This window comes from Dromaius novaehollandiae, chromosome 2, assembly GCF_036370855.1.
Source record: "Dromaius novaehollandiae isolate bDroNov1 chromosome 2, bDroNov1.hap1, whole genome shotgun sequence".
Lineage (NCBI taxonomy): Eukaryota > Metazoa > Chordata > Aves > Casuariiformes > Dromaiidae > Dromaius > Dromaius novaehollandiae.
The window spans coordinates 64,932,824-65,221,181 of NC_088099.1; the positions used below are offsets into that span (position 1 = coordinate 64,932,824).

At 40.2% G+C, this 288,358-nt stretch overlaps 2 protein-coding genes across 7 annotated transcripts; both read right to left on the bottom strand.

Moving 5' to 3' along the window:
• Positions 1-51,038: 51,038 nt before the first annotated feature.
• Positions 51,039-220,072, bottom strand: COBL (cordon-bleu WH2 repeat protein). Of its 6 annotated transcripts, none has more exons than XM_064506699.1 (15): positions 219,751-220,072; positions 168,648-168,854; positions 159,221-159,431; positions 158,143-158,371; positions 153,630-153,724; positions 149,840-149,923; positions 124,381-124,575; positions 102,560-102,698; positions 99,161-99,331; positions 76,176-76,485; positions 63,884-63,984; positions 60,563-62,601; positions 59,819-59,938; positions 57,412-57,660; positions 51,039-52,337 (listed from the first exon to the last, which is right to left on the bottom strand). In XM_064506699.1, the coding sequence occupies exons 1-15, from the start codon at positions 219,792-219,794 to the stop codon at positions 52,320-52,322; spliced, it is 4,212 nt and encodes a 1,403-aa protein (XP_064362769.1). In that variant the 5' UTR covers positions 219,795-220,072; the 3' UTR covers positions 51,039-52,319. The 6 variants fall into 6 exon arrangements, with proteins under 6 accessions (XP_064362769.1, XP_064362768.1, XP_025958093.2 ...); XM_064506698.1 differs by having other exon boundaries at positions 63,884-63,987; XM_026102308.2 differs by lacking the exon at positions 219,751-220,072 and adding an exon at positions 172,736-172,858 and having other exon boundaries at positions 63,884-63,987.
• Positions 220,073-279,968: 59,896 nt separating this feature from the next.
• Positions 279,969-281,986, bottom strand: LOC112984442 (uncharacterized). Its single transcript, XM_064505478.1, has 2 exons — positions 281,837-281,986; positions 279,969-281,723 (listed from the first exon to the last, which is right to left on the bottom strand). The coding sequence occupies exons 1-2, from the start codon at positions 281,984-281,986 to the stop codon at positions 279,969-279,971; spliced, it is 1,905 nt and encodes a 634-aa protein (XP_064361548.1).
• Positions 281,987-288,358: the final 6,372 nt, after the last annotated feature.

The following is a 288,358-nucleotide window of genomic DNA, read 5'->3' on the forward strand; positions in this document are numbered from 1 at the left end:
GGGAATTAATACGTGGATTTAAATCTGTCTGCTTTAAGGACAACCAGGAGAAATGTACTGCTATAGATATCTAAGGGAGCCCAGCAGAGCAAAGGCAGAACTGCACATTAGACAGAGCTGTAAAACGGAAGTTCTCACTGAATTTTTGCTTCAATGGCTGCCTGAACATAGTACAAATCTTTCAGTCCTGCTTTAGTGCAGATGGACTGGAGTTGACATCTTCTGGAAGGAATCCATGTGTCCTGCTTAGTTACGCAGCTCCTGGGTGACCATGAAGCTCTGGTCTGATGTGGCCTCTGTGTTGCTCATCATCATATATCCTCATTGTAACTTCTGAATTTCTCTAGAGATGTCAACAACTCTAATGTCTTCTAGCCATCAATGAGTTGCCTCAGAATTAGAGGCTTCTTTCTCTATCCAAATGCTGAGCTTGGCAATACAACTTTACACACCAAAGATGTGGCAGATCCAGCTTTCCCAGGCTGGTTTACAGTTCAGTGGAAGACTCATCTGAGAAAGTTAAGCAGAGGAAATGGAAAGCAATTTCTTCCTTGTATGAAGATTAGCTGTTAGACCTCACAGTCTGTATTGCAGACACTACATATTTGTATTGTGTTCTGCTTAAGTCCTCATATAACCTCAGTCATCTAGATCCTGCAACAGTTTTTAGGAACTTCCTACTAAAGTAGGCCTTTAGATGGAAGATCATTCCAGCAAAAGCCTCTGCCATTTGTATCTGTTGAAAAACTCTCCCTCAACCATGAAATCTTATGTAAAAGAATAGACCTTGTACCTTCTTCCCTTTACAGTAGTTAGAAGAATGAACAAACTGCAGCTCTTTTAGCTCGCTGCATAGTAGAAAGCAGGTCCAAGATCTGGTTTTAAATGGAGATAATCATAGTGGCTTTCTTTCAACAGCTATTTATTTTAGTTCCCAGCTCACAATTAGCTAAAAGGAATCCGTGTGCTAAAAAGATGATCCAGCAGAGAAAATAGTCACAGCTTGTAGAATTTCCTCCCTGTGCTGTTAAAAGGCAGATCAAATTTACCTGAGCAGGAAAGAACATCTCCAGATCAGGAGATTCAAGATCATATTGAAACCTTGAGCATAAAACCTTACCACTCCCTAGAGAAAACTAAAGGAAACTCGTTTCGTTTATAGCTGATAATGTACTTTCACATCAGATAATGTGTCTCTACTGCATCATATGATTTTAGCATTAGGATAATCAAGGATAAATGCAAGAAAGTGGAAGGATAATATCAGGCAAAACCAAACAGGTGAGTTTATCACTGTTTCCTTTACTGCTATACAACTGAATGCTATTTACGCTTGAAGGAAACTTTAGTATTCAGCTCAGATAGCAAATCCCTATGTTGTTTTGTATCCTTGTGCTTTATGAAGTTGACCCTACTTTAATGAAAGTGCATGAGGAATTTTCCTTTGCTTTTAGTGGAAGCAAGGCCAACCCCTCCCTGCAACTTACAGAAACAAATCTAGCTCCCTCACGTTCAAGCACAATTTCTAAGCAGATAGCTGACCTCATTTCCCTAGGCAGTTTTCTGACAGATAGGGAGCAACGCACCCTTACTTTCCTCAAGCTTCTTTTCATTAGTGTGCCTAGTAGATTAATATTATATGGTGAAGCGAGTTCATTGGGAACAAAAATGCAGGCAACATGTAGGTGAGCTCTGCCCTATCACACAAGCCAGGTTATAAAGAATGATGCATTTATGATCTAACAAAACCCTCAGCGTCTACTTTATTTAAAAGCTTGGTTTTGAGGCAGATATACTTTGCATTGTCAAATAGGAGAAAAAAAATGATTACTCTTTTTATTAGCCTTGCAAAGCTATTCTGACACCAGGTTCGTGGACGGAGGCAGGCTGAGCAGCACTCAGCACTGCCAGCAGGGAGTGATACAGAAGTGACTTTTAAGTGTACTTTCCCTCCATCTCGGGGCCCTTTCACACAGGTTTTCACAATAATACTGTAGTGACCTGCACTGGTAATTGTCAGCCCTAATCGTCTGCAGATTTCACATTTTCAAATACTGTCAGGACAGAGGCAAACTTTTCAGGCCCTAGGCACCCAGTGGATGCAACACAAATTAAATCATGACCATGCGTAATAATCTCAGTGCTGTCATGTGGCCATGCAGCCTTCTGATAAGGAAACAATTAGGCCTAGTTCCATTAAGGTGCAGCAATACATGCATCTGTTCAGACAAGTGCAAAAATGTATGTGAAGTTGCCTGAAAGGACTAACAAGACAAAATATCCCATTGATTCACAATGAAAGTATTTTTGTGCTGATTTGCCTGCAGATATATACATATGTGGGCAAAAATAGGTGGAATGATGGAGAGGAGAGGGAAGACAAAAAAGTAGACTAGCTTGTGACCGATGGCCTGAAAGACTGAAACCTGCTTCTATTTCAGCAGCATAAAATGGTGATGAGTAGACTCTTTTGATTACTTAAACCACAAACTGTAGTATTAAATAAACATAGTTTTTTCAGTATCATTTCTTAGTTGTTTTTCTTAGAGGCTTTTTGAATTTCAAGGGAGAAGCCATATTTCAAAAGACGGATGGTAAAATGTACAGAGAAAATGAGGAGGTTTTGAAACAATTTACTTAAGAATGAGTGTTTAAATACTTTCTTCTTTCTGAATTCATTGCTTGTAACAGGCGTACAGCTCAGGGAGGTGAGGTGATTATGAGTAGCAAATCATATCCATTGAATTCAACTGAATTAGACATCCTGCTGGCTGTATTCCTGTGCTTAGACATTTACAGGGTTGGGCTGTTGCCTAGGGAATTGGCCTCATTAGAAAAGTGTATCACAAATGAATGTGAATATGAAATCATTTACACAAACCATGCCTAGCTATTCTTCTACATCACAGAACAAGAAAAATCACATTTGTGCCAATTCTGATTTAACGTTGGTCTTAGTATTGTATAGGTAACAGAGAAAGGATGTGTTACAGAAGTTATAAACATATCAATGATAAGGAACTACTAAACATTCTGTATTTTATGGAGGAAAGCACTTCAGGATGGAAATACTAGGATTATATGAGAGAGAGTGTCTCAGGTAGCGCATACTTCTCTTCATTTTGTTCAGTGAAAGTGCCTCTAAGCAGAGCAAGACATCTAAGTAAAAGGATGAGTTACACCAACAGAAGTGAGATGTGTGTGTGTATATATATATACACACACGCACACGTTTGTGTGTTTGCGCGCGTGTGTGTATAGTATATTTTTTAAATTAGCATTATTTTAAAATGCCTAGAGATGTATTCATTTCTTAACAAAAATACAAACACACAAAAAACCCCTTCATCTCAGTCCAAAACTGGAAACTGTACAGCAAATCAGTTTCTATCCAAATCAGAACCTGGATGGTGTTAGTTTTGCAGTGCTTTTATACATGCATTCATGCAATGGTTTATATAAACATGTATTTTTCAACAGAATCTATTTAAACTAGGTTGAACTAAATCACTCATAAACCAAATGACATTTTTTGAAATCAATGTAAGAACAACTTTGTTGTGTAGGCAAGCCCTTGAGAAGTGTCAAATGTGGGAAGCAGAGATTGCAGATGTATCTATCTGATAGTGTGAGGAGAGAGGTCTCCAACACTGCAATTAGTTTAGAGCAGTAATTTGTCAGCATTTCTAACTTTTGGAAGAGGGTGGTGTCTAGTTAGGTTAGAGACCCTCTGACTTGCCGCCACACAGAGGAATCAGGTATTATTGTGTTTAGCCTGTACCTTAATAAGCACGGCCTCAGATTTGATACCTTTTTTAAACTTGTTAAGATTCCTCTTGCCTAGTACATAGGCATAAATATGTAAGCATAAGTACCACATACTTATCTTACTACCTGGCATCTACATCCACCAAAGATGTATGCATGTTGCCTCAAAGAACACAACAATTCCATCTAAATCCACAGTTACCAGATGCCAAGTGCATTCATTGACAACTGGCAAATATGAAAGCAGGTTGATGAAAACCATGTTAATACATAAAAGCCTTATATAAATGGCACTACAATATGCATACCACAACAGCTGACAGCGGAACTGCAAAAGAACATGGAGAGATTCCTCTATCGACGTTATAAACAAATGACTGCCATACGCTCAGGCTTGCCAGCTCTGCTCCAGCACATGCTTTTGGAAGTTGTACAGCTCATGTACAGTATTCAGAGGCTTTGGGGGAGCTGCTCCTCTCTAGGCTGACATATGCACCATGCATGTGCAGACATAACTGTTAGGGAAACATACACATTTATATAATTGCGATTTTTCTTGTGGGCATTCGCCACTGAGCTGTCGGGGGAGTTTTTGACACAGCAGGTGCAGAGATAAAGGACTTTCTCATGTAGAACATCTGCTCAATGTGATTTCTACCTGATGGATTTCTCCCATCCATGCACAATTATACTGTGGCCAACTGAGGGATGGACTGCTCCCAGTGTTTACTCTCCACATGTCCAAAATCCTGCAGCTTTACTCTTTCTGATATTTAGCAAGACCTGCCTTCCTCTGGATGTCTGCCATATTTGGTAGAAGTGCTTTTCCCCTCCCCAAGTAGGAACTTCCTGATTAGACTTTTTTTTCCCATATTGTTTCATCAATCATCTTCTGCTGGAGGAAAGCCAGGCACAATTTCTAAGCTGTTGCTTTGGGGGAAAGAGATCTTCAGGGAGCAGAACTTGGAAAGTCACCAGGAGCAAGCTGCACTGTGTATTTTGTGCCCAATTTATAATTCTGTCTGCAAGATACTGAGATAATTTAACCTTCCCAGGGAAAGATAGGCAGTCAGTGAGAATATTTTAATTCCTCTATTAAAAGAGGAGAAAGTCCATTACACATCAGTTAAATAGATTACAGGTGTGGGGATCTTTGCAGGGGAGATAAGCTGATGAGCAGTAGCTTTGTAATAACAAGGAAGCTAGAAGCAGGAAAAGATTTAATGGAGTGGCCCTAATAAAAAGAAAGATTTGTTTTACGGGTTGAATTGGTTGTAGAGCTCTGACCTTAACAGTCATCTTATTTTGAGACTTCAGCTTTTGATGTTGTAATTTGCAGCATGAATGTGCATCAAACTAAAAAACTCCCTTAATTATACAGCTGTTTATCGTTAATAAAATTATCCTAGTAAATTTGCATTATGACATCAATAAAACTAATGTCACTAATAACAATGTCAGTGCTTTCACCATGTAATTTCATCTTGTTTAACATAAGGAGGAACAAGGAGGTTGTGAGCCTCTACTTAGTTTCTCACATAAGTTCTAACCACCTCCTAGATATATCCTGTACTTATGGGAACTGACTGCCTGCTAAGCTCTGTTTATTTCCCTGTAACTGCCACCTGTAAAAGGCCTACTTGGAAGAAAACGAGAAAAAAAAACCAAAACAGAAGCATATATCTTGGACTGCCCTCTTGCTTTTTTTCCACCCTTCCAGTTAGGCATGATTTTAACAGGTTCTATCTTGAGAAGTACTAAATCCAGAAACCAGTATTTTATGCCATCTGGAAGCTTGATATCCTTGTTTTTCAAATGGCTTACAAAAATATATCTAATTCTCAATACTCACAAATTTTGGGCTGCTAAAATCTTATCCAGTTTGGAGTGGAATTAAAACTAATGGAACTAGGTAAATAAAAGAGCTAATCAACTGCACTGCCCTAGGTGACTGTGGGAATAGACATGAAAGAGACACCTGAGAACTGCTGCTGGGCTGGAAGACAGAAGATGTTCTCCAGGCAGAAAATACAGAAATGTTTCTGTAGCGGCTGGGAAGAGCAAGGAAAATTGAGCTGGAATGGACCACAGGGTGTGAGACTCACAGCAGGTAGTGATGCCAGCCCTGGCGGTGAGAGTGTTTTGTAGCAGCACTCGGAGGTAGACAGGAGGATCTGGACACAATTATGCACAGTAGAAATGAAAAAGAAAAGAAAAAAAGCACTCGTCTTCTCTACCCTGTAATTCTTGGGTGTAACATAAAACCAAACTTCTGTCCCTGCATAAAAATATTTGCAATACAACTGAAAAAATATATGAAAATGAAGACTATACATGGTTACATAATAGACAATAACAAATTAATTCTGGTTGCAATTGTGAGGGGTTTTCAATAACGTGAAGAGAGAAGGGAATTTCCTACTGTCTGATGACTTAGGAACTCCTTGTAGAAGCATGGGATATTTGGATTGAGAACACATTTTGGTATTATGACCAATTAGAACTTTTAGTTAATCTGATCCAAAGTGAGCTGTAGGCATCCCTTTTGTAAAGTTTGAATCTGCTGCACTAGTTAAGTATTTTCAAAGAAATATATTGGACATACACAGATTGAGGGAAAGAACAAAAAATTCTATGAATGAACTAATCTTACTCCCTACTAAGGAAAGGGAATTTTCCCATTGACTTCTCTGGAAGGAGGAGTCTCCACCATTACAGCTGCAGCATGTATTCAGGCAATAGACATTCCGAACCTGACCAAATATTATTTTTAAAAAAGAATCATTGATCTGTCAATACATCCCCAGATGTTCAGATTGAATTTGCAGTATTCAGCACGCTGAGACTAATTGTCCATTCAAACCACCCTGAGGAGTTCTCTGCTTAAGGAAGTCACCATATGCCAATATAAAAGCTGTGCTAAGTGACTGGAGAATCAAGCCTACACTGTTTTACTTTACATTGCTGTGCATTGCTCTAATCTGAGTGAGAAATAATTGCAAATGTTTTAACAGTGAAAGAGTGAGGAGTCATAAAACCTTCAATCATACTTTAATATGCAGTCACACTCTACTTTCATAAATAGGAATTGGAATAATTATAAAGACATCATTTTTAATCATCACTCATCATTCAGTTGACTCCTTAAGTAGAACACACATTTAATTAATGCCTTAGATTTTAGTGTCAGTTACCACATTAGATGTTCTCCCATATTCATTCCATCTGGTGCAAGTAAGTATATTACCACTGCACAGTTATACACTCATATAAGAACCCATATATTCTCCTGCCTCCTCATGACCTATGGTACAGCGAGTGGAAAAATTTGCAAAACACAGACACAAAAAATAAGTTTTGGATTGAAATTAGAGATATGTTCTTATAAGCACAGGGAATTTGCTCAACTCACAGGTTAAGTGCAACTCAGGATATGTTGCACTTAACAAACATGGGTGTTAGGATCTAAGAAGCCAGTATAAACATCTCTGTTGATTACCCAGCACACAGGGTAGAGAATGTCATTTTGTAATTTCATCATTTTAACCCCTTTTTGAGCTATCTTATATTTTAGATACCCAGTTTGATTTGAAGACTTCAGGTTATTTAGGTTTGACCGTGTTCCTCAGTAAACTACACCAGTGATTAATGATATTCTCTGTTAAATAATTGTACAGATTAGAATCCCTATGTCATTTGCTATAAGGCAAATTTTTTTCCAAGTCATTCTTGTTGCTCTTTCATAACCTTTTTCAATTTTTCAGTGCCCTTTTTCTGGTATAAATCCTCAGTCTTTTAGCTGCAGCCTCCATACAGCCTCTGGCAGGCAGAGTAATCTCCTGTACCTACTGGCAGCTTGGTATCCTCCAGGTCACTCCTCATCTAAGGATCCTCGTTTGCCCTCTGAGCAATAACCTTGTGCTTGGCGATCCAGTTTGGTTAGCTATCTGCCACTATGCCTGGGTCTTTGTTAGGGTTATGGCATTCCTGAGTGCTGCCTCTGTGTGATCGAACCTGCTTTACTCAAACACCATGAAATAGCCTGCCTTACCAAGAGAGGAGCCTGACTGAATGACAAAAGGGAAGGCTAAGCCAAGCTAATCCTGAGCCTATTGTGTGGCATATGTGGACTGTATAACAGTTCTGCAGACAACGGGCATTATACTGCCACTGGGCAAGAGCTTCCAGCAGGTGCAATGTGGAGGAAAGCTAAGGCAAAGGCAGGGAAGGAGAAGAGAAAGGTGAGCCTAAACTGGTCGGGTCCAAGAGGGGGGCCGGGGCAGATCGAAATCTTCCAGAATGCAGGAACATAGCCTGAATGTGCTGGTGTTTCTCAACAACACTTGCTCCCTGAGGAATGCTTTAATGCAGTACGCTGACCACTGATGTTTCTTGCTCAGTCCTGTGGCCCTATTTCATGAAGTAAGAGTCATTATACTAACTGCTCTCTCTGCGGCAAAACTTAGAAGCCTTTTGCTAGGAACTTCTGCTTCCATTTTTTACTTTCTCACACTCCATGCAAAGAGCCACACTGACCTTGGGATATTGCTAGGGCAGACACAAGTGTTCCCAAGGTGTTCAGCTCCTTGGAGAACCTGCCCCAAGCTAATCCAGCAGGCAGCTCACAAGTGAGACAACAGCGCTTTCTGGGCCATGTATTTTTGCCCTGATTTCTTTCCAAATATTCATAGGCTTAAGCTGCAAGAGTCAACACATTCTGGGAACACTTCTGCAGGGTAAAGACTGTCTTTACCCGGGTGATTACAGGGTGTGAGAAACAAAAGGAATGTGAGCCTGGACGGCTCCTCCAAGGAGCCAGAGGCACACTGACAATTACCTCCCTAAAGACAACACCAAATACATGTGTTCATCATAGTTAGCTTCCCCTCTCCTCTCAGATGCAGCTATTTCCTCCACCATGGAGTTGGACTGAGTGAAAATCCTGCACTTAGCAGTGGTCATCTGCTGCAGTGGAGCCCTCAAACTAATAATCTCTATTAGGACTTCCTAAGCATCTGCCCTATTAGGTGGAATGACCTGAAAATCAGGATGAACAATACACCACCCGGATTCCAGTCAGCACTAGCACTCCTAATTACTGCCCTGCACGATGGGCTGCTGTGTTACAAGTGCTAGGAACTACCCTGGGAACACAGTCATGTTTCGAGTAGTCATCTTGGTCTCTTAAAATCACCTTAAAAAACTAAAGAGTAAGACTTCAGTACTTCCTGAATCACCTTGCAATTTCCTATATTAAGACAGACTACAGATGTTGCAGAGATAATAGCTAGTTCTTTAAAACAGGGCTATAACTTATTGCAAAGGTCATATAATTTTAAAATATTAGTAGAGATTTGGACATTCATTTTAAAAAGTGGATGATGAAAACATTAAAAATAAATAGTCATCACAGTAATATTTTATAGTCATGATACATCTAGAAATTTTTATATAGGGTTAAAAGAATACTACAGGCTTGATATGATGGTTCTCTAAATAACAGTGCTACACAAAATAAGTACTTTATGAGAGGAGGCTAAAATGGTCATGAACCATGGTTATGAGCAACATACTGACTTGCTGAACTTTGTAACAATTGATTAAGTGTTAACTAACATAATTTAATAAATCTTTATAAATAACAAGCTCAGCCTTATCAGAAAATGCAATCTCTGTTAGAATATCAGTGACCACAATTTAAGATGAACAGCTATGAAAATGAATGTCCTTTAAGGAATACAAAAAGTCTAGTCTTCTTGAATATTCAGTTTCATAGTTTCATGTTCACTTGTTCAAGTGCTGAAACCCATTCATTGAAGTTTGAGACAGTGTATCTCCCAAACAGTTGTATATCTAATGGACACAAACTTTTGATTTTGGAGGTAATTTGTAGATCACGTATTTTATATCTAATCCAAGCCCTTTGCACTGATGTGCTTCCATTGGGTTAAGCCTTTCCTACTACTCTGTAGTGAAAAATACTAGTTTCTTTCAGATTTATTGTTCATCATAAATATAAGCAAAACTCCCCCAAACCCACAGGAATTTACAATAGAGCTAAATTTTGGAGGTGCCAATTTTGTTCATCCATTCACTTAGCAGTGAAGCAATATTTTTGCTTTGTTCTCCCTGTGTAATCAGTTCTGTTACTTGCTGAATGAACCATGGTCTTATGTTGATGGCATGTTTAAATGACAAATGCCTTCTGGAAAACAGGACAGAATAGCAGTACATAGGAAGCCTCTGCTGAGTATTAGGCCAAGGTATGGTCTGCTCTTGGGCAGAAGAGAGAAGGAGATGCTGAAGGAGAAGTTGTTCCCGTTTTGCCTCTCAGCATAGCTGATCTTTAGGATAATGCAGCTACTTCATTTCAGTAAGCAGTCACTGACTGGATCCACTGAAAATCCAGTACTGAGACCGAGTTATATCTACCTTGTCTTCATTTAAATGCTTCTAACTTGATAAAAACAGAGCCAAACCCCAGAACAGACCATCTGAAGTACAGGTACAAACAAACATGACTTTTCTGCGCTGCCCTTGCAGGAATTTGTAAGAGTTCTGATGTTTGCTTTTTCCTTTCCCACATCTTTTTTTGCCTTTTTCTAGCAAATATTATTTCTGTGTTGTGATCTAGCTCTGTTTCCTCACATCTAAGTTCTCATCTGAACCCTCGTTTGAGTAATTCCTGTAATGGGCAGAGCAGAAACGGTGCAGGAACAAAAGAAACACTCAGAAGTGGGAGACACTAGCCAAAACTCAGAAGTTGGGCAACTCTCCACCTTTTCTGAGACTCATTATTCTGTCTGTCCACTACTTTTATTGGTATGGTGGTTAGGAATTTCAGCCGTGGGCTCCCATAATAAGCTATTTCTGTAAAGTCTTGTATAAAGATGGAACAAAGAAATGGTCCTTTCTTTAAGATCTTACCATGTAAGACAACAGATGGTGATGGACAGGCAGAGGGGGAGTACAGGAAAACAAGGAGACAACTGTGAAACTAATTAAGATTGTAAAACTCAGGACAAGCCTGGTCACAATGGAAATATTAGTAGTTTTGGAGGGTACATTATTTCAGCTTCAGAATCAATGAAGTGACAATCAGAATAAATTTACAGGCAATGTTTTATTTGTGTTTGCTTTTGAGGAGAGCAATGGCATTAATCTAGTTGAGAACAAATATCTAAAATCAGGATGGATTAAAAAAAAAGGAACCCCTATACAAAATCAATCCTTTTTTAAAACTCTTTTTATTAGCCTTTCATTACTACAGAGAGGCCAAAATACAACTCTGTGTTCTTCTATACTTCAGGACTGTTACCCATCCTTTGCATGTGTCCAGAGCTCTTACAAGGGCCAAATGAATGCTCTGATTTTCCTTTTTTCCTAAATGATAACCATGCTTAGAGATGCTGTTTATTCAATGTACCAGCTTCTGCCAGTCCCTCGAGAGTATTTGCTTCTGAAAATCAGAAATATCTCTGTTTAAAAGATCTATTCAAATTTCTAAGCTGCATGATGTTTAATGAAAAAAAAAAAGAGAGATTCTGCTGTCTTTTAATATAGAAACTACTAATTCCACTTCTCTTCCCTGTATCACTTTCTTTCTCCCCGAGACATATACATGCTGCCATTCTACCTGCATGAGTTGTGTCTCAGAGACAGGAGCATCAGCTGAAAATTTCTTCACTGTTTTTGTACCTTTTCCTGTCTGATCTTCAGACTCCCTCCTGATTCTCCTACTTGCTATCCTCTGCTTTCACCATCCAGAATTTATACTCCTTGCTGTTATCTTTGACAGGGAGTTGTTCAGTAGAAATAATCCTTCTGACAGTTTTCTTCGCATTCCATGCACCACTTGCTGCAAGTTATTAGTCTATATAAAGTAATGTGGTGCTTCTTTCTGATTTATCTCAGTAGGCCTTGGAAACTGTGCTAATCACCAAGTTATGACTGACTGTGTATCAGGCAAAAGAACATGTGTGCAACATTTGTCTGGGGGAAGAGGGAGTCCAAGAGGCAAGCATGAGCTCTAAGGATATTGTTAACATTGTGTCTTAGGTTAAAATATTCACACATCTGTTCCATGCACTGAAAAAAGTGCCTGATCATTTTACCTAATAGTAAAAAAGCTTCAGTAACCCAAACTCCAGTTTGATTCTACAGTTCCCAAGAGCATCAGTGATGTGCCCAAATAGCTGTGAAATGAAAATGTGCCTCTGATGTAAAATGTTCCCTAGGGTATGTCATGACAAGTTTATTTCCTTACAGATACTCCTGTTTGACTGATATCCCAAGTATGGCAGGCAGCAAGTGTGGGTAATATAGATGTGAAAGTAAAAGTGAAGGCCTGCAGAAACACAGCCTCCTTCCCTGCTTGGAGGCAGAGAGGGAGGAAGAAAGATGGAAGAAAGACAGACAGTTAATATAGTAATATTCTTGTCTGCATTGCTTATGGTTTACATCTTTGTGGCCTTTTCCAAAGCCAGTCAGGACTAGTTCTTTTTACTTTACTTTATTTTACTTTGTTTTACCTTTATTTTACTTTATCTTTTCTGCTCACAGAAGAGGCTGACTTTTTGCTTATCAAAAGAATAGTCAGAAAAAAACCATGGACTGTCATTAAAATGTGTTACAAGATTCACCAAGTACATCTGTATTTACAGTGGTATACTACATGGGAAATAGTTTATTATATGAGTTTCAGGTGTGTATTTTGAAATGTCTCTCTATATTTTTTATATTACAGACAGGATGAAGGGGATTTATCTCATGCAGCTTTGGCCACCTCAAGTGTAATTGTTTAATCCTGAATGATTGCCTAAATTGCCTCTGTAGTCAATAGACCTTATGATGGGACGAACAACCTTACAGAGGTGCCTGTCTCCCTCCACTACATATATAGAGCACCCATATGACTACAGAGGACTAAATTCCTCACTTTCATACAGCTTAATTTAAGTTCAATTAATACCTGCTGATGCATATGAATATAATGTATAAAATGGGCTCTTTCAGAAGAATTCGTATATTAATGTACCTCCTTACATGGAATCCTAATATTTTTATACAGGACTGACTATGTCAGATCAGCTATGCTGGTTAATATTGCACCTGAAACACCCTCACCAAAATTAGAGGACCTGTGGCATTCTGGTCCACAGTGTTCACATAGAGCAAGGGTTCATACAGAAACTTTATATACATGGTGGAACCTACATAATATGTATGCTGATGTATGCAAGCATCCTCTAGTTTAACAATACCTTCTTACAAAAGCAGTTACTGGTCAACATGAGAAAGTCTGGCAGAACAAGCTTCAGATATCTTTGTTTTATGGCAGAGCCATGAGGACCTTTCTTGAAGTGAAAAGATGTCCTGAAACACGCTTTGTCTTACTGTCTATCACTATGGTAGAAAGGGAAGATGCTCAAGGATGTGAGTCAGAGGCCTTTCATTGGACCCGAATAATAACCCTCCTTCAGTGGAGTGAATGAGGTAGACGTTCATAAGTCCTCGATTTTACCACCTCTGGTTACTTCAGAAGCCACCCAGTAATTCCATCAAAAAAGAATGAAGACATATTAAACAGTGAAAATTAGTCTGAAAGGAAAATCACTGTCCATGCCATTTTCTTCCGCTCTCTCAATTTCCAGTTGAATGACTCAACTCAAGCAAGTGTTGGATTAGCTAGTTCGTTGTTTTTGCAAGCATGCCGCCTGCTCTTACCCTGCTTGGTTTCAGCAGGGGTGAAGCAGCCATTTGATCATGAGTGAGAGTGTACAAATTCGTGGCTTTTCTCCCACCTGCCTGTGAAAATGTATTCTTCTGCAGTCAAAGAGTGAAACAAAAATCTTTCACAACATAACTTACGGGAAGCTAATGGGAGCATAAACTCTTATTATCTTTTAAATTAATTTTAGACACACCAGAACATACAGTAAATAAAGGACTGTGTGTAATGGTCCTTTTTTTAAATGGATATTTTTGTGTATGTTTGCAACAGTCCATGTTTACAGAATTTGTAGTATGCAATACTGAGTATTGCTGTGGATTTTTTTCTCAATATTTCTGGTAGATGATTTTCTGGCCTTGCAGGTCCTTAAGGGGGAATGTTTTTAGGGATGACTAAACGGAAATACTGTGCTCCTAAATTTTTCTCCAAGGGAGGTGGATTTTCCGCTCCCTTTTTACAAGATACCATTTTTACTGGCAATTACTTGCCTTACTGCTGCCTATAACACTACTGTATACAGAGCATTACCTCCTCGTTAATTATGCTAAACAGTACAGCTGCTTTCCACTAACTGACGAAATAAAACATATTAGCTTGCTTGCCTGAGGGCTTTGGCTCTCAGAGTCAAAAAAAGGCAGAAACAAAGTTTGACCTTTAGTATAAAGTTTATGTACATGTGAGGGGTTGTTCAAGACACAGCTTGGATACTGCTGACTCCAGCCTCTGTGTGGCTGCACAGCATGTCAGTCATCAGGACTTCAGATGAAATATTTCCTTCTCCTTCACCAAACTATAATGTAGGTATATGTGACATAAGGAAGCAAGAATATAATTTGAACATTAATGACAGCTCTGGGGAAGGCTGATAAGCTGTTCTATTCTCAGCACTTCTTCTCAGTCATTTGAGGGATTCAAGAAGGGAACCTACATTTATCGGTGATACACTTACCTTACTAAAAGAATTTTACCACAGCCTGAAATAAGCATTTTTTTCGAGAATGGCTAAGCGAAACTAAGAAAGCCACCTCCATTGATGCATTTCTCGAGAATGGCTAAGCAAGCCTAAGAAAGCCACCTCCATTGATGCCATCTGGTGCTGCCCATTAATGAGAAAACTGTTCGTTTTAACTAGGGACTAATGCTGACACTCCTTGTTATATCAGCGGTACAGGGAATTTGTTATGTTCTTAATTTCCCCTTTGGCCTCTCCTACCCGATAATTTCAAAGGGAATCAGTGTCCCATGGGAATGTTAAGAGATTTCAAAGCTTTTGTGGATCTTATTCTTACACTTCAGATAGATTTCATTAAAATAAAATACTTCTCCATAGTAGTAATCTTGACAGAACTGGACATTACAGCTACAAGGACATTGCAAGCAAATGGGAGGATTTGCTTTCCACATTTACACATGAGAAACCTGAGACATGGAGGAACTGTGTTATCTAAATTCACAGCAAATGGAAACAAAATGCCCTGACTTCTGCTTTTTGGTTTCCCGGAGTGTGTTGCTGAAGAATATCCCAGTGGAATATGGGAACAAGTCTTCTTTTCCCCATAACTTTAAAAAAAAAAAAGAAGAAATCCTTGCACTCATCATGACTACACAGAAGTATCCCATCTCCTAGAAACAACTGCTCTGTTATTTTAGGGCTTTACTTTGTCATTGTCACTCATGAAGTCAGAACAACCTTCAACTGCTCCCCACGTCAACTACTACAGAAGCTAAATAAAGAGGCACAGATGATTTCTCAAACATTACTACAGAGCTTTTAAATACGACTAAACCTCAGACGCAATCTTCTGTTGAAAATATTCAGCATGAAGAAAGGCATGGTTGGGAGGAGACAAGGCGAATGTATAAGTGATATTAGAGGTCTTTAAGAAGAGTGAAAAAAGACCTTTCTGGGACTCTTTTTGTATGCCTGTAAAATGAAGAGGACAGTTTTCCTTTTTGGCTTCCTGCCATTCCCTTAGCCAGGCTGCAGTGAGCTGTGTTTATAGTTCACATTGCTGGAGATAATCCTGACAATACATACAGTATAGGGAGCATACAGCTGGCCTGCTGAGAAAATAAAACATTGGAGGATCAAAGAGCAGGAGAGGCTGAGGTTTGGGAGCTTCGAGCTTTTTCCCTGTAATCAACATGGTCACAAATTAAATAATTATTTCAAGATATCATGTAAGTAACTCAGAAATTATCCTCATCACAAGGTTCTTATTCACAGAGTCCACACATAGTTGGAGGGGGGGGAAAAAAGAGTATGGTAAGGGAATTGTTATCTGTATCAGTAGCTAGTCATTATTTGTGGTCTTTCCAGATAAGAAGGCAGAACATATTACAGTACTTATCGCCAACATTATCTGCCATTAGACACAACTGAATTGGATTATTGCTTCTATTTTTTATTTGTTTCCATTTTTCGGTAAATAGAGCCACAGGGCAGTTACATAAAACTTGGGTCCATATTCTCCCCTTTTTTCTTTCTAACTGTACACAGATAAATTATTAAGCCACGGCTTTGTCAAAAATTAAAGAAGTTCTTTTTGATATGTATGTGAAGCCTTTTTGGCATTAAATGTGACACTGATCATGTGCAGAAAGAAAATTCTTTTAAGATTGTCTATTCAAGTATAACATAACATTGATACTTGCTCTTCATTAATTTAGAACTTAACTTTATGATCTGAGACAGCGTAGTATCCATTAATACTGTATTTTTAATGGTAAAATATAAATTCTTTAAGGTACAAAATGTACTTGATGGGTTCTTGTTCTACTTTAGGGTCAAGTTCAGTAAATAGGATATAAATAACATACACAGGAATAAAAGTTACTAAGATCATTGAGCCCTGCATTATATGACACTGCGACATTTTGTCTTTTCTCTGGATTGCACATCATTCATAAAACATTTCCTACTTTTGCCTGTAAGTGTCATTTGTTGTAAAAATTTGCTAGCTAGCTTGGGTGAGTAGTACGGCTGCTTATAGTTTCTTTGCGAGTCATTTGCTCTGATTGTTTACTGGCTTTATCTTGCTGGGTTATATGGCATAATTGCGGCGGTCTGACTAGCTGACTGAAGAAGTTTAACAGTATAATGTCCAAGAGCAATTACCAACAAGAACATCCACCCCCACACACAACTACAACCCCTTAAAATTCTGGATCATATATGTATTCTAAAGTAACAAATACCATGACCCTACAAACAGCTCAAGTAACAAAAACTGTTACTCCGCAAACAGCTGTAAGGTTATTTATTCACACATATTTGTAAATCTTCTCCTCATCATTCAGCCTGCTCTTGGGATAGCCATAAATAGCATTTATCGGGCACCTATAACTGTAAAAATCTCTGCGCACCAGTCCTGGAACTTACTCTAACAAGCTGCTGACCAGCTTCAAGCATCAAGTGTCATTACCCTCCCTGCCCCAAGCACACAAAAATGTCTATACAAGGTTTCCTGCCAGAACTGTGAAATTCCCTGTTTCCCTCCAGTTCCCACACACTGTTTAGTTGGGGACTATACCCAGGTACAAACTCTAGCAAGGCAAGAAATAGAGACTAGATAGTTACATATTATGTCTCATAGTCCTTCACTTTAAGGAATTTAATTACATATAGAAAACCTACTGCAGGCAGTTTTTGACTTTCCAGAATTTACTCACTCTAACTTTTCTTTCCCCCGCCCCCAAGGTCTTTATAGTAGATGCATAGTATGATGGAAGTCTGACTTTATAATATTATAGACTGAGTTATATGAGAAATAGCACTAATATTAAATAGAGCCTTCTCTGAATTATTTCTAAAACTGGTTCCTTTTTCTTTTTCTTTTTCTTTTTTTTTGGAAATATTCAACATATAGACAGTGTATGAAGGTACAGTGAAGATAAGATTTTACTGCCAATTATTTGGAGGTAATCTGCTCATTTATGGATTTGTTATTTATTGACTGGCTTATGAACTTGCAAATTTCAGTTAAAGTGGTCCAGTGACCCAGTATTTCCCAGTTATAAAAGTTCAGTTTTTACCATATTCCAGGCTGCACCATTTGGGTCCCACTGGAGTGACCAAAACACCTTAAGGACAGTTTTACCAGGCCTGGGATATCTCCCTATACAGAATTCTCAAAGTTTTCCCTGTTGGAATTCTTTGAGAAGAATGAAGAAGCCCCAAAACTGAATCTTCAGTGGCTTTCTGTGTTTCATGTCTGTGGGATTAATTACTGTTTTGTTTCTACAAAACTAATATAAGCCATTAAAAAAATAAATTACTGTATAATGGACTAAAATTGGGTGAAATGGCAATGGATAGCTTCTGATTATAAAGTAAATGCACCTACACAGGAGTCCATGAGCTAGAAATGCCTAGGAACTGTAAAGGGAACAGAATTTGACCTTTAAAAAAAAAAAAATTCCAGGAAAATCTTATTCATCTGAGATACCAAAACTGCTGCCTGTACCTCTTTGTTTCAGTAAGGCTGGGAAACAGGAATAAAGAAACAGTATGACAAAAGCTATTCTTACAGATTTCCCAGCTCAGCTAAACCCAGGAAAGACTGGAAAGCCACCAAGAAAGTCTGGACTCTCAAGACTTCCAGCCTGATCTGGAGGCTCCTTTAGTCTTATCCACAAGGAACAGAAACGTGGAGGGTCAAACGCAGAGCCGGGCTGGGAAAGCCGCAAGAATAGCCTTTGTCATGGTATTTCTGTACTACCGCTTCCTGCCTCGGCTGAAAGAAGGAAGTAGGAAGTACAGGTGTTTTTTCAAACAAGATCCTCCAAACCCCAGTTTTGCGTACTTTGCTGCTAAAGGTCAAGAAGCAGGCAGCGGGGCTAATGAGATTGTGTGGGATATAAGTCGCCGGTAGGTGTGGCACACTGTCCCTTATATAGCCACCAAAGTTAAGTGGATAAAGCCTGGTGCTGGGGACCGGCCATCGGTACACGAGCCCTGTTTCTGCGCTGCTTTTCTTGCAGCTGAAGCAACCTGCCTCAGGTACTGTCCGTACCTTGGTTTCTTCTGCTCCACATTGCAGAGGGCTTTCTTCAGTCATAGACAAATACTTTGGTATCTCCTGATAAAAAGATGCTTCAGAAATGATAAGAATTATTGTTATTATGGTGTAATTGAAGGATAGAGCAACACGCAGTATTGTTACCTGTGCCAGAAGGGAAAAGCTGTGTCTGAATCAAATCAGTCTGCAATTTTCATACAAAATTCATGTTTTTGTACTTTCTTTCTGTTTGCTGACATCCACACCACACGGTAATAAGATTTACCCAGAAAATTACTATAATAAAACTATTACAGTTGATTTCTATGTAGCTGCTGTTAATATTTAATGGACAATGAGACAGGTGTCCCGTTTTATGAGGCAATAATATGTATCCTGACTGAATAAACTCTGAATGCTGAAGAGTTTTGTTCCTACACGGGAATGAGATTATTGCTAAGGGAAATAGGACATCTACTGTATTGTCCAATGTTGTCCCAATTTAGAAAAGGACAAAACCTCCCAAGCCATCTGCCAATACAGTTTGCTGTGTTCAACTCCCGGCTTCTGCGTCTCGAAATTCACCCCATGAGACCTCAGCTACTTAACACAGAGGCAAAGAGGGGCTCCCATATCTGCAGGAAGAACAGAAAGGCACTATTTACTTTAGTCCTCTTAAAAAACAACTCTTACTTAAAACTACAGCAGGGAAGAATGCGAGAAATGAAATGCTTTGGTTTTATCCAATTCAGAAGAGGCAGGGAGACTCAAGGGTCAGAGCATCATCCAAGTCTGACACAAGTCAGTAGAGTCTGTGCTGGGATGTGATGGGTAAGAGGTTGCCTAATTGCATGGTAGGCTCAGAGGCTCCTGAAATGAAGCCAAAATGAGCATCTGTGGTAGAAATTCATCCCCATGATCATGGTCCTCTTTGTTCTGTCCCTTGCAGAATCTGAGCTTTCATTTTAGGTTTTAACTGAAAGGCTTTTATGCTTGTTCTAGGATGTCGTACTTCGTGAAATGGGAAAGGGATGATCTTCAGACGCTTCTGAGCTGAACATCCATGATGTACAAATGCAAAGGTTGAAACCAGTGACCCATGTTGTCCTGTGTATTCATTCCTGTACCTACCAGAACTACAAATAAGAAAGTAATAATGATTTATGGTGCCTTTTCTTTGTGGTCAGCCTTTCTTTCACCGAATTGATTCCTATCTGCCTGTTATGATGCTGGTCATAGTGAGTCCAAGACTCTTAACCTTTCCTGTGAAAAAACAGATGAGTAGGCAGACCTTGGCAAGCTTATGTGGTCCTAGCTAAAACAGGGCCTGCAGAAAGAGTCAAACTAGCTAATGGGGACTGGCCTTGTCATATTACCAAGGGGTATTGTGGTTAAGCACAGAATAGCCCTTTTATTGAGGGATAATAAAATGGTAGCAGCTCTGCTGGAATTTTCATTCTTCATGTAATTATCTTATTATTTTGAGGAATCATTGTGGGTGGTCTTGGCAGGAAAGCCAGATCTCAGCACCTAAATGGGTGGCCGCCCTACATGCAAAGGAATACAGCAAAGGCAGGAGATAGGCAAATGAGACAGAAGGTAGACTGAGTAAATGAAGACAGGGAAGTCAGATCTTTTCCAAAGTACTGGCATGGCTGGACCCTGGGGTTTTTGCTTACAGCCTTTCCTTTTAATATTATTATGCATCACAATTCTACCATTTGCCTTGAACATACGCAATGACTGTCTATAATCATATCATACTTTCTAGTAGGTAAATCAAGGTACGGAAAGGATGAACACAAACCTATTGACAATACCAACCATGAGACATACAAGGTGCCATAGTCTTTGAGCAGCAGTCTTTCCTAGAAAAGCCAATGGAACAATTCATTTACAGCACAGCATGCTAACATAGTCACTTAGATCAGTGACTGCATAGGCAGATGTTGCTGTTAAATTGAATGGCTTCATTTTTCCTGAACTATATTTGATTTGCAAAAATTAGAGCCTCTACACATTGCAGCTCAAGTGCCATAGCCCTTTGATACATGTAATACTAGGATGTGGGGCTTCCCACTTAAAAATATTCCAAAATTTTTGTTGTGGTTAGAAGTCATGCTTTAAACAGGTAAGATTTAAGCGTATGCAATGAAATTAAATGCTTCTCTCATGATCCTCAGCTATGCTTAATGGTTTTTATACCATTTGGAAATGGAAACCAGGTTTCATTTCTCAGGAAATTTTTACTGGCTGCCAATTATACTGTTTAGGCGTGGGGGGGGGAAAAAAAAAACACTGCATGTGGTTAGATGACGGGTCCGGGAGATGTCAGACCATCAGGCACGTGTGAAAGGGGGCACATCATTGAACATGGTCTTTCAATTTTACCCAGTTCATAAGCTGACTAATCATCCCTTTGATTATCCAGAATATTTCAACCATGGCTTTTTTTCTGAGCAGCTAGTTACTGCCTGCATCAGCAATTTGTAACTTACCCTTCTCTTGCTTTATTTTATGGAGAGACAGAGTTGCCTGTGATCTTGTCCAGGTAACTCTCATCCCAAGTGAGTGCTGAAAGGTGAACACTAAGTTTAGAGGAGCTGCTACTTAATTTATTTTGTGATTGTGGGGAGGTGGGAAGCAGCCATGTATTACTTTCTCTTAAATTCCCTGACTTCACTTCTTTTCTGTTTCCTGTCTGAATAGTTATCTTTCACCCAAAATGAAAATTAAAAAGACTAACCACAAACCCTCAGCTCCTAGAATTACAGTACTAAAGATAGGAGAATGCACTCTGAGCAACATCAGTTTGTAATGAAACCATTTTTCTTTTATAAAAGGTGTCTGAGCTTTTCTTCTAGGTTACACTGGATGTAAGCTGGATTCTATGCAGATGTTGTTACATATTTCCTTCCTATTATAGAACTGAGTATTTAAATATAGTAAATCCCAGCAAATCATCCTGTTTTACCACCATTTTATCTGATGCATTTGAGACTATGGCAGACTGCACCATTCTTCTAGTTAGTGGCTAATATTAATAATACACACAAATGTTCCTCATAAACAGCCACCGAATCTGCTACTGCAAGGTGCTGAGCAGCTTCACTCCTTCACAGTGTAAAATGGGAGTTTGACAATCATTCCACCTTTCAGTATCAGAACGGTAGAAAGAGCTTAATACTGAGCTGCAGGCATGATTTCTTTTGCCTGGAACTGAAATGTCCTTCAAGATACAAGGCAGTTCTTACCTCATTCATAATTTGAGCTTTGTCCATTTCAAATCAGTATTCATCAGTTTTTCATTTTTCTCAAGTTCCAATGACTAGGCAAGCTGCCACAGACCATCTACCACATTAGACACAATGGGATACTCCAACGGGCATTTTGAATTGTCTGGCATTTTGCCCCTGTATAGCAGGATATTACTCTTTTGCTCTTCTCTCTGCTGTCATAGGGACTACGAGGTTATCACACAAACCTTCTTGGCCAACCCGACACAACGGGTCAGAACCTCAAGGGGTATCATTCAGTGTAGGCCCATCGAAGCCACCAACAGAAGACACGGGCGATGGGTTGGAGGTAGTCCAACGCATGGCTGCTTTCTGCCTCCCAGAAGCACTTTATTCTGTCCACCTCAGCTCTTGCCCTATCTTAACTCATACCTATCATCTCCCTGGCTTCACAACTCACAAAATATGAAAAATATTTTGCTGTATTCTCTTCCCATCTGTAGGCAGCATTTCCTAATAGTCTAAGTGCCTCAAATTCTCCACAGCTGGCCCCTAAGACAGTTGCAGCCAAGTGTGCAGGGCCGGGTATATAGACTATGGTCATGATTTATTTTTGGGTTACAGGAGTGTGCCCACATTTTAGCAGCTGTGAATGCTGGCGTGTGCTGGGGACAGAAAGGTTTACATTGCCTAGATTCCAGTGGACTGATTTAGAGCAACTGATTTTGAGGCAGTTGGCCAGATAAAACCCATGCTGTCTCCCTGTGGAAAGCTACCATTTAAAAACAATATGGTCACATCTTCAGCTTTTGGGCAGTGCTCTCAAAACTGACTTTTTCTTTGTGTCCTCTTTCTGTCACACTCTCACTCCCTGGCAGGCAGAAGACAAGGGTGGATGTCATGGCTGTGTATTTATTGTCCTTCCCAATATGGAGGACTCCTCTAGTAATGCCAGTGGTGTCAGGCCCACTCCTCCTACAAGGACATGGGGAATCAGAGCAGTGCAGCTCAGCAGCCTTGCACATGGATGGAGAGATGATTCATGGTTTGTTTTCCTTAAGGTCAGTGTCCCCAGACCACGAGACAGCAGATGATTAATTTCTGACACTTTTTGGAGTGGTGACTAGCCCATAAAGCATTTTGCCAGCATCCCTGACCCAAACAGAGATATGATGCAATGATTAGGGGAACAATTAAAACTCTGATCATCTTATTTAAGGACTGCAGTAATGACAGCAACAGCAGGGGATCTGGGATCTCACCCTCTCTGAACATGCATTTCTCAGTGACATAATACATTTCAGGCTTTAAAGCACCCTTGTGGCTGTGATAAATGAAACAATTCAATAAATTACATATTGTTCAGAGAGAGATAGCTGGTGAGTGCCAGCTGACACTTGGTTCATGGAAGAATAAAAGAGTGGAGATCCTGAGGCTTTGTGCAAAGCTCTGCTTTTGATTACTCTTGGTTGCAGTGCAGGCTGTGGTGCTGTGACCTGTTCATTCTGCCTCGCAGGAATCACCTTTGTCTCCACTCCTTTTGATTCTCCTCAAGACAAATGCTATCACCACTGCCCAGCAGAGACATGTCCTGCGATCACAAGTCATGAAAAATCTGGGAGGGACAACATACATTTTAGAAATGCATGATGCAAATAAATTGCTGGAACAATCCCTTTTTATATAATGGTTTAGTTAATGACTGGCACTATAGTGTGTGTTACACACTCCTACTAGCCTGCGGAATAAAAGAGCATTTTAGGAGTGGAAAAGGTCACTTGCCTCTTGTTGGTTACAAGACTGAATGCAAGAAATGGACAGAAGGTCCAGGGTCTGAGGGGTTTAATGGTAGCTGAAAATCCAGACTGTTTTTTCCTTCTTAATATTCCACTGGTGTGGATTATAACCAAAATCATCCTCACCCAGTTCTTGAACCTGTCAGGAAGAGGCTGAGAGTGCTAGAGCAAGTCAGATACATTGGAAAATAACCCTAATACAAAAATAATGTCTAAAGGCATATGATCAGCTTCCTAGCACCGATTGAAATTTCTTGAAACCAGTCTGGTCTTCGGCATTTTTAAAGGCTGTTTGTATCTTGAGCTTTTAAGCTGTGAGGGAATTGGACCATGTGTCTAGATAGTCTGTAAATAATTTGAGACAAGAGCTGTTTTTATCACTGTGCTTCAAACAACACTCAGCATATTGCTGGAACCAATTATATAAATAAATTATATAATATGTCTTTGGGTAACTCAAATACCATGCTAAACAGTCAGTAGTTGAAAGATGCCAAAGTCAAAATTGAAAATAGGAGGTAAAACATTAGATAATTCAGTCATATTTATTATCGCTTTTATTTTTTTGTAGCAGGCTGGTAATATAGGAAGACATTTGTGTTAAAGCATCACTGGTCTACAGAACAGATGTTATTATATTACTTTCTCTGTTATGTTTAATAACATATTGCATGTCATTCTGCAGTCATAATACATTGTTTAAAAAGTTCTGCAGCTACAACATTTACTTTTGATTAAACAAGTGTGCTGGGAGTTGATTGTATCCCAGTGTAATTAAATGTTATTATTCTGCTATTTTGGAGCAGTTAAATGGATTGCACAATGGGCTACTTTAAGAAAATGCAAAGAATAACTTTCTTTGTTTCTAAAACTAAAATTAAACGTATTCACTCTTAAACAGTTTAATGCCTTCCTCTGAATATTCCACGCTGTTGAAGGTCAAAATAAACCATATTTCCCCATTTAAGGATAGTTTTTTTGATAATGGCAAAGTGCTAGTTCCCAAAATACAGATTAAAAAGTGAGGACTCAGACAAGCAAAGTCTTTGAACAAACACATAACAGATAGGTTGTGCTAGAGCCCCCACTGGTATAAACTGATTTAAATCCATGGAGCCAGGCAAACTGAAGGTCAGGCTTTTTAATCCTTTCTTTGTTACTCAAGGAACTTCTCCTGAGCATAAAACAGAAGGGAGATGCTCTGTACTCTAAAGCCACAAGTACAAGGAAAAACAAATAAAAGAAAAGGGTAACAGCAAGATCAGCTGGTTTTGAAGGAAATGACACTAGTGGGAGAGAGATAGTGAGAGAAATGACCATGAAATTATCATGGATAATGAAGGGAAGGAGGTAGCTGTCTAGACAACAGGTCATCAGCGGATGGGAAAGGCACCACTTCTTTCTTGCCATTAATTTTCAGACAGATCTATGTAAATATCTCTATGCAGAAGAGGTTAGGAAAATAAGCCTCTGCTGCATTTTGGCAGGGTACTGATTATTGATGCTAGATACCCAGAAGGCATTTGACTAAGCAGAGTGGTAGTTAATGACCAAACTTCTACCTGGGTGAGACCAAGGAGAGATACCAATTGTTGGAGAGAGCATAGCTTTAAGACTGTTAAAACTGGCACATGAACAGATGCCCTTTGCATCTCACCCATGATAAAAGGTAAGCTGTTTTTATTAAGGTTACCAGGTCACAGTGTCCTTGATGTGGGTAACTTGATCATTAACTTCTTAGCCCAAAGTTTGAACTTTAATGTGTATTCTTTAGCTACATATCATGTGTCCTCAGTGTAGCTATGTGGCAGAGTATCCTTATCAGAGTTTTTAACATTAGATCATGAGTGGCTGCTAAAAACAGATGCAGAAAGATAAAAAAAGTCCCCTAATTAAGAAGCATCCCTCAAACAGATATTACAGGTTCAAGGTGACTCTGCAGTCCTCCCTCCTCAGCTCAGCGACAGGGTCGTTTGCCAAAGCTTAGAGGAGAGCAACTGAAAGACAAAGATCTCTTAAGAGACTGATTCCTGGCAGAGGGAGAAGAGAAAAATGTCACTTGCAGAAGGCGACAAGCCGAGAGCCTGAGCCCAAAGCATAACTGGGTTCTCAAAAGAAGGGGAATATTTCAGTTATGCCTGCTGAGGCATTTGACATGAATTCCAGGCCTAGGTCATACAGGGCATGAACAGCAAGCAGCACACTTGGCTGGCCTGGAGATACAACCTGGAGATGGAAGTAAGGAGGCTGTTAGCTCATGACCAAAAAAGAAGTAAAGGGACCTGCCTGTTGCTCAGAAAGGGTGCCTGTTGGGAGCTGGAAGAGGTCTCAGGAGAGGCAAGAACTGTGACAGATGGGGTCAGGAAAATGCGAACAGCGGGTGCAGCTCATTCGAAGAACATAAGGTCGCATTTATAGTATATGCTGAAGAATGGTTAGATTTTACTGCACATCCTGGGCAGTCTATCCCTGTGCTATTAGAAACCATAAAGTAATTCAATATGTGATAAGGGTGTAACTTGACACTCATCAAGTCTGAAATCTTAGTGTCTGCAAAAGAGTCACACCCTTCTGCCCAGACGAACTGTTGAATAATGAAAGCCTTTGGACTTGGCATTCCACGAAATGTGAAATGAAGGTTAAACGCCACTTCAGTCCAAACAGTTAGGACTGGTTTAGGTGAGTCAGTAAGGCACTGAAGGGGGACGGCACACCTCTCAGGGTGAAATACTTGTTACCTGTTTATTGAACCAACTTCAGGGGTTTTCAAGCAGATTGAAAGCTAAAAACTCTACGTGCATATAAACTTCTCCTACTGTTTTGTTTCCCATTCGAAAACCTAGAATTGCACTTTAAAATAGTTGACAACATGTAACCTTAGGAAACCACATTCTCAGTGTTCAAACATATTTTGGAGCTGTGCTAGTATGATATTAAAGTGTATGAAACACACTGGCTACCATTTGGTCTGAAGGAAACAACAGATGCCAGGTAAAATAAGAATCCAGTGCTGCCAGTTGCAGGGCCTGGAGGAAATACCAGAGATGTCGATGGAGTAGAGGACAGTGATAATTCTAGGCTATGTCTAAGCAGCTTGTCAAGCAAAAATAGGGAAAGTCTTGTGTGGCCCCTGGACCCCAGTCTCTGTGTTTATGCCACCAACTCTACAATATTTCTGGGTCATGCTGTTGGTATCTGCATTGCATAAGAAACTCGGAGCTCAGGATGCCTGTAAATTGTCTTTACTTTTAGGTCAAGCAACATCAGGGCCTATATAAAAAGGATTGCTTGGACATGATTTGTAACCACAAAGGCAGCTGGGATGGATGGTGGTTGCCAAGTCAGTTAAATTGCATCCATCCCATCTGCACTATAGTCACAAAACACATGTTTTGTCTTCCCCAGGCCTTCCCTCACCCACCAGCCTGCATGTGCTCCAGCCTCCTGCAGATTCACAACTGAGCACAGGCATCAGAGGACTGTTGGTGAGTTTGGACTGGAGCACAAACCTGGACCAGGCTTGACAGGTAGTATTAAATATACCTGTGGTATTCAGAGAGCACTGTTAGGAGATTCTTTCTGGTGATGCTTTGTATAGAGATGCTGAACCTAGGGTCAAATTTCTCCCCCAGTCTTAGTGGTGAGCAAGTTCCAGTAATGTCCTCCAAAAGCATGAGAGCAAACACAGAAAACTGTAAATATTTCCCACCATCTCTAGAGTTTCCCAGTGATTTGCACCTTTCAGATAACTGACCTGCTGCTGAGCTTTTGCACCTCTGCTGCATCTTAGCTTTTAGATTTTCCTCTATAATTTTCTTATAGTTATTTCTTGCAGAAGAGGGCTTTCCCTTCTCCTTCCCCATGGCTTCCTCAGTGTCACTTCTGTGCAGTCTTAATTTTGAGTTGCTTAATTTTGAGTTCTTTGAAGCACCTTTTGTCACTTCCTGTACCTAAGTGAAGTTCAAACACCCTCAGATGTAGGTCCTTAGTGTCTCTCAGGAAGCAGGTGACACACAGACTCCTGAAGTCTGGATTACTTAAATGCAAGATACATTTGGATACAAAAATTATGGACAAATCATTTCAGACACTAGAACAAGAAGGCTGTTCAGAACTCCTGCTTTACAGAATAAATAGCCAGAACCAGGGTAACTATAGCAACGTGTGTATCACCACATATGAGGTAAATCTCATCTTCATAATGGATAATCCAATCTAGCAAACAAAACAGATACCTAAGTAAATCTAGTAATACTATTAAAATTAATTTAAGATTAATATAATGATATAAAAATCCTTTGCACGTCATGCAACAGTTTTAACTCTTCATACTCAGCCAGTAGTCAGGCTTTTTATGGCACCTAACACAGCTGTTTGGCATTAGAAAGAAACTTTAATTACCTCCTACTTTATACACACGTGCCTGCATACATACTACACACACACATTCCACATACTACATATACACATTATACTCATGTATGTGTTCATAATCTGTAACACTTTTTTAAAATCACAGTCTTTCTTAATCTCTATCATAATAGTGCCGCTGAAATCCTCACAAGCAACACTGGTACAGAAGTCAAGTCTTTCTGCTCCAGAACATATATCCTGCATAGTTTGATTCCAATGATTAAAAGGCAGTAGCAGGCACAGATATTAGCTTTTCCATTACAATATTGATCATCTTCCTATCAAATTCACAAACTGCCATCCTCCCAGAATCAGAGACACACATTTCTCAAATGGTAGAGGATAAACAATTCCTTTTGTCTGAAAAGTAGTGAACAATTCCTAAAAGCACAAATTTACATTTTATGATTTTGGCCCTTTTTCCATACTTTCTCATTCTTGGAACTACCTCCCTCTTTTACGATCCAAGCAACCACCCATTTCCATTTAAATCATTCCTTGAAACACACTTTCTCTGTGAAGCCTCCGGCTACTGATGAATGGATATGGCAAAAACAGTGTTTGAATTTAGAACAAGGGTTTTGTTAGAGCAAATTGTTTGGGGAATAGCCACTTTTTTATACCACACCTAATATTCAACAGAATATTAGCATGCAAACAAGGATTTATTATTCACTAGTCATTATTTCATTTTTCTTCTGTTTAAAAGAGATCAGTCATCTAATCACAGCACCAAAGGAATACAAACACATCACATCATTTAGTGTATCAATTACAGGCCTTAAAAGAGGATGAGCAAATAGTCCTTGTGAATAGTTTGCCACTTTACCTATTCTCTAGGGTAGAACTAGGCTCTGTTTGCAAACAAAAAAATCATTTTTGGTTAATTTGTTTGCAATCAACAGCTGAACCACTTCTTTTTCCTACAAAACTCTGTTATGGAGACAAACTCATTTAAAAATAGTTTTTAAAATCATGTATTTTTTAACTGTATCATTTTAAACCATACTCTTTCCTTGATTTGTGGATGGTATTTTGTGTTCGTATGTCCTGGTCTGATTTGTAGCTCCATATGAGAAGGGCTACTTTTCAGAGTGATTATCAAGTGCTACAGTCATCCTAATAGGTTTCAACTAAAAGTGAAATGGCAGATTTTCTTGAACTGCGATAAAAAGCAGTAACAGAAATCAGAACAGGTTCAAGAATGAGTTTGGACGAGATCCTCTGAAACCTCCAAAACCAGTTTCCAATATATATACATACACACACACACGTGTGCACGCCACAACTCCGCATGTGTTATACCAAACTCCACTAAGAGAAAGTTGAGAAGCTTGGAAGAGGAGCCAGCCAGTAAAACTACCACCATAAGCCTTTATTCTCCTGTGTGGAATTCCTTCCACAGAAAAATAGCAGTGGATTTATGGACTGCATACAGCAGGCCAAATAATATAGTCTTGGGAGGAATGCCCAGTTGTCTGTGTGGGCGCAGAGTCTCATTGTCAAGTACTATAAATTCTTACCGTGATCCTCTGAAATTGTGTAGATTCAATCCAAGACATCATTAACTTCAATAACTGTACTGTCCCTTTGGTCTCAAGGCTCCATTATTTTTTGTCTACTTTCTCACTATCTGGAGGCCCAGAAAAAAGGCTGGGTCATGCTGACTTAACCACCCTGCCAAGGACTAGGTGGATGGGAACAGCCATCATTCCCTGAGAAGAGCCCAGCTGAGTAAAGTTAACAGCACTGTTTGACACCATTTGTACCACAATCATCAGAAAAATGCTGATAACTGCCTGTATGGTGAGACAGAAACATTATGTAAAACAAACCAAAGACTCTTGCTTAACAGTTTAGTCCGTAGTTAAATACTACATGGTCACATGCCTCAAGAGCTTGCCCATTCACAAGGTAGCACCAGGAGATCACTGTGCGTGAGCACAGACATCCTCCTTTGCACGCATTTCCCACAGAGGCAACTGCTGAAAATCTAATCCTTTAGCAAGTGCTGTACGTAAGGAAGTGCTGTACTGCATTGGCCTGAATTGCAAAACAGTTGTGAGAAGACCGTGGCTATCCCACCTTTCCAAGCACTAAATGTGTATGTGTGTGTGTATGAAAAATAATGTGGGTATGAAAAATACTATGGAAAAGCTGACAATCTTTCCTTGGTGCAAAGTGAACATGCAGGCTGCCCTTAGCGTAAGGACACCTTTTCTACTTTCTTTACTAACTGAATTTAAAAACATAAAGCCCTTCACTTTTTCTCCCTCTTAGAAGATGAATGTTGCTTCCCATTATGCACATACAAGATGAGCAATATATGTGCAATAGGACATTGCCTTATTAGCACATCCTGCAAAATGATAACTAGTGGTGTAAAGCCTTTACCTAACATTTATAAACATTTCCGCAGAAGAAACGCCAGGCACTCCAGTGTATTTAATTTTAGGGAAGCAGCTGGTTCAAAACAGTGGAGACTGTACTATTAGTGTCTCGCTGGGGCAGGACTCATGCTCCTTTCCCTTGACAGAACTGGCAGAAACAGTTTAGGAACATCTTTGGTGTCATGCAAAAGTCCAGTTTTCATGATACCAACAATCTGGTTGCTCAGTGAAGGAGCTCTGACCAGACTTCCTAATCCCCAAAATCGTATCTCCAAACACATTAGGTGCATCAGCCCCTTAGCTGTCATCATGGAGGCATGGCAGGGAAGGGAAGTCAAAAAAAAGGGCGGAGGAGAGGCTGGTCTCCTGCGTTTGAAATGCTGTGAGCAAGAGTTGAATTCCCTTAGCCCCTTCTCACCCTATGTCTAGTCTCAACCCCCTGCACGTGGCTGTTCCCCTATGCACGTAACAGCCGTTTCCTTGGGACAGGACACCCTGGAGACAAGCAGCCCGGGCTTGCTGGATCCAAGGGCGATCCCAACTCTGGGGCCAGATCCTAAGGAGGACTGTGTAATGGGTGCAGGATTTGGCCCTCTTGTAAGTGAAACAAACCTGTTCACGGATGTTTTCTTGTGCGAGGCAGTGGGACCGAAGGGGCTCCCAAACGTTTTACTTCTGAGCAATAATGAGAAAGAAACGTGGTTTTCTACAAGCATGCCAGATGCTGAGAGGGGTGGCTCTGCTCTGAGGACAGATTTCAGCTTAGTCATACAAGTGGTTTTCAGCCCTGGGGGTAGCTGGGTGGTGGGTCCAGCTGATGGGTGGTGGCAACCCAACATTTGCCATTTCTCACTGGGAGGCAGGCTCAGATGCCCTGATGGGCTGGCTTCTGCCAGCTGTGTCATGCTCTGGGGGAAGCTGAGCCTAAGGAAAGGACTGGAGGTATTCAAAAGGGTGAAGTGCTGCATATCAGGGGGTGCTGCGAAGAGAAAGGGAGAAAAATAATACAACTGCTGCTGAATCAGAATCCTTTCCTCAAAATAATATGAAGGCAGTAATGAGTTATTATAGGAAAGACTCTGCTAATTCAAAGGAGTGCAGCCTACACGTGCAGAAAGGCCAAAAAGCCCAGAGACAAGCCCTGCAGCACCGAGTAGCACCTGAATAGTCTTCGTTCCAGTTCGACCCATTATACAGATAGACCTAAGCCACACAGTTCTGCTTTGAGCTTATGTCCATCATCACAGGTCAGCTGGCCGCTGCTTCCTGAGCCCCGTTTCGTTACTGAGTACGGATACTGCTTATGGAAAACCTCAGGATGGGAAAGCACCACAAAATGTCTTTGTAGAGCTCTGGTGCCAGGAATGGTGCCCTGCATCCCACTAGGAAGCAAGCCAGGGAGGCACGGCAGAAAATGCCTTAGCGAGCTTAGGTCTGAAAGCCTTGATTCAATTTATACCCAGCTCAGCTCCACGACTGTCTCTTAGCTGCTTCAAATTATTTTCTTTTTGGCAGCCCAGAAATTAAATGTTAACTCAGAGAACTGTATTCATCTCTATTAGCAAGGAGCTGGAATCTAAATTGCTTGAACCTAGGCTTTCTTCTATGTCAAATAAAGCAGCATGTATTTATCCAGCCTATAAATCAGATTGTGAGACAGCTACCAAAAGTAGGTGCCACACAAATACAGTAGTCTGAGCACAGTGTTCATCTTGAAATTCTTTTATGACTTACTTAAAAAAGCTCCGAACAAACAAACACGATTATGAGAAAGATGAGGAAATGACCTAGGAGGGTATTTAAACGTGCAAAAATATTAAAATAATCTACAATTGATTATCTTAAAATATTTTCTAAGATTACAGATTACAATGGCATTACTGCAGAGTTTCAGCTGCTACTGTAGTGTTTTGTAAGGGAGGGAAATTCCCTCCTAAATGGTTCCTATCAAAGAGAAGAAGCTGAATTTCTTCAATATAATACACTGTGATGCAATACACTGTGTAAAATGCCTGATTGACATCTAAATCCATTTTTCTTGGTCAGACAGTGACTAGCAGCACATGCTCAGAGCAAAAAAGTGCAAGAAAAGCCAAAATGAGCAATTACTAGGGAACCAGCCTCTAGCAAAAGTTGCCTTCTAATGATTGGGCAATATATTGTTATTTATGATCTAAAGCATGGTGATTTATATCCCTTGTAATTTGTTATCCTACTCAGTGCCACACTTGATGTTTGTGTTATTCATGGGCTTTTTAAAATATTATTTTTTTGCAGACCTCAGTAACAGTAGCTGGGGCCGTGAGTTCTACAAGTTAATTATTGCTTGTGTGTGAATCAACTTCCTTGAAGAACTGTATTTTATTTACATTTACCTCTTAATTTGTTTGAGTCTCTTTTGTTCTCACATTCTGAGTATGGCTACTATATTGTATATATTTTTCCATATCGTTCATTATTTTAGTTTAAATACACCTTCAAAAATGGTTGCTCATTCGTCTCCTTTGAGCCCGTGTGTCTCTTCATGCATAAGTGGAGTCTTCCTGTGACCATTTGTACCACAAGTACTTTCTCCATCAGCCTTTTTCTGTCAATTTTTTTATAGCAAAGGTCTCTATGTTACAGAATTGCTTTGCCCTAGCAAGGCAACCATTAGAGTGAATGCCAGGGTGTTGATAAACAACAAAAATTAAGGAATTCTTTCTAAATTCTCTTCCTAATTAGGAAGCGAGCACTGGAGCTGAACTCTGGACCAGCTATGCTTGCACTGTCTGCCGGAGCTGTCACGCCAGGGAAATATACTGTCCCCTCACGGATGCTGCCTAACAGCACTGCCTGAAATAGTGCTTCCCTGCAGATTGCTTTCTGCCTTCCCTCCCACACCAGCCACAGGAGCTGTCTCCTCTCTCCCGGCTTCTCCCTCTGGTGCCTGCCTGTCCCGCTGTGGGCCAGGGGCTGCTCTGCTGCCCCCAAAGAGGCAATACCACCTGAGAAGGACACTGTTGCCTGACAGACCGAATGCCAGAACGACCTGGTCCTCTCCGCTGCTGGTCCTTGTGTTATTGGGTTTTCTGGAGGGCACAAGGGGCATGCACAGGGCTGGAGCAGAACCGATAACCTCCCACCATAGCCCAGGTCTGTCCCAGTCTGGCATTGCTCCACACTTCCTTAGCCTTCACAGGGACTGAGCTTCTCATTTAAGCTTGCGCAGGGATTTAATTTCTCATTTAACTATCCTGGAAGTGGAAAACCTTCTTTCTACTTCATTTGTCCCCACACCTGACTCCAAGCCCTCTCCCACTCAGTATGCCCAGTCCTGACCAGGCTCTCCAATCTCTTCTGACACAGAGATGCCTCACCTCTCCCAGCACACCACCCTGCTCCTCCCTGCAGCTGAAGAAATGGTAATGGGGCAGAAGTGGGATTAAAACTAAGTAGACTCTTTCACTGTGAACACCACAAAGTGCTTTGTTTCTTGTGCTGTGTCTTTTCCCCCTGCTGCTTGCAAACTGTGCTATTAGGAGTAAGTTCAGGTAGCTAATGTACCACAGACTCTCTGCACAAAGAAGCTCTAGTGCGAACACGGTTCCTCGTCCCTACACAAGGGTTACATCTGCCATCGAGGTTCCCCCACAATGCCTTAGCGCAGGAATGCTGCAACAGAGCTTGGGTGCTCACCACCACACAGCCCTGGATGTTGCCCCAAAACAACCTGTGAAGGTAGGGAAAGTCCTGGTGCCAGGTAATGCTTCAGCACTTCTTTCACCTATGTGCCTAAACTAAGGCACTGAGGTTTGTGTAGTCTGGCCTTCAAGATGCAAAATCAAAGATGAAGCAATTACCAATGAAAGAGGAGGGGAACGAGAGCTCCCGACTACCACTGCGCATCTTGGTGGCTTCCTTGTTGAAAGCCATAGTCAACAAAGAGAATGACTCCGTTCCCAACACACTATATGCCTGCCTGCAGTTACTGTTATCTCTCTACTTCAGAAGCAATGGTTAAACAACCCATGATTATGTGTTTGTGGTGGTATGCAGTATATTGAACATAAATTTGGGCTAGATGTGCCTGGTCTTCTAATTAGCTTGAAATATTTAAGACTGACAATTCAGGAGCTTATTGAGAGCTTTGTGTTGTGTTTCTTTTTTTCCTTTCTTTTTTTTTCCCCTATTTCTTTTCTCACTGCATCTTCTGGATATAGTGATGACATCTGAAGGCCAACTTTCACATTAAAGAAGTAGTTCTGAGTCTTCCTGACTGCACGGAAAAGAGTCCAAAACTAGAAAACAGAGAACCTAAAATATATCCTTTTAAAATCCCAGAACTTTAAATTAAACTCATTAATCTGGGAGAATAATTCAATATATTTTTTAGTTACTTGAGACTCTGAAATGTGATTTAGAGGTACACTTCATCTTGCCAGCTCAAGTATTTCCCTGATGTGACCGAATCATGCAAGAAATAACAGAGAGTGGCACTCTTCTGGTATTCATTCAAATTCACTGGAGATCCTGTTCCAGCAATCCTGAATCCAACAACTTTCTAATCGTGTGATTTTGTGTGTGCAGCACAGCTCCCTGGAGCAGGCTGAGCAGCCTGCAGGACCCTGGCTTGGGTGGAAGTGAGAAGAGCAGGGCTCACTACCCATGTGCAGACTCAGGCTCCTTTTGCTGCCTCCACAGCACAGGCCCTTGCAGATGTAGCTTATTACATTGCGCTCACTATTGGGTCTGCCTTTAAAGGAGGCAAGTGCTTTCCTGAGGATACAGGTAGGCAGGGCCCCCCTGTGGGAGCTCTCTGGATCTGATCTCCCGATAAAATGCATAGGCCATGAAATACTCTTAATTTGGAACCGGCTTTCAGGGGACATTTATGCCAGAACCCTGGAGATGTGAGAGCAGCTTTTTGTTGACAAGGTAGAAAAACCTTCTCTTTTTGTCAGCCTCAAGTATTGGAAGTGTTTTTCCACTTAACAGCATGTTCTTTCGACTCACTGCCCTTTGCAAAAAACACTCTTTCTATCACTCGCTCTTTCCTCCCACTTCCTACCTCCTTGCTGAGAGGGGATCTCTGCTTGTTCTAGGAAAGGCCAGGAGGTAGCCTTCCCCTGCAGAGATAAAGCACCTTGAAATTATGTGTGTGGGGAAGCAGGAAAGCAGGGGACAGGGCACATCAGGGAGATGTCACCCAGAAGTCAGGGCAGCCAAAGGTAGGAGGAATGACGTGGGTGGACTCGAGAACAGACTCCTGCAGCAAGCTTTGAGGCACACAGAGGGTGAGGGGGAGCAAGGACAGGGGCACAGCATGTGTGTTTGCATGTATGTATGCATATGTGTGTGCCAGGAGTTGTGGATTTGCAAGCAAACATGTCCCTGAATGTTAGAGGTCACAGAAGGGGAAGTGTTTTTCCAGGAGTATTGTGGGAAAGAAAGCGGCAACAGCCCCCAGCATGGTACAAGTCTGCCTTTCATTGCAGCTAAATGGCAGAAACTCCAGGAAAAAGCCAGCGGGCTTTGTTGTGCTTCTTTAAATAAAGAGGTTTAATTGATGCGCAGGGCAGGGATCTCTAGCAGGCTTGGCTAGCAGAGATGGACCCCTGCCCAGTGTTAGAGCAGCAGCGGGAATAGGGGACAGGAGGAGGGCAGGGGAGTATTGTTTGAAGGAGGTGGGAGGAAGAGTCAGGATACTCCAGATCAAGCAGTGACAGGGATATAAATAGCAATGTGGTATCTGGAGGCAGGACTGAGGGACAGAAGGGGAACAGGCACAGAGTTATCCAGCTCTTCTCTCACAGTATCACATCTCCTAGACTCAACTCATGATGAAAACTGGTGTCATTTTGGGCAAAGGCCTTCTGGACTGTGTGGTCTTCCCCAAACCATGGAATTCTAAGGATATCCTGCAGTCCTGACCCAGGCTGGAAAGTGCAAAGCAAGGCACAGAAACCCTGGTAGCTCTGACCAGCTAGCTTACCTTGTAGGCAGCATCAGCTGGCTTTCAGCCCCTGACAGTTCACTTGAACAAACACCTGGATGGGCATGTGAGGTACACCTAAACTGCTATGGAGGTAGACACTACAGTGCCTAGCATACGTGAATGGTCAGCAGCGATCAGCGGGACTGTGGGGTGCAACAGGTGATGTCCATCCAAGCACAGGCATTATATGCCATTGGGAGATGCTGGCTGGAAACCCATGTTGCATCACTGGCCTGCACACAGCTAGGCATGCTGGGCCTCCCACGTGCAGTGCTGACACCTGGGATGTCACAGACAGTGACCTCTCAAGGATGACTCAGGAGATGTAAAGCCATATAGACTTCATGATTATATCCAAAGTGGTTTGACTGATATCAGAACTTGGCATCACAGATATAGAGTGGTCTACTGGGGTCAAAGTGCCTTTCCACCTCTGGACCAGGACATACTGCTCTTCAGAGCTGGATGTCCACTCCTGACGAAGGTCCTTAAGGGCACATAGATAGAGTAGTAGTTCATGTCTCTGCCTCTTCTTCAAGCTCTCTTAATAACCCTGCTCTCTCTCTTGGCCTTTCTGAACTCTGTAGACAACAGTATATCACTGTAAGGTGTTTCAGCAAGATCGCTATGAACACTGAGTATTCACAAGAGGCAGCACCCCTCATGCAGAGCTATTTCATAGAGTTCACTGTGTAGACAACTTGAGGATGAGACCAAGATGTAGGGGCTTTGCTGGGGATGCTGCAAGAGCTCATGGAAAAAAACACTGCCTCCGAAGTCCCATGCTGTAACCAGTGTGGCTGTGGATGGGGCATGCTGAAGATGCATTAAAAAGTCTGCTTTGCAGATATGACTTACAGAGAAGTGTAAACAAGTATAGCCAGGAAAATCCTAGCGTTCCACAACAGTACAGTGTTGCAGCACTACAGTGTGGCAGAAAAACAGACAACTTTGGGGATAATACTGTTTTCCTTATCCTGCTACGATTTCTTCTTCAGTGTTAGAAGGAAAGGAGTCTAGTTATCACACGGCAACCTCCACCAAGAAAGGGCATTGCTCATGCTTTAGCTCAGCTGGTGTCATATATATAAAATAGATGAAGTATATTAGAAAAAGAAGTTCAGACCAGTGTAGGAAGGTGAGGAATGCTGACGCAGCAGGGACCGTGCTTATTCTAGAAGAAGAGGAAGATTTGCCTTCATCCACGAATTAAGATATCATCTGTATTTGACAGAGCAATCCTGCTTTGCCTCTACAAATGGACTTCTGTCCTATTACTTAATGCAACTACTGAAAGTTTCTCCAATTTTCAGTGTAAAAGAGAACCTATATGGAATAGAGGGTAACAGCACAGACCCTTTTCTGATCTAGCAAAATACCCAGAAATCTAAAAGAAATGCTATACAATGTGTGCAAGACTGATCTATCTCTAGACTATAGCAACAAATTACCAAGCTGAGAAAAGAAAAGGCAGTCTTCCTGAGAAGCAAAGCGAGCTCTGGAAATTGAGTAATTTAATGTCATTTGATGTCTCTAGCCAAGCTTCCTATCATTTGGAGCAGTAAAAAAAAGAAAAAAAGAAATCAACCTCCCTAAACCTTCTTTAATTCCCATGTGGAGGTCACAGAGTTTATCACTTCCAAAGGCTTACAGCCTAGTAGTAGGGCTACAAAAACCAGCGGGGAACATTCCCTCAGAAAATGATACATCTTTTCCCCCTCTGTCAGAATTTCACTTCTTTCTAATCAGATAGAAACACTTATTTAATTCAACATGCATAGAAAAGAAAGAATATGAGATTGTGCCTTTTAATCGACTTCTTTAAGGCCTTAAAGTAAAACACAACAGAAAATCAAGCCTGCCTCACCTCTTCTCTCAACTTGTAAAAAATAGGGAAGACTGTTTATATATTTTGTTTAGTTCATAAATTCAGGTTCTCTCTATTTTGTTTCTCATCCAGCTCAGACTTATAGACATGCTTCTTGCTGGCTTAACTGACGTGAGCACTGAGTGCTTCTGGAAACCCAGACACCTGTGCCCCACAGAAGAAGGGGCTATGAAATGCTGCTAGCAAAGCGATCATGCAAGTAAATCCAAACTCACCCATCTCTTTGCTTATACACATTGAACTCCCAGCATTTGAGAGAGAAGCTCTCCCAAAAATATAACACACTGCTTCTTCAGTGACTGGTGAATGGTGAAAAAAGCTCCCAATCTACTTCCTTAGTCTGCCCAGCAGGCTTCTACCATGAAGAAGCCTACCGTAAAAGCTACCTTACAGGTCAAAAACAATTAAGTAAACCTTTTAGGGCTTCTTCATACACCTTTGAAATAATAAGGGAGAAAAAAAAAAATGTCTTGAACAAATGCTTCTACCACAGAGACATCAAAGCTTTTAAGCTTGGACTTAAATACAAGATGATCCTAAAAACTGCTCCAAAACAACAGCTTGTTAAGCAGGCAGGTACTTACCTGAAAGGCTGAGTAGACTACCAAACCCATTTCTACCACAGGAGCTACCAGCTATTCTGCTGCAGAAATGCACTCTTCAGCTACATGGCTGCAAGTGAGCTCAGATCTCAGAGTAAGGGACAAAACTCCTCCTCAGTCCTGTCACAGCAGCTGCCTCTGATAGGGATAAGGTTTGAACTTGCAGGAGAAAGGCAGGACCACACCTGTGGAACTCGCTCTGGTTGAAGAGGAAGTGAATGAAAGTCCATGTTTAGCTCTTTTTTTTCAACTCACAAATGTTGCAGCATTTTTCCAAAATTTCCAGGGGTGGAAAAGACACAAACTGCCTATGAACACATGTTGACTAGACTTAAATGAGGGAAGAAAGGACTGAAATTGCCTTTGAGCTAGTATAAGGTCCCAAACCTTAGAGCTATTAATGCAATAAATCTGTGAATGGGATAACAGCAGCAGAGCTAAAAGGCTCCTTCTAGGTCTACACCTGCATAAGAAATTTTGCTTTAGGAAGCTCACAAGCTAATGACAAACACATAGGCAAGACCTGGCAAAAAGAGAAGACAACTCATAAACCAGCTAGATACAGCAGGAGCAAAATGCAAGGCATGTCATTGACAAACTTCTGTGTATTATTTGAGGGCAAGACTTACGCTCAAGGGCGCGGTTTTGCAAGGCAAACCAGTCATGATGGGGTTTTAATTAATCAGCCTACGTTAGGGTAGGAGAAGGGAATCTCCCAGTCACAGAGATCTCTTGTGGCTGTTCTTTCACTAGCCCTTAGCTGCTTGGACTGTGTCCAGCGGAGAAGAAGTAGGTCCAGGTCACTGCTATGCCCAATTGAGTGCTGTCTGTAAAATGACCCCTTAGTCATTTTACCCCATAAGTACTGGTGGACATAATTACTCCGGAAACTGGCCCAGATCCCTGGCTCTAGGATTGTGTGTGTGTAAAAGGGGCTTGAAGCCATCCTCAGTCCATCCACTTGTAGAGCTACAGCAAGAGCAGCTCCGAGGCAGCCCTCAGAGGCCCAGTTGCACTGTAGGAAACATGCTACCTTGGCCTGCTTTCTAAAAACAGCTGCCCTTCTTGTTCTTTTTGTGGCTTAGGTCAAAATCAAATTTACAGAAGGTAAAACTTACTTACTTCTTAGCTGGAGGTAGACATTTGCTCTGATTAGGCAAAAAATGAACTTGTCTTGTTAGTTTTGCCCACTGACCAATGTACCAGCCCCCCCTTCATAACAGGAACCATTTCATTGCTCCTCCTCCCTTCCCTAAAGTTTGCTCAAGCATCAGAAAAAAGCCCTCCACAAAGTCTAGGAAGACCTGCCATCTTTAGCAAAAAGAAAGGCAGGCTCACTTGGTACTTCCTCAGGAGCGGGTAGAGAAGCAAGGTTATCCTCACAGCTGACCCAGTCGCTTGCCAGGAAGAGCAGGGAAAGTTGGGACAGGAGTTTCTAAGAAAAACTTCATCCCTGGATCTTGCACCACATCTTTTAAGCCAAAGACTGAAGTCAGGCTGACATTCAAGATCTGAAGACAAGAAAATATTTCTTGATGATTGAGCAGTATTTGCAGAGGGAGGGGAGCCATGGACAGCCACAGGTTATGCAGAGGGACCTTGGGAGGTGTGAGGCACAGAGAAAACAGTTTTTTTGATGTTGCTAATGATTCTGCATGAGCCTGGGCTCTGGGGACAGCAGGGTTTCAGCCCACAAGGGGCTGGGTACACATTCTGGAGATTTTCTGATGATGTTTTAATAGGTCTGTCTTGCTTATCAGGGCCTTTACAAACTCAGGGTTCAGACAAGCACTCCAGAGGATGCATGTTTAAATGAATGTATAGAGGACGCTTATTTCTTCATCCATCACTTACAGGTTTCCTTTCTGACCTCCTCAGGAGGTATGTCTTCTGTTTCCTCTCTCCCTTTGGAGGGTGTGTGTATGTGTAACATCTTCCCCACTCTATCTAGGTTGTGATTAAATTTAGATACAGGGGAGTCATTATAATTCCTTCTATGTATTTATTTCAATTTCTGGATACATCATGTATGAAGGATTGTTCAGGATCGTTTCTGTCTCAGCCCATCTTCCCTCAGCAGCTTAGAGAAGAGAGGAAAACAACAGGAAATAAAATACGGTACTTTGAATAAACATAATTTTCCACTTTGTCCTCTATGGACATTTTTTTGTCTTGTTTTATCTGGAGCCCATGGACTTGAAAAAGCATATTATTGAAAGGTTTTTGTTTCTTTTTTACTTTCAGCAATAAAAGGATAATTGGAGGAGGAAACAAACCTATTCCTTTTGTGAATAATCTTCAGTCTGGGCCAGTGAAAGCTCTGTGGTGTGCCGTCTGGTGACCACCGTGGTCTGGCCGTTTGTGAGGAGAAATGAGATTCTGAAAATCTCTGGCCCCTTCTCCACACAGTGACTCCATAAGCTCCCTCTCAACGGTCAAGGTCTGCTCGTCTTTCATCATCACAGCTGGAAATGGGGCGGCCTGTGAGATGGCAGGAGTGGAGCACATTGTTCCACGTCTTACCGCTGTGCCAACTGGCTGCCTAAAGTAGATTCACTGAAGGTGTTGTGGTGGAAGGGACAAGCAACCTGCTGAAAGGACTACAGCTAACCAAAACCACACTGTTACTGAGCCTACTTGCATTAAAGTTATCCTGTGGTTGCAGTCAGGAATGCCCCAGCACAGCCTAGTTAGCTTCACTTAAAGGTCCCCTATTTGTAGTCTCCTCTCTTCTTCCTAAAAGGTCCTATATGGGGTATCACAGAAGAGCAAGAGCAGCTTTGGGGCACCATAGAAGTTTTAACTAGCTGGGCAAAATCTGCTGTGGATATAACTAAGGTACAAGGCATGAAACTTCTGCTAGCGCCAGCAGTTCTGTATCATTAATCCTGCACAGCTATTCTGTGCCAAAATTATCACAAGAGTAGTCTCTTCAGTATTGCCCTGGATCATCTAGGAAGACTGTGGCCTAAGATACCAAATACATTCACTATTAATTTCATACAAAACCATGTGGGGTTTTGGCACCTTTTCTGTAGAATAGACTTCAGTTGTCTACGCCTATCTGGATTTATGGGTGAAATTCTCTTTTGGCTAAATGATAATACAAAGATGACACTAGAATGTATTGCACTTTTCCTGACGATTTTTTTTTCTCATTCCTCTTTGGAAACTGCTTGTGATTGAGGTGCTGCTCCTGCTTCTGCTAAAGTTAGTAAGAATTGTGCTATTCATACTCTTGTGCTCAATACATTTATACGAGCACTTGCTAAGATCTTCTGGCAGAAACAGTAACTTTTCACCTTTAATCTACAAAATGCCTCACAAACATTACTCACAACACCTTTATGAGCCAACAACCCACCATAAATATCTGCGGTTTCACTTCTAGGGAAACTAACAGAGATGGGTTAAATTAATTGCCCTCTTATTATATACTGATATGTTAAGAGAACCACAAGTGCTGCCCAAGACTTGGGCCTCCCCAGTGCCAAACAAATCCACAACAGTTTAGACACCTTCTCACTCTCTCGCAGCTTCCTTTCTAACTAGACTGGACAACTGAGGATATGCTGTGCAAACAAAAGATTGGCATCTGGGGAACACAAACATTAAGTCATTTGCCTAGGGTCAAAGAAGTCGCCTGTGAGCAGCCAGAAATGTAAGCCAGGTTTGTTAGATCTCAAAACCATTTTCTCTTCCAAAGAGGGAATCACAGCCAGACACTGCCTCAGAAACCAGGAGGTTTTAGCTCTCTGCCACATACGGAAATTGTGAAATTTTGCTTTCTTCGGTCAACTGTGCCAGTTTCCCAATAATCGGCAGTGGGAGCCACCTCCAATTTGGAAGCTGGACTGCTTCCCTTTCAGCAAAACACACTGAAATCTCATAAAGAGCAAGCAGAGTTGCTGGGGGCTCATTACTATGGGACACTGCAACACAGAGGACATGCATCTCACCCTAGTCTGAAACTACTGATTTACAGCTCTCTTGCAAATCTCTGGCAAGTCTTTACTCTGTACGGCTAACCTATTTCCTCTTTAACATGAATCAGTTACATTTGGTCTGCTGATAAAGTCTTTATCTTTCTTTCTTTCTTTGACCATCTTGGCCACTCTGACCTTGTAAAAAACAGATGAAATACCACACTGGAACCTAATGATTAAAATATGAGACCGCACATTTCATCTTGAAATTCAGATGATCTTATTAAAGTGTGGGGGGAAAGCAGACAGAAGTACAGCCTTTTGTGTTTGGCTGGGTACATGTATTATTTATGATGTAGAATGAAGGACTGATTGCCTTGAATTTTGATATGAGAAGCAAATGAAGAAATGTTACCTCTTTGTATGCAATGCTGCAGGAAAGGGGATTCTTCAAGCCTCTGATGTGGGAAAAGCTGGATTACAGCACAGTGCATATGTTTAAGTTAGAACTGAACGGTAAATAAGCGGAGCTGATTTAACAATGAGAATCTACAGTCCTCCTGTGGTGCAAACTCTATTGTATTTAACAGTACAGTACCAGAACTATATTTGGCCAGTGTTTGCTGATTAAAACTACATGTAATGCGATGAGGTTATTGGCAGAGCAGTGACCTTCACCCTGCAAGTTGGCTTCAGGGGCCACAGAGCTTTGTAGCTGAATAATAGACTCATGTCTGCAGAAGACATAAAAATAAAGTTACTGCTCTGACTTTGTTATTCTTTCATAATGACCGTCAGGACAGCAGGTGAATTAATCTCTTTTTCACGCTGCCAAAATGACCTCTAAATTATTAAAGAGAGGAAAACTGTGCATTTGTATATAGCAGGAAAGGAAGGATGCTCACCTTTGATTATTGGTGACAATTTGCTATGCTGGTCAGGTGAGGGAAGTGTGTGTTCTTCCCATTTTGGTAATGGTTGAAAACTTTCTTCTGGTAAAAAAACTAATGTACACTGAGGGACCTGGTTTAAATTACTTTTGAAATCTCATTCACGGTAATGTAACATGAGATCAGCATCCTGAAGAAAACAAGAAATCCTCACCTTTTGTTCCCAGTTTTGGGAACATACAGCATGTAACTACTCTGGGTTGGGCTCTGTGAGATCTGTTACCGCCAGTAAAAACATTCTCAAAGCGAGGTACTGCATCTTGCTGAAGACCACACAAACCTAAGAATGGCTCTTCTGATTCAATTAAAAAAAAAAAAATGTACAGTCTGTCCCCAAGCCCTTTCCTTGCTTGTGCAATTACTGTGCTCACCAAGTTTTGACTTGTTTTAGAATCAGGATTAAAATCTCCGGTCTTTGCAGTGTGAAAAGAACTGCAAGTTTTGAGCCTGTGCTGATGTAAGGCTTTTTCCTGAGAACAGGACTTCTCCTGTGCTGGGTCCGTTGACAAGAATTTTACTAGCCTGAAAGAGTCTCCATTGCATCCCAAGCAGAGTGTTTAACACAAGAGCTGCTTTTCCAGAGATCATGCCGAATGATTTAGAACGTGCGAATGATTTAAAATGATCCGTGTTCCACCCAGAGCTGCCTGCCTGGGCTGCCTTTTCTGTGTTTATATAGTAGCTAATAGAAAGATCCTTGTTAAAGCTCTCAGACCTTGTTGAAGCAGCAATATCAAGAACTTTTCCTCTTAGGTTTTCCCTTAGGGATAACGGGGAGTATAGCTACAGGTGGGCAGGAAGCCTTAATGAAGATATATGTTATTTAATGATCAGGGAACTTCTATCACGCAGAAAATCTGTTTTAAATTTAGCAACTATATTCCAACTCCTTTTCTTATTATGTGTTTGTGGAAGATGTGTCTAGTTTAAACACAAGTAGAACTATACTTATATATTTTATACTGCATGCATTTAGGAGAATTAAAAAAAATGTACGTTAAGGTGCCTGGAATGAAAGCCAGCTGAACAACTGCTTTTCCTGCATCTATGAAGCCTGAACAACACCATGAGAAGTTAAGTTTGTTTCCTATTTGATCCAAATTTACTGTACTTAATATATAGGCCAGGAAGCTGCATGGCTTAGAGAACAGGGCCAAAATATGACACAGGAGCCCCGAGTTCCACTTTTAACTCTGCCACTAACAGCTTGGGTGACCTTAGGCAAGTCATCTGCCTGCTTCACTCCTATTGCACTCTATTCTTTTTCTGCCTTTTCTAGTTTGCAAAGGTCTTTGGGGCAGGGACGGTACCTCACTTTGTGTTTGCACAGTACCAAACACAACAGAGCTCAGGAGTTCAATGCGGGCTTGTATTTACCAATATAAGTAAATAGTAATAAAAATAGAGGATGACATTTTGCCATCTCAGCATATTGCTGCTGCGAAGGATTAACCCGTTCCAGAAGTCCAACGTCTTCTTGACCGCTTTGATGCCAGGACAATATGAATAAAACATGCTACTCATTACTTTAAGAAAGCATTTGCATAAAATATATTGCTATATTTTACTACATTTTCCTGTTTTGCAAGCCCACCTTTATGTGGTAAGATTTATTGCAAGCTAAGATTTATTGACTTATTTCAGCATGGAAATGACTATTAAGATTGACCTGTCAGCAGTTTTTAATTTAATTGCTCTTTGATCCTTCAGCCTTGAACATATTTGCATTTTCAGCTTAGCATCTCTTGGCAACACTTGTAGCATACAGCAGAAGCAGTAGCTAAATGCAGAGTCCTAAGAAGACCTGTGAGTTTCTCCATTTCTGGACATGTCTTAGGATTGAATCACAACACTTAGATCTCTCTTTATCCTTATCAGTGTGCTTTCTGGTGGGCATAATATTGCTATTTGTTTACACTCCCTTTTAATCTTTTAATCCCAATCTGAGCATAGAAAATGTAGTCTCAAAGGAACAATTTTCAGCTTGAAATCAAAAACAGATATATCCGAGTCCGTCCATATTCTGCGCTTCTGCCCAAATAAATGCACAGGATTGATCGACAAGGTGAGGGAATGAAACCTGCAGCTGATCTCCATTGAAATAGCGTTTTAGCATGCTCCTTAATTTAAAACAACGTTCTATGAGGATGTTTGATTTCCATGGAAGGGGAAAAAAAGTCACACCACATCCTTCCATTTGCACAAAACTGGTACTGATCAGCATATGCAACCTGGTGCAAAACCGGCTATTTATAAAACAGATAGGATGGTCAGCACTATAAATGAGAGCGAGGCAGGAGAACTGCCCTCCCCTGGAACAAAAGAACACTTCTGCTTCCCAGCTCGAACCTGGACAAAATCTGTCTAATGACAGATGCAGAGGAGAAAACTAGCAAGCTAGTTAACTTCTATAACTGGGCTTAGAAGGATACTTCACATGAGCACTGGCCCTAGCAACCGTAAAGCAGTAACTTTACATAACACCGAATCATTGTTAAATTATTCATCGGCACACAAAAAAATAACACTTTGCACTTCTGCAGCACTGGCTATCTGCAAATTGCCTTTGACAGTTCCTTTCGTAAGCTGGAAAGTTTGGAAGCACAACTGGGAGGCTAGCGGGGTGGGGGTGGGGAATATGCACTATGCAGGCAGCCAAGTCATGCTCTGTGCTCACTCTATGCTTGTTAAGGATAACCCAGGATACACCCCTGGACAGGGCTGACTAAAGGACTGAGAAGCAGAGCTGTGCGGTGCAGGCTGAATCTGACAGAGCTTTAAGAGCACCATATCCCGTGACATGCACACAAACATGCACTCTTTCCACCCATGCTTCTGGCAGCTATGACACACTCAAGTTGTCCGCATCGTGCTTAAAATGTGTCGATAGTCCAGTTCACAGCATGTTAGCCCAGCTCCAGCTGAAGCAACCTACCACAATGGGCATAAGGTCTACAGTATGGACAACTGAGCAAGTCCAATCTTGAGAACGGTGTTAGTTTAACTGACCATGCAGTCATATTTACAGAGATACTTGCAATCTCAGGATCTCTTTGGTGACTTCTAGGATCCAGAAATAACAGTATTTTTGGCTGATTTACTGCTTACAGAGATGCCTTCTATATGTATGTCATTGGCACTGTCACGTGTTGCTGCAGGAGAGAGGGCTGGAGTTCACTGGGTCGCATGTGCCTTGCTCCATGGTTTTGTCAGAAGGCAGACGCATCCACATTTCCCCCACACTTTACCACTACCTCTGGTTTAAGATGGAAGGGAAACTGTACAGACTACCAACTTGCAGCATCGGGGTACTCTAGCTCTGCAATGGCTGAATTACCTCCAACTAGACTGCCATTCGCCCGAAGGGTGTTTGTTCGCAGGCACAGTGGAAACACTTCATCTGCAGTCCCAAGAGCAGGCTATATCAAGCCCCATTTTGACTCATGCAAGGAAGAAAAAATGTGACACAGCAGATCAGCGGTACCAGCCGAACCAAAACCCTCAAATTCTGACCCATTTCCCTGTGCCAAGCGCTACGAGGAACAGATCCAAGCCCTTTCAACAGAAACCCCTCTGTTGAGTGCATGAAACCAGATAAAGGAAATCTCACGCACATTTGTGCTGTTTGCACTGTTCCTGTTTCAGTAGACATGGGCTGCAATAAAGACAATCCCACAGTTTTGTTCCTTTGGTAAGATCGCCTTTTCAGCTTCTCAACTGCAAAGCGGACGGTGATGTTTGTGGTATGAATAATATCGTCTTCCAATCTGATGCACAACTGTAACAATGCTATGCTTTGTTTAGGGGGAAACCTTTTAGGACTTCAAACACAATAGTATCAAAATACAAAGACCTCAGGGAAGAGACATGTCATGTACATGTTTTTATAAGTCTATGGACAAAAGAAAAGGAAAAAAACAACAAAAAAGAAGAAGAAATTGGCTGAAGACAGCATTATCTGGAGCTGGATTGGACATTGCTTCCAGCAGTGATTGTCTATAGCTGTTTTAAGCACATCAAAACTTAATCCCTGACTTACCAGAAGTTCCTATTTAACAGGATGCAAAAACTATGGTTAAAAATGGAAAAGGATCCAGTAAAAGGTAAAGATCCTGGTTTTAACTACTTGTAACTTCCTGAAATTATTCTTTCCGAGAATAAACACATGCTATGTTTCATCACCATCTGGAGACCTTTAACTGAAGGAGACTGTGTGTGTGTATGTGTGTGCGTGTGTGTACATACACACAGGCACAGGCATGTGTGCGTGTGCAGTACGGAGTAGGAGTAAGTGATGGGAGGGAATGGACAATGAAAGTGAGTTCCTTAAGTGTGAAAAAGATACAATTTTCCTATTAAGTACTTCTGATTTATTTCTCTTCGTAAGGATTCTCTAATCAGAAATAATAACATATAGGAAATAATAACAAAAATTTCCCCAAATTGCTAGACAAACACAGGAGAGTGTGACTTTTGTACTTGCTGCAGCATCTAGCAGTCTGTCAGCCCTTAAACAAATTATATGCTTAACAAATACTTAATAACATTTAGTTAACAGTAACAGAAAATACCTGTTTGCTCTTAGAAAGGTTCATCCATCTCAGTGCACTTTGATGAACACCCTGGGAATTCAACTACATGGAAACTTTTTCCAGGCTCAGCAATGAATCAAACTCCACATCCTACTCAGCAAAAAAGAAAAGAACATCGGAACAATGCTGTACCAATTCCAGGTGGACATTACTGAAAAATTAAGAATTTCTTTTTTCATGTTGTCTTTAGAAAAGGAACTCTGCCCTTGCATATATCATTTTCTGAAAGTGGGGAAATGCAACCACTGTGGCAGCTACAGCTATAGCATGCAGTGTAGCATAACATAGAGTGTGTGCTCAACAGCAAAAAAAAAATGCATGAATGAGTAAGAATAAAAATATTCTTATAAATCTTAAGAAAGTCTCAGAGACAAAGCATGTTGGTGCACACGATGCATATGTAACCCAAAGAAGGATTAGGGATGAGCAGAGAACACGTACAAATACATACTCTATATAAGTTGCTAATTTACTGTTGTAGAAGACATCTATTTTTCATATTGTACTATCTGTTGGTGGCATATTCCATTGTTTCATAATGCATCTTTTATTCTCTTCCTTTTTCCTATGGACTGACAAAGTGCCAATTTTTGACTGTGCTAAATGTAGCATAAACTGGGTAAATCAGCTATATGAGCTGAGGAAGTTGAATCTTGCTTCAGATGGCAGGAATCGTACATCAACCTGCAGATGAAGATGTCAAAAGGTCTTTTGGTCCAATACTTTCCACAACCAGTATTAGCAATCTGTCTGCACAAGGAAAAAAAAAATCTATAATGAAGCTATAGTCCTGTAAGTCAAATATTTCATGTCGGTAGCCAATATTATTTAAAATTAAATATCTAATCAGATAGATTTAATGTTGGTTTTATGGTTGAGAGCTACTATGAATTCAATGAAAAATGTTAGTAAATAAAATGTAAAAAAAGGTGGGGGGAGACCTACACATTTTATTTGAGACATGGGACTACATTCTCCAAGCCCTGAATACAAATTTGTATCTGTACAAGGAGTGACCATACCAAATCTAAATTCTCCATTCAACTTCCTTGGTGACAGCATTTTTCCCCTCATTTGATTATCTCTTACGCAGATACAGAATGCTATGAAGAACCAGATGTGTTAGGAGCATATCAGACTCCTTCCTCTGGCTGAATTGGGGTGAGAGGACGTGGGGAAAATCTAGGCCAAGAAACACACAGGGGAAAGGGGGAGCTCACTGCCTCTTTTTCAGTCCTTCAGAGAGAAAACCAACTTGTAGATTCTCCACCTACAAGTACCATGATAGGACACGTTGATGACTAATCTTGGTGGCATATATGCCTCTACACACAGGCTATGTCTACATCAGCAACTAGTGTGCACCAGTAAGAACAGCTATATAGATCAAAATACTTGAGGACATGACAGCTTTACCAGACACATTCAGTTTCGCCCACCTTTTGAACTACCTCCAGTCTGGTTCCACAGACTGAACAGCAATTTGTGTTGGAGCACCTCTCCCAAATTCAGTTCATCCATCAGGAACCCAGCTTGTGAGCGCCAAGGTGGAAAGCATGGTAAAAGTAGGGAGAACTGGGTGAGGAGTGTTGAAAGTGCTTGCCTGATACGAACTATAACAATTTGCAAATAAAAATCACCATAAATTTTGATAGAGAAAGTTACTGTAGAGGAGGCTCACACCTCTGACCAGACATCATTAAAAATAGGTCCATTTTATCTTCATAAAAATGAAAATTCTCATTCATTTTGGGTTAAATTAGGCTGCTACCAGGAATTCAAGAACACCTGGCTTCTCAAGGGGTGACAATATGACAGCACACAGGTCTCTTGTCAACAAGAGAAGGGAATGCACACCGAGTCCAGCTTCCTATCGTAGACAGCTGAACTCCCCCTCCTCCTCTTCTAGCTTCATCTCTGACTGAGCCAGCAGGATTTTTTGGAATTTTTTTGCTGTCACAATGAAGGTGACATCTGATCTTGCAGATGTTCTTAATCTTACAGTTCTTCAGCCACAGGAATTTGATAACCAGAAGTTTATCCAAGAATAACTCTTTCATAAACTTAAGTTCTGTATAGTGCCAGCACCCAGACAGAGAACCTTTGAACCTCCAGGGCTGGATTAGAGTATCTTATTATCTCAAAATCCAGTTTTGGTTCCCTTGCATTGGAAAGTACTTACACATACAATTCATTACATTAAAGGGGCATTAGCAAGGAGGGGCTGCAGAACCAGGGCCTTCAGACAGCAGGGAAAACAGCAAGGAGAACTGCAGTGAATTCTGTTTTACAGCACTTTATCAAGGAAGCTGTAATTGCTGCTGGAGAGACTATCTGTACAGTATTCGAGGTTATGAGTGAATCCTTTGCTCTGGTGGCACTTTTAACATGTTAATATTTCCAATGCAAAGCATACTGAGATTTTAAGACAAAAAAAGGCTAACCAGCCAACAAAGGTGATCTTATCCATCCCAAGGTATGAAACGGCATCTCAATTCTGACTATATTCGATTCCCTAACGATCTTCAGCAATGCTGAATTAATATAAAAATGTGTATGGTATGGTAGTTTGTTCTGGTATCTTGATTTTATTTGTCCATTTCTACTGTGTTCCTCGAGCATCAGTTATTAAACCTTTCCTGGCTTGAGACATTTTATATTAGACCTGAGATATTACGCACAGCACACTACTTTGCTTAAGTCCATCTCTAGCTCCAATTTCTTTCTGTAAATGGAAAAAAATTGGCAAAGAATCTTGCAAGCCATGTAAGTTTTTGATTTTGTTTTTATTTGTGGCACTAACAGACATCAATATTTTACAATATATAATATACAGACATATTAAATGCAGATGGCTAAATATTCTCTTGCTTTCAACATTACATAGCTGTATGTTTTCAAATTTCAACTCCAAAAAAAGAACCTACCTCCACTCTGGTCTGTGATTATAAAAATGTAAATGTACAAACTTCCTCTTCTTCGGTTTCACTGTGATACAGGAAATGTGAAAAAGCATTTTGATCTGTTCTTTTTAAGTTAATCATTTCAATTTAACAAAATATTTTCAAAATATGTACAACCACAACTACCAAAGTAGTTAACCATTTGAAAAAGAAGCTGCTATAAATCCTTGTGAGACAACACACAACAGCCGTATGAACTGGAAACAAAGGGCCCACTTGTGCGTGACCTGACCAGGTGACAAAGTCCTGCTTGCAGATGTAAACCACCTCCACTTCCTTTGGCAGTGCAGGAATGAGTTCAAAATCTTGGACCACCACACAGTCCTCTACTTATAACCTTCACAGTTGCAAACAAAGATCCCTTAAGGTGTCTCAATATTTTTCAAGTGCCATGAATCTTACCAGGGTTCAGTATATCGTATTCTACGTCATACCCCATAAGTAACTTTTCAATAAACTCACTGTCTCACATTCAGTATTGATTGCCTGCTTTCTCAAAGCTGCACCAGAGATATAAAGTTCACCTAATCACAAAAAACAATGACTCCAGCATATGGCAATTTTGGTCTTTCAGAATACACCATAACTTTTCTCCTGTGATTAACTTGTATAGATCTTTGTTCTGTTTTTTTCCTCTTATTGCTTATAGCTCTTTTCCAAATCAAGTAAGAAGCAAGCAAATAGTCTGAAACAGTTATGCACTTTTAACAACTTGAAATTAATATTACTTTTCAGACAGTTAGCAAAAGTCTTTTAATTTTGCTCATAAACACAATTAAGTATTAACAGAGGACTGTACAGTGTTTATACCCTTATTAACCTGCCAACAAGAATAGTTTATTGGCAACCTTAAATATTCAGAGGCAAAACACAATTCCTTGGCACAGAAGCTTTACAGCAGAGCAACATATTTTTCCCTTAGAACCATTATGCAGGAACACAGAAAATTAACTACAACTTATTTTGGCTTGTAGACAAGAGAAAAAACTAAACTTCTTGATGTTTTTTGCCACTTCAGACCTTGAATGATGATTATGGGTGCATATGGGGTTAGATTTTCCAATTACCTGTTCTTTATACACAATTCAAACGAGCAGAGGGACCTATAACAAAGAAAAGCACATGATCATTCAAGATATTTTTAAACCTTCAACTGCTGACATTGTTAACCAAGCATTCTCCTGTGGGGCTGTTTACAAGCTTAGTTTCTTCATCAGTTCTTTGAGACTTGAAGCTTATCTTTTTTCCAGCTACATTGTTCTAGTGAAAGGTATTATCCTTTCCTAAAAATCCCACCCCTCATACATCCTAGATAATTACAGCTGCAGTAACATTATTACTAGAATGTAGGCGATGGATTTTTCTGTGAACTTCCTTCATTTTGTGGACTGAACACAAACCCTGGCTGTATGTAATACCTGACAGTCAAAATCTGTTCAATATTGGTTAGCTGTCACTGGTCATATAAATCAACTGATAGGTACTTTGCTTCCCGATTGAATGAAAAAAACTCCCATAGCCTCTGATTCAGGAAAATACTTAAACTTAGGTTCCTTCCTAGTCTTCAGTTCATCTAAGCATATGCTTAACTGTAAATACGTATGCTAGGGTGCTCTTCTCACTGAGCTTTCATTCTATCACAGAGATATACAATACTGGCACCACAAAAGCTAAACAGGATCAGTGTGTTTGACCAAGTTTAAACTTTTGGATTTTGGCCTTCGTATCCTTGGCAGAAGCTTTATTCTTAGAGAAAAAATAGGTCACTGTACAAATTATTAGCAAGGTGAAGAGTTTAAATTAAATTTTATCTTTCAATTCGAATGGAGTAACAGCCTGCAAATGACTGCCTTTCACTGTGCATGGGAACCAAAATCACTTTCTGGGCTCATTTGACTACCAGTGTATCCAGCTTGGACAACCTCTTAGCAGGGCCTCCTTCCCCTACTTCCAGCATATCAGTGCCAACAACAACTATGGCTGTGAGTTTGTAATTTCTGTCATTGCACCTACAAACATTAATGATAAGAAACAGTATTTCTTCATTCACAATTGTACATCCCTGATAATACTAGAAGAGTGGTCCACTGCTTGACATAAAGGTACAGAACTCGACCACGATCCCTAGAAGACACTGAACATGCCGTAATTCAGATCGATGCATTACTTGTTAGCAACCAACTTTGAATTATCCCAGCATATACCAGGGATTCACTGTAATGGGTGCAGCAATTACCTTATCTGGCTCCTTTAATTGCCAACAGAATGATATACTGCATGTATCAGGAGTTCATGTGACTAAATGCTGAATGCTGGAATAAACGTTTGTGGGTACTGTGATGGAGCCAAATTAATTTTAAAAATCATAGCAAGTAAACATAAAAAGGCTGCTTAGATGTGTCCAGCTCTAATCTTAACTGGAAAACATGTGAAAGCTGTAGAGTATCTCTTGCATGTACAATTAAAAAGTGGTCTACAAAAATTATTCTTCCATGAGCAAAAGTTTGTTTTTTAGATAAGCAACCTTGCCTTCCCCAGCTTGTGCAGGAACATTCCCTTGCAGTATTTCTACCAAATCCCTGGGTACAGCTCTAAGATGAGTAGATGGCATATAAGCAAAGGCAACTTTTATAGCTTCTCTTTGCTGAGTAAGATTTTCAATCCTGCATGGGCTTGTGCTGCAACGTATACCTACAGCTAGGCATCTAACAGGTTATTTGCATGTATAGTTATGTTTTTTTCCACATATACACAGAATTTCAGAAATCTAGCATTTTCAGAGATAGAAACAAAAAGTTTAAAAACTAAAAGAAATGATTATAGGAAATTGCAAAAAAAGTTGCTTGATACAATTTAAATAAAACATTAGATCACTTTTAACATCAGATCACTTTTAACATGAGAAGCTCAAATGATACAGCTCCATGACTTGAGTTTTGCTCACTAAAACCAGCCTAAAAGTTGGTCTCGGATCAGCTCTTTATTTCCTAGATCAAGTGACTACCCTCGGTACAGAAGGCAGACGGTGTGGCTGGGAAGCAGACACCTCGTGGGTGAGATGTGCTCATTTCTGATGCCAGTTAATCACCAAAGGCATTAGGGCAGCCATCCTGGTGGCTTCACTTGATGACGTCTCGCTGACTTGCTGTTATACTTTGGATGTGTTAAACGTGCCAGGTTCCTCATCGGACCATTTTGAGAATGAAAAAGGGCTACTTCCCGTGTATTGTAAGGTCTTTTCCAACTCAGTAAGGCCATTACTTTGCAGTAACAGCCTGTGCCTCCATTCCCTTCGGGTAGGATCTGCAACCCAACCACCTTCTGGAGGGTCTCTGAACTGCACTGCACTGGGGATGAACCATGTTACTAAGCAGGCCTAACTGGGCTTGGCACCCACAAGAATTTTCCCTCAGGAGTCTGTGGACAGCAACAGCGTGCAATAAAACAGAAGCCGTTTCTTCAAAACAAAGTGTGATTTATTTGCCAAAACAGGCACAGCACTCCAAGAAATGGATTAAAGAACAGCCAGGAGTCCTATGCACATACTGTTTTACCTATACTTGGCATTTCCCTCAAATATGTATTTTTGCTCTGGTTTGTTTTGGGTGACCCAATTACAGCCTTTCTGGGGCAGACCCGGACTCTCAGCAAGGTTGGGTCAGCCTGCAGCAATTTCTCTCCTCCCTTCCTGCACAGTGGATCTTTTAACTTTAAAGTTCGTGACTTTAGCAAACAGCTGTGTAATCAGGGGTGGAGTGGAGGAGTTGCCTTTTCACAGATATTAATAGAGCCCAAATGTTTGTTGGGATGCTCCTTATCTAGGCAATTGGTTGCTTTTCATGTTTGGTTCCCCTGACAGTCCCATTTGATCTACTTCCATTGCAAATAACCCCTCATAAATAAGCACAAACTGAGTCATACATAACTAAGCAATGCAGATCTTTCCTAGTTTTCCACAATATTAGCTAACTAAATTACTTCACCATCAGAAGCCCTTGTTCCAGAAAACTTCCAGAAGACAACGGAGGAGAAAAACATGCAATTAAAGGACTTAACTATCTAGTCGGCTATCTAATTGTTGCAACCAGAATCTAACACGCAACCCAGTCAAAAAATGGCTCTGGGCTCACACCTTCACATCAGGACATCATGGATCTTTGACAGAGGAAGCAAAATAAAGAAAAACGTTTGCTTTGGCCTTGGCACAAAACCACACACCAGCTACTGTCTACCAAAAACTCAGTACTCCTTGCAGACATGTTCTGCAGCTGTAAAGGAAGAAAACCCTGATATGCAGATATCATATATTCTCCTCTACCAAGTCAACTTTTGCTGTCACAAGGTGTCCAGCTGCAGAAAAGATCAGAAATTGACTCTCATTTAACACAGCAAGCTAGGAGAAATATTAATACACACTGGATAGAAACTCTGAGAAATTTGACAACGTTTTTACTTTTATCAATGATCAAGGGCATGGGATCTCAGATGTCAGAATGATATGACGCCTTTGGTATATACAAGACTTAGCTTGCACATCCAATACAATGAAGGACAGCACTATAACAAGAAAAACTTGCTCTGTCTTTGGACAAAATGCCTTTCTTATTTTCATAAAAGATATGCAAGAAAAGATGCACTCTTTAGTCATTTCAATGTCAGATCTACTGAAAATTACTCTGTTTTGAAAATGAAAGAAGACAGGCACAGAATTTAGCAGAATATATCAGTATATCAAGCTCACTTTCGTAGACTGTAATGACTATCCAACTGTTTCAAAATGAATCCCCAAGGATGTGATGACTTGTTTTAATGAGTAGGGCTGTAGGCCCCCCAGAGACTTCTGCAACAGTCAGTTGGAAGAGCAAGGTTCACACTATCTGGAATTTGAAAAGATCTAGAAAACAAAGAACTGCATGTGGTACTCTTGCATGTACAAACCCACCTTTTTCCTGTAAAATGGTGAAGCTGAGAAGGAAAATCTGGTCTGGAGTGTTATTTCTTCATAAGTTGTAGTCTTCTATTGGTATGCATAATATAGACACAATTTTTTTCACATGCACAACAACTGCACATCCTGGTTTCCATTTCCATGCTGATGGAAATTTCTCTGAAAAACTGATGTGTTTGTGCAATTGGTAATGATGCTGTGGAACTTCTGGTTTACCAGAAACAAGATTTTTCTAGCTATTTTTTTTATTTTGAAATTGGTAATATATTTTGAATTGGTTTAAAGAGGACAAGCAAGCAAGGTTAAAGCTTGTTTACACATTTATGGTTGGCATCAGCTAAATCACGTGTTGGGAAAACTCCATCTGTTTTTGTACGTTCCCTGAAGTCCCTGGATCAAAGTTCATTCTTAGATACTGCAGTGTAATATTAGGATGACGCCACTGAGGCAAACTGCTTGCTCTCTTCACCCAGAAATGAGGCGTAACTGAAGGTTAGGACAGAATCTTGATCAAAAAGATAAATGAACTTACTCCAAAAATCAACACGGACAACTGAGCAAGAATGTTATTTAGCCATCCAGGAGCTGACTTACCAGTAGTTGACCACAAAAGAGAAACACAAATCATCCAATTGATAAAGTTCAGGCAGATATTAAAAGGATCTCACAGTTTTGCTGACAGCTCTCAGCATGTGCCACCTAAGCTTCAGTGTTGGGAACTAAGGTCTACAACACAGTATTGAAATTAGGAGAGAGTATTTATGTCTAAATTTGCTTCCGGTTTGTGGAAGCAGGAAAAGGAAATGGGTAGAAGAACCCTGGGTCACATATCTGATCGTTCCTTGTCTAAAGGACAGCCATTATTATCTCAGATTCATGAGCATAGCAAAGGGCACGAAAAAGTTTTCTGAAATGATATTCATGCTCTTAATGTTCTCTTTTAAAAGAAATAGGTACTGGCATATTCATATGGTTGCATATATGCACAGGCATGTTTTAGCCTTCTAAAAGAGGAGAAGCACTCATTCAAAAATGTGTTTTAATAGCTGTCCAGAGGGGTTGAAATATGCTCCTGATCTTTGATTCAGCTAGAGAAAACACAGTATGTACACCTTCTCATGGTGACAGAAAGAAATGTGCGGCTAAGATAGCTTACAACAGCTCCCAGAGCAGCACAGGAAGCTCAGGCTATTTCATCCAAAAGACTGAAAATATAAAAGTATGTTTACCTTTTTTAACTTTGCTGCTCCAGCACCAGAGCGAATGGCCTCCATCAGGGCTTGCCTTGCCTCAGCAAGGCCAGCTGCAGCAGGGGCAGAGGACTTCAGAGCTGCTGCTGATGGCAGAGCGGGAGTTGGCGGTGGCTGCGTGGGGAGTGGTGGGATACAAAGCCGCTCTTCCCGAGGCTCTTCTGCCTTTTGCAAGGACAGTTCTGCATTTCTAAAACTCTGCAGTTCTTCGGAGGCCACTGAGGAGATCTGTTCAACATGCAGTTGAAAGGTGGTGATTAATATCAAAGCATGACTAAACCTTAATTATTTGACATTTGATGCACTTAATTTCAGGACCCCAATTTCACTTTGCTTGAATGATATAAAGCACGTAGAACTTTTGTTTGCTCATAGGGTTGAACATCTGTTACTGCTCACTCACATCATTCAGTCAGGCTGATTACCAGCATCAAGGATTTGGCATCGACTCAGAAACTCAATCTCTATTTACTGTGAGCTCCAGCATCCTGTAACTCTTCTTGGCATGTAAGGTAACAGACAGAGAGTTGGACTTGGTATTCATTTGGAAACAACCACAAAGATTTTTGGAATCAGGAAGGTATATTAAGCCTGCAGTAGCCACCCAGAAATCTTGTTACTTTTAGCAGCCTGGGCTGCACAGAAATAATCTCAGATGAGAGTGAGGCTCTTCTAGAGCTGTGCTTTTGGGACCTGGCTTCATTGAAACAAACTGTTATTAAATCTAAAGTTTCCAGCCATACTAAAAAGAAATAGGACTAGAGAGAACTACGTGAAAGCATACAGCAAAAAAACAATTGGTTCCTCTTACAAGGGGGTTTCTGTGGAATTTCTGAACCTAAAATTCCTGCATGAAACATAGGTGGATATCTATTTTTGTTTAAATGAATGCAGGGGGAGGAGGTAATCATTCAGACTAAGCCAGATTTTCCTTCAACTGCCTCAACAAATCTTTTTGTTGTTAACGATGTTACTAGTAATAACCATGATAAAGCCTTAGTAATTAAAATGATTTGGAAAGTACTAGGAAATTTAGTATCATGTGGCAAATGGGAGGTTTACCAGTAAATGCACTATCATTCCTTTTTTCAGAGAAACTGAGGCACAATACGTCTCTAATGAAAAATGAAAGGATTCATTCTCCCACCAAGCAAGCCAAATTCAGAGAGCTCCGACATTCTGTTCCCTCACTGTACATACAAATATATGGGAATGAAGTCATGTCAGATAAGACATGAACATCTGAGATGACATTGAAGGGACAGCCCTTCCATCACAGCACATCTATATCCAGCCCTGTACACATGTAAACATGGTGCTTTAACTAGCACAGGTGACATGGTGTGAAAAAGAAACATATGGTTTCTAAGCAACTTCCTTTAAAATGATGCCAAAAGCTTCTCTGCTGGAGAAAAGTATTCCAAAAAGTCTCTGTGATAAAATAACACCACTTCATTCTCAGAGTGTCTTTCACACAGATTTACATTTATGCCAAATGAATGCAAAATGCAATTAAGTATGTGTGAAGATGGCTGTGGCACATCCTTGATCAAGGGGTTGCTGATCCTTTACTGCCTCTAGTAGCATATTCTGTTCTCAGGCTCAGAGAAAGCTGTACCCTACCTACAGCAGGAGCAGTGAGATACTCAGAACTGCTTTGAGGGAAGGAGTAATGCCCTAACTCAGAAAAGAGACACTTTCAATCTTGTGCCAGCTAACTGGATGTAATGGCCTGAGTCATTGCATGAGGGAAATGGGGGACTCCTTGCCAAATACACATCCGTGACTTGATTAGCGAACTGAGGGAAAGCTAAGGCTAGAACGATGCAGGCTTTGGCTATTAGGAATAGGAGATGCTTTAATGGTTAGGTCAGTCCTTCAGGCAGAAGGAATCATCCTGCTGCAGTGGAAGAGAGTTTGAGATTTTCCGTCAACGTCCATTACTTGCATACAATTTAATGCATCTAACTCATGAAGCACACATGAAGAAGTCAAAATGTGTTCTTAGGTAACTGGGATTGGATGTATACAGTAGGTAATGCAAATAACCTAACTGCATACTCTTAAAGTGCAAAAACTAACACCTAAATGTGTGCAACTGATGATCATCTGGTGCCTTCCACGTACGTTCTCTTAAATTCATTTGGATTTCTACACGATTCTTTCTCAGCTACAAGCATACAATTTCAAAGAGTAACTTCTGTAGCAGAGCACAGACCCTGACCCACTATATTATCTAAGTCAGATCTGGTCTTATATCATAATATTTTCCCCCAAGCTTTTCTCTCTGCAGGATAACTCCAGTTTGCATCATTTCCAGGTTTATCCAAAACCTCAGTAGGAACAGACTGCACTTAGAAGATCACTGATCATCTTTATTTCTTACCTTTTTTAGCTTTGAGGTGCCACTGTGGCCTCTGATTGCTGCCAGCAGGGCTGAGCGCTCATTTTCTGGCTCGGCAAATGAGGGTTTCTTGTGACTTCCATTTAATGCACTGTCTGAAATCTAGAATATAAAAACAATAAACCTATTAGATATTTACTTAGAGACAATTTGGAAATACTATTGAAAGCATTTTTAGTGCTTGTACCAGAATGCAAGCTACGGAGACTAATCAGTCTATCTTCTTTCAGGCCTGCTTTTACAACCCTTATTCATTCTGACTGGTAAGGATATATGTAGATTCCAGTAAGTAACATTGTGTGTACAGATGCAGTTACATATCCCCTGAGCATTAGTGACAAATTAATACCACCAAATTCATACAAAATGTAGCCTTCTTTCCTTTACAGATATTTACAAGTTTTCTCCACACAGTGTGTTCCTGTTTTTACATAACATAGAGAAAAGCGGGTTAGGCTCTTCAGCTAACCTCAATTACCTCTCCTCTAAGCTGTATCTGTGCACCCCCTGTCTCTCCTAGCTAGTGCAGCAGCAATAGCATTGCATAACATACAGGACATGCAACATAACCAGTGGCTTGGTCTGCATTTTGCCATTTTAAATTTTTCAAAAACGACGTGCACTCCAGCTCACCAGCAGCTGGACCAATTATAAAACAGCTGGTGCCTGATAGCGCAAATACAGGCTTCTGCAGGCTGCACAGGCTGAATGAAGCCTCCACTTTACCTTTCTGAGTTTCTCCTTCCCCCCTCCTGTTTGGATGGCTTCCATCAGGGCACTGTGCAGGGACGTATCTTTCGGGATTGGTTTCTGGACAACTGGTTTGAACTTCTTCTTTGGTCCAAAGATGTTGGTCTGAACATTAACATCCAGCTCACCGATAGCACTAGTAACCAAACCGTCGTGTCTGTCCTCCCGTTCTGACTCCGTGTGATTGTTTGTAGGCGCACCATTCAACTCAGGCGATGCCTTAAAACAACTAGTTTGTACGCTGTTAGCAGGAGGCCACTTACCGGCTCGCAAAGACGAGCTGGAAAAGGGTGGGACGACCTGGAGATCTGGTGACTTGAGAGATGGGGCCAAATTACTATGGTTCAAAGTCTCACATTTCTGGTCAAACAAAAGATGCGTTTTTTTCTCTACTATAATTTGCTTGCTGTTTAAACTGTGATCATCTTCTGTAGCGTTGTTATCCTTTGAAGAGGATTTAGTAAGTGGGACACTGGCACTCTTTTTATAGAAACTAGGAGGAGTTGCTTGACTTGGTGCCCTGATGTTGACTATTTTGTTTTCCACTCCAGAATTATCACCAGGTGTAAACCTGTGGGATGCTTTTAGACTGGAAGTAAAAATATTTGAAAGTGGTTCTCTTGTTTCTGCTGAATCTGTCTCCACGGGGCTGTATTTGGCCACAATAATACATCTTTTTGGGAAAAGCTCTCCTTCAGTTCTAACCTCTCCTGCCCCATGCTTATGTTCTTCTTTCTCATGATGTTCTGTGGAGTCAGACTTAAAGGTAGGTAGACTGATGTGTTTTGCAATGGCAGAGGCAACGTATTGACTTGAAGTTCTCCTATGCGGCTTTAGAAATGGAAGGTCCACCTTATCCTTATTAATGGTTGGGGCCACTAATCGTTTTGCTTGAGACTGCGTGACTGGAAGAGGTGGTTTGATCTTTTCATTTTCAAACTGTCTTTCAGCTACCTGGGAAGTAACAGTTTGTGGTGCTACAGGTTTTGGAGCTACAAGACAGACAGGTTTGTGTTCCTGTTTTAGAGTAAAGGATTTAGAGTTTGTGGTGACCGCTGACTTTTTAAGAAGATGCTCAGTGGAGTCATCACTTTGCTTTTCCATAGAACTTGACCTCCAGAAGGCCTTTACTTTCCCAATTGGAATTTCCTCACTTTCACCAGTAGTGAAAGCGGTAGTATCTGACATGTTCTTTGTGCCACCAGCATTTGGGCTTATAAGATTGCCTAGTTCATCAATTTTAATGGCACCAGTGGAGAGGGAAACTCCTCTATCAAAATACTTTACATCAGGTTTGGGAGGAACAACTTTAAAGGTCGTCAAACCCATTTTAGGTTCATAATTTGTTCCTGAAATCTGGGCGCGATGACACCATGTGGGTGTTGAAGGGATTTCTTCTATCTTCTCTTCATTTTTTTTTGCCAGTGGCTGCTTGATTTCTAATTCTGATTTACTTTTTCTCAAAGGTCTTTCCCTGTTACTACATTCCTTAAATGGATTTTTTTTCTCTTTTGCTGTACTGATTTCAGCTGAGGCCTTGGAGTGAGATGGAATCAGCTTAGATTTATATTCCTCAGACTTCACACTGTGTTTAGGAGGGGGTTCCAGTCTTAAGCTCTTTTCACTTCTTTTTTCAAAGGAAGAGGTGAGAGATTCAAACATATCTCTCCTCTGTTCCACAGGCAAGCGATCAAATTCATTTTCAGAAGGTTGCCGATGTAATAAGTCTTTGGATATACATATAGATCCACCACCTATATGTCCCTTATCAAAGGAACCTGCGTTGTTATTTTTATTTGTAAAGTTCCCTGTATTAACAGAGTTAGCTGAAATATTTTCTGAACCCCTTGTCTCTTGATTTCCAGTGGACCTAGGGATGTTAACTTCCGCATCATCATCTATGATTGTCACTGGAACAGGAACGGTAACACCTTGGGCAGCGTCAACTCTTCTTGTATGCGGGCTCAACACCTCAGTAATATACTCGGAGTCAGAGTTGCTTATGTCATCCACTGCTGCAAAATACACATGTAAAAGTACATGCAGGTAATATTTAGGCAATATCACTTTAAATTACACAAACAGCTAATACAAACTAATCCAAATCAGATATTTGAGTTCCAGTAAAACTAATAGGAAAATATCTATCTATCTATATATACCTATGTATGTCTATATTACAAAAAAGGAAAGATCTGGGTCCTTTTGCTGTCTGGCTGCTGATTAGGTTCAGGCAAATATTCCTGCAGTCCTCCTTCAGTAAGTGGGAAACATACAAATGCAGCTGAAAGCAGAATTTAATCTATTGTTCATACCTTATCGTTGACTAACTTCTCCCAGTGATAAACATTTCACCACCTGACTCCAAAGGAGAAACATTTCTGAGAAACAACAAGCAACTCCAAATTATGTTTCCCAGACCTGGTTAGTAATAACAACCCAGCTGAAGGATTTCCTTGAGCAAGCAAACAAAGAAACAGTACTTGTATTTTCTCCTCCATTCTTCTCACCCTTCGTTACCAACTACCCCAGAAGCTTCATTGTGCAAGAAGCTTAACTCATCTCTCAAATTTGCTGGTATAAATCGAGGGTTACGACATAGAAGTTAAAGGAACTGCAGTGTTAGAGTACTCAGAGAAATTAAATCAGAATCAAGTCCACCGCAAAAGTACTAAAATAAAGGCCTTTAAAAAAAGTATTCAACATCAGTCGGTGACAAACCATTAACAGCGAAGCATCGTCATTAACAGTAGGCAAAAGAGAAGAACAATATTGCTTTGTGATGACATTTTATCTCTGTCCACTGTTTCTGGTCAATATTTTCAATTTTTAACTTTAAAGTACAAGGCTGCTAATGCAGAGGAAGCACTGGGTACCAAAATCCCCCCCTCTCCACTTCATTATGACAAAATACAAAACAGAAGCATTATTCATAAAACACAGAGCCAAGTTCATTACTGGTTTAGCTTCACTAAAGTCAATCAAATTGTACCAAATTTGGCCCACAAAATGTGCCCATAAACTGCTCTTCATTTTGTTCTGGTAGCAGACATTGAAATACAATGACAGTCTGATACAGCAGCCTCCAAAATACCCAGTACTAGTGTATAAAGAGTGGCTTGCCCCAGAGGCAACGTGAAAGCAGTCTCTTTGGGGGGACCACGTCTGCCTCCGAGGAGTGAGCTGCTCCCAGTGACCCTAGTGAGAAATGTGTGGACGTCTCAGAGCACGGTTTGCTTCGGTATCTCCTGGCTATGCCCAGCTCCTTCGTACTTTAGAGGTAACCTACTTCCCTACCTTCCAAATCTTCATCCAGGTCAGCCAGCGTCTGCTGGAATTGAGCAGCAATGAACGTATTCTCGCTGTCACGCTTAGCGGAGGTACTTTCTTCATCTCTACTGCTAATTGAAAGAGGAAAAAAATAGGTTAGGTCTCCGTTTTTGCTGTGCGGCGTTGTTCTGAAATACACTCTCATTTTGGCACTTTTGGTCCTATCAGGGCATGGAAATTCCTCCCCCAAAGCAGAAAAACGTGCAGCCCTAGACGCATGCGCCGCATTGACACAGCCATATCTAGGACGGACCTCTGTGGTGCTGAGCACACTCAGTGTGCCGGTGATCAAAAGATAAGGATTAATAGAGCCTGTCACGAAGAAATGGCCTGGCCTCACAGTGCAGTATGCATTTCAGCCGGGCTGCTGCAAAGCACTGTGTGCCAAGGCAAAGGGTTGCATATCCAGCTAATTTCAAAGGAGATCACTACCCATCCAGCACCTACCCTGCCAATAAATCTGCACCTTCATTAAATAAAAATTGCATGGCAATGAAAAACAAAAGCAGCTATGGACTGTTTGACCATTGCTCCTCTTCCTGGGGGGAGGGAAGGGAGGAGGAAAGAGAAACTAATTCCTTAAGAGCTGTTTCTAATAAAACCTATCAAGGGGCCTGATTTTTTGCCAGGAATTAGCTCTATGGTTTTCAGTTATGTTGTACAACTATCTAAAACAAGTCTGAAATCAGAATGAGTGCTGTTTTCTTGGCTTATTAAAAGAAAAAAATTGATGAAACTAAGAAAAAACTAACAAAAAAGAACTAAAATTTAAAAAAATACACATGACAACCTGCTTTACAACAAACCTCCTGTTTCCTGGGAAGAAAGACTCAACCAGAAGAATTTTTCTACTGAAATCAAAAAGCCAGGATTTCATGTTGGGAGACTTCTTCCAGTTACTTGTTCCTCCCCTGCAGTCAAAACATTTTGATCTATGACTCTGCATCTAAGTTTTGCCCTTGTGATTAGGCTATTGACAATACAACTTTCCATTCTAACCACACCTAAACTAACTCTGATCAGGCAGAGCAGCTTTGCCCTTTTCAAGATCAAGCATTTCATCTCACAGATGAAGTAAGATGACTTTTTCTTGGTAGTATACCGGACACCATCTGCAAAATGCTATTTTGCTGCTGCCCTTTGAGATAGTCATCTGAATCAAAATTCAGGGCTGTTTCCTGGCATTGACTTAAATAATCTCTAGCACTGTAGTTTCCTTTTTTTTTGCTATTTTATTGTTATATTTTTTCTCTTGCTCATAGTAGGAATAGCTGAAATCACATGTTTAACCATCTTTTTTTTTTTTTTTTAATTGCACTCACTTCTTTCTCCATGCCTTTTATACTGGAATGAACAAATGCACTCCTAGAGCCTGCTTCTTCTACTCGCAGCTAACTCCCTTGGACTTATAAAGGTGAGTTCATGTATGCTGGGTCAATAAAAGCAGTAAACCACACCTGCAGGGAAATCTTTCAAAACTGGGAAGGCACGAATCAGCCAGAGTCTCCAAAAGAGGCAACAGGTGCTGTAGGACTCTAATCCTACTGTACTAAAGTGTACACACACACACACACACACACACACACACACACACACACACACACACTGAGATCACTCATCTGAACAAACTGACAAGAAGATTTAAGCTTACTGAAGCATTGGGACTGGTGCAGAAGTTTGGCAAACAAAACTCTCAACTTGAAGGTGGCAGAAAAGAACCAACCCAACTTTATAGTTTTGCAGTGCAAAGTTTTATAAAATTAATAAAAAAATACTTGTTTTCCTACAAGTGCATTTTAAAACGACTTATTCCCAAACTCAAAGGGTTTTCGAGAGGAAAATCACTCCAATTGCACACCAGCTAAACATGTCTATCCAGTTTGGAAGGCAAATACTGCATTCTGCTTTGCAAAGGTTGGTCTTGGGGGATAGTTGTCCGCAGCTGGAAGCAAAGTATGGATGTGCACTGAAACTCATTCTCTAAGCTGTTGTGCAGAAGGTGCTTTAGGCTATGGTGCTTGAATGAAAACCTTGGAAGAAAAACGTGTAAGCCTGTACCTATCAGAGAATGAGACTGAAGCTCATGAAGGCCCTGCCTGCTCACCATCTTCTTGGTACCTCATCATATGTTTTTGTGTATTGCACCAGTGCTCTACCATACAGCCAAACTCGATGTTACTGGGCTTGTCAGGGTTGGGCTTTCTCCAGGAGGTAATGAAACCTATGGGCTTGAAAATTTTATGGGCAATTTATCTAGGAACAGGGATTTCGGGGTCCAAACATGTAGTATGGGTTCATTGCACTGACCAGCTCTTTCTTCCCTTAAATCAATGGAAAACTTTCAATGATTCCTTATAGCAAAATTGTCATCATCTTGATGGGTGAAACAGTCACTGGAGGTTTCTTTTATTATCCTCTGTGCAGGTATGCAGTGACTACACATAATTTGCTTCTCAATCTCTGCTTTAATCTCCTTATCTAGACAACTAGGATAAGAGTATCCAATTCACAGAAGTTTTCTGAGGGAAAAAGAACAATGCGGTGAAAATGAAAGGATTTATTTTTCTCTTATGCAGGGAGCTTCAATAAAAGCAGACCTTTTCTTGTGCATTTCCAAATCCCTAAAAGAGCTATTGTTCAATTCATCTCAAATTCACCTAAAAAGCAAGGCAGCACACAGACATTAGCCATAGAGCTCTTCTTGAAATGCTTAGCACCAAAAATTTAAAATATACAGTGATATGTGTTTTGTGAGGTGAAGATCTGATAATTTCCAGTAGCTCGCATGGTGTATAAATACACCTAAAAAGAGTCTTTCACACACAGTATTTGGAAAAGGAAAACAAAAGGGCCTCTAATTTATTTTTTCAAAGCCTTCTTCCCTTCTGACCCTATACACTTTTCTTTTGTTGACAGCTGTGTTTTGGCCAGAATCCAAGAAAAATACAAGACTTATTCTGATACCACGTTTTACATTCTGGATAAACATTACCAGTGGCATTTTCTCACACATACTTTTTTTTGACTCGGGGAAGAACTTGATAACCTTTAGGCTGCTTTTCTCGTAAAACGCAAGGCGCTAAAAATAAAGCACTGGGGAGCGTTTAGCACAAACTCGAAATGGCCAACATGCGTGGCTCCTGAGAGCCTGCTCACTTATTACTTATGAAGACTAGCAGAGATTGGTGCAAGAGCACAGAACTGAGCAGAGCAACTACTAAACTACTGCCTTCAGAGCTCAGTCTACAACACATAATTGCTCCTCTGCAGTCACTCACCCAGTTGGAGACAAAATGAAACTTCGAGCAGCATTTTGTTAAATTAGGGCCACGGGAGACAGCCATTTATGAGAAAGTTTACATTCTAAGCAAGAGAGGAAAAATCTCTGACAAACCTAGCTGGAAATCTGCATGAAAAAGAAATCAAAAACAGTTGAAAAGCTACCAGATTTGTAATCAGAGAAGCTGCCGTTTTGTTATACTTCAAGCAGTTTTGCAAATGATAAAATTGACCCAAGTCTTTTTGGAAGAAAGCTCATTTTCCAAGAACTCTGGAAAGCCTTGCACGTAGTACCAGAGGTAGACAGCCTTATACTCCCAGCATAACTGAGAAAACACAGTGCAGAGCTGTGACTGCAGTGAAGGGACTGAGGAAGAGAGTCAGTAGCCTAAACTCAGGCACTCAGGGCCATCTGAAATACTGTAGGGTATTCAAGATACCTGTACGGGGCTGGCAGACGTATTACAGAACGTATGGGAGACCCAGGTCCTTCCAGAGTGGCTGCAGGCAAGATGAAATGGCGGGAGACATCTCTCTTAAGTTAACTGAATCCTACCCCACAGTCTCATATTCGCTATATCAAAAGACTTGAGAACAGGGTTGCTGTAAATTTGTTCTTAGCTATGGAGGGCAGACAGAGCCGTTGTGCCCAGCGTGAAAGGCTGATACTGCAGTTCGCATGGACTGGGCTTCGGAGCACCTTTGGAGCTCCTTTTCCGAGATCTGACAGGGCTCACAGTCTGGCACTGGGGAATCCTCCTGCATGTACCCAAACCCCTCCTCTGCAAAACAGATCCACATTATTCTCCTTTTGCCTAAGTGCTGGATAGAGAAATGCTTCTCACCGGTGTGTATCATGGAGGGTGTTAGAAAAAGAGACTGATGCTGAATGTATTTAAAATGAAGAAAGTATGTCTGAAAGTTCACCCTTTTGAATATGGCTTTCTATTCAGCCAGGTCACAAAGATGACATCAAGTAAACTCAGAGAGTTCACAGATTTGTTTTTTTTTGATTGATGTAGCAAAGTACTCTTCAAAAGTGGAGGTAACTATTTTTCACAATAGTCAATAATTTACAAAGCCTTAGGGACCACTTTTCCAACCTTTCTTTTTTTTAGGGTAGATGACTTTTTCCCTTCCCTTTCCTTTCTCCTCTCCTCCTATCTCCTCTCTTCTCTTTTCTGTCTTCTCTGCTCTGTTCTGTTCTCTTTTCTGTTTTCTTCTCTGTTTTTTATAATGGCTGCAGAAAGGCAGCTAGTATAAGTGGCAGACTTTCTGATCACCTGAGCTACGATGTGACCAATGAAATCCTCCTCTTCTGCTGCCTCCTGTGAACTTAAGGATAAAGCTTTAATGTGCTAGCTTCATATGCCCAAAGCCCATTAAAATGCCATACTGTAGGCTGTTAACGTACTGGAAAGAACATCCCACTTAGGACTGGTTAGATAACAAAGTTTGTCTTTGAAGTAAGATTTCTGCAAGTGGCAAGCAAGTAGGGAAAGGAAAAAGCAGAGAGCCATATTCTGTTTGAAAGCCACAAAATCTCCTTTTTTTATGTCCTTGAATGAGTGACAAAAGAAAGAGCTGCACATTTTTGAGAGCAAGGTACCGATATCACTGCCATAGCAAGTATTTTAGCTTATGTTCTATTTTAAGTTTTGCTGGATAGCATCATACTTAAAATAGTCTTTAGATTGCACTTATATCTGTGCTGAATAAAAATCATCACAGACTGAATTAATCTGTTTTCCAGTCCCAGAATACTTAGGTCCAGTACTGCCTTCAGATATAATACCACCTGATTAAAGTACAAACTTGCAAACATAGATGATGAGGAAAATGAAACAGTATTTCAGCAGCAGCTAAGTTTATGGTCCTTTTATATATCTCCTCTGTGGTTCCTGGTAAAAAACCTAAACAGAAAGCAAATGAAAATGCTTTTGTATATTTATAGCATTGCTTTGTGTTTTTGAGAGCCTTAATGCTAGAAATCTCTAAGCATGTTACATAGCAGGGTGATCTAAGCTTTTAGAGCCCCCAGACATATGTCAGGCTCAGGGTCCTCTCATCGGCTCTGTAAGCTGCAGCTTACAATTTCTTTTGGCCAGAAAATGTCCCCATTCTTTCCCCTCCGCACACGGGGCTCTCACAGCAGCTTCACAACGGAAAAGGCAACAGGCAGGCAGGATTGCCCGCAGGGCCAGGAATAAGCAATAAACTGGACTAATATGGATCAACTTGTAATTCAGCAAACCTGTGCAAAATAACACTCCAAGTTAAAAAATGGCACAGTGCAGGTAAATAATTTCTCTTGGTTTACACAGGAAAATATGAGAAAGCGCAAGGATGAGAATCTTTGTCTCCTGGAACTCAACACTACACCTTTAGCAACTCAATATGCTCCCTAGTATGTAAAATATTCTATAGTTCCAAAGTACAAGGCATTTTTCCTGTGGATGAACTTAACAGAAAGGCTAATCTGGATTCTTGCTGTAATGTCTGTGAATATCTTTTACTTCACCATAATATCATCAATAGCTTCCCTCCATGAACATCTGCCACCAAAAAAGTGCATGAAAATGTCCAGATTGTAAAGAGTTTTCTGGGACAAAGGGAAAGGGAAAGCCAGAGATAAGGAAGGAAATTAGCAAAACTGTGTGAGAAACAGAGGCTTGCAAATCTGTCAGACATCTGGGTCTTAATTAAGTAATTTTTCATCCCTGAAGTTCTTCTCCCTGTTAGTTTAACTCTTTCTCTTGCATCCTCCTCCTTAAAAGGACATCTCTATTTTCAATAAAATAAAACACATGTCTACCCAGCTAAAATAAAACTTGTCCTATGTAGAAACAACAGAGTAAATCTTTCCCATCTTTCCCAAAGATTGTTGTGACAGGTAATTATATAGAACATGTTTGTGCATATACATGCATATATATATATATATATAAATACATTGCTATTTTTTCTAGAGTTTTTCTCTTTCCTTCCTGTCTGCCTTCCTCCATGCAATATTTTGTTTTTCTTCCTGTGACCAGTTTCACCATTAAATTCCTCCAACTACCAAGTTCTCTTTCCCTCCTGTCTTTCCTAAGTACAATACAAAACCCTGTAACATTTGAATTTGAATGGACTTAAGTAGAAAAAAATCATCCATCTCTATCCTTTCAATAGCTTTTGTTTTAAACTCAGCCACCAAAAAACTAAAAGTTTTACAACAAACAGCAAGTATTTCTCAGGTTGCTAACATGAAAGATCCTTTTCTTTCTCCTTACAATAGCTTTGGCTACCAGAAGCAGAGCCAAATGTAACAAATTCTGTCAAGAAAAAGAGAGAATATGAGATTCTCCCTACTGGTATGAAGAGCATTAAGTGACTGAAGTAGGGTTCCCCCTGCTCCAGGCCCTCAATTAACTTTACCTGAAAAAATATTCCTCATTCATGACTACTGAAAGAGTAGATTATGGGAGTAAATCAAGACCTCAGAAAGGTATTTCTGTTTTTTCCCAATCAAGTCACAACCTATAATGCTGTATTTATTTACCTTTATAACTAGCATGTTCCTTTTACATTTAAAAATATTTAAAAATATTTTAATAAATTAAAGAAATTATAGTAAAAATATTTTATGATTTAAAATGTTTGTACTGCTCCGTGTGAGGCTGACAGCACCACCTACTATTAAGGCTCCTTATAAAACTTTAGTTTCAGTTGCTTATACGTTTGGGAAATTACACCTTTTTCCTAGGTGGTAGTCCAAGTGTGACAATTTTTATCACGATCCTCATTGTTCTGTCATTTTTATTGAGCCAAAATGGTCAAATGAATTCCAAGAAGAGCATTTGGAGCAAACGGAGAGGTACATTCTGAAACATGAAGTGCTATATAACGCTTAATCCTCCACAAAAATGGATCGCGTGTGGTCTAACTGGTCACCGGACTGTCTTGACTGTCTGTGCCTCAGCTCTCCTCTCTAAAATAGGACAACGCCACCTTTTCATCTCACACGAATACTGTGAGGAGGAATTAAAGTCTGTATGGCACATGGATAGTAGTGTGATGAGGAAGATAGAAAGACCCAGAGGAAATTAAATAGTCCTGTCTCAAGAACAGAGTTTGAACTGAGGGCAAACTGTGGTATACCTGCTCCTGAAACCTAGAGAAAATAAAACAAAACAGAACGTGATCACGTAACTACCGCCTTTATCATACTGCACAAAGGGGAGGGGGATTAAGGTTGCACAGGCAGCTTTAGTATTAATGTTACCTAACTTTGAGCGCGTGACTCAGCATCCCTAATAATATTATTCTAACATAATTTTTAATGTGTAATTACTTATACAGCTCCAGACAGCAGGTGTGCACGATGCTTTATAGGCATATAAAGTTGACCAATCCCTGCCCCAAGGAGCTTGCGCGATGACACCACACACGGGATGGGAAAGGAGGGGTATGGGAGGACATGAGTTGCAACAGTGTGAGATCATGAGATGTGTTTACTGCCACGTAAGCAACATTTCAGCTCCTCTGTGGTTTCTTGTTACTCATTTAACACTATATATTAAAATCTGTTGAACAGATTAGTAACACAAAGAAATCAGCTGTAAGGAAGGATATGAAGAAAGAGAACTATGTTGAACAGTGTTCAGTCAGCAGTTAGTATTAAAACGTTCACAGTCAAACGTTGCGTGTAGTCAGTTATTCATACGGTGGTAGCCCTTGGCACCTCGAGCTGCAATCAGGCACTATGCAAACGCACCATGAGATACGATAGCTGTGTACAGACTTCTACTGTGAAAACAGTAAGTGGCTGCGGGGGACATCAGAGGCAGAGGGAAACAGAGGTGGTGTAATAGGTTAGAGGCAGAGCCCAGGGTACACCTAAAGTCTTTTCACATTCGATTTGATGCTCTACATGCTATAGACATATTTGGATTACAGTTACTTAAACAAAACATCCCAAAACAAAACCAAGAGAAGAGTGCGCCTGCAAGTTGCTCCATGTACCAGACAACAAGAGCATGGGGGAAGCGCTGGTTGGGAACCCCTGGAATTGGGCAGCTGCTTCTGTAAACCTCTGTTCTGGTTTTGTGTTCTGGGAACCCTGAGATTTGAACTCTGTTGTTACTATTATTTCTGTGTGTGCAAAGCCAGTGGTATGGGCAATTTCTCAGTTGGCCACGTTATTATGCTGCTATGAATAGACAAATCCACTGCATGTTGAAGAGTGTACCCTTAAATGCTCACAGCTTTCCTTGACTTCAGTAGCAGAGGAGTGAGGTGCAGACCCTGGCCAAAAAGTCTCTGCTGTGATTTTCTACGGCTGTCAAGCATTTCTGCTACACAGAGACCACCCAGGCTTATACGATTCTAGAAGCTCTAAGAAAAATAAATTAAAAATAAATATACAATTAACCAAAGTAAGCTTCATGGCAAAATATTCTTGACGATCCCTTAGCACACAGACTAAACCTTTCGAATAAACCTGCATAAGAGCTTTAGATCCGATTCTTCTTTTCACTGTGGTCCTTTACAATCCACTTGCAAAATAGCACTTGTGCTTTCTTTAAAGCCTTGTTCCCCTCTAGATATTATTTGCTTCTACTTTAAGAGTACTTTTCATTACTCACACAGTATAATATGGTTTTAATATAAAGAATTATAAATACTTACGAATTAGTTATTTCACAGGACAACGCTAAGCCCAGATTTCAATCAGCTTTACCATTTACAATGATAAGCTAAACATCTCCGTTATTTTTATTAGCTTTTTTCCGAAGGCTGGTCCAAATTAGTCCCTAAATGAAATTTCTGGCTTCAGTGAAGCTCAGACTCGAGGAGGATGCTTGATTCACTGCTGCTAACTGCTGTTACTTTCAGTCATGATGCGTTCTCCAAATATCTTCCTTTTAGAATTGAGTTTGATCTTAGCACGGGGACTGACTGAATATAAGAAGGAATTATTAAACTCCATGTATAATTTTCCTTGAAGTTTTGTAGCTTATGAAACATACTTAAAACTCTGTATAGCATGATATCAGTTACTCACACGAATGATGTATTTTAACTTGAGTGGGGATTCAGAAGGCTGGTTTGGCCCTGAAAGCAGTCCCTGTTCATCAGAAGGACCACATACAATCTCAGAGCTCCCAACAGATTTTACTGGTGGGCTGCGGGTGCTGAGACAGCAAAACTCTGAAACTGATGTTCTCCAGATTTAGCTATACTCAAAATTGTACTCAGAACTGATTCAAATCCCACTAAAACAAGTTTTTTGTAGGTTTTAAATAGGTTTAAAAATATACAGGTTGTTACCAATATTTCTTACCTAAAACAAAAAAATTTTTAAAAAAATCTGTTTTTTTCCCTCTGCACTTAGGAAGTGGCTTTTGAAAAATTAGCAATTTAATCTCAAAAAGAGTTAAAAGAGCACAATTTTCAAAGCTGGTTTGATTACAAACATAGGTTAGGAGTGGAACGGGATTTAGTTTCAAACGTTGCTGGCGCATTCAGAACATAAACACTTAAAAGATACTACTATCAGCATCTCTGCTGTGGCAGTCTATATGGTTGCTGCCACAAGACTAAAATCAGTCCCAAATGTTTGATTTTGCTATGCCCTAAAGTTGATCTGAAATAATTTTGCTGTCCCAGAGCCTAAAAAGATAATACAGTTCATGAAAAATAATCTCGCGTCCTGAACAACAATAACTGCCTCCTATTTGTGCCTGAAAACTCTCCTCTTTAATTGTGGAGACATGAGACAAACACAGAATATTTAGAATGATAAAATCACAGAAAAAAAAACAGTTTAGAAATTACCCCTGAAGGCCATCTAGTCCAACCTCCTGCTCCAGGCAGGGCCAGTTTCAAATTTAGATGGGACTGTCCAAGGCTTTGTCTAGCTGGGTTCTGAAAACCTCCAAGCATGGAGATTCCTCAGCCTCTCTGGCAGCTCCCTCATGCGACAGCTGTGCTCTTGCAGCCCAATATGCCGCATTACCCCTCATCACTGTGCTCATGTCTTGTCACTGTAAGAGTGCACAGCCAACTCACAGCTGGACACTCATTGCAATGGACACAGTGGGCAACTTGTTATCCACTAGGAGCCCCAGCTGTTTTTGGGCAGCTGCTCCCAGTTAACCAGTCCCTAGGCTCTCCCATCACATGGGATTATTCTGTTCCAGAAGCAGGACTTTACAAGTGTCTTTCCCCAACCTCGTCAGGTTTCTGTTTGTCCATTCCTCCAGCTTGGCAGGATTCCTCTGAATAGCTGTCCTGCCCAGCAGGCTGTGAAGCATTCCCCCAAGTCAGCGTCATATGCAAAGTTGCTAAAAGCATATTTTGCGTCATTGTCCCTTTGTTTCTTCTGCGCATACTCTGTTATTAAAAATTTTGCATGTTTGCATAGCAACAGTAAATCTCAATGCAATGGAAAAAACTGCTACCTTTCACTGATGTGAAAGATGTGGAAAACACTGACTTTCAAGAGCTAGCGTGTCGCTTAGGTTTTAATGGCCTCTTTTATTGCACTAAAATACAGAACAAGTCCAAAATATTTTCCACTGATTAGGATTGTTCTTACAGGGTATTGCTTTGATGCCTTTATTGAACATTACGGTAACTTTTATTATTTTTCCTGGATGTGTATGTGTTTTTTCCAATTTGGATCCTGCAGTTTTGAGGAAAGTTGGGATTAATTGTCTTACAAGGCCTGATCTATGTCTACTGAAATTAATAGGTTGCTTTTTTTGGATCAGGTCTGGAATGTTAATTGCAGCTACTATATTAGTCTAGCCTATATAAGCCTCCATATAGACCCTGCACAAGGATCTAAGAAATTGTAAAAGGCCAAACCATAGGGAAGAATGCATTGTTAAGCAAGTATCTAAATGAGACTTGATCTTGTCTCTGTTGACACTGATGGGAAAAGAAAAGCCCTGAGATCATTCCAATTGGGTAAATACTGACTTTGGCCTAATTTATCCTCCATTACATGATCCAAAATGAAGTTCTCCTTCAGAAATGTGTGGAAGGAAATAACTAGGTCATGATACATACTCTTATGAAGGGGCTACAGATTAGCAGCTGAATGGAGAGAGACCAGAAAGCACAGACTTTGTGTCAACTGAGAATTCAGAGGAATTTCTGGCCCCTATCCCATGACTCTGCAGCATCACACAGAGTGGATCCCTGTCAGTACTACCAGGCCACCCTCCTTGCTGGAGGCACAGCTTCCTATTTGGCCAGTTTGTATTTGCAAAGTCCTATAAATTTTGGGTTCCCTTTGCAGCCCTGCCACCAGCTATGTGAGTTTTGGCAAACAAACAGTGTCAGAGTCACTTGTGCTTGCAGGCAGTTTCTAGTTACATGCCAGGGTCTCGCATTTTCTTGCAAAAACTTCAGGAAAATGTTTGTTTATGAAAAAAAGAGGGGGGAATATGCTGAAAAGAAAGCCATAGGTATAACAGCAGTGGAGGTTAGCATCAGTTGAACATATATGCACACACACAAACACAAATCAAATCCTAAATTTCACTGGATACAGTCCTTTTCCATCCAGCTTTAAGTGGCTTGATTCTTTCCATCTTACGATTGCATCCAAATCTGACCTGAATGTAATTTTTCTAGATCAACATACAGTAAAATTTTAAGTACCTCACATGCTATCAGTACTACAGAATAAACCAAACTCTAACAAAATTATTTCAGACTTCTTGAAGAAATTAACTCTGGAGGGCAGTGACCTTCTGCAAGAAATGTAACTACAAGTTCAAACAGAAAAGTGACCTTTTCCTGTTGCTACAAGTATGCCACTGGAGGGGATGTGGCACTGAGCTTTTTCATCGGGAGGAGTCACTTGGCATTGGTACTCGTTTATGAAAGGGCAGAAGAAAGCAAAAGTTGATTTTGTTAAGTGATTCCCCCTACAAGGGGGCCACGCAAGATATTCTTAAAGAGTTGGTTGCAAATGGATTTTTACCTCTCTGGAGCACTGTCAGATCCCACGTTCTCACAGCAGGCATTCTTGACAGGGCACGTGTCTCTGCCATATGTTGTGTCTGCCTCAGTGGAGTCTGTGAAGCCATTGACCCACCTGTCTCTCAACTTCATACTGTCATTTTGTGAATCCAAAGATACAATATCTGATGGGGAGCTCATGACACCCGAGTCTTCGGTGGTGTCCTCAGATGCAAAACAGCTGCTTTCTGAGGCTGTTTCTTCTACCTCTGATAGCTCCAGAACCACATCATCGACTACATAAACATTATCATGTGCAGGCAGCAGGCTCTCTAAATGAAATACAGCAAAAAAGAAAGTTAGCTGAAACTCACTAGTAAATAAATTAAACCACCAAGAGTGAGATCCTGAACCCACTGAACTCAATGGGTGTTTTACCACTGATTTCATCGTTTCCAGATATTTCTACAACATACATTCCTTTGTAGTTGGAGAAAAATAAATTAATGCCATTAGAAACAGTAGGACAGAGCTCAACATTTGTATACATGATAAAGATGATTTGCAAAATGATAAAATTTTGTTGTTCTTTGCTTTTAGAAAAGTGGCTTGCCTTGCCTTTCTTGTAAAATTTGGGTTTTATAACATTCATGTCAAAGCTGTTCCCTTACTTCTCTGAAGAAACAACTCTCTGGGGACAGCTTCTTGGAGAGCTAGAGAAATGGGAGCTTTCAGCTTCTTCAAATTAAAGGGCAAAAAGGTAAATTTAACTGAGCTGGTAGGAATGAAAAAAATAAAAACTAACAAAAAACAGAAGACGGAAACAAAATTCAGCTTCAACAATAAACCAAAGTTTAAATGATGTGCTACAAAAAAATTCACTGCTGTTACCACTTCTGATGACATAATCTTATTATTCCTCTTACATGCTGGTAAATACATCATGACATTTCTGATAAGAAGTCTATAATGAGGTAAAAATGGGCAGTGTTTCCCAATTAGGATGCTGAATTGGTAAATTAGATCTACTGCTGGCCCACTGGGCAAATCACTATCTCACCATTCACAATTTCCTCTGTGTTAAGTGGGGAGAACAACCACCATCTCCTCTGCAAAGCATACAAAATCAACTAAAAAGTGTTACAGAAAAGTAGACACCATTGTGCTTAACACAAAGCAGAATCTCTTGCATTTTTTGGTTACTTATAAGGAAGGAGATGAAGGGATATGACCTTTGCATGTTTAACTCTGTTAAAGTTGCAAGTGATGAGACATGATCAGACACAGTAAAATTTTTTCATGCTCTGTTTTAAATTGGTGTGTATCGGCTAATTGGCTTTCTGTTTTTTGTGAAAAATAAGATTTTGTTATTTCCCTTAGCAAATGTACAAATCTGGACTCCATCTTGCAGTTATGCCATTAAAGGGGAACTTCCAACAATGTCAATAATTTCAGAGGGACCGAGGACAGAATCAAGCCCAAACACACTGCTTTTGATCAAAAGGAATCAATAAAGACTAATATGAATGTTTAATTTGGAATTACAAATGTGCTCCATTCTCTTCAACCTCAATAGGCAAAAGGAAGATTAAAAAACATATGTTATGGCCTGACCTGCAAACACTTGTGGTGGATGTTAATTATAGGAGAAGTCTCAGGTCTCTAAGCATGATTATGAGTAAGCATACACTTAACTGTTTATAGGGTCAGAATGTGTAAGGTTTTGAAGTATATATGCATCGACAGGGCAGTAAAAAACAACAGGGAGAAAAAAAAGTCTGTATTATGTTGCATACACAGAAGGATTTTCTTTAAGTCAGAGGAAAAAGATGTACCATAGAAATTATTTTTTAAGATGTACTTTAGCAGTGAAGCTTTGAGTAAAATTAAAATAAAAATCAAACCAACATTCTCCTTCACTGAGGTTACAAGATGCCATTAAGTGCTGAAATTGATTTCTGACAGCAGAAGCAATAAAACCCATAGGGTTACAAATCATGATTAAAGTTGTAAGTGCTGTCAAGCATCAATATTAATGATGGAGATGATACAAAGACTCTATTGTGACTTTGGAAGGAACGTTACTTGATTTCTTTGACCTTATTTTCTATGACATTAGCTCTAGGTTCCAGATTTAATCCAAGGGATTGTTGCATTTAAAAATATCAATTAAAAGAACGAAGTACATGTCATCGAATGCATTATGGTACGCTCATGACAGAACAACAGTTAGGAAAACACCAACATCAAGGAAAAATAAGAATTATTTGACATTAATCGCCAAGCAACACACAGCCACAAAAATACACAGTAAACAAACAGACAACAGTGTATAGTGCTTGGTTTTCAACAAAACAAACAACAAAAAACCCCAACAACAACCCACCACCAAAACATTAGTAAAAGCTGTAATATGTTAAAAACAGAACAAAGTGAGATACAGTACAGCAAAGAAAGCAATTTAGAGAGTAGGAGCACCTGGAAAGTTTTGGAGTAATGCACAATGCAGTATACCTTAATGCAAAGAGACCTCTGTACAATAAAGGCCACATCTGTTGTCCCCAGGATGCCATTAATGAGCCTCACGCATAGCTGGGGCAACAATTTGTAACGTGTTACCTACTTCCAGTCCCTGACACAGGGATGGCAGGTTTTTCTGAGCTGTGCCTCTCATCTGCTGATCCTCTTTTCTCCTGCCTGCAAGTATTTTCTGATGTAGAAGAACTTGCATCTTCCCATTCAGGAATTTAGTCCCTTTTGGTCATACAACCCTACTAGCCTACTGCAAAACTCTCTTACTGATTTTATCATGCAAGCTCAACTGCACGACACCTGCCCACCCCTTCTTCCCATACAACAACGAACAAAACGAAAACCAATTCTGGTGTTATCAGGGTCTATGTGAGCACTGATCCATCAGCTCTGGTTCTCTCTAGCTGCATCATTCAATCCAATGGTAGATCTTCCTTATTCAACGTCTTAAACTGCAATTCTATTCTGAAGCAAGGCAATATAGAAAAGAATCTTTCTATTCAACAATTCACACAAAAACAAAATATCTCCCTCTCCTCAAATCTATCAGTTTGTCAAAGCAGTTCACTATATACTTTGTGATACAGTACAGTGAATTAGTAGCAGATTTCCACTACTACTCACCTGAACATGAAAGCATACACATAAAACATAAGCACTAAAATCGTATGTCATGTTAACAACCTTGTTTCAGCTAACAGCAGCAAAAAAATGCCATTGTTTTGAAGTGGAGACATCCTTAGGAAGATTAAGACTCTATTCTTCCTTCTATAAGTTTCCACCTTCGTTAAGTTTCCACCAGTGCGAACTGAAGATGATGGGCTGCATGAGCACGTAGTTTACCAGGCAATGATAGAGGACATGAAAAAAACCCTAGCTCAACTTGCTGAGTGGTCCTGACTCTGGGATTCAGAAAATATCTTTCGTATCTTCCCGATTTTTGCACAGAGAACTGGATAATGTGTAGTAGAAGATGAGATTCTGCCTTGCAACTTCTGCATGATTTTCTTCAGAGGCTGAAGCAGAAAAACACCACACACTGAGCACAGTGTGATCCCAATGATGACAGCTGACTGAACTTATTTGCTGGTAGAAAAATCCCAGCATTTGTGTCTCTCTTCTCTGTCATTACACTAAGAAGATTTCAGATATGGTCTCTGATCTTCAAGACCTTATGCAGGCAAAAAACATCCATGTAAGACATAGAATACTAAACAAGTACTTCAGGATTGGACAAACAAATAGTGATTGCCACAGATACATTAATGCATTGCTGAAACAATGCCGTACCTCAGAAGACTGTCTCTATTTCTAAACACACAAAAATACCAAGCTCTTTCTTCAGTAACATATAACCAAGTCCACTGGCTTCAGGTGGGGTGCTATGTCACAAGGGGAGTACAATTTGGTTTGTAGTCTCCAAGTCATACTCAAATTTCTGTGTGACATCTCATTCCTAACTGAGATGAGACGGTGCCCACCAGTGTCCTGCATTCCTGTTTACCTACATCATACAGCAGGTTGCAGAATCTGTAAAGCCCGAATTAGTTTCATCCCCCGGATCCCCCTTGCTTAGCAGTAGGAGCACTGCGGTTGCACAATTAGGTCAACCACAAGTTACAAAGGCTTTCTTCTGGGGGGCAAAGGGGGTTGTTTTTAAGAAACGTTGCCTGTGATCATCAAGAGGGAAAGAGGAGAACAGCTCATCAGTAAAGAATGCGAGCTTCTTGTTTAACACAAAAGGGATCTTGTCGTTTTAATCTCAATAGACTCTAAGTAATTAAGACACCACTGAACTCCACGCTGAGAAGAATCATATCTGCGTTCATACAGTTCGATATTGCATGTATGTACACATTACTCACAGAGAATGCCAATGATGGGTAGAGAGATAAACCTCACCTGGTTTAAATGCTAATCAACACTTTCAGAAATGAAGGTTAAATTCAATATGTGAAGACTACTGCAGGTAAAATCCTCACTTTAATTACTATGAAAATAACCACCACTGACTCTGAATGAGATCAAAACCAGACTTTACGTGTTCAAAAGATGCATATCTTACCCAGACTTAAGAAACCTGAATCGAAGTCCACATTATTAAAGCCCAAGCCAACACTCTCCCTCAGCCCAATGGGCACAAGACATAGTTCTTTACTTTCCGAATTATGACTGTTTGCTAAGTTCTGTCACCCTCCATTTTTACAACACTGCTGGTTGTCTACTGCCACATTCAATAATGACAGAAACAGCAAATCCAAATGCATTTTTTAAAGAGGTAATAGCTGATTTAACCCACACACAGTGAATAACTGGGACTCTGTAACAGTTTTAGAGATACAGAGTTCCTGTAATTCCTTTCAGCTCTTGCTCTCAGGTTAGCAACTATTTTCAGATTTTCCTCCTGCTCCACTTTTTTCTCCACGAAGTAAAACTGTTCTGCTGTAGTTCAAATGGTCTATTACAATAATGTTGTAAAAAATATTAAAAACATCATGATGTTAAACAAAATTCATTCTTATGACCTCAATATTACAACATAATTATTTTTACTGACAGTACTTAAAACTTCTAGTAAGAGAAAGAAATACTGCTCTAGTTATTTGCATCTGCTGTAAAAGTTGGACCATCGCAAAAGACTAGTATTAAAAGAAGTGTAAATTTTTTCAGACACTCGGAGGAAACTTGAAAGAAATGGAAAAAGAAAACATTTATTATGGCAATAATTAACAGAAATCATGAAAATGGACAATACAAGATCAACATAAGAGTTTTTACACAGGTGCAATGCGTTCTGGATACATTTCACTCATTTTGCTCGTCAAACCAAAAACTTGTAGTAATAGATAAGAATTCAAAAGCATTCAGTAAGCATTTAAAGCACAAGACTGAATGGGCTGACTTCCTTCTACTCATGGCAATTGAGACCGTTTTAATTCAGTATGTTTCTTAGCATACCTGAGCCTACATGCAGACTTTTGTTTTTTTTTAATTAAAGGAAAAAAAGAGAAAAGAAATGGTCACTGTTATACATTAATGATAATGGTGGGTGAGGGGGGAACAGATCAAACTCAGACATTCTTTTTTATCTCAATTTCTGTCACTGTGTTGCAGAAACTGGAGCCTTCTGGGAAAAGCTGAGATGAGGAACCAGGATTTTTTTTCCTTTCCCTCCAAAAGGAGGATGCAGGCAACTTAGTTTTGGCTCAGTTCAGTTAGTCTGTAGAATCACAAGATGCTTAAATTTGTAAAGAACCTCTGGGGATCATTTAGTTCAAACCTCCTCCTCAAAGCAGGAATAACTTCCAGCTTAGATGGGGTCGCTGAGGATCCTGAGCGGATGAGTTTTGAAAATCTCCAAGCATGGTGATTCCACAGCCTCACTTGGAAACCATGACCCAATCCCTGGGTGATGTTTAACGTTTCTCCCTATAAGTGATTTTCTCTTTAGCCAAATTAAAACTTTTCTAGCTACAACTTGTAGCTGTTGCCTCTTATCCTTTAACTAGGCACCTCTGAGAAGAATCTGGCTCTGTCTTCCACTTCTTTTAAATGCTACACAGCATTTAAATCCTCCTTACTCTCCTCTTCTGCAGGCTGAACAAGCCCCGTCACCTTTGTGTACATGTGCTCCAGTCATCTCAGACTCTGCTGCCTCTGCTCTGGTTTGTCATCCTGTTCTAGGGAACCCAAAGCTGAACCCACTTTTGGGCAATAGACACAGATGTGGCCTCCTGACAGCTCTCACTAGTGCAGTCCAATATGTGGTTAGACCTTCATCACTGTCAGGGTGCGTTGCTGACTCATGCAGTCATGCATGTGGCTCCCAGCTCTCACATAATGAGATACTTTGTCTCCTTTGTAGCCTTATGCTGCACATTCATGTTTTTTTTTTGCCAATAGATTCTTTAATTGCAGTCATCCATACTGCACAAAACCTAAAACCAGGAGTAAATCCCTTCCTTTATGCACCAGCAAACAGTGAAGACTCACAAAGGACACATCTCACTTAACATATTGTCAGAAAGGCACATATGGGGTATTATTAGATACACCCTGCAAATCTTCGATATTTCCATAGTGAAGCTCAAGCCTACCACAGTTATCCTAGCTACATGCACCTACTCTCCTATGGAGGAAAAATAAATGCAATGTGCACTGATTTAACCTCCTTTACCAATTTGAGCTAGCTAAGCATTTCTCTTGAGGTTAAACCTGTCTGCTGTTGGTTGATACAAATGTATTACCATAATTGTTGCAAAAGCTTTTTCTAGCAATAAAGTTCCCTGCATCAAATACAAGATGGAGTGAAACCAAGGAGTAGGAACTGAAGAGTATTCCAGTCCCTCTCATTGTTTTTTCCCATATACAAAAGACTGTCAAGTGCTGTGCATGAACATTTGATTTCCCTTTCAAACATATGCTGAAAATGGTTACAAAATCTCAGAACTGCACCAGATAAGTCTGTCTACCAGCTCTTCAAAGACTCCTAGAGGAAACTAAAACTTCAAATAAATGGCTGCTATCCTCTCCCATTTCAGACCTTTATTTTCCCCAGCTGCCAAACAGGCAAAAAACCAAGAATTTCAAAACCAACGCAACATGGATTTTCCAAACAGGAGAAAACTAACATACAGGACTTTATCATCCTTCTTTCTTTCCAATAATCCTTTCTTCAATGACTACAAAACCTCTCTGACCTCTGCAAAGCCCATCTGATCTAGAATGCTGCTAAACTGTATTTTTCCTCCTGGCACTCTCTTGAAGCTTGCTCTGCACTGGTTTTGTGCTTGTTTAAAAGCATTATTGAAGGCTTTGATGCCCCCACATTGCAGCCAGTAACTAGCCTTCCCTCTTCTAGGGGACGAGATAATCATGAATCCCAATCCTCAAAAAAGGAACACAAAGAACAAGATGCTCTTTGACTGCGAAAGGATTTATTGTGAAAATAGGTCTTTCCTTTGATTAACTGAACATTTCCACTTGGCTTAGAGAAGGACAGATTTTTAAAAAACAGGTCAGTAGTGTGAGTTGTCCAGTTCCCATTATACGCAATAAAGCATGATGGACAGACTTTCACAGCAGTCCCTGGCATTCAGTATCTGGGGCTGACAGGAGCTTAGAGGTACCTACCAGGTACCTCCCTGGCTCTACCTGGTCCTTTACTAAGTTGTGAGGAGAGGGGCCCAATCAACCCAGTTCAAAAGACTACGAACAAGCCAACAATGTGGTTTAGAGGAGCAGGATAACACAGAAATATATTTAGGAGTACGTAATAGATAGTTTCAGGCTTGCACTTCATAAATCATCATGTGCAACACTAGTAACTTGCAGTGATTGATAATGGGGCTCTTTGCAAGCCCTTGTGGGACCGGAAAATCTAGATCTAAAAACAGACTGCCCTATATAGTAAACCTAACAGAGAAATAAACCACTCTCCACGTTTTGCTGGCGATTATTAGTCTTAAGTGATAGATTTTGGCAATCTGCATCCTTTACAGAAGTGGTCGGCTTTGATTCAAGTACACTGCAGAAGCTAAACAAATGGACTGTGAAGGTGATCTCCATTTTCTTGAGCCACCTTTAAGAACAGACTGCAGACTTGATAAAATTGCTTGAAAAGTATATGCAATATAATGATTAAAATCAGAAGTGATTAGTGCACCTACGCAATAAATCAATGTTTTATTAGGTGACTTTTAAGACCACAGAAAAAAGGCCATTTGCTCAACTTCTTAAGCTTCACCATCTTTCTCCCATACATTCTGCTTTAGTCAATTCACCCTCCTTACTGTTTTTCTCTATTGTTACCAATTTCATAAAATGCCTAATATAGTTTCATATTTCTAGCACAATCTAAAGAAAAAGAAACATAAAACACATTTGCATTATAATTATACTCTCCTTCCCCAGAGACTAGCTGTCAGCAAATTCAGCAAAGAAGAGACAAAAAACCCTCCTTAAGCCAAATACACATACACATATATATACACATGTACACCTGGGGGAGGGAGGAGAGATTATTCCATATCACAAAGGCATCATTCTACTCATTGTGGTGTATTTATTTCTGATTAAAAGTGATCTAAAAGTGGGGGAGGGTAGAAGAGAATCAGGTCAATCTCCAATTAACTATCTATTACTGAAATCATTAGGAATTACGTGCATATAAGTAGAAATTTTGATCAGCTGCTTTCTATTTATGGGGATAAAATATACTTGCCTTACTCATGTAAGCAAGTCTTTTGAGCACTGCTGCACAAATGAGAAAAAAATGCTTTTAGTATATTCCTACCAGTGCAGATTTATTAGGTACTAACAGTGACAAACACTAGTTATTCCTGATACCAACAGTTAACAGTGAACTCCAGACTGGAGTGGACCGGAATGACTAACAAAATGGGAATTTATCACTTTCGTTGTTTTTTTTTTCTTCCTTTTTCACCCTTCAGAACTGCGATATTGCTCTTCAGTTCCTCCATCAGTCCACCCATCATTTTGCCTTACATCACCTTCTATGTTTGCATAGAATAGTATCTATAGTATCATCTGAAGTCAGACACAGCCCTGAGAAAATTAAATGTTTCATGCACAAACCACCTGTCTAACTTACAATTGGGATGGCACAAAATAACTCCATTTAATTGCCCAAAACATGCTTCAGCCAAACCACCAATAACATAAATACCTTCACAAAAGATTTTCAACAGCTAGCTCCAAATTTAGATATGGAGACATCTTCATACTTCTCTGTGCTCTAAAGACATTAAGCTCTACTCTGACTCCTTTTGATTTACATTAACCGTCTCTCTCCCTCTAGGATCTTCTGATTAATAGAACACCTGCTTTCCTGTCTAAAGCTGAAACAACAACAAGCTTTTCAGATATACTTTGGCTCGTGGTGTACCTTTGCAATTATATTTATAGGAGTATTTTAACCCAGAAAAGCACACTTTTTTCTGAGTGTATGTTTAATTATGACACATTTTGCTGCACGTTCAGACTGGATTGTTCTGGTATCATATTGCTCGTGGCTGTAAGATTTCCAATGATACAATGAAAGTATTTATCTGGACAGATGCTGCTAGAGTGCCTCAGCATCTCTAATCACTAACACATTTTATCTTTTCAAACTTCCTAGTGAAGAAAGAATTATTCTTGCAGCTATGAGATCAAAACTGAGGTCCAGGCTACACCAAGTGACTCTCTGAAGATCTCTTACAATCTCCCCTCTCGAGGGGCATCTATGCCACTTTCAAAGGACACTTCCTAGTCACCGTGAAGACCAGGCTCACGTGCCAGGAGGACAGCCAGACCAGGATGGCGCGTATCCAGCAAACTCACCACGTAACACATTGCCGGAAACCCTGGGGCTATGCCGTCAGCAAGGAGCCACAGACACACTGCAGAAGCCCATTAAAGCAATTGCTTGCATGGACGGATGGCAAGAGAGAGACCTCTTCTCTGGTAACACAGGCATAACCAAGAAGTCATTGCATAAGACAGGAATCACACACAGGGTATTACAAGCTCCAATTCAGGCTCCACCTTTACTCATAGTGCACACTGAAGCACTCTGGATGTCGGATAAGTGGGGTACAGACTGTTCGGAGAAGAGCTCTGCTGCCATGCCACCACTCCTTGACAGCACATGGACTAGATCAGATCAGTTCAGATGTAAGCAGAGATGGGAATGCTTAAGTCAGCGCTGAATTGGGCCCACTCTTTCATAGTCCCCTTGTGAAGTCAATTATCTCACCAATTGTGCTCTGCCCTGTGTCTCTCTTTCCCTATTAAAATGCAATAGTGGGAGGGAGAAATGCAAACACGCAAAAGTGATAACTGGCTGTTATGCTTTCTACTGATTTGCAGGTAGTGAAACACTAATGGCAATGCCATCTCTGAACAGTACTCTGACACAAGAAAAGCTCCTTGGGAAACAGGTCCTCACCTCAACACCCACTAGGAATAAGTTCTCTTAGCTTTCTCTTTTCATATATTGCTCTGTCAACATCAGTTCTTGCTTCCACTGAACCAGCTGGGCTTTACTAGTGACTTCGAGGGGAGCAGGATCGGACCGTTCACTGATTAAAATGCAAAGCTGCAGGTATCTCCTGGATGGGAGGAATCCCCAGAGGGAAAATTTGTCTGCATTTTAATTCAACTGAAGCATTTTAAGGCTCTCATTTACACAGTTCATTCAATAATAATGTGCATGCTGTATAATGGGGTATCTGATTTAGCATGCTTAAGTGCTTTGCTGGAGCAGGGCCATTTCTAGAATTTGAAGGTTTAGTATGAACATATCCTGAAAACAGACAAGGTTGTTTGGGGAACCTTTTACCTAAGTTAATGGGCTTAATTCTGAATAGGATCAGCATAAAAGGTCATTTTTGCAAGGGGAAAATTGTAAATGTCTTTGAGTTTCTTTCTTTTTAGCCTTGGCTCCTAAGGAAAATAAGTTTAGAAGGTCACATTGTGAGTAACATTTATGAGTCTGTCTATTAAACGCTCCAGTAACTTTTAAACCTGCTGGCCAATTTCTACTGAATTAGTCAGGAACAAAAACAGTCTTAAAAGTTCAGTTCCAAAAGTTTCATGAGCAGGTAGAAGGACAGAGTAAGGAGACTTTATTTGTGTGTCTGCTGCCAGGAAATCTCACCCTTTATATAATATACCAGAGATATTACAGAGAGAGATGCAATGAACTGTAGGAAAGCTTCCACTAGAGCATGGTGTTTAGATACCAGAGAATGGAGTCATTAAGGCAGAAGTACAAAAAGAAATGCTTAAAGAATTGCTTGATGGGGGCTGGGATAGGAGAAGAAGAAAACAAAGAAAAGAAGGAAAAATCTCCAAACCCTAACATCCTTCTTAGTTTTGAAAAGCAGAAAGGTGAAGATTCTGGGTTTTTCTTCCTCCATCCATTTCTTCTCTCCTTATCCCTTTCTAATTAAAAACCAGCTTCTATGAGGAAAAGAAAATAAAGAAAAAGAAAACACTCCTCATTAAAACACTTCCAGAAACATTTCAAAAACACCAAAGAACGGATTAAAAATTTCCCCCCAAAACTCCACACAAAAAACAAACAAAAGGATTGCATTCAGAAAAATTTTAAGTGGGTTTGACTGACCACTGTATCTTACAAACATTATATTCATCCTCCTGATTACTTGTAGTTTCAGCATGACAGTATAAAACTGTCCTCCCACCTTAAGGTGGCCCCTATCAGAGTGGGACAGAATCAAGCTGGCAGTTTATAACTGTTCATATTATAGCCAGTAAGTATAGACTTCTGTCTCCAATGGCTTCAGTCTGCTAATTTTCTTACAGGTACTAATTTAACTCAGTGGAAAAATTGCAAGGAGTTTCTTCGTGCAAGGTTTTTTTGCGTAAAAACATTCAATCAATAAATTGCCAAAGCTGAATATTTGGAATAGTGATGTACATTTTGTGTACTTTGAAAGCAAAGAAAAGCCTTTTTTTCGTACAATCCACATCCTCTGTAGGAAGAGGCTGAAGATGAGTGATTTCATTTGAGGAACATCTGAATCACATTGATTAGCTTGATGGATACAGAACAGGAAAGCTGCCAGGTACAGAGGAAGCTGGGCATGTCCACAAGGCAGTGGAACCAAAAAGCAAATTACAGTATAAGCTTGCTTTTTATTTTATTTATTTATTTTTTTAAACCAAATGTTTTCACTTGGAAAGCTTGGGCACTTAAAGTTCTATGCTTCTTCAACTGACTGGTCAGTTAATCAGCATATTGTTTTAGTTTTCAGAAGGCAAGTAGAGAGTGGTTTTCAAATAAAATGTATTTTCAAATAATAAATAATTAAAATGTTCACACATGTGTTTAGTTGAAGTAAGATTTCTTTTGGAAAAAGCAAAAAAAGAATCTTTTCTTTCTGGGAGGAGAAAGTGGGTAAGTTTTATCTGGTAAAATAAAATTGTGACATTCCTGGATGTTGATGTCCAGAGACTGCGTACCCAAAAAGGGTTTCAGAATAAACCCAACATACCCACGCATCCTGCAAAAGTACCAAAAGTCTTTAGTTTCTACTTCTAATAATATAAAGGAAATGATAGAGGTTGGCCCTTCTGGAGTAGTCAGCAGCCCACTCCGAGGCTTTCTGTATATCAAGTCAAGTCTACAAGTTCCTTTAGCTTCCAAAATGCTCTTTTAGGAGCAAAAAAAAATCAAGACAAGAAAATTCTTACATTAAATTTAAAGTTTTGCTAATAGATTAGTTTTTCTCAAATTCTTTATATTCAAGTCTTAAGTGTTACACATATACACATACCTTATAAATAGAGATGGTTGCCTGTTTCATTTAATTAAGAAAAAATATTGAAAGTATTTCCTAAATAGTTTTCATGTTTTTACAAACTGAAAAAATATTTTCCCCCCTTTGGTTTTTAACTTCTCGTCAAGTGAAAAAATTGAGGAAAGGAACAGTAAGAGGAGAGAAAAGAAGCAAATTGCCAAGCTACACACTTAAAAATCGAATATCAATAATTTTCATTGATGTAAAAAATTGGGCTTTTCTGTTTGTTTGTTTTAACAAATGAGAGGATTTTCCCTTACCATTCCTCCCCTGTTTATCAGAAACTGCCATACTGTTAGCAACTTCACTTTTACCTTTTAATCACAATAGCCTTACAAGAAAAAAATATTTGTCAGCCATAGCCCTCCTCTCTCATTCTTTCCTCCGTCTTCTTTTGTTGTAGGTCTTTGTCCTCCCCTGCACCCCACCTTTGCTATTGGTACGCTAGGTCGGAAAGCAATTCTTTGCTCCATGCCAAGAACCAATTATGGGATCCACAAAAGGAGCTGACAAAAGCGACTCTGTCTCTGCTCTCAGCCTTTTGCTCCCTCAGGCCCTAAAACCCAGAAGTGAACGTGCATGGCCAAAATTCGCAATTTCTCAGAAGAAAGCAGGCAGTCATTTTAGTGAGTGTTTACGGGCTTAGAAGTGGTAACAGGAAAAGCTGAGTATGAGCATCTCTAAGGATGGACAAGAACTTTGGTATGGGTATTCTCACCTACCTGGAGTAGAGATGACAAAAATTTTCATCTATTTGCTTTCTGTAGCTCTCTGTATAAATGACTGCTTTGAATCAGTCACATCTTGCACTGCAAATTTCCTTGCCAATTCAAATGCCAACCTTCAAGTTTGGTTTGGCCCATTATGTGTAAATCAAGCAGAACTCGGTTTAAATAAATCGGTTTAAAGTTCCAAAACACATGTACACACACAAACCACATGTGTGCATGCAGCTGGAGACTGATGTTCAGTCCAGCTTGTTCCTGATAAAGCGCAAGTCTCTCTACTCGCATGGGCGCAAGTTTCTCCAAATTCCACTGGCTCAGGGGCAACAGGGCCTGTCTGGCATACTAGCCATGGACTAAAGGTAAGGCTCACGGAGTTAAACTTCTCTTATTTTGACTGAGGAAGAGGAGAACAGAGAATTCTGTTTCACTTAGAATAAACATTTGCAATTTATCCACAGACCACTTGCCTTGCAGAATCGGGCTACAAGGAAATTAAAAGCAGAGAAATGTCTCTACCTTTAGTCAGGGTGGGGAATGTGAAGCTAATGGTTTTTCCACACTTTACAAAGTAGGTAAATAACCAGCCACGAGTTAAATATTAGGAACATGAGATTAGAAAGAGCATTTGATTCACTGGAGTCCAGCCACACACACAGTGTAAACAGAAAATATTTTGTTGTATTCGAAGGAATTGTCCTCCATTACGCTAGGGCTGATCTGTGCCTCAAAGTCTGCAAAGCCCCAGGGACTACTTGCAATCCTGTGGCAGGCAGCAGAGCGGAATATAAAATACTCCCTTTCCAAGTGCTCTTACCTTTACCCAGGATTGGCTCTCCTTCTCCGGGCCTTTCTCAAGGAACGAGAAAATGAAAGAGACTGACGACCCTAAGTTAGGATTGAATAACTGGAACTGAACAGCAAAATTTCATGTTCAAGGTACATTCAAAATATATAAAGAAGTCAGTAACTACTCTGTATTTTTTCAACTTCTAAAATCTTGTCACTGGGTTGGATCCTTTCAATGGTTATTTACTGCCTGAAATCGGACCATCATAGGATAAATAAAACAAATGGATAAGGCAGATAATTCTTACACAGAAGAACATAAGCTCACCTTCCCCTTTCTCCACCCCAGCAAAAAGAGTGGAGTTTATTATGCATAAACTCTTTTGACAAGCAGGAAATTGTAAATTGTCATTTTTTGTTCTGTCAACTTCTTATGTTAACAGTGGAGTTATCTCATCATACAGGTGCTATACAGGAGCCTATTCACATCCTATACATGAGGTATCTGAACAAGAAGTGTGTGCAAGTTTGTCTCACTGTCCTTGAGCGGGGAGTTCATAGTTTTGCAGTGACGTTAGAAAACAACATGGCTGTAATTTTGGAGGGATGGAATAAGTTACATTCTGTCTTCTAAAATAACATGTATTTTAGTTTGGAAAGTTAAATGGTGCCTACTGCATGTACTAAATATATATTGAGAGTCATGGTAGTGACTTGAAGCCAAGTCAGGGAGACAGAACTGCTGTCTTATATACATATACGGAGTCTGATTCTCACACTGAGGTGCTTTATACTGGGAGGGAACTATAAGGAGACCTTAAAGTGGCTGTGAACATGAGCAACAGGTATATGAGAATCATGCCCGCAGAATTTTTTTTAAATATACAGAGTATAGGGACAGATGATGGGCACGCGATAGATTGCCTGGGCAATTTATCACACCACTTTGACTGGATCATCTATCATCACTCTCCCCTGGCAGGTATCTGAGCACTCTAAACCCCATGGCCAGCTCCAGTTAAAAAGGAGCAAAAAGAGAAAGATTTCTTCCTTCCATTTAATTTCAGCTGCTCAGTGAAAAAGACAGCATTCATTTCAATCCTCGAAGATCAGTCCTAAAAAGAAAAATGAAATCGTGACATGTAAAAAAGACATTTAAGGACATTTGGAGACTCCCTTCTGTCCTCAGTTTTAGTCTCTGAATGACTGAATTGCTGGTAATGAAAACATCTGTCTGTGTAAGAGGATGGATACTAAAATAATCCGCACATGCTTATAAAATGCTAAAACTCATGCTGATAAACCTTTCTAGCAGAACATCTCTTTTTATATTGACACTAAACCAGACCTACTGCTACATACTACTTCTTGAACACATATGCAAGCTCGATTCACTAACTTTCAGGCTCAGGACGAAACTCTCATAAATATACAGGTAACATCTATGCAGTGTGAGAGGAGACACACGCCACCATCCTCTGCAAGAATGGCTACTGCACAAATTTGAACTTAAATCTGGATCCAGTCATCAAAATAGCATGACAGGCAAATATGATTTATCTAAGTTTTCCTATTTGTGATGAAATTGGTAAAAAAAATAGAAAAAATATTTTTTATTTTCTGAAGAGAACAATTCCGTAACAATGCCTAATTTTATTAAATCCTTAAAGACTGAAAATCTTTGTATAAATGCAATATCTATTAACTTAAAATTAACTTTTAGCAATATTCTTACTTGCTACCTATTGCAATTACATGACAACCTCGGCTCCCTCTGGTGGCCAAAATAATAACAAAAAACTTTTCTGTGGCTACCAAGTAAAATTTGTGCCTCATGAAGCTTAATCTGTTTATAATTTCACTAGATTTTGTAGGAGTTGAGGACATTTAACATGTATCAGAACAGGATTAATCATAAATTATATGTCCTTATTTCCTAAGGACACTGAATATCACAGACCCTGGAGTTGTAATACTTGAATTGTTTTGATTTATAAGCTATCTGTGCATTTATGCCTCCTTGTAAAGGGCTCAGTAATACCTCCCAGTATTTTCCCTTTTGCTTTCTTCACTCGAGATATCTTGCCCTGAAGGAGAATATGCAATGCTATTTGGTAGCACAGAAAGAGCCTGAATAAATTAAATGCATTTCCTACCAACTCCAGTAAACCCATTTTGGTGGAAAACTACTATAGTCTGTTTGTCATCAACTTTTCCATGTCATTCTCATCAAATTTCTGTTACATCCATGGATAAAATGCAAGGAGTAAAACCAGACCTCTGTACATTTACATCAGTGCTAACTTAAGACTCTGTCCTAATACCTAAACTGACATTTCCTCTTCTCACTGAAAAAGACATAAGAACTCTCATTCATTCCCAGGAGCAGAATCAAGGCCTTTTTAGAAATCCTGGGCTGACGCCTAGAGTAAGTAGGGCTTCCGTAAGAGAATTTCGGCACTGAGCTGGTGCTCAAGAAGTTCCATGAATTCACCTTCCCATGACTGAATTTGCTTAAACACTTTACCCCCTTGCACACACATTATTAATGTATTAACACTGTATCTATGCAATTCCATTGAATAGATATGGATTTAATGAGTATCACTGAAAGCTCTTTCCAACACTGTATAAAGTAATGCGAGGTTTTAAGCAACATGCTGCTGTTACAGCATAGTTCCTTATAATTAAGATGATTTCTTATAAAGATACAGCAGTTTCTCGTTAGTTCATTTTTCCCTTAGGTCTGTTTAATACTATATATGTGCTGGTATTGATGAAATTGTAGAAAAGGATATGAACTAACTTATCAGGGACTATTATTATTTTTTTTTTTTAACTCAAATTGCTGGCTAGCTAAAGTTGGTCAATGAAATATTTTATACAGAAGTTTCACAGAAAATATGCCTATCAGCATTTTTAGAGGCAAATTTTGCATTTTTAGACAAAAAAGAAATTAAATTATGGCTGTTTAATGAACTTTTTGGCTTTTTACCTCGAACATTTAAGGTTTGAGCAGACAACCTGGAAACAGACAGCTTTTCACGGAAAACTTCTCAGCTATGGGAGAGAGTCATAGTTAAGTTCTTTCAAGGCAAGGAAACTTTTCCATCAAAACTGTAATTAATTTAAAAATTCAGCCTTCCTTTGAGTTAAACTGGTGACAATGGTATATTCACAAAGAACTGCTTTTACAGTATACCATACTTGTATATTCTATTCAATATAAAAACCTTTGTTTCACCACTTCATTATTCCATTTTTATACCAGTGCTAACTCCACAGGGCACGTAACTTCATGAAGTTACAAACAGGATGTAAACAGAGTAATGAGAATGGCTAAATTAGGTTCTTAATCTTCACATTGTGCACACCTACTAGTTTTTTTTTTTAAGACAGGAGAATTACAATGAAACCACTGTCCCGCCTTAAGAAGCTATTACAAAATTCAATTCGACTCCACTTTTATTAGAAGACCCTTAGGGTATTAAGTATACTTTCCAAGGCATCACTTAAAACTTACTAATTACATGTCAAATTTGTATTAAAAACCGTCAAAACTCTTTTTAGTCATGTTTCATATTATCTGTAGGAATGCTTTGCATTCTTACTCTCCATTTTGCCTACCTGGAAAAGATTCAAGATGTACATGATTATTCGCTTGAGGGTAAAACAATAATTTTTCATGATTTAAATTGGAGTGATGTATTGTGACTCACTCATTTAAATAACATAGATGTTTTAAATCACAGTACATGTCAGGTCAGAATAGATCTGGGGGTGTGCACCACTGCAACTCATAAAACCTATGTTTATAATTCAAAATGATTAAAAATACATGCCTCATGGGCCATTCACATGAAGAACTTTCCTCAGTGAAAAGTTTTAGGTAAGTAAAATCTTATAGCACATATATTTTAATTATAACTCACAGAATATTTCTATTACAACTGAAAAAAAAGTAGACCCGTGGAACAAGATTTATCTTGAGCAAATAGCACTTGCATCTTTTGTTACAGAAACAGAACACACGCTTTGATTTCCATAGGATGTCTCCAGCATCGAGATAAAATTTATCATAGTAAGCATCAGTATGAAAGCAGAAGTAAAGCTGATGAATCAGTGCATGTTGTACTGATTCTCAGCGTACCTTTAGGCCCCTCATAAATCTGACAGATCTTTTTTTTTTGGTACCTTTATCGATAGCCAAGGTATAGCAAGAATCTTGCACTTCAGGTTGACTAGGCCATGCCCAGTTCCAGCTCTGTTCCAGCGGAACAAAACAAACGTGATGAGGGAAAAAAACAGAACATATCTGAGAACGTAAAATAGTATACCTGGACTGAAAGGAAAATGTTTTTGAAGGTTTTCACAAAGTTCTTAGTACTGAAAGTAAAAAACCTTCCCCCATGCATGCACTCTTTGAAACACCAAATCAAATTAAACAGTGATTCAAAATAAAGAGAACCATTTGAAAAAGAACAGACAAATGTATGGATAATCATTCGGAGGCTGATATATAGATTTTATAACACACCATTCAGTTCTGGGGAACATACCTCTCAAATGAACGTGAACCACAGTCAAAACTATAATCAATAGTAATTAAAAGAAAATGTGCAAGTTCAAAAGAAAAGAAGCCAAAATCTCAGTCAGAAAAAAAAGGTTCTTTTTCAGCAGGGAAGGAGGAAAGAATCAGGAGAGCAGAGGCAACAGGAGGTGCAGAGGTATGAAGGTCATAGGAAGAGGCAAGGTCTGTCAGACGCGCTTGGTATATGAAGGGAATGATGCACAACAATAAACTGTTGGGGAAAAAGAGTAAAAATGATAGAATTATAAATATTCTGTAGACAAAACAGCAGAATGGCTAGCATGCTCAGTAACCTTAAAGAATGAGATTTCCAAAGGAGGTACGTGCACACGTCTTGAAATTCAGAGGCATTTTGTAATCCCACAGCTCCCCCTCAGACTATGAGACTGACTTCCTGACTTCATGTATAAGCTAACTTGACTCCAACAACATAACACCTCTTGATATTCAGTATGTCTACGAATTCAGCTTTACTTGGACTGAACATTAATACTCGAGAAGGTATGTGGCAAATGATGTTGGAGACTGAACTTCCTTCTCTACCCTCAGATCAGGCTTTAGGAAGAAGAGAAATGATAGTGGTGTGAGCCTGCAAAGTCGCACTTGCATGTTTTCACGCTCTAAAGACCATCTCTGAGAAAGGAAAGGCTGGGTTGTTTGACAGCTGCCTTCTGTAGCACTGCATTATGATAGGTGAGCAAAATTCTCTACTCAGCAGCCTGCTGTTCTCAATTAATTTAAAACCACATCTAAGAAAATGTGGTTTCTTCTCTGTGAGTTTCTCTACCTATTTTTGTTTAAAGTTAGACTATCCCTAACGAATGTGCAAGACTAGATACATGTGTAGTGTTTGAAGAAATATGATCAAAATGTTTGTGAAACTGTCAGGTCTTTTGCCACATGGGCTGTACTACCCATTATTATATCAATGATATGCAAAATATTAAAAATTGGATATGGGGACAAGGCTCCTTTCTATTCTGTTTCTTAAAATGAACCTTGTATTACCCATCAACTAGTAGTATAAATGTCATCTATGCAAAGTAACTGGAAAATGCTTACACAGACACCTTCTTTCCCTTCAAGCTTTCTGGTTAAGTGACGATTGATTGTTTTCATTCATAATTAAAACAAAGATAGATTCAAAACATGATTTCATTTTTTTAACAGAAGACTTTCAGAAATTTAAATATCAATTAATCACCAAACCTTTACATAATGCAAACTCTGACTTCACTAGTACTTTACCCAGTGTAAGAGTGAAGTGGATTTAGAGGATTTAACCTCAGGATCTCACTCTACAAGAAAGTAAATTACTCTTTTTCAATCAGCTTTTTAATTTCATACTGCATTTCTACCTGATAGTTCCTAACAAGCCAAAAAAGGCCTAATAATAGAGGCTCATAGGAATAAATCTGTTCTAACGGTGCACTTGCAAACATTTCAAGACAGCACATTTAATTGCTCCTCTACGTACTGCAAACTTTCAATATGTGTGTTCCTTACCTACTGTAAGTAGTAGAGAGCTCACTATCAACTCATTTATTGAGATCTTTGTGATCTATGTGACATAAGTAAACACCATGCAACAGAAGTGACAATCTCCATTTCTGTATTACCAAAGTGCAACCAATCTTAAAATCACAAGCCGTGAACAATCTGATTAGTAAGACAAGAAAGGAGAAAGGATCCCATAAACACACCATTTTAGACATGCACACAACACGCAGCTAAGGGTCTATCAGACCCAAAATTAACAGGAAAGCTCATTTAATGAGAATAAAAAGATTAAAGAGCAAAAACCATGAAGAACAATTGCACTCTTGTTTGGAGGAGCGACTCTTACCATTACAGGCATGAAAGCTCAAATATCCTACCAAAGGACCTATTCATGAATGTCTTGGGCTCTACGTAAGTTTGGAAAACTCCATGAAGAGCGATTACCACCATCGTTTATGAAAGGAGGATTCCTCAATACGAGCTTCCCCAAGCACAATGGGACAACTGTGTCCTTGCTGGGACGGAGTGAGAGGTGGGGCACGGAGCCTCACAAACAGTGGCAGATCATACGGGGCAGGAATTCAAACCCCACACTATCACAGAATTTTACTTGCTGAATGGGAATCGCAATCTTGTGAAAGACAAACTGGTGCTGACATTTGCACACTCGGCAAAACACGACCACAATCTTCATCAGGGAAAGCTGTTTTTAGAGTGATTTCAGAACAAATATGCCTTTCATCAATATCTGGCATCAGCAGCTTATTCTCCTTCCCACCTTGTTCTATGAGAAAACACACTTACTGTGGTTAGAGTTAGGAGGATTGAAAACTTTGTTCTTCTTTGAATCTACCGTCAAAGTCCTATTTGCAGTGCTAGGGGCATTCTCAGGCAATAAAAAAATCTCATTGCAAAACTCTGTTCTTATACCGCTCAATTGCGACGGTATCTAAGCACCTTTCAGACTGGCATTAGGCAATATAATTAGCATCTGTCATGTGTGCTGCTTTCTCTCATGGGTAAAACTATACACACACCGAACATCATATATCTTAGAAGAGCAGAGTGTAATTAAGAAGTTTTCTGTGTCCCTTTCCAACACTTAAGTCTCTAAAATGCTCTCCATGCTTTACATGTCTAAAATATCCACTAAGCATTATCCCTTAGCTCTCAGTAAGCTGAGGATAATAAAAGCTCATGTAATGTTTCCATGTACAAGCTTAATCAAATCATTTTGGCTAGGATATTGTGTTTGTTTAAGAGCAAATGATCTGGCTGATAAAACCAGAGCTGCATTGATTAAAGTGTATTTGATCACCAGGGTAGATCAGGAAAGCACTGCTAAATATTGTAATGGTAGACACTCAGGTGAAGCAGAAATATTAATGCAAAGAAGGCCACAATAGATTTTTAATAAAGAAAACATTGTAGGCAAGCTGATGGTATCTAATAAAAAAGAAAATATTCCAAATATCACATGATTTCTGTGCGTATGCTGGTAAGAATGAAAGAGTTAATCCTCAATAAAATTTAGGTTTTCCATTAGCATGGATCTCCTCAATTTCCTTCTCTCCTCACCACAAAACTTGTCAGTCTGCATCTCCTCAGCACAGATTTGAAAACTAATGCTTTGGATTTAGTTGATATTCAAACACACCAACATTAGTATATCAGAGCCAGAGCTACCTGCAGAATAAGCATTATGAAGACAACATCCTGGAAAAGACCTTTGTCAAATTAGCAGTTAATGGAGATGTTTCGTGACCCTATGGTTAGGGGACACTCTCCCTTCTAACCTTCAAATAAGCGCATCCGCCAGATGCCGTAATGAGCAGAGCTTCACCGCCTTTACAGGCGCTACATGGGTGTGCAGGGCAAGCCCACAGGGAGTATTTGACATGATCAAAGACTTGGATTGTATACAAAGATTTAAAGGTAGTCAATGGATAAGCACGAAAAAGCAGCATGAAAACATGCTTTTCACAAATACACACGGATGTGGAAACTATCATATTTCTTTGTCTGATAAGAGTTGTGCCCTGAGGGGAAGAGCACACAAAGGACTATCCAGGGATGGCAAGGAAGATGTACCCATTAAGACAGGAAGGCCTTTAACAATATACAGTTGGTGTAAATGGTTCCATTTTCCTGAAGGGAGGCACCCTGCGGTTTCCAACCTAAACGGATAGACCTCTCAAAGGAATTTCTTGGGAGAGACAGAAAAAAACAAACACTGAATCAATACGTAACAACAAAGTTTTGCTTCCAGCTGCACAAAGTCGCACAGTTTGATGGTTGTTTTTAAATATTTCTACAGAATGGCCAGGCATCATTAGCAAAACCGACTCCAAACATGTGCTTCATTTACATTATATTAATTAGGTACACTGCATTGGGCATTTCAAAAGAGGACAGGCTGGAAAAAGGAGAAGAAACAGACATGTATGCCTAGTGAGCAGAGAGGAAAGTCTGGAAAAGTTACCCCTGAGAGTAACCATCAAAAGAGATGAGACGCAAATACATATATTTCGTAACATACGTTTAGGTACCAGCTTTGTTGGTGCTGTAACATCTGCTTCTCTGTGAGAGACTGCTGGATCCGTACTGTCTGTGTCAGGAGGAGGGTAAGGTGGGGGCGGGGGAATCTCTAACTGGGGTGGACCACGTGGGTTGCCTCTAGGAGGCTTTGGTGGCACCTGCCGTCCATCACCTACAGGGGATCAATTGACCTCAAGTTACTTCATCGCCAAGGTAATGACTGCTCTGTTTGTCGTTATGTCTTAAACATACATTGATACTTCCCTTACCCGTGCCCAAAGTCTCTCTGGATCTAATTCTTCTCTCATTTACCTGAATATAAATATGGGAGAAGGAGAAGCTAGATCTCTCTCAAACTGATGGCCGTGGGTCCAGAATCAGGCCCAGCAAACACAAGCACATCACAACAAACGACCAAAATCTTCACTAGTGCTTTGCCAAACATAAGCAGGAAAAGAAACAGTGAAAAAATGTGAAAAAACCTATGTAGAGCACATGAGAACATGTGAAAAATGTGCTTTATTTTCATCTCAAGTGCCAAACTGCCTCGATTTGTTGACCTCTAGAATCGTTATGTGACTACTTTCCTGTGTCCTTGAGAGAAAAAGACAAATGCCTCAGATCAGTATTTTTAGAAAGGTATCTTGACTTTTTTTTCCTTTTTCTGAGTAGTTGTTTTATTATTTTGACATTATGCAGAAGCAGCTGATTAAGCTGTTCTTTGCAAAACAGTGTTTTGAGCTATGCGTAGAAATGCTTAGAACTTTGGCTGGGGGTTTATTTCAGTACTGTGCAAAATAAACTAAAAGAATTCATGCACCTTTGCACTATATTGCATTAACCATCTGCAATGTCAAAAACGGCTGCCAGTTTGTAGCGGACAGAGCTAGAGCTAGCTGACGCTAGCTGAAGCTGTATCTCCTCCCTTTTTAGCTTTGAGCAAAGAGACATGCAATGACTCACAGATCTAAATCTGAAAACACATTCACTATTGTCGTACTTGGCTATTTGCGGCATTCTCTGCAAATTCAGAGGACTCCTGTAGCGTCTGATCATATTTCAAACCTTCTCTTAGACTTATTTAAAGCTCCAGTTCTGTCACGTGCATACAAGTGAGCATTTACCTCAACCAATCTTTCAGGATCACTTAAGGCTTGACTTTGGCATTTTAAGATGGATTAATCCTTAGATTATTATCTCCATAAATGCTGATCTTGCAATCCAGAAAGTCCTTGGAGGCTGAGGAAAGCGTGCTGAGGAAACATGACTGCCTGCTCATTCTGTTCTTACACCCTTTCTCAGGCATCTGCTATCAGTTGTTGTTGCAGATGGATGCTGGCATAGAGAGACCTCTGGCCTGAGCCGTTATGACCACTCCTATACTCTCAGGCTCACGTACTGGTGCTGCCGAAAAGGGATGTAGCACCAAGGAGGAGAGAAAAGATTAAATTCACTATGATGTTCTTAGGAGTCGCTAGCTTCTAGAGATTCAGGATATAATTTAATGCCTGCAAATGTGCAGATCCTATTTGATTGCTTTGAGAAAACTGGGCACAATACTTCAGGGTTAGAATAAGTAATTCAGTGTTAAATACTTCAAGTGTTCCATTTGCCAGTTTGAGCAAGTTTTTGATAGGCTCTTCTGCTTTGATTCATCTGGCTAGGTTGGGAGATACACAGGTATCTTTAATCCTTTTTCCACCACGCTGCTGTCTATTTCCTGCAGTGCTTTTCCCCCCGTCACTACTGTCTTGCTTTGTTCACAGCTTTTCCCTCTTGCTTTCTGAGCCATCTGTGCTTTCTCATCATTTTCTTGCAAAGGCCCCAAAGAGAGGCTGTTTTACCAACCTTCCTTTGCTGTAATTTTCTCTTGTTAATGAATGCATTTGTTCAAGAAAGGAGCAGAAAATGAAAAGCACTGAGGCTGGGGCTACTGTGGGACAAGTTCTTTGTTGGTGTAAACTTGGGAGGCGCCATTAAAGTAAACGATACTATGAAACCTTACATCAACAGAGGCTGGCCAGCAAGCCCTTATGTATACAGCGCTCAACCGATAGAAGTGGTCTGTTCTGTTTCATCTGTAGCATTCCTAGCACTGCCATAAAATAAAATTAACACTTACAAAAAGTTAAAGCACCAAATGTCACGAGGAAGTGACTGGCAGTGATAGGGGAAGGCACCAGGAATGACAGACCGTGACATCAGCAATGGTTAACAGAGAGCCAATTTTCTGCAAACTCTTGTATTCTGTGGCACAGTGATAACGTTCCCCTTAGAGGGTTTAAATAAGAGATGTCGATGGAGTTGAACATGTCACAAGATAATGGACTCCTGCTGCTACATAAATGCTGAGGCATTAAATGTGAAGCATTTACCGAAAATAAATGTTGGAACAAAGCCAACAGGTTTCTTTCTAAACTGTGAGGCACTCATAATGTAAGCAATTATGCATGATAGGATGTCATATCTGTGTGTCTTAGGCACTTTACGAAACATGAGGTCAAAGGCATGAACTGGAGTGCACTGAGTGTGTTATGGCACTTGAAGAATGATTCTCTTAATGTTCTGGAAAAAAAGTTCCAATATGTGGGGTAATTATCTCATAGCTTTACTCATCATAAAATCACTTTGTTTGCTAAAAGCCTCATCTTGGGGTCCTCACTCAGGCAAAGCTCCCACTGATCCGAATAAGTTAGCGTTCAGATAATGACAGAGATCTGGGAGAACATTTTTCAGTCCTTCTGCACGAAAGTAAATGTGGTGTCATACAGCTGATTACAATTTCTTTATTGTCTCCAGCTATGTATGAAATTTCTTTCAGAGCACCACCAGTTCTTCTCTCCTACTGATTAACTAAAGACTCAGTGGATATCAATTTGAAATAGGATTAAACACTAAATTACAAAGATAAACTTCATTAAATATAGTCAGTTGATGTTAAACTGTTAGAGGACGGAAGGAAAATGAAGTATCTTCAGGCTTTAGGAACATGAGGTGATCCTGAGCTAGCTCAACTGTATTTCAGTTCAGTTCAGGGGAACCCCATGGATTCAAAAGCATTCAGTATTGCCTGACCTGTCTCTCCTCACTTTCCATTTACTAATCAAACTACTGTGACTTTACAGGCACAGAATGGGCCCAAGAATAGTATTTTTCAATACCTAATGCATACAAAACATTCTGCTACTTTTTACTACTATGGTAGCCTGAAAGTGCCACTAAGGTAAAAGGTAACATACAAACACTTATTTCCAGACTTTCATTCTGCAGAACAAACGTGTTTTTCCTCCCCCGAGTTACAAAGGTCCCGGCTCACAGCATAAGTGAGTTATGGAACTGCCAAACAGCAAGTGTCTAAAGCACATGCGGGGGATTACACAGAGACCAGATCATCGCTCACCCATTGTGCTCTTCCGCTTGTCCTCCCTTTCTTCTGTCCTGTTTGGCATGGCAGGAGTGGGTGGAGCAGATGGACTTGGTGGAAGAGGGGCACGTCTCTTCTTTTTCTGTAAATCGTTTAGGGATGCTCCTTGTGAAATCTAGCAATTTTGAAAAATACAAATGTAAAGGACGTGTTCTTCGGATTTTCTAAGTTATCAGTAATGAAAAAAAGTCTAATCATCATATGTCTTAAATTCCTCAGCACACAGCATCACCAAAATGTTTATGGTGAGTATTTATAGTGACAACAGGAGATTAAAAAGAGCGATCAGAAGAGGTGTAGTAATACTGTGCTCAGAGAGGGAAAGGGGGAAGAAGTGCATGTGGATGTCACAGCAGAAGTATCAGTCTGGTATACATTTGATGCTTTTGTTAACAGGTAGTTAAAGAGCCCAGTACTCAACCATGCATGGTAGGACATGACACTTGACGTAAGGCCTGATCAATAACATGCTCTATTTTTCTGTTGTTTTCCTCAGATCTTAAATTATGATTAGATACTCCAATCTGCACGTGTAAGGACTAAGGAGTTGTGAGAGAAAAAACATGAATTGAAGGTCTTCTTGCCTGGCAACGTAAGATCATACTGTACTTTATTTATGACTACTGGACATTCTAGACAAACTTGTGAAACTTTGGCTACGTAATAGCACTGCTTCCAGTAATTGCAACATGTTGATTGGCCAGCCAAGACTTCATTACTGTTTAGACAGCTTTTTAAAACAGGAATAATTTTAGCTCAAAGTGCCTTTGGTTTCATTGGGTTGCACTGTATTTCCTGTAGATTGCTGGAACTTAGCTCTATTTCCTTTTACAGGAAAACATAAAAAAAAAAAATGTAGAAAATCACTCGAGTTTCTACACCCAAAAGGTACTGATAACGCTAGAAAGAACTAGGCTTCTTAATCAAGGCCGAGGGCAATACAAACTGCCCACATACAACACTTGTTGGCACTCCTCAGGCTTCACTTGCATCCCTTCACCGCTCTGCCGTTCTGATGCTCCACAGAGTGAAGATATCCAATATACAGAATTGCCTCATGGTTTCCTAATATTACATAGGCCTTAATAATAATAATCTTTCCTTTAATCTAGAGGACTAATGAACACCTAAAACATATTTGATGGGGAAGATTTCATTAAACAAATAGTAGCTTCACACTGCTCAAAGCTATTATTGGAGTTCAGAGGTGCTCATTTATATAGGACAGAATCTTTTCCTAGGTTCAGTGAAAACTCTGAGGATAAATAAATTTTACAGGAAAGAACAGAACAGGAATAGTTCCTCTCTCAGACTACATTTTTAACAGCATTCAAGAAGGGCTTGGTTTATAAAGGCAGACAGTGGTTAGGGCACTCATTCAGGAACCGAAACACCGAAATTTAGCTCTCGTTCTCCAGGAGAATGCTCCAACCATTACACTACATGACTTTTGGATGAGAAAAGCCTCTCTACTTGGTGAACCTGCACACTGCATACAGAGAAAGCTGGTACTAACTGCCCTGGAAGTGGAGCAGCTTAATCAGACTGAGTTGCAACTTCCTGGCAAAGTGATTCTGCAAGGCAGGGGGAGGACGGAAGGAAAGGTGCCCTGGTTTTGGTTCCTACTACTGTGGTTATTTCTGCATTTTACATTAAATATGTATTAGATACAACACATAACTAAAGCCAGTGAGACCAGTCTAGATGAAGTTAGGCATAATACTAATGGCCAAGAATGCTATTAGTAACTAGTGATTTTGCAAACTTAATTTTGGGCATCCAACTGCCATGCCCAACAGCCAAACACTTAGGAATGGATACAACAAAATTTTAGAGCTGCTTTGGCCCAAATAAAGGAAGTTACTCCATGGTAAGCTGGGGCATGTAGGAAAAGACTGGAATTGACTGAGATCCCCGCCCAAATCCATAATGCCCAATATTCAGCCAAACACGGGAAACTGCTCAGTGACTCATCAGGCTTTGGTTTTGCAAAGGAGCAATTGCATGGAAGACAACTGGCTAATGCTGCATTCTTCTCCACATCTATTTGGAGTAAATGGCAAACAGGCACTTGTTTAAACAGAAAAAAAAATCACATTCTTTCTGCGCTGTATTTCATGTAACTAAACACAGGTCAGCAAGCAGTACTGTATCTTGAGTCTTTAGGACAGTACCTTACAAAAAAAAGAAAGTATCAGCTGAGGTGGGGATGAGACTAAACATTTAAATCTGACTACAGAGTCTCCAAAATTGAGTAGCTGTAGAGGAGAACTTGAACCGTGTGGGAGACGTCTGGGCAGCACGTGAACTTCACTCCTGTCTCTCCAGGCAGAAACGCCATTGCACTCAAGAAGGACAAAGACTGGTGATTTAAATGACAAGCCTAGGAAGACTTGAGAACAAAGCAAGAAAGTACGGAAATGTATTTTTCCACTTGAAATGATAAAGGTCAGCAGTCACCCTTCGCCAAGTACCAGATGAGTGAAGGATATTAGTCTGGTATAGTCAGATTCCTCAAAGATACATTACTGCTTTACCAAGAAGAAAGAATCCTTGATAGAAGCCAGCTTATCTTTTTTGGATATATGCTTTCTTATTTAGTTGAATCTTCTGAGGAACATTAGATGTATGGATGAACAAACTGCTATTGCTAAAAAAAAAAAAGGCTAGAAAACAGCTAGTACACAACTGCAACAATGCAAGTTTAGTCAAATACACAAAAAATGTTTTTATTATGCCGTCAGCTAACTATACTTACTTACAAACACCATAAAGAAGATGAAAAGCTTGTTTAAAGCTAGCCACAGTACAATGTATATAAGTAGCGTCTAGTTCAAGAACAGGCCATAAAAATTGTCAAAAGTAGTTCTTTAGTGTCAACCTCAGTAAACCTATGAGGCTAAACATAAATGGCAAAATACACAAAGAACATTCTATTTCTTTCTTGCAGTTGTATATACCAAAACAATAGCACTTGAAAATAATTTGTTATGGCTGGCTGTTTCTTTTATAAAGAAATCAAGCCTTAACAATATTATCTGAAGTAACTTCCCGTCCAAACTTTGTTATAGGAGCCCCTCATTGAGTGTGACAGAATATTTGCTGTTCTTAGCACTTCTGCTTCACCTATGTAGCACTTCTGAGAAAGCTAGATGAAATTATTAGGTAACCTTCTGGCTGTGCAAAAAATAAAGAACTTTTAAAGATGTTCATAAGTGTTCTCTGACTATAATTAATACCATCATCTGAGCTACAAATGAATAAAGTGGGCCACAGTGACCTAAATCTGACAAACAGTGCCATTTCTGTTCCTGTACTGATGAGACCACATATGATGCAAAAGGCAATTTTCTATTAAATTCACGTCATGGCTCATATGCTGCTTGGAAAATATTTCCAGTATTGCAAACAGAATATTTTAAGAATGTGGTGAACGTGTTTTACTTCTGTGAAAGCTCAAAACCCTAATTAAAATTTCTGGGCTTTAGATAAGATTTCAGATCATAATTAGCACATAACAACAATGTCATGGGGAAGTTACGTTCTAAAATTGTGCAGAAAGCAATCCTAGACGACTACAGCTTGAAAATTTCAATTGGTAGCATTTGACAGTCATCTTGCTTACAGAAGACCTGTGGATACTGTACCAGTGGATACATAACTTGAGCTTGAGTTATTTCATGGGCAAAAGTCCAGTATTTATTTTGGGTCTAGCTCCATAGAATATGTATTTGTGAAAAATATTAATAGAGTTTCAAGGAAACAAGAGCCACCATCATTAAAAGTACATCAAGCATTCAAAGATCAGGAGGTTCTCAGACAAACTTCTAACGTAAGCGCTCCCCTTTGCTTTGCCTATCCTCTATTTAGGGGTCAGGCACTGTTTTTCTATATGTCAACCCTTCGCTGTTAATCTTTCTAATAAGCACGTTTGCCTGTGTAAGTACTTGCCCTCTTCTTTTATTCACAGACCAAACTGCTCCTAACTTCACTGCAGGCCTAATGCTCCCTACGCTTCCCCAAAGGAAGCTCCTCCTGAGCTTCCTTCTGTAAGCCAGCAATCATATCAGTCATTTGTGCTTTGCTACTCCTCCAGTATCTAACCACCTGTGCAACCTGCTCTGCTGCCTAGATAGCCCATTCTTTTTAACTGCTGCTTTGACCATTAAGGAAATCGCACTACACTATCTCTGTCTCCAAAGATAGATTAAAGACTCGGCAATAGCAGGCTCAGACAGCCACACATATTCATATCTATTCCATTAAGAATACTCCATACGCTCTTGCTATTGATGGTAGAGAACAAGCGACTAGGCTTAATGCTACCTTGAAAAGTGCACATGGCGCCTATTTGTTAAATAACAGAAGACTGCAATGTTGTAATTGCTACAGTTTTATATTGCCAGGTGGAGTATGTGGCCGCTAGGGTAAAATTTTTTCCCGCTAGGGAAAAATGCTTAAACTAATGCTAGAAGCCCAGCTGCATTTTTTGGATTTGAAGGAAGACATCATGAAACTTTTAGACTGCATGTTGATGGCCATTTTGGAGGTGACTGGGAACTACTTATTGCCTTTCACCAACATCTTTTCTTCATTTATTGAATACATAAGCAAGACTTGGTAAGCCTCAAGAACTGCAGTGTGGGGACACAGGGACCAGGAGAATAAGTCCTTCCCCCCCCCTTTTTCACAAGACTGATGTCAGGAGAGAAAAGAAGACAGAAGAGAGACAGATACCTTCTGGAGGACTAAGAAAGAGCTTGGGAAAAAAGCTGGATGATTTCAGCTCAGAAGCACAACTAATGACACAAGTAGGGAAGAACAACTTAAAAACTGCCAAGAAAAGACTCTTTGGACTTGTGGATTAAAATGAAAGCATCTTCCTGAGTTACCTGGAACAGGTTGTTTTCTGAGCATCTGCAGGTATTTGTATGGCAAGCGCTGTCTACAGCTCCTGGAGAAATCCACAACTATTGACAGAGGGATATAAGCAGTTCTAACTGTGCCTTAACAGAAAACCCCTCAGTGGACCTTGTCAGTATGTGGCTGAGATGTCAAAATAGTGCACAGTTCGTGTTTCAGAATCCAAACTATTGTTTAATATTTTCATAAAAACTTTTACAAGAAACATTTATCTTATGGCAATAGATTTTTCTCTTCCTCTCGCTTCCTTCATTTTGCCATACAAAAGGAACAAAGGAAACCAGAGAACTTAACAATTTTCCATTTTTTTTTAAATCAAAATTATCCTTAGAGCAATTTCATTCCTGCTCAAACACCTTAGCTAAAGGTGATACATTCATTCTTTCAGCAACAGGATCATGTCTGGACTAAGTATTGTTTACAAGGGAACTCCCATGATGGTGTAGCATGTATGAATCAAAAAATGTATGAGGAAAGCTCATAAGCTGTCTTGCTCCTTTATTCTTTTTATTTAACACTACACGTCAGGATCTTTCATTGTTTTAGAGAATGCTTGTATTGTTGTGATTTTGGTATAATTTGTATACAGAATGCCTTGTCAGAGGAAACACTGAGTTGTTGTTTATAGAAATTATTTTTACAAGTAAATAAAAAGGAGCTGGAAAAAGAGCACACATGGATTCAATCACAGGCATGCCTGACTATAAACTGGTTTCTGTCATCCAGCACAGACAAGACACACACTCTGATCTAAGCAAGCCAGATTTCAATACACCTGCTGCTGATGACATTGGATGGGGTCAGAACGCGCATCAAATTACAAGTGTTTAAAAACGACCCACAGAAATTTTCAGAGTAAAGTTGTAACTGAACAACTACACAACCCAAAACTATGTGTAAGACCATCCCAACCCTCTTTCCCTCACAAGGAAATTTAAGAAATCTTGAAATAAGTAGGAACAATTTTACAAGAAGCTCTAGAAGGAAATTGCTCCTTTTTATTAAAGAGTTTTAAACTCCTACTGCACCATAACTGAACTGATGCTTCTGTAGCACTGTGTGAAAGACAAGTGGTAGGTTGACATGTGAGTAAGATACATGGTTTGAGCATTTTAAAAGATATTTTTGCTATGATTTTGTACATAATTTAAAGCAGTTGAGAAGAAAATATTTTGATCCAAGAGAACCGTTCAAGGAAATCAGAGAGAGAAATCATTCAAGCTGCAGAAAGGAGACATAAATCTGTCCACTAAACTTGATATAAAAGCTACTCCATCCAGCTGATTCTGCATTTTCACAGGACAACAGATGCTTCACCATGCCTAGCACTAGAAACCACAAGAACTTCCAATTGAACATTAATGCATCTTAAACAACATTTACTCAAATGTCTAATATTCCCTGGACAGGTCATACATTATCAGGCTTTTCACTGGCATATACTAACAAAGAAAAATTCAGGGAGCTCTAACAGAAACAGAGCTTATGAGCAATTCATGAGGCTGATCATTTTAAGTTACATTGTATTAAACTGTCTATTTGGCGTTGAAATTCGCCACCTTGTTTCCTTATTGGGTAGTGCTCCATTTCAGCTGATTAAAAATTAAAATTTTAATCTGTGAGTGTATTGCAAATGGGATTCAAAGTCAGCAGTCTGATATTTCCCAAAAGGAGGACTTTATGACGCACAGTGCATTTGAGTGGTGGGACATTTTAAATGATGACTAGAATCCCATGCAACGCGACAACATATTGCAACAACATATATAGAGATATTAAAGAATGCAGCACATGGAAACAATTTTAAAGAAGATATGCTTTGAAGAACTTGTCATTTTGACTACACTTTAGAAATTGCTTCAGAGAAACTGCTTGCCAATCTTTTGAGTTCTATATATTCTAATTTTTCAGTGCTGGATCTCACAAACACATCAATGAAATGAATAATAAAAAACTTAAAGGGAGATTTTCTTAAATAAGCCTTACAAAGTTAACAAGCTACTGCCAAAATGAGTTAAAATCCACAGCGCAACACACAACTAACTCCTCAAGCTGGACAACTATCTCTGTGTGGTGCCACCACAACGTCTTGTAGCACAGTCTTCCTTCCTAACTTGGGAGCTGGGCACCATGCTGCTTCTGCTGTGCTTGGCTACCAAGACAACAGCCAGGGCAAACGGAGAAAGACCCGGGCACCCCAGCCACACTTATTGCCATCGCTGCTGCACACCAATTTTCTGCTAAAGCTCCAGATGCTATGTTAAATGGGACGCCTGGCTAGTGATAAGGGAACAAACTGTATGGCTCTTCTGAAAAATACCCTTCCCGTTATTTTTGTCAGATGCTCCAAAACCTTGTACAATTTTGGCTACTTTTATGCTGTTTAGTTTCAAATTAAATTTCTCTCATTCTAAAATTCTGGTATCAAACAGGATTTTTGTAATGAAATTTAGTAATCTGTACTAAAAATAAAGCTGTGACTTCCAAACATCTCAGCCTTAGTAAGAGATAAAAAGCTTAGTATTACTGGATTTTACAGAAATTGCTATACTCTTGTGCTAATTTATTCATAAAATGAGGAAGACAAAAGCCAAGGATGTCCTTGAATACTCAGTTGATTGGTGACAGAAACGAAATCCGTTGACATAAGAAAGCTGCTACAAGGTGAAGGGGCAAGCTCATTTTTCCATCTGTTTTTACTGAACACACCCTTTGTGAAATGTCATGGTCAAGGGCAGTTAAAAATTAATGTCATTCTAATCTTCTTTAAACACTTTAACTTTTTCAGCTAAATGTGTCAGACAGGAAACTATCCATAAACAAATCTGAGAAGTTAAATTACTAAGATAGCTGTGATTTCCTCCTTTTGCAAAATCTCATTACTAGCTGCAATATTATTTCCACTCAAGGAAGTCACTCTGCAACACCAAGTATTTTCACACGCATTGAAACATGTAGACTACACAAGTCTGCGGATGTTTGTTTTGGCAGAGAATTAAACTTCTTCTGTTTCCCTGAATACAATGTAATCCTCCTCATTTATGTCTTCGTTTAGAAAAAAAGCCACCTTCAGACACTTACAAATCACATCTTTAAACCACCATAAACTGATTTGCTCCTAAGATTCATTTCTCATTTCTAGAAATAGGTTGTGAGGTAAAACAAACAAAGGCAAAAAAAGCCTTCAAGATTTCATTTCATATTTATGTTTATCTGTTTAGTTAGAACAATGAATTTGAATAGAACAAATAAGCATTAGTAAGAGTTTACACAGCAGAACTGCAGCTTGGTATTTCTTTGACAACTTTGGGAAGAAGTTTGGTAGCGATGAATGGTATTCCCTTGAGTCAGACGTGTAGTGCTATCAGAGAAGTCTTGCATAAACCTTTTGGGAAAGGTGCTTGTATAAGGATTATATGTCATTTTTTCCCCTCAGGCCCGTCTTCACACCTACAGGCTGGCTGATTGGTTGGTTTGCTTGCCTGTCCTTAAAAACCTGGAAGATGTTATGAGTCAAATGAGGATCTGCAAAATTTATTTTGCATCTTTATCCAATGTTCTGCTAGAGGGATGGGATGGGATAGCCTGTAGCCTAAAACCTGTTAGGACTAGACAGTGGAATGCAATCCCACAAACTTTTGACAAGAAACACAGAAAACCATCTCCTTTCTACTGCCATGGAGTTGCACAACTCCCTGGAGCTTTAGTTTTCCTTTACACTTAAAGTTTTCTTCTGTAAAGAAAGTCAAGGTGAATTTCTAGTGCTTAGAAAAGCATTAAGCTCTAGGTAATCTCTTCAAAGGTCTTCTAGATTTAGAGGAAAGCACACTCAACTCTCTTTATTTCCAGTATTGACTCCTCTTATATGACCCTTCCCAATCTGTAGATACACAGAGTGCCTGGGAAACATGGTTTGGGCTGAGTCCAGCGACAGCTTCATGCCATCCCTTTCCACTGCTCCCTGCACACTTCCACTCAGTCTAGCTCCTCTCAGGACAAATGAAGGGCAGCTAGAAGCCCTTATGTGATCTGCACAAACCAAGAAAAAGTTGGAATAGCAAAATGATATCACACTCTAATTTAGATGTATTACTATAGGCTATAGCACAACATGGCTTATAGGCTATAGCATGACATACATTACAGTACCCGCACAAGTATAAGAATGTCACCATCCGAAATTACGAATGAATCTTGCCATGACAGGGAATCCCGCTATGGTATTTGACTTCCTATACATATCAAGTGTCAGCAACACACCGTTGTGCAGGACTCAGTGTTTCTCTGTTGAACTCTGATGTTCCGATTAAGATGAAACACCCTGCAAACAGAATAAGACATCTATTTCCCCCTCTGGCCCACACCATCCATTCTCTAAACAGGTGAAAAACTGAAGTGGTAATGCAGTTGGAGAAACTGGACTCAGGTTCTCCTCCCCCTGCTTTTATTAGTTTTAAGAAAAGACTGTGAATTATCTCAAGTAAGAAAGAGCTTTAACCAACAGAGAACACCTTTTAGTAGGCTATACTTACTGGTGGGTTTTTTTTCTTTCTTTCTTATTTGGCTAAACAACGACCAGAACACGATGTCTTTAAGCAATTAAATTAAACCTGATTTACACAGCCTGCATTTACCTAGTTCTTTATTTTATTTTTTTTTAAACTTAAGAGCTAAGAAAGGTGAAATTACAAGTGAAATCTGAAAAAGGACACAAGCCTAGTTTCTAAATTAAGCAAGGCATTATGGTCATTTTTCATTGCTTAATGAATGCCAGTTCTTCAGAAGCTTTGTTGCTTAAAATTATCTTTGTCTATTAACTTCCCCCAAATACCCTGCCCACAAAGCCTAATAATTACTTGACACATGCTTTCTCTTTAATGAGAGTTAAAGCTTACGATGACATCAGCCTGTCCTGTTTGCCTGTGTGACTTGCAAGCCAGATGAAGTTTACTTACTAAATGCTGCAACCCTGCCAAAATTCAGGGCTGCACAGAACAGTATGTTCGGGCCCTGATGTCTTGCCAGCTTTCAATGAAGTGCTTGAGAGGGACCACATGTGGAGGTCAAGTGATACTATCATGATCTCACCAGATGGTAAGTTGTGGTATTATTCCCAAGGCAGGTAGCATAGTCTGTTCAGAAACAGTTGGCAGGTGATCCATGAACTCACAGCCAGAAGCAACTGGATGATTGCAAAAAGACCAGGAATGTTATTGATGCTGGGGAAAAGACTTTTCCAAGAATTCTGCCTGCGCACGATTTAAATACTGAACTCTCAAGCTGTATATTTTCCTGTAGAGAAATAAAAGGGTCTATTTTATTAGCTGCTATTTTAAATATTCCTGTCAAACAAACCTTGTATTCTTACATGATTATTACGTGATATACGTTAAATGGTAAAACAAAGATACTGCAAGTTCAGCTTGCTTGGGTTCTCGTAACACATTAAGGATCACCAGGTCACTTTGACGTGAATTCAGAGACTGTATCAAGGAAGGCTGGGCAGGACTGGACTACTTCACAGAGAACAACAGCAAAGCCAGTCACGGAGGAATCTTACTAAATTTTGTAGGTCTTCCTCTCCCACTCTATCTATAAATATCAGCCTACCCAAGTCAGAGGCTGAAACACTCAGCACTTTGCATAATCCAGCCTTCAGTTAGATCAGGCAAGCAAAGCAAATCACCACTTAACTTCACCTGATACTCTTTTAAAAGAAATAAAGTTTTTTGTTTGATTAAGCGTGCATATATGAAGGCCCAGAATAAATTTGTTTAGAGATATTTTTGTCTTAAAAAGAGGTGTAAGTTACTCACTTTTGCTAGCAGCTTTTTGTGAGTCTTTGATATATTCCCTAAATTTGATCATGTACATGACAGTAAGATAAGCCTTCAGCCATCACTGCATTTTTCTCTTTTTTACTTTAATTTGGGCCTGCATCATTAGCCAAACTACAGTGTACTTGTCTAGCTAAATTAAACATCAAGACCGCACGGCAAACCCTATCTGATGTACTATCGGCTGGTTTCACATTTGCCATCTGAGTGCTGTTTTCTCAGACGTGAAAAGAAAAGCCTGGATACCTCTCATTCAGCTAACTGAATGGCATGTTTAAAGCTCTTTAAGGAGAAATGAACAAATCACTTTCAAACTAGAAATTAATTGTCCTATGCTTTAATTTCATAGTCATTTACTTCACTATAGGGCATTTTTAAGCACCACGGACCTCTCACTTCACACTACTGTTTCTACTAATTGGTTCTAGTACATCTTGATACTGGACTCTGTGATAGGATAGTGGTAGCCAGGTTCAAGTCCAGTAAAAACATTAAATAGATAAAACTTTTCAGATTTATGACTGGTAACATAAGTTCTACATAACTTAATTTAGTGTCTCATTGCTAATGAGAGCATCTCATGCCCTTGTCTGTGAAGGGCAACGGTTTGTACTAGGCTTTATCAACACAAGACAATTAACTGAAAACCCTTATGAAAAGCTCCATCCTTACACACTCTTCTTAAACCACAAAATATCACCCAATCCTTTGGGTAAAACTGGTTAAATCCAGGGAAGAACACCATGAGGGATCACCACACTAACTTCTGACAGGTAGAAACATCATCTTTTGCTAAGCAGAACAGGAACCCCATCACTGCACAAGTGTCCCAGCAGCTCATTCCTCAGAGGACTTGCAGTCAATAGAACAAACTTTGACAGACACCCCCCCCCCCAAAAAAAAAGTACAGCAAGCATCAGTAACATAAACAATATAGCTATTTTTCTTTAAAACAGGGCAATAATTTGTAACCAAAACTGCTGTCTTAAATTGATGATTTCTGTCATTCAGTCTAACAAGCAACAGTTGTAGGGCTAAGGTGGGATATGTATAAGGAAGGCAGCGGCACACCTGAATGACAGCAGAAAGGCACAATCATGGTTGTGGGAGAGAGGGATGAAAGCACACATCATTGTGACTATCCACTTGCCCATTTTTGTCTTCAACCAGTGAGAATATCTGACACTGACCTAGACCTGACACAGACTTTGCATGAATCAGGATCAAGCCTTTCATGCTGCTGCTTATTTTTTCAGTGAAAGGTACATGTTCGTGGAGTGTACCTGACATCAATCCCACAGCTCCCAGCTACCTGTAATTTGAGCTGGGTACCTGCATCTCAATCCCTGGGCTGAAAATACAACCCTCAGGGCTCTGTAAGTCTCTTTGATACTGCAGTTGCAGTACTAAAATTGTAATACATATACCAAGCAAGCTGCTTTAGGGCAAAATTCTTATTGCCCATACCATTTAATGGCAAAACTTATGGCCTTGTTCTACAAGTGCAGAATGACTGGGAAGAGGAATCAAAGTTCCTGTCTTTAATGAGAGACATGTTGCCTGCTTATCAAATTAGTAGTAATAAGATGATGTAGTGGTCAGTGAGAAGGTTGCCTGTAACTTTCCTGCTGTGGTATCAGATTGTACAAGACAAATACTTAGGCAAAAAACACCTCTTCTACATTATCGTAAAACAGCTGTACTGAATTAGATCAAAGATCCTTATATGTGTCAGATGGTGGCCAGTACCTAGAGGAGAGTAGAAGGAAAGGGCAGGTGTGTTCAATACTTCCTTCCCCTCCAATACTTTTGCAACCACCAACCATTTTCATGTCGGGGACTTCCTGGTATGGTCAAATCCCTATCCATGGTCTTCATGACATCCTTTCAAGCTGAAGAATCACAGATTACTTAGGTTTTTCCTTGTATTAAGCTCTTCCATACCTTTGACCACTCCTGATGTCCTTGTACAAACCTTTTCCCATTCTGTAATATCCTTTCAGAAATGAGGGGAGCACAACTGCAATATTCAAGATGGCATAACAAAGCTCATAATACAGTGGCATAAAATTCTTCCCCTCCCCTTCTCTTCTCCTAAAACTTAGTTCAATTTGCTTTTTGATTGCTATGGAGCTTTGAGCTGACTTTTTCACAGGACTATGTATTACCATCCTAAGATCTTCCTGACTGGTTACTGTCAACTGAGAGCCAGCATTTTACATGGTATTAGGAAAAGACCATTCTGATTTTTCTTATGTATATCATTGCACACCGACCTGTACACTCCTCCATTACAAGAGTGGATCCCACAATTTTTTTTTTAATCAATTTTTTAAGAATAAGATGACCTTCCCCCTTACAGCACAGACACTTGGTTTCTTTAAAAAAAATCTCTGGTAAGGAACCTCTGTGGAAGCCTTTTGGAAACCCAAGCAGACTATCAACCAGATCATCCATAACCATCTGTTTGTTGAATCTGTCAAGAATAGTCTAAGAGATTTGTAAGGCACGATTACTGTTTATTAAAGCTATATTTACTCTGTTCTGTACATTATCTTCATACAGATGCCAACTAATTAAATTCTCTACCACGGTTCTGGTATTTTTACCAGTATATGCACCACACTAAGGGGCTTGCAGTTTTCTTGATCTCCTCTGGTTCTTTGCAAACAGCAACTCTACTTTCACCTTTTTCCTCTGAACTGCTTTATGAAAATCCAGAGTGTGGCACTGGTAGCATTTAGCAATAGTATTCAGTATTTTCTGCACATATTTGTTACCTACCTGCCTCCACAGTAAAAAGAGACTTTATACAGATACAATCTTTTCTACTCCAGACAATGCTGCTGTTCTCCAATGCATCACCTCGGGAATATTTTGCACAGCTACTGCTCAAACAAAGGAACTAAAGGGCATTCTGTATCTATGCTATCGGACAAGTTTGATGTTTATCATCTCACCATGTGGGCGACCAAAGTGGAATTGTTTCAACATCCTAAGAGAATAGCAGGCAATTCTCTGGCCAAAGAGAAAGGAAGCATTTATGTCAGTGTGGAAAATATATATATATATATATATATATATCTATATATATCTATATTTTAACGTCTGTGTGAGCAAAGGAAAAAGATCCCATCGTGTCCACGCTTTCTGAATATCTATAGAAATATAAAATGAAGTAAATAAATTTCTAAATAAAATTTCAAACAGGATGACTGGAATAAAAGCCCCAGTGTGAGACAGATACTAAAAGCCTAAAGGAAAGGCTCATAATTACGATGCAGTACTTACAGCCTAGTATATTCAAAATAAGTGATTTCTACATGAACTTGATGTGAAATAGAGACACAGATACAATATCGATTCCTAATAGGTTTATCTATTAATCATCTATCTACATTAACACACAAATAGACTCAGTTATTCTCTGACCTTGTCAAAATACTGCCTCACGCCAACTGCATAAGAAATCCCCAGTCTCTTGGTCTGACACTGTACAGCAGCAGCAGATGTGTGCACTCCACTCCTCTAATATCCAAAATCTAATGCAAAAACTAGGTAGCAAGCAGTGCCATGTATGATTTTTTTAATGTGTTTTCTTAGCAGCTGTACTACCCCTCTGCACTCTCAAGAACTCTGAAGAGCAGTATTAGGTTTGTTCTTTAAACCATGAAAGGACATCTCATACATCCTCAAGTATCTGCTAACTTCTCAACAACAGAAAACCCCCCAACCCCCAACCCTCCCCACCCCAAACACACAAAAAAAGAGGGTTTCTTCTTTTCTGCTTAATAATTACACAACTCTGGCAACTAAACAGTATTCCGGAAAAAGGGCATCTTTAATGCCCTTTTTAATGTCCTTTCAGATACAATATCCCTGTCCTCATCATTAAAATACTGTTGAGAGATATCACATATCATACAAGAGTTCTAACAAGTTAGCCACCAAAACCAGAGAAGACTACAGCTAACACTCACGATATTCCTCAGTTAATAAACAAAGACAAAGGAACTTTTAAAAACAGCATTCACCATCTACATTTCAGGCCTTCTCCATACTTGCAAAGAAAACCAAACCAAATGAAAAAGGAGTACAAACCCAATCATTAAATTCCTTTTAATCAACCAAAAAAAGGGTCAAATATTCTCCCTCCTCCTTTGAACAAATCCTGCTTTCCTATCCTCAGCTAACCTATGAAACCCCCAAATTAATCTAGAAGATGAAAAACAGCTTTTTCCTACAGCAGAAATTGATTCACTGCATCCTTCCTCAGAACACACACAAAAGTGTCTGTTATTCTCAAAGGAGATTTCTGGATGTTCCACAGAGGGGAGGAGGAAAAACAAAAAAACCCCAAAACATTCACAGAACACTTAAGGGAGAAAGGAAATGTGTCATGGGAGAAAGGTTGAGAAGACCTCATGCAGAAGACCTCTGAGTCAAAAGAAACCTCCCTTCCTCTCTGAAAAATTATAAAAAAAACATGCACTTGTATTTCATTGACTTCTAGTAGATGTTTCTGACCTAGATGTAACCAATGAAAGGCAGATAACTAATCCGAGCCCATCCACTCTTTTACTGAATTAAAGGCTCCTTATTAACACAGAAGACAACTGTCAGATATTCTCCACAGTGAACTGCTCATGACTTTTCACCTTGCATAGAAATACAGAAAAAAGTATAAGGTAAACAATAAAACAAACAATATTTCTGATAATTCTTCCTCCCTCCCCCCCCCAAAAAAAAATTCACGAGAAAAAGGTTGTCATTCTCACAAACCCTCTTTGATAAGCACTCAGCTGTTTCTCAGAAGAAGATGACTGCAGGAATTGTTTGTTTTTAATGGCGGAGTCATCCAAAGTAGCCAGAGACAAAGGAGATTCAAGATACTATAATTCTTGAGACATGCAGATGGAGAGCTCTACTGATGGCATCTTTACTGACATAGCTGCATATACTAGGAACGTACCTTACTCTACCCCATTCTGCGGGATGTGTATCCATTGCTTTAGGGTCTAAATTGCAGTCACATGAAAACACATCATTTTGAAAACCTGAGGTGAATAGCAGTTGCAATATGATTTCAGATTAATCAAAAAATGATTGTCTTTATTGTGCTTTGCTGGCTAATCTGTGGCATTAGATTATGAAGTAGCAAGGTGGAAGAGCACTAATCACTTTGTGGAAACGCAGAAGATTGGTATCTGCGCACAAAAATGGGTATGCTGGGGAACATTAGTGGGAGAAGTGCTTGCTTTGCTGGGACTGTCATACTAGCAATCTGAATTTGAATTGCTGTTGCAACAGAAGGTGGTAGAGTGAAGAATAATATGATATTAAAATCACAATGGCCAGATTTTCAGAGTTGCTGAGCAACCAGAAGTACCTTCTAGTATCTTAAAAGTTCAGAAAACCTAAGCTACAAACTCAGCTTCCTAATTATGGGCAAGCTAACCATTTCAAAAAATCTTGGCTACATCTTTAAAATATATTTTACTTCTAACTTTAAGGAAGACAATGAATCACACTTCCCGGTGCCTTCCAAATTCATGCCCATAGTGTACACACATACACATGGGAAATTTAAGAACTGCAAATTCAGAGGCTGATTCTGCAAATTTGGGTCAATGTAAAGTTTAATAATATTTGAATAATTTCCTGTTAATTATTATTTCAGTATTTTTATTCATACATTTGTTTCGCTGTCTGCCCTTTACTTTTATTACTTTAATCTGTTACTCATGCTAGCAGAATCAATTCCAGGTATCTTTTTATTATACACTGCTCATGCACAATGTGATTTAAGGCATTTTGGGGTTGCCTGCAGATGGGCACTGATTCAACGGCCTTCAAAAGGATGTCTTCTCAGACTACCTCCTTTTGACACAGTCTCAATATGCTGAATTAACCAGAGGGGACCTATATTGTTGTTTTCCATCACTGATACAATATATCTATACTGATCTATAAAAGGATGAATACCACCATGACACAAATTCTACTGTGAGAAAGGCATCTCTAAAAGGTATGAAAATGCTACTAGACACCTGGGCTGCCTAAACTAAGGGGGCTGCTAGCTCAGCAGCACTCCTATCACAGACTGCTGATGGACCACAGCCCTTGCATGTGGAATATACACTGGAACATGTGCTTTCGAAAGCTAATGTCTCCAACAAGAGGGTAGAAACACTTAAAGAAAAAAAATTAGAAATTGTCCACCAAGATGGAAAAAATGACATTTCCTCTTCATTTCCGTATCTCCGTAAAAGACATACAGCAAATAGTAAAAGTTTCTTATCTACATAACCAAGAAATTTGGCAACTTTTTAATGTTAGTTAACTTATTTTGTCTAGGAAAGATATGGCGGTCTCATTTATGTCTGTTTATGTTAAAAATGATTACCTTAAAGATGACATTTTTGTTTAGGCATAAAAATCGATAAAAAGTATTCTGGAGGTAGGGACAAAGCAATGCTCTGCCAGCAGCGCTTCGAGTAAACTTTGGCTGTGAAACTCTTTGGCTGTGATACTCCTTTTTACTCATGTGAGTAAATATCTTCAATAAACAGAGTATTCTTGGTAAGAAAACATTATCCTTGATAAAACCTTGGGGGCAAGTAGTCTGCCCTAAAGTTTTGACTTTGACCAACAATGATGGCCCTACACCTGTCCTCAGCAATCTAAGTCTGAGATCTAAATGGAGACGAGAGGAACATAAGCAGCAGGGCAAAACCCACATCAAGTCACCTATCTTGGTCTGTCTACTGCAACATGCAGAAAACTATCTAAGCATAAACAAGCACAATTTTCAGGGCATTTTTTCTATAATAGGTAACTTCTGAAAGTGAGAGGCCAGATCCTCACCTGCATTAGAAGCAGAGACACAATTTTTATTAACCTACTGAAACTCTATCTTACCATATCGCAAATGCAATTAATGTCTACAAAACAAATGCTGGAATATTCATATCTGTTTTATTGCCTCATTCCTCTCCTAAGTACGCAGACTTGACTGTGAGTAACAAATCCCAGATGCCTCCCTTGAAATCTACATATTATAAGAAAGTGCTTCTGCTTTGAAAATCACTGCAACTGAAAGATGTCACATGGCTTATTTACCACAGTCCACAAGTTGCATCTGTGGCTTCTGGAGTTGACATTAGAGCTATTTTGCAGATGAAGGCACCGATCATCAGTTCCAATTCTGATGTTGTCTCCTAAAAGCCTCATGATTTTATTTTGAATAAGCACTTCCATCCGATAGAAAAGGCTCCTACAGAAAGCTTCTGGGGCCTTCTTTATCATCTCCCCTCATTCCAATTTCTGTACTTTCCCAAACACACTTAGGAAAAAAAAGGCAAAAAGAAAAAAGCATTTATTCCTATAAACTAATTTGCCAGTGAACAATAACCTTGGCCTTCCAAAGATTCAAATACTTAATTTTACAACTCTCCCAAGAAGTGAACCAAACCACACTACTTTTTCTAAAACAAGGGGTCAAAGGAGCTCCTCAGGAGATGTGTTTAATTCTGTCAACTTCACATGCAGCTTTAAGCAACCGCCTTCTCCCCCTGTGCTATGCAACCGAATACTCATACAGGTTTTCCATTACGTATTTTGCCTGTGTGGAGTGCACGTTTTTGGGGGTGAAGACTCTGTTTATACAATGCCTACCATAAGGCTGCCCCAAGTTTTGCTGGCACAAACGTAATACCGTATCTCAAGGGATGAACTGGTTATATTATACAGCTTCCCCCACCATGTAAAACATCCAAAATCCTCTCCCGCCACTATCCAAACAGAATAGCCTGAAGCTCTCTGACAGCAGAGATTATACGGGAAGGAGCTTCATTTTTTGCCCACACCACGCACTGGTCTGCGGTATGCATCTGAATGGTGCAGACTCTGTGCTGCAGGTTACAAAGGACAGGATCTCCTTGCTTCTACAGCAGGTCATTCAAATGTTTGCATTTCATACCAGAAGTGTTATTATACCCTGATCTTTTGAAGAATATTTTTTCAAGTCACTTCTCATTATTCTAAATTGCATCATATGGTAGATGTTTAAAAAAAGGGGAGAGAAAATCTGCAGGAAAAAGAAAGAACAAACCACAGTCTCCTTTTTTTTGGCTTTGCTCTCCTTTGTAAATTGTTCAGCACACTCTGAAACACGACTTGCTTGTAACAGAAATGAATATTTTCTAGAGGAAATTTCAAACACTTACACGGAGGAAATGCTACCTGTAAACAGACATGAGAAACTAATGTTTGGCAAGGTACTGCAGGGGCCCTGCTCTCGAGGAGGTCGATTACTGTAAGCCCCACAGAGACAAGAGTTGAGATATAGCAAAGCCATATTGCAGTGATCCACCTATCTAGAAAAATGAACATCTAAAGCATAATTAAAATATCCCAGTCTTCATGGAAGTTCCTGACTGCTATCACTAGGCAGGGAGATGAGGAATATATTCCTAAAGGATCAGCTATGCTGAAAAGAAAATGGAGTGCCCTGGAGCTTGACAATGGGTTAAAAATAATTGGTCTGTTGGGATGGAGGGTCAAACTATGTATATTCATAACAGCTACAGTATTTGCTTTTCTACATAGCTTTATGGAATTGGTTAATTTAAAAGAAAAAAATCTTTCTGAAAGTTCAGATCACCAACATTTTCATTCTCTCTTAATGTGCCAGCTTCACTAGAAATAAACATGTTCCCCTTTAGCAGGATCTTCCTGTTAGTAACAGTTGCACATAAATAAAGTTTTCTAAACAAACATCTTATCTTTTTATGGAAGGAAGTCCATTAATAAGGAATTGACGTCCTTCCCTGGGAAAAAAAAAATACTAATTCTTTCCCATAAACTAAAGAAATAAACTTACACCCTGAGATTTTTTACTCTATTTTCACAGCAAACTGGATAGTCTGCATGTAGATAAAAGAGAACTGTTTGGGTTTTCATGTAAACAATATTCCTGTTGCTACCTTGTCACATAATACTAAATCATTAATCTTTTCCACCAGTTTTTGATTGCTCCATGGAACTTGTGCTCCATTTCAAGTGTATACCTCACACTCGTCTGACGTACTGGGCAGTCTGCGAGCAACTTCCAAACTGGGAGCCTCACAGGCACCTAACAGCAGTTTAATATTTTGAACTGTGCAACTGTTTTCTGAAAGGTGTCCTTTACCCAATGAAAGCAGGATAAAAGAACAGTCAGATGAACTCCAGCAACTCTGTTTTTAATCTACAGCTCCCCACTGACTTTGTCAGCTACGCAAGACACTTCTTTTGCCCCAAATTAACTTCACTATGGAGTATACACTGGTGCCATCTCATCTGCTTTCCTTTCTCAGACTACCTTTTCCTTTAGACTAAGAGAATAAATTCAAAGTTGACACTGTACTGTATGCTACTGGTGACAAACAAAATGAATGCTTTTTCCCAATGAGTTCAGAAAGCCAGCACTTCTGTCCATCTGAAACAATGCTGAAAATAGGAGCATTAGCATATTTAAAAATGGCTTAGCCTTTCAAGGTTTTCATGCAACACAATTTAAAATGCCAATGCCACACTATGTGAAGATAAGCCCAAGAGAAGGGGAGCACAATAGAGTCTGTGATTACTACACTTGTAGTTCTGATAACTTGTAAGTTATAATGCCATAATATTTTTTTACAGAAACATCTATTTATCTTAAACGTATCTGATATTCAGTTTTAGAGGACACCAGAAACCATATCAAAATATTTCCAGTAGGAAATTCAAAAGAAATTTAAAAAAAAGAAAGTTCACCAAATGTTGCATGATAAGATACTTGTTTCTCTTGCGCTGTGTCTATAAATGAATGTTAACTTCAAAAAGCATCTGTTCAGACTCTGAAAGATAACTTAACACACACTATGTCCCAGCAATCACACTACTAGCTATCTTAAGAACTGGAAAATAAGATCCCACAATCCTAGTTCAGCTTGAGATTGTCTGAGTTACATATATTTGTGACACAGCATACAAGAATGAAAAAAAGCCAGTAACTTTATCAAGGCTGTGCATCAACACTGCTTACACAATACCCTATCAGATAAGGCACTTGAAGTATGTTACTACACCACACGTAAAGAAAAGAGGGGCAGGGAGTCAGACTGAGCACTGGACTTATCATCCATGGTACTAAACTCAAAGACTATTCCCTGGCTCCTTTTTGGATGAATACAGTTTGCTTTCTCAAAGAAAAATCTGCTATAGAAGTGACAAGCCCTGTGCAGTGCAGGTGCAGGTGCAGCCGTATCACGTGGCCCTGAAGTTAGCGACTGATTGCTTCCCCTCTTATTCGGCATCTACATGTACCTTTACACACTGACTTTTAAAGTTCATGTTTACAGTATAATACTTTTGTTCATGGAACCAAGTTTTAATGTGTATGTGTACATTTAATAACATACATACCTGTTTGACACTGCAAAAAAAGAACACATTCCTTTTCCCAGAAAATCCTCTTTTCAAAGAGTTTAGTCCTTATTTCCCCCTCTTTTTTTAAATCTAATTCTGGGTGACTATGTTATGGAATGGTGACCTTTTTTAAAAGACAAAACAGAGGATTACTTTATAACAGATCACATGGCCCAGCTCAGAAAGCAGGGCAGATCTTCTAGTATTCCACTGCAGCACTGAAAATAGGGCTGTAGGGAACATCCTGACAAGTACCTGGGCAAAACAGTGCGCTAAAGAGTATCATCAGTCATTAGAAGAATCACTTATTTTTCAGGACTACCTGGCCAATAAGGATATCTAGTCACCCATAAAATTTTCAGCTTGAAAGTGAGGAAAGCTTGGGGCAGTCTCGAGCAGTCTCAGCAAATATGTACAAATCTCCAAGACTTTTGATAATTTTTGTATTTTCTAAAATCAAGAGTTTCAATGTGCTGGAGGTAACAGCTAGCCAAAATATCTACGAATGACTTTAGCTCTGACGAATGAACTGATTTGTAGCCAGTGCATTTAGCAAAGAAATGCATTGCGTGGTGACACCGTTACCTGTGCTGTGGTCTTCTCCTGCCCACTCATCTCCATGTTCTGCAATGGAGGCGTTGCAACCGGTGGAGGAGGTGCTCTGCGCTTCTTCATTTCTGGGTTTGCCATCATTCCCGAGATATTACCAAGGGACAGGGATGGGCCCAAGGTAGTGGAACGTGAATTCACCGAAGGGGAATTTGGTGCTGTGGAAAAACCCTGTAAACGGATTAACATCTTGGATTAACATCACTTTTTAAAAACAATGGGAAAGAAAGAAGAAAAATAAGACACATCTGGTTACCGTTTAAACAATGATATGAATAATCATGTATGTTTCTCTGCCAAACTTGCTGTATTGCGAACTGTAACTTTTAGATACTTTTAAAGGTCAACTGGAACAAAGATTGCAGGCAATATTAGTAAGTCAGAAGGCAGCAGGAGCACCCACTGCGGTTCAACAGCACTGGTGATGGGAACAATACCCGTTTGCTGTTTAAAGCATATGCTTCGTCTAGAGACTTCATTAAGGTTATCCAAATGTATTTTTTGTTTTTATTTAAATTACAAGAAATATATATTTCTGAAAGTAAGACTTATTCTTAAATCAGAACAGTATAGTAATCACACACTGTATCCCAGCTGTCTATTTTATTATCAAACTGCCTCATTTACCTGATCCTGCTCTGCAGATTTATATAAGAGAAATTGTCACCATAAAACCTTTTCCAATCTACAAGCACAATCAAGCATAAGCATTGACAACTTGCTAAAAACAACCACTGAATCTGGCCAAAAGAAGTATCAATGACTGGTACCACTCTGGATTTAAACATGTCCCGATGAAAGGAGAAACAGAAACTGATCAGGAATTCCTTAATGTTAAAATGACTTCTTTTAGTTCTTATTCCAAACTTAACGAAATCAATTGAAAGATTTTCACTGATTTCACTAGTCTGGGATCAGAGCCTTAATATATTTTTACGTTAATATACAAATAATAAATATGTACAATCATATACCTTAAAGCCCACAAATAGGAGTCACTAGGAAACATGATTTCTTGAAATTGCGCATTTTTATTTTAGCTGGATAAATTCAACTTCGTCACATTTTTGGATCTGCTTATGAAGAGCTTGCAAATACTCATCCCTCAAAAACTGTTGATGATTTTCCCCTATTTTTCATTAAAACAAGCTTCCATATTAAATACAGAATTTTGCTTTTTAACTAAGTTACATGATGGTTACTTCCCTCAAAAAATGGCTTCTGTGAACTAGTCACTGACATCAATCCGTTACAAGCTGGATTCTGGAAGTGCAGGTTGATAACGCTGCTCTTACGGCAGCAGAACATGCCACTGCACTTCCAGAGCTCACCTGTGCAGCATACAATGCTTTCCTGTGGATTTTTGTCCAAGACCACACAATACAATACATACTGACAGTAAACAAGGACGACCACAAATCTCATCACTTTCCAAAAAAAAGAGATTTCTTTGACCCTAAGGGCTCTGGTTGGAGAAATCTGCACATATATAGTTAACTTTTAGAATAAACTACTTAAAGAAGTGATCGTACACTCAAAAGCACACACGTACTATTTTCACCAGGTCAGGGAAGAAAACGAATGATATGTGCAAAGTCAGTCACATGGCTTAATGCACAGCAGGGGAGCATCGGACACCACCGAGATAAGGCAACTTAAAGTGAATCCAGTTCTAAACACCTTGCCTCACAGACCCAACGTCTATTTTTGTCATCTGCTGGCAGCCCAGGCAGCAAGGCCCAGGATTAGAAGACAGAACGAATTTCCTCCCCACAGGAATAGTTATCTCCACCTGGGGACTGAGGTGCGTTTGTGAATCGGGCAGATTTCAAACGCTGCATGTGTTTTTCCTATGTGAGAAGGGAGAACTATGTTTTTCAGGGCTGCCATTCCAGTGCTTTGCACCAGTGCTAATTTTACACTTCAAGCAATAGTTGTAATAGGAATCAGAATGTCTTCACAAAACAGCACGCACACAAGAAGAATACATACAGGCATTAAAAGCGGACCATAGGATATGCAAAACACAGGCGTAGCAATAATACGGTGCCTGGGAAATGCTCTGACTCAGTGGTACGGCTCCCTTAGTACTGTGGTGGATATGGAAAAATCATGAAATGGCATGATAATTCCTTTCCACGACTGTCAAGAAAAACCTCAGGTAAAATCTGGAAACATGGGGCAGCAGGCATGAAAAGACAATTCACCTAATTTTAGGATTGTTGCAAAAGCACTAATGAAGTGCAAAGAGCTTAAAAAAACTACAGCCATGCAAAAAGATATGAATCAGAGAGATAAAGCTCGATGCACTGTAGATACCTTCGAAAGCAACTGAAAATGCTAAATGTAGATGGCAACCTGCTTGTGTCTTGTCCTGCATCTACCATACATAGGATGTTAACGCTGACTTAAAAGTAGGATTGTGGATCGGCTGGATTCTTCTGTCAGCTTTTATGTTGCACAGCAGACTTCATCCTGGAAGAGCGTTATTTAGCACAAACTGTGGATAGCACCGGCCTCCTCTGTACAGTTTCACTGAAGGATCAGAACAGTATTTGCCACATCTTTTTCGCCACTAAGTGCTCTGAACTGAATAGCATTGATAGTTTCTTCATCTTTCTAGCGAATGAACAAAAAACCCTTGAAGTGGATTGAATCTTGGAAAGAAGTACGCTCTTTTCTTGTTCCTCTTGCGGACAGTGGAAAAAAATAGCAATCTATAACCCTCAGAATTTTTAGCTCCATCTTGCTGTGTATCACATCCAGTTCTATAAAGTAAACTTCATTTATGCATAAGGAAATGATAGCATTCAGAGGGTGAAATATAGAGAGTCTCCTTTTCTTCCCCACACATATATAGGAGGACTGAATAAAATCATTTTAATGTGCATTCTACAGGCTATGCTTTTGTGACTTAATTCTTTGATTTTCTTTACTACATTAAAGGTTGAGAAATTCTGTTACTAGATTTATAGATGACTACTACTACTAAACCCTAAGTCTTCACTCCCAGCACTACAAATACAGGGTACTGATAGGAACAGAGGATGTATCCAGTTTTAGGTAGCTATCCCATTCAATCCCACCTCAAGGTCTTGTGGCTGAAGAGCTATCAGAAGCCTTTTTCAGGCAATAGGTCACTTAAGGAATATAGTGATGAGCAACTAAGTATTTTAGACTTTTTTTTTTTTTAAGCTTGGATTTCATAGAGGGCAGCACAGGAAAAAATGTAACACTAACATGAAACTATAAACAGTCTATAATAAAAAGACTTCTGCATAGGAAAAAATAAGAGCCTTGGATATTCATCAATGTTTCATTTTCCAAGTCCCATCTTTCATATAAAGCCAATTATTGTCCAAGTGAGCGTGTCAAAAATGCTCCTGTTAAGACTCTTTCCTGAAATAAAAACTCACTATAGCTTCCATGGGAATGGCATCAGGACAACACCAAAGAGGCTTTGAAAACTCCACTGCTCTGCACTGGCAGCATTATCTAACTGCATGCAGAACTTCACATTCTCCCACGTGTGCAGTCCTTTTCATTAGCTTTGAGGGACACGAACCATTGACACAGGTGCTTTTGGCACGACTTGTGCACTGTTGTACCCTGACCTAGAGGGACAGCCCCCAACCAGCTTTTAAATTTCTTAAGTTGCATTAAATGCAGCACAACTTCCTTCCAAACCACTGGATGTAGGGGGTTTACTTTTCAGACAGGTTAGCTAGGCAACTATTAAGAGCACACGACATTCATTATGCAGACTTGCGGGGATCTGATCTGCACGCAGCATTTGCCCAACCTGTCTCTCATTTCTTCTTGTTTTAATTTGTTATCAACTAATTGATTTCAGTGGGATTACTCAAATTATAGCAGCATAAGTGAGAGGGGGGGGAAAAAAATTGAGCTGAAGTACTGCAGCCAATATAGCTGTCTGAAAAAGTCAGCCCCTAATCCTCTGTTTCATTTGCTATCAACGGGTTAGAACAAATGCTCTCTGCACAGCCAAATTTAGTTCCTACAACCTTAGTGTGTTTGTAACCGCGCTACACTGCAGAAGTCAATGAACTGCACAAAGAGCACTTTAAAATGTCTCCCAACTCTTAAAATCAGACTCTGCTAGCCCCCTGCTGTCAGAGTACTTTGCTGGCAATTCAAACAATTAAACAATGCAAATGAGCAAGAAGAGGAAACCGTTTCCTCCTTTTTTCTTGAATTCAGCTAAAGTGAACCCAGCACCAACACAGATGCAACTCCAGAAAAGGACCCAGGCCAGCACTGAAGTTAGACTCTAGTTGAGCAAGAGGACCGAGTGTGTACTGAACCACAACGTTGGACTAAAGCCCCTTTCAGCTCTATGAAGGACACGCTGGAAGGCAAACAGGAACCAGCTGCAGTATCTGCTCTATGGTGTCACCAAGTTTCACGGATCCAGTGTGTGGTGTCACACTTGCCATCCAGGTTTTTCCCTCCCCTTAAACTTCAGAAGTGTAAGGGACCTTTTTTCTCACACACAAGGTGCTTTCTTTGGGGATAAGCAGACTATTTTTAGGGTTTTTTTTGAAAGCTAGATCTCAGCTAGAAGAACAAGTAGGAAAAAAACTTTTCACTCCCACATCACCCTCCCAAACACTGTTGAAAACACAGAAGCATAAAGGCTTAGAGTGATGTAGTAACTTAAGTAGACCAGTCCCATTTTCAAAAGTCTGCTTTTTGCAAGACCACCAAAGCACAGTGCCCACTCAACTCACTGGAAGTTAGACTATGAGTCTGAAACAGAGACTAGTCTGTGCTCCAAGGTCATCAGCTTAAAACGCGATTATAAAATGTCTTTTATAAACTACTCGCTTTGTAAAGGATGAACAGAAACTATTATGGATAGTTTTGAAAATCTTAATCATATTAATAAAACAACATAAGATTCTTCTACCAAAAGTGTAACTGTGCTGTTGTGAGAATCCCATTTTACAAAAATAGATATGCATAAAAGTGGAAGTTAGTTAGCTATGTTTGTTTTCAAAAAATATCCCTCATATTAAACTCTCTTCCCCAAAGCCCTGTTATTAGCATTTCCTTGACTTTCCGGTGATACTAAGCGGCATTTAAAGGTCAGCAAGGAAGAGACTGCAGCTTGCCTGTGAGAGTGATCTGACTTCCCGTTCCCTGTCCACATTGGTCAATAAAAATTTTTCAAAATGTCAAGTTCTTTCCTTGTGAGGTTGCTACAGCCAGGCCTTTCTTCCGCAGCTCTTTGCCAAAACCCACATATTTGAGCTCTCTGTCTTGTTATGCAATTTCCTTCTGAGAAGTTTTTAAATCAAAGGTAATCAGTTGAGTTGTTTTTAAGCACTCGAAGTACCAGATGTATGAGCAGAAAGTAAGGCTTTTTCTTTTTTCCAAAACAGAGACAAAAATAATGATAAAAATATGATGTCCAAAGGGGAATAATTTTTGTGCGAGTGCACCATGAATAAATAGGAAAGGTAAGACCTGAAACAGGCAGACAAATCTGTCTACCCAGTGACAGCAAGATAATTCATCCCTGTTGGAAATTTAGACATCATTAGTGCAAACTCGTATTGACTGGCTGAATAACAGCACAACTGATTACAACTGGCCATTTAAAATGCCAGAAAGGTTGTCAGAGCTGCTGCACAAACTGAAGCTGCAGGCTGCTCTCCTTGACATGATACTGAAATCCCTCGTGCTAGTATTAAATCTGACAACATCAAAATTGAATTAATTCAAGCAAACCAAAATCAAAGCATAATACTACAGCTCTGAGACCATTTGGAGTCACAGATTTAAAAAAACCCTCAAATTGTGACTACTCAGATTTTCCTTTTTACCTGGCCACACTGAATGCAGTTTGTTTTCTGTAATTCCTGAAGCACTTGGGATTAACATTACAGTACTTGCATCCAGTCGGCAGTCAGAGAGGAAGAAAAAAAAGTTAATTTTTTTCTGCTTTGCAGATGGGGGCAGGGGGAGAGGAAGGCATTTAGCACTTACACCTTAATTTTAGATTGGTTTATTATCTCATTCCCTTTTGCTATTGGTAGGAAATAATCTGATCACCCACCAAGGTATTAGAAAGGCAACTGTTGCATTTCTGCAATAGTAACTCCTGTAGTAAATACCGTGTTGATTTTATATCTGACCGAGTAGATTTTGAAAGTTTTACTGTAAAAGTTTTGAATTATGTTTTGAAGTGTATACAGCTACAACCCTATCCTTGTATAAGTCTATTTTCATATCTAACTAGCAATTTCAAATCTTGCGGTCAGGGCTCATTTGGTGAACACCAGAACATACCCAGCTAAAATTAGAAATGCCTGAAAATGTTCTCCCCCCTGTGTCTCTGCGAGTTCTCCCTCACCCAGACCATATTCCTTTCATTTTAGTACTGAGTTTGCTGACCACAGAAATCCTAGCAGTGCCAGGTATGAGGCAGGTAACCTCCTTTTCCAAGTCACCTACTTTATATCCCTGAACTGAAGTAGCATAACGAACCTGTCCCTGCTGAGGTTACTAAAGGCTTCCGACCATACAGGTCCTCATCATCTGCAATTATCCTGATCGATTGCTTAACTGTGCTTATCATTAGAAAACTGTTCCCTGTGCCTTAGCTATAATCTCCCTTCCTCGAAGTTTATCTGATTACTTCTTGCCCTAACCTTGGATGTAAAACATCTAAGCTGTCTCTGCAGCTAGGAGTGCCACCTTGGTTTCCAACTCATTTGTGCTCACTTTGCACTGCCTGTGTGGTCCACTGTCTTTCACAGTATAAAAATTGCAAGAACAACCATCCAAAGAGGAGGAACTAGAAAAGATGAGCTCCAGGAGAAAAGCTTTCAAAGCCAATCCGACTGAGGGAGAAATCAGACTGAGGGTCTCAAGAGAACACCGTTTGTGAATATCTAAGTCAGGAATAAGTGTGGGTATCAACACAAGCCCCATGCACTGCACTGAGAACAAAGAGGCTCTCCAACCAGACAGCACTTCCAAGAATCTTGCATTTTGTTATATTTTTTCTGTATGAAGCAATCCTCTAAACTCCTTTTCCATTTACGAATTAGACAGGCGTTGAAGGAATACAGGAGAAAAAAAAATCACAAGTTAATTTTTTATGAACAATACAATCTTTGATTTTGATGTTTAGGAATAGGACCTTGCACCCCATTCATTAGTAGAGTAGGAGACATGTATTGGGAATACATGCATTCCACCTGAACATGCATGTGTTTGTAAATTCACGCAAATATAAAGGATCAGATACAGTAAAATCAAGCCTAACTGCCAATATCAGTGTCACCTACTACTGCCACCTCTCAACCAGCCCGAGATTACAAACTTCTTCTCAGCCCTTCAAAGATGAATTAACTACTATGGCACACAAAGCAGTGGAATACAGATCTATGAATTTAAAAATATTTATATAATAGTCAAGCGCCTCACAAAGATTGCCACATCATTTACATTTTTTCTGAGTTTTACGATAGATATGATTCTGAAAGGATTGAGGAATCACAAGTTTTGCTGAAGTAAGGTTCAAAATAGAAATGTCTGGAATTAAAAAATCTTAACCACTTAGTCTGTACTTAAAAGCCTCTGGTGATTTAAAATTCAATGTATTTACTCTAAATAACTTCTCCTATCTCCATGTTTCACTCCTCAGGTTTTTCCCCAAGTCACATTACACTTTGTACTTGACAAAACTTTTGTCCGTTACTGCTACCCAAAAATCGTTCCTTTGCCAAGAACAGCAAGACTTCATCTGAGGAAATCTGCCTGGCAGAACGAAGAGAACAGTCAAGGTATCAAGGGAAAGGGACTCAGTGATATTTTCCATTACAGCAATACACACATACCAGAGAAGAGAATCTAACTCGACTTACATCTCTGTGTGCTTTTATCATCTCTTCTTTTTAAATGACTGTGCGTTTCTAATAAATTCATAGTTTAAAAAAAAGTATCCCAACGGAAGGCAAAAGTAGCCTTTCTTGACAGCGGAGGGTTGACACCAGCCTTTCTAAGCGGAGGGACAGAGGGAAAGAAGGCTGAGCCATGCCTCAGCTGAACCTCACAAGGCTCACACGCCATGCTGGCTGGTGCTAATGGGAAAACTAGAGTCCTTTTAGGACTTCACTTCCCTTCTCATTCCCTGCGAATCAGTGCTTGGCAGGCACACATGAAGCATGCGAGTCTTCTACTACCAACCTGGACACTTAAGTCACTGAAGCAGCCTGCAAGCACATACCCTACGGACCCTGTGAATCAGAGCTCAGGAACTTGGTCAAAGGCAAAGAAACATTTCTTCTTTGGTTCAGAGCAGTTAGCACTGACAAGTCAATCTCAACTTAATTCAGCGAAAACGCAGTTGCTGCAAATCTTTCTCAAGCGTAATTTGCTCCATTTCCATCACACTGTATGTCCTGAAAAGGATGAAAAACTTTTGTTGAAAACTGAAGTTAACTAGCCATAAATAAAAGAAACTTAGGTTGCTCCCTCCCACAAAATTGAGGTCATAACCACACAAGCTGATATATTTTCCACTTCATATTCCACATATGAAATACACATATCTGCCTTCCACCAGATTCTCAGTTTCCAAAAATACAGATCAAAACCTATGAAACATAAAGCTAGCAAAAGGTATTTCTACCTGGCTATAAATCTAATGACATCTATGAAACAGCTACACGCTCCAGCATGTATGCATTACAAGATGTCCTTGCGGACAGATACAGTGAAATTCCCATGCTTTTTAAAAACTACATACACCTCTAATCACATAAAATGCCACATGAAAATTAAAGTGACAGACATCACAGAGAAATCACAGTAACTTTTATGCTCATACTCCTAGAAAATGCCAAATCCCTTCTTGCCTGTCTGGCCATATGCCCCTTATACTATAGGCTAAAAGACAGCGCACAAAGTATGCCTTTTTTTTGGATCACAGATGCATTTTAAAAATCTCTAAAATGGAAATATTCTTGATTATATTTTGGATGCACAAACTCTTCTGAGACAAAACCATCAGTAAAATGAAGATTAAGATGCATTAAGATGCACTCTTGCATTGGATATTTTCTATCCTCCTCAGTAGTTTAATGTAAATTTTATTGCCCAGCACTCTGGTGGCAGGTTGTGCAGGCTGTAAACAGACCCTGAATATGAATTCCAAAGTCAAGCCGAAGCGCACCTTGGAAGGCTGATGAGTGCTTGGAAATAGGATTGTTTGCATTTCATACAGTGTGAAATGATTGATCTCGCCTTTCAGAGGTGTATGAGGACACCTCTGTGTCTCATTTGCTCAAATGTTCTTTTTTTTTTTCCTTCTTTTCCTCTTTTAATATCACTCTGGGAAAAATATCAGAATCAATTTATGTATAAAACGCACTCTCTCAGGGCTGATTTACATCTTTCTGGTTAGACTGCTAAAAACTATTCCTCTACAAGTCCAACTCTTTCTGGCACATTTCATCAGACCATATTTTCAAGATACATCTTCATATTTGTCAAAAAATACAAACATATAAAGGCAATATGGGGGAAAAAGATTAAATTCAACAAGTTCTCAAAACAGAACAGAAAACAAGTCAGCCAGCAAATTCGGTCATTCACATTACTTATCATCTTTTGGAAAGCATGTAGAGAACTGGTACTAAATGTAGTTTTGTCTCGTCATTGCTGCCGCACCGCCATTTCCTGGCATTGCACATCCTGCCTCGAACAAAAGAAACAATCTTCTTCACAGTTTAGAGGTAAACAACCTCATGCGGCTATGCAGGGAAAAAAAAGGTGCAAAGAGGGCAGAAGGCGGCTTCTAAGAGAACAGCACGTCTGGCACGAACCGCACATACACATTTGCAATCTGCGCATGAACAGGAGACCCCCAGATACCCCCAGCCCATTTCTGGAAGGTTCCGAGAGGGCGGACTGTGCATGACAGCTAATCTGCATGGGAAGTGAGGAAGCACCTCCCAGAGGCAGGGCAAGAACCTATAAAACCCGCAAACTGGGTGACTAAAAGGGAGAAGGAGCCCCACGGAGTGGCTGCCTGCGCGCCAAACTCCGCGCTCGTCGCGGCTGGGCCATGGCCGCCGGTGCCGCCGGGGGGGGGGGGGGGGGAGGGGCTTGCAACGACTGAAGATCTTGAACAGAGTCAGTGGAACATCATCGGACTCGGAGTGGTGGTAGCTAGTTTCTTTTCTCCTTTTCCAACTTTCTCTATCTCTTCCCCTTGCCCTTGTTCCCCTCTCCCCTTCACCCTTCCCCCACCTTTTCTCCCCACTTCGTGAAAAATAAAGTTAAGCGGTTGTATGATATTTGATCGGTTATAGCGTCTTAATCTCGTCCTCGGGATCATAATGAAACCCTGGATCGGGGACAAAGCCACACACATATATGCTAAATATGCCTATCATTACCTGACAGCGTAATAGATGCATCACAAGAAAAAAATTTGTCCTGTACTATGCCAAACAAACAAACAAACAACCCCAGAAGAGTTAATTTATGAAGGCTCATCTTTTCAAGGTGAAATGCCTCATCAGATGGGGATGGCAGATGGGCTTGTAATGAGAAACATGGAGGGAGTCTGATGAATTACAACAGGAAATAGAAAAAACTGTGGAAAACACTAATTGTCTCTTTTGAGTATCTGTCAAAGTAGTGCAAAAGAAGAAGAGAATTAGGAAAGACTGTAGGAAGAAATGAGGATAGAAGCAAAAACAGTGGCCACAGAGAATAATGAAGTGGGTATGTTCACCAGGTACAGGCAAGGAGTGGAAGTCTTTGCAGAAATTCAAAGACGGAAGTTACCTGGAAATACCAAAACATCAGAATGAGGCAAAGCAAAAAGCAGATGACTTCAGTGAGTGGTATGACAGACCACTGGCTCATGTCCTGGAGAAGGAACAATGAACTAAGGAGATGACGCTGTGCAGGAGAGAAACTGTATTCCGCAAGGAGACTCAATGACTGCCCGTATGTTAGACCAGAAAGTTGGTAATGTCAGTGTTGACACAATGAAGAGCTGTTGATGTGAAGATGGTAGAGAAGAAAAAAAAAGTCATATGAACAGAACTTAAATGGGTAAAGATTCAGTAGTGAAAGCAAAGGAGAAGGGGATAAACATATGGATTTATGAAGGTGTAATAACTATATAGGTGTTAAGACTTCTAATACAAAGACACGAAATGAGGCAGAAGGGAAGAAAATGCCAAAGAAACATCTTAAAACCAACCATGAGAGCGGCCTAAGAGCCAATGATAGACCCTAATGGAGAGGTGAAGAGCACTTCAGAGAAACTGAAGCAGAAGGCAGAGATTTATAGAGGAAAAGCAGCACCAACTCCAAAATTCAATTCAAGCCCAGTATAAAAAGAAAACAGAAAAAATATCAAGCCGGAAGGATAACAAGTAAGAAAGAACATTTGAAAAGAGGCCATAGGAAGACCATTAGTAAATCTAGTGAGAGCAGTCTTAGAAGACTGAAGAGGGGAAAAAGTTGAATTTTTATCTGTCTGAAAAGGCTGGTTTCTCCTTTCACTTACACTATGTGAAAACAGATTAGCTCAACCAAATAGTGTTGAACAATCAAAACAAATTAAAAAAATGAAAATCAGCCTCTATTATTAGTGGTCTGGCAACAAACTTCAGAAAACAGGGAGTTCAAAAGGTCAAAGTCCCACAACAGCAAAATAGACATTTTCTTAATTTCCAATGGTTTTAAGCATTCATCAATCATAAACAACCACAAAAATGATCAAAGGTCTTGAGCGAACTGAATTAATCATTGCAATAAGAAGTTACTTTCTCTAGGCTTGGTAGTTCTCTCAAATCTATAAGCCAATGTGATTGGTTCACAGGAGATATGAGTTGCCATGTTTGCAATATATGTCCTTCTGAAATTCAAAATATTTTGAAAAACCACTGCAATCAATTATTTTTACATATAGGAACTATCAGGTCACTATAGTTGCTCATCTTCAACGTATTTTCATTGTAGATACGCCAGTTTATACTGGAGGAGGGAATGGAAACTTTGCTTAAAATACATGATTTTAAATATATCTGCTCTAATGCCTGCATAGCCAAGTTTTATGGAGACCAAAAAAATTAGTTTTATAATTCCAGACATTGGCTTTTTATGTATGTATTTTTTTGGTTTTGAAAAAGACAATTTCAAGTTTTTGCCAAAAGGATTTTTATTCCAGTAAAATGAAAGTGTTTCCTCTCCACTTAAATGAAGGTGTTCTCTTTGAGGGATTTTCCAGCAGCAAAAACCATTAGATAATCAATTCACATCACCTTTCAGTGACCTTCTGACACTTAAGACTTTTGGCCCCTGACAGTCTCTAGTTCTCTTAGTAAAAATATTATAGATGAAGAAGAATGGAGAAAATCTTAACTGAAACTCAGAGGCAAATCCTCACTGAGATCTGCAAAACTTCTCTAAAGTCAAAGAAGTTTCTCTGATTTACTCACGCTAAGGGAACTGGTCTCCAGTCCTTACGGTCTAATTCCCACACAAATACTTCATTAAGTTAGAATGAAGTTGTGCAACTGCTTTTCCTTTTGAAGTCTATGGTAACTGTAGGTGTTTAGCTAGAGGGAGACAAATAAAATCATCCAATTGTCAGGGCAAAATTTCTAAAAGGGAGCTTTACAACTTTTTTAAATGATAAAACTGCCAAAAATATTACTGAAAAACAATGAACTTTAAAAATCTGAAGATTTTAAATCTCAAATTAGAAGAACAAATCAGCTCCTGAACTCTGGAATTAGCGCAAATCTTAGCACAAATCCTAATTACAGAGTCAGTGTCAACACCTCCACACTAAGAGGATTCTAACATGAATCAGAAGTCAACAGCCGGGAATTATCCTGCTTCAATTAGCTCTTTCAAATGTGCGTGTGCACGTGTGTACACACACACACACGCACGTACTTATACACAGAGCACAACATGCTGAGTCTTAAACCCTAAAGAAGCCTTAACCAGCCCCCAAAGGGCATCTGCAGTTTTCAATGCTGAGAATTTCTGGCAGCAAATGTTGGCATTGAAGCAGACCAAAACTTTTAGTAGATATTACAGCTTTCAGCAGAAGACAAAAAACAAACGACACATTTACACAGCATGATGCTCATAGCCTGATGTACAAGTAATGATTTTGTTTTATAGCAGTTGGCTATTTGGTCTCTGATCAACATCAGCGGTCAGGAAAAAAGACTGCAGTGGTGAAGAAAAGGTTTAAAGACAACACTCCTCTGCTGGACGATGGATAGAGCATATCCGGGTGTTGCCCATTCCTGCACCTACAGAAATTACTTGTCCCACGAAAGGAGATGAAAAGTTTGGGTAGAAAATACCATGTGCTTATACAATGAGGAAACCATGAAAAAATTCATTTTTAGGATCTGAACCTTGCAAAAGTAAGAATTTCAGATCTCCAGCTTCCTATCTATCTGTCCTCTCTGTCTGTAAGCAAACCCCGCTGGAGGACAGACAACACCTGGGACATACAGGCAAAAAATCATGCAAGTGCAGTAGCTGGGCATGGAAGAGCAAGTTAAGAATGATGCAGCAGATCCCACTTTGAATTTGCTTGGAATTACAATCAAACATTATTTCAGACAACTTTGATCTTTTATACTGTGAACGCTCATTATTGTAATTTTAACTGTGGCTTTGTCTAGGCCAGCCGTCTCTCCAAATAAAAGTCAAGCTAGAATACAGGACGCTCATTACAGAGTGACTGGAAGTACAGGTGTGATGGAGCTCAAGTACTTCAGTCTTTTCTCACTTTGTGTGCAACATTTCACATCTTTTATCTTCCTCTGCAGTATCCTATACACAATTAAACTTCTCCAAGTCTAAAAAAAATTAGTACGATATCCTTAGGAAACCAAAGCCTGACTTGTGAATGCTTGTTATTCTTAGGGGACCAATTTTCTTGCTATGTACAGCTTTGTTTCCTTTGTGAATTCAGTGCAAAATACTAAGAAATCACAGTTCTCCAATTTATTTATTCACACTGATTGGAGCCTTCTGAACCTTTGGGGTGCACTCCCCATTAAGGAGCTGTGGCAGAAACTTTCCAAGCTCAGCTATAAATTTAGCTGACATCGAAGTTAAAAGCCATGGAAATAGATGCAACAGGTATCCACACTTGGACTTTCACTGGAACTAGGACAACTACGTCTCAAACAGTGGAAACAGTGCCGAGAATTCAGCTGACTTCTCTGGGTATGCACTACTTCAGATAGCAAAGACAAACTTGCCTTTGCAACAAAGCATTGGTCGGTGAAAGCCACTCCTTGCTTTCCCACTGTTTGCAATTCATCTTCGGCAAGACTTAACATGTTTACTTTTGGGTTTTTTTTCCTCCCCAATGGGCAAATGCTCTATAAATTAAGCAACTTCAAGTGGTTCACCTGTGTCCACTGTCCATCAAAAAGGAACCAAGTTCTTACATTTTCAAAGCTGACAGCAAAAGTGCCAGAAAAATCTTCGTCCATACAAAAGTGAACCTTAAAGAAGCACAAGAAAGAACAATTTTAAAATGGCCTAGTGCAGATAATGGCTAACAGCTCATAAAGGACATGGTCCAAAGCCAGCTGAAACCAACAGGAATTTTTCCATTGGCTCTAGTGAGTTCTGCAGCAAGTCTCCAGTGGTCACTTGAATTTTATTATGCCAAAAGACAGTAACGACGTACTCTAAACTATACTGCCTCTGTCGTTTCTCCAAGATGTCTTTTGCTTCAGTATACTTTCAAACTCGGTGAAAATCATAACAACGCCAGCACAGAAAGCACAGCTCTGATTTTTTTTTAACTAAGAATTGGCTCCAGATACTGGTGCTTCAATATCTACTGTTAAAGAAATGAAGGAAAAACATGGGTGAATCAGATCCTAACCAACAGACGAAGACCTGTTTTAAGTGTGATCAAAATGCAAGTTAAAAACAACAATCCGAAAAACCCAACACATGATCACACACACCAGTGTATGATCTGGCTGTTAGAAGAGGGATGAAAAAAACCTAAAACCCAAAAAACCAAACAACAACAACAAAGCATCCCCCCCCACCCCCCCGGCCAAACTCCCCTAAAGCCCCTCCACCCCAGATGATGTTAAACAGCATATGAACAAATGACTACAAAGCTCAGACTATACACTGCTTTCATTCTTGGCACAATACGTTCTTTTGATTTAATACTCAGCTACAGGAAATTAAAAGTAGAACAATATATTAAGACAGTTCACAATCAAAAGCAAAACATTAAGAAGTGCTAAACTGCTGTGTTTGTATAGATACAAAATAAAGTTTTTTCTCCTTAATTCAGACAGGTTACATAGAATATTTTGGGGGGTGAGGGGAGGGAGGGCTTGGGAAAGGAGAGCTAATTTTAATTAAATACTAGTTAATGAGTTTGACTGACCTGTACAATTGCCAGTATTTTTAGTTGACATTGTCTTTCTGACCTGTAACCCTTAAACTAGAACAAGGACCTTGTTTAACGTTTGTTAAATTTAGACGGCGCCACTATCCACTATTACCCCCCTCCCACTGCTGCTGCACTAATCTCCCATGCCAGCTGCTCAAATGTTTGCATTTGAAGGGCTTTCTCTGTTTGTACAGAAACGGGCTCTGCACAGTATCTCTCATCTGTACGTTTGCCAGAATCAAGGCAAGAAAAGCCTCGCTGCTGGAATTCTAGATTAATAGTCTTAAATGTTTCTTCTCCCCCCACCTTCTGTCAAATCCACTGCCATTAGGTTTTTACAAGGCAAACCTCCACGGCGCACTTTGTTGGCCTGACTCTTCTCCTATACAAACAGCTGTAAATCAGGACGAGCTCCATTTAGATTGAATGAAATTACACCATCTCTGTACTTAGGCTGGGAGAGATCAAAATTAAGATGTGCACCTGAACATTTGCTGGGGCGGAAAGAAGAAAACATAATCGGGGGAGGGAACAAAAAACAAAACTACTTTTTGACTGTCATAAATCTAATGCTAATCTCTCCATCTAGCTATATCAGTGTGCTTGACAGAGTCTGTACACACAGCTCCCAGACATCAGTTCCCTCTGGTTCTCCCACCACAGCACCAACGCACTGAAGCAACCACACCCTTAAGGGGGTGCTGGGCATCACCCTAAAAGGGTGCATGGGCCTAACCCCAGTGCCTCCAGCTAGTTCTCCATTTAAGAACCCTCCACAGCTACATCTTGCTACTTGCCTTGACCCGTTTGCTCTTCTGGCCTTCCCATTGACCATTTCTAAAATCAGAAGTACTTTCCTTAGCTTCCATGAGTATTTTGAGATCTGCTTAAAAGTGTGAATGCAAAAGCATAAATAACTAGGAAAAAAAATACATTTTGGAAGAGTAGAACTGCCTGATGTAGTACAAAAAAATGTGAAACAACATACTACATGCATTGGAAGGTCTTTTTTTGCAGTGAAGGATATATGCATGGCACAGACAGCACTATTCAGCCTTTGCTTCATGTAAACAACTCCTGTTTGAGTTAAAGGGAGACCTGTAAGGCCTGTTAAGGCTTATGTAAGTTCAACTGTGTATGAGAGAACTAAGCCATGGAGTTCACTTAGGAAAACTTCCCCATCAAAGTAAAATATATTGTGTCCTGTCAGCAAATGCTGTTTTGCAAATCCTCCCTTACCTGCCATAAGATGTTATTGAGACATATGGTTTCACACGCTACCAAGTAGCTCATTTCTGCCAACGAACAATAATGCGCAGAACGAATATGTGTGGAAATCATGAGATCATCTAATTAAAAGAAATGTTATTGTTTGCCACTACTTTTAATGAAATCGAGTCTTCACTGTCCACAGAAGAGGCTGGAAAAGAACCAAATCCTATTAGTGCTCATGCCTCAGAAATTCTTTGCAAGGGAAAGAATTTATACCATAACCAGCATTGAAAATGTTTACTGTATCTAAAAATCTATATATGCTAATAGAATGTTTTAGACTAATATAATAAATCTGTGGTCGCATGTGATTCGGATTATGCCACTACAAAAACAGGGGTTACCTTCTGAAAAAAAAATTCCATTGTATACAAGCAACATGGAGTCCATGACATACAATTAACCATTTCTGATTTCATCTAGTAAAGGGCATTGGCATAAATACACACTAATCCTTTCATTACAGTAGTAACATTTGGAAAACTTTAGAAGAAATATTTTGGATATCCATCATTAAATCAAACAGAAATGTGCTTTGCAATGGCATTAATTCCCTGACTCACTCCCAGACTGTCCCAAACTTAAACACAAAGAGCATTTTATATACACAGAAATATATGAAATTCCTTTCCAAGTAACTACATCTTTGCTTATTCAATTGCAGAAAAACCTGATCCTAGGATAAACTTTTATTTAAAGGTGGTATTTTCAATACCACTGCATGCTTGCCAGTTACACTGAGAACAATATGCTGAATAGATTATAACCAAATATGAATTACAAGGCTATTATATACTATTTAGGGGCTCTAGTAATATTAAATACCAAGGAAGCAAAGCCTGAGTGGTTGAGATGTCACTAGAAAAATCTCAAATGGAATTAAAGTTTGCCTTTTTTTTTAATGCCCTTTTATTAATGCAAATTAAAAGACATTGGTCTTATTAGCTGCTGCTTTATTCCAATTTTTTTTTTCCAGTGAGTTAACTTCAGAACTTTTTAGTGAAATCAGTAACAAAAGATGAATCAGACATAAAAGGATTTGGGTGGTTAAGGGTGCGTCACCAGGTCTTAATTAAACATATGAGGGAGATACGTGAGCCAACTTACGCCAGCCCAGCCTGGTACATCCACAGACAACGCCACGGATCCCAGGTCTGGGAGCAGAATTGCCCCACACAGGTGGCAAGGCTAGCTTACGGGGCTCTTGTTAGCCTGGACCTCCCTAAGTCACATCTCTCTGGGCTTTCCCTTCAATAAGCCTGACCACATACCTTTATGACATGCTTACTCCCATTTCAGTGCCCGATTTCTGCTTCTGGGCATACTGAGCTTGAAACTGCTGAGAAACTATGTTCCTAACCTCTTGCCTAAACTCCTAAACTCCATTAGGATCCATGGAGGTGGAAAATCTCTCCGTCTTCATCAGTCAAGGGGCTTAATCCAACAGATGAGCTCAAAGCACACCTAAGACACCTGGCTCCACACAAAATCTAGCTGCTGGAAGAGGCAGCTGTGGTATTTCTTCCCCATTTTGTCTTCCCCCACTATCCACAAGTTCAACAGTTCACTGAAAACATGGGCAATCCAGGTTCAATCCTCTCTTCTAGTTGAGGGGAATCAAATCTCCCTCTCTCAGAGGCAGTCTGAGATTACTCTCTGTTCAAATACATGAAGATGTGTTTAGCTAGAGAGAGGCAGAGGGATCACACACAATTATTTGGAGATGAGATTAGGTTACTCATCTGAGCAGGGAGCATTTGGCTTTTCTAGTTCTAGCTTCAGTGACTGTTTAAGTACTGGATCTAATGTCTGCTTAGCATAAAATATAAAAAAACACTCCTGGTGCCAGGACTAGAACCCAGAGCTACCACCGCACTTAAGTTTTTTCAATATTGGTCAGAAGAGTTAAGCTTGCTCTCTGAGTCACTGAATATCTCATTATCTTTACAAAAGAGTGCTTCCCACATCAAGAGTATCTCACAGCTTTGTTCCAGGCATTCTCTAGCCCAGTGAGTATTTTGGTTTTCATTGCAAAGAAGGAAATAACTCTCTTAGGAATGGTCCTGAGAGAGAAGACTGGCTGGTATCTCTGAAGGAACAGAAGGGAACTAAACTCAGCACCCACGTGCATTAGCCAGGTTTACCACCTGGCTAATGGTGGTAAACCTCCAGAGAAAATGCTTTAAATGCCAAAAATCCTGAGTAGATGCAGGTACCAGACTCAGAGATGGTCAGTTTAGCGTGCAACTCTTGGTGTGTTGATTTCAGCATTTTCAAGACTCAGGAAACTTGATTCTGTGATGCTTAAAACCAGTGTCCAACAGAAGCCTGCGCTGCCAGGTGTTTAAAACCCTGCGTTGCCAGGTATTTAAAAGCTGGCACAGCTGTGCCCGGTTTCCTTTGTAGATATGGAGCTCCAAGTCCCTTCCATTTGACTTGGCCCATTTCCCTCGGTGTTTGCCACAGAATGTTACTACAAAGTATTTTTTCAAAATATCCTGTAAAAACCACTGGAGGAACAGAACATCCTGAAATGTTTCTTTAGGAGCAGCAGCTAAGGGAGAAGACTGACAGAGGCCCAGCTTTCAAAGGCGTGACTGTTTTCTCCTTATTACCTGATCTGAGTTATGACAAGCAGGTGAATGCAACATGCTGTGGTGCTAAACCTTATGATTTTATTCTGAACCAGGCAGTTATTTTAAAGACATGGCTTCTAGAAACCGGCGATTACATGAGAATTTTTGGGTTGTTTTATAAAGCCTTCATGGTTGCAAAAAAGAAGTTTAGAAATGCAACCTGTGCAAATCTGTAAGACTCAAAAACAAAATGGAGGGGGAGAAACCCATCCTAAATAATTTCTTGTTGAATTGCATGATTTTAAGGCACTTGTGTGGTGAGGGAGAGAGCTGATAAATGATTTTTGAATGCGTGGGGCTGGCAACCCTGTGGTACTTAAGCTAAGCAGCACAGCCAATGCAGGGGTCACCTGACACTTTTCTTTAAAAGATTTTGTTTTCTAATGCTTGTAACTTTATAAGATTTTAACCATACTGGCTGAGGCTTTCCATTCCAGGTGTCTGCCTCAGGCTTTTCTTTTCTTTTTTTTTCTTTTTTTTTTCTTTTTTTTTTTTTTGAGCCAAAGTAGTTTACCTGGTTCTAAGAACCAGATTTTTTTTTTTTTTAAATATACTGCACACTAACTCTGAAGACCTTTTCTTTGAAGAGCTCTAGTAACACCATTCTCTGGAGGAAGAACTTGAAGTTCGGTGGCAGGCTCCCTCTGTGGTAAACTCTTGCCTTCTGCTACCACTAGCATGCTTCTACACATTGTAAGAAAAATTTAAAGATACTAAATATATAAATGTATAATTTATATGAATGAAGATAGTGAATATCCTATAGTGCACACCATAAAGGGAAGTGGGTGCAGATGCGTCTCTTCAGCAGCCACAACTCTGGCTGAAAGGGGAACCTCCACAGTCCACCTAATCCATCCCTCTGTTCCCAGGCAGAATCGAGTACGTGTAGTGCATCCTAATGAAATTTTTGGACGTTTTACAGCACAGGTTAGGTTATGATATGGGTTTCACAGTCTCTCTAATAACCTCCTCCAGCGTGAAACCTCCAGAAAAATCAGAATTTTTTTTTGTCTAATATCTAAGTTAAATCTTCCCTGCCATAAATAAAGCCAATTACTTCTTGTCCTGTCCTCAGCAGACAAGGAGAAAGCTGATGACTCTCCTTTTTGGTGTCTATTTGAATTCTCTGAATGCCAGTCACAAGCCAGTTGGCTCTGGCCAACTCACCAAGTTTCTCACCAAGAAAAGCTAACAACAAAATAATTTTTTCAGAGTATCATAAGGTATCAAAACAAAACTAACTCAAAGAGACAGCAAACCTAATTCTGAGATATCTGGTATTTAATAAATTTATTTTTGCTCCAAACATGTAAACAGTTGCACAACTGAAAACATTTATAACTATGCTATCATCTTGAGTGTCATCCACTGGCATGTAACTACTGACTTACAGATACCCTTTAACAGAAGACTGGTGGGGACAGACCTGATTGCTGTAATATTTAGAGAACTCTCCCCATCCCTTTTGCTGGATTATGCATTTTGCAAACAAGCCCAAACTGAGCAAAAATGTTTCAAAACCAAATCACAAGCTATGCCTTTGACAATATATTATAAATAGCTCTACCCATAGAAGAGATAATAGAGATATTCCAGGATTTGGTCCTGCAAGTACAAACAAATATATGTAACCAAGCAGGAATATAAGTGAATTTAAAGTGAATGTGATTGTCATAAATATTGAAATATTAAAAGTATTTGAGTATTCACTTCCATTTAGATAACACAGACGGTATTCTCACTGCTACAGCTTTGCTACTGCCTAAGACAGTACATGGCTATGTGAGGTGAAATCCTTGACAGAGGATACAGTATTCACTGATCAGCTGGGGCTGGACATGGTTGAAAAGAAGTCACATTTTCATTTACTTTTCCACAACAGTACTTGATCCCTCCCCCAACTACCCTTGGACTGGGAAATTACATCAGGAATGATATAACTCCTGCCATCTCCAAGGCCACAGCAGTTAGAACAGACCAACAGTAAACAAAGTCCTCCAAAGGTAAACAATATATTCTAACAAGATCTCCATAGGGAAAACAGCTGTTGCTAGCATTTAAGAAGTGATTGCCAAAGTTAGGAATGGGCAGAGTTCTGGTGACTTTTTCAACCATTGGCACAGTATTTTGCTTCTAAAAGCTGACCTTGCGGCACATGTACGTACTAAAACGTAGAAAGAAAACTTACACATATCCTAAAAATATCTGCTGATCTTTTGCGATTAAGATGACATTGAATTGTTCTGATAGTTTAGGCATATAGATACTATATATCATCACAAATATACATAACAATGCCTGTGACATAGCTCCATTAAACATGGAACTACGGGACTGTCTACCTCATTCACTGATTCTCAGTTACAAATAACATCTATATTTGGACCGAAGATCAGATTTTCAATAGTTTGTCCCACATGTCCTGATGAAAATCTTCTAACACTGAAGCCCTGGGCTGAAGCCTGTCTTGAACTGGAGAAACCTTCTGTGATAAGACTTTGTACTGAAGTTTCAAAACCTCTGATAAGTGCCCCTGGCTGTACTTTTAAGTATTTTCTTACAAGCTAATTTATTACATAAACAAATTCCACATTGGAGATACATGTTGTTCAGCACTTGGGATGTGTTTTCTAACTCTTGATTTATGAAAACACAAAGACCCTCAAAAAAAACCCAGCTAATTTTAGCACTGTGTTCCAAATATTGGGTTTCAGCTTGATCAGCTGTTTATTTGAGGACAGTGACACCAAGTGGCAGAGATGACTTAAACTTCCTTTTTTCCCCCAGCTGTGAGACTGTATGCCTTTGGCACAGAGAAAAAGGGATATGGTTAAATACCTAGCAATTTCCAACTACTTCATTTGTATGTTGTGCTCATACTTATGAGTATATTTTAGTATCTTTTGATTTGTGAAAAGTTACACTGGACATATGGTCATCTGCTTAGCACAAAACCAATACAGAATTAAAGGGCGAGATTTCTGCATCATCTATGATACCTTATTAGATTTCACATCCATTAAATTGTTTACTGACATACATTATAATGAACTGTTGCATGTTGAGGATTATCATGGAAAATTCTTTTCTTGAATTTTTAATTCACTTTAAGGCATTAACAGATTCCTCTTTCTCTTTTCTCCTTAATTTTTCATGATATTGTGATTAAATGTCCTTTCACCTCAAGCACAAGTATTGACTTTCCCATATGGACTTTGAAAAATCTCTTTCTCCATCTACAACCCTAAATATTTTAAGAGACATTAATAATTTCAATAATATTTAGATAAATATTTAGATAAATACTGAGGATGGTTTGATGGTTAAAAAATATGTAACTTTTGGTTGAATTAATGCCAAAGATCTCTTATTTCTTACAGCTTTACACCATTCCTTCATATTGCCCAGTTTTCAAACAAACAGTAAACATGCAGGACAGAATCATTACCTTTCCTACAATACAGGGCAGATCACAGATGCATACACTGAGAAAAGAATTTAAGCTAAGCATAGTGAAGCTTTTTGTCATGCTCCTACCTGAGCAGTACCTCACTGAATTGCCCATTTCCTTACAGACAAGAAGGACTTTACTGAACCAGCCAGTGCATCTCCTTCACTATGCCAAAGAGAATTTCTGAAAGTTAAGGGCAAACTATTCTCCCTTCACAAATAAATCCAAAACTCTGGCTTCGATACCGATGCAGTAATGCAAAATACTTTGAAGATGACCCAAAATGGCAAAAGAAAGGAGACTTGCGGAAATTATAATAGAGGAAGCTTCTACTGGGTGACGTTTTGCTAAAAGTCCTATCTTACTTCAGTGAAAATTGTTCTATGTAATGAGCTCTAAACGTATATTTCACATTTAGGGCTATATAAGAAACCACTCAGCATGAATAAGGATACTCAGCTCCACCAAAGTACCTCAGTGAGACTATCTTTGGAAGAACCAGTGCAATAAAGAATGACTCAGACTGGCTCAAGGTCTCAAAGTTCAGCCCATGAGGAACTGTTAAACTATATGTAAAAATTAGAAACTGCCCTGCTCAGTGGAACTTCTACTTGAATTTTATCTTCTTTAAGTTAATAAAAGTTAGTTAGGACAAGTTTAGCGTATTCTAGAACTTTTCCCCCTAAGCCGTCGTAACTGTTTACCCTTTTTCTAAGGCCCCTCTAGCCTGTTTGAAGGATAGACTTTCTGTGCTACTGAGCAGTTACACTTATTCTGTGTATTTTCTGCAAGCTTTAACAGAAAAATACCAAATTAAATGGAATTACTTCAATACCTTCATGTAAGTATATGCTTATGTCCTAGCAGAATTAGTGCTCATACAAACAAGTGTCAAGCCAGAAGTGAAAGTAAACACCGTACAATTAGCTGCATTGCTCTTGAAGATTAATTGCTCTTAGGAGTAAAAAGAAAAAAAAAAGTTTAAATCTGACATGTCATGTAACTAAGCAAGTAACTAAATAAAAAGGAGACATTTCTTTAACCTCTTACTCCAAGATTCCTTTGCACCTTAAGGTTAAGTGCTTGCACTTTTAAAAGATGAAGTTGTATGTTCAAGATAATTTTGAAAACTTTTTTCACCAGTATTAAAAGAAACAAAGGTCTTCATTGATATTTGTAGACAGTCTAATAGGGCAAGTCACAAATAAAGAGACATTCCCCTTCTGAGCACGCTAACATTAAGACAGTCCAGAGTATCTGAACTACCTCCGTATCCTCACTGGAATCCCTCCTCCTGTTCTTCTTGTAGCATCAAGACACTGAGCTTAACGTATAATGCTACTGAAGACAAACCACAAGCAGATTTTACTTCAGTAGTCCTTGCCATGGTTTTCTTTATAGTCTGATATAGCATATTTATTTCAACTACCCTTACACTTTCTGCTAAGACTTTATACTGATAGAACTTTCTCAATAAAACATTGTTCTTCCTTGCAGCATCACCAGAATTTTTAGTGTTGTAAGCAGCTCTCACATCTCTGTACTCTTTCATTATGAAGCCTTCACAAATTTGCCAAGTTGGATGCTTTTTAACCTCACAGCCGATCACTTCTCCATTTATTTTTACCTTTTGACTTCTTTTATTTGATCCTTTTTATCTGGGCTCTGCTATATCCCTCCTCCTCCTTCATTTATTCACAATTTTCTGGCACTCTTCTTGACTAGTGAGCTGCACATTTTACGGATCAGCACTCCTTTTCCAAGTATTTGTTTCTGAAAGAGGTATTCAGAGTCAAGCCTCGCATTTCAGGCTTCTATCATGTCACCAACACTGTCTTCTCCAAGTTTTGAAAATATGATGACAAAAAGCCAAGTAATTAAGCAATGCAAAAAGGGACCCCATTTACTGTGATTGCTAATCTACCAGAACAGCCTTCTGAAAGTACTTAGGATTCACAGTTCCTAATTAGATACCTAAATCCAAGTAATTTGGATTACAGGTCTACCTGCCAGGCACTTAGAAACCTTTCTAGATCTGATTCATAGGATTTTAATACTCCAAAACCTACTGAAGAACCTAACAAAAATCTCACCTGCTATTTCTGGCATTCAAAACAAAAGTACTCTCCAATCTTCACCCCCAGGCTACATAAGAAACAGCTGGAATCCTGCCATGCTCACAGAAGACATGAGGGGATAGAAATAAGAGCTGCGGATTTATAGCTTCAAGAAAAGCCCCTATTAAAAGTCTCTGACTTGGAAAACGTCTGTTTGCTCCATGCAATATGGTCACTGTCTTCGAGTCCCATTCAAATGAGGACAAAACCTACCTCCTTCATTAAACCACTTTTTGCTCACAACTGCTTAGAATTTAACATTGGGAGAAACCTCATTTATACTGAAGCTAGCAAGAATTTTATTTCAAGATAATGCATTGCACCTAGATGTGTGAACCATGCACCCAGACAACTAATTTGGAAGGACTGCTATGAAGTATGCTATTTCTACTTCTACTTGGCTAAGCATAGAGAAGAGCAACAGTTTCTGGTAGTTCAAACTGCAGGGTCTAATAGGAATGCAATAGCATCTACAAGCCATGTTAGTACTTACATCCAAGCTTCCTTCACTTGTAGATGTAGAACTAAAAACATCCTCCTCACCACAATCTCTGTTCATCCTCAAGTGTTCTTCTGTCTGCAACACAAACAAGTATCCTACACAGCAGTGGCAAAGGAAACAAAACAGAGCAAAAACACGCCAGAGCAAAGCATCAAATCTCATCATAGAGCCAAGACAAATTGCCTCGGTAGTGCTGGACCCAGTTGCTGAGAAACACTGAAGTTGTTTCCAAAATTTCTCTGATGGGCAAGGAAAGAAAACCATTAGCAGAACAATTTAAGAACAGGAATATAAGGAAACAAACAGAACAATTTAAGGCAAAAAGAAGGCAAACAGGTAGCAGGCAGCTCCTGTAGCACCAAGGACTAGATTGCCACCGTCTCTGCTACATCTACTGAGACAGAGGAACAAAGCAAGGCACCTCTCCCCACACACAATGTTCACAGGACTGCGTCTCTGTGCTCATATATATCCTTCTCAAGCCTGGATTGCTTAGCAGTGCCAGTTTGATCTGCATTTAGCCATGGGCACGTTTCACGTCAAAAAGATACGGGGTTCATGCCACTCTTCGGTTTTTATGCCAGCTGCGGGAAAACAGAGGGTAACTGATCCAGCATAAAATTAGAATGGAGTGAACAAGACGATACCTGATCTGGCATTAAGCCTGCCAGCACAAAGTTAACCAAAGAAATACTTTGAATAAATTTGCATTAACTATGAGAATAGGTCTCTGCTTTCCGTTCTGTGCCACGGTGTTTTTAACATGGCAGAAAAAACCCAAAAGTTAGATCCAGTGTATTGTCACACCATGGTTATTGCCTTCAGTGAGCTAACTGGGAGGGACACAGGAAAAAAACCCATGCATGTGGACATGTGAGGTGGGGAAGGAAATCTGAGCACAGGCCTGTTGTGTGGAGTGACATCTGATCCAGGGCAGTTTGCAGCACAGGCTAACACTCTCTTCCCTTGCAAAAGAAAACTCATCCCCCTGTGAATGCCAGCAACTCTGCGGTGCTGCTTCTGTTCAAGGCTTGAGACAGTTAGTATCAACTAGTTGTAAAATACAGACCATACATGAATGCATACATACAGAATTACTGCAAATCATACGGCAAAATGAGACCAAACAAAAGAAAATCTGTAAAACAAGTTAGTGGATGCAAAAGTCTTGCAAAGGAGTAAAAAACCATAAAGGAGTAACACAGTAAAGACCAGAAAATTGTAAGGGACCTCCTGGGCCATACACTCCAGTAGTACCCTCAAATCACAGGCAATGCCTTCATAAACCTATCAAATCTTTTCTTAAAAGAACTTAAAATAATTTGTCCTCATTTTGCTAGCTAAGTCTGTTCAACAGTTTCACTGCTGTTTTGGCTAGAAACCTTCCATTAAACCAAGTCAAATGCATTTATGGCCAGTTAATATCTACTTGCTCTTGTGTGCTGTGCTATCCTTTAGTTTTAAGTAATTCTGTCTACTTGTGTTTGAACTGCTGGACACTCCTACTGAAAAGGCAATGGTAATTTCCTTGCTTGTGTAAACAAAGTGACTGTTTTAATCTTTCTTCTTATACACTATTTGTCATTTCAGAGTGAGAATTAAATATAGGAGTTATCAAGAGAAGTCAGTTAACTTGCCAGAATCGGCAAGACTACCAAGACTTGCACCTTTATCACAGATTTAAAATCCGCTACTCATGCTTGTTTATGCAGTTCCTACTTTCTCCTGGGTCAAATATTAACTTAGCCTATTAATTGATCCTCAGTCTCCTTACTCTCTATTAGAGGAGGTATTAAAAAAAAAAATCCCATAGTATCACCTCAGATGTCTCTGATTAACGAACATGAGAAAGAATACAAAAGAGAAAAAAAGGGGGGGAATATATAAGGAGTTTGGAATCTTAAAACGCTCATCTCAAATCTCACAGCTGTGAGAAACCCACTGTGGTAACCACAGAATCAACATTCTTCATAGCCAAGTCTTCTGATGTTGCAAGTGTAAATATTTTGCAAGTTACATCTGAGCTGTTTCAGGAAGCAAAATTCCACCAACACCACGCTTCATACCAAAATGCAGTAAAACGGAATTGAAGGACAAGTTGTAATGCAGTATACTGTATGCTGTAGTATATTTAGCTCCTCCAGAGGAAACAGAGTCCTGTAGCATGCTCGAGGCTTATATTCAAGTTTCCTTGTTTACTAGCTTCTTCCAGGCCAATACAGAATTATTGCTTCAGTGTTACATTTTTGTTCCACTCTGAATGGGAAATATTTTCTTATAGAGGATAAACACTTTGAAGTGATTGATTTCCTATCTCATTAAAAAACAGCTTTCATGTATCCTTCATAAAATGTTAATAGCTCAGCATCCATGACAGATTAGATTTTTCACTACGGTAATTCTCATTGTCTGTAAAGGAAGCCATTGCCTGGCAAAAGCATGCCAAATATGATCATAATTGAAAGGGCAGAAAACTAACGAAGATTTAAAAATATGACCGAGAAGACTGGAAAGGGCAAGGGAAACACCAGTCCACTAACAAAGCGTGTGTTTCTAAGTACCAGTTAATCAGACACGTATACGCTCTGATTTCACTGCAAAAGCCTTGGAGGTATACTTAAATCATGCAAAAGAAAATTTGTTTTCTACTCTGATATTCTATAGTGTTAAACACTTTATAATCAAAATCATTTGATAGTGAAATTTGTAGCTAAGGCTGCAATAGCTTAAGTATGTATAAAGTTAAAACCCATTGTTTTCATATATTCTTGAGTCAGAAAATTTTTGTATTTAATTTCTGTGACGAGTGGCACATACTTTTCATATAGGCATCTCAACAAATTTGAGGTCTACAGAGAATCCAGAAATATTACTCTCCAGTTTTCCCTTATAAAGTCACTGTCATATCTTCTTCTATAGTAGTTTTATGTTATTTAAATTTAGCAATTGAAACTGTATTTTGAATTTAGCTGGAGCAAGTCCTTTGGCAGACAGGATGTTCAAAAAAAACAAACAAACAACTCCCCCACACACACTTCTTCAGGGAATAATAATCTAGAACCAGCACTGGAAAACAATTGTAACACTGACAGCTCCTGGAAAGCTTTGTGATTCATGATATTTCATTTCCTTAAAGCTCCAATATTTATGCATTTTTTTGAAAAATTCTTGTTTAATTTTTTAAAGCTTCCAGCTCAAGAATAAAACAAAGGTTAAAAAAATGAGCATCAGCAGATACTTATCCTTCAGTTTCTTACTCCTTCTGGTACTGCAAATTTTTTATTCTACATTTCACTCATTAGTTTTGCATACACAGAGATCACAATAACTTGACTGCACAGGTCTTACTGAAGATACAAATGCTTTAAAACAGAATACTATGCGTGCACAGAAGAAACCTTTGTTAAAAGGACAATCTACTTGGTATCTAGAGTGATGTACTCTACACTACATCAGCGCTTTCATAAGTGCATTTTTATCTGAGCACTATTAACAGGGGGAAACAAATTGCTTGAAACTACTGCCCTTTGGTACCATCTACTGAACTCTAATGCTCTGCATTTCAAAAACAAGTTAAATGCACAACAAACCCAGTTCCTTCAACTGGCAGCTTAAAATTCCATCAAAGCGTACTGCTTAAATGTAGTTCATGGGGGGTTTTTTTGTTTTTTTTTTAAGGGAGTTTTCTCTTTGCAGATGCGTAAGATAACACTCACAGGCAAAATACAGCTGGAAAGAAAGAAATTCTATTTAGCAAGGTAAAACACTACTGAACACTTACCTTGCTGCTTCTTTTGCTAGTTTTGAAAAATCCCAGAAATCCTCGCTTTTCTTTTTCTATTGCATCATTGCTTACTGAGGCATTTCGACTTGGTTCTGAAACAATTATAATGGAAAATTTTTTTACATTTCTGAAATAAATCAGAAGACCACTATTCAAAAATATCCTGACTTAATGCCATATTTTTGTGAGCCTAAGTACACTGGAGAAGTTATGAACCAAATTACCTAAGTAAATGCCATATCCTGCATTCTCTTTTTCGAACTTTGACTTGCTCTGAGTTTGTTCCAAAGCCTACAGAAGGCAAAGGGCAGTAATTTCATAAACTTCAGTTTCGATCAAACCTATCATACTCCAGAGCCAGCTGCTTAGTCTTTGAAAATGCTTGTTAGAGAGCTTATCTTCAAACTCATGGAGGACTGTAATACCCCAAACCTTACTTTTCAAAATGATGATGATAAGCATCTTTAACACCATGGGCCTGACTTAAACACAGGGAAGCTAATGGAAAGACTGTCAGTGTGGATTTGGGTAAAGCTCCAGAAGGAGGGAAGAGCCCTCTCCTCCAGAAACATATCTCTCCTTAGAGCCTAAACCAGGCTACTCAGGCTAATCTTGCCTTGCCCTGGTGCCTTCGTTTCAGGTGGGAAGCAAGGCAAGTGTCTATGCGTTCCAGGCTGCAAGGGCTCAAAACACACACGTCCTCCTTGAGCTGGCTAAGGAATTGTATGAATTCTCAGATCATTTGGTCTCTGTTCAACTTCCCCAACACCAGTAGAGCCCGATGAGCAATATCATAAGATCGTGCATTACAGGGAACAATCATTAGTTGGACATTCAATACACAGCTTATAAAACTCCCCCATTTTTCAGGTCCAGTGAAATGTAAATCCCCAATTTTAATGGGCGCTGTGTAATACTATAGGGATTTCTCCCTGGTTCGAAGCACATCAGAGCATCCCACTGGCACACAAAGTTTCACGTGCAGAAAAAAGTCACTTTCTTTTGTAAATATCTTCTTTGTTTAATAATAATTAAGAAGCATATGCAAAATGACTTGTTTGTTACCATAAAATAAAGGTCTCAGTCTTAAAAATAAAAACAACAGAACTCTTGTAAACTGATTTGCATTTCACACAAAGCACATTATTTTCACACAGGATCACTTTGCATATCAGTAATGCCAGGTGTTAGAAGGTGTTAAAGACACTGTAGTTCAAAGCATGGTGGGAAAGCAAAGATGATGAACCCAGATGAAAACAGGGAGAAACTATCCTTAAGAAAGGCTGCGACTCCACTGCAAAGAAATAGAGTAATAAATTAATAGCTTACTATATGAAGCACCGCCTATACTCATTCACCAGAAACGGCTATTTTTCTGCTCTGGGCCAGGCTGCAACTAGATGTGAATCATTATGATTCCCTCACTCACAGTGTCTTCAATATCAAATGCCAGGATAAGTCAGTAACAAGTTGGTAACAGCTGACCATCAACATTTTCATTAAATATTTTATAAACCTCTTCCAATTGAATTGGGACTATAAACCTACATGTCATCTCAGAACAACAACGGATTTATATCAATCTAGATTCATTTTTCTTAAACAAATAAGGCAGATCTTGACTCTGGTATTATGCTCTGCATAAGAGGAAACCAGTGCAAGTAAGGACAGAAGAAATGGGGAGAAAAATACTAGTTTTAGCAGAGCCAAGCAGCAATTGGCCTCTGACTAAGATTCAGACCATGGCTGGCCACGGGGAGGCAGACTACCTCCCTTCCTTAAAGTCTGCAGAAGTTACCTCCAAATTTGCTCTGGTTACCTCGGGGTTACTAGGAAAGCAAAGAAGCCAAGCCAGCTACAATCAAGCGTACCTTTCTTGAGGATATTTTTATTTAATCAATGTATTATAAAGGATTCAGTGTGGAAAGAGGATATACAAAGTATACACTTTTTCTATTTAATTAGAAATGGAAGCACAAATGTAATCTAATTAAGTCTTACATACTGCAATTCAGAGGTCAGTATCTATCCAGAGTGATCTACTACACATAGGTGCATTTAAGTTTGATAGGAAAACGCTTAGATACAAGTATGTTTCAAATTAGTGGAAGATCTCCTAGATATCAGAATATTCTATTTTTGCTACTATATGAATTTTGAACCTGTGAGACCTCTGAAATTTTACTATTTCTGAAATTCAAATAATTGTTTTTTAGGTAACAAGAAAGAGCTTAGGATCTATACAGAAGCGTACCATACCACTTATCAGTTAATGACAGCATTTGTTAATTGTTGGCATTTTATCGGCAATTATTGAAGGAGCAGCGCACACACAAATGTATTTATTCTAATCAAGAGCACAGCCATGTAAACAGCACTGCATAAAAGATAACACAGACTGTAAAAAAAGCTTGTTTCTCTACAGCACTGCCCTCTTAAAGATCTACCTACCAAAACCATGCTAAAGATAATGTGAAGGGAAAGCTGATTTTCCCTAAGCAGCATTGTACAGTACCTCTATAGTTCAGAGAAGGTTCAGACTGAGTTTTTGATGGAGGAACTGGAAAAGGCAGGCAATGAAAGGACAAGAGAAAACACATTAAAGTATTAATATTGCTTAGTAAGCCACAGTGTTCATTCATTACTCCTATTATTTGTTTTCCTAAGCACTAGGAATTGTCCAAAACAGACATGCAACTAGAAGCTACCTAGGTGAGAAAGCATTTGTATTCGTTCTCAATTCAGTCGTGAAGCTCCTTCAACTGCTAAATCAAATTATGTAAGCAGGTGGCAGCAGAGCTCGTCTTTTGGTAACACTCCTGCTGTAACTGCAGAATTCAGTATTTCTGTTTCAGGGAAGGAGAGATCCACAAGTGCAACACTTTTCTAGGATCCGCTCCTACTAACAGCTTCGGCTTTCAGCAGCTGTGATGCTGCACTTGTTAGCAAGGACGTGCTTGAAAGCTCTGTCTGTTCTTCTGATAATTAAATGGACGAGACAGCCCACTCGCTGCACAGACAAATCAGTGAGATTCTCCCTCTCCAAGACTCAAGATCGGAATACGGGAGGGAGGAATTTGCTGGAACAAAGGGAACCTTCCAAAAATGTTATATATTTACCATTTTTCTCACCAGACACACATAGGTGCAGGGTGGAGGGAGGCAAAAAAGGCTGAAATACGCTCAGGGTCAGAGAGAGATGATTTTAGCGAAAAGTGCCTTAAGAGGTTAAGAGAATAAAAGAAAAACTGTTTCTGATGCAAAAAGCAGCACACTAGGCAGCATTATTTGATTTTCAGCTGTAATCCTAGCCTTAAAGTGAAGTTTTGTAGCTGTCTGTCCAAGCTGTACCGGGACTCTTCAAACACGGACTTGAGGGCCCATATTGTGCCAGAATATGCCATCACTTCCATTTTAAAGAAGGAGTTTAAGGAAGGCCTCGGCTAATTATTCTGTAAGTTGTCCCTGAAGTATGCTCTCCTGTTGAGTACTCTGCATGTTCAATATGTTGCTCCAAAATGGCTAGCTTAATTACAGTAAACACGTCTTGGAAAAAGAAAAACACGCAACAGAGTTTGACATCTTGTCAGCCACTTTTCTGAGCATCCTGACAATTCAAAGGAAAAGGAGATATTTAGTTTACTTAAAAGACAAAACTCATTGATATTTGGCTCACACAGAGGTAGAACTGTCACTTATCAGAGAGGTTTGAAAGGAGAGATGGAACAGCAACATAAATAAATTACTGTATAAATAAAAAATAAGCCTGCTGCACACCACACACAAAACTGACGTTATCTAAACAATAAGTAAGGACATGTACTGGGCTGGAAGTAATACTGCCTGAAAAAACGGCAGGAAACAATTTTAATGAATAGCACTTTCTGACCTCAAAGGAAATAGCATTTGTCAACATGTATTTTTAAAGCACGTTTAATATTTATGACATCTGAATGCATGCTCAGGCTGCTGAGACTCCAGCCCAAGCAGCTGCCACAGGAATACTAAAGAAGAAGGGGAATAAACAGGAGAACAAAGTTTTAAAGGCAGATACCTCCTCAGCTCATCTTCACTAAAGCGGCAGTCACTTTGCTCGGCAGAGGAGCGCTCGCGCCAGCCCCAGGCTACATCAGCTCTCCCCACCAGCTCTGGCGGCTGCCATGGCTAGGGCACGCCCCACTTTCCACCCATCCCACAGCACTGGCGGAGCAGCGGCTCTGGCAGACGAGCCCCGCGGTAGGTGCACCTGCACTGACAGCAGCTGGGCAGGCTGTGAAGCTCCTCCTTCGGTGGCACCTGGCCAACTTGCCGGCCCGTGGCCAGGGCAAGAGCAGCCAGGGGCTCCCGGGGATGCCGCTGCTCTGGGCCGGGTGCGCAGGACCCAGCTGAAATGTCATGCTCCTATTTACGTCACGCCTCAAAGCAAGGAGAGCGTGAATATGTCAAGTCTCCCACAATATGGTTGGCACATCATCCGAGCCAGCAGTGCCCACTTCTCGCCTCGGCTCACCTCGTTTTCTGTCCCAGGCGTACAGCTCCTTTATGCCCAGCTCCTCCAAGGACTTGGTGAGCTCCAGCTCCTCCCCAGTGACACTGTCGCGCAGGAGGACGACGTGCTCCTGACTGACTTCGCACTTCTCACAAATAGCAGGGATGATGTGGTGGAGAGGCACCTCCGGACTAACTCGAACCACAGCCTTCTGTGTCTTCAGGTAATTCACGACCAGCCTCACCGATTTCTGCAGAAATGCACAAAAATGCTCAGCCCTCATCCAGCGATGGCTACGCTCCCTTATAATGAGAGAGGTGATGGGGACGTCCATGCTGTCATGATTCCTCCTAGGCAAACTGACCACACTACTGAAAACAATGTATTCTTAAAAAAATAAAATAAAATAAATAAATCTCTGGACTCTCACTACGGAGAAAGTCACAACGGATGACTAAGAAAGAGGGATTGGAGGCAGCCAGCCATCTTTCTGCCAGCATTTACAAGCACCTCTCTTACTTAAGATGACAGTGGTTCCCACTAATATAAACTTCAAGGAACAAATATTTGGAAAACGGCAGTTTCTGAATCTCCACAATACTGTGAATAAATTTATGATCAGTCTTTTCCTGTATTCTCAATAAAGAATTATTTTCCTCAAAGTTGACTCTTCTAGTATTCCACTAACTGTCAAGAGAAGCAGAAAATAAAACACAACAAAACCCTAAACCTCCCACAAAAAAGGAGGCAAACAAAACCCCCTCAAAACCTCACCTGCCACCCCACAATCCCACAACCCTCAGTTTAGCCACTCCTGTTGACTCCAGACATTAAGGTCTTTCATCAAGAGTCTTTACAAGAGGAGACTTCACTCTTAACTGCACGCAACACAACATTTTGCAAAAGCGCTGAAGTCTAGGCTGGTAACCACCAGTCTCTGTGCAAATCAGTGAAGCTAGTAAAGCATGTTATAGTCAATCTCAAGCCTCTCCCATCTCATTTAAAGACTGGTGAAATGGGAAGAAAGCGCCTTGGTGCTTGCAGTCACAGGAATGAAATGATGGTTCATGGCGCTGCTTTAACCCCACAGAGTACTGACCTCGGGGACCCTCGGTGGAGGTCGTTTCGTCTTTTCTTCAGGAATCTTCTCCTTCAGAAGTACCATCTGCACATCCAGCGCTCCTATCAAAGTATTTGGCTTGTAACTCAAAGGTTGCTGCATCCCCCAAGACCTCAGTTCAAGACTATGTTGGGCTGGATTCAAGTGATACCGGCTGCATAAATCAACCAACAGATCCATCACAGCTTTACTGCAGAAAAGAAGAGGTTCGCTGTTAGTAGAAAGGAAAAAATAGTTGCCAAAAATGTTACCACAGTTTTAATATGCGAGCAAAAAGACAGTCCAAGCTGTGGATGTGTCACCAGTTAACCATCTTTGGGAGGGAACAGTGCTAATGCTTTGAAATGCTAAGTGGATCAGATAAAAACGTTAGGAATTAAATATATTCTCATTTCAGTTTGTGTTTATGAGCTGGCAATTAACTATTCACTATGAGGCAGACACCAGCACCAATAATAGCACTTACAGACATAAGCCACGAGCAGATACAGTGCATCTTACCTGCTAAATGAATATGTTAAGTTCTGCAATTCAAACACTCGTCTTTAACATGTAGAAAAGGTATGAATAAGTGACTAGCTCTAGGTACATTAAACTCTACCTAGACTTGAGCCACCACATAAATCAAAATTGAGCATTTGAATCTAGGACAAGAGGTAGATGGGAATTTTTTTCCAACTTACAAGTTTGTGGGTTTCTTCCCTGCCACCCCAATCCATTCAACACCAGCAATATTTCCAAGACTAACAGATCCCCTCCACATTTATTTTGGTGAGGAAATTTACTCACTATAAAAAGATCCGGCTACAAGTGTTTGTATTATGATTAACTCTCATTGCAGAGGTGATACTTAAAACACTAGGTTAAGAAATCAGTCATTAACCCCTCTCTCGTTCCATGTCTCTGCTCAGAGGTACTCCGTGTTGTGTCAGTCACTCAACATTCACTGGACCATTAAGGCAGCTTGATGCTGTCCAGTACAGCACAGAAAGGAACTAAGTTCCTTCACATCTCAGAAATTCACCTTGCTCCCAAGGTACTGAAGTGTTTCCCCCCACACACACACCCTTTCATCCCCCAAATTCCATCCAGGGCCAGAGAAATCAGGTTTATTGAAAACAGTATGTTTCAGAAAAGTTCTGGTTTCAATAAACTGCTATTTGTCATCATCAAAACAATAAAAGTTGAAAAACAAAACAAAATAACAAACTCTGAGCAGCCCTACCTAAAGCCTGTAATACACATGGGGTATTTTTGTGGAAGTGGAAGTAACTGTATAGACAGTGCATTTCCCAAAGGACTGGCACCTTTTTCTATGTGTAAACTGGAAAAAGTACATACAGATTCAAAATGCAGACAAATTCATACACACATACAAGCCTTTCCAGGTTATAAGCCACCACGATTACATCTGTAGCTCAAGATCTCCCTAGGGTGCGACCTGTTGGCAGCTGCAACACTGCTCTGCAGAGGCTGCTCATCTTCTTCCTAGGCATACGCTGATGGCCAACTTGTTAAGAAATCAGTAAAAGCCTTTGGGGGGTTAACTATTGAGACAAGGAAAGTGGAAAATGAGCCCGATCCATTGTTAACAGGTAAAAAATTTCTTGCATTTTTACGCAAGAAATCAGAAATAACTCAAGTACCTTCTTTACAGTAACCTCTTTCAAGTTTAAGTGAGCTATATTCAATGTGAGCAGAGAAAGAGGCAAGCCTGGAAGATTTGAAATAGGTAAATGTATTTAAAAGAACAAAAACTAGTGAGATGATGATGACTGAAATCAAACTAGGAAGATGGATATTGTTATATGTGGAAGGGGCTTTAGAAAAATAGAGTTCAAGGATAACTGGTGAGCTCATATAACGGGCATCCAAATAGAAATGCATATCAGGTCATTTCGTGACATTCTCTCACGGCTGTCACTCTGGCACTGTCCTATGTTGTAAAGATCTGTATTTTGCAACCACAGTTAATTCAAATGCAACAAGCCACAAAACAATTGACACATTCACATATACTAAGTCCAAAATATGAGAGCCCCACATATACCAATATTTACATGAATATTCATTATGCTATGCAGCAGTGAACATTTTAAAGTGTCAGCCCCTTTGACATAGATCTCAGCTTGTCTGTTCACAGATACATTTCTTTTAAAGTGAAATTTGCATGCTTTTTTTCTCAGCTTTATTACTATTGTTTTGGAGAAAAGCAAATAACCTTGCAGAATGGCATTACATGGTACTCTATTTGCTAGATGTTTTTTTAATTTGAAGTAGAATGCTAATGTGCTTCTCTAGCACATAATATTGTGATAATTCATTCAAATTTGGAACGTTACTTTACCTCATGTAAACTATTTCATTCAAAACACTTCAGAAAAGCAGAGCACTTAAAACTTTTTTTGCTTTTTTTAAAACTATAATGCCTCAAAAGACTATGATTCTGTGCACCTTCCACTGAAATTATGAAATGTGTTCAGCATGAATAGTACTGCAGTTGCAACAATATTAGACTCCACACCAACCATCTGAGAAAGTAAGCTGCTGTCAGTCATGTGTGTTGAACAAACTTGTCCAGATAATGAACAAATAAACAGCACGAACCCAGCCAAATGTGAGCTATTTTCACCTAATTATTGACTACAGAGCAGGCAGATATGAAATCTAACACTTCGAATGAAGCCTGCAACATCCCATCCTGTTTCCTAGTGCTCAGAATTATGTGACTGCTCCATGAAGAGCATCCCCAAGCTTCATCTGCACCGCTTTGGAGTTTGCAAATTAAACTATATATCAGATGCTTGTGAAACAACTTAAAAGTGCATAGTATGTCCTTCTCAAACTGTAACTTGGGAAAATCATTTCCTCAAAACTTCCAAAGAATAAAAAGAGAACAAGAGAAATTCTATGAACTAAATTCAAAGTTCATGCATTTGCAAAGAAACAAGATAATCAGATATTAAAGCATAAAAAGAAAACTGGGGAATGAACCTGTTCTTAGCGAAGAAGACTAATTGGATTCCATCCCACTCTTGTAATGTTAAAATATTTGACATTTAAAACCAGTTCTGGAAAGCAAGGGTAAGTGCTGTGTCAGCAACACTTACCATTGACCATTTGTGTCATGCTGTTCACCAGTACATTTCAAAGTCATTTATACTTTAAGGAACAGTAAACAGAGTTGGTTTGGGTGCAGCTTGGCCTAATCTTTACTGGGATCAACAGAATAATCCTTTTAAAAAAATACAGGCTTGTATATCTAGAAAATTAATGTGGAGGATAAAGTTTTGTTCTATAATACGATGTTGACTCTGCTATTCCCTTTATTTTTGTGCTACGAGTGCCCATAAAGAAAATTTTAAATGGAGGCAAGAATCTTTATCCAGTTCAATTTCAAATGTATATCACGAATCTAAAATGACAGTTGATTGGAGGGGAAAAAAGAAAAAAAAAGGAAAAAGGGAACAGTAGTATAAAGGGGGCAACCTGAAGTTAATGGGGGTTTATTTAAAAATAGAAAATAGTGTTAGACATTATTATATTCTCATGCTCCAAAGCACAGCAGGCACTTCATTATTAGATTAGAAAAAGATTTCCTTCCCAACCAGAAATGTATAAACTAAATAAGCAAAATACATCAAAAGGAAAGCATGACAAGCATATTTTCATAAGTGTTTTCCATTTCCTTATTTTCCCATGTACATTCAGCTCTCAGTTTCCATACTGGAGCAAGTCCATGGGAGGGCCACAAAGATGATCAGGGAGCTGGAGCACAAGATGTACAAGGAGAGGCAGAGCACTGGGTTTGTTGAGCTGTAAGAAAGAAAGGTGAGGGGAGACCTTGTTGCTGTCTACTGCCAGACATCAGGAGGGCAACCGAGCTAGGCTCTTTGAGGAAACATTTTTTTGAAGGTGGTCAAGCCCTGGAACAGAGTCCAAGAGAGGCTGAGGAAACCTCCTCCCTAGAGATATTCAAAGCTGCCTGGACACAGTCCTGTGCAACCTGCTCTCATGAGACCTGCACTGAGCATGGAGTTTGCCCACACGACCTCTGGAGGTCTCTTCCAATGTAAGTTATTCTGCAAGCTATTTTACTAAGTCCTTTTTTTAACCTTTGTCAAACTACTGTACTTTTGACCAGATCCATCTTTAATATTCTTTATTTACGCTCATTTTTAACCCTTTTGCAGTATGTGCCCTGTTTATCTGTTTTTAACACCTCATCTATTGCTGTATTTGTCTTCTATAAGTTTCCTCTTACTAATTCTTTCATGTTTTTTCAGCCTGGGCTGATTTCACAGCTACAGTCTTTCTTGAGATGCTGTTTTGCATGTTGACCTATAAGCCAACAATTATTCCCACTTAAATTTCTCACTGAGAAGTATGTGAGAACATACCTTCTGTGAGGAAGTTAGCTTATGTGCCCTGTAACACATGCTCTCTGCACCAAGCTCTGTCCTCTGTTACCCTCGGAAGGGGACTACTGCTTCAGCTTGCACATTATGAGGTCTACTGTCCTACCCTCTATGCATCACATATATGGGGGGATTTACGTAATATGTATGATAACAGTAGCAACGATTGCCCAGTCTACCTCTTTTGAGGTATCTGCTATCCATGTGTTGACAACTCCAGAATAAACATTATTTACCTTCAAACATCCCCATTTTTTGCAATATATCCCAGGTATTAGTGACTTCTCAAGCTACCAACGCTAAAAGTCTGTATCTGTGTCGATCACAGTCCTCAGCAATAATGAGGACGTGACCATGGTCATGGATGGTTGCAAATATAGAAGTATCTAATGTTAACTGACGTATTTTCTGGAGATGAAAAAGCCTCATCACCAGATTGAGTGCAAAAACAAACTGGATGTTAACAGTAGTAGTATGCAACATTGTTAAATCAAAAGAATGCATCAGAGCTTTCCAAAAAATTTCTCAGAAATTTCTTCTTGGAGAATTATTGCTACACTTTTTCCATGAACCTGGCACCACATATTGTAACCAAGGTCTGTAACTGAAATATAGTGGCCAGACTCCTCATCAAATATCCACCGTCTACTGTTAAGCTCTCTCTCGCTTCCCCCCCCCCTTTTTTTTTAATATATACACTATGAGAGGAGAGAGAGGATGGGACACTACAGAAAGTTTGGTAAAATCTTAGATAAAATCCTAGATAACAGATTTATAAAAATGTAAAATTTTTCACAATCAGTCCAGTTTTAACAAGAATATCACCAAGGAAAGACTTCAAATCTCTAGAATCAGAATTTTACCTTACAATAGCCAAGCATTAGGGTATGTGATTAAAAGGCAGAAGATTCAGGTTCTGGTCAACATCCTAAAAGAAATAAATATTCATAACAAGTGGATAAGACCAGCTTGACAGACAAGACACTCTAAGGGTCAGCTGGTCACTGAGATTCATCCCTAGCCTTTGAGTAAAATATGGTCCATCTCCCTTCCTAAGCACGCTGAGCTAGTCATAAGAGTATCTCCCAAGACTATGATGGATTTGTTTTGTCTTACCCTGAAACAGTGTTCCTCTTTTTCATTCATGTATCTTTTACACTTATTTTTAAAGAATATATTAAAAGCACTTAACTCTCTTTCTGCTGGCACATATAAGCACACACATGCGTGCATGCTTTTATGACAAGAAATCAGATTAAGTGCAGTTTAAGATACAAATAATCTTTGACAATAGACAGAGAATACTTAGGGATCACAGATGCAAAAACAAGAAATACAAAATACTAGAAGTAGTTTATTTCTATTACTCAAATAAAGGTACGAATTCACGGCCATGTTTTCCAGCAAGTATTATTTGATAAAAATGTTATACTCCTAGAGCATCTCAGAATGAAAGGAGGCAGAAAGCTTCCAGCAAACCCTTCACACATTCAAGAAAGACATATTGCAATATTTAAATGAGAATGTAATTAGCAAGCTGTATCAAATCAAGCCAGAGTTAATAACGGAAGGGTTTATTCTCAAAAGCGTACAATAACACCACTGCTGATAAAGCAGAAGAACGTGAGGTCTCTGCAGTGCCCCCCGCGCGTGCCAGGGGAGGGGTATGTACCCCCCCCCCCCGATGCGGCAGGCACCTGCAAACCACCTTCTCCCAAGGGTGCTTGGGAGAGGGGTCAGCTCCATGGCTTGGGAACTCCTGTGCTCCCCAGGGCACGACGCTACGAGAACGACGGACTGCAGGAGTCGCATGGGGAAGAAGGCTGGTGCAAAGCAGGGAAGGACCTACCAGGGAAGCCTCAAGCTCCACAGAGAGGCTCAGATTTGGCTCCACTCTCAAAAAAGGCAAAATTCATCCTTAACCCTTTGGCTGATGCACCAGGAACGCATGGAAGAGGACTGGACGTTAAAGCTACGCTTTCTTGATACGAATCCTTATGAAAGCTAATGGGGCTATTCAGGGTGAATGGATGGAGCCAGACGAAGTGATTCCTTGGCAGATTATGGATTCAAAACATTATCTCTGAGAGTCACAAACAGAAAAAGGCTCCGGTAACTCTTGTGAGCCTTCCCATTTATTTTCTCTCTACATATCCAGCCATCCTCTCTTTCAGACCTGCCAGCAGTTTGTGTGGATCTGCCGCAGACACATATACATAAAATATATGACTCTCCAACACACTCTAGCTATCCTTCTGGGAAATCACATAGTTCTCGTGCAGCAGTACAAGTATTTGTTAGTTGTGGGGGTGTTTTGTACTCATTTTAAGCAGAAAGAATGCTAACAGTTTTCATGAATACTTATGTTTTACAGCAGAATTCACAGGGGGTATTTATTCCAAAAAGGAAAACAAGTGTACTCCAAAACCTTTCTATTACTACACACATCCATTAAGGACTCAACTTTGTCCTTAAATCTGCAGCACATATTTCCAAAAGCTGGAATCAATTGTGTGTGTAACAAGATGGCAACAAACTCTTAAAGACTTTCAAACTGAATTAACTTTTATAAATAAACCTATTTAAAAATTCCAGACTCTAAAAAAAAATCCTTAAGTAGCACATCCTAATTTTCTTTTTTCCTGAACTATCATTCAAAATAATTTAATTAGAATTTTTCACCCTGCTGCTGATTTTGTAGGGCCTTTCTATAGAGAGATCTAACAAAGTAAAGTTAACTACAGGCTGTTTTGTCAAGTACACACAGAAAAGAAACTGAAAGAGCTAGTTTTGACTTGGTTCATTTATAATAATCTTACATGATACTAATTACTGCAGTACTGTTTATATTTTCACACAACCTCCAGTGGACTACTTAGCTCTCTGAACTGCTTTCCTGAAATCCCCAAACCATTTTTCGTTGTGACAATGCCCAGAGAAAGGTTTTGCAAATTTTTCTGCAATTTCCCCAGGGCACCCAAAAGCAGATTTTGCAGAATGCACTTCAGTGATGGCAGTAGCAACACTGAAGATTTATAGCAGTATAAGCAATAGCAGAATCTGTCTGAAATATCCTTCTTCGATATCATCATAGATGAAATGACTGAACAGGAAATAGCACTTATTAACTGAACTGGCTCCCATATTTGCTTCAAATTAAGCTAAACTCACCTTTTTTTTAATCCCATATCTTCCTCACTAGATGTTTACTTCTCAGTATCATTGTACTTTGTAGCTATCCAGTCTACGATGCCAAAACAAGGCAAAAATATCAACACACCTGTGCTTTTACCCAGATCTGGAGATTTAAGACAGGTGAACCCCACCAAAATTTCAAATGTCTTTGGAATTTTTTGGTTTGTATTCCACATCCCTAAAAATGTGAACAGCGCTAACACAGAAAATTTTACTCTTTTGTTGGTGAGAAAGAACAGCAATACACAGGAGTCTTTTTGTTGTTTTTTTTTTGTTTTTTGTTTTACAGACTGATTACACTAATACATGGCTCATTAGAGGGTTTTTAAAATTTATTTTCACCTCCTTCCTCACTTTCCACAATCTCCTGCCTCCTAGAGCAGGCTGTAGGTGATCGACACTTACTGCTAACCCTCTGTTCCAAGTGCTCAATCCAGCACAGAGGGAGAGCACTTACTACCCATGTTAGGCACTTGTGACACTCAGATTAGGAGATCAGACTCCCTAGAGTAGGAACTTCCCTACTGCCTACATCACAGGCATAGACCCCTCGTGAAGTTAATGCAGAAAAGTGGGCACCCTCACAGAACAACTGAGAGGGCACTTAGGTTGTTTAGAGTGCTTAGAATAGATGAGATACACAACCCCCCAGAAATGTCTATGGTTCATTTTTTACATCCTTTTCAGGTTTGGTCCACAAGCTAAAGACTGCAATAAGCAAAATACTCGGTCTCAATGTACATGATAGTAACGCTAGTGATAAGTACCTATGAGAGTCAAACAGACTGTTAATTGTAAGGGGATTTGTTCGTTTTCTTCTATAACTTGCACGTTTTTCAAAAGGCCACATCAAATCACTGTTCTTGTAGACTAGTAGATCAGATCACGATGAGTAGTTTTACAACAACACAGGCTTCTACTACTGAAAGCCTCAAATACAAAATAAACACAGACCCTGATTTATCAACAGGCACCTGTGTCCTCCCAGTCTGGCGTTATCCTTTCTACAATCTGTTGACGACTACTGACCATTCACACAGTTGTTCGCTACAGTTGCATTGACAGTAACCAAGATATTTTAAAAACTCATCCAAATTCTTCCTCAAAGTAATATAAATTGACCAGTTGCTTTCAAAGCAGTTCTCACTGAAAGGGGGAGAAGGAAGAGCTCCCTCAGTGAAGAAAACAGTCTCAAAACTATCTTTTCAATCCAATTGTCCCTTGATTGTACCAGGTAACAGGGAAAACCTCTCTCTATTCCCAAGCAAGTGATGACACACTTTTATACAGAAAAGCTCTCCCCAACACTGACAGATGTTTTGCCATCTACACAAACAACAGATTTGTGAAGGCAGGATCTCTGGATTTTATGAATCATCCTTCTTTCAAACTCCCTCCTCAGCACGACTCCAGACAGTCACACTGTCAGAACCAGTGTTTGCCAGCAGCCCCTGTTTTCACTGCACCAGTACCCCTCTGCATTAGCAGATACAAAACAACCTAAGACTAGCTCAGGGGGACTACTTGGAAAACATGGATCCATCCACGCATGAGGGTCAGCTGTGGGGAGAGCAATGACACAACAGCTGCCAGTTCCTCCCCTTCCACGTGGAGAGGGTCTCTCATACGTGCCTCTCAGGACTCTTTGGTATGACAGCTACCTAAAACACAGAGAGAAGCATGACTGAGACGCTCCATCAGTGAGGACAGGGAGAGATTAATACCAGTAAGTATGTACGGAAATGTAATGTAATAGAAAAACTCTGGAACGAGGGAGCTAACCCATGCCTTACCTTCCTTGTACTGTGCTCTTCTGCTCCACCCCACTGGGTAAAATGACTGTGAAGTCGACCAATCTGTTAATCATGTTCTCCTTCATGCTCACAAGGCTCTGATCAGAAATTGCAGCTACCTCTGCAGGTAGCTTTTGTTCACTGTGAATTCTACTTGCTGCAGAAGGCTGATTTGGTGGAGGAGGAGCTCGAGCTTTCATTCTTCTCCTTAAGAAACAAAGGCAAAAAGAAAATTAACATTTTTTTGTGAAAGGAAGCATAAGACATGTTATTAAAAAAATACATTCCCTCCAGCCATAATCTCAAGTTATTTATAAAACCTCCTGTAATGCAAGTCATTTTTCTTTTTCATGCAACTTTTCAATAGAGTTGCATTTCATTTTTTACCTCTTCCTCTCTAAAAACATAGTAATTTTTTAATGATGCACTTGCTCCCACTGCATGCTTTCCATGCCCCACAGGATGAATCAGTTCTGTAATTAGGGTATGAAGTAATCATTATTTTGTTGAATAAGAAACATGCTCCCATGAAGAGAGACTCAGAAAAACTGGGTCCAGGCCAGATGTGACTCAAGAAAGATTTATATTTATGTAAATGCATATTCCACACAAGTTAAACCTGCAGGAGCAGAGCTCGGTTGAGGCTTCATTCAGCTATATTTGGGTTCCACAGCATTACGCTACTTGAAATATTGTCTCTTCTGCCGCTCTGAAGAAGTAGTATTAGTTTTGGCTCATCATACTTCATAGGGAAACACCATGAAAGGGTCAAATATGAATGATAACACTTCTTACCACAGCACGCTAAGAGAGTATAGCTCTTTGCAAAAACACTGAAGAGAACTCATCCTCCAGGAGGAAGCTACATGTTATGAGCTACATACAGAAAAGCTGCATAAACTTGCAAACAATATATTTTATAGAGATCAAACACCAACACAAACTCAAAGTTTTACTCCACTGGCAAACAGCCACATAGATAAGCAACGTAGGCGTGCTGTTCCATATCTGAATAGCTGGCCTCACACCAGCCACATGTTTAAGAGGATTAATTTTGATGATCGATATTTCCAGTGACCTCTTCTGACTAGATTCGAGTCTAGTTTAAGTCAGATTTTAGCATAATACAGATGGGAAAAAGCAGTAAAATATTTTTTGAGAATAAATATACCGAGAAATATTATTCAGGCTTACTGCCTGAATTTTTTAATATGCCTGTTTTTAGGGTACAGAAAGAATTATGATTTTGCTTATTTTTTTTACACTGCAGAGAACATACAGAGGCTCAAAAACAGTAATATAGAAAAATGGCACTAACTCTCCAAAAAAGGCAATGATGAATAAAACCTGTGAAGTTTAGTGGTTGAGTTAAAAAAGGGCAAAACTGTGGTCAGAAAAAATACATTTTAAAAAGTGAACACGATCAATACTAAAGCAGCTCTTCATCAATTAAAAGACCTGTATTCTCACCAGTGAAATGACTAAACAGACAGTCTGAATTTTCAAAGCAAGTGTCTGGCAGACAGAAAAATGAGAACTTCATCACATAAGACAGTTTGGAAATGATCCAGGTCCTCCATAATATCTAATTAGCATTTGACTTCTGTGACATGTTTCAGCTTGTGAAAAATCACTACCAATGCCTTGAAATTGCGTGTTGCAGTGAGAGCTCATCAGGACACTGTAAAATTAGCCATAATGCAGATACTTCCATTTCTATGTATGCAACAGACATGATCATCTACTAATATGCAGGGAGAACTACAGCCACACTTACTAGCATATGGCAATTTTTCTTCTACAGGAAAGTTTCCCCAAATATTCACTTTTTATCCCATATATGGTTAATGAGTAATGCAGTCATCGGCCACTAACTTGTAGCTCCCACTCTCCTTCCTGCAGAGGTGATGATAAAAAGTTCAAGGTTTTATTGCTTGTTAAACTGGCTTCACTTTCTACATGTCCCTGAACAGAACTGCTTTACTGTCTTAAAAAAAAAAAAAAAAAAAAAAAAAAAAAGTCAGGATTCATCTTTTGCTCAGATCCCTCTGTCCTGTAAGGCAAAGGTAACCTTCACCAGATACACAGCAGGCTTAGTCCCTTGGCTATCTGTAGCTCAGTCAGAGCTCTACATTGCATCAGTTTAGGCTCAATTCATGTAGAATCTGGTTCTTCCCAAGCTTATTCTCTCTCCAGACATTCATTTGGGCAAAGCTGATATTTGTTAGCAGATTGTGAGGGACGTGGCAGCTTAGCATGAATCCATATCATGCCAAAGGAGTCTCTTAAATACCAGGCAGCTCAACAGTCATGCAGCATAACCACTTAAGGATTGCAGATCAATTTATGATTTACTTAATTCTTACCCTCTGTGATAGCAACTGCATCAATATAAGTAGCTACATAGATTCACACACACACAAAGCTTTCCTATAAGGTTGGGGAAAATCTCCAATATACTGCTATTGACAGAGTGAAGTAACCAAAGAGGATGGGAGGAAAAGAAAGTAAGTGTCACAAACCTTGCAGAACTAGTGTTTATTACAATTTACTTGGAATTGTAAATTCCAGCTCTCAAAGCAAACGGAGAGGAAAGAAGGCAATGGTGACAGAGTAAGCACGAGACTGAAAAATCACTGAAACTGAAGAAACTTGGTATTTCAAGGAAGAAGTAAAGAATGACCGAGACTGAAGCCCAAAAAGGAGCCAGAAGTGGACTGAGAGCATGCTAAACCCATGCTTGTTCCCCAGCAATACTATAAAGCAGCATCTAATTTTCTAAAGGGAAGGAACAGGCAAACAAGGTCAGATACCTTAATGTCAATTTATAACTCTGAAAATGGGAGTAACATTTTTATTTGGACACTTAAATATTCTTCCCAGCCACTTCTATGGTTAACAATCTTGCACAAAACTGTTCAGTGGAGAGGAGGAAGGGGAAAAAAAAACCCAAAAAACCCACTGACCAGTGGTGCCTACTTTACATACATAAAATGCGTAACACCATGTACTGCTTTTCGCATGACACAGTCATAGCCTTTTAAATACTATAAACCTCCTTTTCTTTTGTTCAAAAAAGGAGAGTGCAGGTCTGTTCCCTTCAAGGAAGTTAGAGAAAGGAGAGGGGAAGACACTCCCATATAATCTCTTTAACCCGGCCACAATTCAGGTGACCTTACATGAACTTTTCCACAATAGTGACTATATATTCTCTTGAAACACTGCAATTCCTTTAAATGCCTGGTTTTCAACATTTTCCCAAGTAAAAAAATCTTGAAAACAATTTCAGTGGAAGCAGATCCCTTTAAAGTTCCCATTTGTTGAGTGATACACAACATAAGATTGCTTTTCTTAGCCAACTTGCTGAAACATGTCAGTAGTAGAAACTAGTTCCCAGGGGCACATGAACCACAGCCAGAAAACCACAACTCTAGCTCTGTCCTGGATCTACAAGTACAGCTGTTTTCTGAACGTCTCCAGCAACTACAGTCAGAACATGCTGAGAAGTCTGCTAGTAATATTGTTTACAAGTCAGAAAAAAAATATTCAGCTTTCTCTATAATAGCTATGATGACCATAAAGGACAAAACAAAAGCACTGCACAATAAAAGCTTTTGTTCCCCCACTTAAATAATACACAAAGTGCGTGATTTAAAACAGCTTTGTTTTAAACGCAGTTACTTTCCATGCCATAACCACAACTTAACATACTAAAAATGTTCCATGCCATCCTTTGACACAAGCTAAACTTAAACTAAATTTAGTTTAACAGTAAGATATTTTTCCACGCACATCTTTCCCTGTGATCAGTATGGAGATACCTGTTAATCCCCTACCTCCTATCAGTCCACTGACGAAGTCACAAGCAAGAACACTTTGAACCTGTGTGATTTGATCAAGGTTACATGAGACTGCTTAGATTCCACCCTTAATACGAAACAAAGTAAAAACAAGTGGCTGATTCTAATACACAGATGTAGAGTGCCTTTCACTAAACACTGACATAACTCATCTCATTGTAATCCAAGCTGAAAAAAAAAAACGCATATTGCCATGACATAATCAGGCAGAACACGTAAGTAACCTACCAGCATTGTCGTCAATCTCAGTTATCAGGCTTTTCAAAATAGAAAAGGAAAAACAAGCAAGCAAGCAACCCCAGCGCAAGACCAGGTTCTCTGTAGTACAGCAAACAGAAGAGCAGAAATGAAGAAAAGTGTCACCAGACTAAGGAACTTCACGAGAAGGTAGCACAAGCCCTTTGGACCTATACTTTATTAATATATAACTACAATGCAATAGGATGCAACCTTGGCCTTATAATCCCATGCTGAGAAAACATGATCTGTATTCCAAGCAGAAGTGGTCCTGGGACTTCCACCCTCATGGGCAATGACATGCAGGGAGATTGCCTTTCCTCAGATAAAATCTAAGACACAGAAACCTGAAATGATCCTATGCACTTCTTCCATGCTCAGAAAAGAATCTGTAACCCTCTCTGTCCTGTAAGACAAAGGTAAAACTTGGTTCTTGGGTATTAATAGTCTAAGAAGAGCTCCACACTGCACTGGTTTAGGCTCAATACAGAACCTGGTCCTTCCCACACTTATTATCGCCCTAAATATTCATTTGAAAAAAACCATACACCAGCAGAATTGGGGGCAGCACTCATTTTCAATATGGTGAACTAGCACTACAGGACCTCCAACCCAGAAAAATCAATTGCAATCTTTCCAAGGCAAAATGTTGGAAGACCTGCAGAGCGTTTCTCTCTGACCTTCACATGCATGCCCTGTGCTAATTAAGAGGAATAAACCAACATGAGAGTGTTCTGGGATGGGCACAGTACACAAATACAGCAGCTCTTGTATGGAAAAGAGGAGACAATGAAGTAAATGTTCTTGATCTCCAGATGACTGCACTTCTACAGACTTCCAAGCGGAAATACATGCACACCGCTGACTGAGAAAAGAGCAGATGAATACTTTCAAACACACAAAATCTCTGGCAACTTGCATAGCAAAGCTAGAAACCCAGCCATGAGGCAGAGTTGGTACTCCCAAGAACCAAGACGGACCGTATGGGAGGACCTCCTGTCTAGAAAAGTCTAGAAAGCAAATCAGATACCCTTTAAAGGACATTTCTCTTTCACTCTTCATTGTTCATGTTAAAGCAAAGAAAATCCAGACCACAGACTGGGGAATTAGAGACCCTCTATAAAAGAGTGAATGGTATGCCAAGTTTACTCTTCCTAAGTAAAAGTCTTCCAACTTCTAGATATAGAAGGCCAGAAAAATTATAGTGCAACTGAAATCTAAACAGAATAAAGTTTTAGAATAAAAATAAAGCTACATCAAGAATTTTGAAAGACATCTGGAAAATGAAACAAAACCGACAACAATGCAGAACAGAAACCAGCAAGAAGATGAGCAGATCATGAAAACATTTTTAACTGCTACACAGGCAGAAGCTCATCAAGACAGTCCGACAAAGCAGATCAGAGATCCACCCCACTTTGCCATCTGTAATGTTTAAAATAGACTGATTTAATTTAGTCTTTGATTTGCTCTTTATTTGGAGAAAAAGGGCAAACAAACATTCTCAACTTTCCTTAGTCTAGCACAGGCAAAATACACTGCTCTATTGCAAGCATGTGCAGTACAGGTAACTTTCGGCCTTTACCTGTCTTATACATGGTAAGTAAATTATAAGTCTAAAATATATGACTTTTTCATATAGTAACTTATTTCCAGTATTATTTTACAATATTTCCTATTTATAATATTACAAAAATATTAAATCTGTTAAACAGCCGAAGTCTTCAGCAAAGACCAACATCTAATCAATTACTCCCATGTTGAGAGAGCTCGGTGAAGAATGAGGGTTCCCCAGGTTAGCTTATTTCCATACTTTTAAGCATTTTTTTTTTCTTTGTTTAAAAACTGTCTTCAGTGTGAACTCTCTGGCCATTAAGGCACATAATTCTTTTATGCTTTTCTTATTTCAAGCATTTATTTCAATTTCATACTACTTTAAAAGATCACTCCATTCCTAACGAAGGATCACACTGACAGGTATGATGAAAATGATTTCCTTACAGGCATGATCAAGTCACCCAAAATAGACAAGAAAAAATAATTTGTTTTTGGCAAAGAAATGAAAGTTATTTAATTATATTTTTTGATCTTCTACTTGATTCTACTGATGAGAAACCCTACAGCCTTATGTATTTTAAAAACAGTTTTAATGCCAGAAAAAAAAATCCAAAAGTGAGTTGAGTGAGTGTATTTGTACAGGAGGAAGCAGGGATGGAAGTACATGACTGCGCTTGCCCATGGGTGAAATTAAGGAAAAAAAAACAAACTAAAAACAAAATGTTTCCAAAACTGAGCTGAGACGTTGCACAGTCTAATGAAAGAATCGAAGTTCTTAACATTGTAGCTCCAATTTTAAACCTTTCGCAGACTTTAGCGATGACAGTTATTAAAAACAAAAACAACCCCCCCCCCCCCACACACACACACTATGGTTCAGTTTTCCAGGCTCAGATATGCATGTGAATAAACCCACTATTCTAATTTTGCTGTGAGGGACATCTCCCCAAATCTGACTGATTTCAGTGAAAGTCTGAGACACCTCCTAACACAAGGTAGCACTCTGGGCCACAGGCTCCTACACTGATACTATTTAGCTGAATGAATGAGGAGTCATCATTTGACAGGAGTGCCAAAAGATTTGTTACTGTACAGCTGGTGTCCTCAGATACATGTTTTTATGCATCACCCACACTTTTGACGAGGCGTGTGTGTTCAGTGCATGTGTCATCTTTCAATGAGAGCCTAATCTTCCTTTCTGTCACTGAGGAGATCCCCCCAAATTCAGTGTAAAGAATCTTACATATCAGTTTCATGAGTACCTCTTTTTTTAGTGCCAGAAGAAACCATTAAATCAGCAATCTGACCTCCTGTATGGCACAGGCTGTACAGCTTCACCCCACTGACACTGTACTGAGCCCTCACTTACAGTGAAAGCAAGGATGGAGCTGCACTTGAGGTGGGCTTGAACTGATCAAGGAATAACATTGCATCTTATAAATGCTTTTACACCCATTAACCACAGTCATAGTAGAGAGCCTAACAGATCTACCTGTATCAGTTCCCAAAACAAAATAAAACACGTAGACAAGCCCTGAAGAATGAGTTTTAAAAAGCAGCCAAATCCCAGGATTTGGGCAGGCGCCCGCTGCAGTTAATGAAAATACTGCCTGAATAAGCACTGCAAGCTCTGGCCTAATAGCTGTATCACAGGACTTCTGAGATACCACCCACACATTCAGTGTGTGGCATAGACCACACTACGAGCTGGGGCCATCATGTGCAATTCCATCAGTTTTGCAGTAGTACCGAGGCATGAGTCAGGAAATCAGCTAATCTTATTTAATTATTTGCCTCATCTGCTGAAATACGTGTTAAAGAAAAACAAAAGTCCTTATGGTTAAAGGCAAAACAGTATAGATGAGTTGCTCTATTTCGGCACGTTGAATTCCTGCGTTTTAACTTGCAGCACTATTGCATCACTGTGTCAGAGATATAACAAGACTTTTAACTCTTTAGCTTGGAAGACCCGACCAAAACAAAACATACACTAACCATTCATAGTGTAGGCTGGGTAACAAGCCTCACCTTCATAAAATGTTTTTCTAGGAAAACAAAACAAGAAGCACACTCGGTAAGGACAGTAGAGCCTTGTTCCTTTCACAGTGACATCTGCCAGAGTAGAGAAGATTTGGAGGAAAAGGAAGAAAAAAGAAAAAGCTGATAAAGGCAACACCCATATAGGTTTTTGGATGCAAATGCTTATCCACCAGCATGTGAGCTAAGACGACCCACTAGTTTCACACTGGCCAACCAAAAGATTGTCAGGCAGTGGCTGTTAAAGTGACCAGCAGTGGAACCAGCAGAGAATTAGTGCCAAGCATTCAATTAACAGTCCCTCGAAGCCATCCAAACCCATTCTACACCTCACTGATATTTTTGACTTCATCACACTCACGCAGGCTTTTTGCCCCCAGGTCCCAAGCACTGAGCTATTAGTATCATTCCATTCCAAGCAAGCAAAAGAAAAAACAAAGCAGCACTTTGGCAAACACCACATTGCTTTTGCTCATCTGAAGTATTATCCGGTTCCTTCAGCTGTGGCTAACATCAGGCTGGTTAGCATGGGTATGCTTAAATGGGGGGGAAAAGAAAAGGGATAACAGCTATATTTATGTTAATGATGTTTAAGTACAATGGTACTGGTTAATGCATAAAAGAAGGGCTCATGCTAACATCCCGAAAGTGCATAAAGCAACATCCAGAATAGTGCTGCTTACACTGTTGTATGCCAAGCCAAGCTGCCACTGCGTTATGTTCTCTTCTCAGTGCTCTGAAATCTCCACCGAGCTGATTTAAAGGCATTCAGTTTAGCAAACAGGAGGCTACAGCTATGCAGGTAGCCATGCATAGTGAGTTTGCTGCAGATGACAAAGCCTGTGGCTGAACTGTGAAAATCATGGGGTTAAAATTCAATTAGTTGATGAGACAACTTTTGAGGGTTTCTCTGTATTATTGATGAATTTGTAGTTAGGTTCACATTAGCTAGCTGGATTCTTACTAACCATGTTCACCTGTGGGAAAACACTGGCATGAAAAAAAAGGCCACGGTATTTCCAAGTGTGTTGGAAGCACCACTGGCATTGCATCCTCTGCATGTTCAGGGAAAGAATATATCCTTCGAATATGCTCTGCTACCTGTCAGCCACCTTTGCAAGGACATTGCAAGCCTCACCCCACTGTCTGTGCCTGGTGCCCTGAGTCCATGCTCAATGCAAAAGCAAAACTGCAAGCCTGGAGGTGTAATTTATTAGTACAACCAAACAACACCAACAGGTTTTATTAAGACTCAGTAATTACATTAGTTTTTATCATGTTTATTACTAGCAAACCAACACAAAGCAATGAGAAGGCAGTTTGTTTCTAGAGGGGGTCAAAGACTAAAGACATGCTTATGCAAGCCTGAGGCTAGCTCAGAAATATTCACACTGTACTTTATGCCCTCTAAAGTTACAGTTGCTGTGCAGATTTCAGCATGGTTGTCCTTTTTTAATCTGCTCTTATCAATAAACAATCACTTGTAATAAGATTATTTAAATAAAAGTTTATTGCCTAGCAACACTGATTTATAAACTCCACTGTGGTGACTAGTATTACCAATTAAGAGACAACCTCGAGGTGCATTTGCAATTCATTGCTGATCAAGTGTATCCTGGATTGTGCTATATTTTTGTGCCCATAGACTTTTTATATCACTACCTTCTATTGAATTACTCTTCAGAGCCTTGAAGGCTTTGTAGATTAGGGCCCCACTGCAGTAAAGTGCTTTCTTTATTGTCTGTTTACAAGAGATACCGAAGATGGAATAGTTTTGAAAGAAACAGGAAAAAAAAACCATATATAGTTAGTGAAATCCTGCTGTGATCTACCATGCTGGCTAATTCCTCATTTTAAAATACACTTACAAGCTAGTGGGCACTTCTGGTTGGGGGGTGGGGGAAGAAATCACTGAGATTACTATAGAATGATGTTCCTACTCATACTTCTTTTACCTAGAAACACATTTAATGTGTCCATCTGATACACAGATGGAGAAGAATTATGTTTAGAAAGATTCATTGCTTAAATGAGAGCATCTATAGTAAACATTAACATACACTACCATGAGCTGGCAGATCATCATGTCTCATTGGAGGAGAATGCCCTAGAAGTATGCTGCCCATACTGAAACAGATCCTGCAAAAACATTCAGGCAATGGGAACCGAGGGAATTTAGCTGTTTGCAGAACTAAACCTGTGCCCGCAGTTCCACCTGTCTCCTTAGCAAGAGTTTTAATTCATCCATCTGGAAATAGCAGCAAGATCACAGCTACTTCAGGAATCCCGCATGCCCTAACGCGCCAAAGAATATGGCATAGATAACTTTATAAAGTTAAAGGGTGTCCAGGCAATGGTAAATGGTATTTCAGCTCAATTCTAGAACACCTTTTGGATACAAAAGGGCTTCCCAAAATATTAGTCATGTATTTCTAGGAACTCAGTGGATATGAAAGGCATCAACAGAAGCTAGCTATGTGTTTACAGGCCAGAAGGGTATTTGTGCTTTTACTCAAACCCAGAGCTAAAAATCTTTTTTAGGCTAGATGGTCCCGGCAGGCATGCCTACCCAAGTCATTTCTTTACCAGCACTGAGCTGCTGATACACGGGAAGATAAACAAGTAGGCACAATTTACTTACTTCAGACCGCCTGGTCTAGAACACCAAAGACATGAATCTACCCACTTTTTTTTCTTTTTTTTAAACTCACAATTACTCCATAAATCCTAACTCTATAGAAACCTATATGTCACAGAAGAAGCCAACATCAGGACTCTACGGCAAAAAAGCTTTTCTTTAGAGCTAGAACAAATCCCCTAAGAGATCTAACACTGTGTTTTGTGAGGCACATTTTACATTCACTTGCAGATGAATAAAAGCAGAGATGCCAGGACATTCTTTACCCTTTTAATCATCTTTTAAATTAGCATTTATAATTTATTCTTAATTCATACTCCAGCACACAGTAAAGAAATCATATGCATCAGTATATTAAAAAATGTTAATGAAGCAAATATGCAGTGTCAATGAGGTAAGGAAACACCCAATTTCAAATCAATAGTCTTACTGTTGTCAGGGCCCATAATTATAGGATGCCACAGGTGCTTTTATTAGGAAATTCCACCACTTCATCTGATTTTCTATGCATTTTCCTGGTGCTGATTTGCTTAATTAACTTCCTTATAAAAAAAACCAAACATATATTCTGCTTTCAGTTTTAAGATACTCCGTTCTTTCTAAATGGCACAGGAATTAAGTATTTCTTAATTACAGAATTCAAATTTGAGCATTTTTATAGGGATCAGATCATAAACTTCATTATAAAGTAACAAACAGTACTTCTGCATTGCACTGGAGTTAAAGGACCTACATTAACATATAAAAAAAGAAACTGATGAAGAAGAAAACAGGAAATATAAAGTTAACACACAATATTCTCTTTCTTCTCACATACAAATACACTTATAACACCAACCAGCTGGTAAGCAGGGCTCTGAAGTTTGATCTTAAATGATCAAGTAAGAACAGAAATGTTTTAATGATCTTTAAATGTAAGCAAAACCCATTTGTTTAGTTAGTTTCCATTTAAAATTGTTTAACATACCCTGTAGGCATATGTGGTACTTAAGGGATTTTAAATCTCACAAAACAAATAGGGATGTGGTATCAACCTAAGCATCTAAAAGCCTCATGTACAGTAAACTAAAGCACACAATGAAGAAAATCTTTATAAATCAAAGCACAGCAATGTCAACACGCTCATAGGCTATCAAATCAAGAAGAGAAGCAGCCAGATATCCTCCCTCCGTATCACACACGTTCAAATCGGGGTCTATTACTCTAAGCATTTTGCTATCTGAGGCACTGATTCAGAATGCAGGAGACAGACAAGAGTTTGGACCACTATGAGCTTTATAAAGTTTATATAAACTTACTTACGGAGTAAGACCAAGATCTTACCATCCCCAGCAGCAGACTGCCAGCCATGGAAATGGTGCTACATGTTATAAATGAGCAACGCTACCAGGAGAGCAGAGGGATCTAGCACTTAGGAGCTTTAAACAACATTCAGAGACAACCTAATACAAATATGCTCGCGGCTGCTCTGTAAGTGCTGATGGGTCACCACAGCAGTGACCGCAAGACAGTGTGGACGTACCTGAGCTAGCTTCAAACTCACCACAGCCCGCAAAGCCCATACAAGAAGCAGGATATATGAGAGCACCTTATGACATGGACTACTATAGTTGCACTAAAAATGACACAAACCTCACATGCAAACACCAAAAAATATGATAATCTGGAGCTGGTCTTTTAACCAATAGAAAAGAGTTACATCTGCTTGTCAGAAAGAAACAAATAGCAATACTAATGAAGTCTGATCTCCTTCAACTTCCTATCTTGTTGCGATGGATTTTGATATCAAAAAAGGTGAGAAATCTGACTGAAACTTTTCTCCATCCTGGAGCACTGGCAGTCTGTGTTCAACTCAGTGTTTCATGATGCAGCTATCCTCTGAGCAGGGTAGGTACAGGGTCTCTCCTCTCTACCCATCACCAACTCTCATGAGACTTGTAACAAGCTATTATATCAATCTTCTCTTTCTCTCTGTCAGTTAAACTGAAGTCAAACCCATGGGTGAAATTGGTGAGGAAAATGCAGGCAAAGATCATCATCAAATAAGCACCATTTTCTAAGAAAATAATGTTAAAATCTTCTGACACTGCCTGATTACATGTGCTGTTGGTAGACTGTGCTCAAATAAGGGTGCCTGTCCTTTCTGATAGGTGCTACCTGGGACAACCGAACGAAAACGGAAGAGGGAAGGGATTAGTTACACAGTTTCCTCCTCCTCCTAACTGATTAAAACCAAAAGAGAGAAATCCTGGACTCTGTGAAATCAATGGGAGTCTTGCCACTGACCTTAGAGAAAGCCAAGTTTTCAGCCTGGCAGGACTTCAGCAGAGCTTGGTTTCACCTCCGTACTGACAGCACCGCTTGCTATTTCCCCCAGCTTGCACACAGCTTTCACGCACAAGGACAAAGCACAACACCTGCAGCCTGGCACACGAGAGCAGCCTGGGGATGCTGACAGCAACTGCATGGCATGGGCTCCCCGGCATCCAACTCATCTGCCTTTTACATCTGCAAAGGCATATTTCTACGTCCTCACCACATTTTTTTCAAATAGCTAAAAGCATCAAATGTAACTAGCATATAAAAAAAAAAAAAAAATTAAACCCTACACGTCACTACAAAAAGCAAGCACAGCCCATTTTCATGCATTACCACCCTGACTGTACCATTTCCGATTCTAAAACTGGACAGAGAGGTCAAGGAAATCTGAGGACTCAAGATAAGTCAGAGGTGCCACACCACAACCGTTCTGGTCACCTCCTCTGATATAGGAAGGTCAGTGGCATAGTGATAATTGGTGAAGTTACCGGCATACAGAGAGAGCTTTTTGGGCCAGAGCCGAACAGTTGCTCACTTGACAGATGTTGGCACCGTTCTTCCCAAAGACAGACAAGGACGCTCAACCACTAACAGATCTTGCCTCCTCCCTGAAATTTAGTGGACTTTCCTGGCCAGGAAAATCCTGGATCCACCTTACAGAGCAAAGTTCCTCAGAACACTTCTCTTCTGCTGAGCCTAACACAAACTGAACCTAAACAAAACCTCGGATGACTCAAGGCAGGAGAAAGAGAGTTAAATCAACCAAAAGCAAAAAGATTTGCTTTCCTACCCGAGTCAGAAGTGTTCCCCACCAAATACAGAAGCCCAGATGGTGCATAGGACGTTGAAAGATTTAAAGACACTTTCCTAAAGTCAAAGCTGGTCTTAAAAAATAGTAGAGCTCCAACACTTTTGACAGATCCTGTGCAACACATGCTGCCTTTTATTATGGAACTTAAACAAACAGACCATTTTCCTGACTTCCTTAAACAAAAGGAAGCCTCCAACATATAATCTTGTTTATACTGTCATTTATGAGTATCATGCTTAAAAAGGCATAGTCCTGGGCAAAGGCATGCACAAAAGCTTTTCCCCCTCCCCCATCTCATTTCAAACACAAAATGCAGCAAGTCATTACCATTTTATATAAATTAAGGCAGACTCCTTTCCCACAAAATCCTACCTTCAAAAGACTTTTGAATTCATAAAGAACATGTCATGTTAAATGTTACGTCATTAAAAGAGCTCTAGTTCAAGACCCCGGTAGCACCCAATCTTACTCCAACAAACCATATAAAATCTTACGCTCAGTGGCCTAACGCAGTCACATATCCCAAAACAATGCTGTTCCAAGGCTCATGTATTGCTGAACTAAGTAAAAACAGTGGTAGCATTCATTGTACAAAGCTAGATTTTGTTCTCAGTTTCTAACCAGCACCAAAAGAGAAGACTCCCTCCTCTCCAGGCTACCCAGTTAATTCAGGCGGGTCAGCGAACACACGCCTAACTGTAGGCACATATACATACCGTGAATCATTAACCCCATCCTGGAGCAGGTAGATAAGGAATAACCAGCCTTAGCTCCATCGACCACTTATTGACCTGAGCTGCTGAATCAGTGCTGGGCTGAACGGGAAAGCGGAGATTAATCACAGCCAGCCTACGATGAAGAAGTGAGGCAGGGATTTGGAGGGATACGGGCACTGGGATCACAAGGTTCCCTTCCACATGGCACCACCTACCACGCAGCGCTGAGTCTTAGATCTATTTCTAGTCCTGAGGAAATGACAGCGATCCTGTTCGGGTTACGAGCTAATCCCACCCCTACCCCTCGGGAGGAACACAGCTGAATGAGCACGGACAACTCACACCGGTGTGGGCAGGCTGTGACAATTTGTGGCACTGCCCTCCCAGTGGGGGGAAAGCCTCCCACGGCCAGAGGCCTTGGCTGTGCATGCCATAACTGGGAAGAGACCAGGCACCCTTCTCACCTTTGCTGGAGCACACAAAGGCTACTTCCCAAGTTATACTACACACATGTATTTATTGCAGCATGAACGCTACCAGGCTACATGTCATCTTTTCTGCTTGTGAGTCAGGAGTAATATATGAGGAGAAGTATTAAATATTATATAAATTGCATGTATTTCTTAGACTAAGGTATTTCTGGGCAGCACTGCTTTATTTTCTATGCAACTCCTGATACAAGACTCCTCAACTGTACTTTGAAAAAAGAAATGATTAGAGACATCCACTGATAAAGGCATGAGCAAAACGGGCCAACCCACTCCCTGGGGCAATATAGCAGGGTGCCACTGAACGTTATTGGCAAAGAAAGGCAGCTTCCAACCCGGAATACAGCCACCTCTGTCTTCTTAGCAGAAGTCCACATTCACAAAACCAGGGAGTGGGATCAGCCAGCAAAGGGCTGTGTTTGGTAAATTGCTAGGCCAAGTTTTTTTTCTCCCACATTGACCTAGCAGATTATTACATGCCAAAAGTATTACCATGCAATAACAGAAGACATAAAGGATCTGCAACCATCTGTGTGTCATCACTGCCCACATTCAGAACTAGGGGAAGAAATATTGGAGGCATTAATGAACCACTGAGTCATTTGTTGACAATACTACCAACACCAAACCCTCATGAGAGGATTTGCTGTTTTCAACACAGCAGTTGGCCAACAGGCAGGCCAACCACAGTGGACAGAAAGTTTTGGCAAGCTGGTGTCTGAAAAACTGTTTCCTGCTGTCAAACTACATGTTTTGAGCATTTTACATGAGGCAGCAGAAGAATACCTGGAAGCAGATGCCTCCTAATGCTTAGTGACACAGGCATGAGCTTCCCATAAGCAGTAACATGAAAAGTCTGCCCTGAGCAAATCAAACATACACACACAGATTATCCAGAGTAACATATGCAAGTAGTCCCATTTCTCTGCCAACATCTCAAGACTTCTCAATGGGTCAACCTTATTCCAATTATCCTGACCATACTCCTATTAAAAGCAAGCTAAGTTTTATCACAGACTTCCTTGGTCACAGGATTAGGTCCAGCAAGATGCAATAGGAGAAAAAAATGAGAATTTCATTTCACTACTGCTTCTTCTGCCAAAATAAATAATGAATTAAAAGTTTAATCTTTCACTGAATACCTGGCACGTTGATAGTCTTGGCAAATGACAACCAAATTAAACATATATGAAAGGTGTCACATAGCAAATATAATCACTTATTTTTAAACTTTGAAGAGTCTGAACAATTGAAAATATCTGGGTTGGGCTTACAGAGTAATTCCACACACCCTTTTCATGCACTCAGTATACATAGCTAGTAGTAATATATAGCATTGAAAAAAGATTAGAAATCTAAAATGGAAACATAAAAAAAGAAAAAATCCTTCCTATCCTCATGATATTAATAAGAAAATAGTATGTAGCATACTATTGTTTTTAATTTCTGCTGCAAGAAAGGATGGGACAGTCTTAAGCCTGGGAAGAACTCTGTATGCGATACTAATATTTACGTAAAGAATTAGCGCTAGCATGAAGACAAACTTCATAAAAATAAAATGGAGATAAAGATAAAATAAACAGCTCAACCTTAACCTCACTTAGCAGTCACACCCTTGAATCAGCAAATTTATACCCATGACGATCTAGTGTCAAGCAGATAAGTGTGCTTTTGTGTTATACATATGTAAAAAGAGAATTTCCATCAGTCCACAGACATCTTTACTGCTGAAGAAAAAAAAAAGTTAAGAAAACCTTATTCTGGCTCCATTTGGTATTATTTAACAAGTAACTTCTATAGCTAGTTAATTTAATTGCTTTGCACTTTCTACTTCAGGCTATCTGAAGAGCAAACAAAAAACCAACCTCCCTTCCCCCCAGAAAAACAAACTGGCCCACATATTTCTAAGTATTTTGGTAGAAATTTTCCTTAGATAAACCACTCTTATTTTGTGGGGGATGCATTTAAACAATGCACAGACAAGCCCGCATGGCTAACTGGAAATAAGAATCTTCCTGTCTACATTCCCAGAGCCCAGCAACCAGACTTGGTTCTAATGGTCCTTCATCAGTATTTTCTCAATCCGGTTCTCAGAGAACAATCATACTATGTAATCACTAGTATTAATAATTAGCATCATTGACTAAAATGATTGAGAAGAGACTGGGAAGAAGCACAACTGCCTTCCCATTTGGTTTCTCCAAACAACCAATTTTGTTTGGGAGCCAGCAGCTAAGCACAAGGACAGGCTGTCGTTCCATGAAGTCCCATTTCTTTCTCCGCTACAGACTCCTTCAGTAACCTGGGCAGATCTCTCCACCTCTTTGAGCCCATCTAGTTTCTCCTCCTGTGCCAAATCTCTTTTGAGGCAATACATGTATGAAAGCAAGCTGCTCAGACACTGTGGAAGTGGAGAGCCAAGGAAGATGTAACAGAGACAAGATTTCTTGATGATCTGTCTAGTGACCTACCAGTTGGCCAATCTGTAGCAACTGAGCTGCCTAAGACTCATAAGCAGTTTAAGCATCAGGCTATGTCTAAGCAGGCTATGATAATTCCAAGTATGCTAGATAATTCCACCTCTTGCTATGGGGGAACGCAAACAAACAACAGCAGCTGAAGTCAACATCAGCAGATCACACTAAATGCCAGGATCATGCCCAGCCCAAGAACGCTACACAGTAAAAATAATGCAACTCTTAGAGCCACTTAATCTCTCACCTGTGGCAGAGGTGTTACATGCTTTATGAAATTACATGAAACTACAAAGGCTTATGAAAATCTTCACTGGGGCACACAGCAGGGTGGCCACGTTCCTGCTTCTAAGGGTACCATTGTCGGAGCACACACGGCCTCCACTGGCAAGGGGACTTGTGTCCTATGTCTGTCCTGCAGCTTTGCTGGCAGTATGAGTGATCAGTCACCAAAGTGGCATCTCTAATCACTTCAAGGAAAATAAACTCTTTCATTTTTGTCCTGATTTTTTCCTCACTCACTGAAGTCTAGCGCAATAGTGATATACAAGTGTTTTGCCTAGAAAATAAATGATCAGATGTGAATACTTTCAGATAAACTTGTGTCACAGTTTGAAAGTCCATCATGCAAACACGCAACACCCCCTTCTTGAATTCAGACGAATCTGCCAAACTTCCATGAGTGTACAAATAAAATAACATCCCAGGCATCAGTAAATGCATACAACAGTAAGTTTATAAACAGCAGCTTCATAAAGCCAACTCAAAGGAATGCTGCTTCCACATCAAACACTAAAGCAAGGTAACTACAACTTCATCATACAGTAACATGGTACAGGGTGTAGAAGCAGACCCAGATGACAGCAAACAGACTTAGTAGGGTGTCCAAAATACAAAACCCATAACCCTATTATTCAGGTTGTCATTATACAATTTACCTTGCTATTGAATACTGTAAAATAAGGATTGCAAGTATTAAGATACTACTTTCTCATACAGGTAAGTCAGCAGTAATAGTCTTAAAAACAAGGAGTCGGATTCTGACAGTCCTGCTCAGCTTAGGACTTCCAGAACATCATGTTGTTTCAGAAAAGCTACTCATATCTCAAGGTACCCGCCACTAAGATGTCAGTAAGGCATCTGTATTCCTGCAACCATTCTTCTGCTCACAAGCTCGCACCTGTTTTCTGGGAGGCAGAAGAGAGTTACAGTGGGTTGAACTCAGCTTTCTGAGTTCAAGAGAGATTCCTGTTCATTTGCAGTGTCCATCCATTTATATAATGGGTATATAAAACCTCATAAAGAAATATGCGCCTATTTAGACGACTCATTTTTATAATCTTGCAGCTATTTTCAGAGCTTTAAGACTCACTGTACTTCTCTTGGGCGGGAAGAAAAGGAGGGCGGGGGGAAAGGTATTCATTCCTATTGTTACAAGACAACCCTGAGAAGCTCAGAAAGAATGTTTGAAGTAGGTAGATTTGGATAATTTCTATCTTAGATAGAATTTGCTTAGCATGAGTAGCCGCACACTTGCTTAGCATAAGTAGCTAAATTTGCTGAAGCCTTAGGCCGCGCTCCTAGTTCGTTAAGAAAAGGCCTCAGAGCTGGTGCAGGCTGGAAAGATAAGGGAGTTACAAGCAGTCTGCATTCCTGTGCCCCACTCTCCGAAAGGGAGGATGTCAAGGCTGTGAAATAAGGCCTGCTTGGGCGCCAGGACCTTGGGAAGCAAAGCCTCCTCTCACTGTTGAAACAGTGTTAATTAAGGGGTCTGGATTATGTCCTCTTCCTCAGGACCTTGGGAGATAACGTCTACTGACCTAGCTGGGGCAGTGTTAATTGATCAGGACCTTGAGAAGCAGGGGTGGGACCCAGGGAATGAAGAAATCACTAACCAATCAGTGTACAAGGGAAAGTCGCAAATCTGGCAATTTGTTTGTATAAATGCTACCTGAAAAGTTGGGGGGGTGTGCTCGATTTGTGGGAGACCACCGAGCACCCAGGCTTGCGCAACTCTGAAATAAATAAATAAATGTCTCTCCTGAGTGTGTAATTATTGGCTCATTGCACACCGGGCAACGAATCCGCTTTTCGGACAACAGTTTTCTGGCACCCCAGATGGGACCCTCGCTGTAAAGCCTTGCCCGGATCGTCTTACCAGTTCCGGCAGGGAGACGCTGCTCATCAGACTCCAGCGCGCACCGACCGTTTTGTTCGGGGACTCAGTGAGCACCCTCCCTGGTCGGAACAGGTAAGCGACTCAAAGGTGCAACGCAGTAATTATTAAGAGACATTGCATAAAGGGTATGATACAAGGGTAATTGGTTGTGGTAACCAAAGGTAAGCTTTGTACACGTTTGGACAGTGACGACTGGAGTGTACGAAAGCGTAATTGGTAAGAACGTTCTTTTAAGGGTGGTAATATGGGAACAGGACAATCTGTGGGGGTATCCTCCTGTTCTCCTTTAGGATGCATCCTGAAACATTGGAGAAAGTTTGGTGGGAATCCTTTAACAAGGAGAAAATTAAAGGAATACTGTACTCAGTGGTGGCCAATGTATAAACTGGAGGATGAGGAAAAATGGCCAGAAATGGGAACGCTAAACTATAATACAATCTTGCAACTTATGTTGTTTTGCAGAAGACAGAACAAATGGGATGAGGTCCCATATGTAGATTTGTTCTTCTCTCTGAGAAATGATCATGAAACTAGAAAAAAATGTAAGCTGTTGATTTCTGATTCAAATGTGTTAATGATGATGGGAAACAAAGAGAAAATGTCTCGGTGTTGCTCTGCTTGTAGCATTGGGAAAAGATGTTTAAAAGCGGGTGATGAGGAAGAGGATGTACAATTATTGGTCTCTCCTGAAAGAGATCAAGATAGTGTTAATAGCAGAAATAAGGGAAGTGAGGCATGTAGCCCGATTGCAGGCAGAACTCGGGCCACTCGGGCTCAACAAAATCCCGTGATTCAGGCCCCGCTGCGTCAAGCAGTCGGACCAGACGGGATGCCTGTGTATGTGAAGGTCCCTTTTTCAACCACAGATTTAATGAATTGGAAGGAGTCTGCCGGGTCGTACCGAGAAAATCCAGAAAAGATGTATCAATCCTTTAAAATGATAATTGAAAATCATAATCCAGATTGGCAGGATTTACAGGTGCTTTTAAATACTTTGCTTTCACCTGAGGAGAAAAGAATGGTATTAGATAAAGCTCAAGAGGAAAATGAAAGGCAAAATGCCAGAGACGGACCAGACCGTTTTATGCCGACCCGGGAACCGGGTTGGGATCAAAACACAGGGGCAGGCAGGTTAATGACTAAACAGTACCAACAGTTAATACTATATGGGGTAAAGCATGGAGTGCCTAGGCCCACAAATATTGCAAAACTATATCAAGTCGCACAGGGTAAGACTGAGGATCCCTCTGCATTTTACGAGCGGTTATGTGAAACTGCCCGAAAATGGACAGACTTGGATCCCGAGGACGAAGCAAATAAAATAACTTTTACTACGTTATTTGTAGGACAATCAGCACCAGATATAAGGAGAAAGCTTCAGAAAGTAGATGGTATGTCGGGGATGTCGATATCGCAATTAATAGAAATTGCATATAAGGTGTACAATAATAGGGAAGAAGTGGAGAGAAAGGAAAAACAAAAGGAGAAACTGAAAGATAAGAGGCAAAATGCTGCAATCTTGGCAGCTGCATTTGCCCAAGCACAAACTCCCTCTCAGGGAGGGAGTTTTCCGAAAGGACAAGGACGTAGAAGAGGGTATAGAGTAAGAGGGAATTTGGGAGATGGAATTCCGCTGAGGAGAGATCAGTGTGCAATTTGCAGGGGGAAGGGGCACTGGAAAAATGAGTGCCCGAAGAGACAAACAGATCATTGGAAACCTGAGTCTGCATCTGTTCCAGAGGCAGATTTGCTCATGATTGGTACAGAGGATTCAGACTGACGGGGACCGGGGGTTGAGGAATTGGATTCCCCAGCCGAACCCCTGGTTTCAGTAAAGCTGGGGAACGAAACAGTTAAATTTTTAGTAGACACTGGAGCAGCATACTCAGTACTAAATAGCTGTAAGGGACCAATGAGTAAATTCTCTATGCCAGTAATTGGGGCCACGGGAAAGCGAGAGGTCAAACCTTTCTGTCAACCAATTAAATGTGAAATAGGAAATAAAGTGTTAACACATGAATTCTTATACATGCCAGAATGCCCATTACCCCTAATGGGGAGGGATTTACTGAATAAACTGGGGGCACAGATAACCTTTGATCAAAACAAAGTTAAGGTGCACATTCCACAAAGTAACGCCTGGAAGGCACAAGCATATATGTTGCAGAAAGCACTGGATTCCGAACAGGTGGAGGATGGACCAAGTGAAATTCCCTCTGAAGTAATGGACGCAGTAATCCCTTTTGTGTGGGCAACGGAGAAACCTGGAAGAGCCAGATGTGCAGAGCCGGTAAGGGTGGAATTAAAACAAGGAGCTAAACCGGTAAGGCGAAAACAGTATCCCATGAAGTTAGAGGCCCGTGTTGGACTGGAGCCTATGATTAATAATTTCTTAAAGTATGGACTGTTGAGAGAATGTCAATCCGAGTACAATACTCCAATCCTGCCTGTAAGAAAACCACATTCACAAGAATATCGTCTAGTACAGGATTTGCGAGCTATTAACCAGATAGTGACTGATGTGCACCCGGTGGTACCCAATCCATACACTTTGTTATTCCAACGTCTATTTTACAGTATTGGACTTAAAAGATGCTTTCTTCTGTATCCCTTTGGAGGAACAAAGTCAGCAATTATTCGCCTTTGAGTGGGAAAGTCCTACAACGAAACGCAAAATGCAGTTGTGCTGGACAGTACTCCCTCAAGGATTCAAGAACAGTCCTACAATTTTTGGTAATGTACTTGCAAAAGAATTAGAATTATGGCAAGGTAAGAAAGAGACCACTACCTTATTACAGTATGTGGACGATATCTTACTGGGGGCAGACACTATTGAAGAATGTAGAGAAACAACCATCAGTTTATTAAATTTTCTGGGAACAGCGGGATACAGGGTATCTCGGAAAAAAGTACAGATCATGAAGGAAAGCGTAATCTATCTAGGATTTGAAATATCCCAGGGGGAGAGAAAATTAGGAATCGAAAGAAAAGAAGCGATTTGTCAGATCGCCCTCCCAAAATCAAAAAGAGAACTCAGGGGATTTTTAGGAATGGCTGGGTGGTGTCGCCTGTGGATACCTAATTTTGGATTAATGGCAAAGCCTTTATATGAAGCTGTTAAGGGGCCGGGAGACTTGCTGGAGTGGACTCCAGAGTGCCGAAAAGGATTTGATGAAATCAAGATTGCTCTCATGAGTGCCCCTGCATTAGGACTTCCGAACCTAACAAAGCCATTTGAGCTTTATGTACATGAGAGAGGGCACCAGGCTTTGGGAGTGCTTGTACAGACTTTAGGAAATTGGAAAAGACCTGTGGCTTATTTTTCAAGACAGCTGGATAAAGTGAGTGCAGGGTGGCCAGGATGCCTCAGAGCAGTTGCAGCTGCTGTGCTGTTAATACAAGAGGCACGAAAATTGACATTGGGACAAAAAGTGACTGTTTATGTGCCACATGCTGTTGCAGCAGTTTTAGAACAAAAAGGGCATCACTGGTTATCCCCAAGTAGGATGGTGCAGTACCAGGCAGTGATACTTGAGCAAGAAGATGTAACCATGAAGGTGTATAATACCCTTAATCTGGCATCTTTATTACCATTTCATGAAGGGGGAGGTTGGCTCATGACTGTCTGCAAACTATTGAGCGAGTATATTCCAGCCGTCCAGATTTGAGAGATGTTCCATTGCAGAATCCAGACTGCGAATTATTTACCAATGGGAGCAGATTTATAATAAAGGGAGAAAGAAGGGCTGGATACGCTGTTGTCACTTTGGAAGGAGAAATCGAAGCAAGATCACTACCAGCAAATACATCAGCCCAGAAAGCAGAACTGATTGCTTTAGCCCGGGCTCTGGAATTATCAGAGGGAAAATGGACTAATGTGTTTCAGAAGAAGCCCCCCCCAGGGGAATTAAAAAGGGGCTTCATGCCTGGGGATTACTGGCAAATTGATTTTTCTGAATTACCAAAATGTAATGGATATAAATATTTGTTGGTGATTGTTGACACCTTTTCAGGATGGCCTGAAGCTTTCCCGTGCCGTACCAATAAGGCCAGGGAGGTAGTAAAAATGTTATTAAAAGAAATTATACCAAGATTTGGGGTATCAGAAGGGTTTTCTTCAGATAGAGGACCTCATTTTATAGCAGAAATAGTACAGCAAATCTCAAAAATACTACAAATTAAATGGGACTTACATACCCCCTGGAGGCCACAATCCAGTGGAAAAGTGGAAAGAATGAATCAAACCATTAAGAGACAGGTAGGAAAATTGTGTCAGGAGACTCAGATGAAATGGACTGATGTTTTACCTCTGGCATTATTAAGAATCAGAATAACCCCAAGGGTTAGGGAGAAAGTTAGTCCATTTGAGATTCTGTATGGTAAACCTTACACTGTAAATTTAACTGGAAATGAAATTCAAATGCACGTTAAGGGCGATCAAATTTTAAGTGATTATCTCTTGTCTATGGCAAAGGTTCTTACTTCTCTCCGTAGGTACATCCAGTTAAGATCTCCTGTACTTTTAGATTCACCTGTACATTCATTCCAGCCAGGAGATCAAGTATACCTTCGGACCTGGAAGGACGAGCCGTTGGTAGAAAAGTGGAGGGGACCGTATCTTGTACTGCTAACAACAAATACTGCTGTGAAACTGCAGGGAATTGATTCCTGGATCCACTACACCTGAGTGAAAGCAGTACCTCGAGAGACGTGGAAAGCTGAACAAGTTCAACCTTTAAAGTTAAAAATATATAAAGATATATGAGTTGTATTGAAAGCGAATCGGTTTTAAATTTAGATTGTATTCAGGAAAGAATTGCTTTAATCTGTTTGTTAGGAATAGGGTTAATATTGTTGTTATGGTATCTATGGTATCTGTGTAAAAATGATGTTCTCCCAAATAACCAGGAGAGAAATGTGGTGGTTAGTTTTTCTAAGTTACCTGAGCCAAACAATTAAAGGGAATCAGGAAGGATTTTGGAGCCATAATCTCCATTTGGAAGTAATTACGAAATCTATGAAGATAATTAACCAGAAGGATTGCTGGGTGTGTACCCACTTCCCTGAACATTCTAACAAGGGCTTCCCCCTAATTGGAGTGCCTCTTAATTTTTCCTTTATGGAATTTATGAAACAGATAAGAAATGATAGCGATCAAACGAAATATAATGAAACAACCGAACAGGAATGGGAAGTCCAGAGTGTGACAGGAGATTATTATCAATGTGTCCAAAGATGTAATAATAGTAATAGATGGTGGGAAAAAAACTGTACCCTATGGAAAGCAACCGATCAACTGTACTGGAGCCATTAAGGTGGGAGGTTATAAAAATTGCTCAGAAATTGCTAAAATAAGTACCCAAAACCGAATGGCTCTAGATATGTTATTGGCATCTCAGGGAGGAGTATGTACAGTAATAAATACTAGTTGCTGTGTATATGTGGATCAAAGCGGGAGAATTTCTACCGATCTAAATGAAATCTGGAAGCAGACTGAAATCTTACATGAGGTTCAGAAAGATGATACTTCTTTCGGATTTGAAGAAATATGGAAATGGTTGACTTCCTGGTTCCCTGATGTGAGCTCATGGGTTAAAAAATGTTTAACAATTCTAGGATTGATGCTAGTAATTTTTGTATGCGTTTATGTAGTGATTCAATGTATTTCTAAGTGTTATATGAAACTAATATGGGAAAGATTTTAAAAGAGTGAGACTAATATGAAAATGATCATATAAGTCTCAAAGGGGGGAATTGTTACAAGACAACCCTGAGAAGCTCAGAAAGAATGTTTGAAGTAGGTAGATTTGGATAATTTCTATCTTAGATAGAATTTGCTTAGCATGAGTAGCCGCACACTTGCTTAGCATAAGTAGCTAAATTTGCTGAAGCCTTAGGCCGCGCTCCTAGTTCGTTAAGAAAAGGCCTCAGAGCTGGTGCAGGCTGGAAAGATAAGGGAGTTACAAGCAGTCTGCATTCCTGTGCCCCACTCTCCGAAAGGGAGGATGTCAAGGCTGTGAAATAAGGCCTGCTTGGGCGCCAGGACCTTGGGAAGCAAAGCCTCCTCTCACTGTTGAAACAGTGTTAATTAAGGGGTCTGGATTATGTCCTCTTCCTCAGGACCTTGGGAGATAACGTCTACTGACCTAGCTGGGGCAGTGTTAATTGATCAGGACCTTGAGAAGCAGGGGTGGGACCCAGGGAATGAAGAAATCACTAACCAATCAGTGTACAAGGGAAAGTCGCAAATCTGGCAATTTGTTTGTATAAATGCTACCTGAAAAGTTGGGGGGGTGTGCTCGATTTGTGGGAGACCACCGAGCACCCAGGCTTGCGCAACTCTGAAATAAATAAATAAATGTCTCTCCTGAGTGTGTAATTATTGGCTCATTGCACACCGGGCAACGAATCCGCTTTTCGGACAACAGTTTTCTGGCACCCCAGATGGGACCCTCGCTGTAAAGCCTTGCCCGGATCGTCTTACCAGTTCCGGCAGGGAGACGCTGCTCATCAGACTCCAGCGCGCACCGACCGTTTTGTTCGGGGACTCAGTGAGCACCCTCCCTGGTCGGAATCCGCTTTTCGGACAACACTATTACCACTTACCTCTCCATACTGGTAAGCATTTTTAGTGAATCTACAAGTCACTCAGGTTTTTAACCACAATTCCAAATCAGACCATCTACATGGACAAAAATACAACCAATAATACAAACGTGCCACGCGGGGGAGCTCTCCTAACCTCTAAACTTCTAATAGGAACACATCGATACATATTTTAAACTAAGATTTACCAGGCTGGCTGGAGCTGTTAATTCTTTCCTGTATCTCACATTATTCAAGCATTTCAAGTGGGACATTCAGGCTCATATCTTTTTAAACGCTATAATTAGCCACTGCATTCTTATGGTATGATGGGGGGGGGGGGAGCTAAAAAAGGAATCTCCTTTCCTTTGATAAAGCTGTGCAAATCACAGTCATTCACTCACTTGAATCAAAAGGCCAGTAAGCATCTCCATTAACTATGCTATACAGAGAGAGGGGAGAAAAAAGAACAAAAGAAAAGAGGAGGTTAAAAAAAAAGACAGTTTAGTTGATTTTGTAACAACCCTTACGGAAATAAAATTTATAAGAGGTTAATTCCCTGCATAAGCAAGTTAGCATTGCCCATTACTTCAGTAGAATAACCCTAACTTACCAATGAAACCATCCATTCTTGACTCTATTTAATTCACCCATTGTATTCCTGCACTTCATTTTTGAGAGAAATTTCTATCTAAACTGACAAAAGTTGAAGACTTTGTTTTTCCTAATTCAAAAAATACTTATATAAAATTATTAAATGAAACTATGCATAATGTATGGAGATCTAAAGATGTTTCCAGATGACATTTCGCCAACAGAACTAAAAGACTTTCTACAATTAAAAAATACAAAGGAATAATAGCTATGAAACATATTTATAGCATTTTATTACTTAGAGAATGGGAAAGCAGTGTTTCTTGCTTTTAAATTATCATTATTTACTTGGTTTGCTGTAAAAATTAGGATATAATAGCAATTTTTCCTTTCTAAGACTTAGTAGCCTGGGACAAATTAGTAGCAGCTGGGATTTCTAAAATGAATCATGTCCTTATGATGAAAAGCATTAGGAGAAAAAGTAAGAGATAAAAAAGGCATATCAGCACAAACCAGAAAGAGGAGGAAAAAATGAACTGGCAAGAACAAAAGCGGTAGAGAGAGACAGACGCATGGTCTCTCAAATTTATCCCGTCTCTTGTCATCCTCGAATAAAGTTATGCTTAAAAAGAACAGTGAAATACTATAAAGCCAAAAAACTGATAAAAGGATGAAAAAATCCTAAATCCAGGTGGGAAACAAGCAAGAGCAAATATTACCCTTATTCCAAAAGTGTTTAGTCTTTTCCATTATATATTACAGGTGGATCATTCTCACTTATAACACACTACTTTAGTAATTATCTGTGTCCTAATAAGGAGTAGTATTTTATATTGTGAGCACACTTTGCAGCCATTAATAAAAGGCAGGCCAGCTATCCCTTTTTGTCGAGATGGAAACTGAGAAGAAAAGGGGGAAGCCAGGTGCCCCCTCGCTCCAAAAATCAAGAGCAGGAATACAGAAAGAATTTGGTGCATGAACTACTAGATTTTGTTGTTTTGCCCACACAGGAGGATTAAGAGTTGGGCATTTTTGAACTTTACCTCCTTAGTATTCTCATTAGCTACTACTATGAAATCGATCATTCTGCAACTTCTCTCTTAATTTAAAACAACTCATTTTTAGGTTTTTAATTATTTTTTAAGAATGGAAATGACGCTCTATCCAGGCTTAACTGAATGCTGTTAAAGTGCCATGCTTTCAAGCTGAAAAGAATCTGCAGAGAAACCTAGTACTGCCAGATACCCAGTGTATCTGTTCTTTTTTCAGTAATCTGCTGAAAGCTAATCTTTGATATCACAAGTAAGCCATTGTGTACAAGAAAAAAGACGACTGTCTGTACTACTGCAGCATACACAATAACTATTCTACAGTATCCAATTTTGAGCAAGAAAGAAAAGTGGAAACAGGGATTTACAGCCAATATAATGGGATTATGCATCATGGGAAACATCCATTTGATGTTGCTGAGAGTAAGAAATTGATGAGTTAAAATACACACACACACACACCCATCAACCACTAGTATTTTTGCAGAGTTCTCACTGAAAGAAAAATACTTAATACTGCCTTAGGCATTCTCATTCTACAGTTAGATCCATCTGGGAATTGAATAATAGGCTACCATGCAAGATCTCAAATATTGCCAATGTACCCAGGGCAGAAGACCAGTATGAACTACGCTTTTAAGAAGTAAAAAAAATAAACACCTGCTACAGTATGAGTGTGCATGTATGTACATGATATTCATTCTGAGGCATTATCAGACACCGATACAACAGTTCAATGCATCTTTACATCCATGTAATTTCTAGCCCTGAGTAGATGCTGCAGTGAACAGATGCTCTCAACTTCAGACAAATAATAAGCAAAATTTCCTGAAGCACTGCTTTTTCACCTCAAGTCACTTGTCTCTGATTTATGGAAGAAAACATAAGATGAATTAAGGATATTTAGTAAAGAATTATACAGGGGCATCCTGGCAGTGCCAACAGCTGAACTGAAGTCAACATTATAATTCATGATTTCTCATTATCTCTCCACCTGATGCTACATACTATCACAGAAAAGTGACAAAATATCGAACTCTGAATACAAGCTTCAACAAAGAAAGAAAAAAAAAAGTTTTTATTTTTTGTATTTAAGGATACCCTGAGACAAAGTGTTATTTTCTGCTTGTTCCTCCTAGATCTTGCATGCAACAAAAGCTTAAAAACTACACTAGTAGAGGAGCTACAAGATGGATTAGTAGAAGCAGAGAGATCTGATTTCTGTACGAGAGGGCTCTCAGAAGCTGCCGCAGCGATGCAGATCAGTATCTGATGCACTCAAATGCACGATGAATTTAATACGAACCTGATCCGCAGCTTGAATGCTGCAGAACCCTGCTGTCATGTTGCAATATTTGTTCAAAGAGGCAATAATTTGCTGCCTAACAGTAACAGCCAGGGTTCTTCTAGTTGCTGCATTGCAAGTTCACTAAGAACGCAGCGGGTGAAGAGTACATCCTCTTCTGAGCACCAACATACGTCAAAGCAAGGATTCCCCACTCACAGTGAATTAAGAGATGAGCTACGATTGATGGTCATAAAGGAATCCCACTGAAGAACATTTTTAATATATTTTACATGATTAAAAATCTATTCTAAAGGAGCCAACAACCTTTTACAGGCAGCGCAACCCTGGCAGTCCCAACTATTAGTCTGATTTACTCCTCAAAGTGAGCTCCTCATTCCCTTTTCTTACCAGTCTGGTCCCAGACTAAATACAGAAGAGTATCCACTCCAGAAACGTTTCTGAACTTTGTTTCTCTCTCACTTAAAATCTCCAAGATAATCTGTACCTCTTCTGTCTTTTATGACAGAAGTTTGACGCTAAGAGAGGACAGGCAGCTCAGCGTTGTACATTGCTGAACAGATGCCACACAAACCAACTAAACACATGCATTTTGCTTTCTCAAACTGAAAAGAAAAACATGTCTAAACAAAAGTTAACAAAAGTATTTGTACACCACCTCCCACAAGAAGATCCAATTTTAGACAACAAAATCATGACATTTTCATATCAGCGTCACCAATCTGCAGTGGACAAAAACTGTCCTCTCTGTTTCATGGTAGTAGATGGCAGCTTGTGGCAACCACCATGCGCTTTTCTCTCTTGTCAAATCAAGATACGGCAAATGGCAACTTCTGTAGAGTCTCTGCCTTCAACTGCCCTGTCCAAAGAATCACATTTCTTTGCTTATTGTTTCCCACTCAAAACCAAATCCTCTGCACTTTGAGGATCTAAGACTTACAAAGCATTAAGTTATTATAAGCAGCAGCCTCCTTTTGAATACCACCCTTTTTGCACTCTCTACCATCTTTCAGCACAAATCCACACATTAACATCTTCATCAACCTACCTGCTACTGGGATTCACATCTTCATCAACCTACCTGCTACTGGGATTTGTACAGTAAACGGTATGAATCTGAAAGCTGCAGACCACAAGTGAATTGTAAGAGTAAAAGTAGAAAGGACAAATTTGTCCTCCGAGGGGGGGGGAGTGTGCACAGGCAATTCCTGGCCCTTCTGAAAACATATTCCATGAAACATCCATAGATTCTCACAAAAGTGAGCAAAAAAACAGACCAAACCCCACTCACTCTCCAAACACTGCCCGGGAAATCATCCCTTTCTCCATGGTCTAAATCATCCAGCCTTCCAAATTTTAGGTTATGAAATCCATCTAGTGGGCTCAAAACCCTCCTCACATTATCCCTGCCTTCCATGCCAGATTCCCATTTCCACCAGCTCAGGACCATTTTTGATTCCTTCCGTGATCAACACCTTCTCCACTCAGTCCAACCACTCAGCTCAAAAGTCCTCCTTTGTCTACTACTGGATCTAGAATAGCAAAGATGTTAGGTGAAATTCCCCACAGGTAAATCATATGCATAGGTGTACCATACTTAGCTGAATACAAGAGTAAACATTACAGGTAAAGTGGCATGAGTGATAAAGTCTCATTTTCTTAAGTAATTTTAGAAAGGAAAGGTCACAGAAGGAAGAATGAAACCAAGCTAGGGCTGACAACTGAAACAGTACCAGCTGGGTTAACACCACTCCACAGGTCCTTCACAAACAGGCGCTCAGGGACATCACAATTTGTTTTACCATAAAAACTAAGAATGGAAAAAATCCCATTCTCTACCTAGCTTTAACAGTACTTCAACTTACAGGGGCTTTGCCAAACCCAAAGCATAACGTCCTCAGGTTTTCAAGGACAACTAAGGGATTTAAAAACAGCACTCCCACTGTTTTGCATTTGAAGTTCTTGATGCAAGCTGAAAGCTCTCATCTTTTCTTTGCTCAGCTTTAAATTACACAAGAAAAGAGCAGAGGTATCTCCCCCCACCTCCCCTCCTCAAAAAAATCTGACAGTCTTCAGTTGGAAATATTCATTGTTAATAAGTAATAGCATTATCATCAGCACATTGTTATAGTAAATGAACAATCTATAGGATCCAACACCCAATTAAGGGGCAAGAAATAGGTCGTACCTGCCTGGCTGTGCCACAGAATGTCCTGTTATCTTGGGCATATTGCTGGGCATGTTTCTTCAGATATAAATACAGACAGTATGCTACCTGTCTTTTCTAAAATGACTCCAGAAAATGAGATTGTGTATTTTTGCCACTTTCTTTACAATGCTATTTTTATTTTCAGCTAGATGAAAACAAATAGATGAAATGGATTTCAGCTATTTTCAGACAGTATACCTATGTGATTTACCTGGGCGAAATTTCACCTAGAAATCACTTGAAATTGAACTGCTCAAATTGAACCGCTAAAATGTCACACCTCTTTCATTCATCCTCCCTGGGCAACGGAAAAGAAACCATTTCCTTAGTGGGACTGGAGCCCTGCTTTGTTTTTCTTGATGCCAGATTTATATTCATAGCTGATCATCAATGAATCCTTGGTTGCTAAACAACAGCTCCTCTGTCTGCGGGCAGCTAGGGTAGGAAAGGGAAATGGCCCAAAAAAAGGAATTCTCTCTCAGAGCCAAGCCTCAATTTACACAGAATGAAGCATTCTCTTTGCAAGTTGGCGTCTCTTCTGGGCAGGTTTCATGGAATCACAAAGTCACAGAGATGTATGGGATCTGAGCTAGCCTTGTTTATGCCCCACTCCTTTTGAAGCAGGTTCACACCCTCCTCTCTGAAGTGGATTTATACGTTGCAACACCTGTGTTATCTTAGAAATACTTTGGCCAAGAATAACCCAAGGCACAGAAGTGGATTCTTTCTACACCTGGCTGTTGAGCACAGAGGGGCACATAACCCGGTCAAGTGGTTTTAAGTCAGCAGAAATGGTTCTTCCTTTAAAGCGATGGAGTCAAAACAGTAACTTCAAAAGGGTGTGCCATGTTAGTAATTCAGGTCAGCAAAAAAAATCTAGACGGAGGCTTATGAAGCCTAACCAGCAGAGGAGAAACCCAATGATCAAGGTAGACCTGAAAGCATACAAGATGTGCCAAGAGTGGAAGAGGAGGGGAAGAGGGGGAAGCTACATCATACTGGATCTACGCTAAAACATGCGGTGAAATGGGTACACCAATTAACTGTCTTTAAGGAAGCAATATGTGCAGAGGCTCTCATATCACTCAGAACAACTTTCAGTGAGCATCTCTTCATACCCCTCCTCATCACTAAGGTGCATCAGGCCCACTTGCTCTTTGGCTTATTCAAGTAAATCAGAAAGAACCTACAGCACCTATAAGTGGTTTAAAACTTCATCTGATTGTTTGTTCTGGGGTGTTATTTCAACTTTCAACATTCTGCATTCACACAGATTCCATAAATGTTAGGATTTTGTCTGAATGCTTAGATTGTATTTTCCAGCAGTTGGATCCCATTACAGCAAAATAACCCACCTTTGCTCATCTGTTACAGTCAGTCTAGGGCAAAATTATAATGAAAGGAATACACAAGCAAAAAGACATGTTCCTCCTTCCTGCGGGCACTGGTGTACTGCAATGAATTTTGTTTATTACCACTGTATTTTAATCTGGCCTTCCAGTCTCAGAACTGTGTCAGAAACCTCCATCATCTGGACCCCATTCACAATCACCGAGTTGCGATGCAGGCACAGAAGTAGGTTCTTACAGTTAGGGTTCATACAGTTAGGGCACGTGTTTTTGTGCCTACATTTGCAAAATTCACTCATCTCAGAAATATGCACTGACTCTAGTTATGAGGCTGGCCCATATATAACAACTCTGGTTTGTAGAGAAGCTTTCAAAAATATGTCATCCGTACACCAAGCGAAAATACTTCCCATTCTAAACTCAACACAAAGGGTTTGCTGAACAAAAGTGACTGCTATATAACGCATTTAGATGTGTAATTAAAACTTTCCAAAGGGCTGTTCTAACGTATACCTGAGGTATTTTAGCCTCTGCAGCAGCTCAGGAACTTGAATAAAGATAAGGAGAGCACTAAACTATGCAAGCACTAGGATTTCTGAGTTGCTTCCCTCTCTCAGACAATGCAGTGCCGAAGCAGCCCTCTGGGTCTTTACTTAAAACCAAGCAGGGCCTTAGGTTTTACTTCAACCAGGCAGTTCCAAGGGGGAGTCCATTGTTCATGATAACTTCTTTGGGCAGTTCTTACAGCTTTAGTAAGTAGAAAAGTAACTTGGAACTCACTAATCACAATTTCAAAGGATGTAACATTTGACAGAATATAGATGTATACATCTGGGTGAGTATCTCAGTCCCAAATGCAGTTAAAACTCATGCCTACGTGATCTTAAAGAGTTTTCACAAACTTCTTAAATGACCTCATCACCTCTTGCACACAACCAGAGCTGAGGGCATTCCTTAGACTGAGAAACCAGACCTTACAGATTAGCTGCCCAAATCCCCAAAGAAGAGTTTAATTATGATAAATTATAACACTTCTATCTGTAATAATTGGATTTTTAAAAACTTACGTAATCTATATTACAGTGTTGCATAGCGTCAACAGGCTAAAGCTTCACATAACTGAAGAACAAGCAATTCCTTTCTCACAAATTTATACTGAAATACTTCCGATTTACACTCATATAAATGAGCAGAGAATGAGATTTATAGTTGGTTTCTTCCCTACCCATGCAACAGTCAGCCCTCTGCTGTGAATTATGGTGTGGTGGGTGCTCCTGAGCTTTAGAGGTCCTCTGCAATGTTGTTACCACACGCGGTACATGCAATCAGGAAGCTTTAGGAAATAATGCACACTAGCACAAATATGAATTTGACTGAATATGAACTCTCTGATCATGAATATCAAGGCCCATCAGTGAGGAAAACAATGCTTGCTCAAGAAGCATTAAGGTACATTGGAGCCATCAGGGTGGCCAACTCCAGGAAAGCGAGTAGAATCAAATGAAAAGCTGTACTATAAGAAGCCTTACGTGCAAGACCATGGGATCCATTCCCACAGTCAGGCTTGATGTTAAACGCTGGAAATAAAAGTAGGCAATACCCAAAAGCTTCAAAACTACCATGCCAGATACGAGACAGCAGATGCTGTTACATTAACATGGTATTTGAATAATCCCAGTACTCTGAACATAGAGCAGCAGGAGTAACGCAAAGGCACATTTTTGTTTTGGCTTATTGTATGGAAGTGTGTATGTAAGAAAACTGCATGGAACTGTAATTTAGAAAAAAACCTAGAACAGGAAGGTATACAGACTGAGCTGGTTAACCTATACAGCCGCACACAGAAACGGCCTGACTGCTCCCCAGGCGTTAGCTCTCCTGAAGGATATACGTTGCAAGCGACCAAAGCTTGCAGGAACGCTGCGTGGGGGGAGCAGGGGACAGTCACTTCTCTGTTTAAAAATCCTGTAGCTGCTCCTGGCCTGGGGATGACAGTGACCTCTCTCTCTCCACCATCCCACCCGCTTTACAGCGGGCAGCATGCTCACACCGCACGTCAGCCATGCAGCAGAGTGTTTCGACTCCCCATTCGTACTGGGCAGTCCTGAGCATTTACACCAGTTACTCCACTTTTCCACCTCAGCTAAATTACACTCTGAGCTCCTCTCAGACAGGCGATTAGAGAATCATACTGCTTACTTTCCCTGTAAGAAGGCTGTTAGAGTGATTTCTTTTTTTTTTTTTTTAAATAAAGTCACTCCCATGCATGTACATTGACCTGAGTAATGCGACAGAGTCATCATACACGTGCACATGCATTGTACTATCATATGAGTAATATGTTAATTAAAAGATTTTAATATCATACAATAAAAACACAAGCAACACATCTGCCTGTTTCTTACAGGCTATATATACACACATATATATACACTGTATTGAACTAAACATTATATATATAATAATTATAATAAGTAATAATTAAACATATGTATATACCAAATATGTATTTACCATATGTATTTACCAAATTAATAAGGTTAATTTGAAAAATAAATAAATAAAAAAGGACGTATACTTCAACATGGGGAAAATGGCAGCTTGTAGATGCACACATTTAGACAATCATTGGCTTAAGGAAAAAAAACAAACAAACAAATCATGTTAAATGTAAATTAAAAGCCAGAGAAGTCCATAGCACGGCTGTAGGCGAAAGGTGCTGTACAGACTGCATTTACTGCTGTTGCCTATGGCGAGTAAGCAACACAGCTGGGGCTGCCTGGGGGCAATGAGGACAGAGGAGCAGGCGGCGGTCAACTAGACTAGACTTTCAGAGAGATTTCAAATGTTTCTTAACAAGAGACCTAGATAAAGGGAAGTTTCATCTCCTAAATAAATGGCACTATTCTGATAGCTCTTTGATTTTTTTCACAGTCTTATTTATTCCAGTTCTCCTGCTTGGCTATCACTTAGCACACACATCACTTGTTATTCACAATTATTCAGCGATGATCTAGGGTATGATCCAGTCACAATCTGACCTATTTCGGACTGCAGTCAATGGTCAAATAGCTATTAGTATTAATGGTGAAAACAGAACATAACTGTGGGATTACTAATGGTGCCCTTATTATTTGCTTTTCCTCAGGTCTTTTAGTATTTTTTTTTATTACTTAATTCTGTAAGTAAAATGCTGCCTGCAATCTTCTTGCACTTGTAGTCATCTATAAGTTTCATGATTTTTCTGCCAGATTTTTTTTTAAAAGCACGAAATACATTTATAAGTTGCCAGTCACACTGCAAATAAATATCCTCACAGCTCCATGGCTTTCCTTTGAGTCACGGCCAAAGAGCAGCTACATGCTAGAAACTCTGAATAACCCACACACCCACGTTCCATGCGCCTGAAGAAGATCATTTCCCAGCAGACATTTGTGGACTTGTTACTAACGATCCAGCTGCTAATTTAGCATCTGCTCTTGTTCTCAAGTTACCAGCAGGTCCCTCCCTATCTACCAACCCTGCTCTGAATGGGTAGTACTCACGCACAGCTTGGCTTTTTTAAAATACAGGGGTATATTTAGAAACAGTAAGCAACTTAACGTGATAAGCGGGAGGCGTACTTCAAGTGAACTAGGTAAATAGAAATCTTTCAGATTAACAAAAAGCAAACTTCTCAAAATCAAATTATTCTTGATTTGGTCACTTCAGGAAAGATTTGAAGGAAGAAAAAAAAAAAAAGGAGCTGTGCATATTATAACCTACTCCAGGAAAAATCCCCACCACTACCATCCAAAAGACAAACTGCTACAGTTTATTTAAATTAGAATTTCTTCACTAGGAATCCAAAACATACAAGATATGCCACATATTTTCACTGTATGAGAAAAACCTCATATTTTCACAGATCTGTTTTTGTTAGAACAGATTCGGATATTAAAATATTAATTTAAGCTTAGCTGGAAAATTAAACTGCCACCAGTAAAGAAAAGTTCTGAGCCTTCACTCGAGACTCTGCCAGTTTAGCAGATGAAAAGGTCTCTGTTCTTTGTATATTAATTTCAGTGACTAAAAGTGAATTCCATGACTTACCTAGTAATATTACAAAGCTACTCAACATTCACTTGTTTTCATTATTAACAAGTATGAGGTAGGTGAAAAAAATTCATGTACTGAAGCACTAAAATGATATAGCTCAATTTACTAAATATGTACATACAAATTGAACTACTTTGTGATAAAATAATTTAATGCAGTTCAGTATTAAATGCTTTTTGAAAAGGAAAACATTATTCACTATGAAAAATAAGTGTTACCTACTCAGTTCTCCCATTTAAGTATTCACTGAAGTACTACTCTATTAGAATACATTTATATATGCAAACTGTAATAATTGCGGCACATTATGAACTACAGACTGATTTAAACAGAGACATACTCAGAGATAATAAGTGAGCTGATGCCAACATTTAGATCTGTAACCAGAGGTCATATGGCTTATTATCAATTTTATGTAATTACAAAGGTGCATATCAGAATACACTTACATTGTTTAAGCTTGGGAAGAGCCACAGTCAGACTAAGTGAGAATAGATGTCATTGTAGTCTAGCTAAATGCTACCCACGAGCCTAAACCTCAGGTTTTAAAAGTGTTTCTTCGAACATGCTGGTTGTAAAATTTACACATAACCACAAAAATTGACAAGTATCACTACACCTAGACAGACAAACCAGTTCTTTTGTGATAACACTTTTTTTTTTCCATGCAGCACATGAATCTCTGGTTAGGTAAAATCAGCACAATGAAGTGGAAGGTGTCAGGAAAAAGGACGACGACCCGCAGCCTAGATCAGCTAAGCTTGGTTCAGTGCTCTGCACATACCCCCACGCCTGCCATACAAGGGGAGTAACTTATACAGCTGGGCACTTCAGAACCTTTCTACCTCATCCCATGCTGAACTGTCTGGTTACACACGCCAGGGTTCTGCTGGGCTCGGGGTGCTGCAGCAGCGAGGCCGCCATCTGAGTCATAAAAGTGCTGTTTAAGTCCGCACAGTGAGTCACAGCTACGTTCAGAGATAGGTATTTTGCAGCCGAGAGCTGCAGGGACCAAAAAGCAGAACATTTTGCAGATGACCACTTGGCCAGAAGATAAGCAGCAACAGAGGAAATTCATTTGAACTGCTTTAAAATGCAACATCAGAATAGCAATAACTGCACTCCAAATACAAATTTGAGCATGTAATTCTCCTCTTCTGTCATGCTGTAAAAATCAAACTTAGAAGAGAGAATTTAAAAAGACTAGAAATAATAAGCTTCACTACCAAAGGATAGTTTCATTTTTTTTCCAAGCAATTTCTCCAAATGATTTCTGTTTATTCTGAGTTCCAGGGGATGTGCTTCCAGACAACTTTAATGGAACCATGAACACCTGAACTCCTCCTCTTGTGAAATCCGCACGCATCATTGCCAAATCACAGAAGCGCACAGCCTATGTGTCACAAGCACTCAGCGATACAAGACTATATAGAATTTCAGGCAATTGGGCATCTGCATCAAATGTCAAAATGGCTGTACTCTACCATGCAGCAATAAAAATGGATATCCCACAGTCCTCCTCCTCCTCCACAAGCATTTTGATGATCAGAAGCCACCTCACAACTTTTGTTTCAACTCACAGTACCCCCTCCCAAAGTAAGGCACATTTGAACAGGACACAGTCATCCATGTACAGCTTATAATCTGTAGCTTGCACTATCTGTCAAATTATTATCCTCATAAATGCATCTAGCACAGAGACGTTTGCTAGCTGTAAACAGACTCCGGACCAGTTCTGGAAGGAATGCCACAGCTGTAAGACACAGTGCACATTTTGCTCCAGAAGCAAGGTCCCATACAGTAGCATTTATTTTCCATATTAAACAATACACGTTTGCACAAAGCACAGTTTTTACATCTTCCATCTATGACTCTGTATGAAATTCAAACATAATTAATTTACAGACAGGTTGAAATTTGCAAAGAATGGTAAAACAGTTACACTTTGCTTTTAAATCTCCAGAAAGCCTACAAAATCAGCAGGGTCAAAGGAGAATGTGTATTTCTTTCTACCAGTAGTAAAGCAGACCAGTGCCAAATACTTACGCTCTTTTAGGCTTACCCGTTACCACAAACCTTGCTACTAAGACCACCTGCACACGAGAACTAAGGGGCTGTGCATGAAGCATCTACCTATGCCCTAAGCCTTCCTTGCATCTCTCTCCCACAGTTAGTTATACATACACTACTCGAAAGCAACACGCAGAGCGGCCTACGAAAGAAAGCAGACAACTCCAAAGAAAGGTCTCGTGGGGACCTCGCTATGCCTATATAATTTAATTACGAAGAACACCCACTTTCTGCGATAAGCACTATGGAAACCTGTGAACAAATGACAGGCACTTCAGAAAGCATAACCAGAACATGAAGTCTCAAGTTCACATGGTTCCCAAAGCTTTGTAAGTATTTTCCAAGTTCTTTATGAATATATATCCGGTTGCTGGAAAACAAGACAATTTTTCCTCTCTCAAATGCATAAATATACTACAACTGCTTACTGTGACATTCACTGTTTTTCTTTCTATACCTGTTGGTAGTATCCTTGGTAGAAGGAAAAAGCAGTGTAGAAAGTTGAGAAAAGAAGCCTCTCTAGATGGTTTTCACCTTAACTAAAGCTTGGTGAAAGCAATTTAATCCAGGAAAACCCCTGCTGCTGATTTGGGGCTTTGTCTTAATACCAATAATACTTATGAAAGATTTATAAACATTTGACTACGGCTGCACACAGGTAGTCAGGTGCTCAACACGGCACGAGAGGTTTGCTTGCAATCTGAGCTTCCACACAGTTTTTCCAAGTAACCCTGCCCTACCCCTTCCTGGCCGAGACAGGAAGACACATGCCGTCTCCACGCTGGTGACCCGTTCCTTACCATCTGCTCGGGAAAAAGGAAACCGCCTAAGCGTGTCTTTGCGGTTAATCAAAAAGACAAAAGTATGAAGATAACCTACCAAAGAAGAGCGATAGGATATATTCCCCTTTTTGAGGCAGCCTTTTTAGGTCAGACACGTGAAGTGTGTATCTGTACCAGGGGCTGACATGCACGGACTGTCTAACTGTGAGCTCTGCCCCCCGTCATTGCACACTGTGCAATGCTCAGGCTTGGCACCTAAGCTCTGCACACATAGACTATTTACGTGAACACAGTTTAATATTTTAGATACTGCAAGATTGTTTATACTATAATAATAAAGGTAGGTGGGAATTGACATTAAAAAAGAGCAACCAAAAACAGTTCCATACACCGCTTAATAATAAAAAAAAACCCAGTAATTTGCACACAAAAAAGGCAGTTTATTTTTTTTTCTACTAGTTCAGTACTAAACTGAATTTAAAAATCAGAAATTATTCTCAGGGAGTAAATCAGTATATAAATAATTGCCAATGCATTGCAAGCACCATTTCTTTCCAAGTCTCTCTTTATGAAAACCAAGCAGTACGGGGAAGTTACGGTGCTTTTCATGGCATGAAACCCAAGGTACCTGTATAAACAGGTTTTATACTTGAGGCAATTTTATATTTGTAAAGAGTTTTCCAATAGACTTGGATCTCATTCTTAACAGAAGAAAGTATGGTATTTAACCAGCAGAATGCAAAGAGACTTCATTCCAAAATAACTACGGCTAATTTGAGAATACGCGACAATGAACAACAAAGACAGAGATGGGCAGTATTCTTACATAACACTGGCATAAGGTCATGACAAATTGTGGGCTTTTTAGGAAAATGCTAGCACAATCTGGTCTCGTGAAAAGAACAACAGCGGTGACAGAAACAACTGACCTCTTCATCCTTGAACAATATGGACAATATATTGTTAGCATTAGAAAGGTCTTTCACTGCAAAATACTGATGGAAACAAGGCATTCAAGTCTACTATAATATAAATAAAGGCAACCGCAGGTAGAGAAGGGGCAGGAGAATATAGGCGCTGAACTCCCCTACACATGTGCACACATGCACATAGAGCCTTGTGCATTACAGAGAAACAGCACCTTCTGCAATGAGATACCTACACTTTGTTAGCTTCTTTGATGTAAAACATAGCCCCATCCCCCAGGAAAAAACACTGCAGCAGGGTGCACGCGATCTCGACTGCGGCTGTGCCACACAACACCCACGAGGGCAGCCCATGCCGGTGCCGTCCACACCTGCCCGGCACGGCAGTGAACGCCATGATCCCTGCTGAGCTCTGCAGGCTTCGCGTAACCAGGACCAGCACCTGATGGAGACAACACTGAAATCCCCAGGCTCCTCAGCTCTGAAGCAGAATATTAAGACAACGAGAGGGTAGATGCATCTGCTTCCCCTCATGCTAAAGGGGTCTCGCGATTTAAAACCGCTGCAGAGTGGCTGGCAAAAGCCCCTTTGGGGATATTGTATCAAAAAATTAACCCGTATTTCTGCTGCACTCCTTTTTCTGACAAGTGCAAGCAGACTCGCTGTCTCTGTCCCAACAGAGCCCAACAAACCACACACATAGACAGCCTCCGAGCCTGCCCTGCCTCTACCAGTCATTCTGTACAATATTACGTTAGCAACCTTAAAAAAAAAAGCATCAAAGCATCTAAAAAAAAAAAAAGAAAAAAAAAAAGAAAAACATGAAATATCTGGTTTGTTGCCATACAGAAGCCAGGAGGAAAACCTTCAAAATTTAACGGAAAGAATATATATAGCTGGGGACAGGGGGAGGGAAAAAAAAGGCCCTGATTTTTGATCCTGGCATCACTGAGTGCTAAAAACCCACCAAAACAATGCTTATTAATTGCAAAAGAGAACTACTAACTAAAAGCAAATAAATAACTATAATAAATAACAGCTTTCATCCACTGTTGTGGATTTCTGAAGTTCACAACTTGTCTTCCTCGGAAAGATGGGAACACCAAAAGTACCGTCAATATTCCTTGGAATTCCTTGGAAGAGTAATTTTGCTGGTACCTGTGAGATTGAATACTGTGTAAATACTAGTTGCAGAATAACTAAGCACCTTGTCAACAAGGTATTCTCTTGTTCCTTCCAAATCCCAGCAAGAACTGGAAAGAAACTCTAATTACTGTATTTGCTTAAAAGGTAAGGAGAGAATCAGCTTCACCTTGGTAATGAAACAGCTTAATCAATGTATAGTTCTAGGATTGTGCTTAAATCTGCCTTTCTAGATAGTTTTATAAAGGTGGTATGATCTACAAGCCTTGAATCGAAATGTAAAAATAGACCGGCCCTAAATATACCACTGAAATCTGCACAGTAACTTTTTATCTTCTTCCTAAATACAAAATGATTTATAAAATCCATAAATCTCTAGATTTAAGATTAAACACAGTTTCGTACTTAGCCATGTAAAAAGCAAGGTATGGCTATTGTCTTTTTTAATTTTATTAATTTATAAGTTTGATTCTGGCTTCTTTATCCATCACACATGGATACATCTGTGTTTGTCTTACTACAGGAAAGCTAGGTGTGGTGAGAAGAAAGTGATTTTGTGTTGATGCACATTCAGAAATAACAGACTTGATATGAAGATCACAATCTTCGACTTGCTGATGTCAGTGCAGAAGGAACCATATGTTCTGGTTTACAAAAGCCCTAGTTAAATTCCAGGATGATGCTGAGGCAGCCCCTGGCTTATTCCCAGCCCTTCCCACGACAGGCAAACCTCGGTGAAGGCCAGTACAACACAAAGTCCACCTCCAAGGACAGGCAGAAAGGGTTCAGGACTCCCTAAAGGCAGAACCTTGTCCCTGTTTCTCTCCCTCTAGACAGGCGACATCTACCCAGGGAGTGAAAATAAAGCAGCAGTAAAAGAGAAGACAGGAAATGAAATACTGTATGTCTAGAAAACCACAAGACTATGCACATCGGAAGTCATAACATTATTTTAGCACGTTATGCTGTTCAACACTGCCGCTAGATGACCAAGCGACTCTCCAGCTCTGCACAGGCAGAGGAATAGAGGGAATGAGAAGCAAGCAAAACAACATCCGTGATTACAACACCGGCCGTTCAGCAAAATGATCTGACCTATTTGTAGCTTTATTTAATGACTTTGTGGAACCACCCACAGGAACATCTGAGGGTGTCAGAATACCAAGATTTTAACGACACCAGAAGCCAAGGACTGGTATCCGTACCGAGGAGAAAGTCCTGTATGATAGAGGCTTATCAGTACAGCATACTTGCCAGAAGCAACTGCTAGCACCACGACATGCCCAGCTTGAGCACAGAGAGCTGTGCTGATACTGAAACATGAGCCATAACGCCAGGGAACCCGGGAGTAATTTCTCTGGTATCCATAAAAGTGGAGCCTTGGTACCAAGTACCAAGAGAAGTTACTCAAGAAAAGAAAAAAAAGGAAAAAATAAAAAAAATAAAAGCAAGACTCTGGAGTATCACCAAGATATTCTCTCATCAGCATTCAAGGAGATAAAAGGAGAACACAGAAAACAGTTTTTTCTTCAACTCTGGCTCAAACTATTCACTGATTTTAGAGACTCCTTTCACGAAGGTCATGGACAGAAACAGAAAGGACAATACATATCCTGTGCACAGCAAAAACAGCCACGCAGTCCTTGATGTATATACTGAGGTGGTGTTTCTGCTGCATGTGCAAGAGGTTCACCTTACACCAAAAATAAATAAATAAATAAATAAAAAGGCAGAAAGAGAAGCCAGTGGTACAGTGGTAAGAACAAAAATGAAATAATGTTTTATTATAAAATAACTTCAGAGTTTTTCAGTTATCTTTTGGAATCTACTGAAGCAGGCAAACTTTAGTTCTTACTATACCCCCAAATAACTCTGCACAAGCAACACAGAGAAGAAAAAAAAAGAAAGTATTTTAAAGGGTCTTGGTCAGAGTTCACTAGCGTGTTTTCTCCTGCATTGTAAACAGGCTGCCACAGTTCCCGAGAGCCCTCAAAGGCAAAGGGGAACTCTCCTCGCAGGAGGCACAGGGAGAAGAGAAGGACTTTCTAAACAAAATTCACATAGTTAATCTGAAACTGCCCTCTCTGTACTTTTTCCCTTGTTTCCCTAGAGAAATCAGCTTCGAGTAAGCTGACTACACCCGGCGGATTCTCCACGCAAAGCCCCATGAGACCTTCACACAACCTTTGGAGGCAAACTCCGTCTCGTCTCCCTTACATCACCTCCTAACACCACGTGACACCAGGATTAAGGAGAAACCCAGCACTCCCACCCCAAAATAACAAACCTCCTTTTCAGAGGAAAGGGGTCTGACAGACTAACAGAAACAACTGTCAGACCTGGAAGACAGGTTTGATCTCAGGAACTGATCTCCAACAGTGCACCAGCATTGAGGCCTTGGACCTTCTTTGCTCTCTGTTTAGCAAAACCATCATTGTCGGGAAAACTCGTACCACATAATTAGATGTGCTTCAGAAGTTATTAACAAAAAAGTGGTCATATAAAAAAAGATTGTACATTGTCTTAGTATTAAAGACAGCACATGATGAAAACAATGTTTGAAAATTCAGAAAGAATCTCGTAGGCTCGTCTTAAACCTCTGTGTATTCATACGGTCTTCAAAAAAAACAAAAGGCATTTAACACTGGATTACAAAAAACAACAACAGAGTTCTGCCCTTCTTGCTCAATTTCACAGTAAGATTTCAATAATGGTGGACTAGATTAGCATGCACTTATATAAATTAAGTCTGACACAGAGCAAAGGAAAACAGCTATGGTAAATAAAGAATCGTATACTGCTTACTAGCAGTCCTTGCTGTGGACATAAAGAAACACTTATCTGATTAAGTACTTCTGGATTGGTACTTGCTGTTGAACTTTACCATGTGGCTATACTTAGACCACTGATAATATTAAATGTAATTTTCTTTTTCAACCTCTGTGCCTGTGACTTTGCATGGTATCTGTTTATTTTACTGAGTAAAGGAAGTTCTTACTGTTAGCACCAAAAACTAACATGGCTCAGAAAGACTGAATTTTCTTCTAGTCTGTGTCATTTGCAGAGCTTACTAAGGAAATAACAATTTCAATGCAACAGCTTCAAGAATACCACCAGGCCTATCTTCGTTTGGCTTCCTGCTTGAAGCAAAAGGGAAGACTCTGGACTTCTGGGTGGTCATGGCAATTTTCTGTAGTAAAAGCCACTGCAGGTTTAATGCTCGATCTTGCCTGCTGCACAGCAGGTCCGTGGATGTGGGTTTTCCATAAGCGAAGTCCCTCACTTTTGACACTCAGAAGAAGCTTTAAGACTAAGTTCACCACTGAGCTAAGTAACCAAGATCATCACTGAAACTTGTCACAAGAGACTGCTGACTCTCGTCTATGTAATACATTGCAAAGAACACAAAAAACGCAGTTTAACGCTCAAATATTAGGTTGAATTTACAAGGCCACCAGTGAGAAATAAAGCTTTTTGTTCAATTTACACTCTCAACCTGGAAGCTATAGCGATAACAAAGGAACATAAACAGAAAAACATTCTCTATACCTTTCTTCTACTTCTCTAATTACAACCACTGCTCTGCACAAATGCACAGCGTCTCATGAAGCTCTTAACTGGTGGGACAATGAAATACTGAAATGACAACATTTCTGGTGCAGAAGCACTAAAAACGGATATCAGATGCTGTATGTCACAGCTATCATAGCATTGCCCAGCCATGCAGTCTTTGTGACTCATTTTTTGGCATGAATCAAGCCCCTGGCTCATCGCTGACATTGTAATGCTGAAACTATGACAACAATATACTATTCACAGGATCATTTATTTAATGATAAGCAGTCTGGCTCACTGAGCAACTAACAGCTCTGGAAATATTCTATACATTCATAAAATTAATGTTAATAAGGGCCGTAATTTCCATTATCTGGATTTGCAGCTACTTTAGAAAGATCCTTAAATCACAAATTTATCTGAAAACATGGGTTTAAAGTCTTTTTCCATTCCCAACTTCTAAAGCAGAAGCTGGCTTCACTCACTCAAAAATAAATTTCTAAAGACCCCTGAAACTCTCGCAAGAAGCATTAAAACGTGAGAGCTGTCAACTTCCATGGAAATCACAGCAACAAAGCAACACAGACAGCTGCACTATGCGGCGCTTAATCTTTGCCAGAAAATCAAGTGTTTACTGATGCTAACAGAGTAGCTAAAGACCGAGCACAGGGGAATACTTGTTAGGGCACTGAATTGTGATGCAGGAGAAGCTAGTTCCTTCCCTGACTCTGCCACAGGCCTCCTGGCTGCTTTCTGAGCAAGCCATGTAAATGCGTCCACATTTCTGCCTATTAAAGAAAAAAAGGGGAGTTTCCCAAGTATATTTTTTTAGTTCAAATGAATATTGTTAGAAAGCCTTCATTAAAGCTTGTAAGGCAATTAAAGTCTGCAGCAGGAGGAGACTAACCAATATTTAAAATGCCATAGATGTTAAAGAACATGCACACACATTCAAAAAACTATCATTCCTTTCAGGGCAAAAAAAACCCCTCAGTTCATTCTGGCCATAGTCAGAGTTGCACTCTGACCCAAGTTACTCAGCAAAAAAGCAATATGCCACTTCTCCAGCAAGATTAAAGACCTACACACGAACCAGCCACATGTTTACCAAAACGATTTCGAAAGAAGTATTTCCAAAGTTGTTTTTTCTGATGGTAAGATAGGTAACATCATCTAAAACTGCACCCAGAGCATGTTAAATTGTAATTCACACACATACACATTGCCCCACACACCTTCACCTAGTCCAGCAGCCTGGAAACCCAACATACTCAGTGCAGCCGGCTCAGACAGAGCAGCAAGTACAATCTAGCCCATCAAAATGTAGTGCTATCACCTGCTGAGCAATAAAGTGCTTTTATAAAGATGAGCAATTTGACCCAGATGTAAAGTTACAGGAAAGGGAGCTGAAGGGTGAAATCAAACTGGAATTACAAGGAAAAGACACAAAAAAAGTAACAAGGAGACAAGCTACAGTAGGAAAGGGATGGTTCAGCTTTATCTAACAGCGTCAGGAGAGGCAAAAAGAAAGAGTAAGATGGAGAAATATGACAGATGTCCACAGGAAAGAAGATGAGACACAATCAGGAAACAAGGAGAGTGTAAATGAACCCTGAATATCCTGGAAAGCACAGAAATGGAAGTGACTCTAGGAAGCCATCTACCTCATCCCCCAACTCGGGAACAACATCTCTGGAAAAAGGAGGGAAAAAAAAGAAAAGGAGAAAAGGAAGATAGGAGAAATGGGGAACCAGAATTCCCAAAGAACAGCCGTCAGGACTGAATTGCATTGCATTAATTGCCATTTAGCTTATTCTTGCAATTAGCTTGCTTATCTTCAGCAACCCTGAGCTATTACTCATGACTTCGGGGGGAGCTTTCCAGTACATTCGGCCAATAGTTATGTTCACATGGAGGTGCAAAATACAGTGAATATTGCTTTGTTTTGTTTTACATACTAGCAAGCACAATTCTTCTCTCACCGTTGCATGAGTTTTATTTAACGTGACACATCTCCACTGACATAAAAAGAAATATTTTGGATCTCAGCTATTTGTGAGGAGAGGGCTAACGCTGGCAGTGGTGCTAGAAGAGAGATTACAGAGAGATCCCTTGCCGCAGAGGTACGCATACGCCACCTGAACCCTGCCAGAGTGGGGTAAGCACAAACCAGGACCAAACATGAGGCATGATGTCAAAAGCAGAAGTGTTAGTTTTTGAACTGGCCAAAACAGGAATGTCCAAAATCAGTACCACGCTATTAGTCTACATTTCTAATCGAATTCACCATTCTTGGCCATCTGCTATTCTGCGCATTACACAAAAATCTCATATAAAGCAGGTGAAACACAGGCAGCTTTCCCAGTTTTCCGTTTGTTCTGGCTTTTGATTTAAAGATTAAATTACTTCATTAGTTCTGGATATCCTAAATCCTGTAACATTTGAATGCAAGTTTTCCGACACAGGCAGGCTAGTGTGCAGGAAACATTAGTATTTTAGTGTTCTACGGAAAACAGCTCTCTTCAGGCTTTTTTAAAGCAAGGTTTCCAAATAATATGCTAAGCATATGCATACATATGCATAATAAAAACTTCTTTTTTCAGGCTAGACGTGCAGCTTCACAAAGTAACCTGCCTAACTGTGTGGGCTAGGCATAAAATAATACCAAGAAGTTGCTTGATTTATTCTTTAGCTGAGGGTTTGCTTTCCCAAGTTCTGCATGTAAATGCTACTGGTGTTTCACAGTCTTTTTCTGAAGTCACTCCAAAGCAGGTGGCACTAGTGTGTGTGCCTGTGTTTGCTGAGGATTATTGTAAGGGCCTGTGAGACAGTGAAGGAAGCTTAAGCACAGAAAATAAAGGTCCTACTCATAAACACATCTTGTTTAATATAGAGACTTTTTCCTGAATCAGGACCTAACTGCTTTGCCCGGGACTTACCCAGGAAGTTTTTCTGTGCTCGAATGAAAAGGCATGGAGAACCAAGCCCCTGGTTTCGGGAAGAGATGAAGATGCTTTCAGCGACAGGTGAAGATGCTCTGCACTTTGAAGGGTCCCTAACAGACCAGAACAGAATTGATCCTAAAAGTCCTCATTTTAGGCTCGACTCCTCTATGCCACTTAGGACAGACATATGCCAATTATAGTCAATAAATTCACTAACCAGATGTTCAAGAAATGCAGAGACGAAGGCCTACTTCTGCTCTCACTAACAAAATGAGTGCAGGTGCAGGCACCAAAGCCCTAGGAAACATTTCTCTCTTCTAGCACCCGTTGCACAATTACAGAAGAACAAATTCTCACTTCTGGTGCTGCTACTGCTTTTCTTAAATTCACCTTCATCATCTAAAATTAATGTTAATTAAATGAAGCGCTATGAAGCCCCATAAAGCTTTACAAAACTCATGCCTAGCAATTAGTAATAATAAAATTCTTCGTAGTGAAGCCTACAACTACTCTTGAAATTAAGAAATGGGAAAAACCCTGTAGCACCAAGACAAACTTTTTCCTTTGCCATTTAAACAAAAAACAGTATCCTGCTTTCAAATGCACAGTGGTCAAGCAGCTGTGTCATGAAATACATGTCAAATTATCCGCCTAAGACACACAGCAGTGTCTTCTTCTGTCTTCTACTCTGTACCAAATGATACATTACATTTGTTCAGTTTAACAAAGGAAACTCTTAACAGAGCTATTAATGATTTACATAGAGACAAAACAGGTCTGCCTAAATTTTGTCTAAAATTGTAAAGCCACTGTCATTTTAACCTCTTGCTTTCATAACTGCAAGCTAACCCAAACAATAAGCTAGAAATTTATACAGCCTTTCTCCTCCCATATAAAGGAATATACTTGTGCCATAGTCCCCTTAAATTACACGTTCCCCTGACAAGTTCCATAGGGGCAGGTCACCTTCGGATTCACAAGGGAATCAACAAGAATAGATGAAGCTGTCTTCCTGACACATTTTCCTGGTCCTGGTGGATTTCTCCACTGAATGAGTAAAACCTAGTTAGGAACCAAATACCCACCCATTCCCAGTGCTCAGGCTAGTAATTCTGGGAATTTAGAACTGTCCCAGCGAAACCATCACCCACAGCATGGACTTAGCCAGAATGAGAACTCTGAAATTCCAAGAAAAAGCAACGGTATTTCAACTCTTAACTGAATTAAGATAAAACATACAGTCTTTCCTTGTTAATGCATATGACAGCTTTGCAATCAGGTTCAGCAGGAGCAGATTAGCACCCACGCTCTGAGCTATATGTGATCCTAGCTGCCTCTAACCTTAAGCCTAAGTTCTCCTCCTTACACCAGGTCAGGAACAAGGTGACTGAAATTAATGCAGCTACTCTAATTTCTGTTCATATATGTGATATCAGAGTCTGACCATGCAATCCACTTTAAGTTTAAAGTGATAAAACTGACTATATAGATATCATGGACCTTTGGTTAATAAAGCCCCTGGGACTTCAGCGAATCTCTCAGAATCCTACCAGTTTTCATCTTTGAGATGCATTAATAATATGGATTCTTGTTCAAAGTTGAAACTTTTTAATGAATCTTTTGATGCCTAGCAATCAGGACAGGTCTTTTAATCAACGTTACATTTGAGAGGGATGGTTACTCTTCAAAACACATATTTAAGTTTGCATCCCAGATCTCTTCATCAGAATTCCGGAGAACAGCTACACTACTAAATCAAATCTTTACAAGGACATACAAGGAAGGCACATTATATCTATTGCTTTTCTTTAAAAGGTTAAAGAGTCACAAGCAAATAGACTAATTTTGAACAGAGATTAACCAACCTACAACAAAGCATCAAGCTATATTATGCTCTGCAAGTCGTTCACATGGAGTTTTTATTAATACAGCACTAGCAGTGACATTTTCCCTTCATCCATCGCCCCCCGTTCCACCTAACTTTTGAGTTACGCACTGGAAGACCTCCCATTCAGTATAAAAACTAAGGAAACTAAACATACCAAAACTACCGTAGTCTATCAACACAGACTTTAAAACTGTTTTCTATTCAGTTGACAATGAATTTATGACATAGATATTATAACTAAAACGGAAGAGCTTCTGAACCAATCCCACTCTTTTTCAATACATGCAGGCAGTGTGAAGTAGAGCAGTAAATCGCTATGAGCAGACAGCACAGCTCTCAAAACTTGCCCAGCTTCTACTCGGACAAAAGAGACCACTGCAGACTTCACGCTGGTGCTGCTTTCAGCCTTTAGTTAATGGCCTGACTAATTTGCTACTTTATATTCTGTATTTATTTAAGAACTCCAAATCCACCCGTGGTTCACACTAAGGTTGACTACTACGGGTCCGCTACAGCTATTAAATAGGTGCATGTCGCCAGAAGGCACTAGAAACTTTGAAAAGCAGCCGGCGTGGGTGTCCACGACCGCAGCAAGCACTGGGGGTGGCGAAGGGTCTCGGAGGGAGCTCGATGCTGGAGGGGCCTGTCCAGCACCGCGGGTTACTGACTGAGTCTTAAAAAAAAAAAAAAAGGGCATTTTTAATTTGAGCGTGCCAGCGGGTTTTGGCGGGTTTTTTTTCGTCTCCTTTACCACGACCGGGCAGTGGGGGTAAGGAAGGAAGGGCTGAATAAACCTTTCCGAGGCTTCTGGCAGCTGCACGCTACCGCGTGGGCAGCAGGCGAGGCCGGAGGCTGCGGGCAGCGGCTGCGGAGGGCGGCGCGGCGCCCCCGGCCCGGCGGCAGCGGGGAAGGGGCCACGATGCCGCCTGCAACCAGCGCGGCCTCGCCTCTGCGCCGGGCCCGCGGAGCGCCCGACCGAGGCACGGCGCAGTGTGCAAAAAAAAAAAAAAAAAAAAAAAAGTGTATATATATATATATATATATATATATATATAAAAACAACACAACACACAAAAACCCCAACCACACGCACTTTTCCAACCAGCGGTCTTCACTACCGACGCGCAACGAACCCCCGCGGGGTTCCTGCAGGAAGAGACCGGGCAAAGTAAGCAGCGCTCCTTCCAAACCGGGGAGGGGGGGGCACCCCAAAGCAAATCCCTGCTCCGCGCCTCGCCGCCCTGGCAGTGCCCGCCCTGCCCTCGCCCCGCCCGCGGGGCCCCCTTACCCGCTGGGGGGCTTGCCGGCCCCCGGGTGCACCAGCGTCTCCATGGGCGGCCGCCGCTCCGCGCCCGCTCCCGGCGCGCCAGCGGGGCGAAGGTCGGGGGTAAAAAAAAAAAAAAAAAGAAAAGAAAAAAAAGGAAAAAGGAAGATAGTAGGAAGATAGTGATTAAGAAACGGCTCCCGGGGCGGGCAGCGACGTGCCCGCTGGACGCCCCCGCGGCAGCGCAGCAGCGGGCGGCAGCCGCCCGCGGGGCAGCGCCGCGGCACTCGGCGCGCACCGCCCGGCCCCCGCCCGCCGCCGCCGCGCCGGAGCTTCCTCCGCGGGGGAGGGCACCGGGAGGGGCGCCGCGGCGCGGCCGTGCCCGCGGAGGCGCTGCCAGAGCGGCCCCGTGTGCCCGCTGCCCTGGTTTGTGTCGTTCGTGCTTCTCGGCGGCAGCGGGAGCAGCTCGGTTAAAGTTAGTTAGGCGGCTGCGGTCAGGGGAGCCGCGCGAAGGTGAGGGACCAGGCGCCGCCCGGACTCCTGCTGGGATGTGCCATGGAGCGCAGTGAGCCGGGGCAGGCGGCGCAGACGCCCTGTCCCCTCAGCCTGGCAAGGCTCTCACCCCGGCACGAGGCAGGTTCACGAGCACGCCCTGTGTGGCGACGTAGGTGGCACTTTAACATCTTAATACACCGTTTCAGAAATATTTACCTCACTGCCTTTATCCTAGGAGAGCAACTGTAGCGCTTGTGCGCGGAAGGAGAACCAAGCCGGAGACAGGGACCTGGCTCAGGTCACCGCGGGGAATGCTTGCTCTCCGGGACGCGCCATTTCGGGCTTCCCTGGCCTTTCTCAGGCTTTTCAGGAGTTTCTCTGCCCTGCATCTCCACCTGGCTTCCCAGCTGTGGTGGGAGGACAGGAGAGAGGACAGCTAGGTCAGGCTGTGGGAGACGGGAGCAAACTGTCTGAGCAGGCTGAAGGTGAGAAACTCCAGCGAGTGACTGTGAGCGGTGAAGGGGAGCGATCCCCTACTTACTTTTTCCCATAGCTGCACTGGTGACAGTCCCACAGGCTGTGCTGTTAATGATCGCCCGTTTCCCCAAGCCCTTCCCTCCCTTCAGCCAGATCTCCAGCTCACATCTGCGCCTGCTCTGCCCATCCGACAGTGCCTCGCTCAGCCCAGCATCCGGCAGGAATGCGAGCAACTTCTCTGGCCCAAAAAGTGAGAGAAAGGTTCCTCAGGGAGCAGAACTTGGTAAATCTATGTCAGCCACTGCATGGAAATGATGGCTTTGCTATCTTTGAGAAAATGCCACACCAGGCAGATCATAACCCCCTGGAAACATTTAGACATTGGATTAATGTGCCAATAACAGAAAGGAAAAAAACATTCATCTTTTCTGTACTGCATGAATGGAAGATTACAGTAAACCTCTACCTTTCTCTATCTTGTACTGAGGATTTTGCATTATCATCACAATATCTGTTTTTGTGCCTCTATCTCAATGTATAATAAAAGATTTATTGTAATATGGTCATCCTTAATTTCGTCTCCTCTCACTTTGATGACTTTAGGTCTCTCCCCTTCATTCCTGGCTCTTCTTCCCAGCAGAAAATTAAGAAGCTGTTTTCTGTTCCCATTTCTCCACACATATACAGAGGGCCTAAGGGTAAGAGAGGCAGCTGACTCCCTTAGCCATACTTAGAGAAACAAAAATACAAATTCACAAAAATGAAACATTATTGATCTCTAATTTCCCTATTAAAATGGGTAAAAGTGATTAATACACATTGATTCAGTCACCATGGTTCAATAATTACTCCTGCTCATCTGAGCCAAAGTAATGAACCACTTGCATGTTCTTAATTTGCTTCGTTATGAAAAGAAATAGACTGGTTTACATGTGTATTTTGCAAGTGGAGTGGATTCAGGGGATGCACACTGTTAGTTACAATAGCTCCAGCAGTGAATCACTGTCTAATAATTTGTAACGGGATTTCATAGCTCTATTGATCATTTAGTTAGTTTTTCATCTCTCTTTTCTCCTCCTAAACCCAAACATACTCTTTCCTCTCCTAGAATATATGCTAAGGCTGCATGGGCACAAAACACATACAGGAACGCCAGGCCTTCCCATGTCTACATCCTTGAAGAGCTACGTTGCTCCATTTATTTCAAAAACCCAAAATAACTTCCTCTGTCTCAAGCGTGATTTCTATTACACTGTATGCCCTTGTTTCCTCATTCCAAAGGTGTGCTCGGCCTTCATCCCATCCACATTGGTCTTTTCCCATTGGCACCTCTCACTGCCACCCTGCTGCCCTGACTCTCCCTGCTACTGACCTCTTCCGCTCTTACGTCATGGAGCAACCACCTCACCGTCTTCTCTGCACATTGGTAGTTCTGTTTATGTTCCATTTTTTCTCACCCTCTCCTATTGACTTCACCATTTCACGTCAGTTTATCCTAACAGGACTGTGTAAACATTTTCTGTTTGATACCATTCTTCTTTTCTAAGACACCTTTCTGTAGGCATATAAAAGCTGCCACAACAAAGCACAAACCAGCAAACAATAGTATCGGCTTATTATGTTTACTTCATTTTGTGTAACACAGTGAAAGAGCAAAAACCTATGAATCACTGAAATCATCATCTTAGTACCTCTCTGAGGGCTAGGAATAGCAGCACAGGCCATAGCCCAAACTCTGCAGTCGTAGTTAGCCGGCTGAAGGTCTGAGCACAGTACCTACAGCCGCTCTTTGCAGCACCGCATGGCATTTGCCTTTCGCTAGACTTCTTGGCACCAGGCCCAATTCTCGAAAAGGGCCAAGGGAGCGTTTTTAGAATGCACTGTAATTTCCACAGTCGGAGGCTACATTAATTTTTTAGGCATTGGGCATTAGCCCTAAGAGGGGCTGTGCAAATCCCATAAAATGTCTGTGAGATTGAGTATGTGCAATGCCACCCAGGACTGACTTTTTAACGCTTTCTGGTCCGTACAGTTTCACCATCGATCATCTCCACTTAGATGACCTCCTCAATATATTTGCTAAGAATATTAAGGCATTTCAATGACAACATTTTTGCTATGAAATACCTATGAAATACCTCATTTTTGCTATGAAATACCTATGAAATACCTCATCTTAGCTATGAAATACCTTACCCTTGCTATTAAATACCTTACAAAATGATACTTTATTAATCAGCAATTTCATGTTTTTGCTTTTATCCAGTCTTCAAAACATTATTCCTAATTTTCTTGACCTTCACTGCTAATTGTATTACTGAATCAAACCTCTAAGACTACATTCTTTTTCTGATAAAACTATCTCACCATGTTTCAGGAATTTTAGTTTATACTATAAACTTAACTGAACATGTTAGGAATCTAGTAAGACAAGTCTAATAACAAAGAATTTTTTTTTCCTAATGTAGCAAAAAGAAGTTAAAATTAGGTCAGGATTAGCTAATATACATCAGTTATCCAAGACTTTTCTCTAATCTAGCAGTTTATAACTTTTGCTACAACTTAGCTGCTTGAGGATCATGCTAGAATTTGAAGCCAGGTTTGAGCTTAAACAGCAGGGTAAAAATATAACAAACCTGAATTTATAATAGGAAAAGATTGTGAATAGAAGTTAGTTAATGTGGGGGATTTTAGTTAATAGCAAATACACATTTTTGTCACATAAGCCCAACTCTTTTTCCCACTCTAAGTAATCTGGAAGTTGCAGTTTAAGCCTTATGTAAGAGAGTAGATTTGCTGTGCTACTGCAAGATCCCTGGCTATGTAACAGTTGGAACTGTGTAGCCTCAAGCTCATGAAATTCCTTTATTTTCCTATCCACGGGAAAAATGGAAGGGAAAAATCAATTTTCTGGGCTTGTTGCACCCTTGAGTCCCAGAACCACCCTTCTCCAATAAGTTGTTTGGGGATATAACCCTATAGGTCCTATTGGTTTTATTGGGAACTTAAAATAGCCATGAGCAAATGATATCAATTTTAGAGAAGCCTGTCAAAAAACAAATAAAACTGATGCAAATTTTTTTGAACAAATATTAATTCATCATTAGTCCCTATGATACTAGCGTAACATTATCAAAAGCCAAGAGACTGAACTTGCTTTAGAAAGACAGTTATTTAATGCCTAGGGGCACTCAGGGGGGAACTGGGTTATGCAAATTGTCCTTGACTCTGTCCGTAGTCGCACAGCAAATCACTGACAAGTGTCTGGTACTTCTTTTGTTTCTCTTACTTGTCTAGTGCTGTGCCTAGGAGCCTCATTTATGACTCAGTTCCACAGCGTACAACATTTAGGAGAGAACAAAAAGTAGTTCCTGCTCTGAGAATCTAAGAAACACTGATCTTATTTCTCCGTATGGTTTTAGAGATTTATTTTAACAAGTCTGTGGTGTAACTGGGTCTCCTGAGGAAGAGAGGAGGAACTAATAAAGGTAGTAATCGTATGACTACATGTCCAAGAAGCCATCTGAACGAGCACAGGGATATGGACATAGGTTTTATATTATATATCATGTAGCTACAGCCAGGATCGTTTGTATTACTTCTGAGTTACCAGGTAATCACCTACTGTGTGCATAGACATACTGAAGTTTGCCCTTTGTCTTTAGTTATCTCCAGACCTATTCTGTCCTGAAAGGTGAGGTCCTTTCAGACAACCTTCTTTTATCTCCTGAAGCTTACTGAAGTTGGTCAAGAGTTCAGAGGGTATTAAACTCCTGGAAGAAGGAATTGGGAGTGTGCATAATTGCTTGCTTGATGCAAAAAGCTGGAGAGCTTTTCCCAGCCTTCGCTTGGAAGCAGCTGTTGAGGAAACCTCTGCTCCTGCCTCCAAACCTCAGCGTGGGCTGGAGAGAGAGTGGCTGTGCATGGCCGCTCAACAGAAGTCATTTGATTCAGAGCTGGCCAAGCATGAGTGCTCAGGGCCTGCAGGACAGATCTAGCACTGTCACTTTGGGTAAAATTATTACAGAAAGCCAGGGTCCTTTTGCCTTAGAGAGTATTTTGGGCCACACGTACAGAGTATGGAATGTGATATACATGAAGGGAGAAGGGAAAACAGTTAAACTAAATAAAAGGAGTTTCTGTGATCTTGGCCATCAGGAAATTAAAAGTGGGTTATATTAAATGTGGTTAAAAATGGGCACAGCAGACATCAGTGTAACAGACTGAACCTGGTACGTCTCTATAATGTGCTGACATAGTCCTGAATCTAAGAAGTGTAGACTCTTTAAGGATTTTGTTTTAAAGGTTGAATGTTAATTATATCCTTATTCTACCATTCTTTCTTTTTTTCCGCAAGAGTTTTACAGATGATTGCTTTTCTCTAACATATCAATCTATACATTTTGGAGAAGTAGCCTTCTATAGCCACTGTTCTCTACTATGTGAACTTTTTTTTCCAGGAATTGAAACACCAGCCCCCGTCAGCAATTAAATCACAACCAATGAAAGGATAATTAACTAGATAGATGACTGGTCTCACCAAAAGAGTCAGATCTCATATTCTTAGGCACGGCTATGTTCAGAGCTTTCCGAGGGAAAATGCTACTGTAAGATTCTTCCCAAAATGAGAATAAGCTTTGCATTATTCATGCTCACCTGTTATACTTTTGGGTTATTATATCAACCATGTAAGAGAAGGCAATAAAATTACCCAGTGAAAATTAAAAAAAAAATCTTTAACAGCATATCATACTATATGACTGAAAAAAGCATTAGGACAGTCTGTACCAGCCTGCAAAATAAACTTGAATCAAAACATTAGCTAATCGATGTAAAAGTAGCTCAGCTGTACTGAACTGGGTAATCCTTCTTGAGAGCGTTGGTCAGGGTGACCTGCTTATGGCCATTTCTCCCTGCAAGGGTTTTGCACTTTGTTCATCAAGCCGAGGAGAGCCTGACATTGTCAAAGCAACATTTTATAGAGGACACTCACTGCCTCCCGAAAGCCAGCACCACTCAAAGTCCCTCAAACACTACTCCCTTCTCTAATGAGAATGTGTTGTGCCAGGCTCAGAATCAGTATTTTCTTGAAAGAAAAGTACATCTTTAGGACCATTCAGCCTAATAGAGCCAGCAGAGAGGGAAACAAAGAACTTTGATGGAAAGTTATTTGCACAGAGGCTCACTTTTCTGAAAATAGTTCATTTAGATGTGGTGTGAAGTCAGAGCATAACACTTTGGCATGACACTCTTCCAGTGATTCAGCTACAGATAGACTGTGCTTTTGTAAAGCAGGGTAGGAGTGACAAGAAGACAGCAGAAGGGACATTCCATGTATTGTCTATTTCTAATTAAGAAACTAGAAATCTCTATATAAGCTATTGACATGGCATATTCCCAATTTTCCTTATACAGCACATTACATGCACAACAAAATGTGGCTTCACTGTGTAAACTACTCGGGGCCCCTCTCGTATATTGTAATCCAGCTTCCCTTTGAACAAGAACTGTTCATGTTGTAAGTAAGGGCAGCGAGGAATGCTTTCTTCTAACACTGACTTTTAAATGAAAGTTAAGCTTCAAAGTGGTGAAGTCACTTTTGAAGTAAGTCAGTCCTTGCCATGACGGATTGCCCGTAAAAAAGATTTCTAAACTGAGCTACTGAATACTTAATACCAGAGTTTCTATTTCAAGGAGGCTATATCTATTTTCCTATCTATAATGTGGTCAAGTTATAATCAGAAGAATTATATCCCCTTACAGTCCTCTCCAAATATGTAGCACTGTATGAGATAAACTTTATTTTAAAAGTCCCAAACTATTTTATAGCTCACAGTCCGGGTTAAAATTTCTCCCACTTTTAATTAGATGTTTCCACATAGTTTTTCATTGAAATTTAGAAAGTTTCAATAATTAATATAATACTAGTATCTCAAGGTTTCATTTTAAAATTTCAAGATGGATTAAAAGCAGCCTAGATTTTGTAGATTTTTCATGGTTCCTTACACTATTCTCATTTTATACTTGTATCACATCTGATGCACCTCATGTAAGGCAGTTAACCCTGATTTACAGCAACATAAATGAAAACATCATTTGGGCCTGTATTTTTATCAGAAGTAATATGCTACAATACAGACAGATACATACATATTTGTGCAAAAAAACCCAGAAGAGTGGCATGCTTGGTGCTGCAATTTCTATTTAGTTACTTAGTTCACAGTGGCCTTAGCTGAACACCACCTTAAAGCACACAAAGATTTACATACATGTGAAAACTCACCAATATTACACTTAAGTTTTTTGATTCATTAATAAAAATATGACTCTTCAACATTTTATCTCTAGAATTTTCCATGAACTGAACATGGACTTGAATAACTGTGTGCTGTTAAATTATTAAATGTTCTCCAAAAGGCATACCTGTCATGCATTCCCACCCCACATACAGACTACCTGAAACCGCTGTAATCACTGAATTATGTTAGTATGAGAATCAGAGCCCTTAAGGATAGAGCTTCAGTGGCTCCTGTGGCCATGAAAGCATCCAGAGAAGTCAGATAAAGTTTGACAACTGAACTGCGTAACGCCTTATATGTAAATCAGACTCAGGTTACAAAAGCGAGGAGATAAATAAGGAAAAAACTTACCTTAAGGAATTCCCACTGGGCATATTTGGATTGTCATTATGTACAATAATTTTTTTCTAACCACTGCCACAACCCGGCATGTCCACAATTGCAGAGGGTTGCTTCCCCACCACCCTCCCTTTTGAGGCCTAACCTGGATCTTTCGCAGCAAAGGTGTCTTAACTCTTAGACCACCCTTCATACATTTCAGAGGCTTTACAGCTTGACGTAAAATAGGTGACAAAATACTTTTTTCTTCTTCTTTCCTAACATACCTTGAGACCAATCTTGCTGCTTCTCTTTGTTACCAGAAGGTATCAGGTAGCTGGGCAGGGCAGAGGAAGAGGAACGAAGGTCTTCCAACGATGTCCAGTTGTACTAAACCAGGAGAACTTGGGCTGAGACAAAGTACACAGTTGCTTCACCACAGTGTTACTAGACAGATGCGCTCACCCAGGAACAAGACAAGGTAATGCTTTTCTCTTCAGAAATGGTGTGGTCACCTTCCTCACACCGCTCCTGTAAGCGATACATAATTAGAAACAAGAAAAACTCTCCTTGAATTAATAAGGATGCAGGAAGAGATAAATTGGTGAGAAAGAGGGATGGAGGAAATACGGATCATCAGGAGAACATGACTGCCCTGATTCAAAGTCTACTGTTACTAGTGAGAGGTTTTCCACTGGCTCCAGCTGGTTTTGCCCAATTTTTCACATCACCTGCAAACAAGGGCAGTACTGACTGGGCTTTTTACATGTTTTTCTTTAATTTCCTCCCCTCTTCCTCCTGCATGTGATGCTAATCATCTCTTAATCATATCTGTAGTCACTTATTTCGGTGCACCCAAGAATCCTCTGTAACTACATTAGTTTTCAGAGAAATCTGCCGTTGACTAGAACAACATCAAGGAAAAAGGAGTCTCTAACGTGCGTTAATACCCCCTACCTTACATACGATGGTCCATTAACCTTTGGAAGGGTTTTATTTCTGTGTCCTCTCTTAGGTTGTCAGCTCTCCTCACACTCTAATGTTAGGCTAGGGGTGGAGTACAAATTATGACATAATTAAAATGAAGCAACATTCCCTTTCTTCGGATGAGTCATCTGCAGTTATCCAGGGCATGCACAGTATGAAGATTACCTCCGGTTCTGTGCATTAACAATACAAAGCAGCTACTTTAAGTTACTTTGGAAGAATACATACAGAACAACCCTAATCTGTAAATAAAGAACACCAATTTCCTACTGTTCATGGCAGGTGACCAGAATAACCAGCTTCCAAAGCTCACTTGTGAATTTGCTCCAAGGCCTGGGACGGGGCAGAGCACCACAGCATTGCTGCAGGGACAGCCCAGAAAGCAAACCATGGTGCTGAGAGCCGTGCTTGGTTTCTCCTCGGCCCCTGTGGCAAGCACATTGCCTGCAGCAGCCTACGCCTGGCACGGCGCTTGTTGCCCAGTGTGTTGGCACAGCTCTGTTTTCCAGATGAGAAAGTAGCGAGCCAAAGCCCCACCTTTTCTCCACCATCTCTTCTCTCAACAGAGAGGGATGACAGAGTGAAAAACAAGAGTCCTGCAGAGACCAACTGATCTTTTCATACAATATAAGTATCACCAAAAATGCTTTAGTAGCCACTATAGGTCTAGAATATGCACCACACCCTCTTTAGTAGAGAAATATGTATCCATAGAGATTTAAAGAATACCTTAGTTTGTTTAACTTTTACACTTATTCATAACTTGATGAACTATTAAAAAAAGCCCACAGATCTCTATGTAAGTATTTTTTCTTTGAATAGGAGATCACAAGTGAAAGTATAAACCCTCTTAAAATACTTTAAATTGATGCCTATAATAACAATGGAAGTGCTTTCACAGCCCTAATTGGCATTTTAATCCCCCAAAGTCACACTGACTTCAATGAACACAACTGAACTAAAATGCATATATAAATCCTTGGAAACGTTAACTCAAAACAATATTTAATTTTCCAACTGTCTAATCAACTGATATATTACAATCTACAGCTTCCCTGCAATTTTCCCAGGGAAAATGGTAAACAAGAGGGTGACATTTCTACCCTTCATACATGTTCTGCATATGACATAGCACCAGTCCCACATTTATGAAGGAAGTAAGAGTCTGTTCCAGTAACACCCCATATGTGTGCACATGTGGTAACCAGCTATGTAAAATAGTAGCTGCCTTTGTGGCCTAGGTCGTGGCTTCTGTGAAGATGTCTCACTGCTCAGTGCGATCAGTATTCAGCTTATCCATGTTACCTGTATGCACAGAAGATAATCTCCTGAGGATGCATCACCTGTGAGACAGGGAACGTGTGTGTGTGCATGAAAATCACTGGCTGTGATTTTGGAAGCATCTGCTTCCCAGAAATGGTGGATTATGTAGTAGCAACTAAAAGGGTGGTAGCATTCACACTTGTCAGATGGTCCTGCCCTCATGTAGGCATGCAGTCAGCTCCCATCTGTAAACATTTGTGTGTACTGCCATAGTCTGGCAACACAATTTGCTTCTTGTGCAAGACAATCCGAGGTGGAGCTCGACTTCTGTGGTAGGTTGTCGTAAGAGATCTACAACAGCCCGTGCTGCATGAGGAATGCAGAGTAACAGCTTCTCTGCAGGGTCACACCCTGCTCCTACTAGCCTCTCTGATCCTTTTCCCAATGTAAAACAGACTTTCCAGGTTTATGTGCTGCAAACTTTTGAAGCAAACAGGATGATCTGGGACATGGAAAGTGCTTTACTCACCCCTTCAATCAGAATTCCCAAAGGGTGTCACTCCCCAGAAGCAGTGCGCCTCTACATCACTGTTACCTGTACTTTTTGTCTTCTATATGACAGCATGTGATAGCATTCCTAGTGAAAAAAAAAACGATTTTCCAAACTGAAGGTTTTAGTGCCCTCCCCCGTAGCTACTTCAGCTCACTACAGCTGAAACCATTCTTTAAGGACTTGGCCAAGCCTAGCTGGATCATTACCAAGCTCACGGGGTACCTTAAACTATAGGTAAGCCCCCAATGCACAGTCATCCTTGCTCATGTATAATTTTCCCATTCTGTAAGATTTTAATGTCACAGCATAGTAGAATAACTGGACAATTTATGGAACTTAAAACGTGGCATTTTTAACCTTTTTAAAAAGAGTATGACATTCACAAGAGTGTCACCTCGAATTTAGTTTACTTCCCAAAAGCCTTCCTCCTGGGTTTTCAGTTTTGAGGTGGTTCCTTAGAAAATTATACAATGTGGTTCATTTATACCTCACAATTGCATTTCCAGACTATTGTCTAAACACAGGTCTTGAAATTACATTTGTTACCATACCGCTTTATGAATACCTCACTCCTTCCTAATGAATAAATACTAAGTATGGCTATGCCTTGGACTTTCAGATAGATATAATACAGACTGTAAAATATCTATACATATATATATTATTTTACGAAGCTAGACTTTTCTTTTCTTTTTTCTTTTTTTTTTTTTTTTTTTGCATGTTGACTTGGAAGCTCCAAATGCCTATGGCTTCTTGAATGCCCACGAGGATTTGGGTATCTCTGTTAATGCACCCAGGCTACACTGTCAGATTTGTTGGCAAACTGAGGACATGTGAGATAAACTGAATCCCAGAATTCTGGACCCTAATAAATATTCCTAATGAGAGGTATTTAAAGAAGCTAATAGTAGAGTCCAACAGCTGAGCCAACACATTTGATAGGAACTCATCCTTTGTTTAAATTTTATCAGAACAAAACCTGTGGTTTTGCAGTACTTTTGTAAGTAACAGTATAGTGAGAAAACAGGCTGTGGAAAACACAGGGAAGGGAACTTCAGTTAACATGTTTTCAGTGGTCTTGTGAGAATGTGTAACAAGAAAAGGGCCAATAAAAAAAAAACTTAATAACATTTCAATTATTGAATTAAGGCTTGGAAGGTTTAAGGATTGAGAAAGGGAAGAGAGGAACCGGTAACAAGAGAAGAAGTACCCCCAAATTCTCCAATGTCTTACCGAAAAAGTGTGTTCACCCCCTGTGGCACCGCGCTGGAGTGCTGGACCCTGGGCAGCTTCCGCCACCCTGTCCCCCACCTCTGTGCCCAGAGGGGAGGGGAGCCCCCAGCAGACCACAGCTCTTTGGACAGCCAGTGGGGCAGGGGGGAGGCAAACAGAAAGCACCAACAGCCATGCTCAAAACAGTTTTGGAGGCATGTTTTGTTACTATGCATGCAAGGCATTGCTGAGAAATAGTGAGTTACAAACTGGAGAAAAGTTTGCAGCTCTAATAATATTAACGGTTTCGTAATTTATTTGCAGCTTTGTGAAACATATTTGGGTAAGTGGCTATTCGAGGCTAAGGCAATAACTTCCAGCAGTTCGTGCAAGCTAGCAGCTGTGCTTAGTTAGCAAGGAGGTCACAAGATTACAGGCCTGTACCAGTGTAGGAGACAGAAAAAACAATCTCAGTGCCTCCCTGAAGATCTGCTTTGAGTTCTGCACTCAGTCAAGCTCAGTTAACGGCTGAGGGCCGGGAGGAGCCGGCCGAGAGATGAGCAGCCACCACAGCAGTCACTCAAAATTGGGATTTGCTCCCCTGCCAAACAGCTTTCACTTACAGCAGATGATGGGGAAAGGTCTAGCCTGGGAATTGCTTTCTTAGAGGAAAAGGCTGTGAATATTATAGTTAAAGAATAGCTATAACAATCAGCTACTACTGCTTTGTTTATCTACCTGGTTAGAGTTTATTTGTCTCTTAGAAAAAACAAAAACAAACAAACAAGAACTTTGTAAGCCATTTGATTCCCGTTTGCAAATGGGAAAAATTAGTTCGTTTGGTAAAATCTTCACCGCTTTCCAGGTGTGGTCTCAAGTTACTGTTTAGGAGTGACTCCCTTGTATGTGAACCCAGCTCTTGCTGCTGCCAGCCAAGTCCTGGCAAAAGGGTTACATCTGAATAACGATGCAGGGTTTTAATTAAATGACTACACATTTCTTTTTCCACAGGTTCCCTGCTACAGCTGGTTTGTAGGATGGAGGCTAGTCTGGGCTATGCTAAGACAGCGTAGTCTATCTCATTAGCTGGCAAAGGAAGTGAACAAGGAGATTCTAGGAAGAAAAAAGGACAATGTCATATTAAGGTAATTAAATACTATCCCAGGCTGTGGCAGACTCCTTGGCTCTGAGCAATTATGAATAATACTGGGTACATGGGATGAAACTTAATTTAGGATGCAGTTTTATGGTCCACTTCAGGCTAATCTAAGTTGGCATCATTTATGAAAGAAGTAGTCTTGCCAGCCTGTCTGTCCCCAGCAATACCATTCCGTCTTTTTTTCTTGCCACTACACCGTACCCTCTTTTTTCCCCCCCTCTCCTGAACACACACAGCAACACTATTTGTCTCGGTGTGGCTCAAAGTGGGGCAGGAGGGACAGCCCTGCTGCTCCCCACTGAACTCGAGCACTGCTGCAGCCTTGCTGGGAGCTGTTCCTGGGAACTATCCAGGTTAAAGCCAGGAAAAAAAAAGAAAAACAGAAAAGGGTTTTGCTAACTGAGATAGGTTAGCTGATTTGGGGTGCGTGTGAGCGTGTGATTGCTTCTTTCAATGGCAGCAACAGCTTCAAGCAGTCATGAAACAACAGCAACATACTCTGAGTCCTGTGAAACAGTGGAGCAGTTAAGACACTTAGACCCGAAACTCTCTGGAGTTGACACTAATTCTAGCATTTGCTCACGTAATGTCTATGTTATTGTTATGTAACGTATTAACTTCTGAAGGTCATGGCCCATCATCCCTGATCCATTGGTGAACAGTGCAAGTATAGGCCAACAAAATCCTATTTTAGCTGTGGAAAAACAAAACCAACCACAACAAAAGTCTTTATTTCTAATAGTAAAAAAAAAAAAAAAAAAATTGTTTGACCCATGAAGATAGTGACACACCTGTGAAAAATGAGTTTCTCTTTGGATACTACAATGGGACATTGGGCTCGATTAATGTTTTGTAGCTATTAATCAGGGAGCCCAAGCTAACTTCAGCAAGCACAAGCAGAGTATGCGCCCCTGTGTGCAGATCAACTTTTGCTGAAATTTTTATATATTTTCATGAGTGCAACCTCACAGCTGAACATCTATGCTTGTTTGTAGGTGATTGCACAAGATAAAATGTGACTAAAGTGCAGTAACATTATTTAAGATGCCTACAAGCAAATTGCAAATAAGAGAGGGGTAAACAAAGAGTCCGTGTAGTAACTTGTAAGGTCACAAGCTCATTTTGCAGATGATCAGCTTTGCTGTGCTTTACGAGAGTAAAGGAACCGTAAGGCCGGTATAACTTGGGTGTAAGTTTTGTTGAAATCTGCTCTTCACTGCCAGAGACACGCAAAGGGTTCTCATATGAATGAGCACTGTTTACAGATATCTTCTCAGTAGTGGCACTCTATTGTTAAACATTAATTCTCAGGAACGTGTATGTTGTGCAACCTTTCCGTATGCTCTTTGGGGCTGCTAGCAATTTGTAAGGACACTTCTGGTAATTTAGGATCAAAGGGTAGGCTTGGGAAAAAGTTTCCCCCACAAAATATAGAAATACAGACATGAAAGAATAAACAATTTTTTGTTTGGCAGTAAAGGTGCCCTGAAGCCTCTGTGTTACAAACATTGCATTATTATGCTAGTAAGAAAGAAGGAGAGCAAAAGAGAAACTGATATTTTGCCCTATCAGATATATTTGCATTCTGCCAGTGAAGAATAACAGGCATACAAATGGCAAAGGCAAGCTGGCAAAAAAGGCTAGGGAAATAATGCAAAGATTTTGGATCATTTCTGGTGCCACGAGAAAGCAAGTGTGCTATTTTTAATGCAAGCTTCCTGTCAAAAGTCATGGGAGAGAGTCCTCCGCTCCACCTATGGGTGAGGAGGAAAAAGAAAAAATTCTCCATAGAGAATTCAAAAGAGTAAACACCCACTTTTGTCAGCCTCTCCCAGGGAGTGTGCAGTGATAGCTACATATGAGCTGGGTTTTCTTTGTCTTTTTGGAGAAGAGGAAGTGAATCATAAACCCCGAGAGGAGAAGTTTTTCAAGGAGAAAAAAAAAGAGAGAAGTTATCTTGTTGCCAGCAAGCAATCCTGCTAGGCCAACGGTTATAACTTTGGAGGGACAAATGCACCTCCCTGTCCAAACCACATGCAGAGTTGGGGGTGGGGGCAGCTGATTTTATGGTTTAGTCCAGGTCTATCACTTTAGAGCACTTTGACGACTGGATGTGACGTGAGCCTACCAGACTGCCCCCGTGGTGTCATATACACTAACAACTGAATAACGCTATTGCTCTTTGTTTTATGTTGTGTCCTGCTTTTTTTGCTCACCCTAGGTTTACAGCCGTGTTTCTTTCTAAGAAAAATTTCCAATTTGCAGAGTGTTTGGCTGGCTATAAGTGTCATCCAGGGTTGATCCGCTCAATTTCTAGAGGCTTCTAGGTGAAGACTCACACCAGTAGAGTTATCTCTCAAGAGGTATTACATCTGGTATCGCTGTTTCTCTGTGAAAGGCTTATTTTGATCATTCACTGGGATATGGTAGATACACTTAAGTCTTGCCTGTGGGAAAGCGAATCAGAGACCATGAGAAAATGCACATGCACTGCATAAATGGCAACAACATGTGTTAAAACAGTTGTGAAAGGAGATTCAGACGATCCTGGCAGGCAGAGATATCCAGAATACGCACTTACAGCAAGTATCTGATTCAGTGAAGCACAACAGCCAGAGCAGGAAGCTCCACGGCCGGGTCTCAGAGCTGGTCCATATTTTTGGAATCTGTAACCTCAGAGTTTGCATGAGCAGCTGTACCCTCTCAATACCTCTTTAGGAGCCATCTTGTTAGGGACGCTTCTCAAAACACCCATAGTAGCAAGAAATTACCTACCTACACCCAAAGTCAAGGAAAATCCCAGCCCGCGCAGCAGTGACTCAAGGAGAGCCGAGTGCTGCCAAGCTGGAACAAGTTCTGAGGGAGCACCGCGTACCAGCAGTCCATTACATAAACCTCAGGTAAGGGAGTGGCAAGAAACTTTTCCGCCACCAACCATGAAAAACAGTCCCGGGAAAACAAAGCCGTCACTAAATGTGCTTTAAGAACCTACTCAATCTCGGGAGCATAACCTCACCTCCGAAGGGGCCTGGTGGCAAATACAGAAGAAATCGAAACCACAGATTAAGCTGCTGTACTCAGCCATAATGTCATTTCTTCTAATATTTCCAGGCACAGACAGCAGCTGCAGTTAAGTAGATAGCCTCAGGAAATAACAACTTATTAGTAAAAGAAAGGAGGAGAAAAGTCATTTTCTTTCCTCACATTTTCTTCGCAGTATGGGTTGCTCAAGCTACAAAACTGCTATGAAATGTAAGAATAAAACCCCACCTTGTGTACTGAGGACCAACAAGAGAAGTTAAAAAAATGGGAGTTGATCCCAAGCAGGGTCCTGCATAGGTTTCTGCAAGCTGAGAGGTTCTCTCTGTGGGCATCAAACTACTGAACACAGATGGAGGAACTTGCTGCCTCAGGGCTGATAAAGCCTCTGAGCAGAGATCTCAGTAGAAACTGAATATGAAAAAAATTGAAGCTGTGTTTCATAGCAAATCCATCATAATTCAGTACACAGTGCCTCTTATACACAGTGATGTGAATGGCCAGGATTTATCCTGTCCCACAAAAAACAGCTATTCTAAATGCCACACAAGAAAATACTGGCAAAATCTATAGGGAGGGGGCAGGGAAAAGAAGAAAACAGCTTATGGTCACAGTTTATGCACAGCTCTTGCAATACTTCAGCATCTTGTCAAGAATGCTGGGTTGCAGAAATTTGCCAGAAGTGTCACTTCGAATGATTTGAGAAAACTCTATAGCACATAAGAGAAGGATCCTAAAACCTTTAGGAGAGCCAGGAACATGTGAATTAGAGGTATCAAATTAACACCTGTGCTGATGAATTAGGGGGAGTGCACAGGAAAACCATGAAAATGCCTAAGCAGATGTCTTCATGAAAAAAAAACAACCCCCCCCCCAAAGGCCTAACTTTATGACTCTGCCCTTGAAATACTAGAGTCCAAAACTTCCATAGGATTTAGTGTGAGCTTCTGAAGATTCATCCAAATTAAGCTATTACTGTAATGAAAGGCAATTTGAAACAAACTCTTCCCCCTCTCCCTCCCACCCCAAAATGTTCATAAACCTTCTGAAGAGAAGACTTTAGACTCTTTTAGGAATTAATAGGATGAGAGATTGGACATGAGCCATTTCTTTTTCTGAGATTATTCCAGGCATGAAAGGTGACCACCACATACTGTTGCTCCTTTTCCTCCAGGGACTGTGTTGCATGGAACAACACACATCGCTTTGGAGCAGGAGAGCTTTCTAGGAAAGCTCTGCCTAAGAGAAAGGCCAGACTAGAAATGTTTGAAGTCTAGGGCTATTTAGCACCTCCGTAGAAGGAGAATGGAAACTCTTACAACTGTTTAAGTAAAGATAAACCTTAGGGGTACCTTGGCTCTAACCGCCCCCCCCCCCCAAAAAAAAAGGCTTTTATTACTTTAACTCAAATTTTTCTCAAAGGTCTCTTGATGCACCTTTTGATAGGCTATATTAGAAAAAATAAGAAATATCCCACCCTAAACCAGACCTATTGTTGTGGAACTGAATGTTCATTCAGTGGCTGTAGAGTGGAAATATACTGATCTCACTCTCCCAGTTCATCCTGAGAGAAAAGAAAGGTAGTATGCAAACAAAGCCTAAAAAGGATCTACAGGTTGGATTAAAAACCTGGATAACCAGTGAAACATTTCTTCACAGACAAAAAGCTTTATGTACATGAGAACTGAACCCAAAAGTATTTCCCTTATTATCACAGTACTTTTTCTTTGTGTTAAAAGATATGTATTTGCAGTTATTACCATCACATAAGGGGTCAAATGTGAAACTTGAAATTGTGCTAAAACTTTCCCCAGAGTCTCAAGTTAGATACAAATTACTGTAGAAAATGGATTCCTTGAACTTTGAATAGTAGCCATGGCTTGGTTAGACGAGAAAAGTATATATTATTTCTAGGACAAGTGGGAGTTTAATCTGGCAAGAAGATCCCAGTGTAATGTCTTCAGTCTGTCTTTGCGCTTCCCTCACAGCCAAGTTCAACTCAGGACATCAGACAGGGCTTAGCCTCGCGTTTGGTAGCATTCTCCAGCTAAGGTGCCCTAAGTCCAACCCAACCCCTAAAAAATAGCAGACAATTAAAAAAGAAATCTAACTTTGTTAGACCTGCCAGATTAGCTCAGACTGGAAATTCACCAAGCCCACTGTCCTCCCTTTGACAGAGGCCACCAACAGTGAGCACCTGGGGAAGAGAATAAGATCAGGACAAAAGTACAGTGATAATTTCAGGTGCCTTAATCAACAGTGATTGTTGCATAAGTAAGATAATGTTTTCATTTGTTTTTAGTTGAAGTCTAAAGTCTTCATAGCTCCATGATTTTTCTTAAAGTGAAGGAATGAGGGAGAGAGGAGGAAGTTTAGCAACACCGTAATTAACTACTTAGGGTAAAATCCTCCCATCAGATTCAGGAGACAGATTTCAGATAAGCAGCTCAAATGAAGGATTATCTTGCTAGCAATGCGGAAATGTTGATCAGCTTGATATTTCCATTCTGCAGGCAAGAGTTCACACTGGCTGCTCACTGTTTTCCACAAGGAGGTAAATCTCCACAAAGGTAGCGGATTTGATCAAGAGAGGATTTTGTTTTTAAAACCCCTGCACATGACAATTTTGTAATTGCTGGTTCTCAAGCAGAAGTAAGATCTGGATATAAATGATGCTCAGCTCCCCCATCTGAGAGGGGCTACTGGGCAGATGGATGGCCTCATGATATGATGGATGGGATACAGCACACTGCGTATGTGCTCCTATTATGTCTTAATGCAAATGTTAGTACGTAAGAGCATTCCACAGAACTCAGGCATTCTGCAAATATTAAGTTCAATTAAAAAAATCTGTGTCTGATATAATTCTCTCAGCATATGCTTCATGACATATAAGAACAAATGGAACTCATCTAAGCCAGTATATTTAAATTTCACGAAAAAGGTCCTATCATCAGAAAACGCACTGAAAAAGTACACAGAATTTGAACTGGAGCCTTCTCATACGGACAGTCTTCTATACACCAGTTACTGGGCAACCAATGTGACTGAACAAGGTACTTCCATTCTCAGTGGAAGGGAGGTATAACATTTTGTGGAATCTCATGCTCATCTTTTGCTCCACCTGCTTTTTACTGTGTTGTTTTTAGCACAGAGGAATGGGTACTACGTGGCTGTTGATTACTTTTAACCAGCCAATATACTGAAGAATATTTCAGTATTTCTGACTGCTTTTCTTTGCAGATGTGTCGCCAGATGACAATAACACGGGCTTGGCAGATTAGCCTGGCAAAGGATCAATGACATTTCTGTGGGGTGCAGCATAGTTGGACCTAAAATATTAGTATAATAGTTCATTTACTTCAGTAGAGTTATTTTGATTGTAAAAATGAAGCAACATTAGGCCTGCTGCCTGCAATGCTTGCAATGGGAAAAAATCTTCCAGAACTACCTGTGAGAACCTGGTTTGCCAAGCAGATATACATGCATGTCTGATGTTGATCTCAGTTAGGATGATAATGCAAGCACATGCAAGTAAGTTGTTTTCTGCAGTCAGGCCAGAAAAGAGCTGAAGTCATGCTATGATCAGAAGAGTGAATGTTTACAAGTGGGCTCTTCTCATACCACAAGTCTGATTCCTTCATTTGTTGCAATTCAGACATTATCAAGGAAATTGGAAGCTAATTGTACCTAGAGGGAAGCCAATTTACGAGTCTTTTCTGTAAGATACTATTAAAGAAATATATGCACAAAAACAAAGAAGGAAGGCTGTCATTTTGTCACACTGACAACTCACAACTAACAGAAGCTTAACATAATTTTTCCTCTTGTTAGCAAGGTAACAGTTAAGAATATCAGCTGGAAACTGTTTTCCTCATGTATCATCTTCATAAAGTTCTTTAAATTCCAGCTGCAAGACTGGAAGAATGGCTTTTGCCTCCTTCAGAAGTGGTAGAGACTGCTTGAACAAAATCCTAATTTCAATTTAGGCTCTAAAACTAACTTGTTGGATAGGGTTCGAGGGGTGTAGTAGCCAGAAATAATCACATATTTTATTTATCTGGTTTTAACAAGAAAGAGAGGATCCAGAAGCCATTGAAAAAAACCACAGTACTGAAAAGCTGTTGTTACTGCACTCACAGAAATAGTACCAATCTCTTCAGATTTCATTACTTGAATATGGACTGCATATTTGACCAGAGTAGTTAGAAGAAATTTTATATTCTCAAGGGCACTACAGTTGTGCCAGACAGTTGCCCCATATCTTAAGTGTCCATAAGAAAAAGACAGATAGCAACATTTTCTACCTGGCATCAGATTTCTTTAGAGAGTAGGCTGTTCACTTAAGCACATTTCATTTGTTACTCTTCTGTATATTTTGTAGTAAGTAGAATGAAAAAAAACATCTGTTGTAAACCTGGAACATAGCCCTGTCCCATCTTTGGTCAGATAAACTTCCTCCCTCCAAAATTCACTTTTTCCTGAATACATACCTAAGCAGATAAGCCTCACAATAAGATTTCCAAAAATATTCAAGAAACTTAGGTAACAAATTCCCGACTGCAAAAAAAAAACCCTTTTCCCCAAGAGCATTGAGATAAAATTATGCACAGACATCCTATCACACTCAGCTCATGTTTGAGCATTTAGCTTTGAAGCGCCCACATCATTTCTGAAGATAGAGCCTGGGCTCTGAGGCACATTAGCCAAGTATGAAAGCCCACTCCCTGGACAATTGCCATTTCTGCCTCACATTTTACCTATATAAACACTTAAGGTACCATGGCAGATCTCAAGAAAGAGGGAGGATCTCAAGAGGGCTTCTCACCAAGAAGTGAGGAAAAGTCTCATCCTGCCCAGACAAAATCACTCAAATCCCTATAAAACAAAACCAGCACTATCATCTCCGCACAGGCAGCTGCTGTTTGTCAGGAAGAACAAGCTCTATGTGTTTACAGAGAAAAAGATAACCATCGTCTTTTCTTGCTCCCTCTGCTTTCTGAGCTAATAGAGGGCAGGCCCATTTCAAGCATATGGGAAAACGTCTTAGCATGGCGGTGGGGAGACCCATATCGGGGAAAAGGGTCAAAAAACACATAGGACAGATGAAGTCAGTAGCTCTCTGCTCATCCACACAGAAACAGTGCTCAGTTGTACACTTCCAGGCATACCATCACTTACCAAATGTGGAAGCAAAATTAGCAGGTAACAGTAGATCAGCCCTCAGACAGCAGAGTCACTAGGTAGGTTCATTTGCATTATCACCCTTAAACTCTTTATCAGTGATTTATCCACCCACCCTGTTGATAACAGGCACACTCAAGGGTACCCTGTTTTCTTCACCGGATGATTAAAAAGACAGCTACATCTCAGAAACACTTTCACCTTACTTCTTACAGTCTTTCCAGCATGCGTATGTAGTCACTGAGAAGTGGGAGCAGCTGTGCACAGAAGTCTTTGTGTGTAAAGCCCAAAGGCACCCTCTCTGCTGCCCTGCAAATGCCATCAGGAGCTGTACCTGTACGTGGTGGTGGATCACAGCTCCCACGACCCAAAAGACAGTAGCCTACAAGGGTATTTGGAAAGTATCCAATGGCAGAATGAAACCTAGTGTATCACTTTTAGACGAAAGTTACTCCTTAAAGAAAATACTTTGCTTGCATTTAAGGTTCACTACAGTTGTAAAATACTGTTTTCATTTTCCTATGCTCCCCATTACCTTTTTAGACAGACTGCAAGGCTCAGCTTTATAACAGCAACAGCATTGGATACAATTTCATTTTATCCCCATTCCTCTTACAGATACCTCTAAACAGTAAGAATAAAGACTCTTTAGATGCTTATACTTAATGTGAAATTTATGGTGGACATTCAAAACAGTTTTAAACACTGCAATCTGTAGCCTGTTTAAAATTCACTGGACTATAAGATCTTTGCAAAATCTGTATTCCCACAGGTACTGTGTATCAGAGAAGGGAGAAGAGAACTTAGCTAGCAAAGAGGAGGAGAGTAATGCCCTCACTGACCTTGGCCTATAACAGTGCGGTGACTTGGCAGTGACTGCAAAGTTCATATTCAATTGCATTGGTCTTTCCAGTAAACCTAGTTCAGGCTGTTGTTGTCAAATACCTTGTACTCGTCACTCAGAAAAGAAAGCACCTGTAGAATACAAGTGCTATGCAAGTCTTGTTTACTGTGAGGTAGCTACCTGGTTATTTTGCTCTTTGAGGGAAGGAGCCTTCAAAGACCTGAATACTTCTTAAAAGTTAATTAATACTCTCAGCTCTTACTGATATTAGTGGTATTATGGGATTGTTACCTTCAGGCATTTAACTTAGGTAACTAAGTTCATCCTCCCTTTCTTTAGACATTGCCTTGAGGAGATGGAGTTCAGTTCAGAGCACTCCAGTTCCCTTGCCTGTAGAGAAGTTTGAATCTTTTTCTTTCTCCATTAAGTATAAAGGGACATGTCATTACGGTACTTGAGAGAGCTAAAGTTAGGGTGAAAACCTGCATCAGGACCTCTTCATAGCTGATAAATAAAATTTAGCCCATATCAATACTGATATAGAGTGAGAAGACCAGTGAGAAGGTCTCAGGAAGTCACTTGCCTAAAAACCAGCAAGTCTCTAATGCCCTTGGAATTACTTGAAATGGCAAGGAGGATTGTCCAAATAAGGTATAAAGTAAACTTAGGCCAAAAGATTGCTTTATAGCATAGGAAAGGGAAGAAATTTCATTCAAGTCTACAACAAAATAGCCCTTTACCTCAGCTTCTCCTTTTTCAGCTCATTACATTACTTGCCATTATACCGTGCTTTCGTTGGCAGAAAATGGGCTTCAGCAGCTTACCCAATTTACAAATGAACATGAAATGCATATTCTGTAAGACTTAAAAAGCAGTGCTAATTCAAGTATGTCTATTAGAAGTGGGGGTATAAAAAAGAATATCATAACATAATTCATACCTCTGTACAAAGTGATTAGGTTACTTCTGGATTTTATGATCGAAGTATCATAACTGTACCAGGTGGGTACACATCCAAACATGGACAATTAAACCTCTGCTAAGCAACTGAGAAAACAAGCAAATGGGAAGAAAAAAGAGAGGGAGGGGGAGTGGGGGAGAAAGGGCAGTGGAGAAAGATGAGCAGGAGAGAGGGGGAGAGGGAGGAGAGGGAGAGAAAGGGAGAAAAAGGAAGCTTACGGTGGAAGTGACTTTCATAGTTAGCAGTCAGAACACAATATATGGGAGGAAGACAAATACCTACACCCCACACAGCTAGGCCCCTGCTTCCAAGGAATGACAGACATATAATAATGTATGTGCTACACGTTAATGATGTTTAAATTTTACCTATAATTAGGATGTGATGAGATGTATACTTCCAGTTGCATATCTTTCTGATAAACTGTGGCACTTCTGATCAAAAGTGGACATTAAAGCACTGATGGTATTTCAACAGAGTTGTCACTACAGTCATCCTGTTCAGGATGAGAATTAACTTAATTTCAATGCACTAAACTGCAGATTATTAAAACTTTTGCAAGAGTATAGCAAACACAGTATTCTTTGGCCCTCAGCTTAAAGTTAGAGATAAAATTCTTCTCCCATCTTGTGCAGATTCATATATCAAGATTCATATATCTAACATTGGCTAGAATCTTAAACTTTTTCAAGTGGGGGTGGGGAGGGGGAACCTCACAGAGGGACATACTCCACCACACAGTATTAACCAGGCCATTGCTCAGGACTCTCAACTGCAATAAAGGAAACCTTGTTTCTAAGCCCTGCTCTGCCTGAATCAATTGTATTTATCCACTCCCAAATCACTGGAGGACTTTCTTTTTTGACAAGGCAGTCCTTCATGGCAGGTTTTGTTCATATATTTTATTCTATAGCCAAGATTCTCATTTGGGTAGATTTTTTGTCAAAACCAGCATCTTTCAACGAAATTTGTTGCCTAGTTAACATTTTCCAGCAGCAGCAGCTGATTTCCAAACCACTCAAGGATAAATATTATGCATAATATTGCTCTCTTGTTAACTGTAATACAGTTAACAGGTCCCACAGCTAACACGATTTAAGTGGTAGACAAAGTCAACATAGTACATCTTGCTTAAATTCTTTTCAGATGAACATTGTGTGAACTAAATGATTTGAACTCAAAGCCATAATGGAATTTACTGATAATTCTGTGATATAGAATAGAGATTTTTCTGAAACGTCACCATCTTCCATTGTTTATTTTCAGCATTCTTACAGTATGCTACTCTGTTTCCATTAATGTTTTCAATTTGCTTATTATAAAGTGGTTTCCTTTGTAGAATACTCAAAAACACGAGCTACTTGCATGATATATTATTTATACAGACTTTTTCATTAATCACTAATGTCAAGGGACAAGGAGCTTACAGATGCTCTAGGAAGTTGCTCCTCATTCATATGCCTGTAGTTAATATTTTAGGCTTCATACTTATCTTTATTTGCTGAAATAGTCAAATATTGTTTTTAAGAAGTAGAGCCCATTTCTGTTAGCCCTTGTCATATTGAGCAGTATGTCAGTGATTGAGGATGTCAGTGGGCCAGCACTTGATATGAAAAAACAGGGTTACTCATTCAAAATATTACTCTACTCTATGAATAATCACGTTGTCCTCAAGGATCTTGCTGAGCAAGACTGTATTCAGGATAAATGCAGTTTGTGTCTAGAAATTTTTTTCCTTCAGGAAAACATCTAAACCACTAAGTCCTATTAGTCACCAGTATGAACAGAAAACAGGTCCTAGCCAAACAACACCAAACCGAAGTTTCCTGGCTTTCTTCAGAATCAAACTTTAATACTGATTGCTGTCAAATGGAAAAAAACCTTGGGCTCAAATATCTCTGTGAGACCTGAAGTATTTAAAATCATGGTATAGATTGTAAGGATGAAGCTCTCAATCAACCACTATGCAGAGACGTCACTGTCCCATGCATTCAGGTTCATCTTTTAAAATGTCAAGTACCTCACTGCCTCTAATACATTTTGCTCGCTGTAGTTCGTGAGAGCTCTGGTATTCCTTTGGGTTTCATACCAAACAATGAAACTGAAGGAATACACTATTTACAGGAATGAAATATTACCTGTTTACTAACTACAACATCAACACCTGCCCTCTCGCCTTCTCACAGCAAGTGAACATTACCGTTCCCATTTTCATAGCAAATCAGTTCAAGAAGCAAGGATGGCTGTGTCCGGATCATGGGTTCTTTGCGCTAATGCGGTTCTTAAGAGAAAGCCACATGAGTTCGTTCCTCATTTCTGTTAGTAAAGCACACTTGCATTAGGTATTCATATGGATAACCTCAGATATTATGTTGTATCAGACTGCAAAAGTAGACGTGCATTAAATAATCTGCCTTCAGTTTCAGGAGAAATTTGGAAGAATCAACAATAAATGCAGATTTCCAAGAGCCAGATTCTTTACACTGATTTCACGCTTTCCTCTCTCCCCTTGGTAACAATGCAAATTAAAGTATATGTAGTAGGACAAACTGTCTTCTTGTGTGGCAAGATTTCAATTTCCAATACAGGAACTGCATTTGCAAGTCAAAGTTGTTCAAGACAGGATGCAGCAGTTTGAGACATCCAAGAAGAAACATCTGATACCACTGAATGAGAAAATGAGATCATTTCTCCATCAATTTTGGATTAAATGTGAATTTTCTGCAGGACATTAAAGAAGTAGCCTCAAATTGAGCCACAGAACTAACCTGTGGTTTGAAGAACTCTTTATCATTTGGCTGAAAAAACTGCTAACAATTCAGCAACACTGAGGTGGTCTGTCAGCATTTCCACACGGTTCAGAGAAGAGTCTATTGAAAGCTTAGGGTCTATTAAAATTAGTCTGCACTCAATCAAAGGGCGAAACTAAGAAGTCTTGTTTCCTTGGAGAAGAAACATCCCTGTTGCTTGATGCTATCTGAAATAACCCACAATCTGGGGGCCTCTAAACCAACTACTTATAGTACATGGACTATACCACTAAAATGGATGCATCTTAATCAAAAAAGAAATATTCATTGTTTAAGGCTGCATTGGGGCGGGGGGGGGGGGGGGGGGGGTCGGGGAAGCCAGCAGCACTTGCAGGATGATCTTAGAAGTCATGTCTCTCCATAAATGTACTTAACATCAGCATTGTCTTTAGAGAGTCTGGTATAATAATCATAAGCAAAAATAACATCTGATGAGAACTATTTTTACAGAATAAGTAGGGAGACAGTCTGGAAAAAATATTTCTCTTCTAAGAAAGTAATTGAGTTGTTTGTAAGAGATGGGGAAAGCATGCTTATAGAATAAAAATTACAGTAATCTGAAGTCAGCTCTGCAATATTACATGATTCAGTTTAGACATCATGTTTCTGTAATTTTCTCTTTTTATTTCTCACACAAGTTGCTACTGCTAAATCTTCTTTTGTCCTGCTTCTGTGACATATGTTCTGATTTAGCTAGTGTTTGTTCATAGGAACGGCTTCATGTCAATTCATGGCATCAGGTTATCAGGTGCATGAAACACAAAGCAGATGTGCAAACAAATATGACTTGCAATCATCCAGGAAAATATATAAGATGAAGCTTTGCTTTGTCCCTGCTTGTATAGAAATCCTGCCCTCATGCCTAAGCCTAGTGGCAGGCCTGAGGGATGGGAACAGGCAGGCAGTGTTGCTCAGCATCAGTTATGCAGGCCATGGTTAGGTGCAAATATTTTTCCTGACCTTTGATGCAATAGCCATTTTGTTAGCTGGCATCCTCCTCTGCTAATTTGATTCAGTGCCAAAGATTGATCAACTAGATGGCATTAAATGAGGACTGCAACAGACAGGGCTATATGTCTACTGACAAGAAGAAAGGGAAGATACAGGCAAGTATCAAAAGGCCTGACGGAAAAGAGAAACTTTCCGATTGCTCTCAGTAGCTGCTGCACTGGATTGTCAAATGCAGTAAGACCATGGTTTACCTGGTATAAGACACTCATTTTTATACCTAGAAAAGAAAAAGAAAAAGAGCTTGCTACTGTTAGCAGCTGAAATACTAATCCAGAGAACATCTTGCTCTTTTAATTCACTTTGAGTCAGTCCCCGAGATGTGTGTTGGGACAAAGAAGGGGAAAGCCAATGTAGCATGCAGCTGTGCATGCACCTCACAGGCTGCCAGCCAGCTCACAAAAAGCCTTTTGTCCGCAGGGGCTGTTTGAAGACGGCAAATGCTGGTGGCCCCACTGATTGCTGCTATGATGCAACTCGCACTCCAGCATCAGATTCCAATTTTTAATAAGAAATAAGATAGAGGTTAATACCAATCATCATATTCTTGCGCCAGATCCTCAGTAATGGCAGCTTAACAAGGTTAGCAAAGTGTTGCTGACCTCCTCCAGCTGAAGACTTGCTTTTATTTAACTGCATGGAATGTGTGTATAACGTTAAACTGTGAGCAGCCATTAGAAAGTTGTCTGGTGCTCTGAATGCCTAAGGGCATGCAGATGACTCACTAAAACTCTGTTAACACACAAGACATCTGCTTAAATATGTTTCCTGTCAGTCCTTCTGCATGGCTGGAAATAACAGGCTAGAGGATTCGCTCCTTCTCTACCAGCCTTGGCACCAAAGAGCTGGAAAACTGCTGTAAGCCGCTCTCCGCGATCCCCCTTTGAGTGGAGGGAACTGCCACTTGGCCCCAGGGCAATGCGATGACTCCATCTCTCTCACAGCCCTGCAAGGAGGGGGCATGGCTGAGGGAAAGTACCATGGGAGCAGCTCTGTAGCACTTGGGCAGACCCCAGCTGCCGCAGTGGTTTTTTCTGTAGTTCTCCAGGTATGCTGAGGCTCAAATTGACTCTTCAAGGGCTATGAAATGAGGCAAAGCTGTCTCCGCTGCCTCCCTCTGCCTCCCAGGAGCTTGCAGCAGTACAGCCACGTAGGAAGACTTGGTAAGAGTTCATGCGCTCTTTCTACTCCATTCTCATCTTATGTCATCACACTTACCATCATGACATCAGTTTTATACAGAGCAATAGTACCAGCAATTCCAACAACCCGACAGTGTCATGCTAAAACTAGGAAGGAGATAATTTCCTGTTAAAGACACCTCATTTCCTTCAAAAAAAACCCAGAATAATAAAAAACTATTGGAAAAAAAATTTGCCAGAGTTTTTGATAAGATTTGGTTCTGAAGATGCAATCCTCATGACACAAGATGACTTCAAAGAGAGCTATGGCATAAAAGATACATAGCTGTATACCCCTACGCAAACATTCAATGAACAGCAAAGTAAAGTTACTGGCTTGCCAGCAACAGTTCTACCTTAAAAAACACATGTCATAATATTTTTTCCCCTCCCTTTGAAGGGTCAGACCTAGTTGTGTTGCTTTGAGAAGACAGTTTCAGCTACAAATGAACTCTCAGAACTATTTCATGTTAAAAATAAACATTAAAGCAAAGCGCCAGATGCTACCATAGAGCATTCCATCATGCCTTTATGTGCTGCATGCATCTGTTCAGCTAGAGTGCCTGTTTTGAGCAGTCTAATGGCTTTTAAGTGCTGAGAAAAGAGGGGAAAGAGGCAAAACACTGTGGAAGGCACCTGGAAAAGTTAACAAAATGGTCTGTATTAGAATGATAGGACTCCTAATCTTTAACTCTGTAAACTTTTGGAACCCAATTTGGGTCAAAAACAGAAGCAGCTTAAAGATGTCAGAGAAGCAAACAATCATTTCTTAGTAAAGCAGCAAAAAGGGAACTACTTTTGATCTGTGTATGAAAATGCAAAGTTTTAGAGGCAAATAACTGTCTCTTCTTAGTTTAATTTATTTCTGTTTGTAAGCTTTAGGGACATTATGATTTTCCTGAAGTACTAGCCTTATGGAAGCTCTGAGAGCTGCTATTCAGTGAAACACTACGGAGTGCAAAATCTGGTTTTATTTAAGTGCTTCCTTTAAGTGTTCTATTCTTCACTACTGATTTATAGGCAGATGCATACCAATGCCATCTCCGTTTCTATTTATTTGCTTGTTATCTTAATAAGCACATGCAGTCTTTAAAAGGTTAATATAGCTAGAATGAAAATAGTGCTTTTCACCAGTAGATCTCCACATGTTTTGCAAGTTAAATTAACACCTTCCCTAATTGTCTACACCTGTTCTATCCCAGAAGCTTGTTCTAAGACTTATGTCCATTTTACAGATGAGGAAAATGATCCAATAAAAATAAGTAAATTTCTGCAGAAAGATCAGTAACAAAGCTAGCATCAAACATCATGAACCCCTGGCTCTTTGTTTTTCAGACCGATGCTACATTTAGTTGCTATATAATATCTTGCAATTTGTCTAGCTTGTGATTTGGGATGCCGAAGTGTTTTTTAGTCACTGATGTGTAATAAGGTAAGATACTCAGAGTATTTGCTGCATGTGCCAGTCATGAGCTTGTCCATAATGCAAAGAGCAGCCCTATATCATCTTTTGAAGTCTCAGGTCTTTGGGGCTTCAGGGGGAGATAAAGGCAGCTGGACCGCTAAAGGAAGTTCTTTGCACCTTGCAAAACAATCCAAAGGCTCATGTTTGCTAACAGCAAAACCACAGCACACAACTATGAAGGAAATAATTGATATGCTTTCCTGACAAAGAATACAAATAGCAGAGAAATGGAAGATTTTGCAATTTTAAGAGCTTAGTATCTGGAGTAAGGTATTTTATATCCTGCAATTAAAGCAGAAATACAGAATTGGAAAAATGGAGATGAAGAGACAAAAGACCAACATGCTGTTTTTCTGCCCTTTTCCTAATCAGTCCTGCAATTTTGCGTATACTCCCCTTATGCATTGGCCTGATATGGTTTGCACTGAACGGATTTTGACTACTTACAGTATCCACATTTAGGTATGTCTGAAAAGCTGTCCGCAGTCTGGTTTTCAGAGTCAGCAGCTCTCAAGGAAGTTAATTAATTGTAAATTACAGTTTAATTTAGTCTAGCATCTAAACCATGGGGAGGTTTGTATGCTGGCCAGTAATTGATCCCAAAGCCTCGTGCCTGCCAAAATCTGGCTTCAGTGTTCTGTGGTCAATATCAACATCTGAAAACAAACAAGCAATAATTTACTTTTTTGCAATGCTTTAATTGTTATTAAGGTCACTAAGTTAACTGCTAGCAGAGCAGGAGAACTCAGGTTCTCATGGGAGTAGGAAAAGATACTTGGCTTTTTGTTTTAATAATAGTATGCACATACAAAATATGACAGGTTTTCTGAGTTGGTGTGCACAGCTGCTTTCTAATGAAGGGGATTTTTTATTTTATTTTTTTTAAACAAAGCTCACTATCTTACAGGATACTGTTAATTACTTTACATGCAAAGAGTAAAAATATTAGAAGCACCTGGCATCAAGTTTCTTCTACCTCCACCAAATTAAAAGCACCACTGCTCTTCAACACTTCAACATCACTATTTTACATTTAGAAATAGAAGCTCTTTCCTTCAATTGTAAATTACAAATGTCTAAGAGAGAATAAAACATCTCCAAGTCTCAATCACCTCAGGAAACTTCTTTCTGGTATTTGCAAACAGTCCCAAGTGGCGAGAAAGATCTCTTGCCTTCTCAATGTGCTGTTACCTAATTTGGCACAGGGCATAAGTTAATCAGCTGGTTAGCAGTGCCTGAACAAGACACTGAAACAGTAGCTTTAGCCATTATATAATATCTTGCAGCATTCTCTTTAAAATTCAATACCTATTCATGATAAGAGATGAATCTTTAATGGTGCTATACAATTTGGGTGGGGTAAAACATTTAATGAGATGGAATTTATTTCATCAGAAGCGTGTAATGCCTGCAGGTTGAGGCCAGCTTTTTGTATTGAATTTTTATTGCCAACTGTTCTGTTATTCATTGACAGAGTTTATTAAAATAGTATTCTATTAACTCAACTCATACGTTGAGCAAAGTTTCACTGTAGCAGTACTGAGGCTTCAGGTCAACTCTCTCCTCAAGGTTGGAATCATCATAAGAGATAAACTAAAAGAAAAATTGAGGGTCAAACATGTTTCTGAGCTCTTTGTCTCAATGGGAGCAATCAATCAGAAGTGAAAAGATAAAACTTATGGTTCATAAAACAACTATGGAATAGTTTAACAGCACTTTTCTATGAATTTTATCACAGTAAGTAGCAAGGAATTTTTGTAAAGGATAGGAAACTTTTCTTTACTGTTTCATATGCTTTAAAATTTTATTTGTGGAAGGACAGCAGGCAATTCAGTCTTTCCCATCTTCACAATTTTCTCACCAAAACTTTCCTATAGCTTTGCTAAAGAAAGTTCATTGTTGTGGGAATAGGTACTAGGTAAAAACAGGCTGTTTACTGGAGGTATTGTTCAGACCTCAAGCACAGGAGGAGCCTGCCAGTCAGATGGCCACAGCATTTGATTTTAATAGATATTTTCAAAAGCTGATAAAGAGTTCTACATAGTAGGAGACTAATCTCAAGATAGAGGTGAATTCTTGTGCTACATTGGAGTGTCTAGTTCAGGCAGTTTTCTCTTTTTCAGTTTCCCTGATTCTTCCATATCTGCTTTTCTGCAGCACTTTTCCTCACGGAAAGTGTGTTGTTTGTGAGCTGGTTTTGTACACAGTCCTAAGTAGCAGTAAGACCGCAGGTCATATGCACAGCGTTTTACTACTAACCCATGAGAATATTCCTTAAACTCCTATTTGTACCATCATGCTTTTTAGGTTAATGTTTTCAATTAACTCCTTCAGTCATTGCTAATACTCAGCCATTAACTAACTAAAATTCTGCTAAAGTCAAACCACCACTTTACCAGCAAATATTTGAAAAACCTCTATCTCCATGTAACACATAGAAAAATTTTTAAAAAGTTCACCAAGAGATAAATGTTTGTATTTTTCCTGTGTAACAACTGTTCTGACAGATGTTCAGCAAAACAATCTCATTCTTCTAGATCCATCAGTATGGATTACAGAGACGCTGTACCTTGGGCCGGGAATATCCTCTCTTTTTGTGATCTATAAAGCACTCTTAGAAACATGTCACCTGAATAAGAACAGAGTTATTTCTTTTGTTGAGAAAAAACTTCTGCCCCTACCAGAGAAGGGGCAGCAGTTTCTAGGTAATTTATTACTGTATTGTGCCTTTGTATTCACTTACTCCTAATTGCTACAGTGAAAAAAAGGTCTTACAAAATTAGTAGTACTGCTAAAAAGAGTTTAAGTCAAGATTGCTAACGCACAGCTCATTTGTTCCATCACACTATTATCAACAGATCTGAATAGTAATAAACTAAGAGGCACTAGCTAGGGGCAGAGAAGGCAGCAGCAGTGACAACAGATGCAGTTACAGAGGCTTTTACTCCAAGTATGCTATCAGCCACATTGGACATGAGAACATTAAAACCTATCTTAATTTCTTAATTCTATAAAGTGTGCATGGCCTCTAGTTGAGCAGAAGACCAATGCTTCCATCCAAACTGGGATCTGAAAACCATAGACCTTTTAGTAGTGTTAGTAGTTTAGTAGTTGTGCAATATCATATTGTTAATTGCTTTTCAGATGAGAACGTCACTTGAAGATTTTTCCTTTCAGCACCATTATGTTAATGCATGACAAGTTGTTTTCAGGGTATAAACAGGAAGAGACATTTAGTGAACATACAGCTGGAGTAATTGCAAAACGCACATTAAAAAAAAAGATGCTTCTCAGGCATTCTTTTTCAGCACCTGACTCAATGTTTATCAGGCAGGTACTAAAAGACAGTGCTTAGGAAAGAAAAGAGCTCCACCTTCTTGGAAAAAGGCAGGAATTACTGATGAGTCAAGGCTCAAGGTCTATCACAGTTTGTCACCTAGATCACAGTCAAAGATCTGGGCTTTTCTCAAAGATATTTTTCAGGAGGGTGTTCATAGCTGCCTTCCTACTTTATTAACCGGATGATGACCCACTGTCTAGGTTCAAGAGCAATCGACAGTTCAAGGGGATTTTTTTTAATTGAAGGAAGGTGCATTTCTACATTTAATCTGCCCAGCTGGTTTAAACAAACTCAGTTTGGCTCTTGCAGATTCCACAAAGAGCCTTTCTTCCCCACAGCTTGTTTTCCTTTTTTATTTCTTGTAGTTTGCAATCACTTCTTCAGCTGCATGCAAGTCATTTAATTACAAAGAAGTGAAATTTAATTACTAAGAAACTGGTGCAATTTAGAATAGCTCAGAATTGTGCTGTTCCCCCCCCCCCCATATTCATGGTGTGATATGAATTCTAGTAAAAAACATGAATATTTTTGTCCAAGTTCCTCCTCTTTCCAACAACTAAGAAGTTGTCACTGCTTTTGCAGTCCACTTTAAAGATCACAGAATGCCTCAACTAACAGGAGTATTTAAAAAGTATCAACATTTTATTGTTTATAGATTAATACACAGTCAACATTCTCTTTTATAGGAGGTATTTCTCTGGAGCTAGGAGCACCTGGTCGAAAGCTGCACCGTCTCCTCAGCAACAACCCAGTTCTCCAGGGGATCCATCACACAGGCCACGTAACTGAGAGCAAATACAGGTTTGATTTACTAGCAGCATCTGTGCAGGGCAGCACAGCAGCTCTGTCTTGCCGGGCAGGGTGGGCGCTGTTATTAATTAATGGGATGTAGAGAGGCAGAGCAGATGGCAACTACTTTTAGGTTTCCCTGGGATACCTGCCTTTGCAGACCGTTCAACATTTCTCAGGTTAAGCTTTTCACAGATAAACATCATTTTTGCTGAAAACCTAGGCAAACTGCATTGATTTCAAAAGGAGCAGAATGGAACCATCAAGAGAGATCTGTAGGTGGTCAGAGGAAAGTCACTAAAACAACATTAAGTCAAGAAAAAAGTATTAAACTTGTGAGCAGTAAGTTTGTACAGCAAAAAGACAATTAAAAATATCCATGAATTATGTTTTCAGAAAAGGTTCAAGGAGGACAAGAAATTCTTTTTCTTTTCTTTTTTTTTAAAAAAACCACAATCATTTGCTTCTTAATTACAATAGGGTTCTATAAGCTTGAATGCAACTTTTTAAAAGGCCTTACAATGGAATTTAAAAAAAACAACAAAAAATTAAAATGGTGTTTTCATTTAGGAGGAAAAAATGTTTTTGAAGCTACTTTTTTAGAGAAGTGAAGTTATGCCCCCCACCCCCCCACATTTTCAGAAAAGGGGAAAAAAATACCAAAGCTAGTGAGCAATGTGGAAGGCTGAGAATTCTTTTGAGATTTAAGGCTGTTTTCTGACAGTTTTCATTCAAAGCACTTCAACCAAATGAGCTGCAGATAACAAACAAGATCATCTTCCCCAGTCTTTGAAGAAATGACATCCTTTCAGCAAATCTAGCAATTTGGAGTTCAAACTATTTTTTAGGGGGAAAAAAAAAAAAAAAAAAAAAAGAGAGAGAGAGACAACTAACACAGTGTTTAAAACAGAAAGCTGGCTGAAACCTGGACTATATAACCACTTGTAATTATTTATTCGTTACTGTGCCAGAACTGCTCTCATGCTGGGAGAGAGAACAGAACACACTGGTCATTTGGTCTCCTATTGCTAAAAACCCCCACCTGAATTAAAATGTAATTGAATATTTTTCCAATCACAGTTTCACTGGTTGCTACAGGGACTCCAGGTGATTCTGAACTGTATGTAGACAGTCTGAAAAATACTGTTTTAAGATACAGTGTCAACAGAGGAAAAAAAAGAAAAAGGATGGCCCTCCTTCAGAAAAAGCTCCCTTGCCCCATAGTTTTTGGGACTCGAATAAGGAAAGCCATGCAAACCAGCAGCTCACTGTACAGCGAATAAGTGTTGCCCTCTCGTGGCTCTTGTTACACTGATATGTATGGATCATATATAAGCTATATATAAACCACAACTAACAACTAAGAACAGGTCTTTTGCTTCAGTAGGAACAATCTTATTCAACTTGGGGAATTTGGGGTTTTTTTTTTTTTGTACCACCACGTAGAGGGCACAACACTGCTTGTTTCAAGATGTTCCTTTGTTACAGGAAATGCATGGTCAATTTATCTAGCAATGACTTTTAGGACTGCATGGATAGTTTTATATGCTTATTTATAAAAAGCTCTTTGAATGTTAACTTCTATGCATGTTAATTTTTTAAAACAGATTCCCAGTAATTATTATTCATGAACCATATTCTAGTATTTAAAGTATTTTCAAAAAACGGAAACACAGTTTCCCAGTTCAGATGGTTAACTGTTCACCTTCTACTCAGTATAAACACTGCATTTCTGAAATCCAACCTTTCTGTGAACTTTCCAATCATTGCTTAAGAGTTCAAGTATGTTCCTGCTAGTAATACTGCTTACTTGGGTGTTTGTGGAAAAGAAATACAAATAAGGCTCAAGTACAAACAAAGCACATTTGTTTAAGTATTCAAATAAGTATCTGTGGAAATCTATGTCAGGCTACAGTTCCCACCATCGATAAAACTTCAAGTTGCATCAGAACACTTAACAAGGAAACATTTCTGCACCATCACATTGAAGTCCAGGTGCCCAAAGTCAGCATCTTTCTTAATGTCTGGATACCACAGTCGTCTGGATACCACAGTCATCTGTGTCTTCAAACACTAAACTGCAGCAAGTAGGGGGTTAAAAAGAAAAAAGCCATCCTACCCCCCCCTTAAAGAAAAACAAACAAAAAACCCCCCAAACCCACTGAACTTGTTTTTTCTACCCTTCCTACCTGAGGAAGTTCTGTCACTAACTTAGGGATATTTTTTCATCAGACTGGAGGGCAGGTCCATTGGGGACAGGAGCCGGAAGGTGCAGCAACAAGGGCTGCAGGGGCCAATCGCCTGTGCTGAGTCTGCACCACTGTCCTGCACTGGCTGCTGAGAAGTGACAGAGACAGAGGACTTCACTGAAAAATATTGAGACCTTATCTCCTAAGTGTGAAACATTAAGCCAGGGACCTTAGCTTTTCGCTGCATTTGGAACCTCACTAATTTGACTGATAGTCGAAGTTGTGGAGGGCTGTCTAAGGTATGTTGCATTTTCTATCCAGGAGACATTTTTTTATTGTTAATGCCTCACTATATACATTACCATGTTTCTTCTGAATATTTCTTGACAAGAAAAAGAAAGGGAGGGGGGGAGAAACACAGTGAGACAGTATAATCCACACAGAAATGTGATGTTTCCTTATTCCCCTGCCCCATATGTATGACTGCTTGTTTATATAAAAACCCTAAGTAGACCAGATGTAAAAAAAATTGAAACCACACGCAAATATTTGTTTGCAAAATACATATTCCTAACACGGTAGCATTTCTTATGTCTCTTTAGAAGCATTGACTAGTGTCCATAGGAATGCACTGCGACGTTCTTGCATCCTGTGAAGACAGGGCATGACAACCCACAGGTAAACAAGTAATACTAAAGACATGTTATTCACTGGTATACTTCATACACAAGACTCTTTTAGCCCACCTAACTCACCATCCAAATACCTCTTCTGAACTATAAATAAATACTACTTTTTCCACTTTAATTAGGGTGATACTTCAGTCTCATCATGTCCATACAATTTTGTTCACGTCTCATTCTTAGTTTTGCTTTTTATTCCGGACTGGATCACATTTTTGACTCCTATGTAAACATTCCTTCCTGGTTCTTCCCAACCCTCCTCACCCATCCTGTGTGCGCAGAGGTTTCAAGAGTGATTTGGTGAATTCCCATCTTTTTTCCTAAGCATCCAAACACAGACAGTCAGACACTCCTAGGGCAAGTTCCAAGTGTTTTTCCTCAGCATACAGTTTTCCTAAGATGGTCTCAAATTGGAATTAAAATCAAGGCAGCTCAAATAGCAACTTATTCTTTAAAATCTTGACTGCTTTCTTAATTCCAAGTGTTAGCTCCTCCTCCTTCTAAAAGTCACTTTCACAGCAAGTTACCTTTGCAGTTTATGACCAGTGCAATCAAAAAGTGATAATTTGAAAGTTGTAATGAAATAGGATATTTCATTGTATATTTACCATGAACCTCTAGACAGATGAAGCTTTTCTGAATAAAATGTTGTTTAAAAAGACTTATTGCAACAACTGTTCATGACTTAAGTTTGTGATTTAGGCATTGTCAGAATAGAAGATGGATTAAAAAAATGGGAGAAATGAGGAACACAAGTTAAAATTGAAAGGCTCTTTAGGTTGCAAACTGGAAGTCTGCCCAGACTGTTAACTTGTGGTGTCACTGCCTAATTGCCAACGAGCTGCCAACGTGAAGCTCTGTGTTCTCACAGCTCAGGTACATACGAGTTCGGCTTCCCTTAACTTCAATTGTAATATGAGCACTTGTTGATAAAAATTGTCCAGCCGTGCTTTCGATCCTCATCCTTGCAGACAAGTATGGGAATCACAGTATCAGTGGGAGAGGCAGTGCCCTGCATGCGCTCACCCCCTACAGAAGGGTGGTGGGGAGGGGGGGGGGACTGGCTCAGCAGGGAGCAGACGTGGCCCTCGTTTGCTATATATCTGTATCTCTGGGGTCTGAGTTTCTCCTCAAAACGTATGTGACAGTAACTAAACCTCAGTGTTACCCCAAAGTAGACTCCTCACTCTACTATTATAACATAATTAAAGTCTTACTTTCCAAGAAAGAAGAGATATACCACAACAACTCAATGGGTAATGGATTGTTTTTAACATCTGTTGACCAAGGTCACTAGAGAACACATTCAAGATTTAAACTGAATGTTTTATCCCTATATTTTTTTCCTGTATCATTTGACAGTGGAAAAGCAATGATGGATTTGCCATTTTCTGCCTCCTTCTTCCCCAGGACCTGCAGTGCTCTCTGTGACTGTGTATTTAACAATGTCACCTGACTAGGACTTGTCCTTTGAGCCAAGAATTATTAACCACCATAAGCTAATCAAGTGATAGATGTCAGCAAACACAAAGAAATTTGTCCCACAGACACAATACCTTTTGCCAAGGCAACAAAAACCTACATAAAAAAACAAAAGCAAATTACAGCATACAGCAACTTATTACTGGATTTAGGAAACATGACTACTGAAGTTTGTTACCAAGCACCTCTCTGACATACTATCTACCTGCCTGAACAGTGCTCTTAAGTTTACAGTATGTTTACTGGACTAAGAAGGAAAACTGCTTGTTTTTCCATAGCGTATTTAATTCATTAAGCTTAAAATCTAAGAAATGTTAGGAAAACTAATACTACAAAGCTGGGTTCATTTGACAGTCTGAATGTTTCTACATTAGAGAGCTGTTGCGTAGAAAAGGAATAATAATAATAAAAAACACAGAGCCAATCTCTCAGGATGCATGTCACACTATGACTTCTATATGCAAAGAAATGTGGTATAACAACTGGGTTAGTTATGAATGAATCTGTCTGGGAAGCAGAAGACTGTCTACAAAGTGTAGGACAACTAGAAAAGAACCAGATCCATCTAGCTGAGATGAAACATCAGGCTGTTACCAAGTCTCAAGCTAACTTGTTCACTGTGCTGTATATACAGACCTCAAGGTGATGACAAGCCCATCCCAATACTGCCAACCTGAAGAGATTTAAGAGCATAAGCTATTCCTCCTGAAAACTCATGCAAAGACTATTTTGACTTTCATTAAGATTCAGGATAAAGTTTTAGTCTATTTTCCAAGGACTTTAGTGCTCATACAATGTGATCTCAGTCTTCCTAGGGCCAGGGACACTTTTCAAACAATTATGCTTATCAAAAGTATTCCCTGACTCCAAAAGGCCCCCAAAATCAAGAAAAAAAAAAAGCTGTTTTTTAAAATCACTATGAATCAATGAGCTTAAAGTTGCAGAACAGCACAAAAGATGCCTCGATGTGTGTTGTGACCACATTTATTTTCTGAATTAAAAAAAATACTTGGCTTTCTGTTGCTTTGAAAGTCTGTTTGCTATTTGGACATTCCAACAAATGCACCAACTGTCAGCTGGTCTCAAAGCTCCTTTTGCTCTCTTACTTTGCCATCACAGGGCTCCTTGTTAAAATGGAACTGTGAAGCTTATAAGACTTTCCCAAACTGGATCGCACGGGGCTCCAGCACATCAACAATTGGGTCAGGTGTGGATGACAGTAGTATTTGGGCTTGCTGAATAAAGAACTTCCAAACTGGCTTACAGATAAATACACACAACTAGACTCCCAGGGATTGTTACCAGAGTTGAGGCTTTTTTTAAAAAAATTTTTTATTAAAGGGGCTAACTCTATCAATAAGTATTATTTCACTGTTTCAGCTTTGGGCAGCTTTTTCAAGCAGGTACGCTGCCTATAAGATACACCTTCAAAAAGCAAACAAAAATGTTATGATATACATACAGTATGTATTTCTAGCATCCTTTTAACTGCAATTACTATTGAATTCCAGTTTCAGGGTTAATTTGAAGGAGCCTCTTTACTAATTAATGTAGTACTATAGCACTCTATTTGCTAATATAGTACTCCGAATCCCACCACGACCATTTGTTCAGTCTGTGACAAACTGAACTTGGGGAGGGGGAAGCATAGCCTTAGGTAATCTAATCAGCTAAAACATCATTTTCAGAAAATGGCACATAAAGAACATCAGAGCAGCTGTTAGTGGATGCAGTTGGCAAGCGTTCTGTCTCTGTGATGGTAAGAAGCCTTTCTCTAAATGTATTTTGAGCTTGTCAGAAAAGCTCTTCTCTTGATTTTAAACGACTTTGTTCACAACAACATCACACGGCAGGAAATTTGAGTGCTTTAATTACAGGGTTACCCAAGGACCATTCCAGAAATAATACACCACAATGCTTTTTGAGGCTGGGACAGACTTCCTATGGTCCAAGCCTGTGGCTCCACTAAATACAAATAAATGGAGGAAGTTACTGCAAAAATAAAGTTACTAATAAAGACTACAATGCAGCTGAAGTTTCACCTTCAGATTTCTCTTGCTCTTATTGCCTGAAATAAAAGCTGACATTTATGACATGCACATAGATAGCTTATATTGATTCAGATATTAGGTTAGTTCAGAATTTCATCTTATACTTTTAATTATCTGCACATCAGTTACCTGGACCCACAGACAGAAATCACCTCTTCTGGGAAGGAGGAGTGCAACAGTCAAGCTCAGAGAGCTGAAAAAGGCTAGAATCAAGTGATGTGAGTGACGCCCAGCATTAGGTCTTTCCTTAAAAGATAAGGCAGAAAAATTCTACATATTTAAGTGACAAGGATGCCATTCCAGTCAGGGAACCAAACAAAATAGATCATATTCTGTTAAATGAGATGGTGAAAACAATTCCAAAGACCTGTTTTTCTGTGAGGTTCTGGCATAGCACTGGCAGAGGCTCTGTGCAAACTTACAAGAAAAAAAAAAAAGAAATGGGATAACACTTCCGGAGAGACTAAACAATTTTCCCTCCATTACTTGCTATCCCATTAAAAAGGGAAAAGACTTTCTGAAATTGAGGTCTTCCATGAAACACTCCATAAGGGCAACATTCAATGTCCTACCCTCGGGATGCAAGTGTGAAAGACCTAACTGAACAATTAGGTGCTTTGTTTATATGAGAGACTGAAATAGACCTTTAAAACTAAATTTTCTCCCTCATATTTCTCCTATCACTCATCTGCCTCATAGCTTCTCTCACACTTTCTCAAACTGAGCTCACCCTTCCTTGGAAAGGGCTTCCAACCAGATTCAGGCTTTGTGTAGATCTCTTGGGTGAGATTCAGCCTGAAAAAAAGCACAGCAAGAATTTAGCCTTTAACCTTTGGCTTCCAGAAGCTGCTGTGAAGAACAAAAACATCTTTTCACAAGAGGAGAAAAAGTGATCGATACTGCACAATCATTCTTCAGATTTCTAGAGGAGATGAATTTACAAGTTTCATTTTTATGAAAGAAGCTCATTTTCACAGCTTTCACTTGCTGTTACATTTAATCAGGAATTAATGTTTGCAGAAACCAATGGGCCAATCTCCTTGCCAGTACTTCAGATAAAGCATCCAACGATGGCAGATTTTTGATTCTTTCCAGAGCAGTTCCACAGAATTAAAGCAGATGACTCAGATCCTTGCCCCAGTACAAAGTCTCCTGCTAAAATATTCCCACATTTTTTCTTCCCAAGGTTTTGTCACCCTTTACCTAAGGGCCACAGGGCCACTTGCATACTGCATCTAACCCTATCACACCAGAAAAAACAGAGCACATACAGGTAGAATAGTCTCTAATTTGCCCCAGTTCCTCCATTGCAGTAGACAACCTTACCTAGGGGAAAAAAAAGTTCCAAGAAGTGATCTAGCTGTTTTTGTAATGCAGCAGATGTGTCTCAGAAGACATATTGAAGTCTCCTGTTCTGAAGCACATTGCTCTGAGATGATTCTTGTGTTTTGTCATCTCTGGTCTACAGCTATAGGTTTGCTATAGGATAAACACATACTGCCTGTTTTTTTTAATCTTTATTTGCATAGCACCAAGCCAGAAGAGCTGATAAGTTTTTTAGCCATCAGTTCCTCTTGACAGATGCTAATTAGGACACTGTTCCTGAGGCTTTCTAATGATGTGATTTTTTTCTGATACTCTAAAACCTTTCTTTGCTCTGCTATCCTTGTCTTCCAGCTGCTGCAAGAAGTATGAGCAGTTGTTACCTGTAAAAAACAAAACTAAACACATGCACATGCATGTGCCAACAAAGCACCTTTGACTAAGGTGTGAAGCATATTCCCCACCAGAAAGTGATAAAGTTTGGTCAAACCAAGCCTGATTTAAAAGGTAATGAGTATCTAAAGTGAGAAATAACAGGACAGAAAAATATTAACTGCATTTTTCCTGGAGACTGGCAAGAACATGTTATGTCTCATTTTTTCTCAAGTTAAGTTAGCAGAAATTGAAACACTTAGACAATAGGAGCAAAAATATTAATCTTCCCCATACACATAAGGAAATTTACCTATTTTACAAGAGCAAAATGAGTTATTAGACTGGCTTACATTTTTCAAAGCATAGCTAGTTTGTAACCTAAATCTCAGTGATCAACTGGACTGTTCCCATGCCATCTAACAGCTAGAGTTTGTGACACTTACCATTTCAATTTTTAGAGGCCCACAAAAATGAATAGATGGTAGAATAGATAGCAAGTACGGCCAGGCTACACTATTTTAAGATTACCCTGGTCCTTTCCACTGACAGTAGGGAACATCCTAATTGCACTTACATCATTAAAATGGATTAAAAAAACATTCAAGAAACTGCAGAGTGTTTTGCCAGAAAAGGCAAATAAGGCAGCATGCTGTTGGAAGAGATCATGAAAACACTAATTGCTCCAAGTACATATAAGGAAAATTCTTGAAACATCTCTCACTTTCCTGAATTCCTGACACAGACACCAATAAACATAGTTTCTCTGTTTGTCCAGGTTTCTGTGTGGGGGCAGAAAGGATAGGGAATGTTTAATTTCAAACTACAACTGAATATTTGAGAGGTCTTCATACAGTGACTGAAGAATATCAAAATGTGCTGAAACTCATGGAAGAAAGTTTATGCCTGAGCTTAGAGCTGTCACAAGAAGTTTTTTTTTCAATAAAAATGTTTATCTTCAAGGGTGGGGAGAGAAGGGTACAGAAGAGATGGGTGAGACAGCATCAGTTTGTTGAAAGGGAAGATTTTCCCAAGTGCTGAAATAATGTCCCTAATGCTGGAATTATGATTCTAATGAAGTTTCTTAGTAGGTTTCAGACCAAGCCAGAGCCATCCCAAAAGATCTGTTAGAGAGGTGGTCAGGCCAAAAGCAGGAAATAGATTCAATGCTTCTCACCTGTGTCAGTTGTAACAGGATTTAAACCTATCCCTTCTGCAGCCCTGGTTGTACCCTAACAACCAGAAGTACTAGCTATTTTGGGGCATGAAAAATGAAGCAGAAAAGTGGAAAGCAGGTAGGCTATCAGAGCAGAAACACTGACCTGGCTTGCACTGTAGTAGTTTTTAATACCAGAAATCACTGTTTCAATTGCACTGTTTTAGCCAAGGGGGTAGGGGGACAGGACAAAATGTGCTTTTATGTTGTGATTTTCCACAGATTAGTGATGATTATAACTTATAACAGAGGGTCTTAAGCAGAGTCACTTGCCCCAAGTCTTATTTTCCTTAGTCAGTAAAACAAGGACTAACAATACTAACTCATCTCATGGGACATCAGTTCAAATCGTCCAGGGTTGAACAAGATCTGAGGACCAGAACTTGAAAGCTCCTGTTTCTTGGAGGAAAGCTTTGATATACAAATAGTATTATGTAAAGAGAAATAAAAAGTGATCTTTGCAATGAAATTTTGTAAGTGTTCTTGGCAAATTCAAAAATTGCGCATTGCCAAAAAACAAATATGAATCCCAGACAAAGTTTCTATGAACAGTTTTGGCTCAACAAATCAGCTTTCCTCAAAAGTTATTTCTCTGTTGCAAAATGTGAATGCTATTCCAAGTCATGGAGGCATTTGCCAGCTATCCCTCCATGCCAAATGCAAGTCCAAGTGAAAGTTTAGGTAGCTACCTCATGCATGCACTCACCAAAAAAAAAAAAAAAAAAAAAAAAAAAACAAAAAAAAAAAAACAAAAAAAAAAAAAAACACACACCCACAAACACACACGCATCTGAGGAGACAGATCCTGCACCTCAGCAAATCTGGATTCCTAGCACAGTGCACTCAAAAGCAAGTACCAAAACCCTGCACTCCATGAGCAGGCTCTATCTCTTTTTCCACTCTTTGATTAAGCGTTGCCCAGGTATTCAGAGTTTGAACCACTGGGATCATTTATAGATTATAATCTCTCCTCAGAATTTACATTGCAAGAACATAACAAATTGATTCACTTTTCTGCAGTAGTTCTTCAAAGGTGATCTTCCACTAAACTCTTGACTCCTTTTTCCCTCCAAACCATGAGGGCTGAGGAGGATTCTATATGCAGCTCCCATCAAAGCTATTCTAGGCAACAAAAATGCCTTCCCTTCACCTTGTAACCTTAACACGGTTTAGCTTACTTTACATCCGATCAGGTTTAGATTGGAGCTCAATGTGGGCCAGCACCCAAGTGAAAACTATCATAAGAAAAGCTGATTTGCTATCTTAGGGCAAACAGTGACTGTTAAGTTGTTCTGGAAATGAATGTTTGGAGCTATGACGCTTGTTCTGATTCAAGGTCAGCACCCAAACGAAATAGGACAAAGCAATTGCTATAAAGCAACACCATCTTTGGACTTGGGGGTGGAAGGGGAGAAGGGATATAGGTATCTTTTGGATTTTATTTATTTATTTATTTTTATTTTTTTTTTAAAAACACATTGTGGAAAGAAAAAGGCCAGACTTCACTACTGGATGTAGAGTGAGTAAGCGCATGCATAACAGATCTGTGCAGAATGTTAGTCCCTGTGTATGCCCTATTGAAAAAAGGATCCTTGTTTGTTTTGTATTAAAACTAATCAACTATGAAGTACTTGTCTGCAGAGGAACAATTTTTTCCTGTGTCAGACATTCCTGTCAGAAGCAAATGGTGAGCAGGGTCATCATAAGCTGGTTGCTCATAGACATGAATTGGTCTTTGGGATGAAGCCAAACATGGTTGTGCCTCAGCAGTGGAACAATCCTGCCCTGAAGTTCACTGGATAAATGTTCATTTTATTTATGTACCAAGGGGAAAAAACACACTTATTCGGACTATAATACAAGCAGTATTTGCCCAAATATGGCTCTTCAGCCAACCTGAGTCTTTAGAAAAAGAACATATCCAAAGAGGAAAAAAAAAGTTAGAGAATAATCCAATATTTTCTCTCAGATACTGTGGAATACCCTAGAGCAGGTCAGTGCAAATCAAAGAACCAAACTTCATTTCAGAACAGAGGTTTGAGAAGCCTACTCTACCAGTCAGCACAAAGTTACCACATGCTAGCTTAGCTGATAAAGCATGTTAGCTTAGGGAAAATACACCCAGCAAGCCCACATACCAACCTCACCTCTCTCCAGTAAAAGCATGTTATGAGCTCACAAATTAAATAACTTATTTTCTAGCTTGGAAGGCTTTAGAACAACTCTTCATACCTATGTTGAGATAAGCTTCCCTGAGAAGCTTTACAGATTTGCAAGGAATGGATATAGATTCTTTACTCCATTTTGCAGAGACAGGAGGGTAGAAGATGTATCCTTTAAAAATCAGTATTTGGCATGCCTACCTTTCTCTTCCTTGGTTAGGATAATCACAACATTATCTAACACAACTAAAAATTGTTTCCCAACTTCCTGATGGGTCCCATGATAATGGCATATACTCATTTCTCAGACTGTGACAAAAACCTCCTAGATAACTGGGTACTGAAGCCTTACACATCAGACACCTCCCTCAGACCTGAAAACATAAATTACCCTAAAACAAAACAAAGTGAATATGAAACAAAAATGAAAATGAATAACAAAGTGAATGTGAAATGACAAGTGAATGTGAAACAAAATTAAAGTGAATGACAAAAAGAAATGTATCCATGTGTGGCTTTCAAAAAACCTGAGAGAAATCCAGAAGATGTCACTGAGTAGGTAATTTTAAGCAAAGCTCAGAGAAAGAGCTTATAAGATCAAAAGGCATCTCCAGTCAAACTTCTGGCAGAGGTATCACCTGGTCATTTCCCAAAGTCTTATATCACCCTCATCAGCATTAACAGATATCCAACAACTAATCAAAAAAATTCAGTACCACAACAGCAACAACTGCAGCATATGTTAGGCATACTGCAACCCAGAGCAGTACCTGTAAATTACTTTGGAGAGGAATCAAGTCTGGTGGTGCAAAACTAGATGTGCAGCACCCTCTAGCGATGATCGCCCTTAGGGCCAGGAGAACTTTCAAAAATACAAGTCCAAATCCCATAGTACCATGAAAAGACAGCCTTGTCAAATAAGTATTAACAAGAGACCAGGGACACCCAAATTACAGTTTCAACAGATTACAGCAGTCACAATTGCATCTGTTCACTTCTGCTATACAATCATTATGCTCATCAGTTAGGGCCAATATCTCGTTTAGTATGAAGGAATAAGAGAATGCCATTAAACTGCATATGCTTATGTTGCTTCTATAGGGTGATGTATAGAAAATGGTTGAAAGAAAGCAAGAGAAAGGGTTATCAACTGAGCTACTGCAAAGCTGGGGAAAAACATATCAGATTTGCTGACTTGTTCACTGTGCTACTCTACTTTGAGGAAAGCTTCAGTAAGATTTTGCAGTAAGTAATATTAAATGAGGTACATGCACAAGTATTAACAGAATGCCTGAATGCTTAAAGAGACTTTTCAGAAACAGTTAAAGAACATATAAAAGGTATATATGTATGAAAATTGTCCTTTCTTAAGGAACTTCTTCAAATTTGTTGTTCTTTTATTTTCACTTTTAATCATAGTGAGAAAGCTTATTTTTACATCTTATCATCCTGAATTTCTTGCAGCAACACCTTCACCACTGCAATTTCACCTTGTATTTTTACCTACATTATTTATTGGTAGCTTTGAGGTTATTCTTCACCACTAAATGTTGATGCTTTTCTTCAAATAACCAGACATGCCTCTGTCCTTTAGGGACTTCTTTTTTGGGGGTTGCTTTCTTTCAGCAGCTATAAATTTGTTTAGCAAAGCTAAAGTACAAAGATGCATATGGCTATAGCAAGTTAAATCAACTGATCATTGTAAAAGCAACGTAAACACCTCAAAGTTTATTAGAACACCTGACTATATACACCATTACTGAGCTCTTATGATCTTTTCCACTGCATTTTGAAGCCACCATTACCTAACTTGATCTATAAATGCAGAACTACAGATTATTTCCTATTCTGCAGATCTGAACTCTAGTGCTACTCAGTTTTGTGTAACTTTTGCTATAGTGAAGTAGATATATTCATGCATTACCATAAATCAGTGAGCTGGTCTTGAGACCTTAGGAGTACTTTGATCTGCATTTTGGACAGCTGTTCTTCTGTTTCCCCAAAGTGCGTCAGTTGTGTCCATGCCCCAATAGGATCTCAGTCTTCCCAGTTTTAGTGCGCTGCTTTGACTTTCTGACCTTCAGTTTTAAATATAAAGTCACTGGCAAGATATCTCAACTGGGTTCACGACAAAGCTCATAGGGATTACCTCCAGTCAATGCCAGAGAGCTCTGCAGAAGTGATCAAAGCTTAATCTGTTTCTAATTGAAAGCTGATCTGCTTGACCCTGTGCTCTAAAAATATCAAGCTGTTTATATAAACTGTGCTCTTTTCAAATCCCCATGATTTTATGACAATTGATAGAAGAATGAAAGCCATTAGAAACATGCTTATTTAACTGGTGAAGCTGAAGTTCATTTAGAGTACAGGCAGTTTAAGGAAAGAAATCTCGAGCCCAACTTAGAATCCTAGAAGCAAAAAGAGAACATGAAGGCAGGTTAGTAAATGAACTCCCATTAGGAAATACATGGCCATTTTTCATTAGAAAGAGCAAGAGCATTTATTAACAACAACAGACATTATAAACAACCACTGTTTACACGATGTGCACCATCTGAGAGATGCTAGGTTTCAACTAAGCAAAGGCAGTTCTATAGAAGGAATGCTGACCCACAGAAGAGATCACAGGTAGACAGCATTGCTATGAATAGCATATGCTCTGCTTCCTGGTATTTTATAGCTAACTAATAAGATTATGTAATAGCTACCTGAAATTCAGGCTGATATAATAAACAGTTGAGAACAAGGATTGAGCACTTTGTATGTGCTGTTTTTTTCTGAGCTACCCCATTTAAGTACAGGGAGAAAAAAAAAATCATCCATTGCTTAAAAATACATATTTGCATCTCCAAAAACATACATACAACTTTTTCTTATACAATCTCATCAGAGAGCACAAACGTGCCAGCAATATGCCATGAAGATGATTGAAGGATAGGAGCATCTGACACAGGGAAAGACAGAGAGCTGGGACTGGTCAGCCTGAAGAAGAGAAGGGCCAAGGGGACTTTATCAATGGGTATAAACACCTGATGGGAAGGGGTAAGTATAGAGCCAGTGTCTTGTCAGTGGTGCCCAGTGACAGGACAAGAGGCACTGGGCAGAAACCAGAATGCAGGAAGTTCCATTTAAACACACACAAAGAAGATTTTTCGTAACTGTGGGGGTGGTCAAACACTTCAACAGGTTGCCAGAACATAGTGGAGTCTCCATCCTTGGAAACATTCAACACCTGAATGAATATGGTCCCAAGCAACCTAGTCTAGGTGACCCTGCTTGAGACAGGGGCTTGGACTAGACAGATCTCCAAAGGTCCCTTTTGGCCTCAGCGACTCTGTGATTCTGTAAGGCATATAGAAGCTACAAAACCATTTCTTACACATGACAGAAATGGACAGACTACAAGCATCAAAGTACACAAGAGAGAACTTTTGAGCAAGCTCTGGGTTGGCACATATCATGACTCTAAGCTGGCACAACGCGAACATCCATGCTGGCCATTTCTACTCACACACAGAAAAGAAAATCATGCCAGCCAAAGAAGAGAACAAGACATAGCGGTCTACCCCAACAATTAAGTCTCCCTGGCAATAAGTGCCTCAGTTTCCAGCTAACTCTCATTAAAACCCATTTATCCAAGTATTGAGAACCTGGTTCTAAGCAATTTGAACAAGGCGACACAGCGTATCATTAGTACCACTCAGCAATCAACAAGCAGCTTGCCCCAACCATTCTCCATAATTCTGTTTATGATTCATCACTCTATGTAACTTGCCTCTGGGAAATTTAACCAAAAATTCGGAGACCTAAGATAGGACCTGCTTGAATCCAGACTGGCCCTGCTTAGGCACAGCTCTGTATCAGGGCATATACCTGTGGCTCAGCACTGGCCATAAGAGTCTAAAGCAGAACTGTTTTACTTTGCAATGCAAAAGCAAAGAAATAATCCATAATTCAGTGGTTCTTAGCAATGGTTGTACAGCTGTGCCTTGGCAGAGCTGACCTTGAACACAGGCAGCCACAGAGAAGAGGCTGCAGAGAAGAATTACAGAGAAAGATAGTACAGGCTGGTCAGGACAATTAGAGTCTATTCGTTCACTTTGGGACTTGACACGGATTTTGATTTCAGTAACAAAAGATTAGCCAAATCATTGCTTTATTTCCAAAGAAGAATAGTTTCACATGATCAAAATATTCTGGCTATGAACGTCTCCCCTGTGGTTTTATGCTAGACCTAGAAAATCATTTTCTCTTAAAAAAATAGTATTTTTTATTTAGTTAAAAAAACATAGGGTAAAAGCAAGTTAGTCAGCTTCTATAATATACACATCCTTTGTAATAGACATGATTGTCAGTGTTAATGAAAACATTTTAAGTGTTTAGAAATTCTATAAAATGCAAAGTGGCCTAGCTTCTAACATCTGATTTATTAATCTGTAACTTCAGAATAAATGCTGCAGTCATATAGACTTTAATTATGTTTAAGGAGCAACTTAATGGAACTTAAAGTCATAGAAACATATACAGAGAATTTCAAAGTTAAGGAGATTTAGTCTACATAAACAAAAATAGATTAGGCAATTATTTACCACACAGACATCTAAATTCTATCTTTGAAAGAAAGTGTATTTAGTTCACTAGGAAGTTGGTAGTTTCATACCTCTCATAACACTCAATGATTTGATTTACATATGCAGATACACAGATAAAGTTCTGATTTTCAGAAAATTTAAGTACCTACAGCATTCCCAGAGAGATTCCTGAGAGATTAGGTTAAGCCAGAGACTAAAAATTCAGCCTTTATCATTCAGTGACTAGTATCTATACTTACACTGAAGACTAGTCACAGAAATAAGAGAGAGCATCCCCCTCACTAAAAGGCCTGAATCCAATCTCTGTTCTCACTTACTTGCACATAACTTTGAAACAAGTTCAATTTGATCAGGGAAGTAACTGGAAAAAAAGAGAGATAATAATCTTGTTCCATGTTTAGGGAGATGCATATTGAAGTCTAGCTAGCAGATCACTTACAAGCAGACTGAACCACATAGCAAAAAGGGCATGAAAGGAAGAAGAGATGCACTTTTTCAAACATGCCCTTCATTTAAAGAATTATTTTAAGCACTCCTTCTCCTAATCTATTCTTTCACTGAGGAAACAACATATTCGTTTTTAAGTATGTTAAACCCCCCCCCCCCACTTTTTTTTTTTTTCTTTTAAATAGGACTTTTTCCACTCCTCCATTCTGAGGAAACCACACAGATCTCTTCTTTTATTCCCTTTCCAGCCAGGTGAAAGCAAAGAAAGAGAGAAGAAAAGAGTTTATTCTTTTAAATAATATGTTCTTGTATATGAAAGAAATCAAGAATTGTAAAACTGAACCTTTACCTCCAAACAGCATCCTTTGCAGGATTTTAGGATTCAGGCAGTCCTATTGACCGGGATGTCAGCTATTTTTTAAACAAAAAACATTTCTCCAGAATATCATCCTATTTTTGAGACTTTATTCTTATTTTCTCAACTACACTGTAATTCATGCTTTTTCAGATTACTTGGGGGGCTTTTATCCTGCATGCTATGACACTTAAGCTATAGGAAGCCAGGTACAGAGGTTAAAACATTTTACTATCAACTACTAAACTAAGCAGTAGTGTCTTTTTTTTTTTTAAAAAAAACTACTTACACTTATGTAGTCTTTTTCCAGACTCTCTCTGTATTCATTATCAGATGCTCTGGGGTGAAGAAGCCTCTCCTGGACTTATCATCAGCACCAAAACAGAAAGTCATTTAAGAAGCTTATCATAGCAAGGATTAGGGCTTTCATCTGAAAGCCCTTAAGAGCTAGAGGGCTCTATTCTGTAACCTCTCTTATTTGACAGAAATGGGATGAAATAGAGACAATAACTAAGTGAATAAGGCTGTGTACAATACACAGCTGATAGCACTTAGCAGGACTTCTTCTTAGGAGACTCAAGTGGTTTAAGGACATGACTTAACATGGGAATTCTTATTTGAGCTTGAGGTAGGACAGTGGAGTTTTAGCTATGGCTAAGCTAGCACTATTATCACCTAAAGAAAGCAGAAGATGTTTCAGAGCTCCTATCTACTTTCCTTTCCCCTACTGTTTTATTTCCCTCTCGATGCAGATTCTTTCTTTTAGAACTTGCACAAATAATTGCTGTCATTCTGAATTCAGATTGTCTAATGAGACGACTTCTCCTCAGATGTGGCCCTTTGCCATGTCTGCATCTTTTCCAGATTATGCTACTGTAATGTATTGTATTTGAAGCTATGAATTATTATGATAAAAATATAAATTAAATGCATGATCTATTGACTTGTTTGTTAAACAATTCCACAACAACTTGCATCAATGCTTCGTAATCCTTATTGACTTGTGGTTGGCTCTCAGAAAGAGCTTAGGATGGTGGTCATCTAAACCAAAACTAATTATCCCCATTAATAATGTCCACATTAGCTGTGTTTAAGCATAGATCTGTTGCCACTTGCTCCAGGCAGCTAAGGAGGACAACACATTTGAAGCAATACCAGTTTACTTAAAACAAATAAGAAAAATGTGTTATATTCTTAAAGCTCAGCTTGCGACTTCAAGGCCAAGAATGTTCATTCATGCTCTTAAATAGAATAGGTTTCCTCCTGATTACATTTTTTCCTAAAACATATCCTTCGTAGGAGCAATTATCATCTATAAATGACACATTTTAATTGCAACAGAGACCGATCTACCACTTTACTATCTGCAAAGGAGAATGGATGAGTGCATTTGGAAGAAAAAAAGGGCTTTTTATTGAGAACCTGCTAAGAAAGAATTTAATCTTACATCTCAAATAGTTTTATATAAATTAGCACTCAGCAAAATATAGTCTATTTTCCAAACATCTGAGTCACATAGGGCATGACCGAATCTGAAGTCAGCCAATAGTAGGTTGAAACAGCGTAACAAGATTTGAAAATTCTTACCCCTTTAAACTAATGTTCCCAATATCCAGCTCTCCAAAACACATCTGAAGCATTTTGATCCTACACTATTGCAGTTATCTGTGCTACTCTAAATATTCTGACTTCATCTCCAAAATCACAGATATTTATTATTATGATAAATAATAACTGAATCTATGAGTGCAGAGGTTTTCTGTATGTGTGATTTGCAGCAGAGGAATATGTTGAGTTGTGGTGGACAGGACTTTTGCCTTAAACATTTCTTGGTACATAAGGTGCAAGCAAACCATAACCCCGAACAAGCCATCTGTTCCTGGCAGAAACAGGACTGAGCTGCTGCGACCCCTGAAATGGTCTCCCTGCGACCACCCTGGACACACCGAGCCTGCGCTGAACCAGAACACGATCGGGCAGAGACTTTGGGACCTGCTTAGCACAACTTCTATAAAACTTGCTTAGCATGAGTAGCTAAATTTGCTGAAGCCTTAGGCCGCACTCCCTAGTTCAGTGAGAAAGGGCCCCAGAGCTGGTGCAGGCTGGAAAGATAAGGGAGTTACAAGCAGTTTGCATTCCTATGCGTCACACTCTGGGAGGGAGGATGTCAAGGCTTTGAAATAAGGCCTGCTTGGGCGCCAGGACCCTGGGAAACAAAGCCTCCCCTCACTGCTGAAACAGTGTTAATTAGGGGGGGTCTGGATTATAGCCTCTTCGTCAGGACCTTGGAAGATAACACCTACTGTCACTGCTGGGGCAGTGCTAATTGCTGGAACAACACCTGTTTGTCAGGGCCCTGAGAAAGAAGGGCAGAACCCAAGGAATCAAAACACATTTGTCAGCAGAAACCGCAACAGTAAAGATAAGGGAGAAAAGCAGCCTGCCTGGGAACAACAATGAGACCCAATAAGGAGCAGGAGACCCCAGACCCAAAAATTATTATTGGTCTGAACTACTGCGTGAGGGGTGGGAAACTTAATTTGAAAAAGCTATAATTGCCCAGGGATCTCTTTGTTCGGGGTCCCTCTTTGGAGGCACCCAACTCGAGCTGTAACTACTGCACGCATGTCATTACGATTTATTTATTTAATTTGCCTTGATTTGGCTGTGAACTTTTCAGCGGGAACCTAGGGTCGGACCGTGCTCGAGTTGTAATTACTGCACGCGCATCGCTAAAATTTACACCCAGGGTGAAGAGGACCAACGGGACGCCGCTGGATCCACGGGTGGTGATATCTCTTTCTCTTTCCCCCTTTTCTCTCTCTCTCTTTCTCTCTCTCCTCCCCTTTGCCTTTCCCCACCTTTTCTCCCCACTCCGTGGAAAATAAATTTAAAAGGTTGTACGATATTTGACCGGTTTTGGCGTCTTAATCTCGTCCTTGGGATCGTAACGAACCCCCCCCCCCCCCCCGATACTGGATCGGGACATGAGTTTATCAGCACACAATGGCATATAGTCAGTAGAATATTCACCAGAGTTAAATAGCATAATACTGTCAAAACTCCACACAGGTCAGAGTGATGATTTATTACTCTACTGTTGGCTTTAACAATTCTTCTTCATGCACTTTTTAGGTTCATATATACTGTCGGGGTGGTAAATACAACTGTTGGAGATTTATTAATACTTAACAACATTATTCAAGTTGACAGCGCAATGGGAACAAGTATCACTATGCAATTATTCATTAGAAAACTATGCCCACATCCCTTAATTTCTCCTCTGACAGCAATAGATGGCATTTATGGAAGTGTGGGAAAAGGAGGGAGGTACCAGACCTGTGACTGGTCACATACAAGAAGGTTATTCAATAAATCCTCTTCTTTCTGAGGCTCTCCAGTGTTTGTCCATGTCAGGAACTGTAATAATTATAATAGGTAATGTCTCTGTTGGTTATTTGAGCACAGGCCCACAACTCATGTTGTTCACTAGATCCTCTGTATTATAGATTGTAGCATAATAAGTAGATGTAGTACTCCAGTTAAGACATTCCTTGATCATCACATTACTGTTTTAATTTTCAAATGCTTCTGTCATTCTTTAAAGACTTCTGGCTCCTTCTGGAATAGTACTCTGCATTCCACCGATGGATTATATGAGGTCTTCTGAGGTAAATCTTGAGGGACACCAAAAAAATACAGAGAAACCAAGATGGGGGAGGTGGGGGAAGGGGAAATAAACCACTGTTGAGAGTTTCCCTTACCCTTGTCTTTATTCCTCAAAGCTTGCTTGCTCTGCACTGCTCTTTCAGGTACCTCCTCACCTCTTGTGTCTCCCTGCCGAGGAGTATTTCTTCTCCCAGACTCCCTCAAGTACTCAGTGCTGAGTAGCTTCTAACAGGCTAACTTTGTCAGGTAGAGTTTGCCTTCCCAGTCCTTGTGAAAACTCTTGGTATTGTATTGAAAGAAAACAAGAACAGGGCCTCCAGAGGTCTGAGGTGTGAGGTCTGGGGCTCTTAGTGAGCACAGGCAGACACAGCCAGCACTGCTGGCTTGCCCCAAATTTTGCTTGCAAGCCTGTCTTGGCCTGGCCCCAGAACTCCTTGCAGAAGTTGGAGAGTTGACTGGTGCCAGTAGAAGGAGGTGGGACTGAGTGAGAGGAGGTGACTACTTCCCCTCACAGGAAAGGGTCATCAAGGCAGCCATTATTTGCCACCTGAGCTGGACAGATGCCTTTCAGCTCTGCAGTCCTTTGCTTGCTCTTGGTGAGTTGCTCCAGAGTGCGAGTGGCCTGATAGCATTTACAAGTAGTGCAAGCAGCTCCTTGCCATCTAAGTATTTACTTCTCTGCTGAGGTGGTCTTTATGAAGCATGATTTCCAATGACTACTTCTCTTAGATACCTGGAGTATTTTACTGAATGTATTGACAAACCAGAGCTGATGGGCCAAATCAGTTCTTAATCTCCTGATGTTCATGGTGGGACTTATAGCCTTTGCCATACTATTCTTCTTTTGGCCTGAAAATCATCCAGGAAACTGTTGGTCTTTCCCAAGAAGTCAGAATCACGTCTTCATCAAGTTGCCTAACAATCTTTGTAAGCGAAGCTACAATGCAACTTATCTGAATGAGAATCTCCCATAAATGAAAATATCTTCAGTGCTCCAAAAGGACTTTGCTGTCTATTTAAGTGATTTCTCTAGAGTTAGGGTCTTTTGAACCACATTTCTAAGTAGGGGGTGAATACAGGTCCATCAATGTCTGGAGGATTTTATTTGAGGCATTCTTCATGGCTTAGAGAAGAAACCAGCTTTGAGTTACTCTGTTTTCATGACATTCCTTTTTTGTCCTTTGTACTCTTAAAATGAAGCTTTCTATTTCTGGAGCTACTTGGTAGTACATGAGCCATAGGTAAAGGAGTTGGAAAATTCTGTGTGTAGGGTCACAGAATTTCTCTACATCCTGTCCCAATCCAGTATCGGGAGGGTTTCATTTCACCCAGTCTCGTCCCAGGGTGAGAACGGTGTACTTCCAAAAGATCATACAATTGTTCGTATGTTCGACTGATGATGTTCCGCTGACTCCGCTCGAGATCTCCAATCATCGCAAGCAAGCCCCCCCCATTCACACAGTCTGCAGTTTTTATAGGTTCTTGCCCCGCCTCTGGGAGGTGCTTCCTCACTTCCCATGCAGATTAGCTGTCATGCGCAGTCCGCCCTCTCGGAACCTTCCAGAAACGGGCTGGGGGCATCTGGGGGGTCTCCTGCTCATGCGCAGATTGCAAATGTGTACGTGCGGTTCGTGCCAGATGTGCTGTTCCCCTAGAAGCCTTCTTCTGCCCCTTTTCGCGCCTTTTTTCCCTGCGCAGGCGCATGGGGTTGTTTACCTCATGGACGGCTCCTGGGGGCGCTGGCGCATCATTGCCCAGTGTGCTTCAGCAGCGGCGGCAGCAATGTCGAGACAAAACCGCATTTAGTACCGGTTCTCTAAACCACCCCGTGGCTCGGCATTGCAGCTTGGCGGCAGGAGAGAAAGAGAGAGAGAGAGAAAGAAAGCAAGCAAGGAGGGGAGAGAGAATTAGGGGCAGGGGGAAGTCGCAGGAAGAGTAAAAGGAACAATATGGGTTCGGTAAAAAAAGTGCTTAACCGTGATTAAACAGAGGTGTTGCTCAATGCAAGCTCATTCTTTAACAACTTTAACAACATTTAATTTCACAGAACAAACATCAAAACTGAGTTAACAAGGTAGATGATTGTTACAACAGGTATAAAACAGCTGGCAAATGCGATATGGATGTCAATATGCAATTTCCTCCTTCAGGATAAACTGGAAATGGGTTTAAATGATGGGTACTGTAGTTGGCTGTGGCTGATGGATGGCACAGATTTTTTTTATGCCGTTGAGTGAGGTGGTAGGAACAAATTGCATATTTGACACAACATGTCGCATTAATTGAACAAAGCAAGGAATTATACAAGGTAGGAACATTAAAGTGGCAACCACACGTAACAAATAAAATATTAACTGTTTCACCCACGGTGCCCCCGGTAACCAGGACCACAAATCGCCACTCCAGCCGTTCCAGGTTTGGACGAGGACGTGGGCTATTTTTCTGGTATCTTTGGTTAACTGGAGAACTACTTCGCCTACATCATCTATTTCTAAACAACAGTTGGAAATATTTAATTTCCCACACACTCCTCCCTCTTCAGCTAACAGATAGTCTAAAACCATGCGGTGCTGAAGGATTGCCGTGCACGTCTGTTGGGATTGCCGACTTGAAAGATCTATTGCATCAGCAGTTTTGTTGGTAATAATTTCCAGAGCCGCTTGTAGTCTGAGTGTTCGATTTAGGTTATAAATTGGTTCTCTCGCCCCCGATATCGGTTCATTAGGGTTCCAGGTTGCAGGCCCGTAATGTTGAATTATTTGTTCAGGAGGCCACTCATTATTTCCCCATTTTTGCATCCCACCCAAATCTACCTTAATGGATCACGTCTTACAGGCAACCCTTCTGTCTCCGAGGTTATCATATACCTTTACGCCTAACTGACGTCCGCCTGTTTCTGGTAAAAGGAAAAACAAAGGTCTGATAATCCCTATATAACAAATTCCTGACCATCCCGCGGGTAAAATTTTATATGCTGTGTGTCCGCAGATCCAGTAATGCCCCTTCTTAGCTCCGATTCCCAGAGGGCTGACAAATGTGACCGCCCCATCACCTACTCGGCCGGTACAATACCAAGCCTCAGAAGTGTCTTTCCATTCGCAGGTTCGCTTGTAAGGGGGATAACTGGGCCGTTGGTGAGTTACAGTTTCATTTTTGTTTGACCAGTATCCCTCAAGTCCCCAACTGCACCCCGTTTCATTGAGCCACATCCATAGGTGGAGATTCCTGTCTCTATCGAATGGCTTACGAGTGAGTGTCCATCGACATTTACTTTCCCCCACTTCAATCCCTCCCTCCTGGGTACAGTTTAAACAATATTGCCCCATGGCTGGAAACTGAACTGGCCAGGTCCCACTGTTGTCCCATGTGTTGTCTGCGGTTTCACTATAATTGCTTACGATTTGGTCTGGGGTGAGGGGTGTGGACATCTACGGCCAACTTGATGACCCTAGTGGTCCTCTGCAAACCCAGCAGTGGCTTAAATTGAAAGTTTGGCTTACTGCTTTCGCCAGCAACACGAATTCGTTGTTCTCGAAGGGATTAAATGGGTGGGGTGAAGGTAGAGGGAGTGGTCGTTCGTCACCTTCATGGATGCATCCTTGAATCAGGACGGTCCAGAGCAGTAGGTGCATCTTGGTCAGATTGCCGCCCTTGAAAATGGAAATAAGAACAAACACGCTCCTTGGGTCAGAAGGAAGGGATAATCCATTTTGTGTGAATCTTGTGGGTTTTCCCACTAGCATCTTTTGCTCTCCAAGTATATTTATTTATTGGGGTGTCTAATACGAGTGGTACGGCTCCCACGGTGGGAAGCTCCACCTAAACAGGTTGGCCGGGGGAATGGGATGGGATATCGGGGGGATCGGAGCTCTGGGAGGCAGGTATGATTGTTGGGGCTTGTGGACAAAATGCCGCAATTTTTGGGCATCCATTTGCCTCCCAGCTACTATTGACGCTGGTCACTGCCTCCCCCACCCACTCAGCCCATCCTGGTTTGTGCGGTTTTAAAAAGTGCTTGAGCAACCCGTTGGTTCGCTCCACAACCCCATTCGCCTGTGGGTAGTACGGGGTGCGGAACACCCACAAAATTCCTTCCCGAGCTGCCCACTCCTGGACTATTTTTGCAGTGAAATGCGAGCCATTATGAGACTGAATAGCCTGTGGTTTGGGAAAGGTTCTGAACCATTCCTTGAGGTCCCTCACCGTGTCCTCCCTGGTTGCCCTGGTGCAGGCCTGGGCTTGTGCAAGTCCGGATACTATTTCGACTCCCACCAGCACATAACATTTCCCTGCCAATTTTCGGAAAGGCCCGATGTAGTCAACCTGCCAGGCCTCCCACAAGCCTTTTCCTTCCCTGAGGTGCAGGGGCTCGTTTTCTAGGGGGTGCCTGTCCAAACAGACACGGCATTGCTCACAAGAAGATATGCAAGTTTTGCACGTCTCTCTAGTGACTGGCCATCCCCGAGCTTGTGCCTCACAGAAGAGATCGTTGATCCCCAAGTGCCTCCTTTTTACATGTAGCCACTCTAGTAAGTACTCTGTTTTCTTGTACCTGGGCACTTTGTAACGGAGCTAACCAAGCTAATTAGTCTACTTCAGCATTCCACCGGCCCATCGGGGTATTGTCTTGTTGGTGGGAAGCCACCCATGCCACTGCAAATTCCCCCCACCTTGCAATTGCAAGGATATCTCGCCACCTCTCCTTTTGCCAGATTGGTATTCTATTAACCTCCCAGCCGTCTTGCTCCCAAAAAGGAAGCCATTCCGTGCAGCCTTTGAACACCGCATATGAGGTCGTGTAGATGTGTACAGGGGAAGTAGCCTGGCTTTCGTGTTGGAATACGTTCCACACTGCAACCAGCTCTCTCACCTGCGCACTGCCCTCTCCCTCTGTAATGATCTGCTCCTTAGTCCCCACTTGGAGCGCCACAGCCTGGTATCTCCAGGTTTTCCCTTCCTGCTTTGAAGAAGCATCTGTGAACCATGCATTTAGGATCTGACTGGAAAATGGGGGAGCTACTTGAATTACAGGGGGAAGTTGGGGGGTTTCTTTATTCAAGTCTGCCTCATCTTGTATATTTAACACTTCAGCGGTTCCTTCCATTACGGAAAAAATTTTGCAATAGTGCTCTATTTGTGCGCACCATTTTCGTACGGAGGCTTTCTGAGCCACCCCGTCGGGGGGTGGGGTCCCTGCCAGGACCGCTTTGGTCACCTTAAATGGACCTCGTAGAACTACGGGTTGCTTTCGTATAGTTTGTTCAGCCTCCCTTAGAGCGAGGCTGACTACAAACAGCCCCTTCTCCCATGTGGTGTACTGCTTTTCAGCATCTTTGAAGCTGCGTGAATAAAACCTGATGGGCCGTGTAGGCCCCTCTGGCCCGTTCTGCCACAGGTGGATAGAGAGCCTGGTCCGGGCAAACCCCCATTTGATCTGGATAGGATCGGTGGGGTGGATTGGCCCGAAAGCTTGGTAGGCATTCGTCTCAAAAACCAGCAGCCGCAACGCCTCATCGTGGACCGAGGTCCACTCCCAGTGATCCCTTTTTCGTAGTAAGTCATATAATGGCCTGGCAATAATTGAAAAATCGGGAATGTGCTTCCTCCAAAATACAAGCAGCCCTAGAGCGTGTTGCAAATCCTTTTTGGACTCCGGCATTTTAATTGAGTCCAACGAGGACAGAGTATATGGGGGAATGCAGGTCGTTCCCCTCCTCCACCAGATTCCCAGAAATTTTACTTCACTGGAGGGAGTTTAGATCTTTTTGGGTGGAATTGTCAGTCCTATCTGCTCTAGGTGAGCAATAATGTCGCGCTGCATTTTCTCAACATCCTCTACCTGGCTCCCTCCCACGAGCATGTCGTCTATGTATTGATAAATTTTGACTCCTGCCTGTAGGGGGACAGTTTCGAGCTCTCGTGCTAGCGCATGATGGGCTAGCATAGGGGAATGCTTGTACCCCGATGTAATCGAGTGAACGTGTATTGCTGTCCCTCTCCCGTGAAGGCAAAACGCTCTTGGTCCTCAGGCTGCAAAGGGACCATAAAAAGCATGTCTTTGACATTGATTGTTGCCATCACAGGGTGGGACTTCTCCTGGATAGTCGCTATTAATTCAGCAAGGTTTGGCACAGCGGCCGTCAATGGGCCTGTATTGTTATTTAATCACCCACAGTCTGCAGTTAGTCTCCACTTACCGTTTGGTTTCGAACTGGCCATACAGGGGAATTGAAGGGGGACTGTGCCGGGATCACAACTCCCTGTTTTTTCAGGTCCTCCAATACTGGGGTAATACCCTCTCTCACTCCCAAAGGTTTTTAGGGTTTTACATTAGTCAGCTGGGAAGGCGGGAGGGGAGGCGCCACTTGCAGCAAGCGCACTGCCACACCAAAATCTCCAGTTAGTCTTCTGACCTGAGGAACACCAAAAGACCATGAATTTCCCTGGGTATCCCGCCACTGTTTCCCCTTCAGGACGTCTATGCCTAAGAGGTTCATTTGAAAAGGCCCCACAGCCACCATGGTGTCCACAGGACTCTCTTCCCCTGGTAACCACAATGTTACCAGGGTCACGGGCACAGTTTGGGTCTTCCCCAGAGCATTTAAAACTATTAGGTGTTTGGACGGGACCGAGATGCCACACCGTTCCGCCTCACTCCATTTTAGCATGGTAATTTGGGCCCCTGTATCGATTAAAAAGGTTACGGGCCTTTTCTTCGGCCCCACCGCTATGGTGATTAACAAATCTCCTTTGTTATTGCAGGTGAGTTGTCTTATAAACATCCACCCTCTGCCTCGCCCCTCACCCTGAGGGGGCAGAGGATCTAGTTTCCCGCTGCCCTTTTCATCACCCTCGAACTCCTCCCCTACGTTTAACGCCGGCGCAGAAGGTGGATTCGGTCTGGGCAGAGATCCCTGACTGGACCACCTCTGTATCAGGAGCCCTAGTTTTTTGGTCGGGAGCCCGTCCATCAAATCTCGGGGCATGCTTTTTTGCAGCCCCAATTTCCATAGTTCCTGCCGGGTCAGGGATCTTTCCTTTTTGGCCAAGTCTAGGCTCCTCCCAGAAAATGCCAGCAGCTTGTTTGCTGGCTCTGCCACCCGCATGGCCCTAGTTTCCACCTTCTGGTAAGTCCGGCCGACTGGCCCATATTTCCTCCCATAATTGATCAATTCCTGGCCTATCTCCCCCCAGGTCCACACCTTTTCCCCCAGCCACCGATGCTCGGGGGTTACCATCCCTTCCAGGGCAGCCGCAATCCTTTCCTTGTGGGGCACATTTTGGATTTTCCCTTGCAAATGAATCCCAATAGGTTTCAGGGAATCAGGAAGTCCCCGTATTAGGGGCGTCATCCGCTCGGGATCTACCGGCAATAACACTGGAGAGCTCAGGTTCGGCTTGAGTTCCCGATCATACATCATTTGCAGACAAGCTGCCTTCTGTATACTTTCCAGCAACTGATTGACGGAACCTGTTATAGCTAGGGGATCCCGCCTTTCCAAAGGGTTCAGCCCTCCCGAGGCCCAGTATGCGGCCCTCTGAGCCAGGGACCACGGGGCTTGGCGATCGCCCGTCATCAGGAACACGCCTGGGCCCCAATATCCCTCTGCCTCCTTTTCCACTAACAGGATTCCGTTCCCCCCCCCCGACGGGGATGCCCTCCACACGTATTCAGTTTCGGATTCCCTAGCCATTCTAGCAAAATCTTTTCGCAGCTTGGCCAATTCGGTAGCTGTGAAAGGGATTTCTTTGGTAACAACCTGGGGGCAGTTGTGGCTGTCGTCCTCGTATATATATTCCGTTTTGACTAGTGGGCACATATGGGGGGGGCCGTCTCCGGCCCCCTTTAATCTTTTTAGGTCCCTTTGGGGGTAAATTTGGCGTACCCCTTTTTCCTCGAGCAGCCCTTCAGTTTCAGCGAGGGTGTCTGCCTCCCTCAGGAGCTGGTTTCTTAGCTCCTCTTTCACTATCAGACCTTGCTGTCTCTCCTCCTCCTGCGCCCGCTTGATTTCCCGTAATTGTTCTTGCAGTGGCGTTACCGCCACTTGCAGCGAGGCAACCACAGCCTCCGCCTGACAAGGTGCCCGCTTCCTGTCCTACACCGCAGCTGCTAGGCACGCTCCTACCACGGCGCAAACAGTAGCTTTCCCTTTTCCTCTCTTAACTTAGCTTCTTTTTGCAAGACCGCTATTTGGTCCACTACACTTTGCAACTGGAACCAATGGTCCCGTGCCGAGTCTGGTCCCAGGAGCGAAGGACGAGAACGGTGTACTTCCAAAAGATCAAACAATTTCCCGATTTCCTCACAAAAACTGCCTGCCTTCTGGGCAGCCATATCCTACAAAGGGTATTTCGTCCCAGGAGGGCAAAACCTTAAAGGAGTCCAAGTTTCCCCTATACGCTTCTGGGAGAACAAACCGTAAGGTACTACAAAAATGTCCTACAAAGGGGATGTCATCCCGAGGGGGTCACACCTTGAAATCCAAGTTTCCCCTATACGCCCTCAGGAGGCCAAACCATAAACTAGTATACTAGTATCTAACAAAAAGATCTCAACATTCACTTCTTTCTTACACTTCGTTCATCTCTGGCCGCTTCCCTCACGGGAGAGCGGAACCGCGGATCGGAAGTCCGCGGTCGCTTCGTACTTGTTCGTACGTCTCGTTCACACACACAGTCGCTCAGCAGACTATAAGGTTGTACGACATTCTTGTCTCAAGGGATCCTGTCCATGACGCCAATTAGATGTCCCGATCCAATATCGGGAGGGTTTCGTTACGATCCCAAGGACGAGATTAAGATGCTAAAACCGGTCAAACACCGTACAACCTTTTAACTTTACTTTCCACAAAGTGGGGAGGAAAGGTGGGGAAAAGCAAAGGAGAGGGGAAAAAAGTTGGGAAAGTTGGGAAGGAGAGAAGAAACTAACCAACACTCCGAGTCTGATGATGTTCCGCTGACTCCATTTGAAACCTCCAGTCGTCGCAAGCAAGCCCCCCCCCCATTCACACAGTCTGCAGTTTTTATAGGTTCTTGCCCCGCCTCTGGGAGGTGCTTCCTCACTTCCCATGCAGATTAGCTGTCATGCGCAGTCCGCCCTCTCGGAACCTTCCAGAAATGGGCTGGGGGCATCTGGGGGGTCTCTTGGTCATGCGCAGATCGCAAATGTGTACGTGCGGTTCGTGCCAGATGTGCTGTTCCCCTAGAAGCCTTCTTCTGCCCCTTTTTGCGCCTTTTTTCCCTGCGCAGGCGCATGGGGTTGTTTACCTCACGGACGGCTCCTGGGGGTGCAGGCATGGCGTTGCCCGGCATGCCTCGGTGGCAGTGGCTCTGCGGTGGCAATGTTGAGACAAAACTGCATTTAGTACCGGTTCTCTACACATCCCCTCTGTTATCAGCTGTTCCTGTAGGGATTTGTGAGCCTCAGTTATCTTTCTCTAAATGGTGACATCGGCTTCCTTCTCTGACAGGGAGGTTAGAAACATTTAATAACCACACGAGGTGTGTTCACTAGCTACAGCTATCTGCCTTTTCTTCATGCTTGTCATCTATTGAAGGTGTAGCTGAAATAAATCAGTAGTTCCCCTATTGAAGTTAAGTATTCACAGTGTACCACACTCTCTTGTGGAGAGATTTTCCCAGGAGAGTTCACTCACATGGCTGCAGAAGATCCTTTTCAGACTTTCTGTCTGATGGTACTGTGGAGAAGAGGCATGACAACTGTAGGAGAGGAGGAGGAGAAGTGTAGTTGGCTGGGAGGAGCTGCCTGCAGAAGTGGCATACACAGACCTCTCCTTCGGCATGTGCAAATCTGGCCCCTGCAGCTCTGAAAGTCAAGATAACTGCCTTTCTTCCTTTCTTGCTTTGTTTTGCTTTGTTTTGCTTATCTGCAGCACTACTGCTACAGTTGAAGCTGAAATCAATTTGACAGACCTGATTCAAATTACATGTGAGTGGCCACATCAGATGCAATAGTACGCAATACTACTGGCATGTTAGTTAAACAGTAAAAATACTTGGCTTTTTTAGGATTTTGTGTAACTGGCAAAGAGTATTGACAGTGAGGCCCTTCTCTTTCAGTGACTTGCTAGTGAAGGTAATGACATATTATATTAATACTACTGGGGTTTCTGAATGTGGAAGCATATGCCTCAAAGCAAGTGAGAAGAATTTGCGAATGCATTTGCTGAGCTTTTTCTAGCTGCTTTTTTCTGTCCTTGCAGGACAGTCTGAATGAAGCAAGCTGTTGAATGACTCAGTCACTCTACGCTGTGTAAATCATGAAATGATAGAGAGGGAAACACAGCTTCTTTCTTCCCATTTCAGAACAAATGCTCTGAGTTCATCAATGACCTGAAACTGAAAGTACTGAGCAACTGGGGCCACCCAGAATACACTTGCTTGTATTGATTCAGCGTCCATGATGATCTGGTATCCACCAACGCGGACTCTGTGGGGGACCTGCAACTTCACACCCCCAAATACCAGTAACAAAAGGGCAAGAAAAATTATGCTTTTCAGATCTATTTTTCATCAACAGCCAAGTGAAATGTGAGCTCATGAAAGACTAGAGTGTAATATATTCATAGACAGCTTGTGTAGGAGATTTGACAATGAAATGTCATCTTGTTAAAATTGTCATCTTGTCATCTTTTATCATGGAAATAGTACTGTTTGTAGAGAAACATACTATAGTGTATTTGCCAAAATACTGTATATGAAGTCACAGTACAGAGTTTATTGGTTGGAGAGTTGAATCAGTATCAAGACAATTATGATACTGCTGAAGTCTGCTGCACTGGAGTGGGTTCTCTAGGTATCACAGGTGACTTAGCGGCTTCTGTGGCCTGGAAGGTAGGGTTTTCGCCAAGGCTATGAAGGTCTTCCTCTGTATTGCAGGTGGGATTGTTACTTCTCCCCACTTCAGCAAGGCAATCTGTTCACCTTTGTGACAGATGGTTCTTCACTGGTCCTCTCAAATACATATGAGACGTTAGGGACCACTTAGATCAGAGCTGCAAATGATCATGGGGAATATTCCTTATTAACTTAAAGTTAAGTGAAGGAAGCAGTTGCCTATTGACTCAACTGAAGCTAAGTGTGCAGAAGATTTGGATGTGTTTTGCATGTATATTTCTAGCTTGACTCCAAGTCATGCATCGCTAGTCTACTGATTTCCCTACTGACTCTACTGACCGCTCGGTAGAGCAGGTCTTCCTTTGAATTCTTGACTTCTGTGAAGTGGCTACATACCAATTGGGTAGCTGCCATTCAGCGTTCAGAGATTCAGTGCTGTGCTGGTAAGACATGTCTTGTGGGGATCTGTCCTCACAAGAAATGTATACAACAGTGTTAATCACTAGCAATCACACAGCAGCTCCTCTGCTAACAGCCTGGGACACCAGAGGAGAAGTTTCTTGACAAGATTTGGGAGGTATCTTCAGCAGCCTCTTTGCTTACATCAGGTGCTGTAATGGAAGTCACGGGTGTTTTCCAACAACTGAGTGCTGTTGGTACCTGAGAAAGCACTTAGATATGATACCTGAACTTGAGGTAGAGTAACTGAAAGTTCAGTATGTCTAGATCAATGCATGACATCTTTCCTAGAGGGGAACTTTTGTTAAGGCTGCCTTTGGATGACAGGAGATGGGCCTCATCTGCTAGTGTTGGGCATGCTGTGTTTCCAGGGCCATGGCATTCCCCGTGGTATGTTGAGGGATGTGTCTGTGTCATCTCTTAAACTTGGCTCTCATCTAACACAGCACCCATATTAGGAGAGTGATTTCTTTGTATGCTCTAGCTCCTGCCATTTTCTCCATGATCAGACAATCTACCTTTTGCCCTTTTGTGGTGACATAATATGCTTTTGCTGACTCATTTGAGTCATTTGTCGGGGGAAGAAAAGTAAAAAAATAAATAGTTTTCCATTAAGAAACATGGGGCGATTCCAGTCTCTGAAGATCACATGCAGTTACAAACATGACTAGAGTCAAACACGTCACTGACTTCCTTGCTGGGGTGCGGTGCTTAGATATGCATGTTCAGCCAGTTCCTGGTAGTTCTTTTTGGCACAGATACTTGGACTGCAACATTGAAAGGCTATCTGTGTTTCAGTTTAGCCTCCTTTTTTCATCCTCCATGAGATCATTCATGCAGATAGTGTATGTCTTGTGTGCCTGAGCCCTTTTCTTTATTTGCAGGCAATCTCAAAGCCAAGGGCCTGCTCTCCAGAGCACTGGAGTCTGCAGGCAGGACCAATGCCAGCTTCAGCATCCAGGAGAAAGGAAGCTGAAACTATTCTTAAATATAACCAACACAGGTTTTCTTGTGCAGTTCAAATTCTCTTTATACATTCTATATCTGATGAACCCTTTTCAGCTCACAGTTTTGCAAACTGTTGATAGTGACAGAAGCAAGAGCTCCCAGAAACCCTGGCCTTACAGCCATGGGTGAAGGCACCAGTGGCAATGAAAGGCAGCTCTGCTTATGAAGTAAGAGCTGACCCTCTGCAATACTGACTTGGAAAAAATACCTTACATTATAGTCATAATTATTCATGAATAATGACATTAGTTTACTCCTTTGTCTTGTTTACAGCTACCCAAATACATATGCTAGTGCAAGGGAAAAGAAGGAGAGCGCTACCAAGAGGCAGGACTGGCCTGTCAGCTTAAGCTAGACAAGGAAATGTCTCGCTTTTCCTTGTATGACAGTCAATAAATGGTACAAGATCCATTGGCTATAAGAGCCATCCTTCTTAGAGTGCAGGATCACTTTTAATTAAAAAATATTTTCAATAAATATGTATCTTTTGAGAAGCTATATTTTCCTGTATGTGTTCATGTATGTATTCTTGTGTGTAGGTAAGTATTCTTAAACCATTGTGTAAAGGGAAATATATAAATATGACTTTTCCATATTGTTATTTTCCAGAAAAATAACAGATTTTAAATACCTGAAAATAGTTACAGTCTCAAATTGAAACAATCTACAGATTTCAATTCTGAAATAGTTCATTTTGATTTAGTAACGTAGTTATTGGCCTTGACTCTATGCGACATTTTTTTCGATCATTTTGGCTTGCCTTGATAAATACTAGTGTGCCATTGGAACAATGCTCCAGAACCTGAAATCTGGAACCAAATAGAATCTGTTGAAATTGTGTCATTACCATCTTTTTTTAAATCATCTTTTTTCTTTTTTTTTTTTGCAATATTGAGGCAGAAGGATTTCATGAAACTAACCTTGTGCTGGTTTTCTACAAAAGATATTTTTTGCAGTTTGCTAAGTCATTTGCAGATTGTTATGGAAATTAGGCTTGTCGGCCACCATAACAGGGCTCTACCCTAGGTTCCCGCAAGTAAAGTTCAGAGCCAAATCAAAACAAATTAAATAATTAAATTTTAATTACGTGCATGCCGTAATTACAGCTGGAGCTGGATGCCTCCAAAGAGGGACCCTAACATAAACAAATCCTGGGCAATTATAATTTTTTCGACTTACATTTCCCACCCCTCACACGGTAGTTAGATCAATAGTAATTTTTTGGTCTTGGGGTCTCCTGTTCCTCATTGGGTCTCATCGTCATTCTGAGGTAAGCTGTTTTTCTCCTTATTTTTGTTTTTTGCGGTCTCTGATGATGGTTGTACCTCTGTTTTTGTTGGGTCTGGCGGTTGTCTCCCAAGGTCTTATTTTTCAATTGTTTTGATGTCTTCCCTTTCGGAGTGGGTGACACAGGAGCGCAGACTGTGTGTGGCTTCCTTATCTTCCCAGCCTGAATGAGCTCTGAGGCACTATTTTTTACTAAACTAGGTAAAGGTTCGTTATTTTTCCCACGTGCGGCCTAAGGCTTCAGCAAATTTAGCTACTCATGCTAAGCAAGTTTTATATAAGTTGTGCTAAGCAGCTATCTCTAGACAGTTTCAATCCACTATTCTTTCACACAGATTATCCCCTAAACTGGGATTCCAAAGAAGCAGACACTGCAAATGTGCTTGAATATTCCTGTGTCTTCAAATGCTGTTCATTTCAGTAGCAGTAATGTAAGCAAATATTTAAATACTTGGGAGGGTTGCATTTTTCCTATAGGTCAACAGCACAGTCATGCAAGCATAACTTAGCTGCCTGCAGATGTTAGAACTGGCCTGAATCTCCTGAGTTCAGGTGTCCCTCATGACCTTTTGCAGACACAAACAGGAGGAATAGACCTGAACTAGAATTAAATGAGAGCTCATTTAACTTTTTCCTTCTTTTACAGTGGTATGTGGAGAGGCCTTATAAATGAGAATCTAACCTTTTGAACAATATTCAGAAAGTCTATTAATGAGAACCACTTTACTGAAGGCAGAGATTTACAGCTTTCTACATTAAGCAGTAGTTCAGTTACCATTTATCACGTATATTCTCATTATTCCCTAGATTTTACCACCATGTTCAAGACAACCGTTACAAGACCCATTCACCAAAATATGGTTTTGTGTATTATTTTAATGTCTTTTAGACTAACAAGACCTGAAACATAACTTTCTTGCTAAGGACCATGTTATAAAAGAATAGTATAAGGAACCAGGAGGTAAAATTGCCCTACTAGTATGTGAACTGAAATTGTAGCTAGATGGTATAGTATGATTAGGAGGGCAAATGTTTTATGATGTATATTTTTTAAAGCTTATAGACATATAGTTTAGATAGGTCTGAAATTCTTTGT

Bases quoted from the DNA above. Each gene is read 5' to 3' on its own strand.
- LOC112984442 (XM_064505478.1), bottom strand. From the start codon at position 281,986: ATGGCTGCCCAGAAGGCAGGCAGTTTTTGTGAGGAAATCGGGAAATTG. The intron at 281,724-281,836 runs GTCTTGCAAAAA...GCACCTTGTCAG, and splicing joins GTGTAGTGGACCAAATAGCG to GCGGAGGCTGTGGTTGCCTC.
- COBL (XM_064506698.1), bottom strand. From the start codon at position 219,794: ATGGAGACGCTGGTGCACCCGGGGGCCGGCAAGCCCCCCAGCGG. The intron at 159,432-168,647 runs GTAAGGCATGGG...TCTTTTCTGCAG, and splicing joins AAGAGCACAGTACAAGGAAG to TAAAGCTGTGATGGATCTGT. The intron at 149,924-153,629 runs GTAAGTGTTCAG...TTTGTGTTGCAG, and splicing joins CTAGCAAAAGAAGCAGCAAG to ACAGAAGAACACTTGAGGAT.